The following is a 283,672-nucleotide window of genomic DNA, read 5'->3' on the forward strand; positions in this document are numbered from 1 at the left end:
GCGCTTGCGAGGCAGGCAGCGGAACCACTGAGCTAAAAACCCCCTGGCCTGGACTAGTTTTTTACCAAAACCTAGGAATTCACGGCAGGAGTTAACATGTGTTTTAGAGAGCTAGTACAATAATTTTAGAACACATTCTCACAGGACAGATGTTAACATCACCATCCTTTTCTCCCTACTAACATAAATATTTCAAACAAAAGACTGCATTATAAGAGTACAGACCATTAACAAATATTTTAAAATTTTCTTTATTTCAGAACTGCCGTTATGTACAGATATCATAAAAAAATGCACATACACTGGAGATTTTTCCAAGGAACAGGAGTTGGAAATAAAATTTAAGGGTAATGAGGAGAACTAAAACTGTCCCAGAGAAGTTCTGAGGATCACTCTTCCTTAAATGTCCTTGATAACCTCTTCAAGTTCTTCCTTTGTGAACATGTGGAAATTCTGGCCAGGCTGCACCGTAGCTAGCTGGAAAGAAAACAGGGGTTAATAAGCTGGGCTCAGTTACGCTGTCAATGGCCCTAGCGTGGTCAGGAGAGGCCGTGTTGGTGATGCAGCTGTTCATTAGGAACTAAGGGATCTGCTGTCTCAGGGATATCCTTTCCAGGCAGCCAGTCCCTAAAATAGCTCTCTGACTCCAAAATAAAAATTCTTCTTGACCAAATTATCTATTTTAAGGTTAAGTGACCATATAATAGTTAACCAAATGCCTGGCATCACTGTTAATTCTTGAAGTTACTTCAACAAGGATCACAAAAGCAGCAACAAAATACATGAAGTCAATACTTTTTTCTACTAAAGATTCCTTTAGAAATACATTCAAAGGGCTGAAGATGTAGCTGTGGTACAGTGCTTATCTAACATACCTGAAGCTGAGTTCAATCCCAGCATGAATGACAAATAAATAAATAGCACATTTATACTTCCAAGTTGAGCTGGTATGTGTGGCCTCTGGTTATTTGGCCACTGTTACTCTATGTCCTTATCTAAAACTACCTAATTCAGAATAATTAGGATTAATGTTAATGTATGTAAAATCCTGAGAACAGTGCCTAGAACATAATAAGCTCCAAATAATTGTTAACTATTATTAGATATTCTCTCTAAAATTGTGTGGCAACCTAAGAACAAAAAGTTTGCTTTGTTTTATAAAAGGACTGGCTATGGAAAGATTCTAATAACACTGGCATAGGAAATCAGTTGTGACTGAGAGTATCGGTGATAACTAATGGTCCAGACTATAATCTATTAAAACAAAAAAAAAAATAGGGCCAGAAAATGGTTAGTTCAAATTTAAATGCAACTACCAGATTTTCCATCATCTCTGCTAATCATAGTCCCATATTTTGGGGAAATACTGAGGAACAACTGCCACTTCCCATTTGTCTCAAAAGCTTCTATGTTTAGTTTTGTGTAGTAATTTTCTTTTTTCGGTACCACGGATCGAACTCAGGACCTTGTGCTTGCGAGGCAGGTGCAGTGCCACTGAGCTCAATCTCCAGCCCCACTATGTTTAGTTTTAAATGTCATTTTCTCAGTCTTTTTTAATTTTAAAATTAAACACACTAAGGCATTTTAAGTAATAGTCATTAATGATATCTAATGTAATTTGAAAGTTGCCAGGAAGAATTAACACAATCTAGCTACATGATCTTTATTCTCTGCCTCATCCATTAAGTAAAATTCATGATAAGTCTCCTGCATATCTTAAAACATCTGATGATCTGGTCAGAGAAGAGACTAAAGAACTGAGCATAGTGGCACACACAATATAATTCTAGTTGCTCAGGAGGCTGAGACAAGAGGATCACAAGTTAAAGACTAGCCTGGGCAATTTAGCAAGACCCTATCTCAAAGTTAAAAATATAAAAAGCCCTGGGGATGTAGCTTAGTGGTAGAGTGCACCTGGGTTCAATACCTAGTACTGGGGAAAAAATTTTTTCAAAGCCTGCAGTATCTAGATTTTTCCAAAAGATATATTCAACTACATGAAATGTCTGAAGAATCCCAAATATATTTGCAAAATATATGTAAACTAAAGTCCATATAGACTGTAAGTTCTTTTATAAGAATACTTAAAAATGTAGTTGTTATTGCCACTTCTTTGAAGTTACATCTTCACTAGATCAATGACAATGAAGACAGAGGGATAGAAGGCCAATAAATTAGAGATGAGTTAAAGGACTACAGAATGTTTTAAGTCATTCATGGCTCATAGGCTAACCACTCCAAAACATTACAGGGGCTAAATAACAAAAAATGGAGCAAGCTCTGAATAGAACAGTCCTATAGAACCAAGACGAGAATCAATACTAATAGAATTTGAACCAACTACTGCTTTCAGGAAGTTACTCATTAATAAATGAGTAAAAATACGTCTTTTTATTTACATAATGATAAATGTGATTTACATAATGAACATGAAGGTAACTTTTCTATTTATTATTCATTTTACTTTGAAAAACTTTTGTGAGGCAGGCAGAACAGATACTTTTTCATTTCTTCCATCAATTATTAATTTTTTTACTAGTTCAAGTTGTAGTAGGGACTTGGGATCCAAAGATGAAGACAATCCCTGTCTTATTTACTAAGGGCTTGGATGCTAGATGCTTTTAAGGTTGGGTAAGTGTACAGAATAGAGCTAATCATATGTAAAAGAATGCCCTGACCTGGAGGAGCCCAGGAAGACTTCAAGGAGAGGAAACCTTTGTGTCATATATTAACACATTCCCACCAGCTTGAACCACTGGTGGTACATGCAGGACTGTCCCATTGGGTGGCAAGGGACAGTCATATTGAGTAGTACAAGCTGCCTGATAGGACAGTCATTATGTACCGCCCCATCATGAATGTGTTAAATCAGAGCAAGAATAGATCAGTCAAGGAGAACAGAGTAAATGAATGTGCAAATGCATAGAAACATGAAACATGATGTATCTTCAAAACAAAGTAATACGGTATGGTTTCACCAGAGGTTACACATGGAATATGAGATGACATGGAGAACCGGGGGTCAGAGTTCATAGAGTATATAGTACAGTGGCTAAGTATACAAGGACCTAAACTCAAACCTGGATTCAAATTTTGCTTCCACCATTTATCAGTTCTGCTATTGTCTGTCCCCTTGCCTTAGTTTCCTCCTCTGTAAAATGGAAATAAGAATACCTACTGCATAGAGTTGCAAGGATAAAAGAAAAAAGTGCATGTAAAATGCTTAGCAAAGTACTTAAAAGATTAAACATATGACTTAAGAAGTTGTGAATTATGCCATCAAAAAAAATTTGTAATTTATCTTGAAGATAGCAGGAGTAAGAAAAAGTTTTTAACTGAAGAACAATTAATATTAGATGTGGACCGGTAGCACAATAAGTGAAAAAATGGACTGAAATGAAGGAAGGTAAGGGTGAAGACCAGGGGACCTCTGAAGATAAGAGAAAAATGGGGCTAACCAAAAGGCATACTCTGGAAATAAGAGATGGAGAAGGGGCACTGATAAAGAGAATTTTTAAGAGGCAAAACACAATTTAGTGATGGGAAAGGAAAATCAAAGTCCTCTGGGTTTCTGGTGTGAATGACAAATACAATGGAGGCATCATCAACTGCTATAATAACTACAGAAAGAGGAACATTTTTTTTGAAAGATAATGATTTAAGGGAGCGAGGAGGAAGGAAAGGGGAAGGGATGAAAAAAGAACTAAGATGTGTTATGTACATGTACCAACTCCTCACAAGGAATGTAATCATTATGTACTGCAAACATGTGCTACTAATAAAAAAAATTCGCCAATTTTGACATGAATGCTTCAAAAAGGTCAAATAATAGTGACCAGGAAATCTAATAAACTGAGGTTATCTTAGCAAGGAGAAATTTCATGAAAATAAAAACAGCCAAAATAAATGGTAATGACTGAAGAATAGATGACAGGTGGGGCCGGGGATGTAGATCAATGGCGCTGCGCCTGCCTGCCAAGTGCAAGATCATGAGTTCGATCCCTAGTACAAGAAAAAAAAAAAAAGAAGAAATGACAGGTAAAGTAGTTGAGATACAGAATATACCTTCTGTTTGGAAGAGACTTGGCAATAAAGGTTAAAAAAAGAGGATGGACAGTATACCTCTTAGTAATAAAAGTTTTAGGGCCAGGGATTTAGCTCAGTGGTTTTGCAGCCTGCTACGCAAGCGTAAGGACCTGAGTTCGATCCCCAGTACCAAAAAAAAAAAAAAAAGTAATAAAAGTTTTAATAGACAACTGATATACACACATGGATGGATTTCAAAATCATGCTGAGTCTAAAACAAAAAATACATATTGTACGATTCCATTTGTATCAAACTGTAGAGCATAAATCTATAATTACAGAAAGTACATCAGAAAAAAATTTCTCTATTTTCTCTTTCCCCTTCCTCGATCCTTTTTTTTTTTTTTTTTGGTACCGGAGATTGAACTCGGGTCCTTGCACTTACAGGGCAGGCGGCCCTTCTTTTTTCTTTCCCAGTGCTGCTTATCAAACCCAGGGCTTGTGCATATCAGGCAAGTGCTCTACCTCTGAGCTACACCCCCCACACCAAAATTGGTTTCTTTAAAAAGGATTAAGTGAAGGTAGTTTCTACTTCTTTTGTTTTTTAAAGAAAGATGCAGGGCCAGGGATTTAGCTCAGTGGTTCCGCTGCCTGCCTCGCAAGCACAAGGTCCCCAGTTTGATCCCCGGTACCAACCCCCCACCCCCCAAAAAAGAAAGAAAGATGCAAATTGGCCATTTTCCTTTTCTGAGGGATGCAGATCCAGGAGACAACTGATGGGAGCTAAGGACCTAAAACAGATAGGGGATGAAGGACCTGTCTACCCTCCTTAGACTGACCATCAGAATTACCTGAGGAGCTTTAAAAAATAACTCTCTGGGCCTCATTTCCAAAGACACTTACGGACAGACTGGTTTGGAAACCATGGGTTAAAGCACTGGTAGAGCAGTCTTGGGCAAGCAGAAATGCCCCTTTTATAATATGAAGAAAATGATACCCAGGAGCTTACTGTGGCTGATGGAGTGTGAATGAGACATACTTGGTGCTCTTTTCAAAGCAACACTATAATACAGGCACTGAAACTAAATGAACTAGAAAATATCTTTGGGGGCCAGAGATTTAGCTCAGTGGTTCTGCCATCTGCCTCACAAGTGAAGGACCTAAGTTCGATCCCTGGTACCAAAAGAAAAAAAAAGAAAACATCTTTGAACCAAAGAGCCTCAGAGCCTTCACTGTGAAATCAAGAGCTATATTACAATAGGTGGCAAGGAGATATCTTGCCAAAATGCCAAGATCCCATCTTGGTCAGTACCAAAGAAAACAACCATACTAGAAAGTGGAGCATTATTACATCCTTTGAATCTGATTATAGAGATTGTCAAGAAAGGGGAAGTATTTTCAGATCTTTGTTAAGAAGATAAAAAAGGATATTTATAAAGGTTTCCACTGAGGAACCATGTTAAACCCCTTGCCCTCTACTACTGCTCAAGGGGAACCCAACCACCTACACCAGTGCAGCAAACCTATGCCGTGCGTCTTATTTCTCTTTTAAGCCAAAAGATGTTAATTTTTTTTTTTTTTAAACTGAAAACCTCAGTATTCAGGTTTAATTGCAGTTTTGGCACTTGTGTGATAAATGGGTTTTGGGTTGCAGTGTGGGCACTTGTCTCTAAAAGGTTCACAATCACTGACCTACACCCTCTCTCAAATTTCTCACTTTTAGGCCAGCCCCTCTTTTAGTGTCCGGTTTTGCCCTTTCCATAGTGTCCTATGAACCTAGCAGTTTTTGATTATTTGGTTTTTTTTGTTTTTTTGTGTACTGGGGATTGAACTCTGGTCCTTGCACTTGCAAGGCAGGCAGGGGAACCACTGAGCTAAATCCCCAGCCTTAACCTAGCTGTTTTTGACACCTGTCAACAACACTCTCTGCTCTTGTGTTCTTAGTCAATCCCTATCAGACATTAACCATTTTCTCATGAGTAGGGCAGACAAACATCCTGGCAGGTGCTGATAATTACGAAGTTAACAAACAATTACAGTATTATTTGGCCTTTCAATCTTTATAACTGAAGTAAAATATACATATGTACCATGCCTGTAAAAGAACCTCTATGCTGACTTTGTATCTGTGTGCGTATATAGGGGAACTGAACTCAAGGTCTTGATACACTCCAGGCAAGTCCTCTACCACTGAGGTACATCCCTGTCCCTTATTTTATTTATTTATTTTTTGGTACCAATGATCAAACTCAGGACCTTACGCTTGCGAGGCAGGTGGCGGAACCACTGAGCTAAATCCCTGGCCCTATTTTTTTTTTTTTTAACTTCAGCAAGGTCTCACTAACCCAGGTTGGTCTAGAACTTGTGATCATTCTGTCCAAGACCCCCAAGTAGCTGTGATTATAGAAGTATAATCCTTTTATCTCACACCCCACCCCCCTTTTTGGTACTAGGGATTGAACCGTGGGCCTTCCCATTGAGCTATTTCCGTACACCGTTTTTTTGAGACGGAGTCCTGCTAAATTCTAACTTGCCAAGGCTGAAATGGAATTTGGGCTTCTCCTGTCTTAGCTTCCCAGACTAGAGATCATAGGTATACACCACCATGCCTGGCTTATCCTGATTTTTGGGAACAATTTGTCTTGTGACTTCAGCCTCAGGAAGTGTTTTAATGTGGCCCAGCAATCTTTTTAGTTTTCTTGATCTTCCCTTTTCCCTATCCTTAATGACTTTTCTAAATATTTCCTATTCTCCTTAATTTCACTATTATATTCACTGATGCTTAGCAGATGACCTAACCATCTCTAGGCAAATATAGGACATTTCTCCCAATTTGTCCCCACACTTACCTATCTTTATTTATCACTACTTTCCTTTCTATCTATACTTAGTTAACACTGTAAACAGGATATTCAGTACATGGTCCACACCCCTCCAGTCTCATCTCTTGCAACTCCTCTACCTTACATATACCACACACACAGCAGTCAAATAAAACTCAGAGTTCCTTGTTAAACACAAAGTTCTTTTACATTTTTGAGTCTTTGTACATGCTGTTCTCTCTTCCTGGAATAGCTTTTCTGCTCCTTTCTCCAAACATTCCACTTCCAGGATGCTTTCTTGATGCGTTAGTCTACCTTATATGATCATGCAGCAATGTGTTCTTATTGCTGCTAGAGAAGTTTCACCTCATGCAACTGTATGTCCCCTACCCTATATATGCTGCTTAAATAGGAATCGTACCTGTGTCCCTGCCATATAACAGGTACTCAATGTGATGCTGATTTAATTTTACTTTCTGAAACCAACTCCTTCATTTGTACCATGTCTTCCTGCTTTTAGGACTTTTCTATTACTAACTATTCCCTTTGTTTAGTATTTTTCTAGCCACCAGTTTCCTCAGTTTACAAAAGTATTTAAATCTTTCCTCATCCTTAAGTGGTGCCATCACCACTTTACTCAAGCTGCTTATTTTTCAAATCCTATCAATAAAAACTGAGCATATGTGATTTTTTTTAATCTATTCAATTTCCCCCAATGGGAACAATACAAAAAAACCAAAGAAATAGAAAAATACCTCTATGTTAGTTGCATTCAGCTTCTCCTCCATTACTTGTTTGAGGATGATAAGTGAAGACTTGATGGCTTCTTTCAGTGTCATAGACTTCAAACAAAGAGACAGTGAGCTATTACATTAATTATATATAATCCCTCCTTGCTTCAAAGATTTCCCTTTTATTTCCTTCAAGAAATGATTCAGCAAATATTAATACATAAATCAAACATCTTAATTTGTACAGTGCATTGTAAGTGTCCTAATAGTCAAGTATATGGTAAGCAAAATACACTTATTCAGAGGATAAGATAGCTTATTTTGAGCCAGTCACCAACTTTCATATAGAAAATGATCTTTAAAAAGCAAAAGGGCTCAATAAAACTTAAATTGTATACAAATGCTCAACTATTAAAAAAAAACAAAAACAAAAACACGAAAGGGCTGTACTTCTCCAGTATACATCTAAATTCCTCTTTTAATTAATTTTTGCAGTGCTGGGGATCAAGTCCAGGGACTCATGCATGCTGGGCAAGTGCTCTACCACTGAGCTATATCTTAGCCCTCTTCTTTTAATTTAGAACATAATATAATACTGATGATAGCCTATGGATAAGAATGTCCAAATGATATAAACAGGTAGGCCAACAGTTTAGAAAATCCACTTTTTTATTCCATTTGTATCTAATTTCCTGCACATACAAAATCAATACTACAGGCATACCTTTTTTTATTGCCCTGAGCAGATACTGAGTTTTTAACAAATAGTTCTGTGGCAACCCTGCATTGGTTAGGTCTATTGGCAAAATTTTTTCCAACAGCCTGTGCTCACTTTGCATCTCTGTGTCACATTATCTCTTATGGTAATCTATCAGTGATTGTTGATCTTCCTATTATAACTGCTTCAGAGTGCCACAAACTTTACTCATATAAGACAATGAATTTAGTTGATAAATACAGAAACTGTTCTAACTGCTCTGCTGACGAGCTATTACCCCATTTCTTTCTCTCTCCTGGGGCCTTCCTATTTCCTGAGACATAATACTGAAATTTGAAATAACTAATTGCTATATAGTGGTCTCAAAGTGTTTGAGTGAGAGCAAGAGTTTCACACCTTTATAATAAAAGGTAGAAATGATTAAGCTTAGTGAGTTGGGCATATTGGAAGTCAAGATATGCTGAAAGCTAGGCCTGTTGTGCCAAACAATTAGCCAAGTTGTAAATGCAGAAGAAAAGCTCTTGATGGAAATTAAAAGTGCTACTCCAGTGAATATATAAATGAGAAAAAAGTGAAACAGGTTTATTATTGATATGGAAAAAGTTTTAGTGGTCTGGATAGATCAAAGCAGCCACACCATCCCCTTGAGCTAAAGCCTAATACAAAACAAGGCCAGAATTCTCTTCAATTCTAAGAAGGCTGATAAGAGTTATGGAAACTACAGAAGAAAAGCTGAAAGTCAGGAGATATTGACTCATGAAGTTTAAGGAAAAAACCCATCTCTGTAACATAAAATGCAAAGTGAAGCAGCTACTGCTGACGTAGAGGCTCAAGGAAGTTATCCAAAAGATCTAACTTAGATCAGTGATGAAGGTGGCTACAATAAACAACAGATTTTCAGTGCAGACAAAATAAACTTATGTTGGAAGAAGTTGCCATGTAGGACTTTGATTGCTAGGGAGAAATCAATGTCTGGCTTCAAATCTTTAAACGATTAAATGACTATTATTAGGGGCTAATGCAGCTGGTGACTTTTAAGTTGACGTGAATGCTTATTTACCCTTCTAAAAATCTTCAGGCCCTTAAGGTTTATATTAAGCTAGCCAGGTGTGATAGCACACCTGTAATCCCAGCACTCTGGGCAACTGAGGCAGGAGGACCACAAGTTGAAGCCCAGCCTGGGCAACTTAACTGGATGGAGATGTAATTCAGTGAGAAGGCCCTGGGTTCAAACCCCAGTACTCAACCCCACCTCAAAAAAAAAAAAAAGAATAAAAAAAGTAATTTTATTAAATTTACTCTGCTTTTTCTCTTGAAATATAATAAAGCTCCCATTATAGCACATCTATTTACAAAGTTTACAGAATATTTTAAGCCCACGACTGAGCAAAAGCTCAGAAAAAAAAATTCCTTTCAAAATATTGCTACAATGCACACACCCAGTCATGCAAGAGTTCTAATGTAGATGTACAGTGAGATTGATGTTTTCATATCCATTCTGTAGCCCACATATCAAAGAGTCATTCAACTTCTAAGTTGATTATTGAAGAAATACATCTAAGGAGATACTGTAGCTGCCCGAGACAGTGATTCTTCCAATGGATCTAGGCAAATAAACTGAAAACCCCCGAAAGAGTTACCATTCTAGATTCCATTCAGAACATGTGTGTTTCATGGAGGTCAAACTATCAACATTAACAGGAGTTTGGAAGAAGCTGATTCCAGCCCACATGGATCACTGTGAGAGGTTTTCAATGAGGAAGTAAACACAGATGTGGCAGAAATGGCAAAGACCTAGAATTAGAAATGGAACCCTGATATGACTAAATTGCTGCAATCTCATGATAAAACTTTTAGTGGACGAGAAGTTGCTTCTCAAGAATGAGCAAAGAAAGTGGTTTCTTGAAATGGCATCTACTCTTTGTGAAAATGCTGTGAACACTGAGAAGAGAAGGGATCTAGAAATACTATATAAACTTAACTGATAAAAATAGGAGGGCTAGGGGCCGGGGATTTAGCTCAGTGGATCCACCGCCTGCCTCATAAGCGCAAGGATCCGAGTTCGATCTCTAGTACCAAAAAATAAATAAATTGGAGGTCTTGAGAGGATTGCCTCCTATTCTGAAAGCAAGTCTGTGAGTAAATGTGATGAAACAGCACTGCGTGCTACAGAAAAATCTTTCAAGAAAGGAAAAGTTAATTGATGCAGCAATCTTCACTGTCTTCTCATTTTAAGAAATTGCCACAGTTACCCTAAACTTCAGCAACCACCACCCTGATCAGTAAGGCACCATCTATATCAAGGCAAGACTTTCCACCAGGGAAAAGATTATAATTTTTTTTTTTGGTACTGGGGATTAAACTTGGGTCCTTGCGCTTGTGCAGCAGGCGACAAAACCACTGAGCTAAATCCCCAGCCCCGAAAAGATTATAATTTGTTGTCGGGTGTGGTGGTGCACACCTGTAACCCCAGCACTCAGGAGGCTGAGGCAGAAAGATCGACGCAATTTTGAGGCCAGTCTGGGCTACATAATGAGTTCAAGGCTAGCCTGAACTACATAGCAAGACCCTGTCTCAAAAAAACAAAAAACAAAAAACAATTAAAAAAAAAAAAATTACAATCTGTTAAAGGCTCAGATAATTTGTATTTTTTAGTAGGTATTTTAAAAAGGCATATATATTTTGAAAAGACAATGCTATTGCATACTTAGTAGTCTACAGTATAGTATAAACATATATACATATATACAGTATAGTATAAACATAATTTTTATATGCACTGGGAAACCAAAAAATTCTGCGATCACTATACTGCAACATTCACTTTATTGTGTGATCTGAACCCAACCCCAAGTACCTCCAAAGTACACCTGTATTAGGAATTGATGTGAGCAGGAATCCATGTGTGAACGACCTGAATGGTAAATACAGCAGCTTTCAGCCACACCAATAAGTTACATAAAACCAAATCTTTCCTTCCCAAAAAGAAAGTACCAAATATCCACTTGCTTCAAGAGTCAGATGAGGAAGTATAAAAACTACTAAGTGAAGGGCCGGGGATTTAGCTCAGAGGTTTCGCCGCCTGCTTCGCAAGCATAAGGACCCGAGTTCAATCCTCGGTACCAAAAAACCCCCACAAAACTACTAAGTGAAGCTATGAGGATAGTGGATAACATTTTGACATATACCCACACGATGGGATATTACTCAGAAATAAAAACCAATTAACTATTGATTCAACAACATAAACAGATCTCAAAACAGTATGCCAGAGAATACTGGGAGGGGAGTGCAGCTAGTGGTACAGCATGCACTTAACACATGCAAGACCCTGTTTAATCTCAAGCACCAAAACAAAAACCAACCAAATGAAAGCATCATGTTGAACAACAACAAAAATGACAAACTCTATAATTCTATTTACAAAAAATACAAGGATGGCAAAACTAATCGATAGTGGTATGCATGGTTACAACAGAGGAAAAAGATCAACTGGGAAACAGATGAGCATTTTTGGTGGGTGATGGAAGTTTTCTATTATCTTGCTGTAGATTGTGGTTCCAAGGGTCTATACAATGGTTAGAGCTTATAGAACTGAACTGTTAGTTCAGTTTTATTATATGTAAACTATACCATGATTTAAAAATAATGATAGGTGTTGTGAGAATGTTCAATTACCTTGTGGTAAACTTCTTGCAAGGAGCTCTGGGCACCCTCTGAAGCAGAGCCGATTGCTCGAGCATCACACTGTACAAAGGTCCCAGATGGGTCCATGTGAAACCTGCAAAGTATCCCAAAAGAAGAGAATTAAAATCCTTAAGAGTGGTGGTATTTTATGTAACAAACATTTCACTAAAAAAGTATAAGTACGTGGTCCTATAACCAAGAAATGGCCCTGAAATACTGAGGCACAGCATCAAAAGATGTTCTGTTTTGAGAAACTAGATCTCTTAAAAAGGGTTTAAGGAAATTACTAACTTCCTCAGGGATTTAGAAGTACAATATAGTATATATAAATATGGCACTTGTGTATGCCTACATCATATTTGAAAATGAGGAACAGAGCAACATTTCAAAGCAGAGCTCTAAAACATATCCCCACTATAACAAGGTTACTTCTAATTCTTTCCACAATTTAACACTGATTCCTATAGGGAAGTTTTTCATGGATCTCCAGATTTGTTTGGATGAACAGCACAGAATTACTATTAAAGAGTTAGAAGCCCTTCTTTTCCCCCCAATTCTGTAATAATCTTCTTTACTGATTTAATATACCAGTCCCCACCTCAAATTAAAATACTCATTATCCTTCCCCCAAAAGTAGGGGGGAAAAAGCCAGCAAAATGGTACTTACAGCTGGGGTCCCTTCTCATCAACTCCTCCAAATAACAGTGCTACTCCGAAAGGACGAGACTGGTACCAAAAAGCAAGAGGTATTATAATAAGTGGCTATGAAGTAAAGGGGTGAGAGGGGCTGGGAAAATATGCATAGAGGGGTAAATATACTAAGTCCTATAGAACATATATAAATTCAACACAAGCATTACACTCACCATGGCGCCTGGATCTGCATCTTCTTCTCCAAACTGGAGGGCCAGATTGGACACAGCCTGGGTCACACTCTCCACTGTCATTGTCTCATTATAGGTAAACCAGTGGTTCTAAAGAGTAAAGAATGGAATATCCTTCTAAAAGAAGGGCATGAAAGCAGTCCACCACCTCACTACACCCATCCTTTTAAACCGTGGTTGGAGACTGAAGACTCAAATGCATTTTTCCTAATTAACACTAGCCACTGAGTATTTGGGACTGCATGAGAAGACAAACAGTTCTGGCAATAAGGATATCAAAAGGGTTTAAAACTACAATATAATTAGTGGATTACTCTGATAGAACTAGTAGATTACTCCACAAAAGGCAGCATCTACCTGTAAAAGCATCTAGTTTAGTCTTTTCACAAAGCGAATGCTAATAACCAACTGCTACTTTCTCTCAAAGATCCTACCTTATCATTAATGTTTGTGTTTATGTTAAATTACTTATTCTTACAAAGTACTAAGAGCAAATATGCAAACAAGTACAAAAAAACTGACCTTGAGGGTTTTTTTTCCTACTAGCTTACCTCTAGGCCACAGGGACTCAGTTTATTCATTTATTTTTTTGGAGACAGGGTCTTGCTACGTAGTTCAGGCTGTCCTTGAACTCACTATGTAGCCCAAGCTGGCCTCGAACTCACAGCAATCCTGCCTCAGCCTCCTGAGTGCTGGGATTACAGGCGTGTGCCACCAGCACAGGGACTCAGTTTTTTAAAAAAGAAAAAAATCAGCATCCCTAACCCGTATTTGTCACCTGGTGCAAATCAAAAGAGAGCAGTTACTTACAAGCCTGGCAAGAACAGGCAGCTGGAGAGAAAACTCCCTTTAACCATGACTACCTCCTGCCATGACACTCCCATGAAAAGCCAGTCAGGGAACAGAATGTAATATGTGTGCTTTACACAGGCAAATCCAGAAGAAGCAAAAGACTGTTAGCTCTACTGACCAGAGCTTTCTTAAAGCTCTCAAGGTGAGATGGCTAAGCTCTTAAGAAGTTGCAACTAGGAATTCTACCCAAAATCACTCCTAAGAGCTACATCTAATATTGACATACACCTGCAATGTAGCCTAGGCAGCTATGCCATCACTGAACAAGGAACTCAAGCATCAGAGTAAAAAGAAGATGCCCATTTTACCTGTGTCTCCACTCTGGCCTTATCAATTAAAGTCTTAGCATCAGCAATTAGCCCACTCATGGCACAACCTGCAATGTAAAAGCAACAGTGACCCAGGGACCAAATCCTTGTAAAACTTTTTCATCCACTGAGAAAATACTGAAATTCTAGAGTGGAACCATGGCAAGATACTCATATTGATTAGATGAGAAATTACTGGCACCAAACCCAAGTATAATGACAAATCATCCACAATGACATAGCAGTCCAATAGTAAGCTAGAAGACAGAGAAGGGCAACAGCCAACCAAACATGAATTTCCACGTAATTACATTCCTAAGAATCTTAGCATTCTTTGTAGCCCATGATGTATCTTTAAACTAAGCAAACACTCATAATCCAACCTGAGAAATAAGGAAAAGGAACTATTTCACTATTGGCTACAGGGGAAGATCTCAGTATAGTATCAACAGCCCTTTTCACCTCCCTGTCTTGAATAAAACAAGTTAGAGACAAAGTTTGCCTGATGACCCAAAATGCCAAGATTATAACTAGAATTGTTACTTACATGCCAAGACTTAAACCTAAATCTCAGCCCAGGTTTCTCTCCCAAATTTTAGAACTTTAAAGCCAAACGACTGCCCTAATATATCTACTTGAATATGTTACTCAACTTAGCTCACCTTATTTGCCTTTGAGACCTCATTTTCTTCCTTGGCCCTCACAATCAATCAATCCACTTCAAGTTCTGTCAATCTCTATCTGATTAACATGTCTGACATTAGTCCCTTCCTCTCCATTTTCTGGGGACTGCCTTGGTGAAAGCCCTCATCATCTCTTCACCTAGACTATTTGAAAAATTTCTTAACCAGTCTCCCTGTCCCCAGCCTCAGCCTCCCTCAGCCTTCCTTTAACTATTACCAGAATGGTCTTTAAAATTCTAATGGGATCATATTACCTCACTGCTTAAAAACCTTCCCATCAATGCAGAAGGATCAAGCCCAAGCTCTAGCAGGGTAAAAAGGAACTTCCACTCTCTGACCTCAAACACATCTTTTGTCAGTTTCACCTCCCAGTCACACTAAAGTGCTGGTGCGATTTACTGTATTTTATACGACCATAGCTCTGCTTATTTCCATTCAGATAAGAATGCTTTCCTCTGCTATACTCAGATACTTTTTCACCTGGTAAACACTTATTTTTCAAAATTAAACCCCACCCCATTTTGCTACAGTCTTTAATACCTATATCATTTAACTACATTTATGTATGTGTCCACTGCCATGATCAGACTACATGCTTCTAGAAGATAAGGATTCCTTTTTGTATCCCTGGTATGTGGGACAATGTTGGGGACAATGTACATTCTGAATCTGTTAAATAAAGTGACAATCACTTATGTCCAAAAGATAGGTGACTTAAAATAGACAAAATAGTCTATGTTTTTCTTTTCTCTTTTTCTTTTTGCAGTACAGGGGACTGAACTTAAGGCCTCACTCTACCTCTGATCTAAGTCCCTTGCCCAAATGATCTAATCTTGTATTACTAAGCTCCCACAATCACCATAGAATTTGATTCTTATGTTTTCAAGCAGTTATTTTACCAACATTTCAATAATTAGATGATTAGGTATGTTAATAAAATTTGTATAGCCAACTGAAATGCAATGTTATAAATAAGTAGAACTACTCACTCTATAGTGATACATTAATGTCAGATGCCAAAGCAAAGACCTTATACTAAGGACCAAAGGAAAAGGGGGTGAAGAGGACAAGAAATAAAAAATAAATCTGAAAACAGGAGGAAGAAGACTGATCTGGTCAAAGCCTATTCTTTTAAAAACTCTCTGAATCTTAGTCACTCCAAAGATCTTTGAGAATTCTTTTTTCTGTGAACACCCTAGCCCCCCCACCCATGATCCTCTGTTCCTGCTGGCCTCCTATCAGTGCTAACATTATTCATCAAAGAAGGCCCAGGGGACTAACCTATAGCTTAATGTTTGCATATTTAAATAATCATCACATGTGCCAAATCTAAATCTGAAGGATAGCTAGCTAGGAGGGTAGCTCAGTGGTACAGCATTTGCCTACCATGCATGCACAAGGCTCTGGATTAGATCTCCAGCACTGCAAAAATTAAACTAAACTAAAATAAATTTGAGGAGGAAAGGAACTTCTGGGAGTGGGTTAAATATAAATGAGTCCTGCAACTCCTAAAGTTATGCACAATGGCCTACTGCCTAGAAAATGATAGCAAACCAGGAGATAAAGCATTCATCCTATGAACTTCCCTTGAAACATCATGGAAGACTTAATTAACCCAGGCCAGAGTCTACAGAACAGCTTTGCCCTACTTCTTACCTATATGAGCATCAATCTCTACTATTTTCTCAATGCTGCTAGGCTCCATGAGTGGGGAAGTAATTCTTTTCTCCACAGCTAGGCATACACCTTCCGATGTCTGGATCCCAATGGCTGTAGAACCAAGCTGAAAGAAAATGTGTTATGGTTACCAAATATGGGTCAAAGAACAGTTTTCAGGTACTTTTACCAGAAATCTCTGTACATCTTCACAAGATACAAGCTTCAATTATCCATATCTAGTATGCAAACAAGGAGCACCCTATAAATAATATACTATTTCTATCAATAGCAAGAGCTCTGATTTGCAGAATGCTGTGCTTCTAAAGAGGAAATCCAATAAAATCTTAAAAATATCTGAAAAATGACCCACTCTAATGGCTATATTAGGAAGCGATGACTCTATAAAGTTCTAAATACAGAGGGCAAGAAACTAATGAAATGCTGGTGTTTTTCCAGTCCTGGTCTCATTTCACCTCTGCTACCTATCTTGCTCTGTCCTAAAAGGCGATATTTCCCAAATCCACATGGATCTAGAAAAGAAAAAAAGAGAGAGAAAAGAAAAAGAGAAAGAAAAGAGAAGGGGAAGGGAGGAAACAAAAGGAAAGGAAAGGTGAGGAGAGGTGAGGGGAAAGGGAAAGGGAATAGTAGGGCAAAAGAGAAATCAAGAGAAAAGATCACCAACAACATAAGAATATTAAACCCTAGGGGCCGGGGATTTAGCTCAGTGGTTCCGCCGCCTGCCCTGCAAGCGCAAGGACCTGAGTTCGATCCCCGGTACCAAAAAAATAAAAAAATTAAAAAAAAAAAAAATTAAACCCCAGGTCACTAGCAGTCCACAATATGGCTTAAAGTCATCTTTTTATCTCCATGCCACCTTCCTAGTCATCTACCCCTCTGCCTCAGTTTCCTTGTCTGCAAAATGAGGATAATGATATTAACAAGACCTACACATCAAGAATGAACATTAATATATAAATACAGGGTTTATTAAAGCATATGGTATGTGTTTAAATTTTTAAAAAGTATTTCAGTAAAAAGGGAGCAGTTTGGATTCTGGGGGTCAGTTATATGATTTACTCAAGGTAACAAAATATAGACATACAAGGACTAACTCTGAATTTCTACATCCCTCTTTATATAGCAAGAGGATTATAAACACAAACATGCTCCTCCACCCCTACTAAGAAAATGCTACTTACATAATTATGAAGCAGTTACCTGCTCACAAAATTTTAAATTTAGATATTAGGAATAGGATTGAAATTGTTATAAAAATGGTTAATTGGGGATACAGGGATAAAGGGTCATGCCATTTTTTTTTTTTTTTTTTGGTACTGGGGATTGAACTTGGGTCCTTGCACTTGCGGGGCAGGCGGCAGAACCACTGAGCTAAATCCTTGGACCAGGTCATGACATTTTTGAAAAAAAACACTAAAATACATTTATGCCAAATGTGAGGTTGCCAGGAAATCTGAAAAAACTATGCTACTTGTTACTATACCTTGATAGCCTCAATGGCATATTCCACTTGAAACAATCTTCCTTCAGGAGAAAAAGTATTCACGCCTCTATAATTTAAAAAAGTATTAAAAATTGTTAGAAAAATAAGTCAGACATTGGCCACAAATTCCCTGATAACTAGCTCAGCTGACTACAGAATATGCATGGTGTCATTACTTTCTACTTTGCCTATAACAATCTGTAGCTTTTGGGGGGATACATTAATAGTCTCAGGGAATGGAACAGAGCTCCATACAGGATACTACTGTCCCACTCACAGAAAATCTTCCCAAACTGATCAAATGAGAGCAGGTGACTTTTCTGTCTTAATCATAAGTCAACCTGGATCAATCATGAATCAACTTACCAATTCCGTTGATAAGTTTGTGCCCCAAAACTATCGGACAATTTCCAAGAAAATATACATTTTTCCATATCCTCTTCCTATAATATGCATTTGATGCTAACATTTTATTTTTTAATAAAAGTTACAGGTACATCTCTCTACTTATTTGCATGTAACAGTATTGTTGTCTTAACAATGAACTGAGATTATCTGTATAGTTACTATAGCCTAAACTAGTTCATTACTTATATTTGTACTAATTACATGCCATCCTGCTTTTCTCTCTAAAATAGGTCTTCCCATCCTTCCCTGCTTTAGCATGCCGGAAATCTCTATGAAGACACATCTATCACAGTGTCAGATATAAAAGCTTTTAGCACACAATGGACACTTTAATAAAAGTTGGCATTTGCTGAGCCATTACTCTATGTATGACACTGTTACAGCCTTAAAATGATTTAATTCAATCTTCAAAATGATCCCAGAAATAATATTCTAAGGCCAATACTATTTTACAGGTGAGGAAGTTTTTGTGGCACAGGGAATGAACTTCAAACTGAGCTACATTCCCCAGCCCTTTTAAAATTTGAGACAGGATCTTGCTAGGCCTTTAAATTGCGCAGGCCGGTTTCAAATTTGCAATGTTCCTGCCTCAGCTTCCCAGAGAACTGGTACTATAGATATGTGCCACCACACCCACAGAGGGGGTAAGACGCCCAAAGAAACTCAGCATATAATAGGCAGGGTTGGAATTAGAATTAAAATTAGAGGAATTAAGAATTTAGGCAATTGAAAAGAGGAATTAGAATTCAGGCCACCTGAGTAGAGACCAAGCTCGCAATTCTTTCATTATACTGCCAAGAATTATTCTGGTTAAACTGTGGGTGGAGAGGGCCATCCCGGCCCCTCAACTGCTCCCCTGGTAATACCCCTTTGGCCATTTAAAAGGAAGTTTAGGGCTCTAAGGAACACTTTAAAAATCATTGGAAGAAAAGTCTGAGGTCAAAAGATTGAGAACTGAGTTACTGTTTTGCCACTTCCTAAATTTAATTCTCTCAAATGAAAAATAACAATGATACTTGTCCTGCCTTTCTCACAAGACAGTTGAGTACTGAACAGAGCATGAAACAACTATAAATTATAAAGCACTATGTGGTTGTAATTTTTTTTTTTACTATAATTTAGAAACTTCATCCCAGTGAGGCATTTATATTACTACATCCTCCCTAATATGGGCTCTCATTTTGGGCCTTTTCTAAAACTTTACTGTCTCCCTGAGTTATTTCATGTATGCTAAGGAATAACTAATTCCAAATTTCTATTACCAGTTTGACCTCTTTTCTGATTAATCTAAATGCCTGGTGAATATTTCCACTTGGATATCCCATTAAAACCTAACATTCAACATTTCAATCTGAAATACTGTACCTTTAAAGCTAGTCACCTGCAAAATCAGCTTCATCTTGCAACATTAGTACTTCAATTTTACTTTAAACCACCTCTAATCTCTTGGTTTCCTCAAACTAGAAAGTTCTAAATTATGATTCGTTTCTCTTCACCCATATCCAACCATATACCAAGTCATCAATCCATAATACCGTATGTATCACTCTTTCTTCCTTCCTCAATGCCCTCATTACCTTTCACCTAACTACTGCAAGAGCCACCTAACTGGTATTGACTTACTCTTTCCTCTAATCGAGTCAATTAATCTCTATATAACTATGATTACATAACTTCTTAAAATGAAAATTAACGGTACATAGTTGCCTATAAAGTAAGACCTAAACTCAGTCTCATAGTAAAAAGCCATCCAATATCTAACATTACCCTATTTTCCCCACATCTCACGCTATTCCCATAACATGAATTATAATGTACCTGACAGACTGGAGTGTTCTCAAGCAAGTATTGTTGGTTTTCCCCTGCTCCATTTTTCATCCTACATTCTCGACTCAAAATTATTGACTCACTGTTTTTATTTATTAAAATCCTATTTTCTTATAACCCAGATTAAATATCACCACCTTCCATGATCCCCTATTATTGGACACAATCTCTCTCAGAAATTCCAGTGTCGATTTAAATTCCTCTGGTGATAATCAATACATATGTCTCATATTACAATTACTTTTGTAAATAGTTCTTTAGGACAGTCTCCCAGATGAGCAAGAATCTTGCTTTTGTTTACTGCTGTATGACCAGCACCTAAGACAATGTACATTACTTAATAAGAAAGGGCTGTATTTTCAGTATTCTTGGGAAGATACGACACAATATATGTGAATGATCACAAAACTTAAAGGCTTTCTGATGAGGATCACTATTTTCTCATACACACCTTAACTCAAAATTGTGTCATCCAGGGGCCAGGGACTTAGCTCAGTGGTTTCACCGCCTGCTGCACAAGCGCAAGGACCCGAGTTCGATCCCCAGTACCAAAAAAAAAAAAAAAATTGTATCATCCAGGGATGATTCTCTTAATACCTTGGAAACTAAATGGTGATTAACAAAATCATTTTGCTTGACTACAGTAGGAAAAGACGGTTTTAAAATGTGACATACACCTTCAGACTCAATAAAAGAATGAAATGTGGTAGCTCCAGGTGATAAAACTTTGACAGGATCAACATACTTGCTAAGAAGCTTCTCAAGCTACCTAGTATAAAGAAATCAGCTTTTCCTAGACTTTAAATAAAGTTTAACAGCTAAGTGAAAATATTACTGATCAAAACAGAAACTGAAAGTAAAAATGTCTACAGCATAAATACGTACGACTTAGTATTAGCATTTCCAAGCTCAGAAAGTTTATTTTTAAAATAAAGACAAATTCCTTTGATTTTCGAAAACATTACATTTGGCCTTCAACACAACACTAAAATTAATTAGCTTTAAACTTCTATGAAAGTAAAAAAAAAAACCCCTTGGTCAAGTGGAATCGGCATGATGGGAAATCTCCTGAGAACAATTCTAAATTCTGGTTCCTAGACAGATTCCCAGATGAAAATGTCCGGGAACTGCTGAGACTGCTTTCGCGCTTTTGCAGAAGCTGTACATCCCCGTGCGCCCTACTACACACCCATTTAATAGTCTCTCGTTGCTTTTTATTCCAGGCAAGAGGTTTCACTTAAAAAAAAAAAAAAAAAAAGGGCAGTCATATTTAGCACGAAAAGATGAACGGGGAGAGGGGACCCCTGAGCTACTCCAGGTTACGGGTCGGAGTCCTGATTCCTCCAACTTTTTTCTCCAAGCACAAACCCAAGCTTCTCGCTTCCGCACAGTCAGGACCCAGCAGTGACTCAGCGGTAGGACAAGCGTGACCAATTCTCAGGGTTAGCTTGAGGAATGACAGCAGGCGCCTATGGAGGACAAGAAATCCCCAGGTCCGGCCAGACGCGGGTTCCCGGAGCGCCCCATGACGCGGCAGAACGCAGGCCGTGGCCGGGCTCCGAGCCCACCCACTCACCCACCCACCCAGAATCCCGACCCGCTTCTCCCCGCCGCACGGACCTGTCGTATTCCGACCGCGTGAGGAACATGGTGAAGGCAGGAGAAGGCGGCAGCGGTCACAATGGGTTTTCGAGGACTAACAGTGGTCCACAAGCACAGAACTCAACCCACACGACCACAACACCAAGGCCCCGTTGCTCTCTACTGCGCAAGCGCTCGCGACCTCTTTCGCCCACCCTCCTGTGCCAGCCTCCTATTGGCTAGTTGCAGTTCTCGTCCCAGGTGATTGGGCCAACGCGCTTCCTCGTCCGCCCTCGGTTAGCGCCAGTGAGGCGGGATAAGAGGCGTCCTTCCGCTTTGTAGTGCGGGCGGTTGCTAGGGGCGCTGGGAACTCGAGGCTCGTGGTGAGAGTAAGCCTTTTAGAGAAGCTGTGGACCCGCCTCAAGATTGGCAGCAGCGAGAACTTGTGCTGAGAGTTGTGCTGTCTGAATCCTGACTTGATAAGTCCCTCGTCCTTCCCGTAATCTCAGCCTGAGGACGTTAGTTTCATTTCCTCACGTACTCTGTGCTTCCCCAGTTATTTTCCGTGTTCCCCGCTGTCACAGTCCGCTCTGGTGCGGTCTTCTCCAGGCTCTGCTGAGGACTGCGGGACTTGGGTGGAGATACGTGCGCTGCTGTGGATCTGAACCAGCGTGCAGGACACTTCAGATAGCCAGACTCGTTCGTTAAGAAGAATTGGTGGGTTTTAGTCCTTAAGAAAGTATTCAAATTTCCGCATGGTTAAGATAATATTACCAGGTCTTCCTTGGATCCCCTCCACCTCATGCAGGTTTCAGAGCTGGTGAAGTAGAACTCAGGATCCGGATTCAAAACTTTATGATATTCGTGAAGAATACCTTTTTCTGTGCTTTTGCTTCCCTCCTCAAAGGGTAAAAGAACAACTGAATAGTTTCATAAGAACACTGCAAGTGAATTTGTTCAAGAAAGATAGACAAGTCATTGTTGGATTGGGTAGGGAGAAGTTGGTCAGAGGATAGAAATTTCAAACATTTTTAAAAAGAAATTTGTGCCTTTATTAGAATGATGTTAGGCTTTATATATACACCAATTTTGGAAATCAAATTATTGTGTTTTTTCAAAAAATGAATGATACTACAGAACTGCAATACTGGTCCAACAGTCTTGTCTTTGCTTTCTTTTTCAATCAAGAAATAATGTGAGTAATCAGAAAGCATTACCGGTAGTGGCACCCATCAGTTATAGAGGAGAGAGGAATGGAAGCAATTAATAATAATTGGAATTCCATAAGTGTGGACACCAAGTCTCATGAGGCAATTTACCTTTGCTTGATCACCATTTTCCCCCTCAAATACTACAGTTTTTCTTTCTTTTTTCCTCAGAGTATTAAAAAGTTTGAAATATAAACCTTTGCATTGCATACTTAGAAGTGTACAACTGAAGCATTATAGAGCTATCTACATACCTATAAATCCTGTCAAATCCTGGATAATTCAATAATATACAAATAACAAGATGAACATATCTTCAGATTTATTCGAAAACGCCAGGTGACTAGAGTTAATGTGTACTTGAAAACTGTTAAAAGAGTGGATCTTAAGTGTTCTCACTACAAAAATATGAGGTGTTGGATATGTTAGCTTGATTTAATCACCATACATATATATCTATATGTATCAACACATAACATTGTATACTATAAATGTAAACAATTTCTGTTTGTCAATTACATCTTCATAAAGTGGAGGGATAGAATGAAGAAGTCATTTAATGGGCAGTATGGGAAATAACAGTTCCATTTTCTTTTTTGTTTTGTTTTGTTTTTTGAGGCAGGGTCTCCCTTTGTAGCTGCACTCACTGGGTAGCCCAGGCTGGCCTTGAACTCGTGTTGATCCTCCTGCCTCAGCCTCCCAAGCGCTGGAATTATAGTAGTACACCACCACAGCCGGCTCAAATGATTTTTTTTTTTTTTGTACCAGGGATCAAACTCCAGACCTCATGCTTGCCAGGGCAGGCACTGTGCTGCTGAGCTACATCCCCAACATCCTCCATTTTCAGTTATTAGTATGGTACTACTGGTCAAGTCCTTAACTTCTCCAGGCCATATTTGGAGTTCCTACGTGGCTCTAGAATAGGTTTGCAAATCACCAATGCATTTCAGTGGTCAGGGAAATGTAGAAATATGAGTTTTGGATATTAATACCTGTTTTTCCCACCATTTATTTCCTACCTTTGAGAGAGGAGAGAAGGGTCTGACACTCCCCAAGAGGTACTTTTTATTTTTCTTCCGTGGCTGCGCCAAACACCTTACAGCCGCTCAGCTACATCAAGTACCCCACAGCTGCTCTAGGAAATATTTGCTTTGGCTGTATCAGGCTTCAGTTGGAAACCGAGCTCAGATAGCTCTGTCCTACAACCTCTCTGGATGACTCTACCCCTCTCTCACCCACCTCAGTTAGGTCTTTGAGGAGTCCCTTCCCTACTCATGATCAAACAGAAAGTTTGACACTGTGTTTGTGTGAGCTCTCTGTTTTCCAGTATAAGCAAATGCCTCATACCCTTAGTTGGTCTATGCACTGTTCCCCCTTCTGCTATAGCATAAGTCCTAATAAAGCTTCTGGGTGGCATCTATTTGGTCTGTTTGCCATTTCTATCTCTAGAAGAGCACAATGAGCAAGTAACACCAAAGGCCACTGGTACCAAAAGTAGCCAGCAACCATAGCTGCTAACACCAAAAGTGACTTGTAGCCAGAGAACAGCAGAAAGCAACAGAGAATTGTCAGGAGCTCTGGTGGCTAGAAGAGTTCCCCAGGTTTGCTAGTAGCCACTTGCTCTGAGCAGCAAGAAGGGGTGTTAACCCTAAGAACTGATAATCACTGGCATTCAAAGCTCAAGGCTGTTAACACTAAAAGATCTACACTTTGCCAATTCATGGTTTCTGTATGAATTGAGCAAGAACCCTCAACCAATTGGTAACATCTTGGAACCTTGTACAGGACCCTTCCCTTATTCCCTTTCCCTGAAGAAGAGGGCAGACAACAGTGATAATTATCAGCAAGGGAGAAGTAGCTGACAAACCAGCCCATGTCTGATTTCCATCTTACCTGAGTCTAAAGACCCACATTAGCCAGTGACAGCTTCCTCCTGAATTCAGTAGGAATTTGTTTTTTGTAATTTCTAGCCATTCAGATGTTTGGCACTAAATAAAAACTGAAAAATTCCAAGTATCTTTAAGGATGTGTTAGATTTTTGAGAAAAGAATGATAACCTTTTAGCTTTCTGACAAGCTTTTTTTATCAGCTTGTCAGTGGCATTCTATTTTAAAAAATTGGTTATATATTCACTAAGCCTGCTCTTTCAAGGTTTTTTTACTTACAGGTAATTAAATATATTTCTCGCACACTTGGGGATGCAAGGTACTTTGCACCCCCTACTAAGATCAGACACAGTGGTGAATGTCTCATAAATTGTACTCCTGTGGATAAATATGTTCATGCCATACATAACAAATGAAAGGGAGTCACAGGTAACTGGTTATGGACAAGAAGAAAAAGGAAAGTAAAATATGAGAGAATAAGCTAGTTATGTAAATGTCTTGGGAAATTAGGCACGTGGGTCCTAGAGCAAAATAAACCTTATTGGAATGGTTGGGTAGGACTGGAGACTACCCCAGTAAACCAGCAGGGAGGATCCCCGGACTGAATTCTTTTTGTACCCATAATTGCCTAACTTGCAGATATTTCTGACTATATACAAACTAGACATTTAGCTTTCAAAAATCCTCTAGAAAGTGTGTTACTGTTCCAATAACTTACTACAAAGACATTTGGAAGACAAGAGGCAGGAAATGTTTCCAAGACTATAGCCATAAAAGAAAACACCTAATACTTTGAGTGGTGGCAGTAAAAGCAGAAACTGAACTGACAACTGGGCAGCTAGTGGAATGCTATAGACTCTACCTTTAAAAAGTTTCTATTTATTTATTTATTTATTTTATATTTTTTTATTTTTTGGTACCGGGGATCAAACTTGGGACGGCAGGTGGCAGAACCACTGACCTAAATCCCAGCCCTAAAACGTTTCTTTTTATAAATAGCAATTTCAAACTAAAGTATTTGAAGAGAAAATGTATATATGTACATTGAGTATTATTCAGGCTTTAAAAGGAGTGAAATTTGGATACATGGTACAACTTGGATGAAGCTTGAAGATGTTATGCTAAGTGAAATAAGTCAAACACAAAGATAAAGACTGTGTATGATTTTATTTATACGAAGCACCTGGAATAGTCAAATTCTTGGAGACAAAAAGTAGGATAGTAGTTACCTAGGGCCAGGGAAATAGAGAATGAGGGCTTAATGTTTAATGGGCATAGAGTTTCAGTTCAGGATGATGAAAAGTTCTGGAGATGGATTGTAGTGATTGTTGTCCAATAGCGCAGAAGTACTTAATGCTACTAGACTGTATTAAAAATGGTTAAATAGGCAAATTTTATGTTATATGTATTGTAAAATTAAGGGAGGAGATGGAAAGTAATTGAAATGTGAGTCCTTTGAGGACCTTATTTTGTCTTACTCAGCCTAGCCCCTGGCATATAGTAGATGCTCTGAGTATATCTATTGAGTAAATAAACAACTACTTATCAATTGCTGTAGACATTTTAGTGTGTCTTGGAGAAGTAAAAAGTGTTTTTGTTATTGTTTGGTTTTGATGGTGCTGGGGATTGAACCTAGGGCCGTGTGCATGTTAAGTATGTGCTCTTCTACTGAGCCACACCCCTATCCCACATTTCTTTCCTTTTTTTCCCCCTGAGTGCTAGGGATTGAACCCAAGGCCTTGGATATGCAAGGCAAGTTTTCTACCATTGAGCTACACTCCCAGCCCTGACTTGGAGAAATTGAGTAAGAAAATTCAGTATTTAAATTACTAGTCTTAACAAATTTTAAGTATTTTTTAATAAAATAGACAAAAGTTTGTTTATCACAACCTTTCTAAATGAAATACTAAGAGATAAGAAATAAATGAATTGTCATCTAGACATTAATGAAAGTCCTGCGTTCACTCAGAACGAGAGCTCTCAAATAGTTTTACTTTTTGTATACTTTTGCAAGGAAAGGAAAAATTAGACCCTACTTGAAAGCTGCCATAATTATTTTATTTTATTTAAAAAATTTTTTTGGAATCAGGTATCAAACTCAGGACCTTGCGTTTGCAAGACAGGCGTGGTGCCACTGAGCTAAATCCCTGGCCCCTGCCATAATTATTTTAGAGATGAAACACAAGATCTAAGCACAAGATGTTACAATAAAGCATGCTATTTTTCCAACTATAGAAGCCTTTTTGTTCCTCTAAAACCAAATGAAATCATTTCGCAAAGTTAATAGTCTAATAAATATTGAAAATAGATTTGGTAGCACATACCATGTATGATCAGTTTGTGTCAGACATTCCTGGGGAAATGGCAGAAAATATATCGATAATTTTATTGAAGTCTCTGCTTGTCTTAAATATTATGTCCAACAAATTCATCTGTCCACATTTACCTCTACGTATAATTTGTTGTTACATAAAAAGACATTTTAGATTTGGCTGTTTCCTTGAATAAGATCTTTTACCTCAACCATTTTGTAGGACTATTTTTAAGTAACAAAAATTTTAATATAAGGACATTGAGAGTTTTAACTAGCTTTGATTCTTGCAAGTTCCTCCAGAAAGTGTTGTCCTGTCCTGGGCAGTGACAGAAGTACTAATGCAGGCCCAGGAAGCCTTGCATGGAAAAACCTGTTGTCCTAGCTGGAACACTGTTAGTACCTTGCTGCCGTTGGACTTGCTGCCTACCCAATTTATTCTTTTCTCTCGCTTTCCTAGGAGTCAGACTTGTATCATAGTCTGTAGGCTCTCCCACCTTCTTCTGCTCCCTTTCCTTTCATAGATATTTCCCCCAGTATATATTTTAGATGTGAATTGTGTTCTCCAAAAAATTCATATGTTGAATCCCTGTTGGTGCCTCAGAATGTGACTGTTTGGATATAAAACCTTAAAAGAGGTGCTTAAATTAAGAAGCTGTTAGGGTAGGCTGTTATGCAGTCTAACTGATGTTCTTATAAAGAAAGGGATTTTTTTTTTTTTCCAGTACCGGGGATTGAACTCGGGCCTTTGCGCTTGTGAGGCAGGCGGTGGAACCACTGAGCTAAATCCCTGGCCCAAAAAAGGAATTTTGAAGCTGGGCCTGGTGGCACATGCCTATGATCCCAGCACTCTGGGAGGCTGAGGCAGGACGATTGGAAGTTTAAGCAGCCCCACCTGGGTGAGGCTGGGGATCTATTTCAGTGCAGAAGTCCTAGGTTCAATCTGTAGTAACATAAACACAAATGCACATACACAAAAGGATACCCAGATATCAGATACAGATGTATATAGAGGAGAGACAATGTGAAGGCACAGTGAGAAAATGGCTGTATGCAAACAAAGGAGAGAGGCCTCAGAAGAAACCAAACCTGTTGATACCTTGACCTTGGACTTCTAGCCTCTAGTACTGTGAGAAATAAATTTCTGTTGTTCAAACCTAGGAAATAAACTTCTGTTGTTCAACCCTAGGAAACTAATACATGTCAAATTCCACCTTGGCATTTGCTTCTCAGAGAATCTAAACTAACACAAGATCTGCTAGGACAGATCCAAGAAAACAAAATGGGGCTTCAGGACTGACTTACTATTTCCTGGGCAAAGAGAATGGCATCCTAAGTATTATAGGTACATGGGTAGTTCCTAGGACAAGGAAGGGACCCAAGTTCTGAAAGGTTCATCATTTTTCCCAGTAGGGGAAAAGCCCTTGCAGGTATAATTTCAGATATTTGAAATATGGTGGGGGGATGCCTGTTGGGACAGTGTGCTCGTCTGGTTACTGCTAAGTTGTATTGAAACTTTGAAGAAAGATAAGAAAGCCAGGATCCCGCTTGGTGAATGGCTAATTAGAAAAGAGAGAGGGTCAATTTAGTAGCTTACGAAAAAGATTTATCTCTTGCAGTGGAAGAACTGACACAGTTGAGCCAAACTCAAGACATGATAGAGTCACAGAATTCCATAGACATTTAAATGTGCAGCCAAAAAACCCCCAAACAAACAAATAAATAAATAAATACATACATACATAAATGTGCAGCCAAATCAGAGCTCTGTTGAAAAAGCTAGAGACTGAAACAAGTGATGGAACATCTGGTAGGACACCCTTAACGATATTTGTTTTGCAGATTTCTGTGTACTTTCAGAGCTTGCAAAGGTGATCTTCCTCTGTAGGAAGACCTAGTAACCTCTCTATGATTACTTGACCAGAGGAGATAGAATATAAAACTAGATCATCAAGATTCATTGACTTGGAGATACTGGGATCGAATTCAGGTCCTTAGGCTTGCGCAGCAGGCAGTGAAACCACTGAGCTAAATCCCTGGCCTTGGAGATACTTCTTGAGATACAGGATTTAACACCCTGGCAAGGACTTTAGGAGAATGAAACAAACTTACTGCTGGAGGAATTACAGAAACCTAGAGACAGTGATAGCCAGTGCTCAGCAAAGTAGCAGTTTCTTGAGTTTCCCTGATTTGTGGTAGAGGAGTGAATAAAAAGATCAGGAAATGGGTATTCTGGAATTGGTATAGTATGTGTAGGGTCAGTTCATTATGTTTCACAGAAGGATCCAAAAGATACATCATTCACCAAGGCCATTAAAATGATCTTGTAAAGAGTAGTAACAGCATCACTAAGAAGTTTGCTACAATCCTGGACTGACATTTAGAGAAGCAATCACAGAGCTGGAGCTCATTCATAACTATGGTAATGATACCACCCTACACATCCTCCCAAGTCATAGAGGCCACATGGTGTATAGTCACCAGAATCCAGGAGGCCCAATTGTCATAAAGACCAGCAAGATCTGGCAAGAGTAGCAAAGTAGAAGTGTCTGAGTTACCCTGGCATATGGTAGAAGCCAGCCCCTAAACATGACCTGGGCCATATATTCCAATAGACTCGAAGGTGTGAAAACATGTGATTTGGAGCTTGTGATGGTTAATTTTGACTGGGCCATAGGATGCCTCGATATTTGATCAAATACTATTCTGGGTATGTCTGTGAGGGTGTTTCTGGGTGATATTAACATTTGAATTGGTAGACTCAATAAAGCATGTAGTCTCTCTTTGTAAATGGGCCTCAACTAATCAACTGAAAGCATGAACAGAAAAGCTAAGTAGGGAACTCCTGCCTGACTTCTTAAACTGGGACACTGGTCTTTCCTGGCCTTTAGACTTGGATTGAAGCATCAACTTTTTGGGGGTCTCAAGCCTTCCAGCTTGAACTTACATGATTGGCTTTCTTGATTCTCAGGCCTTCAGACATGAACTAGAATTATACATTGGCTCTCCTGGATCTCCACACCTGTTGATTACAGATCTTAGGATATGTCAATTTGTATAATCATACCAGCAAATTCTTTATTTTATATATATATAATATAAATATATTTATGAACTTAATTTATTCCACAATTTTGGGAAAGATGACCAAATTTGTATTTGTGTGTGAAAGATAGCCACAGTTGTGTTTGTCACCCTATGCAGGTTTGCAAACAAAAAATTTTGCCAAACACTTCTGTTTGTGAACTACATTGTTTGCAAACAAAAGTGTTCGTGAACACTGTGTATATAAATATACCACTGTGTATATAAATATACCTCCAGGAGTTGGAAGCTCTTGTGACTAATACCTAAAAATGTAGAAGGAGTCATGGAACTTGAACTAGGTAATGGTACAAAGAGTAAAAGAGTTTTGAGGTACATGCTAAAAATAAGGACATTAAGGGAAATTTTGTTGAGGTTTCAGGTGGAAATGAAGAAAATGTTGGAAATCAGAGGAAAGGTGATTCTTATAAAGTGGAAAAGACCATGGTTGAACTGGGTTCCAATGTTTTGTACAAAGTGTCAGATGAATTAAATTTTGTACAGGAGTCAGATAAATTAAAAGAATTATTAGGAGAGAGAAGGAACCTAAACTTGAAGATTTGGAAAACCCTCAGTGTATTTAATCAGCTTTCCATCACTGTAACAAATATGTGATACAATAAACTTATGAAGAGAAAAGGTTTATTTTGGCTTATAGTTTTAGAAGTTTCTGTCTATTATCGTTTGGCCCAGTTGCTTTTGAGTTTGTGCTGAGGCAACACATAATGGCAGGGAGTCCATGGAACAGTAAAACCATTCACCTTGTGGCCAGAAATGAAAAAAAGAGGAAGGGATTGGGTTTTCATTATCTTTTCCAAGGGCATATCCTCAGTGGCCCAAGGTATCCCACTAGGCCCTACCTCTTAAAGAGGGCTGGGGAACAAGTCTTTAACACATAGACCTTTGGGAAACAATAAAGACCCAAACTGTAGCACTCAGCCTATTCATATTGCAAAACTAACAACAACAACAACAACAAACAAAGCAAAACGACAACAACAACGAAAAGAACAAGTTCAAAGAACACCAGGGTTGTGTTCAGACTGTCGCTGAATAGAGTTTATGGGATTATATGAGTTGAAACATTGACAGTTCTAGGTGAAGGTGTTGAAGATTGGATGAAATAAATGAAAGTGGTTGGACTTTTTGGATTCAACAGACACTGGAAATATTTTGGTGTGAACATGTACTGTTCTTCAGGAAGAGGGAAAATGACCCTTAAGACAATTCGGAAATCATCAGTCACTGCCTTAGTTTCAACAGGCCAGATGACCTCTACCTGAAGCCTTGAGGGCACCAGTACTCTGAAGAGGTGGGAAAGGATACTGGCTAAGCAGAGTCTTAGAGATGGTACCAATACCCTAGTGGGCACGGAGGGCAGAGCATGGAACCTGAGTGTCATCCTTAGGCCTTAGGAGCCAATGGGATTTGCCTTGCTAAGTTTGGGACTTGGGACCTGTCCTTCTTCCCTGTTTCTCTCCATTTTGGAATGGAAATGTCTATCCTATTCCTTTCCCACTGTTGTATTTTGGAAGTATATAACTTATCTGATTTCACAGATTCTTTGTCTAAGGATGAATCCTACCTCAAGTTTCACACATATCTAATTTAAATGATGTTTAGAGAAGACATTTGACTTGAGACTTTGGAGATAATGCTAGAATAAGGTAAGATTGGGGGGTTGTTAGGATGAGTTGAATGTACTACTTTGGATATGAGAAGGACAAGAACTTGAGGACAAGAGACAGAACTTGTGGCTTGAAGATTTATGCCCCCCAAATACATATGTTAAAGCACTAAGAGTCAGTGTGATGCTATTTGGAGATAAGGATTTTGGCAAGTTAGAGTTAGATGAGGTCTTGCCAGTATGGCTCTTGTGAGAGAATTAATCCCCTTATCATAAGCACCATCAGAGAGCGTCCCCTATCATGGAAGACACAGCAAGTAGACAGCGGTCTGCAATACAAGAAGAGAGCCTTCACCAGAATTCACCATGCTGACACCCTGATCTTGGATTTCCAGTCTCCATAATATTAAGACAATAAATTTCTGTTGCATAAGCCACTGGTCTACGGTATTTTGTATGGCAGGCAGAGCAGACTAAGACACAGCTTATGATAAGCCACAGTGGGAAAACCACAGTGAGGTCCCTGGGATTCTGGAGCAAGGCCATAGCATCTGCAACAAAGAATTACACACTTGGAAGAAACTACTGTGATATTGGACATTGGTAGAAACAAAACACTTAACCATATGGTACTGAGGACCCACAAGTCCAGCAGTGCCTATGGACTTGCTCTACTGGTTCAGATGGACCAGGAGCATGTACTATAAGATGGAAATGACATATCTGGGAACAATCCCAAGCAAATCAGAGGGCTGCATAGCTAGATAGCCCAAACCATCATGTCATCCACCAAAATAGCTGCACCAATACCATGACCAATTGAAGAAGGAGGGAAGTTTGATTCATGCAGAAAACAGCTTAGGGCCAGGGATTTAGCTCAGTGGTTCCGGCACCTGCCTCGCAAGCCCAAGGTCCTGAGTTTGATCCCTGGTACCAAAAAAAAAAAGAAATCAGCTTAGCATATGGGTGCAAGCCAAAATTAGATGGTGCCTGCTTTATAATATTTTATCAGTTTTCAGTTTTTCTGTTTATTTAAAGAAGGGTACCCAGACTGACCTCTAACTCCTGGGTGTAAACAGTCCTCCTCCCTCAACCTCCTGAGTAGTCTGCCTCAGCCTACCAAGTACTTGCCTCAGGCCCTTGAGTAGCTGGAACTATAAGTACACATTACCATAGTGTGGCTATAACAATATTCTTCAATTATTTTGACAGACAATAGAAAATCTTCCCAGTGGATGGAACTACCAGCATTGTCCCAGATCATCTACTTTAGGTATGAAAGAACCAGACCAAAGTAGGATATGTACAGATTGTGTGTATGTGTGTGTGTGTTTGACTCACTATGTAGTTCAGGTTGGCCTTGAACTCACTATGTAGCCCAGTCTGGCACTGAACTCTGAGATATCCTCTTGCCTCTGCCTCCCAAGTGCTAGGATTATAGGGATGCACCACAACCTGGCTAGAATATGTGTAGATTCTTGGGCAAGAGTCAATGATTTGGCTCTTTTGAAGGGGTCCTGGAACTAAACCACTAACAGATCAATGACAAGGAGGTCTAGGGTAGAGTATGTGAATGAATATACATGAGTAGACATGAAGTGTTTGTATTGTTGTACCGTATCTTGCATCTACCATGGAGGGGCACTACAACGAAGTAAGCGAAATGGGTTGACTAGTTGATATTTCAGGACTTAGTCATTGGCCACCTTGAAACAAGCATGATGTGCATGTTATAGATTGAATGGGCACTTCTCCTTCCAAGTTCATACATTAAAATCCTAACCCCCTACCCTATGCATATTATGAGATCATAATGCAATGAAACTAGACATCAGTGGCAAAAGACACCACAGAAATTATGCAAACACATGGAAATTAAATAATACTGTCTTGAATAATCAATGGGTCACAGATGAAAATTAATACCTACAATCAAACAATAATGCTAGTACAACATACCAGAACCTATGGGACACAAGGAAAGCAGTCCTAAGAGGGAAGTTTATAGTGGTAAATTCCCACATCAGAAAACCAGAGTGAGCGCAAATAAATAACCTAATGATGCACTTTAAGGTCCTAGAAAAACAAGAACAATCCAAATCCAAAGCCAGTATGAGGAAAGAAATTGCAAAGATCAGAGTGGAATTGTAAAGAATCAATGAATTGGAGAGTTGGTTCTTTGAAAGATTAAACAAAATCGACAAACTCTTATCTAATCTTACCTAAATTAGAAAAAAAAGACCTAAATCAATGAAATTAGAAATGAAAAAGGTGAAATCTACAGATTCTGCCTAAATCCAGAAGATCATTGGTAGCTACTTTGAGAAACTATGCTCTAATAAAATGGAAAATTAAGAAGAAATAGATAAATTCCTAGATACCTATGAACTGCCAAAGCTGATCCAAGGACATAAAAAAATTCCTAAATAATCCAGTATTAGTCCATGAAATTTAAGAAGGAATTTTAAAAACTACCAACTAAGAAAAGCCTAGGTTTTGACAGATTCACTGCTGAATTCTATAAGAACTTTCTTTAAAGAAGATTTAACACCAATACCCCTCAAATTCTTTAATGAACTTGAAAGGGAAGCAATACTCCCAAAGACATTCCTGGAAGCCAGTATTTCCCTGATTCCAAAACCAGAAAAAAATCCAACAACAACAAAAAGGAACTATAGCCCAATCTCTTTAATGAACATAGATGCAAAAATCCTCAATAAGATACTGGCAAACAGAATGCAGAAAACTATCAAAAAGATCATACACCATGACCAAGTAAGGATTCATTCCAGGGATGTAGGGATGGTTCGATATTTGCAAATCAATAAATTTACTACACCACATAAACAGAAGGGACAAAAAGTAAGGATCATCTCAATAGACACAAAAAAGGCATTTGACACAATCCAACATCCATTCATGATAAGATACCTCTGAAGAAAATGGAAATAGAAGGTCTTTATCTCAATCTGATAAAACCCTTTCTATGACAGACCAACAGCCAACATTATACTAAATGGAGTGAAGCTGAAAGCTCTCCCGCTAAAATCAGGAATAAGACAAGGATATACACTATCACCACTCCCATTCAATATAGTTCTGGAAACAGCAATCAGACAAGAAAGAAAAAAAGGAATATGGATAGGAAAGGAAGAAATTAAATTATTTCCAGATGACATGATCCTCTACATGGAAGACTTTAAAAACTTCACCAAAAGACTCTTAGAATTAATAACCAAATTCAGTAGCATAGCAGAACACAAAGTCAACACTCAAAAAACTCAATAGTGTGGGCCGGGGATTTAGCTCAGTGGTTTTGCCACCTGCTGTGCAAGCACAAGGACCTGAGTTCAATCCCTGGTACCCCCGCCAAAAAAAATCAATAGTGTTCCTCTACACCAATAACCAACAAAGAGAAATTAGGGAAAAAATACCTTTCACAATAACATTGAGAAAAATGAAATACTGTACTTAGGAATTAACCTAACCAAGGAAGTGAAAGATCTTTACAATGAAAACTATAGTATTCTGAAAGAGATTGAAGAGGGTATCAGAAAAATAGAAAGATAGCCCCTGTTCCTGAATAGCCAGAACCAATATAGTGAAAATGGCCATACTGTTGAAATTTTTATACAGATTTAATGTAATCCCAATCAAAATACCAATAGCATTCTTCACGGAACTACAGAAAGCACTCCTAAAATTTATGTAGAACCAGAAAAGACCTAGAATAGCAAAAGCAATTCTGGTTAACAAGGGCCAGAAGCCAGGGAGCATCACAATTCTGGAGTTCAAGTTATACTACAAAGCTACAAAGCAAAAGCATGGTATTGGAACAAAATAAAAACAAACTTGTGGATCAATGGAACAGAACAGAGAATGAAGAAACAACTCCAGGCACACTGACCTACAGTTCCCTCCATTTTTTGAAACAAAGGGGCCAAATCCTTTCAGTGGAGGAAAGAACACCCTTAACAAATGGTGCTGGGAAAACAGGTTATCCACAAGCACAAGACTGAATCTAGACCCATATCTCTCATCATGCACTAAACTAAAAATGTATAAAAGATCTAAATTTTGAAACAGAAACAATCTGCTAGAAGACAAAATAGGCAAAACTCTTGAAGACATAGGTGTAGGCAAAGACTTTCTGAACAGAACCCTGGTTGCACAAGAAATAATACCAAGAATAAACAAATGAGATCACATCAAATTAAAAAGCTTCTGCACAGCAAAGGAAACCACCAGCAGAGTGAAGAGACAACCTACCAAATGGGAAAACAATTTTGCAAGCTGCTCCTCAGACAAAGAACTAATATCTAGAGTATATAAAAAACTAAAATAATTAGACTACCCCAATTTAAAGACCCAATCAAACAATGGGCAGCTGAAATGAACAGATACTTCTCAGATGAAGTACAAACAGCCAATAAATATATGAAAAAAATGTTCAACATTGGTGGCCATTTGAGAATGCAAATGGAAACAACACTGAGATTTCATCTCACTCCACAAAGAATGCTATCATCAAGAATTCAACCAATAACAAATGCTGGGAAGACTGCAGGGAAAAAGGGAATTTTCTTCATTGTTGGTGGGAGTGTAAACTGGTACAGTCCCTATAGAAATCAGTATGGAGATTCCTCAAAAAATTAAAATTAGAAATTCTATTTGACCCAGCTATTCTAGGTATCATCCCAAAAGAGTTAAAAGTCATCACGTTGCAGTGATACATGCACACCCATGTTTATAGCAGCACAATTTATAATAGCTAAATCTTGGAAACAGTCCATATGCCATCAACAGATGAATAGATAAAGAAACTAAGGTATTGGGAAGGGGATTTAGCTCAGTGGCACCGCACCTGCCTCACAAGTGCAAGGTCCTGAGTTCAATCCCTGTACAAAAAAAAAAAGGAGAAGAAGAAGAAGAAGAAGAAGAGGAGGAGGAGGAGGAGGAGGAGGAGGAGGAGAGGGAGAAGGAGAAGGAGAAGAAAGAAGAAGAGAAAAAGGAAAACTATGGTATGGTATTACAATGGTAATACCAATGTAAACTTGGTAATACAATGGAGTACTACTCTGCCAGAAAGAAGGATAAACTTGAGACATTTGTAGGTAAATGGATGGACCTCGAGACCAAAATGTTGTGACATAAGTCAGACACACAACTTTAAATATTGTATGCTTTCTCTTATATGAGAAACCCAAAGTATAAATAAAGAGCAAAATAAACGGTAGATAATAGGAAGTAAGGAGATCTTTTTCAAATGGGAAGAACAACAGATGCAGAGAGGAGGAGGGAAGGAAGGGAAAAGAGATTTTAAAAAAGAGAATTGACCAAGATATATCATGTACAGGTACAAATTCCCAATAATGAATGTGATCATAATGTATACCCAATATATACCAATAAACTTAATTTTTTAAAAAAGAGAATTGAAGAAAAATGGAAATAAAGCTTTTGCAAGGGAAGGGGAAGAAAAGTTGCAGGGAGGGAAGGGACCACAAAAAGTATTAAGATGTGTTATGTACCTGTGCAAACTCTCCATGATAAGTGTAATTATGTATTATAAACATACCCTAATAAAACATTTTAAAAATCCTAATCTCCAATGCCTCAGAATAACATTATTTGGAAATAGGATAGTTGCAGATGTCACCAGCTGAGATCATTACTGGAATAGGATGGACCCCTAATTCAGAATGACTGGTGTTCTTTTATAAACAAGTACTCCTGTGAAGATGCACAGCATGAACATCATCTGAAGATAAAGGATGAGATTGGGGTGATACAATTTATTTATATCAAAGATTACCAGGAAACCATCAGAAAATAGAAGAGAGAGGTGGAATAGATTCTCCTTCAGAGCCTTCAGAAGGAACCAACCTTGCTGATGCTTTGACCTTAGAATTCTGGACTCCAGAACTGAGACAATAAATTTCTGTAACTTACAGCACCAAGTTTATGGTACTTTCTTATGGTAGCTCTAGGAAATTTATACCATTGCATAAATGGAGTGACAACATGGCAAAAATAGACTTTGTATGAGCTGACAAAGCATGGACTCCAACTTTCTAAGGCTGATCAAGCTACTAATGATTTTAATTATTGCTAATAGTTTAGATCTGGAATACGTCTCAAAGGCCCATGCGATAATGGCTTCCTTAGTCCTTAGCTTGGTGTTGCTGGAAGGTGATGGAAACCTTTAAGAAATAGTGCTTTGGGGAGATTGTAGGTCACTGTGAGTGTTCCCTGGAAAGGGAACATGGGACAGTGATCTATTCTTTTCTCCTTTTCACTTCCATGCCATAGGTTGAATGCCTTTTTCCTCTCATGCTCTCCCCACCACCATGATGTGCTGCATTATGATAGGCCCAGAAACAATGGGGCCAACTAATCATGGATTAAAACCTTCAAAATTGTGAAACTAAGTATGTCTTTCACCTTCTAAGTTTATCTCAGGTATTTGATACACTAACAGAAAGCTAACACAATGAAAGACCAATTCTTTTAGGTATACAATTCGTTTACATTTATCATTGGGTGTTTGTACCTGTACATGATGTATCTTGGTTCTTATTTTTTTCCCCATTACCTGTGTGCCCTTCACCCCCTCCACCCTTCCCTATTGACACAGATTTAATTTCCTTTTTTTTTTCTTTTCTCATAGTTTTTCCTTTCCCTCTTTTCCTTTCTCCTTCCCCTCCCTTCACTCCTTCGTCTTTGGACCTTTTTTCCTATTTCAAATTATCAATTATTCATTTTAATGATTTTAACCCTTGTTTACGCTATCAGTTTCTCACACTAGAGAAATATCGGTATTTGCACGTGTGTCCTATTTATTTCACTTAAGAGTAGGGCCTTGATATGCATCCATTTAGCTATAAATGACTCTAGTTTTTCATTCTTTATGGCAGAGTAGTACTCCATTTTATAAAAAACCCCACATTTTCTTTATCCAGTTTCCAGTTGATGGGCACTTGGGCTGCTTCCAAGCTTTAGCTATTACAAACTGTGCCGCTATGAACTTGAGTGCACATATATCACTGTGGTATGATTCTTTTCATTCTTTTGGGAAGATCCCCAGCAGGGGAATAGCTGGGTCAAATGGGACCTCTAGTCCTAGTTCTTTGAGGTATCTCCATACTGACTTCCACAGTGGTTGCACCAGTCTGCACTCCCACCAACAATGGAGAAGGGGTCCTTTCTCCCCAAAACCCCGCCAGCATTTGTTATTTGTTGATTTCTTGATAGCAGCCATTCTTTCTGGGGTGAGGTGGAATCTCAGTGTTGTTTTCATCTGCATCTCTTGAATGACGAGTGATGTTGAAAATCTTTTCATGTATTTGTTTGCTGCTTTTACTTCTTTGTCTGAGAAATGTCTGTTCATTTCAGATGCCCATTTTTGAATTAGGTCTTTGAATTTGGGGGGTTTGATTTTTTTTTCAATTCCTTATATATTCTAGTTAGTAGTCCTTTGTCTGAGGTACAGCTGCTAAAAATTTTTCCCATATTGTAGGTTGTCTGTTAGCTCTGTTGGTGGTTTCTTTTGCAGTGCAGAAGCTTTTTAATAAGATGAGATCCCAGTTGTGGATTCTTTCTGCTAGTTCCTGTGCTGCTGAGGTTTTGTTCATGAAGTCTTTTCCTATGCCAATGTCTTCAAGAGTTGTACCTAACTTATCTTCCAGCAAGTTTAGTGTTTCTGTCTTAATATTTATATCTTTAATCTACTTCAATCTTAGTTTAGTGCATGGTGATAGGTATGGGCCTAGTTTTAATCTTTGGCAGATTGAAATCCAGTTTTTCCAACACCATTTATTAAATAGGCTATCTTTCCTCCAATGATGGTGGTTGGCTCCTTTGTCAAAGATGAGGTGGCTGAGCATGTCTGGAGTTGTTTCTCCATCTTCTAATCTATTCCACTGATCCTCAGGTCTGTTCCTTTGCCAGTACCATACTGATTTTATCACAGTAGCGTTGTAGTATAGTTTCAAGTTGGGGATTGTGATACCCCCAGCCAAGTCTCTGTTGCTTAGAATTGCTTTAGCTATTCTAGGTCTCTTATGGTTCCAAATGAATTTTTGGATTGTTTTCTCTAGTTCTGTGAAGTATATTGTTGGAATTTCAATTGGCATTGCATTGAATCTATATAGTAGTTTGGAAGTATGGGCATTTTCACTATATTGTTTCTTCCTACCCAGCAGCAAGGGATGTCTTTCCATTTTCTTGTATCCTCTTTGATCTCTTTTTTTCAGAGTGCTGTAGTTTTCAGTGTAGAGGTCTTTTGCTTCCTTTGTTAGAATGATTCCTAGATATTTCATTTTTTTGGATGCTATTGTAAAAGGAATTGTTTCCCTAATTTCTCTCTCAGTGAGTCTGTTATATGTGTACAAGAAGGCTATTGTTTTCTGAGTGTTGACCTTGTATCCAGCTACTCTACTGAATCTGTCAGTTAAGTCTAGAAGTCTTCTGGCAGAGTTTTTTGGGTCTTCTATGTAAAGTATCATGTCGTCAGCAAATAATGACAGTTTAACTTCTTCTTTTCCTATCTTTATTCCTTTTATTTCTTTCTCTTTTCTAATTGCTGTGGCTAATGTTTCCAGAACTATATTGAACAGGAGTGGTGATAGTGGGCATCCTTGTCTTGTTCCTGATTTTAGCATGAAAATTTTCAGTTTTTGACCATTTAGTATGATGTTGCCTGTTGGTTTTTCATAGATAGCCTTAATCAGGTTAAGATAAAGACTTTCTATTCCAATTTTCTGTAGGGTTTTTATCATGAGTGGGTGCTGGATTTTGTCAAATGCTTTTTCTGCATCTATTGAGATGATCATATGGTTTTTGTCCTTGACTCTGTTAATATGGTGTATTACATTTATTGATTTACGAATGTTGAACCATCCTTGCATCCCTGGGATAAATCCGACTTGGTCAGGGTGTATGATCTTCTTGATGACCCTCTGTATTCTGTTTGCCAGTATCTTGTTGAGGATTTTTGGATCTATGTTCATTAGGGAGATTGGCCTGTAGTTCTCTTTTTGGGTTGGATCTTTCCCTGGTTTTGGAACCAAAGTAACACTTGCTTCCAGGAATGAATTTGGAAGTATTGGTTCCCTTTCAATTTCCTTGATGAGTTTAAAGAGAGGTGGCATTAGTTCTTCTTTAAATGTCTTATAAAATTCAGCAGTGAAGCCATCCGGACCTGGGCTTTTCTTTGTTGTTAAATATTTTATTACATTTTCAATTTCACTCATTGTAATTGGGGTGTTTAGAATTTCTATATCTTCTTCATTTAACTTTGGCAATTCGTATGTATCTAGGAATCTGTCCATTTCTTCTGAGTTTTCCATTTTATTGGAGTAGAGGTTCTTGAAGTAGGTATTGATGATCCTCTGGATTTCTGTTGGATCTGTTGTGACTTCAACTTTTTCATTCTTAATTGCATGTATTTGTGCCTTTTCTTTCCTTTTTTTGATAAGGTTGGCTAAAGGTTTATCGATTTTATTTATTCTTTCAAAAAACCAACTCTTTGATTCATTGATTTTTTGTATTGTTCTCTCAGTCTCCATTGCATTGATTTCTGCCCTGACCTTTATAATTTCCTCTCTTGTACGAGCTTCTGATTCGTTTGCTCTTCTTTTTCTAGAAGCTTGAGGTTCTGCATTAGGTTATTTATCTGAGTTTTCTCTGTTTTCCTAATATGGGCATTCACTGCTATGAATTTCCCATGTAGAACTGCTTTCATTGTGTTCCATAGATTCCTGTATATTGTATTGGCATTTTCATTTACTTTTAGAAACTGTTTAATTTCTTCTTTAATTACTTCTGTGACCCGTTGTTTGTTCAAGAGGGTGTTATTCGGTTTCCATGTGTTTGTTGGGGTTTTGTGGTTTCTTATGTTATTGATCTCCAATTTTATTGCACTATGGTCTGATAATATACAGGGGATAACTTCAATTCTTTTACATTTACTTAGACATGTCCTATGAGCTAGCAAATGGTCTATTCTGGAGAATAACCCGTGTGCAGCTGAAAAGAATGTGTTTTCTGATTTTGTGGGGTGGAACACTCTGTAAACATCTATTAAGTCCATTTGTTTAATAGCTTGGTTCAGTTCTAGAATTTCCTTGTTAACTTTTTGTCTAGATGATCTGTCTATTTGTGATAATGGGGTATTGAGGTCCCCCACTACAATTGTGTTAGTGTTTATTTGGTTTTTCATGTCTATCAATACTTGTTTTGTATAGTTGGGGGCATTCGTATTTGGTGCATATATATTTAGGATTGTCATCTCTTCCTCTTGGATTCTTCCCTTCACAAGGATGTAATGACCATCTTTGTCTCTCTTAATTAGTTTTGGTTTGAAATCTACTTTGTCTGCAAATAAGATTGCTACCCCTGCTTTCTTCTGGGTTCCTGTGGCGTGGAGAACTGTTTTCCATCCTTTTACTTTCAGTCTATGAGTTTCTTTTTGAGTTAGGTGTGTTTCTTGTATATAGCATATTTTTGCATTTTCCTTTTTAATCCATTCTGCCAGTCTATTTCTTTTGATTGGTGAATTGAGGCCATTAACATTGAGGGTTATAATTGATAGATATTGATTTATCCTTGTCATGATGTTTTACTGTTGTTGGCCCTTTTATTTCTTATTTTCCCCCCTTTCACTTTAGTGTCTTACCTTGCATGGTGCCTTCTCTCTGTTGGGCCTCATGGAGTTGTGACCTTCATTGCCTTTTTCTAGGATATTGCTTAAATTGTTTGGAGTGCTGGTTTAGTGTTCATGAAATTTCTCAGGTGTTCTTTGTCGTGAAAGTATCTAATTTCCCCATTGATTTTGAAAGATAATTTTGCAGGATACAGCAGTCTAGGTTGGAAGTTATTTTCTTTTAGGGCTTGAAATACTTCACTCCAGGCTCTCCTTGATTTGAGGGTTTGTGTTGAGAAGTCTGCTGTGATTCTGGTGGGCTTTCCTTTGTAGGTGATTTGTTTCTTTCCTCTAACTGCTTGTAGGATTTTGTTTTTCTGTTGGATTTCTGGGATCTTGACTATTATATGTCTAGATGTAGAATTTTTTTGATCATGGCTAGTTGGAGTTCTATATGCCTCACTTATCTGTATGTCCAATTCTCTACCTCTGTCTGGGAAGTTTTCCACTATTACTTCTGTGAACAGTTTTTTTATGTCAATTGTGCTTTCTCCATTTTTTTTTTTTTTTTTTTTTTTTTTTGGTACCAAGGATTGAACTCGGATCCTTGCGCTTGCCCAGCAGGCGGCAAAGCCACTGAGCTAAATCCCTGGCCCCTTTCTCCTATTTTTTCAGGAACTCCTATCAGTCTTATGTTATTCTTCTTTGCAGCATCTAGCAGTTGTTGGATTGATTTCTCGTGGTCCCTTACTATTTTTAAGAAATCTCTATTTTCATGGTCTCTAACCACGATCCTGTCTTCTATATCTGATATTCTATCTTCAGATTCCCTTAATCTGCTGTGGATACTTTCAGTGGAGTTTTTGATCTCCTGAATATCTGTTTGAATCTGTTTCATGGATTCCATTTCTTTCTTATGTTGGGCGATCATGGTTTCCATTTCTTTCTTATGCTGGGTATTCATGGCTTCCAGCATGTTTCTGAGCTCATCTATTTTTTTTATCTGTTTCTGTTCTAGATCCTCGAATCATGTCTTTCACTCTGCTCACCATCTCTGTAGATATCTGGGAGATTATTTCTGCTTTGAATTTTTCTAGAGCCTCATTCATCTGTTTTGTTACTTCCAGTGCTATCAGTTCAGGGTGTCCAGGTGGTTGGTTATGGGACTTTTCCATCTCATTTCCCCCAGGACTTAACCTTGGTGGGGTGGAAGTCTGAGTTTGTGCCTTGCTTAAATATTTTCTCATTTTTGTTTTTGGTACTGTCCTTGGTTTAACTCCTGGGTTGATAGTTTGAAATTGCTTATTGTAGGTATCTTTGTTGCTTGTAATTAGAACCCTTATGGAATGATTGCTTCTCAGAGGTGTCTTCCAGATATAGCTGGTCTTTAAGTTTTGAGTCTCTAATGACTCTAAGGCTATCTCATTTCCTTATACTAGGAAGGTTCATTGACTAGATCTATCACAAGACCTTAGCCCAAGTGACAGCATCAAGTACAGCAACACCATTGCATCAAGTACATCTTCAAAAATGACATTTTGTGGTAGTTATTAATCTATCACCTTTAGCTGTATGAATTAAATCAAGATCAGGGACCAACCCAACATATAGTGAATAAACTCTTCAATATAACAACTTTACCCTTTGGGATGGGGAGTTAGAAGGGGTTGGGGAGGGAGGGACAGATGGGAAGAAGGATAGGGGAAGGTTAGCAGTGTGGCCAGAGGACACAGGTGAGAAGGAAAAAGAGAATAATAGGAAAATAAAGAAGAACTCCGAATGAGGACCAAAACAGGGACAAAAAGGGAAGATGAACAATGTGGAAGAGCAAGAGAGTGAGTGTAAGAGAGAAAGGAAAGATAAAAGAAAGAAGAAAAGGAAAGAAAAAAAGGAGAGAAAAACAAATACTTCCAAAGAGTAGGGAAAAAAATTAAAGATAAGAGGAACAAAAGAAAAGAGAAAAAAACCCAAACTAATAATACTAATTTGGGGAATAAAAAATAACCATGAAGATGAAGGGCCTCTTTCAGGGTATGTCTCTGCTGTGACAATAGACAACGTGGGTAGCAGTGTGCAGATATAAGTCAATGAGTCTCAGCAAGCTAGTTGCAGACCCATGAGATTCAGACAGATTTCTGGCTGCAAGTTCCAAGTTGAGCTCCCTGTCCTCCGGTAGGGTTGAACTCTGCAGTTGTATTGCAGGTTCCAGCTGCTCTTCCCCTGAAGATAGTCCCAGTCCTGATGGGCGGTGAAGATGACTCCAACTTACCCAGTACAGTGGTCTGGTGGTCCGGTGTCCTCTGCGTCTTTGTAGTGTGGAACCAGGTGGCTGTACAGAGAAGAGGCCAGAGGAGCAGGGTGGGGGGCTGTCCAGTGGATTGCTGCCGGATTCGGCATGTTCCCTGTGACTAGCGACCTTGGTATGGCATCCGCAGACCTGCCTGTCTGCAGCGGGCTGATTCCAAGAGACCAATTCTGAATTTTCAATATGGCATTATTACTTCAGGAGACCACTAGGCCACTTGGTAACAGGTTGACTACGTTGGGTCTCTTCCATTATATCTCTTGTAAGTATGGGTTTTATTTTCCTGTCCATAGATCCTCAGCTAGCACCACTATATAGGAGTTTATAGAATTCACAGTGCAGAAGCATAGAATCTTTAACATATTATCTGACCAGGGGATTTGCTTTATAATAAAGAAAGTATGAGATGCAGGAGTAGGCTCACAGCCATGGGATTCACTGGTCATACCACACCATACAAAAAATTCTTGGCTTGTAGAGAGCCAGGAAGACTTTGTAAAGGTGCAGGTGCCACTCAGTAGCAATATTCTGAAAGAATCCAAGTTGTGTTGTACACAATCTGAGGCCTCTAAGACTTCAGTAAGAAATATACATAGGTTGGCCAGGGATTTAGCTCAGTGGTTCCACTGCCTGCCTTGCAAGCACAAGGTCCCAGGTTCAATCCCTGGTACCACAAAATAAATAAATAAATAAATAAATAAATAATTTAAATGCCCAGTATTATACATTGTGTTCATATATATATATATATATATATATATATATATGAAATATACATAGGTCTACTAACTAAGGAGTGGGTGTAGGAATAGCTCCACTTACCTTCCCTACCTATGACCCATTAGAGGGTTTTGAAGTTCCCATAACCATAATCTGGAATCTGTAAGGTTAGGAGTCCTATGGGATTGCAGTCCTGTTAGGAAACACAGCAAGGGTACCATTGAGTTACCACCAATGACTGCTGCCGGAGCACTTTGAACTCCTTATGCTAGAAACCTGACAAAAAGAGAATTTGCTGTTATGACAGAGGATAACTGATCCTGATCAGCAGTAGGAGGTAGTGCTACTTCTGAAAGAGCCCATATGACCCATATGGATATCTTCTGATACTCCTACACTCCATCATAACTGAAATAACATGAGGAAAATCTGGCCTGAGAAGGATATGATTACCAGGAGTTAAGGACACTCAGGAGTAGAAATTTGGATCAGCCACCAAATAAGTCACCAAGGCCTGCTGAGAGTGAGAGGAATTTAGAGTGCGAATCAGGGGTGAGAAACAATCAGTATCAATTGTGGGCCCCAGACCAGTTGCTGTAGTCAGTCCCACTAGCCTTCTTCAAGTTTCCCTTCAGGAAGAGAGACCCAAGAGCATCATGGAAGAGGTTCTCTCCAAAACCACATCTGTGATGCCCAAGGCATGGATTGTGATGGTTATAAAAATGGGCCTTTTGGAGGAAAGAAGGGAATGGAATTAATATGAGAAAATGAAAAAAATGGAAACAAAGTCTGTAAATAGGGAGGGATGGAGGGGTTGAAAGGAGGGCGGGGAAAGGGGAAAAAATAAGAACCAAGAGAGTATGTAAAGGTGCATATCTCCAATGATGAATATCATTATATTGTACTCCTAAAATGTACCAATAAAAGGATATACAAAAGGAAATGGGCCTTTCAGATTTTCTGCTGTCCTAACTATTCACCTTCTGGATTCACAAGGTGTTTGCTGCTGAGGCCATGCTTCCCAAGAGCTATCCTTAGCCAATGACTAAGCATGGTGGAATACCAATGCAGGTTCATTTCTGTAAGACTCAGGATTCAACTAATTGTCCACATTGGTTATAGAACTACACGTAGGAGTCTAAGCTCAGCAAATTTAAGCAAAGAAAATCAAGATAAAATCAGAAATCAATGAAACAGAATGAAAATGTACAAGAGAGAAAACAGACAAACTTAATAATCTAAAAGATTAATGAAAAGAAATCAACTCTAGCAAGATTAATTTTTAAAAAGTGAAAGAAAACACATTATAAATATCTATAAACAAAAGGATATCACTATAGGTCCTATAGACATTAAAAATGTAAGAGGATATTTTAAATAACATTATACCAATCAATTTGACAATGCACTCGAGACAGAAAGATGAATTACAAAACAAAACTTATCTACACTGACCCCAGAATAAATAGAAAAATTTATATTCTAAAGAAGTTGAATTCATTTTTTTTGGTACCAGGGATCGAACTCGGGTCCTTGAGCTTGCGCAGCAGGTGGCAAAACCACTGAGCTAAATCCCCGGCCCTTGAATTCATAATTTAAACCTTCCTACAAAGAAAACTCCAGATGGCTTCACTGGTGAATTCTTTCCAATTTATACTCTGCTTTTGGAAAGGCATAAAAGGCATATTCATACTTTCTAATGCTTTTATATTACACATTTTATTTATACCTTAACTTCCCCCCTGCTTCTATACCTCATTCTTTGAGCACCTACTATGTTTCAGGGCATTATGTTAAGTACTTTAGATACAGTGATAAATAGAAGGGTTGGAGGGGGCTTTTAGGTTGGCTGAAGAAGTATATACATAACATAAATGCAATTAAGTAAGTACTAATAATGATATGTACAGGGACTTCCAGGAAGAAGTGGTGGTGGAGTGGTAAGCAGCAACAAATCAACCCCTCAAAGATTTGGAATCCAGACACTGGAAAATAGCAGCTTGGGGAATAAAAGAAGGAAGGAAATGGATTCCTGGAATCCAGGAAGGATCTGAAGGAAAAAATGGAGCCTACAGAAAAAGTGAAGAGACAGACTACAACTCAGAAAAAGGAGGAGGCACATTACTTTCTCTCCAGCTCCCAGCTCTCAGAGAGAGGAGGATCAAATATACTGAGACAAGGTGAGAGCAGATGACTCAAGAGGCCTCCAGGGAGAAACATATTAATGGAACAGAGCAATGGATGCTGTGTGCTACAACAGCTGGTGAGTGACTCCAGTCCAAGTGACTGCCTGTGTTCTCTGGAGAGGTTGTTTGGTAGGATGCTATTTTAGGGAGGGGCCAACTGAACATGGGACTCGAGGAACCATGGGTTAGATTCACCTCAGGGCTCCCAGTGTTGAAATCCCATAGTGCTTGGGTGAGGGAGAACTGTGGGAGATGTCCAGTATGGGAGCCATGGTCAGGAAGCAAGAGACACTCAGAACGTTGTAGACTGAACAACTCAGGCCCCAATCCCATAATCAGAGGCCAGGATCAGCTTGAACGTCTGTAGAGTTGAAAGCACCAAAATCAGCACCCCACCCTAAACTTACTGCAGTCTTTCTGGGATCATCCAGCATAGATCTGGGCTCTGTCTGCCTCCTTTATCTACCAGTGACAGCAAAGTCATGCCCTGAATTGGACACTACCATAAAACTGTAGACCCCACAGGATAACCACAGGCTTGAAATCACAGAGAAGACTCTTTTTTTTCTTTGCTTTTTATTTTGTTTGTTTATTTGTTTTTTCTTCATTTGTTTTTTATTCATTGTTTTTGTTTTTTCATGAGTGTGAACATTGTTTTTAGTTTTTGTTTTATTGTTGTGGTTTTCCTTCTTTATTTCCCTCCTGTATTCTTCACTAGTTTCCTAAAGCTTGGGTAATCCTCCTTTGTCCTTCAGGATTGTTTCTAATCTCTTTCTTTTCTTTTATTTCTCTATTTTTCCTCTTACCCTTTTAAAATTTTCCCCCCGAGGGTAAAATTGCTCTACTGAGTGGATATTAACTATATATACTTTTCTGATTCATTTTAAATTTTGTTATATAACTTTAATCTTGTACCTATGGTTAAAGCAGGCAAATTAATTTTATCACAGTTTGTCATTTTCTAGACTGTGCTTGATGCTATTGTTATTACTGATTGTACTACTTTAGCCAAGATGACATAATTGTTGCAATCAGTTGTTCTTCCTTGTATGCCAATACCGAGGTTGTCTGGGGGTCATAATACCACAGTCCAGTACCAAAGAACTGGGTGCTAGGTCAAAAAGGCAGCAACCTCTCATCCCAAATACATTGAAGACACAGAATCTTGGGGTAGACTTAAAAGCCAAAAGTCAGCTATGCCTGGAGGACATCTCTGAAAAGTAGTCATTTCCTAAACAGGTCTCAATACTCTAATAAAGCTATCTACCTTAAGCAATTTATGAGCAGAAAACAAATTTTTTTAAAAATAGAAAATGATAAAACATGGAAGCAAGGTGCAACCCCAGACCTCCAGATCACCCAAGGCAAATCCAGGGAGCATGGAGGTGGAAGAAATTAAATGGTAGCAATGGAAATAACAAAGCAAATAAATGAATTTCTAGAAAAAAATCAGAAATAATTACACAGATAACTAAAGAGATTATGACCATAATGAAGGACATGGTTGAATCTAGAATAGATACAGATATAAAGAAAATAGAGGATCTTAGGACAGTGATGGAAACCAGGAATGCCCAATATTCTAGGAAAGAATTAGATTGCACAAAACAAATTCAAACAGATATCCAGGAGATTAAAAATTCTATTGAAAGTATATACAGCAGAATCAACCAATGTGAAGATAGCATATCAGATCAAGAAGACAGATTTGCAGTTAGTGATCGTCAAATGAAAGACATCTTAAAAATAGCAAACAACCACAAAAAAATCAATCCAACAGCTGCTAGATGATGCAAAGAAGAATAACATAAGATTCATTGGAATCAATGAAAAATCAGAAGGTAGCACAAAGGGCATAAAAATAACCCGTTCACAGAAGTAATAGGAGAAAATTTCTCAAGCATGGAAAAAGAATTTGACATATAGATAAGTGAGGCATATAGAACTCCAATAAGCCATGATCAGAAAAAAACTACAAGGCATATAATAGCCAAGATCCCAGAAATTCAACATAAGAACAGAATATTAAAAGTTGTTAGAGAAAAGAAACAAATTAACTATAGAGGAAAAACTCATCATAATCACAGCTGACTTCTCAACACAAACCCTTAAGTCAATGAGAACATGGAGTGAAATATTTCAAGCTCTAAAAGAAAACAATTTCCAACCCAGATTGATGAAACCCCCATAAAATTATCTTTCAAATTGATGGAGAAATAAGATACTTGCATGATAAAGAACACCTGGTGAAATTCATGACCACTAAATAAGCACTCCAAAAAGCTCTGATGAATATTCTAGAAAAAGACAATGTAGACAACAATTCCATGAATCCCAATAGAATGAATCCACCAAGGAAGGAAAACAATTAAACAGAAGGGAAAGAAAGGGGACCAACAGCTCCTGCCAGCACAGACGAGGTGAGCCACTCCCAGTGCACAAGGGGAGGCATCTAGGCTGCCATACACCCCACCCTCACCACCAACACAGAGGAGGTGAACCATGTGGGCGCCAGCAGCATACCGCCCCCCCCGCCCCATTGAAATGAGAAGACACATAAACAAGTTTCAAAATCAGACTTCCAGATCACCTAAAACAACCCCTAAAAGGAAATGAGATGGAATACTGTGATACTCAACCACCTCAACCCCCTGAACTGGCAACAAAAGAGGATCTGGAAAAAAGGAAATCAGAAATAATTTCTCAGATAACAACAGAGATTGTGCCCATAGTGCAAGACATGATTAATAAGTCTAGAGAGGACACAGATAAAAAAATTGAGGAGCTGAGGAACATGATGGAATCCCAACATAGGAAACAAATGGAATCTATAAAACAGATACAAACAGATTTCCAGGAGATTAAAAACTCCATTGAAAGTCTATGCAGCAGAATGAACCAATGTGAGGACAGAATTTCAGATATAGGAGATAAAATTGCAATTAATGACCAGGAAAAGAAAATTTTCTTTACAATTGTAAGGGACCACGAGAAACCAATCCAGCAGCTGCTAGATGATACAAAGAAGAATAACACAAGACTGATTGGAGTCAATGAAGAAACAGGAGAGAGTGCAGATGACATAAAAAAACTGTTCACAGAAGTGACGGCAGAAAACTTTCCAAGCAGAGGAAAAGAACTTGACATACAGATAAGTGAGGCATATAGGACTCCAAATAGCCTTGATCAAAAAAATAGTCTACACATATGCATATAATAGTTAAGATATAGTTAAGATTCCAGAAACCCAACAGAGGAACAAAATTCTACAAGCAGTTAGAGAAAAGAAACAAATCACGTACAAAGGAAAGCCCATCAGAATCACAGCAGACTTCTCAACACAAACCCTCAAGGCAAGAAGAGCTTGGAGTGATGTATTTCAAGACCTAAAAGAAAACAGCCTGCAACCCAGATTGATGTACCTTGCAAAATTATCTTTCAAAATTGATGGAGAAATAAGATACTTTCATGACAAAGAGCACCTTAGGAACTTCATGAATACCAAACCAGCACTCCAAAAAATTTTAGACAATATCCCAGGACAAAACAATGAGGATCACAACCCCAGGAAGCCCAGCAGAATGAATCTGTCGAGCGCAACAAGAAATTAAATGCAAAGGGGGAGAATCCAACAAACAGAAGAAGTCATGACAATGATAAGTCAATATATATGAGTTATAACCATCAATATTAATGGTCTCAATTCACCAATCAAAAGAAATAGACTGGCAGAATGGGTCAAGAAGCAAGATCCAACAATATGCTGCATAGAAGAAACACATTTAATTCAAAAAGAAACTCATAGTCTGAAAGTTAAAGGGTGGAAAACAATACTCCATGTGACAGGAACCTGAAAAAAAATGCAGGAGTAGCTATCCTCATTGCAGATCAAGTGGATTTCACATGAAAATCTGAAACACTCTGGTCCCAAGAATTTCAAATAAGGGATACTTAACTTGCATGTACAAATCTATTGTGAACATGTGTTTTCATTCCTCTCAAATAAAAATTTAAGAACAGGACTGTTGGTTCTTAACAGTAATACAAGAAATTTCTATATTGTTTTCCAAAATGGTTTTATCATTTTACATTCACATCAGCAGTATTAGAAAGTTCTATCTGGTTCACACCTAAGCTGACATTTGTTCTTTTAAAACTTTTAATTTCATCTCCCTAATGAGTGTATAATATGATCGTGTTATTGTACTGATTAGTATTTTTCTGATTCTAGTGTTTCACACCTTTCCTTGTGCTGGACTGGCTATTTATCATCTTCTTGTGTCTACTTTTTAATTGAGTTGTCTAATAATGAGCTGTAAGAGTTCTTTATATATTCTGGTCATAGGTTATATGCATTATGAATATGGTCTGTTTAAGGACTACTTTTCATTTTCTTAATGATATTATTTAAAGTTATAATTTAATGGAATCTCATTTATCAATTTTTTTCTTTTATACATCATGTTTTTTATATCCTAGGAAATTCTTGCCTACCCTAAATTCATAAACATTTTCCCTCATAATTTCTTCTTAAAGTTTTATAGTTTTAGTCTTTCATATTTAGGTTCATAGATCCTTTCAAGTTATTTTTATGTATGGAAATAAAGGGTTGAGGTTAATTTTTTATATACAGATACCAGGTGTTCTAGTGCTGTTTGCTGAAAACACTATTTTTACCTCTCCTCTTGAATTGAGTTTATGTTCAATAAAATGTTAATGTTAAATAATCTTTCAAAACTCAGTGGGTCATATATGTGTGGTTCTATTTCTAGATTCTCTGTTTTATTCCAATGATCTATACATCTTTCCTTACATCAACACTGCCTTGATTACTGTAGCTTTAGAGGAAGTCTTAAAATACGTACTAAATGCCTTCCAACACTGTTGTTCTTTTCTTTTCCTTTTTACTTTTCTGGGTCCTTTGTACTCCTACATAACTTTTAAATTTCAATATCCAATTCTTCATTGATAGCAAGTATACATAGACCTGAATTTTTATATATACCTTGTGTTTTCTAATCCTGCTAAATTCAAATACAATCCTAGAGATGTCTTAGTATTTTCTCTGTAGATGATCATTTCATCTACATATAAAGATTTTGCATCTACCTTGCCAATCCTACCCTAATTGTGTCATTTTATTCCCAGACTATTTTGGTTTGGGCCTGTGTTTCAAAGTTTAATGGACAGATGAAGAGTAGGCATATCTACCCTTGTTCCCCACCTTAGGGAGAAAGCATTGTATTTTCTCTATTCATATAAGGTGTTTTTGCTGGAAGTATGGAGTACATGTCTTTAATTTGTTGAGAAGATTCTGTTCTACTTCTAGTCTCCTGATAGCTTTTACCATGATCAGGTGTAGAATTTAGTCCAATACTTTTTCTCCAACTACTGACAGGATCATATGGCTTTTTCCTTTCCTCTGTTAAAATGATGACTTTTGGGGATGGATCTTCCAGTGCTGAACCAACACTGCCATCCCTATAGTAAAACCACTTTCTACATACTGCCAGATCTGACTTCTAATAGTTTGTTTTGTTAAACAAATTTCTATCTATGTTCATACTTTTTTCTTCTATTATCTTTATCCAGTTTTAGGATTAGCACAATGTTGAGTTCCTAAAATGAGGGGAGAAGTGTTCCTTCTTTTTTCTGCTTTAAATGTTTGACATAATTTATCAGTTAAAATGTATATGAGCCTGTTGTTGTCATATAGGTAGGTTTTCAAGCTAGGAATATATTTTCTTTAATAGGTGCTATTCAAATTTACATTCCTTCCAGAGTTAGTTTCATTAATTTGTCTTCCAAGGTACTTCTTAGAAGTTGTCAAATTTATTTCAAAACAGATTTTTGAAATATGCTTTCTATATCCTTTTAAATTCTGTGGTAATGTCTTCTAGATCTTGATATTGTAATTTTAAAAATTTATAATTGATATTGTGTAATAGGAAGAAAATGTCTAAAGGAGCAGGGGAAGTGGGAGGGGTAGGGGAAAGGAAAGAAGGGAAAGGAAAAAATATGAGAAAAGAAAACGAATGGAAACAAAGTCTTTGCAAATAGGGAAGGGAGGGCAGGGGAAAGGGAAAAAATAAGAACCAAGATACTTATGTAAAGGTACAAGATCCCAATGATGAATGTAACTGTATTTTATGCCTAAAATGTACCAATAAACTTAATGGGGGGGGGGGAGAAAGGGAACCAACAACAGGAAAATAACATGACAAAGATAAGTTGATACATATCAGTTATAACCATCAATGTAAATGGTCTCACTTCACCAATAAAAAGAAACAGATTGGCAGAATGGATCAAAAAACAATATCTGAAGATATACTGCATAAAAGAAACACATTTAACTCAAGCAAAATTCAAAGACTGAGAGGTAAAGGATGGAAAACAATACTCCATGCTACAGAAACCCAGAAAAAAGCAGGGGTAGCTATTCTATTTGCAAACAAAGTGGATCTCAAGCCAAGACTGATCAGAAAAGACACAGAAGGTCACTACATACTTGTTAATGGAACAAGTGAAGATGAAGAAATAACAATCATAAATATATAAGCATCAAATACCAGTGTGCATATATATAACATATATAATACATATAAATTATATAAAACAAACATTAATGGACATGAAAAATCATATAAGCACTAATACAGTTGTAATAAGGGACCTCAATACCCCACTGTCACAAATAGAGAGATCAACTAGACAAAAATTCAAGAAAGAAATATCAGAGCTGAACCAAACTTTAAGCAAATGGTCTTAGTAAATAGCTATAGAATGTTCCACTCCACAACAACAGAATACACATTCTTCTCAGAAACACACAGACTTTCTCCAAAATGGACCACATACTAGCTCATAGAACATGTTTAAGTAAATGCAAAGAAATTGAAACTGTCCCATGCATACTATCAGATCATAGTGCAATGATACTGGAAACCAATAGCAAAAGAAACCACAAAAACTACATAAACACATAGAAATTAAATAACACCCTCCTGAACAACCAAGGGGTCACAGATGTAACTAAAAAATAAATTAGATAATTTCTACAATTAAATATTAATACCAGTACAATATACTGGAACTTATGGGACCCAGTGAAAGTAGTCCTATGAGGGAAATTTATAGCATTGAATTCCCACATCAGAAAAGCAGAGTAAGCACAAATAACCTAATGTTGAACCTCAAGCTTCTAGAAAAAGAAGAACAAGTTAAACCCAAAGCTTATATGAGGGAGGAAATTATAAAGATCAAAGCTGAAATTAGTTCATTTAAACTAAGAAAACAATACAAAGAATTAATGAATGGAAGAGTTGGGGTTTTTGATAAGATTAAATAGACAAACTCTTTGCCAAGCTTATCAAAAAAAGGAAAAAATACTTAAATGCATGCAATTAGGAATGAAAAGGGCAAAATCACAATGGACCCTGAAGAAATCTAGAGTATCATCAATACCTACTTTGAGAACCTGTATTCTAATGAGATGAAAAACTTGGAAGAAATGGACAGATCCCTAGAGATACATATGAATTACCAAAGCTAAATCAAGAAGATATAAAACTTCTAAATAACCCATTATCAGTCAATGAAATTTGAGAAATAATTTTTAAAAACTACCAACCAAAAAAAGCCAGGTCCTGACAGATTTACTGTTGAATTCTATAAAAACTTTAGAGAAGATTTAACACCAGTACCCCTCAAACTCTTTAATGAAATTGAAAGGGAAGCAATAGTCCCAAACTCATTCCTGAAAGCAAGCATTACCCTGCCACCAAAATCAGAGAAGGATCCAACCAAAAAAGAGAACTACAGGCCAATCTTCTTAATGAACATAGATACAAAAATCCTCAGTAAGATACTGGCAAACAGAATGCAGCAAATCATCACAAAGATTACACACAATGACCAAATAGGATTCATCCCAGGGATGCAAGGATGGTTTGACATACACAAATCAATAAATGTAATTCACCACGTAAACAGAAGCAAGCACAAAAACCACATGATTGGGCCAAGGATTTAGCTCAGTGGTTCTGCCACCTGCTTTGCAAGCACAAGGTCCCAAGTTCGATCCCTGGTACCAAAAAAAAAAAACAAACCAAAAAACAAACCACATGATCATCCCAAGAGATGCAGAAAAGGCATTTGCATGTCCAACATCCATTTATGATTAAAAACCCTACAGAAATTGGAATACAAGGTCTTTATCTCAATCTGATAAAAGTCATCTATGACAAACCATCAGCCAACATCATACTAAATCAAAAACTGAAAGCTTTCACTCTAACATCAGAAACTAGACAAGGATGCCTACTATCACTACTTCTGTTCAATACAGTTCTGGAAACATCAACCAGAACAATTAGACAAGAGAAAGAAATTAAAGGAATATGAATAGGAAAGGAGGAAGTTAAATTATCATTATTCACTGATGACATGATCTTCTACATAGAAAACCCCAAAAACTCCACCAAAAGACTGGTAGAGCTAAGAACCAAATTTAGCAGCATAGCAGGATACAAAATTTACACTCAAAAATCAATAGCATTCTTGTACACAAACTCACTGAGATAAAAATTAGGAAAACAATACCTTTCACAGTAGCATTAAGAAAAATGAAACATTTAAGAATCAATCTAACAAAGGAAGTGAAAGACCTATACAAGAAAAACTGCAGTACTCTGAAAAAAGAGATTGAAGAGGACATCAGAAAAAGGAAAGATATCTTCTGTTCTTGGATAAGCAGAACCAATATAGTGAAAATAGCCATGTACTTCCAAAACTGTTACACAGATTTAATGCAATTCCAATCAAAATACCAATAGCATTCTTCACAGAACTGGAGAAAACAATCCTAAAATTCATATGGAACCAGAAGAGACCTAGATGAGCCAAAAGCATTTCTGGGCAACAATGGCAAGGCAGCGGGCATCACTATCCTCGATTTGTAGTTATACTACCAAGCTACCATGTTAAAAACAGCATGGTACTGACAAAAACAAAAAACAAAAAAACACAGACCTGAGGATTAATTGAACAGAAGATGAAGAAACAATTCCAAGCACACTCAGCTACTTTATCTTTGACAACGGAGCCAAACACCTTCACTGGAAGAAAGATAGCCTTTTCAATAAATTGTGCTGGAAGAACTGGCTTTCCACATATTGAAAATTGAACCTAGACCCATATCTCTCACCACGCACTATACTAAAATCAAAATGGATCAAAGATCTGATTAGCAAAACTGAAACACTTAATCCACTGGAAGATAGAATAGATTAAAACTCTAGAAGATATAGGAGTAGGCAAAGACTTTAGGAACAAAACTGCAGTTGCACAGGAAATATTACAAAAAATCAACAGGATCACATCAAATTAAAAAGCTTCTGCACAACAAAGGAAACCACCAACAGGGTGAAAAGATAACCCATAGAATGGGAAAAATTTTAACCAATTACTTCTCAGATAAAAAACTAATATCTAGAATATATGAAGAACTCAAAAAACTCAGACTCCCCCAAATTTAAAGACCCAATCCAAAAACGGGCATCTGAAATGAGTAGACATTTCTCAGATGAAGAAGTACAAATAGCAAATAAATATATGAAAAAGATACTCAAACATCACTTGTCATTCAAGAAATACAAATGAGCCAGAGATTTAGCTCAGTGGTTTTGCCACCTGCTGCACAAGCCCAAGGACCCGAGTTCGATCCCCGGTACCAAAAAAAGAAATAAAGAAATAAAGAAATACAAATGAAAATAACACTGAGATTCCATCTCACTCCAGAAAGAATGGCTATAATCAAAAAAATCAAGCAATAACAAATCCTGGTGAGGCTGTGGGGGAAAAGGAACCCTTCTCCATTGCTGATGGGAGTGTAGACTGGTGCAACCACTGTGGAAATCAGCATGGAGATTCCTCAAAAAACTAAAACTAGAGGTTTCATTTGATTCAGCTGTTCTCCTCCTAGGTGTCTTCCTGAAAGAGTGAAAAGCATCATACCACAGTGATACACACATACCCATGTTTATAGCAGCAAAATTTATAATAGCTAAATCTTGGAAACAGCCCATATACCCATCAAAAGATGAATAAAGAAAATGTGGTATTTATATACAATGGAGTACTACTCTGCCGTAAAGAAGGATAAACTTGAGTTGTTTGTAGTAAAATGGTTATACCTTGAGACTATAATCTTAAGTGAAATAAACTGGACACTGTTTAAATATCACACTGTTTCTCTTTTGTGATGAACCCAAAGGATAAACAAGGAGCGTAATGGAGGCTAGATATGGGGAAGTAAGAAGAACATGTTCAAATGGGAAGGGAAGCAAGGGAGTGGGGAGAGGAAAGGGAAGGGATGAAAAAGGAAAAGAAAAGAGAATGGAAGGAAAAAATGTAAACAAAACTTTTGTAAATGGAAGGGGAAGAAAGTTTGAATGGAGGGGATGAAAATGGGAAAAAAAGAATTAAGACATATTAGGTACATTTACAAATTCCCTATGATGAATATGATCAATATATGTGACAGATATGTACTAATAAAAAAGTGAAAAAAAGACATACATGAATCACTATGAGAGATGGGAATGAAATGCAGAGAAGGGAAAGCTTTTCAGGCATTAAGGGTGAAACAATATGGTACGTATTCTGGGTATGAAAATATTGGAAACACCATGGCTGTTACGGTTTATATCTAGATCTTACATAAGAGCCTGGTGGGATGGTAGACAGAGCTTTTGGAAGGTGATTGGATTACAAGGATGTACAGCTAATTTTCTCTTAGGAGGTGGGAGTCTGGTTAAAAGAGGCAGGTCACTGAGGGTGTGGCCTTATTTCCCTTCCCGCCTCCTCCCTATGCTCTCTGCTTTCCAGGTGCCAAGCCATGAGCAGGTCTTCACCGCCTTGGCCCTTCCACCACACGTTCCTGTGTTGGAGCTGGCCTACGATGGACTAAAATCATGAGCCAAAATAAGCCTCTTTTCCTTTAATTTGTGGGTGTTGGGTATTGTTCTCAACAACAAAGAAAGTGACTAAGACAGTGGCACACATCTATAATCCCAACACTATGAGAGGCTTAGATAGGAGGATCATAAGTTCAAGCCCAGCCTGGGCAACTTAGTGACTTACTGAGACCCTGTCTGTAATTAAAAAATGAAAAAAGGGCTGAGGATGTAACTCAGTGTAAAGGCCTTGGGTTCAGTTCTGAAACACACACACACACACACATACACGCGTGCACACACACACGTGTGTGCGCACACACGCACTAAAAAAGAGAAGACATTTCTTCTCAGTCTTCCTTACTGAGGAAGACATATATAGCTCCCTTATTTCCTTAACATTTTTTGATTCTTTGGAGGTCTGTCCTTACTTTCTGTCTTTTACTGTCTCCAAGGAATTTCGTTCAGGCTTACATTTGTTCCTGTCATATGCAAATTGAGCATTCCAACATCTACCTCTAGCCTCCACCTCTCCATTGAGCTCTAAGGTTAAAGATCCAGAAAGCTACAGAACTCACCTACAGAAGGACTTTTCTCCCATACTTAGTCCATCCCTACATCTCCAATTTTTTCTTTCTTCATGAAAAAACCCCCTCCCTTGATTACATGTGTCTCCACAGCTACTGTCGTATTTCTGTGCTCCCCTTTGTACAGTGAAACTTCTCACTTTCTTTGTGCTGTATCTTAGTCTATGTCAATGAGACTTTTATCCTCATGACGTTTCTGAAATTGGTCTTCTCAAAATTGCCGATTGCCTTCGTGTTCCTAATCCAGCTCTCAATTTATTTGACCCAAACAGCACCACTTGACCAGCTGATCATTCCCTCTTTCTTAAGCGACTGTCCTTAACAAGCTTCCACCTCCTAATGATTTTCTTCTCCCCTCACTGGCCTTTTCTTCCCAGTCTCTTCGTTGGAACCTCTTTCTTTTCTCAACCTCTAAGCATTTGGGGTATGCATTAGAATTCCATTCTCAGATTTCCACTTACTGTTTGCTTACACTAATTTCTTAGAAAATATCAACAATTTCATGATTTTAGATATCGTCTAAAATGATATAAACGATTCCAATCTCAGCCTCTCCACTGAATTCCAGACTCCTGTCTTCACCAGCCTCCTCTGTGTGGATGTCAGTGTTCCAAACTAAGCACAACCAAAGCTGAACTTTTGATTTCTTGCTGCCCAAATTTTGTTATCTTCAGTCTTCTCCATCTCAGTAAATGGTTCTACCATTCACCCAGTTGCTCAGGTAAAGATGTTCAAATAATCATTAACTCCTCTATTTTTAATTCAATTGTTCAGTCCATTCCATTATCCCTGCCATCTAAATATACTCCAACTCTAATTAATGAGTTCCCACCACCTTGGTCACTATTACTCTCATCCACACTATCATCATCTCCCACCTAGATCCCTTCCTTCTAATTGACTATGCTGGTTTCATTCTTCTCCCACTGTAGTCTATTCTGGGTAGTTCTTTTAGAGTACATCAGGATATGCCACTTTCCTGTTCAAAATTTTCCAATGATTCACATCACACTTAAAAATTCAAAGTTCTTTCCATGATCTGTGAGGTTCTCAAGACCTGACATATTGCTCTATTTGACCTCATATCCTTCCATTCTTCCTTTCCTTTTTTCTTGCTTCAGCCATACTAACTTCATTGTTGTTTCTCAAATATATGCAATATTCATTGCTACCTCTGCCTCTTTGCACTTGCTGTTCACTCTGCCTGAAGTACTCTACCCAAACATTCACATGGCTCATTACCTCGAAACATTCAGGTCTCTATTCATATGTCACTTCTGTAGGGGGACTACCCTATCTAATTCTGGTCTTAATTTGCTATGCTTTTACTCTGTTCTATTTTTCTTAGCTCATAACACTATAAGGATTATCCCACATATGCATTTATTTATTAGATGTATTATCTGTCCCCCCACTAGAATGCAAGCTCCATAAGGGCAAGAAATTGTATGTTGCTCAGGTATCAGGTCTTAACCTACTTTATTTCTTTAAAATCTCTTCAGTTAATCATCTCTCCATTCTCAGTATCTCTGCTTCAATTCAGTTGCTATCATCATTTGTTGGACTGTTTTAGTATTCTTCTATTTGACGTTCTGCCTTCACCTTGCTCTGTATTCAGGCCTTTATGCCACACTGCTACAATTTGGTAGTGCTAGAGCTGATATCTTTTAAAATGTCTCCCTCACATAAGACCCTTTGTGAAGGACATCCTCTTTGCATGTAGGGTAAAGTAAGCCCCTTAACTTACCACCCAAGGAATTTACAGCCATGTCTCCTGCCATTTCCTTGCCTTTATTCTCTGGTAGTACCAAAAGCTTATATCCATGGAATCTGCTGGTCCTTCTACCAAAATGCCCTTTCCTGACTCTCACCAATAGGTAAATATTTTCTCCTTTGCCCATACTTATATTGTATTTATAATACTGTACTTGATTTCTTTTTGCCTACTTGTATGTGAATTCCTTAAGGAGAGAGGGGTTATGTCTCATTCAGAGAATAGCTCCTGTCACACAGTAAAGGACAGATGGAGATAGGTGCAGGGCACAGGAAGTGTTCAAAGTAGAAGGAACTGTATGACGATAATGAAGGAACTTGACACCTCCAGGAAAGAGAGACCATTTGTCGCAGCCAGGGAATCAGGGGAAAGTCGGAGTAGAGCAAACTAGAAAGACTGAGGGAACTAGATCACATTAGGCCTTGTTGAAAGGATTTAAGCAGGAGAATGACAAGATAAAATTTGCATTAAATAAGTTATGATGGCCCATATGTAAAGAATGGATGAAAGATTAAAGAATGTGCAGGGAGTCTAGATGGACACTATTTCAGTACTCCAGGCAAAAGGCGATGGAGGCTTAGGTTAGAGTGGTAGTAGTATTATGAACAGTGAGAAGAAGTAAATTGATTTAAGATATACTTGGACATAGGATAAATAGGACTTAAAGTAAATGAGGCAAACATATTTGTACAACTGAATGGTGAATGGAATCACTTACTTAGCAATAGCTAAGTCTTGAGAGGCTAAGTTTGAGATGCTTGAGTATGAGAAATGTACAGGGGATGAGAAAGACAATTGAATGTAGGGGTGTGGATTTCAGAGATGTCTGGACTGGAAAAATGATTGGGAGTCCTCAGCATACAGACTATATATAAAACTGTAAGAGTTAACAACAGAGCCTAGGGAAAGATTGTAGTATAAAAAGAGAAGAGTATAGGATGTGGAGGTGAAAAGAAAGTTGTTGGATTGGAGGTCATGAGAACATGCAACTAAAAGGCCACATGGACCTTGAAACTGCCCAGGAGAACGACAGAAGAGAAAAGAGGAAGGCTGTGAACAGGTCCTTGTAGATCTTCAGAGAATGAGGGAAAATGGCCAGCAGTTTGGAATATAATTGCTTTGAGAAGAGAGAAAAACTAAATGGTTAAACAACATGAGCCTCAAAAAGGCAGAGATTTTTAGAGATAGTGGGAGCAATAAGGAGAAGCAACCTAAATTTCCTCCCTAACTATAGTCTCTGTTTCAGACAATGAGAGTTTTAAAGAATATCTTTGGATTTTGCAGGTTAAATACACTCAAAGAAATTCCATCCCTGCTTTTTTCAGCTAAGCCACCCTCTTGGGGCTTAATCAAAGCAGAAAATCTGTCAGAGTGAGGCCAAAGCAGTGAAAACCTAGTATGGAAAAGGGTGAAAAATCAGAGGCTATGCTAGGAGTTCAAGTGACAGATGACGGGGGACTGAACTTATTCTTAGGGGACAAAAGGAGGGAGAGCTTAAGGAAACACATCTGACATGGCTGAAGGCTGAGTTCAATCACATGGTCAATAATTCAATCAATCATTTGACATAATGAAATCCCAGTAAGAACTTTGAACACCAAGGCTCAGAGGGGCTCCTTGTTTGGTAAACACGTGAGTGTGCTGGGAAAGTGTTGCATCCTGACATCCACAGGGAGAGACCATAAGACACTCTGCATTCAAAACTCTCCTAGACATTGCCTCACACCTCTTTCTTTGACTGGATTTGATATATATTCATCATAATAAAACTATAATTATAAATAGTGCTTTTTGTGTTCTGTGAGTCATTTGTGCAACTTACTGAATATGAGGGGTCATGGGAACAACTGAATTTTTAGCCAGTCAGAAATTTAGGACAACCCCCCAGCCCCCCAAACTATGGCTGGCATCTGAAGTAAGACTGGTCTTTCTGAGGATTGTACCCTGTGGAGTCTGACACTAACTCCATGTAGTTAGGATCAGAATACTATTGCAATTGAGGCTGGTGTCAGAATAACAGGTAACAGAGAATGCTATCAAAACTGATTTTTAAAACTAAAAGGAGTTTATTAATGCATATTGCTGAAAAGTTCAAAGTATATTGTTTCAGGTTTGGCTTGATTTAACAGCTCAAATAACAATATCGCTATCTGGATGTTCTTTTCTACTCACCATGTAATTCAAACTGGCCTTGAACTCATTATGTAGCCCAGGTTGGCCTCAAACTCACTGTGATCCTCCTGCCTCAGCCTCCCTAGTGCTGGGATTACAGATATGTGCCACCATGCCCTGGAGGTTTTATGTATCTGTAGGGGACAGGGGAAGGGGACGTTACCAGAACCTCTGCAGTGAGTCCTGGTCTCCTGCGAGCCACGGCAGCACATGGCGAATTACAGGAAAGGTAGAAAAATGAGACTGAGAAGAAGCTGATCTTTGGGTCTGATCAGTGCTGCTCTGGGCGGCAAAGACAAAAGCCCCCAGCTTACCACACCTTTTATTCAGTACCTCGTAACAAATGACTTGCAGAGAATTCAGTAGTTCACATTGGGATAAACAAGGTGTAACAGAAGGCTTGCAGAGAGTTCAGTACATCTCGGGTAAACAAGATGTTAACAGTCCAAGAACAAGGAGGAACTGAGCAGATGTTTGTTCTCCCAGGATGTTTCTTGTCCTGGAGAATCACCGCATCACTGGATCACTGAAGTCTCAGTTGTGACCAGAGGCCAAACTGGAGTTATTCTGTAGCTGGGCTGTAGGCAAGAGAACTAGGCTAACCAAATGATTTTTCCCTAGAATTACGTAGCATTGCTCCCAACATGCATCAGTTTTTCTGCTCTGTTTCCTTCAGACTGGTTTAATTAGAAAACTCTTCCTTCCTGATGCAAAGTGGCTGTCAACAGTTCCTGAGACTATGTGGTTATAGATTTACATCTAGTTAAGGCAGATGGGGATGGAGGGACTCTTGTTCACTTAGATGTTGAGTATAGTATTGAGAATTGAGTATAATTGGCTTAAATTTGGTCATGTGACCATCCTTTAACAAATCACCGTGACCAGGAGTATTGCCATAAGCCAGTGATGGTGAAAATTTTAGAGACAAGTGCCTAAACTGCAACCCAAAACCAACTTATTTATTGCAAAGTGCCAACACTGCAATTAAACTTGAATACTGAGGTTTTAGTTTAGAGAAAACAACCCATACATTAACATCTTTTGTCTTAAAAGAAAAACAAATATACATGCCATAGGCTTGCCACCACTGCCATAAGCTGTTCAGAGTCTATCCCAAAACGAAATGTAGTATTAATCTTGTTCAAATCACTTTCACCAGATGGCTAAATGGAGAAATAAATATTGTGAATGCAACTAGTAATGGCCACAGCAGTATTCAGTTGATATTTATTGAATCAATTCTCCGTTTTGAAAATTAACTCTATTCTGGGAAACAACCCCAAATTCTTAATTTTACATTTAGAGTTTTCTATCTGAACTCCAGTTGGCTCAAGTAAGATTCTCTTGACAGCCTAGTGATTGATTTACTAGTACAATTCAGAAAGAGAGAAATACTGCTTGTCAGATTATAGTAACTTCTCTCCTTCTCTAGAGATCATTTATGTGGCAGTTTAATTATTCAGTGAATAAAACTCCAGGGAATGCCAACACAAAGAACCCAGAGAGGAAGGTGATTCCACCAAAGAACATTCTGCCCTCAGCTCTGCAAAGCCATCTGGAACTACCAAAGGAGATGTCACAAAATTTATACACCTTAGGGGCTTAATGAGAAACATCAGAGTCTCATTTAGAGCCAATTTGCCATATTTCTAGATACAGTTCAGTTATCTGACATAGTGAACCTATATGCTTGCTCACTAATCTTTCTTCATAAGTAGTAGCACCCTGATTTTCCTTTTCCTTTTCAGTTTTTTTGGGTTTTGAAGGGTTGATACTACCCATAAATTCTAAGAGTGAGGACACAACCAAGATCCAGCCAGTCCCTTGGTCACAATAATTGATTCTGAAATGGGCATGTACCCCAATGTGTGCCATAGGGATCCCTACCTAGAACTTTGCTTGTAATTCTCATGGGTTTGCGAGGTTGTTAAGGTTACATCCGGACAGGTATGTGCTATCATGAGGGAGGTTTATTCAGGAAAATGAGGCCAGTGTAGAGGAAGGCAGAACAGAAGGAGAGCTAGAGAAAGAGAGACAGACAACCACACAGAGAAAGAGATACTGAGACAGGCAAAGAGGGAACACAGTTCTGTTGTTATAATTTGAGCCCTGGAGCAGCCATGACTACTAAAACTCTTTGGCATCTCAGTTATAGGAGACAATAAATTACATTTCTTGCTAAAGCCTATTTGAGTTGGGTGTTGACACCGTAAGAGTCCTAGCCAATTCACCTGGTTTTCTGTTTCACTCAGATTAAAAGCAACAGTACAAGGATTTTTCTTGGAGGCATGTGAGTTTGCAGCAGTTTTACTGAATTTTAAAATGTTATAAATTCTGAACGTTTAATGAAATAAAATATAATATTTTGGTGTTTGGTGCCAACTCCCAAAGAAAGCAAAAAAAAAAAAAAAACCTTGCAAAAATCTCTCTCTTTTCCCCTCTTCCTTCCCTCCCTCCCCTTCTCTCTCTCTCCTCCCTCTTTTTTGCCTTTCCTCCTTCCCTCTCGCCCCTCTATACTGTCCTTCATTTTTTTTAAAAAAAATTAAATATACAATCTGGTACCTTAGTCATGACATCATATCATATAGTATACCTTACAGTACAGGATTGTATTTGATGATCCTAATAGCAGTCTCTGTTTATATAACTTCCTTCAATGTTCTTTTGTTTATGACCTCAAACTCACAGTGATCCTCCTGCCTCAGCCTCCTAAGGGCTGGGATTATAGGCATGAACCACTATGCCCAAAACATGAAATTGTAAAGGTCACAGGATATAATATTAATAGAAACAAATCATATTTCTATATACTACCAATTATGTATTAAAAATAGACTTGAAATAATACCATTTACAATGGCATCCCCAAAATTAAGTACTAATGTTTAAGTCTACCACAATATGTACATAATCTGTATGCTTAAAACTACAAAATACTGATGAAACAAAACCAAAGAATACTTAAGTAAATGGAGAAGCATCCCATGTTCATGGATCAGAAAACTGAATATAATAATGATATCCATTTTCCCTAGATAGATCTACAGATTTAATGCAATTACAATAAAAATACAAGCCTAATTTTTGATATAGACAAGCTTATCTTGTCTTATTTTGAAAGACAAAGAAAGCAGAATAGCTAAAATAATTTTGAAGAAAAAAGTTGGTGAATTATTACTCTATTTTAAGACTTACTATATCCAGCACTTTTGCTCTCCAAAAACAATGTCAGAAGAATGAAAAAAAAACTGGATACAGGGAGAAAATATATGCAAATCACATACACAACAAAGAACTTGTATCCAGAATGTATAAGGAATTCTCAAAACTCAATAGTAAAAAGCACAAAATCCAATTTTTAAAGGAACAAAAATTTGAACTGAGTACTTCCCCAAAGAAGATACTCAAATGACAAAATAAACCCATCAAAAGACATTTAACATTATTAGCCACTGGAGAAATGCAAATTAAAACTGCAATGTGATACCACCACATATACATATAATATTACAAGTTTCCGGAGAAGATGCAAAGCAACTAGAGTACATTGTTGGTGGGAATACAAAGGGGTACAGCCACTTGGGAGAAAAATTTGGCAGTTTCATATGAAGTTAAGTATCTACTTATGACCTAGCAACTCCATTTTGGGGTATTCACCTTAGAAATAAAAACTTACATTCACACAAAAATGTGTACAAGTATGTTTCTAGTGGCTCTACTCATAACAGCAAAAGAAATGGAAACAATACAAATGTACTTCAGCAGGTGAATGGACAAAGAAGCTGATGGATCATACAAAGGGTGAGAATACTAAGGGAATCAAAAACTAAGGTAAACATATTGATTTTTTAAAAAAACTTATTATAGTAAAAGACACATTGCCAAAATGATGGGACAATTATGTTTGAAGTGAGGGGGAGGATTAATGGCAATGTGTCTTTAACTGTAATACATTTTAAAATTTAAACATTTATCATATTTTGTGATCATACCTCACTGATCGAAAGACAGGAATTTCTGTCAAATAAAAACATTGCCATGTATCCTCATCTACTGTATTTGACACTGTGTGACTTCTGACTCTTTCTCAGAGTTGAAATGACCACAAAAGGTAAAAATTTTAAATCAGCCGGGGATCTGGCTCAGTGGTTCTGCCGCCTGCTCTGCAAGTGCAAGGACCCGAGTTTGATCCCTGGTACCAAAAAAAAAAAAAAAAAAAAAAAAAAAAATTTAAATTAGTTCAGGACATCAAAGCAGCTGCAACCGTGCAACTAAAATGTCACTCATGAAAGAGAACTTCCAGAACTGCTTCAGAAACTGGCAAGAATGATGGGGGTAAGTGTGTTCAAAGCAAGCGGTAGTATGTTGAAGGGGATTAATGACGTGTCTTTTACTGCAATAAAATGTTTTTAAAATTTTTTTTCAGCATTCATCTCACTTTTTGATCATACCACAGTAGTTCATATTACAGACTACTCAGCAACAGAACAGATTAAACTAATGGTGTGTGTAATGATATGGATGAGATCAAAAACATTTTGTGGAGTGGAGAAGTCATACACAGATGAGTACATAGCGTATAATTTCATTTGAAATTCATTTCAATAAAAGAACATAATATATAATTTATTTGAAATTCTAGAGGAAAGCAAAACACATTTATAATGACAGAAAGCAAATCAGTGGTTGACTAGGGATTGACTGCAAAAGAGCAGAAAGGAGCTCTTTGGAAAGATAAATGATATATGTCTTGGTGATGGTGGTGGTTGTGGTGGTGGTTGGTGGTGACATGGTGTATACATTTGTGACAATTCAAAGTTGAAAATCTTCACATCTTATGGTCTGGCTGGCTCACTTTTAGATATAGTGTAACGTCTATCAAACTGCTATTAGAGACACATTGCTAGTGAATTGTCGAATCTACTCATTGTACCTTATCAGAAGGGTATTCATCTTGAAACTAATGAGGCTCAAACCTCAGGGCCCTTCATTTCCAAGGCCTTGTTACTAATTTTGAATTAAGAATTTTGTATCCTGCCAGGTGTAGCGGCACATGCCTGTAATCACAACACTTGGGAAGATGAGGCAGGAGGGTCCCTGAATTCGAGGCCAGCTTGGGCTACATAGTGTATTCAGCCTGGAACATGTGACAAGACCCTGTCTAAAAAAGAATTTTGCATTCTTTTAAAAGGAATATTAACTTTAGACCTCACAAAACCTGGACCTGCCTCTAGGTAGCCATATATATTTTATTAAAATAGAATGGAAAATATGACTTTTTCTCAAATGTTTGAGTTTATTTAATGGATCAGGTCACAATTTATATTCTTATGTTTAAACAGATACATACACACATCAATTGGAAATTCAGTGCTGTGTAGAAACCTATGCAATGTGCGCCAGATGTGTATTCATTCAATGTAGCACTGTAAGAGTTGATATTTGGAAACAAATCAAATGTTTGTCGTTGTGAATGTAAATTTACTATTATATGTATGAAGTGGAATTCTATAGAGCTACATGCTTCTGTCTAGATAACTCTCACTAGCACAATATTAAGGTGTTTTTTTTAAAAAAAACAAAACAAGTTGAAGTTTGCCTAAAGCATATTTTAAAGATAAATTTAAAACAACTTGGAAAGCATTACTTATGTTTGATGAGTCTATATACTGTTTCTAGCTATACTCATACTGTATAGACAGAGAGAAAGTGTTAAAACATGCATGAGCCTGATTAAAAAACAAATTCAAGACATAATAATGGTTATTTCTAGAAAGAAATGAGAAAGAGAAAGACAAGGATACACAAGGCTTTGATTTTACCTGCAATTTTTATTTCTTTTTTTACAAATGGATTTGAACCAAACAAGGACAATTGTGAAAGTTTAACAGGGCTAGTCAGTGGGTATGGGGATTTTTTGCTGCATTATTGAGTCTTTCTGATGGCATTGTATTCTGTGTGCATTTATTGTACACATTGGTACTATGTGTTATTTCATATTTGTATGGTGTGGGCATTTACAAACATCACATAATCTTCATAATGGCCTTATGAAATAAGTAGGACAGAAATTATTATCTCTCTTCCATTTAAAGGGAATCTAAGATGACAGAACAATTTATTAAGAGCTGTATTGGGGAATCAGATGTTCCTTGTTTAGTTCAGATTGCACGGAAACCCACCAGAAACATTCTCTTAAACCCCAGGAGGATGGATCCCAGTCTGAGCTGCCTGTCCCACCCACTCATCCTCAACCTTGGGAAGGCACTCAATGGAAGAATGAATTATATAAATAACGTCCAAGCGTTTGTTTGAAAGCCTTCATTCTGAAGTGCTGGGTGGGGTTTGCGGCAGCTCCAAGAATGACTTCAATGAGATGGATTGGTATTTATGAGCCAGTCCCTAAGAGGCAGGCAGGTTCCCTCCTCCCAGTCGTTGTCCACTGACTCACTCACTCAGCGACCTTGGACAAATCGTTTACTACTTACATTTACTCTCCCGTAAAATAAATGTGTGACACTCACAACTGCTCATACGGGGCTCCTGCTGAATGCTTTTCGAAAAATAAGACCGATTTAAGTGCATCAAAATGCGATTCTGCCAAGTTCAGTACAAACTACAGTATGAGCCCATCATGCCTCAAGGGCTTTTCACTCATTTAAATGGTGTTGGCTATTTTAAAGAAGATCGAATTTATACTTTTTTAAGGTTAATAAGTTTTAAATTACTAACATACAGCCTTTTGTCGCTGTTGCCTACTTAGAATAAAAAGTGAGCAGTTTATATCCTAGCGCCCCTTTCGTCAGTACTGGCTCTAGGGGATTTTGGAAGCGAGCGAGATGTGTTAACGGGAATACTAACAGTGCTTCATGAAAATCTTTTTAAATTCTGGATATTATGGTATGGAAGAGAAGAAAAACCAGGGCAGAACAGTTCCGAACTCGGGCAAACGGGAAGACATAGACTTAGGAGCCCCGCGTCTCCGCGCGCCAAGCGAGAGTTCCCGACCTTCGCCCGGTGTTGGAGCAGCTGTGGACTCGGTGCTGCTCGGCCCGGAGGCTTCTGGCAAAGAACCACTGCCCTGGGAGGCCACAGATCCCTTTAAGGCGCCCTGAGAGCAGAGAAAGGGGAGAGAAGGGGGCGGGAGCAGGCTCCGTGAGCGCTCGCCACGTGACCCAGCTGCCAACTTCGCCTGCGAGTTTGACAGGAGTTTGAATCGGACTCGGGGGCTTTCTGCTGCCGGCGGGCAGAGAGGCGGCCACAGCCTCGCGAGGCGAGCACGCGCAACCCCGCGACCCCACCCCACCAGCCTGGATCCCGGCCGGCCGACGGCCGCGAGCCAGCAGCCCCCAGCCCCACCGCGGTGCCCACAGACCCCCGGGCGAGGCAGCCGAGCCCCCACGCCGCGCCCCGGGCCCACCGCGCCACCATGTCCTCCACGGAGAGCTCCGGCCGCACGGCAGACAAGTCGCCGCGCCAGCAGGTACTGCTCCCCGCGCCCGTGGGCTCGCTCACTGTCCCCCTCCACCTGGCTGTCGCGCCTGGCCCTGACTCCGATCCCTGCCCCCATGTGGGTGAGTAGCAGGAGGGGCACCAGCTCCTTCCCGGGCCCTGCCGCCTCAACCCCCGCTGGCTCTGTCCCTGCAGGTAGACCGCCTGCTCGTGGGGCTGCGCTGGCGGCGGCTGGAGGAGCCGCTGGGCTTCATCAAAGTTCTCCAGTGGGTGAGTCTCTGCCCCAGCCCGGGGCTATTTCGGGAGCCTGGGCTGGGACGCTGACCAGAAGCAATGTGGTCCGGGTGGGGGCTGGGGAGGTGCAGCGGCCGGGCCACGGCGGAAGGGTGGGGGGCGGCGACAGGTGGGCGGGGGAGGGGAGCGCGCGGGCTGCTTCTCCAGCGCTCGGTGGCAGAGGATGAGGAGCGAGGCATGCGGAGTCCTGGATTCGGTCCTTCTATGTGCAAGGAGCCTTTGCCCAGCACGCTCACATTTCACTCGGGCGAGAGGACCCGGGTGTAACCTTTCCAGAACTCTGATCCTACACATACCACTCCTCGGTAGCAGGAGGGGGGAGGAGGACAAGGGGGACTAGGTCCGCTCTGTTCTTCACCATTAGGGAAGCCGCAGAGGGCGAAGGAGGGAAGGAGGCTAACCATGGAAACCATCCTGTCCTCAAACCCACCAGGACCTGAATGATCCTGGCAGCGGACTCAAGAGACAGGCTCCCAGCTGGGGGTTGGTTCCCTGCTGAGGTCACTGTAGTAATGCGCGTTCCTGAAATGGAGTGAGGGAGTCTGTGAGTGAATGAATGAATGAATGAATGAATGAATGTAGCACACCAGCCCCATGCTCTAAAAAAATTAAGACAGAATAAAAATCACAGCATGGCTAAAATGTGATGTGGCATGTAGAATAAGATAGAATCCTGATCTGGGAAGTTCTGAGTTTCAGACCCGGACCTGCCTTTTCCAGCTGTGTGACCTTGGGCAAGTCACTTCTTGGGACTTTCAGTTTCCAACATTAGTCAAATGTGGATCTGACTGTCCCTAGGATCCCTTATGCTCTAGATCAGGTGGCATGCTGTTAGGTTTACCCTGTGACCTTGAAAAACTCATTTGCCTGCATCCTTGCTTTCCCTGTTTTGGCCTAGTGGAAATACCATCTAATTTCTTCACTGGTATTTTAAGATATTAGTATGCTGTCTGCTCTTCCCAGTGTCCAAGAGTATAAATTACTAATGTGGACAGGTGTGGTACATAAAGATTTGTTGGGGGGAGGCATTCGTGCACTATTGAAGAAGACATTTTAAGTTAGACAATCCACACATCAAATGGTGTAGAAATAATTAATGTTCTTTCAGCACAGAATTCAGTGAGGGAATAAATTAACATTAATACTTAGGAAGATTGAGTTCTAAAGAACTTTGAACTCACTGGAGACAGGAATTAGCACTGTATCACCAACTCCTAAATCATGGTTTGGATGAGAATCATCAAATCTGGAATTCAGGAGCAATAGTGCATTTAGGATTATCTGAATATCTGAGATCTTGATTAGGACTATAGGGAGCTCCAAAGTGCAAACTCAGGGACTTGGTGGGACTTTCCACTATTCCTACTGCCTCAAAAGCCACAGAACCTACTGCTGACTGAGCTCTTTCACCTGCTGCCACTTCGCTGTTCTGATCCACTGCTCAAACACTAGAGGCTGCTATATAAGAATGATATTAAGGCTCCAAGTGACTGGCATCCAGAAGGAGTGGAGCCATTATCAGCAATCCAGATGACCAGCACCTGAAATGCAAGAGTACAATTTTATCATTAAAAGTAGATAAATGGCTCTAACAGAAATGGGAGACAGATTGTCAAGGGATGAGCAAAAACAGTGAGGTTATTAGACTATGGACTCATCTGCTCTGGGGAGCATTTTGAAAAGCTTCCTTCTTCAATCCTGCTATCCTCTTCTCCCCCAGTACACAGATTTCTATAAAGGTTGCACAAAGCAATTCATAGGGAAATGATTCAGTCTTCTCCTGGGGTCAGCGCTGATGCCCTACGAATTAAGACCTGATTGACTTTTAAGATTTTCAAAGAGATGGAGTTACACAGAGACCCCTTTCTCTCACATTGCTAAATCTAAGGACCCAGGTTTGGACTTTAACTAGTCTTCATTCCCAATCATGATTCCGTTTTAATGCCATATGTGGTAGTATAAATTCAGGGCCTAAGTTTCATTTGCTTTGAATCTTTGTAGATGAGCTAACATAAAACCACACAGGAACACAACCCAGGAATGGTAGTGAAAATATCATTGGGATTTTTCACCCATTTTCTGCTTGAAGGGATAAAATGCTCCTGACTACAGATTGAAAAAAAGAAAGTACAAGTCTTGTAGTTATTTTAATAGTAATTGAAATCCTTTGTTGTCATTGTTACCAAAAAAGCAAAAGTTTTACTGGAATTCTTACAGGAAGAAAGTAATATAATTCTTTTAGGAGGCAAGATTATAGTTTAGAATATCTTTAAAATTTAGATATTACTTGATTTCACCTTAATTCCAATTCCAGATTCTCCCTAAGTCTACATCAAGCTACAAAGTAAGCTGGGTATAGACCAATTATTGGAGAACTAGTTTTTTTGTTGCTGTTTTGGGGGAGTTTTTGTTTTGTTTTGTTTTTTGAGATCAGGTGGACTTGGTTTAAATTCAGTCTCCTCCTTTGCTTTCTAGCCCTAGATCCTTGAGTAAGTGATAACATTGTTATGGGCCTCGGTTTCCTTATTTGTAAATGAGGGTCAGACCTGTTTTATGGGCTCCCTGGGAGGATTATAGGAGGTAATGTCTGTAATGCATACGTCGTTCAGGAAAAACACAGTGGGCCCAGAACTCCAGGACCTAATTGTGTAAGTGTTAGTTCCCTTCCCTCCTATTTCCAAACCTCCTCTTTTCCGAGTCTCCCCTAATGCAGACTGTCCAGCTAGACTTGTCCTTCAATGAGATTATTCAAATATTACTGCCAAATCCTGTTTGATGGGAAGGTACAAAAAATCTTCAGCTGATTCCATTATTATTCCCATTTGCTTATAAATAAATCATATTACCTTTAGCTGGGTGTGCCCTCCTGATGATTATTTTGCCTTTGGGGTGCCAGAGACCATTTTTTTACTCTAGGATCTCTGTAATGAAAAAAAGTTATTTCTGTGAGTGTAGGGGATTTAAAAAGGTACTAGCAGAACCCATAAAGCCAAGAGGATTATTGTGGAGTAGAATTTGGTAAAATAACTTATCTTCCTGTGCCCTAAACTGATGATGTTGGTATTCTCTGGATTGACATAGGATTAACACCATCAGGTAAGTCAGCACCAAAGAAAGACCACTGGACAGGGAATTAGGAGATACAAATTTGAAGACTGGCTCTCACATTAGCTAAAAGTGACTTTTGGAAAGTCACTTATCTTTTAGGGCTTCAGTTTCCACCTCTATGAAATGAAATCATTGGGCTTAATAATCTCTGAGATCCTTTTTATTCCGCTGCTCTATGAATCAGTGAGGTTCTCCTCAGATTTTCCCATTATCCACTTGTGTAGCAGACTCTGTTTTCTGTCACCATCTGACAGTGTGATATTCAGATTTAATTATGTGTACTTGGAGCTGGGTATGTAGCTTAGTGGTACAGCACACTTCCCTACCATTTGCTTACCGTTTCGGGCATGCACCAGGCCCTAAATTCAATCCCCACACCACAAATTAAATAAATAAAGTAAACTAACATATTTTAGAAAGTAAAAAAGCCATATGGATGATGTTTAGATTCTTGGCTTTCAAAGAATCAGAATAGAAGAGAATAGAATTAACAGTAAAGTTATAGTTTGGGTGTATTTTTTCCCTCTTTGGGATCAAAACAGGTTCAGAATTATTTTAATACCTGCCAGCATGTGTGGTTACTGAGCGTTTGAATGTGGCTGGTATGATTAAGCAATTGAATTGTAAGTTTTAGTCTATATTAATTAAATAGTCAAACATTGCTGACTGCCATTTTGGATAGTGCAGCTGCAGGTCCATGAAGACAAGTTTTTCCCCCCTCTTTTGTTCACTATTAAGTAATAGTGCCTAGAACAGTGCCTGATACATGGTAGGTGCTAAAAAAATGCCATCTTTCTGTAGACGTTCAGCAGTGCCTTTTAAAAGAAGGCCAGTGAAGAAGAGGCTACATAACTGAGCATTTGTTGGTCCTACTTGGGAATACCTCCATACTTATAAGGAGCCACTCACCAATTAACTGGGGTGGGTAAAATACAACCAACTGTGCTGTCCTTCCTAATATATGACAACCTATGTCCAGTTTGGGGCCACAGAGCCACAGAGCCAACAAAGATGAGAGAAGAACTAAAGAAGTTTCACTGCAATTATGCCTGGTAGCAATGTTGGATATGTGACTAGTAATGCTGCAGGGGTTTCCTTTGACTTCTCTCAGCTCTGTCAGGAGAGGAGCAAGCAGGCCTCTGACACAGCTTACATAGTTTAGTTCCAATATAGAAGTTATGGAGGCATTGCAGAGAGGTTACACCATCGTCTTTCCTGGGCATCTTTAAAAATGGAGATAATTTTCATTTGCCTGGAAGAAAACTCCTGAAAACATAGGTGTACATTATGACCTTTACAGAGAAGTCAATGGCTCCAGCATGGTGCTCTGCCAGGCCAGACCATGCAAGGCGGGGCAGTGGCACCAGATACTGCCCAGGGGCAGAGCACAGCTGTTCATAAACTCAGCCAGGAGCACACTGGTAGTGTTAGCCTCAGAGGGTAAGAGAATTCCAGAGCTACAAAGGCCCTCTAGATCATCTCCAAACCCTTCATTGTATAGGTGAGGAAACTGGGACTCAGAGAGCAGAGATGCCTTACTAATTAGTGACAGGTCCAGGACTAGAACTCAGATTTCCACGATCCTAATCCAGGTCTTTTTTCCCACCATAACACCAACAAACATTGACAAAATAATGTACAAGTCTATTCTAGACACCGGATGCAGGACTGGTGAGTAAATTAGCTGTCTTCTAGGTGTTTAATATTCAAGACACTGGCTCACAGAGAAGCAAACAGAAAATGAGCAATTAACAGAATAAGATCAGCATGTGATAAAAATGATTACATTGTATACAAGCCAAAGGTAGGTGTACAGGAAACTGGGGCTGAGCACACAATATGGGAGAATAACAGATTCTGACTTGTCACCTTTTCTCACCAAAGTGCGTTTCCCAGAAAGAAATTTGAGAATCATAGGATAAGAGAATTTCATATCACTCAAAAAAAGAGGTGTGGTCAAATACAATGAAAGGTGGACAAGAAAACAATTGAAGTGGTCAGAAACATGTCTGGTTCTTAACACTGAGAAATGCCAGCATCAACAGATGACAAAGGGAAACACTGGCAGGAAAATAGTGGAAGATGATAAGGCAGTGGAGGGTACTTTTCTCTGGGCTTGAGCCAGGATTGTCAGCATTGGACCAGCCAGCGCTGTTGCTGGAAGGAAATGTGCTTTGGGAGAAGAGGATCGAGGCTGGCAGGACCATGGGAAGCCTGGGTAGAAGTTGTGCCCACCAGCTATACTGTACCTCCAGTGAGGCAGGAAACCACTAGAATTTAACAACAAGGTAAGGGCAAGATTCTTCAACTGATTCAAAGGACAAATGACAAGAATTTTAGGGTTGGTGCAGGGGAATGTATTTCTGAGATTGCCTCTCCCTTTGGGAGGAAAATTAGGTCTAGCTTTGAGATAGAAGATTTCAAAATCCTGACTTACAGAGGTTTGTGCTGGTCGTCATCTTAAACAGGCTATTTATAGTCCCCAATATTATGCCCAGTGAGGAGACTTGGAAACTATCCATTTCCTCTCTTTCATCTCCCTCTGAGATACTTCTTGAAGTCTATCTTATTCATTTGGCTACTTGGTTCAGCACCCTGTGCAGTGAATGCAACACCCTGAACTGAAAGATGAATGTCAGTCATAGATCCCTGCCCAGGAGGAACATGATCAAAGGGAACCTCACTCCTTCCCTCCTCAGCATCTGCACCTGCTGGAGTCGAGGGGTGGTTCTTTACCTTGTCCAGGTGAGTCCTTCTGACTCTCAAAGGGCTTCACTCTTTCTCAGCTCTTTGCTATTTTCGCCTTTGGGTCCTGCGGCTCCTACAGCGGGGAGACAGGAGCAATGGTTCGCTGCAACAATGAAGCCAAGGACGTGAGCTCCATCATTGTTTTGTTCGGCTATCCCTTCAGGTGAGCTGGAATTGGGACTGGCCCAGCACAACCTCCTTCACTAGATTAGCAGGACCTGCTTGGTCTCATTCTCCTCCAGAAATCTAAAGACTACTTGTTATGTGCTGCTCCAGATTCAAATAGAATTAAAAGACTTGGGTCCTTTTTGCCCTTTAGCAATTTCAGACACAATGCCTAGATGAAAAAAATAAGACAAACACAGATCATTATTATGACGTTCCAGTCCATGGTCAACCAATGGCACATCATAGCAGCTCACACTGAGAGAACTCACACACTGGGGATGAAGGTTTATAGGAGGATGAACAAGTTGGGGAGCTCTCTCTGACCCTCTGCAGCATCCTCTGTATCCTGAAGTAAGATAGCTGGTTAGTATTTAGATCCTAAAGAGTTGATGTGGGATGCCTGTCTGGTATCACCAGACTACCAAGAGGCACATCTTGACCAGGAAGTAGAAGAGAATATTCTCTCCTGAATATTTCAAAGCCAAGGATGGGGAAGGCTGTGTTTAAAGGAGAATGGAGATAGGGTTTGCCCTTTTGGTATCAGCATCCACACTAGGTTAAATGTTTCTTATCTGTAATGGTCTCTTTATTTTGTCCAATATAGTCAAATTGGAAATCGTAAATAAGGCCTGAAAAACGGGTGCTTCCAACCTTAACTTGATCACTGGTTGAGTCTATGTTTTCCCAGGGAAAGACATGATTTGCCTAGTGGTTTGTTTACTAGAATTAGATAAACTATACACACTGTGGTTGTGACCTAAAGGACCCTGGAGATACTTGGAAATACATAGTCACCATGTCTGGGCAGGTGGATGAGTATAGGGTGGCAGCTGAGGGGAGGTGGTGCTTGATGGACTCTTGATAAAGCTCCTATCTTAACTGCAAGGTTCCCTGCAGAAGTGTTCCTCCCTACATGACCCCTGTCTTGGCTCTGTAAGTGTCCCAGGGAGAGGACTAGCACAGGACCACTCCTGTGGCACGAAGAGAGGCTTGCCTGAGCTCAGAATGGACTCCCTGCCCCCTGCAGGTTACACCGGGTCCAGTATGAGATGCCTCTCTGTGATGATGACTCCACCTCCAAGACCATGCACCTCATGGGGGACTTCTCTGCCCCTGCTGAGTTCTTTGTGACCCTTGGCATCTTTTCCTTCTTCTATACTATGGCTGCCCTAGTCCTCTACCTGCGTTTCCACAAACTCTACACAGAGAACAAGCGCTTCCCACTGGTGGTGAGTGAGCATGGGCCACAGGGAGGGGGTAGAGGAACTGAAGAGATGTTTGTTAGGGGTGGAAGTCAGAGCTGGAGGGGAGGACAAACACGAAGGCTTCCCTGGGTCCCTGATACCTATATATGGAACCTCTGCCTTGACCAGTCTCCCATTGCTGGCTTCTGCTCACAGAAGGCACAAAAGCAACATAAAGAAGCAGGCTCTGGAGTTAGGCTGCCTGGGCTCAAATCCCCACCACTGTCCCTTCCTAGCTGTGTGACTTTCAACCAATTACTCAGCCTCTAAACCTCAGTTTATTCAGCCATAATATGGGGATGAAATAATGCCTGCTTCATAGTGTTTTTTGAGAGAGAAAATGAGAATGTGTGTATACTTGTACACGTACATACTTGCATGGTGTACAAGTGTTAGCTATTACTAGTTCTATTCTCTTTACTTTCTCCTTATTGCAAGCATGCAAAGTGGAAAGTATATGTTAGAAAACTCTTTTGTCTCCTGAGTCTGGCTTCTGCTACTATTTATAGCTAAGCAATTGTGATCAAAGGAAAAGCTGGGAGGAAAGAGTGGGATGTTTAGGTCACTTGGGGCTGAGACTGACCAGCAGATGCTTTCAGACCTTATTGCTTGACCTTAGCTCTGAGGGCATGAGTAGGCAGCCTGAGGGGCAGGATTCCTTTGTGGCAGTGAACAGATTCCTCAGGACCATCTGGACTCTCTGAGGCTCTGTGTGTTGGGTGGGATGGGAAGAGGCAGCTGTCTCGGGAATCCCAGGATTCTAGTGTATCATGGTGAAAGGGAAAGAAGAGGGAACCATGGGGGCTTTCTGAGTGTATTTTCTATCCCTCTGCTCCTCCCAGGACTTCTGTGTGACTGTCTCCTTCACCTTCTTCTGGCTGGTAGCTGCAGCTGCCTGGGGCAAGGGCCTGACTGATGTCAAAGGGGCCACACGGCCATCCAGCCTTACTGCAGCCATGTCTGTGTGCCATGGAGAGGAAGCAGTGTGCAGTCCTGGAGCCACACCCTCCATGGGGCTGGCCAACATCTCTGTGGTGAGACCTGTGGCCACTGAAGGGGTCTGGGGGAGGCAGCGCTATCGCAGCTGTTCAGTCCTGTCCTAGGCCTAAGAGAAAGAGAGGTGTCCCCAGAGTTGGTATCCCCTGTACCTAGGGCTAGCTAGTGCCTTCCTGTACCAAGTGTTGACCTGGTAAAACATTTGGAATGAGGGGAACCTGAGAGCTACCCCCATTCCTCATCCTTTCTCCCCCTGTACATATGCCCTTGTGACTACCCTTCTCACCTGTCTCACATTATGCATGTGTGCACACATGAACATGTGAAGGCAGAGTTTAGGGCTGTGATGGGGCTCAGAGCTGGGAGCACCCAGAGTGAGTGAGAAGAGCTTGTTGTTGCTCAGCCCTCCACAGTGGAAAAGGCCTTTGGGGCAGTGGCAGTGGCTCCATGGTAGGCATGTGTTTGGCCATTCCAGTTCTTAGAACTTTGAAATGTGTTCATATCATCAGGCAAATACCTGGGACTTTGAGCTTCTCAGATGCTCCCTGTCATTTCGGTCACCTCAGATCTGAAAATGGCTTGGATCTCCACACTTGAAATGTTTAAAGGCTGGCACACCAGGGAGCCTTCTGGAACATTCTGAAACTCTGTTCATAGGTTTCTCCCTTCAACATTTTATTATAAAAATGTTCATATATACAGCAAAGTTGTAAGGACTTTACAGTCAACATGCACAACTCATCTCCTAGACTAGAGACTTGCTTTATTATATAGCTATGCATCTCTTTTCATTCATCAATCCATTTTCAATGCATTTCAAAGTTAATTGAAAACATCAATACACCCCCCCACACCTGCTCTGAGGTTTTTGAAATATTTTTGGGTTTTTGTTTTGTTTTGTTTTGTTTTGTTTTTTGATACTGGGGATTGAACTCAGGACCTTGTACTTGTGAGGCAGGTGCCAGAACCACTGAGCTAAATCCCTGGCTGTTTTTGAAATATTTTAAATAAATATTTGAATATAGCTCTGGCTGAGACCCTGGTTTGGGGGAAGGAGCACCTTGGACAGCTCCCAGACAAATGCTCCCCACAGAAGATGCTCCGAGCCGGCCACACTTGTGCTGTGGGAAGCCCAGCTGGCCCTGACTCTTGGTGCCTTGCTATGTTTTGTGTGATGACCATTTGAGGGGGCAGATTCAGCTAATGACCACATAGATCTTGGGCTCAGGTTAGGGTTAGAGTTAGACTTTTTCACTAGGGAATCCGTAAGTGTATGATGACTTTGAACGCTGCCTTGATATCCAGATCTCTGTCCTTTGGTCTTCCTAGACTTCTGTACCTCTTTCTCCAACATAGAAACTCCACCCTTACTGTTTTCATGTTGTCGTTCCCTTAACATTCTCACGAACTCCCCTGATGTCCTTTGCAGCTCTTCGGCTTTATCAACTTCTTCCTGTGGGCCGGGAACTGTTGGTTTGTGTTCAAGGAGACCCCGTGGCATGGACAGGGCCAGGACCAGGGCCAGGGCTCCAGCCAGGAGAGCGCAGCTGAGCAGGGAGCTGTGGAGAAGCAGTAAGCAGCCCTATCTGGCTACTCCCGAACTGGACAGCACCTCTTCAACACCTCCGGCTTCCAGGACCTCCCTCTTCCTCTTCTGCCATCTCCCTTTCCTATCAGTCTGGGCTTTGGACTTTGAGATGTTGGATAGGCACACATCAACTGTCAGAAACCTGAGCAACCCTCCCAGTGGCTTCCTATCTCTCCTTTTGCTGGAGTCCCTGATGGCAGGAGCTTAGTGCTTCTTGCCTACTGCCAGGACCCAGGAATCTTACTTAGGGTCCTACTTGTACCCTCCCAGCCTCTAAGTACCAACCTCTGCTGCAGGTGAGAGCTGGGGGCAGCAGACCAGAGCCCTGGGATTGGTCCCTAACAGCCTTTGTGTAGTTGGGGGGGGGGGTTCCTCATGGTCCATGTCCCAGAGCCCAGTGCTCCCTTACTTCTTTAGCCTCTGTTTGCCCAGAGAGCCTACCATGTATGAACCAGGGAGGCCCAATATTCTAGAAAAAAAGGGCCCTTAGAGGGTCCACATGAGGCCTGGACTCAACTGGAGCAGATAAACTGCAAGTGAGTTGCAACTTTAAGGAAGAAAGCCAAGAAACTTACTGGCAGAAGCTTTTTTTTTTTCTATTCCCTGAGCCCCTCCCCCACCCCACCCCGCCACTGGGGCACTATCCACCACCACTCTAAACTCTATTTACCATAGAAACTCCTTACCTTTCTCCCTGTCCTTCTTGGGTTTGATCTCATCTCACACTTGGGACACAAGACAGAGGCTAGGAGCATATCCATTTCAGCCCCTGCCTCCCCCACCACTCAGCCCATCTCCCTTCCCCAGCCTATAGGGTCTGAGGCATTCAAGATCCTCTTTGAAGTCTGTCCAGGCCTTCCTTTTATTCCTGTGGGGCCAGATAGGGGCTTTGGAAGGGCCCAAAGGACCATCATGAGGCTGAGTTACCCAGAGCCCCAAAACATGGATGGATGAGCCCATTTCACCCTTACTCTCTGTTCATACCCATGCCCCCTGCCCCTGCTCCTTCTCTAGTTCTCATTTCATACTTCTCCTTCTCAGCTTTATAAAATAATGTACCCTCCCCTTGGCCCTCCCAGTCCTCCTCTTCTTCTTCCTTTCTGCCAGGCTCTATCCCCTCCCCAGTCCAAGGCAGGCCAATGCTATTGGTGCTTCTTCACTTCGGGACCCAGCTCCATATTTGTCTTGGTGTATTTCCTCTTCCTAACACCTCCTTCAGTCCCTCTCTGGACCCCAAGGCCTGAGAGTCCTAACTGGGTAAGGACTACCTGCCTACTACCTAGCTCAAAACACCTCAATCTGCCCTTGGCCCAAGGCTGCTCAGGATGAAGAGGGAAGAATCCAACCATTTTCCAATCCAGTGCCAACTGGCTGACTTATCATCCCAAAGGTGAATGTGTCCTGTGCCAATCTCTCCTCAGGAATGAGTCAATCCCCTTGAACCTCCTCACTTCCCTCAATGGCATCCATAGTAAAATGTGCATTACCTGCATACTTGGGGTTTAGGACCTTTGACTTAGCGCCAGTCATTTCTTTGGGTCAGAATTTCTCCCCATTTGACAGGGGGAGTGTGAGATTTCCATCCCCAAATTCTCCAGAGTTCTTCAGTAAAAGAATCAGGTTTTTTGTTTTCTTTTTGGGGGAAAGGATTTGAGGAGGGAAAAGAAGAGATGGGAGTGAGAATGTTCCTAAGTCTGAAACTCTCTGTCCTGAGCTGTTCCCATGGTTACTCAAGAACAAGGTGGGACAGTTTTGTCTACAGCTCCAGAGACACAGAGAACAAAGGGGTGACTTTCCTTTCATTTTTCTTCAAGCCAACCCCTGTGGGGGTCTGTGAGCAGCTTCTACTGGAACTTCGTTTGGATTCTGTGTCTGTATTTATAATTTATTTGAAATGTGATGGATAAAGTGTTCTCATTTGGGGGCTGAAGTTAGCAGCTGGCCCTTCAGCTAGGGAAAGGGGGGAGGGAATTCACACCTGCCAAGAACTCCTAGCCCAGAATTCTTTGGGGGCAGAGAAGGTCCTTCCTCTTCCTAAGAAGGCTGGCTTATTCTCAGCCAGAGAACCTTGATTTAGGCTATGGCCTCTGCATGGCCACCCTAAGAGGAAAGGTCAGTTTAACTCATTACTTCCAGAGGGCTGGTCTGGCCAAAGTGCCGAGGGCTGGTCTGGCCAAATTGCCAAGGGCAGAGCTGTCCTCATAGAACGCATGTCCCCTCCAACCAAGACTTTCACTGCTTTGCCTAGTGGGTCCTGAAGTACAAGAAGGTGTCTGATTTCTTCAGCTGCTTCAGGAGGCCAACAGGCAGGGCACTTGCCCTTTGCCCTGGAAGATTCTGACCCTGCCAGGTGCCCACCTAGGATCTTTCCTCCACATGAGTTCCCTTGAACGTCATGGTCACAGGTCTCCTATTTTGGGGACTGCAGATCAGGGGTGGGGGGAGAATGTTGCATGTTGTTTTCTGGTGCTTGTTATTACACATTTGAATAAACAGTGCTGCAAGCATTTGCCAGGGAGCCAAGACTGGAACCCTTCTGGGGATTTTTCCCCCTCTTCCTCTCCCTTGCTTTAAGTTCTTGGACAAATATCAACATTTCTACCAAGGTATCATTCCACTCTTTTCCTTTCTGCACCCCAAGTAATAGAGTCTGCTGGCTGAGCAGTTGCTTCTATCAGGCCCCAGTCTGGTGACATCGCCTCTTTTGGTGGCACCCAATTAGTCCAAAGTAACTGAGACTCATTAGTAAATTTGGAGCAAATTCAATAGGAGAAGGACAGTGGCTTCCACAATGCTATTTCCATTTGCTCTGCTACCATCTATGATAGCAAACAAGCTTCCTGTCACGAGTGGAGAGCCATGCGCTCTATTCTTTACTATAGGGCTATTGCTGAACAAATTTGCACTTCCATCTCGCTTCAGAAAGACAGTCACATTGTATATTTACATTCCTTAGAAAAATGCACTTGGACACAATTCTACATTCAATTTCACCAGGTTCCTGGATCCCTTAGGGATCTTCCATGGGTCTCAGATTAAGATACCTTGTCCTCAGATATTATCCTTTAAATATTTAAATCTTCTCTGGATGAAATGAAGAAACTCTGAGGTCTCCAAATTATAGACCTTGACTTATTTGGTTTCCTCTTAGCTAATGGGTTGCAATATGGAGCGAAGAGAAGAAAAGAGGATTCATATTTCTTTTCCAATGAGATGGGGATAAGGCAGAGGCAGACTTTTGTCTCTTGTGTGAAGGTGGGAAGAAATGTTACCGGCTACAGAGAAGAAAGAGGAGGATGATTAAGGTACTTTCCAGGCCTTAGCAAGGAAAAATGACAGATCTGATGAGAAATCTTCCTGTGCCAAGGCTTCAGTAGCAGCCCTTCCAGCAGAGAAAATATTCATTAGAAAAAGAAGCCAAAATGATGGATGGAATCGGGGTCCAGCCACGGTTTGGGAAGGGGCAGTGCAGGGTATCGATCGCAGTTCTCAGAAGAGAGGCGGATCAGCAGAGACGCTGCAAACACCAGCAGCCTCGGGGCCACCCTAGTTCCGGAGCTGGCTCTAGCTTAGAGATAGCCTTCAGTCATCCTGACAGGTGATCTTGGTCAGCTCAACTAGGTCCTACCAAACCCAGACAGCGGCATGCCAACCTTCTGTTCTGCATCAGGGCAGTGTGGGTTTTCCAGAGGAGGAACGACACGGAAGCCGGGGCCCTCCCCCACTCCAACCCCTGTGTCCTTCAGCACATCCTACAGACTCCCTCCCCTTGCCCTTCTGATTCACTGCGCCCACCTCCCTGCACCTACCCTATTCGATCTACAGGGGCACGGATTCGCTTCGTGGCCGCCAGCCCTGGAAGGGGCGCCAGCCAGCTGGCTGGCTCATTGCTTAAAGGGGCGTCTTGGGCAGAGCGAGGTTTGGGGCTGTTGGGCGTGTTCAGTGAGCTTGAGAGAGTCTGATGTCACAAAGAATGTGTGCACAAAGGTTAGGAGGAGACATCCTGGGGCATTGGTCTCCTCTTTTCCTCCTGCAATTGTGCATTTCGGAAGGGCTCTCGCCAAAAGCACTGTAGGCAATAGCAACCCCCCCAAACTACATTTCCCAGAAGGCCATGCGGGCGGGAGGGGGAAGAGACCAGAATTGCGCTTGCGCACAGAGGGAGCTGGAAAGGTAGGGGGAGAGAGGCGTGCCTGCGGTGGGGCAGTGGGGGAGGGGGCCGCACGGCGGCAGCGCCAGGGCGGGCGCGCGTCCGCGGCGGTGATGGCGGTGCGTGAACGCGCGGCGGCAGCAATGGCCGCTCTGGAGCGGCGGGTGCCGAGTCTCGATGACTTCGCGGGACAGAGCTGGAGCTCGTGGGTGGAGCGGGCCGATCTGCCCACGGCCGACGGTGAGTACAGCCACCCAAGAGTCCGGGGACCCCATCACTATGTCCCCTCCCCCCTTCCGGGCCCCCGCCTGCTGAGGGGAGCCGCCGACTGGAGCTGCCGTCCGGCTCCCCGGCCCCCCAAACAAAGGACCCACCGGGTCCTAGTGCCCGCCTGCTCCGCCACCTTCGCGCCTCCGGGTCCTAGCGCCGGCTCACCGCTAGCAGCCCACCCAGCCCACCTCTGTCTCTGCTGGTGCCCATTACTTGCCCCCATATTTATTTGCCTTTATCTTTCTCCATGTCTGCTAGCTTCCAGCTTCCGCCCAGGATATCCTGCACCTGCTTTGGCTCTTCCCATCCGCAGCAGTCCTCTCCACGTGTTTCCCACGCACCCCACTTCTGTGCCCCCCTCCCCACTCCCTTGTTCCTTCGGCTTTTGCCCTACACCTCCTGCACCTTTTTGGCGTTTGCCAGCCGGCTGCAGTGCTCCTGGACCCCAGCCCCCTCTGCATTAGTTCGTCCATCTATCCACCTATCCATCCTCCCACTACCCCCACCCCCTTTCAGTCCATCTCCAACCCTCCATCCTTTCCCGGGCCTCTTGCCCTGTCTCTTGGCTCTTTCCCCTGACCCCCACCTTCCGTAGGCCCCTGAGTGTCTTTGGTGAACAGGCCTACAGGCCCTTCTTCTGATCTTTTTCTCCTGGGCCCCAGGGAGCATCTGGCCTTGTGGCCTTTGGGGGTGACACCAGGCATCACGCCCCTAAAGAAGTTTGCAAGTGAGAAGAGATGGAGTAGGAGACCTCATGGAGCATTCTCAAATGACACTTGTTCTCCTGTGAGACTCCTGGCTGCCAGCTCCGTTCTGTCCATCATTTCCCACACTTGCCTTTAATGGACTTAAAAGAGAGGGAGCTGCCTCTTGCCTCTTGCATGCCTAACCCACTACCCCTCATATCTGGACATTATATAAGGTTGTCAACAGTCTTCTCCTCCTGAAAGGGGTATATCTGTTAGGGGGCATCTGAAAGCAGACCTAAGTAGGAGCATGAGCCACCCTGGGACTACCCCATGCTGGTGGGCATGGATGGGGCCATTGTCAGGGTCTGGGTGCATTGAGAACCGGAAATGGAGTCAGACGGGTTTGGTGACTCAGAATTGATTTTTTTTCCAAGGGCCAGGGAGGGGGTGAAGTGGAGGGAGGGGGAAGGAATAAGGTGGGGGGATGGGGAAAAAGCTGCTTTGCACAGCTAAGATGTTTTTGTCATTAACCGGGAAACTGAGGTACAAGGGCAACCCATGCCCAAGGAACAAGAACAGCCTCCTAGAAAGGGTAGGGGCTCACATAGCTGACTAAGGAGACTTTGAAGATGCCAGAGGGCCTAAAGACAGTCTCTGTCTTCTATAACCGTCCTATCAATGCAAGACCCGAGAAGCTGGGTATAACTTTGACCATGCTTTGGTAACTCAGGTGGAGCAAAATTGAGTTTATAGCAATGGGCACCTTGGAGAGTATCTGGGATGCCACAGAGTACCAGAAAGGATCTGTGTGAGAAATCTCAAGAAGGGACTCAGGGATCTATAGAAAAATTTAACGACTGTTTCCCCTTTAAACAGGGAAGCAAACCCCAGCAAAGAGATATTTAATCACAACCATCTAACTAGTCAGCAGTGGACCCTGAACTGCCCCTTGGAGTGAAGGCTCTGTCAGAAAGGCAGCACGATTCTTCTTAATGGGCCAGCTGTTTTAGAGGCATTAGTTGAAGGAAGAATGGGAACTTGAGAATGACCCACTGAAAGGTTGTTCTAGTGGTTCTGAGCATCAGGAGTTTGTGAGGGAATGTGGGCTTCACAGTGCCTGGCTGCAGACCCTGCTTAGGTAGGACTTGAGGCTGTAGGAAAGGAGTGGATGTTCTGATCTGAATTTCTCCTCTAGGGGCTGAGCAAGAGGAGAGTAGCAAAAACATGAAGAAGTTGGATGCCATGACCCTCATTAAAGAAGGTGGGAGTCAATACACATTAGGGCTGGGACTCAGGGCAGACACAACCACCTTCCCCTCCGCCACTGTATTCCGTGGCTGCCTGAAGGAGCAGGTCTGGGGAATCCTCATTTTGATAGGCCTGAGTCAGCTGGTTGCACTGGCTGCTATGACCTGTTGTTGGAGATTCTAATCATAGGTGATTAGTGTCCACTCACGTGAAAGCCCCGTGTACTTCAGTACTGGTTAGGTTGAACTCTGGAAGCTGAGATCATCCAGCAGAATGCACGTTTTGTCAGTTGGGAGGTGAAGTACCTTCTGGTGGAGTGAGAGAGCTCTCTGACCTTAGAGGGAAACCCGAGGTCCCTGACCCCAGTGATAAGGGCTTCTGTCATTGCAGACATGTCCATCTTCGGGCACTGCCCAGCCCATGATGACTTCTATTTGGTTGTGTGTAACCACTGCAGCCAGGTGGTGAAGCCTCAAGCTTTCCAGAAGCATTGCGGTGAGGGGAGCCCTGGGGAGGAGATAAGGGGACAGGGAACAATAGAACATGTAACTCTGAGGACGGTTAGTTGGGAGGTTATGTGGGGCAATGCAGGGTGGTACCGGGGATAGGAAGGTTCTGGGAGCAGCCTCAGAGCATTGTGGGGTGTGGGGGCGGGTATTGTGTGAACAAACTTCTTGCATCCAGCGAAGTTAAGGGGTTCAGGAAGCTGGTCTAGAATTCTGGGCCTTGAAGGCTCAAGTTCAAAAGAGAAGGAAGCATATACACAGTCTGTGCTATGGAAACTCATTCTGTGATGTGAGTCTGCGGGCAGGTTAGGAGGTTGGGGAAGGAGGCAGTTGATAGCACTCACCTCGATTGCTCTCTCCACCTCCTGGTGACAGAAAGAAGACATGGGCCCCTCAGCAAGCTTTATGCCCGGGCCCCACCCCCACCTCCAGCCCCTGCCAGCTCTCAGAAATGCCATGTAGTGAATGGGCAGGGCCCAGCTTGTAGGACCCCAGGTTCCACCAAAACCTCCTCCAGGGAGAAGGGCCAGGGGTCCCGGAGCCGTGGCCACCAGCCTCCTGAGAAGACCCAGAAGGACAATCTCTGGTAAGAAGAGGCTGGAGACTTCCCGAGACCGGCCCTGACCCTGACCCAGGGAGGGCTTGCCACTAGTGTAGGAGCCCTGGGCTGAGGGGTGCTGCTCACAACAGGAAGCAGCCAGTCTCATCTGTAGCCCCTTGTATTCCAGGGAATATGGACTCCCCTTTTCCCATGTTCCACACCCCTCCTGGAGCCCACCCAAGTTCCAGGGCCTGAGAGAATGGCTCTGGGCTAGCATCCAGGCCCCAGGCCCAGCCTCCCACCTCCCACCCCATGCCGTCTCTCCACGTGTAGCCTTTTCGTGCCTGTGGTGAATCTTGAGAAGATGTCCAGTCTCCCGAAGCCCGATGGACATGGAATCAGGGTGGCCCCACCCTCTGCTTTCCTCAGTCAGCCAGGCGGCCTCCCCAAGGACTCTCCTGGAAAAGTGCCCATGGCTCCCCCCTCTAAGGAGCCTCCTGGCAGAGAAAGCATCGAGATAATTGCCAGTGAGGGCTCCAGTCACCGGGCCGAAGGCAGCCCCCTGGAGAAGGAGCCTAGTGGGGCCAGGCTGCCCCCCAAAACCCACCGGAAGATGGCTCGTGAGTAGTCACAGTCTTGGGATTCAGGAAGATAGAGTGGGAACTCCTTTGGGCTTCTATGTACTTGGGCCAGATGAGTTGGAAGTCAGAGAGCACTAGGCCTGGCCATCAGCAGGAGCCCGCTTCCCTCTTGACATGCTTGTTCCCAGGGAAGGTTCTCTTGTCCAGTGTCCTGATAAAGGCTGAGATCACAGGCGAAGTTACCCTTCCTCAATTTGGGGAGTTGACTGTTACCTCCTTCCTCATATCTCGTGGTTATCCTGGCATCCCAAATGCCTGTGGCTGCTTTTGCTTCTTGATATTGATGCCCTGCTTGGGGCTTGAAGTCTCCAAAAGGAATGCCTGGGTTGGGGCTGGGGCTGGGGCTGGGGCTGGTCCTACACTCAGCAGAGATGTGGGTGCCCAGAGGAGTTTGTCTGTAAAGGGGAGCCCCACACCTAAAGGCTGGAGGCTCTTCTGCCTTGTCCCAATCCTTCCTGGGCCTTTGAGAAATGCCCTCGGGGTTCATTGGGACTGCTTTCCCTATAGGGAAAGAGTGCGACCTCAACAGGCAATGTGGGGTCATAAATCCAGAGACCCAAAAGATCTGCACTCGCCTGCTGACCTGCAAGGTAACCCCCATTGCCAGTGCATGGTGAGGGAGGGCAGCACAGACATGGGGCCTAGGTGAGGAGAGGAATTTACAGGTTACTAAAGATCCAGCTCAAGGGATGGGGCTACTCCAGGGATGGGGAGAGGAAGCTAAGTCCCGGTGGGCACAAGGTAAGAGCAGCAGGCTAGGAGTGGCTTCTAGGTTCCCCTACCCCAAAGAAGGGTTTATTTCACAGAGGAGTGAGACAAGGCATGCCTACAGACACACGGACACCCTGTCCCACTTGCATAGGCCAGAGCACGCCACTGCCCCTCACCCATGCTCAGCTCACCCTCCCCGCCTCCTGTATTCTAGATTCACTCGGTGCACCAGCGCAGGGAGGTCCAGGGCCGGGCCAAGGACTTTGATGTGCTAGTGGCAGAGCTGAAGGCCAACTCCCGCAAAGGGGAGTCTCCCAAGGAGAAGAGCCCAGGACGCAAGGAGCCAGCTCTGGAGCGCCCCTCCCAGGAGCTTCCCTCTTCAGTCCAGGCTGTGGCAGCAACAGCCATTCCCAGCAGCACCTTTTCTGCTCGAGCCAAGCAGACCTATCCATACTGTGCACTGCCCAGGTATGTACAAGATCCAACCCCCACTTTAACTGGGATACTCGGGTCCTAAGGCAACAGGGACCCCTTGAAGACAGGCCCAGGGAGTGTTCTAGAAGGTAAACCTTGAGTGTGGGGGGATATCTGGGTCCCTGCAATGGTGTGGAAGCAGGTGACTCCCTTGTTCCTGCCCACACATACCCCAGTACGCCAGCCTCTCTGTGGTATGCCATATCCAACACCCAAGATTTGAACGTTTTCCTGGCTACTTCCAAAAAGCTAAAACTTATCACTGGGGAGCTGAAAGGGTCAGGGTCCTGGGTGAGGCAGTCCTACTGTGTATTTATTCACTGGCCCCTTCGTGTGCAGAGGCTGCGCTGGACCCCCGGGAGAGCCTGCCTTGCTGAAGGAGACACACACGCATCTCTGCCTGTAACACGAGGGGCAGACACGAAACAGGCTCAGCTCCCAGACAGGCTCACAGGAATATGTGATGCAAGAAGGGGGTTGAGAGAGGACTGGGCTGACCAGAGCTGGGTGCAGTTAAGCTCGGAAGATTTTCTGGAGGAGGCGAATCTGGAGCAGATTTTCCCCCTGAGGAGGCAGGGCTTGGGAAGTGAAGGGGCTGGGGAGAGAATCCCTTGGGAGCTGTGGCCCGGGCTCTGTCTCTTACTCTGTGAGCTGTGTTGTGCCCTCCTATCCTTTCCTCTTTCCTTTCCCTCTTATTGCCCAGCAGGGTGTCGGCCCCGGCCTTTTGAGCTTGGTGGTTCAGGGACGACCCCACCCTGACCCCACCCCAGTCCCATCATCCTCACCTCCCCTTTGGCCCTTCCAGGTCCCGGGCCTCCTCTGAGAGTGAGTTGGATGATGAAGGCCCCTGTGGTGGTGATGGGGACCCAGGCCTGTTCCCCTTCCCTCTGCCCCGGGGTGGGGCCCAGGCCTCCAGCGAGGAGAGCGAGGAGGAGGGGACAGCTGACGACCTCCACCTCCCCCCTGACTGCCATTATGCAACCCGGCCCCCGCGGCCACAGGCGGTAAGGACCTGGGGCAGGGGCCTGGGGTGGGGGATGGCCCAGCCCTCCTGACCCACAGTATGGAGAGGAGATCAGATCTTTCTACAGATGCCTCCCTGTACCTCAGGCACTGCCAATCATATCCCTTCCTTCTGCCTCCAGTTCTGCACCTTTGGGAGCCGCCTGGTGAGCCCAGGATGCTATGTGTTTAGCCGCCGGCTGGACCGGTTCTGCTCTGCACTCACCTCCATGCTGGAAAGGCACCTCAGTTCACACATGTGGAAGTGAGTCTCTTGGGCCCAGAACTTTCCTTCCTAAGCTGAGCATGCATGGGCTTCAGAAGCCCTTGTCCTTCACACATGCCCATTGGTGTCCTCTGGCTGTTTGCCAAGAAGACCCCAGATAAGGAGTGGCATGAGTGGAGGAGGGCACTTAGCAGCCTGGAGCAGGCCATGAATGGAGGGTCTGGGGGTGAGCCTGGACTCTTTCTCTTATCACTTCCAGTACATTTGAGTTAACTTGGGATAGAGGATGCCCAAACTGAGACACAAAATGAGTCGTCTATATACTAGTTCATATATACAGTATGAGTTCATTCTTTCCTCTCCCTGTGCCTTCTGCCTAACCCTTACTTCCACTGTCTCCCAGCAGATGGCAGCAACTCTGGGGCACTCTTGGCCATTTCTAGGCAGGGCAGAGACTGGTATGCGTTGGGGAGATCCTCTTGTTTGCTGGGTAGTCAAAGTGGCACTCTCTTTTTGCTGCAGGAAGATCCCACCCGCTGCTGAACCTCCACCCCACCTTGTCAGCTCCGCCTTATCTGCTCCCCTGAGCCCATCCTCTATGGGCAGCTGCCCCCGACTTCCAGGCCCACCCTCCAGACCTGCCTGCCCAGCCTCCATGCCCCCTAACAAGGACAGCCTTGTTCCCAGCTACCCTGCAGGCTCCCCCAGCGTGGCAGCCGCCTGCAGTCAGTCAGAGTGCATGGGCGGCAGCCAGGCTATCACCTCACCACTGCCTGCCAACACGCCATCCCCGTCCTTCAGCAAGCTGCCACCTTCCAAGGCCAGCAAGTCATCCAAAGGCAAGGACAGGGCAGAGGTGGAGGCTCCTTCTCGAAAGCGGAAGTTATCCCCTGGCCCTACCACTTTCAAACGGACCTGCATCCTTGAACCCACTGGAAAAGGCAAACCCTCTGGTTGCCGGGGTCTCTCAGCCAAGACTAAAACATCCCTGGCCATGGGACTTAATGGGACAGTGGGTCCAAGAATGAAGCGGGCAGGGCCCCTGGACTGTCGGGGTTCCCTTCATCTGCCCCACACATCTGTCAAGGCTTCTCAGCTGGAGAACCGGGGAGCCACTGGACACCCAGCCAAGGCCCTGCCAACCAACTGCCTCTCTGAGGAGGAAGTAGCCAAGAAGCGGAAAAACCTGGCCACTTACTGCCGGCCAATGAAGGCCAAGCACTGTCAGGCTGGTGCCCCTGCTGACACAGCCTGCTCTGTGCGCCGCAAGAAGCCAGGCCCGGCCCTGGCCTTTGAGGAGAAGTGCTCTACACTGAAGGTACCAGCCCAGCTCCCTAAAGAGCATGGGCAGAGAGGGATCAGGAAGGCTGAGTGTAGGGAACACAGTGGGTACCTGACATGGAGAGGTGTTAAGTAGATGATTATGCAGGGAAGGGAAAAGGAGGAAATTGAGAGTTCCTGGGTCAGTACTTGAGAGAGAGGTCATCAAGTGACTTCAGCTTTTGCCTGATGGATCTTCCCCTATCTACTCTCCCTTGAGTTCAGGGCATGCTGCTTCCTGTCTGCCCTTGCTTTTACTTTAATCAAAGAGGGTTACTTTCTGAATTGCTGTGGCTGTTGCTCTAGGACCTAAGGCTTCCTCTGCCCCTTGAAGGAAAAGGAGTTTGGGTCCCTAAACTGAGGCTCAACATGCTGAGCAACTGGGAGGGTGGGCTGGTCTTGTTCCTTGGTTCTTCCTTTTATATCAGGACACTGAATGGCAAGTACACAGTGGAAGAGACCTGGGTGCCAGCCTTGCTCCTGTGCTCACCTCCAGGTTCTCTGGTGGTAGATGGGTTCTCCAGGGTTTCTAGTAAAGCCTGAAGCTAGGTTTATCTGCCTTTCTAATGGAAGCCCTGGAAGGACTTATGGGAGATGTGATGGTGTGGGGTGGGGTGGATATTCTGGTTTAAACATGGGCTTAATGTATACCAACTCCCCTGGTACTCATAGAGGCCAGTCCAGTACAGTCTGACAGTTGTTGAGGGTCTCACTGTGTGTGTGTGTATGCATGCATGCATCTTTGTGTACAAGCATGCACATGTGTTCTCCAACTTCACTACCCAGGCTACCCCTGTTAGGCTGGCATTCATCTTCCCCTTGCTCAGTTTTACTTACCAGGCCAGCAGAAGAAAATCAGGTTTTAGCCCTTATAGTCTGCATAGTTCACTGGGTAAGGTAAATGCTAGGTCCCCATCCTGACCCTGTCTCTTGCCTCTTGTCTTCTTACAGTCAAAAGCCCATTAATGAGAAAGTGCCTGCCCACTGCAATGGAGCTGCCAGCACCTCCTCCCTTCCAGATCCGGGCCCCAGGCTGCTGCCGCTTTTTATAACTTTATATTATTTTTTTTAAGAAAAAAAAACCTCTTTAAAATACCTCAAGACTGTCTCCCTGTTCTGTTGCTGCTAAGAAAATATAAAAACAGAAACACAGAAAAGGAAGAAAAACAGTAGCAAAATGAGTGTCCTTATTGTCCCCAACCCCACCCAGGAGGCTTAGATGATAGGTACTCAGACTCACTCCCAGCAAAGTCTAGGGTTTGTATTACTACAGAGTCTTCTCTTCAGGTAGGATGATGAAGAGTATATGTCTCTGAGCAGGGTTCCTAAAATCCTGACTCTGGTCCCCTTGGAAAGGGAGATGGGGGAGGGGAGCTGCACCTCTGGCTCTATATAGAGTCTGCCCCGAGGTCACTCCCAACCCTTTTCTGGTCTTCCAGCAACCGTAGACCTCCATGCTACTCCAAATTACCGTGTTTCTCTGGCTGTTCCTGCCCTTCCCACCTCTTACTAGCATTCTCTTGTTTTCAGCTACATGGGGAAGCTTGAGCTGAGTTGGTAATTGTTCTCAGGATTGATGCTGAAGTCTAGTTAGTCTCTTGGCGAGTGGGTTTGCCCTTAAGGACAGGGTAGGCCTCCTTGGCCTGGACCACACCTTTCTGTATGTAGGAGGGAAAAGGGAGATCACTTGCAAAACCTGGGGTGTGGGAGGCCTTGGTTCCTCAGGATCACCTTGCTCCTCAGGGCTGAACAGCTGTTGTGGAGGCAGCAAGGGAGTACCCTAGTTCTTCCACGTCTCAGCTGGGGACAACTGCGGATGGGAGATGAGAGTAGCATCCCTCTCCTCGCCCTCAAACCTGAATTCGTCAGGTGCAGAGCACTAGGTTTTCAGCCTTGTCCTTTCCTTTTATTTCTCCTTGTGTTCAGGCAAGGAGGAATTTTGTTCCCTTAAGCCAGAAGAGATGGCAGGAGAGAGTAAGCAGCCAGCGAAATCCCAGTACTTCGGAAAAGCGGCTAAAAACACTGGTTTCACACTCGGGTCAGCATACCAAGTGCATGATTTGGGGTTTCACTGAAATCAATTGCCACCGATATAGTAGCCACAGGCTGCTTAAGATACAGCCCTTATAGCCACAAAGATACAAATGAAGGTGGGCTGGTAGCCGTCAGGTCTGGGACTCCTGGGAGCGGCCACTGAGGCTCCCCCGCATCCCCCAGGGGGCGCTGTGGGCGCCTCCGTCGCAAGGCCGGCGGCATCCCCGGGGAGGAGCCTCTCCTGCAGCCGCCGCCGCCGCCTCTGCGATCGCAAACCCGGAAGACTCCTCCAGCAGCTGGACTGTGCGGGCTGGCCCGGAAAGGCCATGCAGCCCCTGGAGGTAGGTCTGGTTCCCGCTCCAGCGAGGGAGCCCAGACTGACCCGCTGGCTGCGGAGAGGCAGTGGGATCTTGGCGCACCTGGTAGCTTTGGGCTTCACCATCTTTCTGATTGCACTGTCCCGGCCAGGAACCAGTGAGTGTGTGAGACGGGGCGGGACCATGGAAGGGGGCGGAGCCGAGGTGCTTGAGGGGCAGCTGTGGGGGGTGGCGAACAGCGGAGGGTCGGGCTGCATACGGATCTTTAGGGCCTGGTGGGCGGGGCCCGGGAGTCTAGAAAGGGTGGGGCTATGGGTGCTGGGTGTGGGGGAGGGCAAGTGATTGAGCAGTCCTGCTACTTCTTTGTAAGCCAGGCTCCTGATGAAGGATACGAGGGGAGGGAGGCGGAGGTCTACTTTAGCAGTGAGCTGACAGCCGAGAGGGGCCAAATGGGGACCCCAGGCCAAGCTGGCTTGTGTTTGCTGGGGGCCCCTTGTCACTCCACTTTTCCTTGAGTTCCTGACTAGGTTTGGACATGATATCCTGACCTTTCCCGTGGCCAGATTCTTTGGGCTCCACCTGTCCACGGGGGTAGGAACAGTGCTGCTCAGCCGGTCAGCTTGTTCTCTTTGATTCTTAGGTCTTTTCTCCTGGCATCCAGTATTCATGGCTTTGGCGGTGAGTTTGAGTTTCTATCAGCAACTGATTTGGATATGCTTAGCATCACCCGCGGGAAAATATCCAACTTTCACAAGGCTCCGCCTTTCTAAGGTTCAGAGACATGGGGAAGACAGCCAGGGCCTCATCTCTCTCCATAGCCTATGGGGCTGAGAAACATGGAGGGCTGGGTTATGGTAAAAGATCAGGTGGTTAAGAAGATGAGAGGGCCTGGGAGAGAGTACTTCTCTGGGGCCTGAAAAGAGGAAGTGGAGGGCATATTATCCAGTCATCACTGTCCTTGCCCCCCAAATTCAGAAGAAAGTAACATTTGTCATTCCACTGGTCCAGAAATGGGAAGGCAAATGTCAGCTGGAATGATGAGACTTACATTCAAGTGCCAGTTTCCAGTTATTCAAGTGCTGACCTATGACGCAGGAGGTCTTGGAGGAAGCATCACCCTTTGTCCCCCATTTGGATATGTGAGGTCACCTCTTTTTCTCAAGCCTGTAAGCCACATCTGCAGCTCACTGGCCCTCTTTTGTATTCACAGTTCTGCCTCTGCATGGCTGAGGCCATCCTAATCTTCTCGCCTGAGCACTCCCCATTCCTCTTCTGTTCCCGAAAGGCCTGGACTCGGCTCCACTGGGCAGGACAGACCCTAACCATCCTCTGTGCTGCCCTTGGCCTGGGCTTCATCATCTCCAGCAAGACCCGCAGTGAGCTGCCCCATCTGGTATCTTGGCACAGCTGGGTAGGAGTTGTGACGCTGCTGGCCACTGGAGCCCAGGCACTGTGTGGGCTCTGCCTACTTTTTCCCCGAGCAGCCAGGGTGTCAAGGGTGGCTCGCCTCAAGCTCTACCATCTGACATGTGGACTGGTAGTTTACCTGATGGCAACAGTAACAGTGCTCCTGGGAATGTACTCAGTGTGGTTCCAGGCCCAGATCAAAGGTGCAGCCTGGTACCTGTGCCTGGCACTGCCTCTCTACCCAGCCCTGGTGATCATGCACCAGATCTCCAGATCCTACTTGCCAAGGAAGAAAATGGAAATGTGAGTGCCTCCAAACTGAACTTAGGAGGGATACTTGCCATGGACTTCAGTGGCTCCTTGGTGAACTTCAAGGGACCGATTTCAGAAGTGGTTAGATTTTTGTTCTTCACAACTGGGCCAGAGGCTGCAGAAACCCAAGCATATATTAATGAGCGATGATTCAGCAGGCAAAAATAGGGAAATGTACTGGGTACAAGTGGAAGGTGATAGAGAGCTTGAACCTCAAGCCTCCACTCTTGCTGGGAAACAGAAGTATTTGGTGGTGGTGGTGATGGTGATTTCCTGTGTGCCTGATGAAGTGTTGGATTCCTGCAAGTTATGAACGAAAGACACAGATATTCGGGTCCCTTTTGAGAAAGCAGTATGATATAGTGGAGAAAACCCAAGAGTCTTGCCTGTGGTCCTCTTAGGTTACTGTACCATCTTAGGTAAATTCTTTATCTCAGGACCTCAGTTTTTTCATCTGTGAAGTGAATATTTCTAAACCATCTCTTAAGTCCCTTCCATCTCTAATCAGCGTTTTTCAAGTTGATGTCACTGAACCTCCTAGCAGCTCTGGACTGTGTGGACCACTTAGCAGCCTCAGGCTATAGCTTTTACATTCATTCCCTTTTTATTCCCTTGAGAAAGAGGCCTGCCCTTGTAACCCTTCAGAAATCTTGCCAATTTGGCTCCTGGGCCAGGGCATGAGAGATCAGGCACTGTGGTGAAAAGGGGCCCAAGGGAATGTCTTGTGGACTCCAAGACAGTAAAGGCACTAAAGCCACTTTAAAATTTTTGAAGGAGTGAAGGGCACTGGCTTATCAAGCTCTTAGCTTCTTATAGGCTCCTTAGCTCAGCTAAGAACTTCCTTTAGCCCACCTTAGGATCTGGCCTATAAAACCTGGATGTGCTCCATCCCTTGACATCCATTCTCAGGGCAAAGTAGTCTTGGGCATCTCATGTTTTGCTCTTCTTAGGGCTCAGGGTCTTGCCTTAGCACATAGCTTCATGGAGCTATTCTGATGCTTTTAGAACAAAATAAGGGCCAAGGAAGTGGGCAGGGCCCTTCTGATCCAAGGAGAACAAAAGTCTCCTTGGTTCTCTTTCTCACCTCATCATCTAATCTTTCCTTAGTTGTCATCTCCTGTCAGCTCTTTGACCCAGGAGGAGGCTGGGTTTGGCCAGCTGGCAAATGAGGGCTGGACTCTCTTCCCTGCAGAAAACCCTCCTTGTTCCAACTGAAAGTAGTTTCCCAGACTGCCTTCAGTGGTAAGGGCTGGATGCCAGACTAGTTAGCTGTGGTCTAGCTCATGCAGGGCAATGAGACTTCCATAGATCGCGCAAGGACTAGAGACAACTGGCTTTCTATAGATACAACCCACTGGAAACTGAGAGGCCTGGGAGCTCCATTTCCTGTGATCAGGGAGAGGTTTTCTTTGATGTCGGTATCTTAAACGTCCCAGGCCTTCTGAAGCTTTAGGGCCTCCTCTCCATGTGACTGAGCAAGCAGGTTGGTGTGATTCAATAGCATAGGAATGGGGACTGGGAGGGCTTAAGTATTCTCAGCGGACCTCACATGGCATCTCCCAGGAACTCTCTAGGTGCTGAGCATCTAAAGGATGTGCAGAGGGTGACTGTCCTCTCCCTCCCTCACACTGCCCAACACGGCATGAAGTTAGAGGCAATGGTTACTGGGTTGCATGGAGGAGATTCTCGCCTAAGGTCGCTTTAATCCAAGGATTCCATTTTTCCCCTAATCATGGCCAGTGCTGGGGGTCTACATAGGGTGAGGGGGTCTGACTGGGTTCATCAGTCTGCTCTGAGAGCAGCAGGCAATGCCGGAAAGCCTGAGCCCGCCTGAGGTGTTGCCTCCTCCCAGGTGGTGCGGAGGCTGGTGGGCGGGCAGGCGTGCTGACAGCCGGCAGTTTGCGTGGGCTGTGCCATCTGATGTCTATTCCCAGCCCTGGGAGGAAGGGGAGTCATTTATATTCTGCAGGAGGAAGGAACCCAGCTGTCGCCTCTCTGACCAGTGGGCCTGGAGGGCAGGGGCACAGACAGGGCAAAATGTAGGGCTTAGGTGGTCTGCTTAGCCCAGTCTGACTGCGTTATAGGGAGTAGGTCACCAGCAGGAGCCTTTCTTTCTGGTAGGCCAGATCGTGGGGGAACTTCCCTCCTCCCATCTTTCCATTTCTCCCTCCATCACCACCTGCCCTCACATCCTGGGGCAGCAGCTGGACAACCATTAGACCTCGGTGCCAGGGCACTCTTCTTCCAGCTGGGATCTCAGTGGCTGCTGGCAGCATATGCCTCCTGGCTGTGTACTCCCTCCTCCCTGTTCCCCCTCCCCCACTTCTCTGTATCTCCTAATGTCTGGGTACTTGCTGGGCTCCTCAGCAGCCAGGCAGAGGCCTCAAGGAAGAAGCAAAATGGCTGCCCTTTTGCCCTTGTTCCCTGACAAGGGAAAGCTGCTTTTAAAAATAAAGAAGCCAGCGTGCTCAGATTTTAAAAAAAGCCTGTCATTTGCACAGCTTTCCATATCAGGCTCCCTAAGTCCTGATTCCATATTTGATTGTGTTCCAAGTTTGATTATATTCAGACTCAACCTTGAGGACATTAGAAACATAGATGGTTTTGTATCTAAATCCAAATGGTACTGGGATTGCTATTTTGGGTTTGGATACCCCTCACAAGTTCTTTCCTGTAACTAACCCTTCCTTTGAGCCCTATCAGGGCTGGGAGTAGTGTTGAATGGCAGGAGCACTGTGTCTGAGGAAGTCACCCAGCCTCCCCTCCTTGGCTGTCAGCTCCATTTGAGATAGGCTGTTATCACTTGCCAGCCTGTACCTCCTCTCCCCACTGCTCACAAGGCAGATCACCCTTCCCTACTCTCTGACAATGGCCTGTCCCTTCTTTCTTATTGTCCCCATGCATGGCTGGTGTGGGTCTTGTTTTTCAGACCTCACTGTGGGAGATCCAGGCATCCTCCCTGAGCCAGCTGGCTGCTGTGCCAAGGCCTGTTCAGAGTTAATAATAATCATTAGTTGAATGGTGCTGGGGCCTTTCAGCTCCAGATCTCTAAGCACTTGCAGGCTGAGTCAGCCAGCCCTCACTTTCCCCTCTTCCTGCCTGCAGAGTGTGACAGAATAGGGAGGCACTGTGGGAGAGAAGTCAGGAGTCTTCTGGCCTATCCATCCTTTGAGTTTTTTTCTGGGAGCAGCACTAAGACTCTTCATAAACTAATAAGGCCCTGAGTCCCTGACAAAGGTAGAGAGATGTAGGGAATACAGTGTATGTTCAGCTGAGACTGGTGGTGGCAGTGGCAGCTGATGACCTGGAACCTCTAGTACTCCTGCGTTTCCTTCTGTTTACCTGCCATAGCCTCTAGGGGGCACCCTGGGTCCTCTTGGCCAAACCTCAGCTTTTTCTGGTGCCCCTCTGCAAGCTCAGGATGCAGGGAGGCTTCTGGTTTAGTGTCCCTATGTCTGGTTGCCATAAATAGCCTGTGCATCGTGATATAAAAGATACATTGGCCTGGGAGCTGGGAAAACTGCTGTATCAGTTTACTCAGCCCCCACCACTGCTGTGGCCATGGGCAAAGCAGCTGGCTACTCAACCTACCTCACAGGGATGTTGAGAGAGTTAGATGTGAAAAAGCATGTTAACAGGAGATGGGAAGTTCAAAGCATTAAACATATGTATCAGGTGGTATTATTGTGTTCTTGTCCTTTTCTGTCTCACTGAGCCTGGCTCTGGGCTTTATGCTTCCTAGGGAGGCAGCAAACATTTATGGATAATGATGCTTGGGGGACCCAAGTCTGAGAGGTTGTGCTATCATAAGAGAACACAGACACATTTCTTTCAAGATGCAAGGTCAGTTCTTACGCATTCCTGCCAGAAATGCCACCAAGGCCATGACCAGTGAGGTTTGCCCTAATTGCTGCCTACCTAGCGTGTTCAAGTCATGGGGCTAACTGCTAATCTGTCCACCAGGTCTAACCTGAAGTACCCAGAGTAGATACTAGGAGCTGCTCATCACAGGTTTGTCTAAACATCTTCTCCCTAATTTTGTCCTCAGGGAAGAGGGGTACATAAGCCAGGAAGTGAGGAACAATAGAAAATACCACATTGTCATCCCAACCCTCTGGTTTTCCTTCTGTATCCTCAAGCCCTCATGCCAGGCACTGGGGATGCAGAACTGTGAGGGACATGGCTTCTTGTTTCCAGGGATCCACAGCTTGGTTTCCCTTCCTTATTTCAGGCTCTTGGTATAGGATCAGTCTTCTCATCTTCCTCCAAATGCTTTACTGAATTTCACACACACACACACACACACAACATGAAAGTCTGTTTAAATTTGAAATTAGAGGAAGGAGGATACTTTCCACTCCATTTGTCCGAGAACAGGCAGCAGTCTGCCTAGAGTGAATGCAGAGAGACGGGAGCAACAGCATCACAAAGGGTTGAATATTTGGTTTTTATCGTGTTTTTTTCCTGTCCTGGGATCCAGGAATTAAATACTAATCAGGCATTGTGGGCATAATCTCAGCCATTCTCACAAGCATGGGCACAAAGAAGGCATAAACTGAAAGGTGGGAGGATAGTGCCCTAGATCTGTCCCGGAGGGCGGGTGGCAGTAGTCTGAGCCCTGGGCTGGGCTTAATGCAGACAAAATTACTTCCAGTGACTAGTAACCCCCCACACACCCCAAGGCTTGGCTAGTTACCAATGCAGTCTCTGAATAACAGTCCATTTTTAACCCACCTACTATTGTCAGAATTTCCCAGGTGAGTTTAACCTCTTTTGGAAGCAGACTAAGGAACCATTTCAGGCTATTCTGTCGTATCTGAGGAGTCAACTTTGTCTCAGTGAATATACCTGAGTACCCCCAGCACTGCTATCTTTAATGCAGATTCCTGGTTACCTCACAGTGCATCCTAAGTGTGCTCAGTTCTGCTTAGTCCCACACCAGAAGCAAGTTATGAAAACTAAGGGAGAAGTGGTAGGTGAGAGAAAAGCAGCACCAAGTACCATGCAACTCCAATCCTCTCAACCTGTGTGTGCACTATGCACATACATATGTACACATCCCTGGCTTTGGGGGCAATGACTGACTTTATGTATGCCAGTGCCAAAGACTTGGTGGTCCCACTGCACAGCTGCATGTTCTGGCTCACTGAAGGATGGTTCTCTCAGGCCGCTGTTCTATGCCTTCTTTGCTTAGGGGATAATAACTAGGCTGACTAGGAAGGTCCCAGGATGTACCTTAAGTATCTTCGACATTTGATATTTTCCACCTGTCAGTATATATAGCTGATGAAAAGGCTTGATTGATAGCTGCTTTAGCTTTCCTCTCTCAAGCCCTAGGAGCAGCAGCATCCAGCACAGATTTACTGTGGCCTGCCCAGAAAAGCCACTGTCCTACTGAAGGAGCCTGAGCCTTTCATGCTATTTGGGTAGGGAAAGTGAAGCTACTCCACTAGTTTCCTGGGAGACAACTTAAGTGGTACAGATACAGAAAGGGGAGGAGTTGAGAGAGCAGGTAAAAGAAATAGGCTAGCCCATGATCTGAACTCTCATTTTCTGTTCTAAAAGGCAACTGTCACATTAGCCTCCTCCAAGTGCTACTTAAGGGCAGCGGAGAGCAAGAGAAAGTACTGTGAGCCATGGCAAACACAATTGCACATTTTGGCAAAGATCTAGGAACTTCTTGTGACTTTAGGTGGGGTAGGGCAGGAAGAGTTGAAGCAATACAGCTGTGGACTTCCTTGGGATGATGGAAAGAAGAATATCAAAACTTAGACTTAAGACAAGCCTGGTGGCACAGGTCTATAATCCAGAACTCTGGGAAGCTGAGGCAGGAGGCTTGCAAATTTAATCCCAGCCTGGGGAACTTAGCAACTTAGGGAGACCCTATTGATTGTGTAATAGGATGGAGATGTAGAACAGTGTGAGGGCCCTGGGTTTAATCTACAATACTGCAAAGAACAAAACAAACCCTGTCAGACTCAGAGATAGGGATGGCACAGGCCAAGATAGAAGAGAAAATAGGTGGTCTTTCCCAGTCTGTTTCTTTACTAGCTTCATCCTCTAGGCCAAACTGTCAGCCACAGAAAAAACTTTGCAAACACAAAAATCTATAAATGTGGACTATGGGAGAGCTCTGACATGAAAATCCATCGTTTTACTGATTGCCAAGGTTCATTTTTCTGATGTGACTGGTTGTAAGATGTCTCTATCCTTCATCAGCTCAGCTGTTTCTCATGAAGTGAAAAAGCTTTAACTTCCAGCCAGCATGATAGTGCATGCCTATCATCCCAGCTATTTGGGAGGATGAGGCTAGAGGATTTCAAGTTCGAGGCCAGCCTGGGGAATTTAGCCAGATCCTGTCCCAAAATTTTAAAGTAATATAAAAAGGCCGGGGGTGCAGCTAGTGTTTGCCCTAATATATGTTAGGGACTGGTTCAATTTCCAGGACACACATACATATACATACATAACACACACACACACACACATACATGTGCACACACACAGGCATACATGCACACTTTCCAGACTGGGATCTGCCTTTTCAGATTTTACAAATGTAAGAAATTAGGTAATTATACAAATTCTTACTCTTTCAATTTCTTTTTCATTTTCCCCTTGTAACATGTTCTCTTTCCCTTTGGTATCTACCATGACAATCCCCTTCTGGAAGTACCAAGAGAGTAGCCAAGGAATTTGGCTGATCAGAATTTAGAATCCATTCCAGTTTCTGGTAGGCTATGTCTATACCAAAACAGTGAGGGCTGCATTTTCTCATTCCACACAATACCTAGAACACACTAAACTGTCAATATTAATCTGTGCATTCGATGAACATACTTTTAGCCTTAAGATGGCTACCATTTGCAACATGAAAATATGCTGGTAATAATCATAATTACATATAAGTGAGCAGTTTCCCAATATTATTTAAAACCCATTCCAAGCATTTTCCCACAGTACCATTAGTAAGCTCAATCTAGACTTTTAAGAGAATTCTGTGGAGAAGACAACCCTCCTCCCCAAAGACCCAGGAAAACTTCATTGCCTCCAAGTTATAGGATGTCTAAACTCTTGCTGCTAAAGCCTCAGTAATAGTCTCAGAGGTTGGCAAACTATGGCCCACTGGTCAAACCACTCCATTGCCTGGATTTGTGTGGTCTGTAATCTACTAATAGTTTTTACATTTTTAAATGATTACAAACAAAAAACCTCAAAAGACATATTGAAATTATATATAATTCAAATTTCAATGTCCATAAATAAAGTTTTATTATATGCTATGGTTTGGTTATTATTTGAATTTGTACCCCAAAGGTTCATGTACTGGAAGCTTGGTCCCTAGTATGGTTGTTTTGAGAAGTGGTAGAAACTTTAAGAGGTGGGACTTGGTCAGCATCACTCCTGGGAGAGATTAATGTAGTTTTCATGGGACCCTGGTTAGTTCCTGCAAGAGCAAGTTGTTACAAAAAAAGAAGCCTGACCCCTGGAATCTCTGTCTTCCTGTCTCACCATGTGATCTCTTCCATCTGTGTTCCCATCACTGTGATGTCATCAACATAAGGCCCTCACCAGAGGTCAACGAGATGGGGCCACCTGATCTTTGACTTTTATTCTTCAAAACTGTGAGCTAAATAAACCTCTTTATAAAATATTCAGCCTGAAGTATTTCATTATAGCAACAAAAAATGGACTACAACATTGGAACAGAGCCACAATCATTCATTCTTTCACTGTCTGTGAACCCTTCAGGGTATAGCAGCACAGCTGAAGTATAACAGACTGTGTGGCCTACAAAGCCTAAAGTATTTACTATCTGGCTTGTGACTAAAAAAGTTTTCTGACCCCTAATCTATCTTAGTGCTTAGATGTGGATTTTACCCATGTCCCTGTAATGGCATTTAAAGATTCTCTCTCTAGACTAGACTGGCTACACCCATATGAGGTACAGTAAACCCCGCCCACAGGCTGAAAAGATAAATGAACCAGCCACAGACAATGCCAGAACAGAGACTCAAGCCAGGTTTAATGGTCATTATCTAGTTTTCAGAGCCCAGATGCTCTGAGATCTGCCAGCCTGGGTGTACACAAGTGGGAGGGACAGGGTCCTGGACACAGGAGAACATACAGAGGTAAGAACACACACAAAACTGGAATCAGTTAGCTTTGCTCTCCCCAGCTGAAATATACCCTCTCCTGGCCCCCTCTCAGGGGCCTAATACAAGCAAAGAAGAAACGATCATAAATAATTACATGAACAGATTGCACAGCCCAGTCATACTCTTGTCTCCAAGGACACCTGCTTCCTGGGAGATATGTCTGGCTTATGGGTGCAGGGTAGGGTGAGGGGAGCAGGTGGTCTCTCAGCCTTGTCTTATAACCACACCTGAAAATTTTCTACCCAGGTTCTGGAGGACTTGGTGAATTGCATGCTCTTGGTGAGTATTCAGTTCCCCAAGTAGAAAGCTACCTTTGGGTTTTATCAACTGAAACCATGGGAAGAGGCTAATCTTAGTGGGGCATCCAGGCACATCTTCAAGGTATCCCAAACAGTAAGGAGGCTTAGAGCTTCAAGGTAGGACTCAGGAAGAAAATGGCCCTCCTAGCCCTGGGGAACTCAGCTAGAATGCCTCAGAAGGATTGTTTCATTTGACTTTCACTGTAAGAGTTTCAGAGCAAAGGGTAGTATCAAGAGGGAAATCTGCAGCATGAAAAAATATTTTCCCATGTTTCTTGCTAAGTCTGAGGAGGGAGTCCTGCTGCCTATTGCTCTGGTAACAAAATCCTTTTAAGTCTCGGGGGTATAGCCAGAAAACGTTTTTCTCTTACTTTGGTCTTATTAGGGCAGTTAACATTAAGATCAATTCATAGCTGCTCGGCCCCTGCCAGCTTCCTTCTGGGTCCTTCACTGCCCTAGTTCTTAGTATTGTGTATATGTAGTTTTCAAGGAAGGTTTCCCAGGAGTCTGAAGACCTACCTAGGGCCTCATGACCCCCTTCTCCAGAGATCTTCAACCCATGGTCCCTCTAACTCTAGCTTTTGCAGAGAAGCGATTCAGAGTCATGGAGATGTGAAGGTTTAGTGAGTTCAGAAATTAAAGTATAATAATTTGTGTATTTGAAAAGCCTGGCATGGTCACTGTCTCTCCTACGGCACAAGAAAATTGTGTGCATAAAGTTGTGCACAAGGCGAGAGACTGTACTGGAAGTGGCATTAGTGGGGACTATAGATCCACTGTCTTGGTGGAGGTCAAGGTGCTGCTGTGCATGCATACTTATGAGCATGCACACCTATGAGCATGCAACTACTTGAGGGAAATTGCTGCACCTCTCTCGACAAAACTAGGTTACTAATAAAAGATGGAGAGCAACCTTGAGATCCCAGAGACAGATAAGGGAAAGATGGTGACTTCCAAGTCCCTTCCCCAATATTAACAGGCAGCTTAAGCGTCAGGGCCTCCTAGCAAGCAGTCCTTACCCACAGGTAAATAACACCTCTTAGAACCTAAAAGGGAAAAAAAAAACAACTAGAGGACCTGGAGAACTTTCAAGAGACAGGAAACATAGGAGAGAAGAGACACTAAAAAGGACCAACATCAAAGAACATTTTTATCTTTGCCCTGCTCATCCGTCTGCCAAAGCTCACAGCTACCATCTCCCAGGGCTGTACTATGGTTAAAGGGAGCAGTCATCTTCATACCCAACCTAATCTACAATTCTAGCTGGAAACTAAGGTTCTTATGTTCTTCTGGCCTAACAACCACAACTGCACAGACCTCTGGCTGAGGGATGGAGTGGCAGAACTTTCCATCTGAAAGTGTTTTGCCATTGGTTGCCTCTGCTACAGTATTGCCTTGAGCTTTATGCACGGTAGAACTCCAAGCTGCACTCCAAATTGCCATTCTGAGACAGAGACCACCCAATTCCAACCCTTCAGATGACAAAATCCCATGATTTGGCTTTGCAACAAGAGTGAGATCTCTGAGAGAGGAGTGAGGCAGCCTTGTCAACACAGAGGAGATACCTATTGGGTTCTCTCAACCTCCACACCAGTCTAACCCAGCTGGGGACAGCCTTTCCTAAATTTTTCTCTTTGCAGAGCAGCGTATTAAGGAAAACTCAGAATCCCACCTTAGCTTGATAAGAAGACTAAAGAGATGGCATACACAGAAAATCAGGTGGGTCCAGCTGCCTGCTACATCACAGAAGCTGATTTACCCTCATCCTTCTGGAGACAGTGGGCCAACAAACCACATCTACAACAGGAATCTGTTAAAAGTTCTGCCTTCAGCAACCCACTGGTCTGACACATAGATGCTGGGAATCAAATGTTAACCAAGGGTTTCTCCAACCAGGGAAATAGCCTATCTGGAGTTCACCCCCATCTACAAGTTTTGTGCTAGCAGCTATTCTGTGATGGGGACCTCTCAATTTATGCTGTAACTGTGCCACTGGTCCCACTACAAGGCACAGACAGCAAATCCTACATGCTGCCATCACAGGCAACAGGCCAGGCTCCTGCTAAGATATCCATCTATCCAGGGCTCACTGGGAAAGAGGCTAGTGGAAAGGCTCACAACAACTTTGGGGAGCATTACTGATCCAGGGCTCAGCCTTTTCCTGACTCATTTTCCAAAGATTTTCAATTCGCCAGCTGTGAAGACTTCCTGACCAAAGAAGATATTGCAGCTTTCCCAACATGGCTCCTGTGGAGGCTCTCCCAACACACACAACTTCACAGGTGTGGGTGGGCAGAGACAAAAAAAAAATTGTTTTCAAATGATTTTCCTTTAAGGAGCTAGGGATGACCTCAAAAAAGTTTAGGGAATCTGCTCGTCCCTTTACCTCGTCCTCATTCTCATCCATCTCAGACATGCTCCTCTTCCTCTCCTACACTGAGAATTGCCAGGGCTTTGGGTAGGGGTGTAGCATTTGCCTGAGGATTAACATATCCATATTGGAAACTCGTGGCAGCCACACCCTCAATGGGATCTTGCCTGCTGCTGTGCCCATGACCAATTCCCTGGAGATCAGGAGGAACCCACTCCCTTGGGCAGCCAGCCCTCTCTTCCATCCCCTCATATCCTTCAGGGGTGCATTACCTCTTCTGGGGCAGAATCTCCCCACCAACCTATTGTGCTCACACCACAATGGGTGTATCAGAGAAGACCGAGCTGACAGATTCTGGATCTGACATCCTTCGTTGGCCCTTGCCTGTTGCCTCGGGCACTGGCAGGGTGTTACCTGGCTTGAGCTTGCCGTTCTGACCTTGTCCAGGTCCAGCAGGTTCCAGGAAGGCCACCCGCCGGTCAAAACCATCATCTTTGTCCCCACCAGCCATAGGATCATGGTTGGGTGTGGTACTAAGCATGGAAGAGCTGAGGCTGTCACCTTGATGGCTGGAAGGCTTCTCTACACCCCGGCACCAGCAGCGGCAAGGGGTGAGATACAGGTATATGAGGACCAGAACCACACTGAGGATACAACCCACTAGGGTGGTATAAGCTGTGTTGAGGGTGTCATGGTGTCCATGCAAGGTGAAGTTGTATACTTTCAACTCCACAGACAGTGTCTCATTGAATGTTTCCCCCATAGCATGGCAGGTATACACACCCCCATCTTCAACCTGCACCTTTTCAAATTGAAGATTGCCATCCTTGACTCTCACTCTCACTGTGCCATTGGCCACCTCATCTAGCACTTGTTCATTGCTCGGTGTTACCCACACCTTAGTCATGCCCTGCTGCTTGGTGTCACAGTTGATAGTGAAGGTGTCACCCAGGTGAGCCTCCCAGGCACTCTCCTTGTACTCGCTGCAGTTGAGGAAACTCAGGTTGAAGACACTGTGTAGCTCCTTGGAGCGCACACAGTACAGATCCTCCTGAAAGTCCATAACAGAGCTCAGCTGCCGGTACTGCCAGTGTGAAAAGAGCTGGTAAAGCTTGCAGGTGCATTCCAGGGGGTTGTTATGTAGGTAAAGTCCATTCTTGATCCATGCTGGCAGTTTCTGCAGGTCACTCAGTGGCAAGGTCTTCAGCTTGTTGGAGGACAGATCCAAGAGTGTTAGTTTGGGTCGCTTGGCTCTTTCATTGACCAGTTCCAGAGGGAAACGGGAGATCTGGTTCTGGCTCAAGTAGAGTTTCTGGAGCTGGGCCATGTCATCGAAGGCACAGCGGTCCACCGCCATGATATGGTTATTGTAGAGCAGCAGAACCTCCAGTGCTTGCAGTTCAGTGAACAGAAACTCGTCCAGTGTTCGCAGCTGGTTGGAGGAGAGGTCCAGGTAGCGCAGGTTGGGTACTGGGGAAAAGGCCTCAGAGGAGATGAAGTTCAGGTGATTGTGGCTCAGCAGCAGGGAATGCAGGTGGATCAGGTGTGTAGGGGTCCACTCAGCTCGAAGGCGGCTCAGGTTGTTGTGGCTGAGGTCCAGTAGTGCTGTGTAGCTGGGTAAGGAATGGGGCACATTGGGCAGTTGCTGTTTGGAGCAGCTGAGGATGTTGCTGGCACACAGGCAGGCAGCAGGACAGCTAGCCACTGGTCGGCCAGCTCTGGCCACCTCAAAGAGGATCAGGAACAAGGACAGCAGCAGGAGCCAGAGGCCTCGCAGGTCACACTGGGGTTGCATAGTGTCACTACAGAGGATGAGGAAGGCCACAAGGAAGATCTAGGAGGGAGTCACCCGGGCATGTTTTCCGGTGGGTGGGGCGCAGAAGGGTCACTTTCACTACAAGCTTGAGAGAAAGAGGATGGGTTTACGGTCACCTGGGACTCTGGAGGGTAGGATGGCCACTCCCACTTCCCCCTCCCCCCACCCCTACCCCACTGGGTTAGAAGAGAAAGGAAGAGATGCTAGGTACTTCCCAGGCACTATGCAGGTAGGCAGTGGCCTCAGAATACTGGGGCAAAAAGGGAAGTGGTTCAAGGGCCTAGTGGGTTGGGATCATGGGTGTAGAATGGGGGTATGCACAGGATGTCCGGGACTGTTGGGGATCACTAGGACCGCAGGCGTGAGGTTTGGAGGCGGGGTCAGCAGGTCCTTTTGGGAGGAGCAGAGGGAAGGTCAACAGGGCACCGGGCAGCTTAGGGCGCGTCCGGAAGGGGTTTATGGTTTCCGGGGCCTGTCAGGGCGGGCTCCCCCCGGGACCTCTGGTCACTGCACCTGCTCGGCGAGGATGTGTCTCAGCCCATGGCCAGTCTTGGAGCTCCGTCGCGGCCTCCCCCGGCGGCGCCTCACTGGCCGGCCTGTCACGGCGCCCGTCTTACGCAGGGGCCCGCGCCAGGCAACACCGCCTCCAGGGGACTTCCGGGGCTCCGGGGCGCTCACCCCCTTCTCCGCCTCGACCGCTGCGCTCGCCGTAGCCCACCGAGCACAGCCGCAACCTTCAGGTCGGCGGGCCCGGCGTGGAGCGGTGGCTGCGAGCTGGAGGCGCCGCAATCCGAGCCGAGGGAGCAGCGTGGGGGCAGCGAGCACCGCGCGCGCGCCCGTCGTCGCCGCTGGAGCCTCAGGGCGCGTGCGCGCGGCGGGGGCGGGGCGCACGTGCGTGTGTTTGTGTTGGAGCCACTCCCGCAGGTGCGCGCGGAGTGCCCGGTCAGTGTCCGCCCCAAGGTCCTTGTCTGGGTAAACCTCTCCCGGTGCTGAGCTGGTGACGAAAAGTGTCAGGAAGGGGGGCACTGGCCCCTTAAGCTCCTCTCCGACTTCCTCCATATTCTTCCTTCTTCTTTTACCCCCTCGTCCAGCCTTCTTACCCCCAGGTACCTTCCTCCTACCCAAAACTGCTGGCAGGAAAAGTTTGTCTCCCTGGAGTGTATTTGCCGCAGCTGAGTCCAGGGCAGGAAGCGTCACGTATCTCAGTTTTCCAAATTAAACAAGTCTGGCTCAGCTCCCGCCTGTCAGTGTTGGCGGGAAGTTCATTAGTCACATTTTGAGGTTCCTCCTCCCTTCTCTCTGGGGCTGAAATTTCAAAAATTTGGGGAAAGGTTCGTTTTGTTTCCTTTTCCCCTTTAGTCTTGATGCCACTAGTTCATAATTCTTGGAGTACCTGAAAATCACAGCTCCATAGCCTGCATGCCAGCTGGGCAGGATGGGGGGAGGCTCCCCTTTGGACTCTTGAGTCTAGACCCCAAGGTCCTATTACTACCCTACCCCCTAAACACACAGAAGGGACTGCCTGCAAGCCAGGGGCAGGTTTCTATTCCTAGAAACTCCAAAACCCTTCCCAGCCTGAAGGAAGTAATTTATCCCTTCAGTCTGGCCACCTGCCCTCTTCCTGAACCAGTTTCCCCTTGCCTTAGGGTGCAGTTCCAGCAGTTTGTCTATTACCTAATCCTCTAGATGAAGGCCAGTGGTGGGGATGGGGGTGTCTTTTCTAGGGTGGCCCCTGAAACACAAGCTGTTAACCAACGTATGTTGTTAGGGTTGGGGGTGGGGCAACGGGCTGTAGAAAGAGCCAAGACCTTATTCTTTAAAATGTTTAGCTATTTTTGAGATGGTGGGCCCTGAGGGAGAAATTACCATTTTATTCTTTCTAGTCTTTTACAACAGCAAGACTTAAGACTGAAGTTAATGTCTCAGTCGATTAGCCTGCTAAGTTTTTAAAAATAAATTTATACTTGTCAAATATATTTTACCATGAATTTAAGTGGATGTGGTATCTTCAAGGGGTATTACCGTGTTACCCATATTGTGAAAAAAAAAATTTATTCTCCTACTCACATCAGGCACTGGTGAGGAGGCAAAGAGGGTGTTATTTTTGATGAGCAGGAAGGGAGGAATCCTGAAATCACATCCCATCAGTTATCTATTGCTGCATGACAAATTACCCCAAAACAATATTATAGAGACTTACTATAATACTGATGTAGGAGATAAAGGTTGGGGAAAACTGGACAACTAACTGGGTGGAACATGTCAAAGGTTATAAAAACCCATGGCCAGCAGGTTGAGCAAGATGTCTCCTAAAAAGAGAGGACATGTGCAGAATACAGGACCCAAAACGACTCCATGGTTCCTGAGCACTGTATAGGGAACCAATCAGAAAATGATATTTTCAGCCCTTCGTTTGAATCTTTTGTTACTTGCAGGACCAACCAGAAGATGCCATTTTTGATCATTTACATGTGGGCACAACCAATCAAAAGACACCGTTTCTTCTCCTTCATTTACATCTGGCAAGAAATCAAGCAAGTTTTTTCTATAGGACAGTTCCTACCTGGCATGAGGGCAATTGAGTTTTTGATAGGACAAATGTCCCAGTGCCTCCTTTGCTTGAAGGGAAAGACAACCTGGGCATTTGGGCTACTAAAGACCCCTTTCTGCTTATCCTTGAGGCCACTGTGAACCTTTTTACCAACCTATTCTTGTCCTGTAGAATGTTCCTCTTTTCTGCCCACAGTAAATAAACACCCCTGCTGCCTTTTCTGTGTATCTTATTCAGTTCTTAGTTTGGGACACCAAGGACCTGGAAAGAAGCCCTACAAGATTCCCCCCAATCTGATAATAATATGATATATTATTTTTCACTATTTCTGCTGGTCAGAGATTTGAGAGTGGCATGGTATACCGTCCTAACTTGGAGGTTTCTTGTGTAGTCACAGGTATATATGTCAACTGAAGTTGCAGTCATTGGAAGGATGGACTGCAGCCAGAGGATCAACTTCTGCAGAGGATCACTTCCTAGTGTGGCTGGCTGTTGGGAGGAAAAACTGGTGCCTCTCCTTGAAGCCCTGTCCTGTGCTTGTGCCCTAATAGCATAGAGCTGACTTCCCTCAGAGCAGGAGGGAGCAAGACAGAAGTCACAATGATTTATCTCTTTAAAGTTTTGCATGTTACCACTTCAGTGACATAGACAATTCCTGATTCAATATGGAAGACTACACAAGGAAATGAATTCCAGAAGCAGCAGATCATTGGAGGGCATCTTGGGCTGCTTATTACACATATATCTCTGAAATCCCACTTTTTGTTTTCCAGTACTGGAGATTGAACTCAGGACCTTGCACTTGTGAGGCAGGTGCAGTGCCACTGAGCTAAATCCCTGGCCCCCATTTTTTTAATATTAAAAATTTTCAGAGGCCGGGGATTTAGGCGGCTCAGTGTTGCCACCACCTGCCTCACAAGCACAAGGACCTGAGTTCAATCCCTGGTACCAAAATTTAAAAAAAAAATAATTCAAACATACACAAAAGTATAGAAAATAATATAGCGAACTTCCATATACCCATCATCCATATTCAATAATTGTCAAAAAAGCACTATTTTGTGCAGATATCCCAGATGAATACATCCTTTCCCCACCTATCCTTCATCCTTCATCCTTCCATCCTATACTTTCTTTAAACCCCAGTGTTCCTGGCTCTTTCCTCCTCTCCCTTTTCTCTTTTTGGCGTGTCTAAAAGGTAAAGGAGTGACAGATGCAAAGAAAGCAAAATTTCTCCTTTATGCTGGAGATTAATATTAAGAGTGGGTGTCTATAATTTGGAGGGGTCAACACAGAGTCCTAGCTCATCTGGAAGGAACTATGTTTTTTTTAAAAAAAATTTAATGTGCATACAAATTACCTGAGGCTCTAACACAAGGATTCTGGTTGGGCGTGGTGGCGAAAGGATCTCAAGTTCAAGGCCAGCCTGGACAACATAGCAAGATCCAGTCTCAAAAAAAAGAGAAAGAAAAAATCCCCAGAGATTCTGAATTGTTAGGTCTGGGATAGTACCTGAGGTTCTGCATTTCTAACGAGTTAACAAGGTGATGCCAGTGTTGATGATCCAGAGACCACAAGTTGAGCAGCAAGGGTCTAGAGTTGCGCTATCAAAGTAGGTAGCCATTACATGTATGTGACCAAGTTAATTTAAATTAAGTAACATTACAGATCACTTCTTCAGTTTCCCTAACCACATTGTAAAGGCTCAGTAACCACACTGAACATATCATCACAGAAAGTTCCACTGGATGGCACTGGTATAGAAAGAGAATTGACTCATGTAATAACTTTCCTACAGCTGCTTTTTATACCAGAACAACTATCTATTAATTCACAACAAAAGAGGACCGGCACAAGATAAATAGCAACAGGTTATTTATAGTCAGTATTTATTTCTGCTTGCTCGAATGGATTAACCCCATGTTCCTAAATACTATTTGAAAGGTTGTTTGGTTAGCTCAGTAAGTGAGCAGAAGAGGGTGGAAATACCTGCCTGGTTATAAGACTAGATGAATTGCTTTTCTTCACAGTAGGAGTGTAGTTTGTTTGTTTGTTTGTTTGTTTCCTTGCTGACTGGTACTGGACTTTAGAATCAGAGCAGAAAATGCTGGGGAAGACACCCTATCAAGAACCTACTTTGGCCTCCTTTTTAAAGACTCACTAAGGTTAACTATCCTTTTAGGGCAATGTAGTCTAATATGCTGGGTGCAATCAGGTATTCCTTTCTGTGATTCCATTTCATTTAGAGCTTTTCATATGCTCTTTTGTCTGTTAAATATTTGCTCCCTCCATTGGACTGTAAACCTCTTGAAGGCAGGGTTTGCCATGGATTTGGCATTTAAAATGTTTGTTGAATTAATACTTCAATTAATAATGGTATCATATTAGCATATTCATTATGTTAGCTTCTCAGTGCCTGGTGTGAGGGTAGGGAGGAAGCATAAACCTGGACTGGACAAGGCACAGCTATATAGTGGACTTACAGTGAGACTCTACTAAATCCCATTCCATTATCTATGAAATGGGAATAGTAGATTTAGCCTGAGCTTATGTCACCAGATTATCCTAAGGATCAAATGAGCTTATAGTTGTAAAACTTTTATCACATAATTATTTTTTAAAATTCTAGTTTTCTCAATGAAATTAGGAGGTACTCTGCTCTCACTCCCAACATATATACAGATTGCCTTGCAGAATTGTCTATCTTATTCTCACATCCGAGAGCATTGCTTGTTTGGAACATTTACTTATATTTTCAGGTTCGTTCTCTCTCTCTCTCCCCTAATCAGCTTTTAAATTTTTTAGATATAGATTTTAAATAGAAATTTAATTTAGTATTTTAAATATTCCTTCATTGTTTGGAGAACTCCAAGTATATTACTGATATCAGCAAGTTTTGTAGTCCTTGGAACATCTGCAAAAAAGAAAGGGAATCTAAAATGAAGCTATTTTGGAATAGGTATCAAAAAAGATGAGTAAATTGCTTAAAGCACTAAAATTTTAGCCCTCCCCATTGGATTGAACCCTTTCTATATCTAGCAGTTCACCTATATTCCCATTTTTTTGTTTTGTCCCTTAAGATCAACCCAGAGTACTTCTATTGCCTGCACCCCCATCCCTGCCTCTATAAAGCCCCACTCATTTCATTGACCTGTCTAACTTTTTCACTTTCTTCTTAGCATGCTTTCTCATGGGTTTATTCTCTGTGACAAGTGGTATCAGTCTCCATTTTTTGCCACTCTTTACCTTTTCCACGTTAATCCTACACACTTCTTGGAAGCTGCAGTTGGTCTGGTGGAACCACAAGGGTATGCACATTAGCTAGGTGCAGAACAGGAATTTCTGGTGTGGGTGAGGAGTGCCATAGATGCCTTTCAGAGTCCTGGACTCCTCAGGTTTGTCAAGCAAATCTGATAGTACTTTGTTTAGGCAAGTAATTCTTACTGTCCTCCATATTACAGTCTCAGTAGCTAAGGCAAGTCATGCAGTGAGTGGCAGGTTTATCCTGTCTTCATAGAGGTGATCATTCCAGGAGATGGCTAAATCATGAATGTTTTCTTGACTTTTGATACTCACATGCAGACATCTCAAAATAGTCCTGGACCAAATCGTCAGATACATGTTTCTTTGAAATATGGCTGGCAAATTCATGGTTCAGAATGTTATTTTAGCTGCTAGTGGTAGGGTTCCAATGCCACAGTCAGCCTGCGCCTATCCCAGAGATGGAGGACTTTGGTTCCAAAACATCACTATAAATAAGACTCTCCTGGAGCTCCTGCCATGTGGTCCTGCAAAAAGATTTTGGTATTTTTTTAATTAAGGAGTTTTGTCATAAATACGAATTTTTTTCTTGTATGTGCAACACTCTCTTTTAACTAAAAACTTTTTAACTAAAATGAAATCCTAGCTAATGATGAGACTTCTCAGCTAATTTTCATAACATATGACTCCTTGATTAGTTTGTGTTGTATTTGGAAAGTTAATATTCCAGTTTAGGAAGTCAGTGCTTTCGATTTTGGAAGGAATTATCGTTAAACTGTTAAACTTATAGTTAGGGATTTTCTTCTGGATCTGTGACCATTTAATTAACCCTTTGAGTTAATAGATGTTTTTCCTCTAATAACACTTTCTGAGCCTACTGATTTGTGTTTGAAGTATTTCAACACTTATACTGTTCCTTACTGTTTCTCAGACTAAAGAACTTTAGAATTCCCAATGCTAGAAGAGAACTTAGCAGTCAAATTCACAAGCTGGCTCCTAGTAGAGCCAGGAAAAGAATGTAGCTTTGTGATTCAGAGTGCAGTCTCCAAAGCCAGGCTTCTTGGGTTAGGGTCCTGGCTGTGCCACTCACTATTTGACTTGAGCTAGTTACTTAACCTGTAATATGAGGGGGAGGGGATAATAAGAATTACCTACCTAAGGGGATTGTTGTGAAGATTTAACAAGCGCAAACATCCTAATAGTCTCCAAGAGGCATTAAGTACTATGTATATGTGGGGAGGTGGGTAGGAGCTATCTCTTGCCTGGGTCAGGTCTCTTTTCAGTTCATTATAACATTACCAGGGGGCAGTGCCAAGCAGATAAAGGGGATGTGTAAGGGTGTGGGTGGACTGTGTGGTCTATGGCTTGTGTTCTCCAAGGCCTGTGTTCCACAACTCTAGGTCCAGGTTATGACCAGAGCAAAGATCTAGGTGTTGACAAATGGGAAGCTAGGGGCCTTGTGAGAGAATAGGACTATTACTCAAGGTCAGTAATAGAGCAGTCAGTTCCTGTCAGCTCCTGTGAGGGCACATACCAAGCCAACAGGAAGGCCAAGGTCTGGCTCCCCTTAATAGAGTACTACCATTCCTTTGAAACCACAGGCAAAGGAGTTTCTGCTGTATTCAGTTTGGGTCAGATCATAGTTGGAGTATTGAGTTCAGTTCTGGTCAGCTCATTTCCAGTCTGGAGCATAGCTGGAAGTAGTTGATGGAACAGTGTACAGTGCAGAATCCTGTCATATGCCTTTGCTCACAGACATCTGTTGAGCCTCTGGGGCAGAGCACTGGGCTACATGCCTTACGTTGAGGCTGGGTGGGGTGGGATGCAAATATGCTTTGGAAATAGTTTCTTCTCTCTGGAATGTAGAAAGTAAGATATATGGATTCAGTTTAATGTAGCAAACATCTATGAATTGACTGCGGTGTTCAAGTTTTAGCTGTTACGTTGGGGTTTGGTAGAAAGAGCATTAGACTGACTTTAAGACAGCTAGATTCACTGGGTACAGGGGCACACAGTTGTAATCTCAGTACTTTGGGAGGCTGCAGCTGAAGGATTCCAAGTTCAAATCCTGCCTGGAAAATCTAGCAAGACCCAGTCTCAAAAAAAGAAAAAAAGGGCTGGAGATATAGCTCAGTGGTAGAGCACCCCTAGCACCCCTAGGTCTGATTCTCAGTAACACACATGCATGCACACGCACATATGCACAGACACACATCGGCTGCATTCTAGTCTTACTCCAGTCATCAACTAGCTGCGCAACTATGTATAAGTTACCTGGGATTCAGTTTTCTCACATATAAAATAGAGGTTATAACACTTGCCTATTAACAGTACAAATTCCAGAGCCCCTGGCCCACTAAATCAGAATCTTCATGGGAGGCACCTGGGAAGTATTTTGATCACAGAAGTTGGGAAACGCTAGCCTTTAGGGTGGTGTTCTTCATGTATGGCCTCAAATTACCTACATCAGAACCTCCAAGGAATTTAGAGGATTACAAGGCTGGCCCCAGATTTGCTTAGAATGCTGGAGACAGAAGTCTGGGGGGCTATATTTAAGGTGATCCAAGGTGATCCTTTGAACCTCTAAATTTGATAACCACTATTAGAGGATTTTGTGAGGATTAAATGAGAATTATGAGGAAACTGACAGCTCATATTTGAGGCTGAGCCATACAAAACTTTTGCTTTAGGAAGAAGTCATCATAAGCACTTCTGAAAGTTGAAATGCTATGTCTTAGTGAGAATCTTCCGAGCTGCAAAGGAAGAGTTTCAGAAAGAAGTCTGAGGGTGCAGAACCCCAAGGGTAGCTGTGGTATTATCTTATTAGCTAGTAACTGAGGGCCCAGTGCTTCCATGACTTAGAGAATTAAAATAGTGTTTTGAAATGGTAAAAAGAGGCTTGCAACCCAGAAGTTGCCTACCTTTCCACCAGGATGTTTACTTCCCCCCAAGAGAGGTTTTGTTTTTGTTTTTGTTTTTGGTACCAGGGATCGATCTCAGGACCTTTTGCTTGCGAGGCAGGCAGCGGAACCACTGAGCTAAATCCCCGGCCCCAAAAGAGGTTTTGAATGAGTCAAATTGCTACAAGCCAATATGGAGCACTTTTTAGGGGGAGAATTCTTTTTTTTTTTTTTTTTTTTTGGTACCAGGGATCAAACTCGGGACCTTGTATTTGCGAGGCAGCCGGCAGCACCACTGAGCTAAATCCCCGGCCCAAAAGTTAGATTTCTTTTTATTTTTTTTGGTACCAGGGATTGAACTTGGGTCTTTGCGCTTCCACAGCAGGCGGCAAAACCACTGAGCTAAATCCCTGGCCCAGGGGGAGAATTCTTATGAATAACTTTACCTTGACCTCTGTGTGCCCCACCCTAATTTTAGTATGTGAACTAATCCCTATCTAATCACCTGTGGCTAGAGTAGAAGGGTTAGTTTTGCTCAATTATGTAATATCTTAGGGATCTACTTTCTTCAGAAAAGGAAGGGCAAAAATAAAGAAGGAAAATCTAAAAGAGTGGGAAATTTTGAGACCTGTGATGGTTAAGGTGGATTGGCAACTTGATTGGCTTGGGAACTGCCCAGGGAATTAATAAAGCACACTCTGGGTGAGTCATGGAGGCATGACCTTGGGATCTATATCTGGTTTCTCATCCCTTCTTCTCTAGCAGTGTTCCCCTTCTACTTCCTGGGCACCATGAACTAAGCATCTTTACTCTGCTACACCATCCTGCCAAATATTTCTGACTTGGGGGCCAACAGACTATGGACTGAATCCCCTAAAACCATGAACCAAACTAAACCTCTCCCCCTTTTAAGTTGTGTGTGTCAGATATTGTGTCCCAGTGGTGGGAAAGCTGACCAATAGTAAATGTGTAGTATTTGTTTTCATAAGAAAGAGGAAGTAAAGAAATGAAGAGTGACTCTTACATTTGGTAATATAGATCTGTTTGTGAAACCAATGAATTCCCTCCCCCAAGCACATACACAGAGACACATCTGATTTTATATACATTGACTGGGAGGTGTGTCCATAGATACCTTGATCAAGAACTTCTAGTTTTCTGTGCCTCTAAAGGGCAGTACTTTACAACTGGGGGAAAATGCCAGAGAAATGGATTTCCATTCCATGTTTAGAAAAGTCTTCTGACATTTCAGTCATCTAATAATGAATCATTTCCATTTTAAGGTACTGAAACTCCCATCACAACAAAATTTTTACCAGTCCATGCATTTACTTTTTCATTCACTCTATTGAACACACCTCCATTCACACATTTCAAGAACTCTTGTTTGTGAGTGTGTAGGAGTAGAAATGTGAAAGAGTATCACAACTTAGTAAAGGAAATTAGACACAGATGTATGATGACAGTGAAAGCCAGTGAAAGTGGGTACAAAGGACTTCCAGGGGCCACAGAACAGAAAGGAAGGAAGTGTGGAGAGGCCTTCCCTAGGCCTACATGAGGTAGCTTGGGCAGGGGAAGGTGCTTTAGCAGAGCTACTCCAAACTGATGCACAATATTTATTAAAACAACAACAGCACTGTGCTACTATGCGAACACAGCTAGGTTTAGGATATCCACCTTTCCACAAATGGCAGTCTCTCAGACTGTCCTAAATGGAAATTCTGGAACTGCTACTGATCATAAGCTTCTCTAGTTTACACAGTTATTGAATCAGGGGCCCGAGCCCTTCACAGAGATTGGTATTCAAATGGAGCATCTTCAGTTGATTGTTGTGGCTGATAAGCCAGGTAATGCCAATGAGAATATGCTGTGAGAATGAGGAAGTGGGCAGTAGTGAATGCAGTGGAACATGGAGTGACTGTCCCTAAACCTAGAGCCATCTCCCCATGATTGTTCCAACACCTTTGAGGTTTGAAAGCATTCCCTTCCCTGCAGGTTTTCCTCACTTTCCATGCCTGCTTCCACAGACAGTACATCCACCCTTTCTCCCTCCCACCAAGGTCACCACTCAGAAGGCTTTGATAAATGTCATCTTTTTTTGAAAATTGCCTTGGAAAAAGGCAATTTGACTGCAGTGAGGCAGAACAGGGAGCTGAACACCAGCCGCCCTTTATCGACCAAAGCCCAGCCCCGAGAACAAAATGAAAAGGACTGTACCCCTGCCTTGGGCTCCTGGCCCTCCCTGGGCTGCCTCTCCCCTTGGGTCCAGGAGTGATGCAGAAGCTTCACAGAGCGTGGGTCTCCTCCCCACTCTGTCCCTCTTCCCAGCCCTGTGTCTATTGCTGCTACTTGTTTCCTGGCTAGTAGCTAAAGGTCCCTGAGAACCCCCACAGCTTTCGGGGTGGGGGCCCTCTCCACTGTGCAAGCAGTGGGCTGCTGATTAGTGTGGGGAATAAATAACAGCAAGCTAATTATCTCCCTGATTTCGGCTTGCCTCACTAACAAGGCTAGGCTGGAGTGGTGATGCGGCTGTTGATACTATTCCAAGCATGTTTCTGGGTTCAGGGAAATTTCCATGCCTTTCCAGTCTGGAAACACTTCCCCTTCCCAGATGCTCTAGAGTTCTAAGGGGAAATGTTCCCTCTCCTGCTTCACCTTGGAATTGAGAGACTCACCCCAGACAGACTGTTTATGTCAGTCCCTGGTGGGTGATTTTCAGAGAAGCAGGCAAAGCTTTCAGGGAGGCTAGAGGTTGGTCAAGGGCATGGAGTGATGAGTCCTTAGGGACCACACATGCCAGCATTTAGTATCCTAATTACATCTGCTGCTCCCATTCCTTGAACTGAATGGTTTCCATCACACCGGCAAGCTAAGAGTAAAAAAGTGCATAGAGCATTGGTCGAGACTCATACTACCTCTGTAACTTTAGACATGGTTCTTAATCACTCTGGTCCCCCATTTTCTCTTATGAAATGAGGCATGATGACCTTGTAGCTTTGCTTAGTTATAGAATCATGATTTCTGACTAACTCTGAAATTTGACTATGGTGTTTCCTTGTAATCCTGGGCTGGGAAACCTGCCAATGCTTCTGGTGGCCATCTCTCTAGGATGAATTTCCTTTTTCCTATATGATTACCCCACTTCCACCTTCCTCTCACTTCACTCTTTTGGTCTTGAAAATTTGTCTTGGCTGGAGGGAGATTAAGGAACATCCTCTTTAGGAAAATTTCAGTTTCTAGCATCCTAGGCTGTGCTAACTTGCAGACTCAGTAGTTAGCAGTTTGCAAAAAGACAGGATGTGGGGAAGCCTTCTCATTAGAGCAGTAACTGCTGCTGGCTGATTGAGTGCAGAGGAAGAAATTAATTTGCCTACCAGGCATTTTGGCCCAGCCCAGACTGTGGGCCCTGCCACCACCTTTACACCAACTGCAGAGTTCACTTGTAGGAAATTGGAGGGGTGGATAAGCTTTCCTCTGAGGAGATCAGGTATTAGACAAACTAGATGTTTTCACCTGATGTAGACAAATCCAAGAAAAAACAAAGTAAATGGGGGTCACAGACCCCTTAGGAAAGGGAAAGAAGAAAAGGTAAGGTTAATGTTATACTGGCAAGCCTAAGGGGGAAATTCCTGCTTTCGGAATAGTAAGAAATTCTGAAACATAAGGTCAGAATTTCCTAAGGTACTAAGTTCATGCTATCTGGTCTGATCTGATGAAAAGAACCCTCAGGTAGGGATCAGAAGGTCTTATTTGACATTATACTTTATCACTTCTAAAGGGTAAACTCGGGCAACTCTTATTTTTGGCATTGGCTAGGGTGAACTAAGTGATGTAACCAATAACCCCCAAATCTCAAATGTCACTGAGAGTAATGGAAGTGTCACATAATAGAAGTATTTCCAGGGCCAGGGATTTAGCTTAGTGGTTTCGCCTCCTGCTGCGCAAGCGCAAGGACACGAGTTCAATCCCCGGTAACGGAAAAAAAAAAAAGAAGAAGAAGTATTTCCTTGGCGGCCTTCTACATAGCAATTCAAGGACCCATCTGCTGGCTCTTCACACAGCTACAGGCTTTGAAATTCTCCAGTGGATCCTCAACATCCAGTCAGAAGATGAGCGAAGAGACAAGGATCATGCAAGATGTTGTGGAAGGTTTTATGGACTTGGTCTGAAAGTGGCATTTAATTTACCATTTCTGCCACATTCTATTGGCCCAAATTCAGTCATGTAACCACACCTGACTGCAAGAGAGGCTGGGAAATGTAGTCAAGCTGTGTACACATGAGGTAAAAGGAAATGGTTTGGTAAACAACCAATCAGTCTTTGACACACATTGTTTGCAATTTGTTTCTGAATGTGTCAGTAGGGCAAACGGTCTTTACTCTATCATGATATAAAACAGAAGAACAGATTATAAGACAGCTTTAAAAATGTAGAATGGGGCCAGGAATTTAGCTCAGTGGTGCCACTGCCTGCCTGGAAAGCTCAAGGTCCCGAGTTCAATCCCTGGTACCAAAAAATAAATAAATAAATAAAATGAACACACACATACACACAATTATAATGTGTTTCTCAGATTAACCTAGCAGTAACTTCATAAATACTGGCTCAAAGTAACTTCATAAATACTCTTTTAGAAACAGTAAAGTGCTCTGTTGTTGGAACAAATATATTTGAGTTACATGACAAATGTCTGAATAATGATGGAATTGGCTTCAATGTGATGAATTTTTCAATAAATCCAATCCTTTAAAAATTATATAATGTACTCTTCCTCTCCCCACTTACCTTCGATCTGGATGGAGGATTCAGCCAGTATAGCTGATGTGGTCGTGGCTGAGACGGAGATTTGGCTGCTCCAATCAGCTTGTTTGGTGAGCCTGGGGCAAAGAAGGTGATCTGTGTGGGTAGGAGATTGATTACAAGCAAAAGACTGGGCAAACAGGAAGCATACTAAGGACAACAGAAGCCATATTTCTCGTGGGTAGTGACAGTAATTACACATGTGGAAAGGGAACAAACCCTGTGGCCTTAGTGAGAATCGGGGAAGTCATTTGAACTCATGTTTTTAATATAAATAAATGTAGATGTGTGTACATATTTCTTTCTAGCATAAATGAAAGTGTTCTCTCTGAAAGATACAATGCCTGTGAGGACACCAAGCACCAAGGTCTTGGCTTCTAAATACCATTTTCCACTTGAAAGAAATCAGCCTAGAAATTAGAACCTGGAACATCTTGTTTTGCTAGAAAGTAAGGACATACTCAAGGAGTGATGGAAATCTGTCAAAAGGATAGAGAACCCAGAATGTGCTCACAGTCCAAATCCAGGACAACTTAGGCATCAAAATAAATAATTTTAGTATTAAGCTGTAACTCTTTGAGTAAAATAGAAATAGATGAATTTATATGTGGAGAGAGATGCTTGGAAATATAGAAAAAGGATGAAATTAGAAAATTGCCATTTGATAACCATCATAGTAATAAATGATTTAGACAAGAACTAGCAGTGGATGTTAAAACTAGTGTGTGAAAGTTTGACAAGGAATATATTTATGCAGTCTCAATCTTAACCAAGTGATCAAAGTTAATATCATGGGTAACGCCACAAAATAGCATTTATGCCTCTTGTTGACATGAACTGAGAATGCAGCATCACTTCTACAGTATTCTTGACAAAAGTATATAACCTGAACTCATTAATACCACACATTAAGGTAACGCCCACCAAATCCAAATTGAGGGACATTCTGCAAAGTAACTTGGCTATATTTTCCAAAAATATTAAAGGCTGGAGATGTAGCTCAGTGGTAGAGTGCCTGCCTAGCATGTGTGAGGCCTTGAGTTTAATTTCCAGCACACACACACACACATACCAGGATTATAAAAGACTGAGGAACTGTTCCAGATGGACTCAAAAGACAAGAAAACTAAATGCATCATATGATCCTAGACTTATTTGTGCATCTATAAAAAATGTTATTAGAAGAATCAATGAAATTTGAATGGGGTCTTTAGATTTGATGGTTGTTTTGTGTTAAGTCTAATTTCCCAGTTGTGATGTGGTGCTGTGGTTATACAAGAGAATATCTTTTTGTTTGGTGAATACACACTGAAATGTGAAGGGGTAATATGGCATCATGTTTGCAACATACTCTCCCATGAGTCAGAATTTCCATGAATGAATATATACAAAATAGGGCAGAGAGGCCGGGGATTTAGCTCAGTGGTTTCGCTGCCTGCTGTGCAAGCGCAAGGACCTTAGTTCGATCCCCGGTACCAAAGGTACCAAAACAACAACAACAACAACAACAACAACAACAACAACAACAAAAAACCCCAAAATAGGGCAGAGAGAAGATTCATACGGGGACAAAGTATGACAACATTGAAATATGAAACAAAGGAATTGAGTGGAAGGTGTGCAGGAGTTCTTTGCAACTTTTTGTAAATCTGAAACTATTTCAAAATTTAAAAAATTAAAAATCATGTGTAGCAAACAAAGAGTCCTGTATCTTTGGACTCTGGCAGGAGAGACTTTTGATAAGAGCTGAGAGTTAATAAGAAGTGAGAAGCAGTAAAGCAGCATAGAGAATGATCAGGATTTGGGGTAAATGACCTAGACTGAGTACTCTACTTGTCACATACCAATTGGATGATCTGAGTTAGTTTACCTCTCTGAGCCTCAGTACTGATGTCATGAAAGTACCATGTGGCTTAAATAATAATAACATATGTGCCAGTGCTTTGTAAGTCATAAAACATGGCCCCAAATACAGTGCTGCTTTTTTTTTTAATACCAGGAATCGAACTCGGGACCTTGCACATGCAAGGCAGGCAGTGGCACCACTGAGTTAAATCCCTGGCCCAGCAAATATAAATCATAATAGTATCTTTTTTCTCCCAGAAAACTGCAACTAATGAATGTAAAACTGTCCTTTCAGTTCTCATGTCTCTTTCATTTCTTCATCCAGTTACCATCTCAATGTTGTTATTCTTAGAAACAGATGAATTCTCTCATGAACTGAGAATGGAGGAGGCACAGCACCTAGAAAGGCACCACTGATGGCAAAGAGACCAGGGCTTTCCGTGGTGCACATGTCTGTGTCTGTGCATGTATGACGTGTGTGAGTCTTGGAGGCCTCGGTTTCCAGCACCTTCTATGAGCAGAGACCCTGTGGGGCCTGGTTCATGCTGTTACAGATTCATAAACGTCTGCTTGTGTGGCCTGGCTAGTCCCTTCTAGAAGGAAAGCCCCTTTGCTTCTGTTGCTCCTGACAAAAATACTTATGTAAACAGTGTTAAGATGCAAACCAGTCTCTGGCAACTTAAGAATCAAGGTCCTAAGGCCTCATGGCTGAAGAGGAGCTGATATCACCGTGAGGTAATGAAAAGAAAATCATCATTATGGTTTGAAACACTTTCCAAAGACTTTCACCCACATTCCCTCATGTGAGCCTTAGAGCCACAGCAACCTGGGAGACAAATATTGCTCTTAGCATTTTTCACAGATCAGGACTTGCCCTGATCAGATCTGGGACCTGCCAAAATCCACAAAGCTAACAAATGGCACCCATGGGACACATGTCAGGATGTTAACAATGTCTTTCTGCAACACAGACATTTTTATCTTCCTCACCTCCCTTCCCAGGAGCACCATCCTACCTCGGGGGTTCTGTTTCCTGTGGCTTTGACTTCTCAGAGCACTCCTCTGCTTTCACAATGACCTCCATCCCAGACCTCTGGCCCTGAAGCATCCCACGCTGATCTTCCTTCTCCAGGTTATCTGACATCCCCTCCACCAGCCCCCACATTCCAGCTGGAACCACAGGGGTTTGGTATCTTAGTTCCTGTTGCTTAAAGCTGTCACTCTCTGTTCTGGAGCGAAGAGAAGACCTGAAGATGAGGTACTCTGTGGATGGCCTCAGGAAGTTGGCCCCTGCGGCTCCTTTATGTGTGCTCCCCGATTCCCAGTCTTCTTGCTTTGTTATCTTCTAGCCCACATGGGCATTCCCTTTCTTCCCAAAGCCAGCAGAAGGAGCAATGCTGTGTTTCTAATTCATTTCATCCCTGAGCATCCTTGTGCTGGAGAGAATTCTAGCAACACCAGGTTATCATCACGCTCCTTCTGCCCTGAGCACTTCTTAGACCAGACAGACAGATGGCTTGAAAATCAGACACAGCAGAGCCTAGCAGCCTCTGCTCCACCCTTTGGATAGCAGCTGCTCCTGAACCAACCAAGGCTCACCTGAGAAGGGGGTACTTCTGGTGGCAGTGGTGTGACCAATATGCTTCTGGCTGATCCTGGGCCCCTCACTGTTCTGAGAGCCCAAAGAAAGGGCTTGGTCTGGGGATTTGCTGGATAGATCTAGAGCTGAGGCCTTATACTAAAATGGACCGACACTGACCATCTGGAAGTTGGGAAACCCGATCACAAGCGGACCTCTGGGTGTGCCTGAGCCTTCTCCCTGGGATGCAGCCCCCTCATCTGTAACACAAGGAATACATTTTAAAGGCCTTTCTGCCCATTGTATACATCTAGTTAAATCCATGTGCTGGCTCTTTGGGACTGGAGCTGGGCCCAGAAGGAACTCAAGTCTGGAATTCTGGCTGCTGATTCCTATTCTGATGCTCTATTCACTGCTGATTCTGGAAATGGAGGTCATTGTGTGGATTTTGGGCAGCAAAGGGTGCTGTACCAGCCTGGCCTCTGTTCAGTGGGGCAGAGGGAATGCCTAGGAACCCTGTAGCTGGACCCATGAGGACAGGAGGGCCTGGGACTGTTTCCCTTGGTGGTGCTGAGGTAGGATGGAGAGGAGCCCAGTAGCCCAGTGTTGGCCTAAGGACATGTATCTGAGAAACCTCAGGGCTATAGTAAAACACACTAGGAGCACAGGGGAGAGGAATAGAGAGCACTGAAATGAGCTTCTGATAGCAGAATCAGCCAGGCATGGCACAGCTTAAGGCTTATTACAGCTGGCTCTCCCCCTCCATAAAATGAGGAGTGTGGCTGGAATACTTTTCAGGTTCCTTCCAGCTTTGACAATTTTCAACCCCATAAGCAAAAAGCTGGCTCATTGAATAATGCTGGACTCCTCCTGAGGGTGGGACTCCTGGGATTAGGCAGTATGGGGACCTGCTTCCAGCACTGCCAGATGACTGGCTGCTTGCCCAGGCCAGGGGGAAGCAGAAGGAGAAGATGTGAGAACTATCATCTTTTCCCTCCCTCTCCTTTCAGTGCCTCTATTCCCCAAGGGTCAGAGGATCCCCTGCCATCTCCCCACCTGAAAGGAAACCAAATCCTGCTGAGCCCTGGGGCACAGAGAGGTGGCCCTCGGCCAATAGAAACAGCTGCCTTAGGTGTCATCTTGCCTTGGGGGTGGAGAGGAGCTGGACTTTCAGGTCCCCTCTGATCCGGGTAGGTAATCAGAGTCTTTGCCAATCCCCTGAGACAGAAGCCTCCAAGCGTCCCTGTGGGCCGAGTCAGCATCTTCACAGAAGCCAGGAATCCATCTCTCCAGGCACAGGATCGAAGGAGCTGAGCTTTCCTGTGTGAACTCTGAGGAGCTCAAGCCAGGGCTGTAGCCCGAGAAGCACAGCTCAGTGCCAGAGGAGGCAGCCACCAGCCCTCTTCCCCCACAGACAGACAGGGTATTGATCCTGCTCACCCACGCCCTCCCTCTCTCCACTTCATGGCGCAGCTAATGGCCTGGAAAAGACTGGCCAGCTGTTCCCCAGCTGTGACATAATGAGCTCAGGGACGATCAATGCCATTCCGGTCTCTAATTAGGCTGGGGAGAGCAGGCTGGGGTGAGTGTGTGGCCTGTTTCCTGAGGGCACCACTTCCACTCCAGTCCCCAGCTGCCGTCTGCTGGCAGCCACCTGGGCCCATGCATCTGCTCCCTGGAGGAGTGGTCAGAGCCTTCAAGTGGCCCTTGGGAGGGTTTCTGGCCCAGAGTTCCTTCTCCAGCAGCAAAATTTAAGACTCCAGAACCATGTTGGGGGAGAATCTGACCTGAACTCGAATCCTCCCACCACCTCGAAGCTCCCTGCCACACCCTTCTCTGTCCATGTCTGTCTCTGTGGCCTTCAGCCCCGACCCTCCAGCTCCCTACCCCTGAGAGCCTGCCCAGGATCCTCCCCACAATAAGTCATGGATGCCCAAGTCTGAATGGCGAGGAGGACTGGAGGCAAATTTGGCTACTGGCCCAATCTCCCTTGCTATTTATACCCTCAGTCCAGGGAGGGCTAGATCAGCTTCAGTGTATTCACTGCATAGGAAGTGAAACAGAGAGAGAGGTGGCAAGTGAAAGGTGTACACTAAGGCAAAGACAGAGCAGCAGGGGAGCAGAGGCCTACTGTCAAGACTCTGAGACTTGGAGAACTCTGAAAACAGAATGCAGAGAGCAAAGAGAAACTAAATGTGAGAGACAGAAAAAGCAAGAAAATGGGGGCATCAAAGAAGAAAGAGGAGATGAGATAACAGAACCAGGACATACCTTATGCTTGGAGGGTCAGGCCCCAAGTGCCAGATCAGATGTTCCACTGGGGAAGCTAAGGTGATGGGCAGAGAATGTCCAGGGCCTGGTGTGAGATTACAGGAGTCGGGAGACAGTGGCTGGGGTCAGAGAGGCACAAGGAACAGAGCTCTGAGGGTGTGAGCAGAGGCCAGTCTGCAGGCTTGGGAGTAGGCCGGGCAATCCAGAGGTGGGAAAGCCAGGCAGGGCCTCTCCCCTAGAACTGAGGTTGTGGGCCCTGCTCTCTGGATGGGGGAAAGTTTTCAGCAAGGAGCTGGGAGCAGGAGTTAGAGCAGTGTGGAGAGTAGAGAAGGGCCTTTTGTGTGGGTATGGAATAAGCAGGCCTCCAAGAGAGGGTGTCCCGGCATTCTGCTGCTTCTACTTTATAGTTCAGTATGGCCCCATGGCTTTTTAGGTTGCTTGGTCTGGGAGGGAACTCCCCATGCAGACCCCAGTCTCCGCCATTCATAGTCAGATGAAGCCCCTTAGAGGGGTCTTTCTGGGACCCAGCAGACCCCACCATTGCTTTCTTGGCTCCTTCCCTGTCCTAAGGCTGCATTTTGGCCTGACTGTGATTCCCAGGAGAACAACCTAGTTCACAGAGCTCACTGCCATTCCCTGCAGGGTCACCCTCACCTGCCCAGGCCCTGAGCCTCTGAAGTTATCAGGGCCCTGAAGAGAAAAGCCACACAAAGACAACAGGTGCTGACTCAGATTTTCAGGAAGCAGAGTGGAAAAGACTTTAGAGAAGGTGTGGAATCCTAGTCTGATCTCGTTGAAGCTGAGGCCCAGCGAAGGTAGGAGAGGAGCCCCCAGGGCTGCACTCTCAACACAGGTGGCCAGCACACTGCTGTTTACTCAGGGCTGTTCCTGGGACCCCAGCCTGCCAGATCTACCTCACAACCTCCTAGGAGTAGGAGGTATTTCCTCTCGGGAGCCCTCCTACCTGGTTCTCCCAGCTGAGACTGTGACAGTGTGAAAAGGTCGGATCCCACGGATTACAAGTCGCTGGAAGGAGAAAGCAGGTGGGGATTTTGCGAGGAGAAGCCTGTCACTAGAGAGTGTAGAGTCTTCACAGCTTTGTGGGCAGCACTGCCCCCGTGTGGTTCATATCTGTCACTACACTCTGGAGCCCCTGAAATAGAGCAGCTGGGTCCTCCTTACCACCCAGATCTTCCCTATCGGGGGCCCCTCCCCCAGTGGGAGGCTGGCTTAGATCCTCCAAGATTATCCCTGCAGAATAAGCCACTGGAGAGACAGTTTCCACATACCATTCTCCAGAAGGATCCCCGGGGGGTGGGTGAAGGCTACCATCACCCTGCTCTGAGAGGTCACTCACAAGTCGCCTCTCCATCCCTAAGGAGCCCTTGAAAGTTCTGGGCCTGGGCATGTGGCTCTCCCTTGGACAGAAAGGCATGAGAGCTGAATAGGGGGTGGTCCTGTTTTTAGGAGGGCCAGGAATATAGCAAGAGGGAAGGAGACTGGCTGGGAAAGAGACCACAAGGCCTAGCTGTGTCCAGCCTGGAAAGGGCAGAGTCAGGCTGCCCTAGGGCTCAGCTGGGTCTGTCTTGGCTGGAGATGAGACACTTAGGGGTGACTAAGTGCTCGGGAAATGTGGAGCCGGGGCGCTCCCAGGGTGAAAGCCCAGACACCTGGGAGTGCTCCTTGGCACCCCCAGTTGGAAACCCAACTGTTCTCAGGCAGAGCTAGGGAGAGTGACCTTGAGCTGTCATCCCAGGCTGAGTGATCCAGGGTGCCATGTCCCTGCAGATCAGGCCGGGCAACTTCTTATGACACCCCAAATCTATAGGGAGAATTTCCAGGCATTTACATTGCCATTCTGCTTTTCTTTACCTCCTGTCCAAAGAGTGGAGGTCACATACAGGTACCTGGATCGATTCACTGAGGGCCCTGCCTGGAAACAAGGGTGTCATTTGACCTCTCTGTCTCTTTATCTCTGACCTGTCTTTCCTCTGGGTTCGATTTTCCATAGTTCACATGCCCCAGATCCTTCATGACCTGTGTGCTTTTGTGCTCCTCCCTCTGGGCCTGAACAAGGAAAATTCCCAGTTCAATTCAACTTGTGGATTCAGTAAATACTTAATGACTGACTCACAAAAGCCCAAAATCTAGGCACATCTGTGGCTCTGAGTTTCTCTGCTCAGAACATTTTGCTGTGTTAATTTCCCCATGTGGCTTCTCACTCCAGCTTGCAAGGCCTCTTATAATCCCGCAGATGTAACTTTCTACTCTCACTTCTTCCCAACACTCAGTTGCTTTTCAGTTCATCTTGATACCTCACGGTGCCCTGAGGTTTCTTAAACTTGCCATTCTTCATGATTTGCCAGCCAGCTGTTTGCACCTTCACTACTCTCCTCCTCACCCTCTGTTCACTGTTCCCAGTTTAAATCCTAACCCTTTGAGTGACTTTTTGGTTTTTTGGTTTTGTTTTGTTTTATTGAGATAAGGTTTCACTATGTAGCCCAGGCTAAACTCAAACTTATGATCCTTCTACCTCAGCCTCCCAAGTTTTGGAATTACAGGTGTCTGTTGCCTTGTTCAGGTCCCAGAAATGGCTTCTAATGTCCGATAGCACAGTGGGGTAACTATAGTCAACAATCAGTTAAATATTTTGAAATAGCTAATTGAGAAGATATTGAATGTTCCCAGAACAAAGAAATGATAAATGTCTGAGGTAATAGATATGCCATTTACCTTGATCCAATCATTATACAATGCATGTGTATCTTGAAAAGCCACACTGTACCCCATAAATGTTAATGACTACTATGTGTGAATTAAAAATATTAACAATTTTAAAAGGTTTTAAAAAACCTTTAAGACCCATGCCACTTCCTTCAGGAAGCCCTCCTGGATTTCCTGAGGGAGTAGGTCCTCTTTTTCCTCTGGATCTCCCCAACAGTTTGACTCTCTTAAAGGTTATAACCTGCTTTGTTCCATCCTAGATTGCAAGCATCAAGAGGGGAAGATTTATATTCATCTCATCTTTGTATCCCTTTGTATTCTTCTCTCTTTGCATGGAACAGATCAGTGCATATTTCTTGACTTGAATGAAATACAGCCTGTAGTTGGACTTTTGAGGTGGAAGGAGGTGGAAATGGGATGTCCTGGGGCTTCAGGAGACAGCAGAAATGTGCATAGTGTGGGGAGAGTGGGTGAAGAGTACAGAGAAGCCATGGGAATCTGGGCCTTCTTAGAATCTGACCAGGGAAGAGATGTGCTTTCCTGAAGAGAACACACAGCTGGAAGGGCCTTGGAGATTTGGTGGGTTGAGGAAGAGCACCAGGTGTGGGAATGACTCTAGGTTGCCATTAGCCAAGTCTTTGCATCCTTAGTGATGGGTTAAAAAAAAGTTAAGAACCCAGAGGCTTAGGTTCTGGTTATACCTCCTTCATGCTCTACCTGTGAAGCCTTGAACAAGCTATTGTGCCTCTGGGCCTATTTGCCTGTAAGGTAAGGGGTTAGACACCTGGCCTCTTAGGGCCCTTTCAGCTCTGCTATTCTGCTGCCATGTCATCTTGCTATAGGGTTAGTCTCTGTCCCTCCCCAAGACCCAGCAGCAGGCATGACCCCACCCTGGTCCTGGACTGTGTTTCTCAGAAAAGAGGGCAGAGCCTGAAGCCATGGAGAAGGAGGCATGTGGCCTGGCCTAGCTGTGCCCTGGCTTGGAGAATGTGAGGGGAGTTGCAGGCAGAGGCACTATCCCCATTTCAGAGCAAGTTATCAGGCATCAGGGAATGGTGGCAATCCCCCCTTTTGGTCTACTGTGCTTCCTGTCTTCTTCCATGCCCCATCCCTAGTCCAAGTAAGCATAGGTTCAGGTTTGAATCCTGGTAACTCAACTAGGTGGCTCTAAGGAACCCACTTAACCTTGCTGAGCCTCAGTTTTCCCATTTGTAAATGTAGTTATTCAAACCAAACCAGAAGATGGGTAAGTCAGTTCATGGGAAAATGTCCAATACTATGCCTACTGCTAGATCTCCCTTCCTGACACTGGAAAAGGACAATCGGTAGTTATTGCCACCAGGCCCTGGGGCAAATGGTGAATGCTGCTTTGTCAGGGCAATGGGTGTTGGGGTGGGGCATCTGGAGGAACAGGCCACTGACACGGAGGTTGGATAGGTTGCTCAAGTTGTCCTTGATGGCTAGCCAGGATGGCCATTCAGCCTGTAGATCTATTTATTGTTTTGTTTTTGTTTTTGGTACCAGGGATGGAACTTGGGTCCTTGTGCTTGCAAGGCAGGCGGTGGAACCACTGAGCTAAATCCCTGGCCCAATTTTATTGCATTGTTAAGGCCCAAAAGCTGCCTGGAATCTTTCTTCGGGGGTCCAGACTGAGCCTGGGTTGATGGATAGGAAGCTGGCAGCGTGGCCCGGCCTGCACATGCACTGTGGATGTTCCTGCCTTTCTTTGAGCCTGGTTCATCCAAGGCCCCCAGTTTCTAATCTGGTTGGGAAGGATTTATTTTTGGGTCCCTGTAACCTAGCAATGGGCTCACATGACCAGTGGCAGCTGCAGGCTGAATATACCGTTGGATCTCGGCTCCTGGCAGGGGGTGTGGGCCAGACTGTGGGGGGATAAAGGGAACGGAAAAGCTCTCACCTCTGCTTTCCTCTGCCTTCTTCCCAGCCCCTCAGCCTGGCCCCGGATGGGGCTGGGGGAAGTGGGTTCCTGGGGAGCAGGCACCACTGGTGCTGACGAAGTGGGGCTCTGAAAATTTGGGAACTGGGGTACAGGGGTGAGCTGGGAGTCTGGTCTCTGGGTGGGGAAGATTGGGTGTTGATGGGCATCTTGAGGGGAGGCCCAGCTGGGGAGTAGGAGGCTGAATAGGCAGTCTACGTTGTGGGATTTCAGGGACATCCCTTGTTAAAGCTGGAATCCCAGCATTTCGCCTTTTCCCTTTGTTTCCTGTTAAATTGTTAATATCCTTGGGAGAGAGAACACATTAAGCTGGTATCAGTGCAAATGAATTTATCAATGTCTTTCCTGAGAACAGGTTTTGACAGAAGCAGAGAGAACAGAGGAAGGCAGGAGGTGCCACTAAGCAGATAGGGTCTCTAAAGAGGGAACTATGGGCACCTAGAGCATATTCACATCGAATGTGTTAATAAATAGATGCATGAAATACCTTTTTTTTTTGGTACCAGGGACCAAAATCAGGACCTTGCACTTGTGAGGCAGGTGCGGTGCCACTGAGCTAAATCTCTGGCCCAAGATGCATGAAATAAATAGATGAACAAAAGGTAACCTCGATCAGCTTCACGGTCTCATCTTGGCCAGGAGACAGGTGAGCCAAGCCTTGTCAGGAGGTGCTTGTGGGCAAGGGTGGGGTATGGCTATAGGAAGGAGTAAGTCTGGAATGGCGAGATCAGTCCTCAGAGCCAAGGGTCCCACCATGCACTGCGGAGAAAGGCTCCACTGTTGGGAGGAGGCCTGGTCCCCATCTTATAACAGGGGACCTGGGTATGCATGGTGGACTACAGACTGCTGATTTGGTTGAGAGGCCATACCCAGTATCTGTACCTTGGCCTTTTCACCATCTCCATTGTCATAAACTCTAAAGGGAGAGATTGGCAGTATGTGGTAGCAAATATGATGTCAATACTCCAAACTTTGATTGAGATAATTTAATGAGATATATCCTCCCCAGAGTGGGCCTGAAGAACTATCATCATCATCATCATCATCAGTTTGGTTAGTACTATTACCAGCTGCCCCCGGGCTTGCATAGGCAACCCCTCTACACCTCTTACCCCTGCTTCCCTACCTTTCTCTTTCTCTGTCTGTCTCTCCACTGAGCCAAGATGACTTCCAGCACCTGGAAGGTGCTCTAGAATCCACTTCCTTGATACCATCTTCAATGGCTCTCTGGGAGAGGCCTCATGATCTTGCCACTGGCCACCACACCAGCTGTTTGGCCAGCTATGGTAACTGGCAACTGTACTAGCTCTCCTAAGCCTGAGAAGCAGGCTATGTTGGCATCACAACTCCTTATTCCTCTTAGATAAGCTGGAGTGTGAAGAATTTTGTCCATTTTATAGATACAAAAGCTAATGTAGACAGCCAATTCACAGGTCAAGTTCTTACCACCAACCAGTAGGTTAGAGCCAAAGTAGAACCAAAGTTTTCCGATCCTAGTCTAGTGTTGTTTCTATAAACTTGTACCAAAGAGCCCATGTCTGCTCTTATCCTCTCTGAACCCCCTGGAAGGGGGCCATGGCAGTCTGGGCTCCTGCTCAGTGTCACATCAGAACCCTAGAGAGGGTGGAGCAGATACTTTGATTCAAACAGAGCAGGGGATTTAGCTCAGTGGTTCCCCACCTGCATTCCAACCTCACGGTTCCGAGTTTGATCCCTGGTACCAAAAACAAAACAAAACAAATCAAACAGACTCAGGTTTGAATATTGGTTCTGGCCATTCTTGATCTCACCTCTGACAGCTTCCTCATCTGTAAACTAGGGTAGATAATGACTCAAAGATTGGTGTAAGGATTGAAGATACTACATGTTGAGGGCCTGATACTCATTAGAGCTCAAGAAATGGTGACTGGTGATAGCAGAACTCACTGAATGGGTGATTTCTGGGCGGGTCAGGAGTCTCTTTGTTGTTGACCTGGGGTCTGGGGCAGCCAATCTGTCCTTCTGAGTTCTCTGGGTATTTCACTGATCTTATGATTCTTTGGGTTGGGTCTAATAAACAGTTTTAGAATTCCCTTTTCTTTTTGGAGACAGAAGAGTTCTTAGACAAGTTCCAGAGCAGAAGGCTCTGGAGCAGGTATTATGTCTGATTCCCTGTCTAGGTTCATGGCTTTTCCAAGGCAAGCTGTGTGACTTTGAGCCATCTTTTCATCTCAGGAATGAGGGTTCAATGGCCTGGAGAATGCCCTGCAGTTCTGCCATGTTAGGACCCTATCTTTGGTAACAGTCCTGTACCTGTGGAACCGACCATTTTCTTCACCTCTAGTAGAAGGCCATGCCCCTCATCTCATCTTCAAAGGCCCAACCCATGAATGAGTGATGGTTCATAGATGATGCTCCCTAGCTCTATCTAGTTGTGCAAAGAAAGCCACACCAGTGAAACCTTCCTAAGTGCTCAGCCTACTCTGCCTTCAGGGAGTATTGTTGTTGAGGTGTATAGGGTAGCTCAGAGACAAGTTAGATCCCCATTTCCATTAGCACTCACAGCTGCATTCCAAATAAACATACAACTTAAGAAAATAGTAGTCATGTACTTGGGGAGGGGGAGTGAAGGGTCAAGATTAGACCTTCAGCTCCCCTTCAAACTGTTACCCTCCAATCTGTTCTCTATGCAAATATGACAGCTTCCAAAGGAATCAAATCTGGAGCATTCCCTGGAGCTCAGACCTTCCTTGGCCTAATCTTGGGGGCTCTGTGTCTATACTGACCTGCTTGCTACAAAACCAACTCAGTCCTGATGTCACACAGAATGCTGCAATGACAGGACTGTCAGGAACCTCGGGATCATCTCTCCTACAATCCCTTTGAACAAGTAAGAAAACAAAAATGTGCCTGAATTTTCTGATTCTAAGTGCTCTTTCTCTTCATCAGACTGATCAAAAGGTCTCTCCTGTCTATCATCATCCAGCCACACAAAACTTTTGAGATGCAGTCCAGCAACCTGAGAGAAGTGAGAGGAGTTGGGCTCACATCTGAGCACTTTTCCTGGGGTACTGGTGCCCAGCTGTTTGCTCCAGAAGTGGCTCCAAGGGGCTGAGTGGGAAGCAGGAGGCCATTAGGACCCAGAAGCTCTTGGAGCATCCTGCTCTGCCGGCTGCCTCTCACTGCTCACTGCAGTGGTTCAGGCTTCAGCAGCCTTGGAGAAGCATCAGCTGAGAGAAGCTATCACATGGGAGCCGGGAGCTGCTCAGCAAAGGTAGGAGTTGCCGACTAGGCCAGGAATGGGGGACAGACCCAGGGCCTGGTGGTGGGTGCTGTGGTGCCCTACAGAAGGGCCATATTCCAAGGAACAGCTCATTCTACCCTATGGTGAGCAGTTTTTGCAGGGGATGGACTCCCAGGTATCCCAAAGGCAGTACTGGGGTGTGGGCATATCTGATGCCTAGAGATGGGGGTTGATCATCCCCTACCAGCAGGAGTAGCCACATCTTGTAGCAGTGTTCTCCATCTGTCTGGGTCCATGTCATAGAGATGGGTCCCCCACATCCTAGGAATGGGTCCTTCAGCCTCCAGGCTGATGGGAACCGTGTCCTGGGCACGGACAACTCTGCTGGGGAGAGGTGTTGAAGCTCTCCAGAAATCTCCCCTGGCTTAGGAGGGGGCACACTCTTGCCTGAAGAAAGGCTGGCCTCTGATCTTTGGGATGGAAGCTCTGTATCTGAGAAATAGGTGCATGTGAATTCCAGAAACACCTCTATGGCCTTGGGCTGGGTACTTATGTGCATTTTTGCATCCTGAAACAAGGATATATGTAACTTGACCATGACACTGATAGAGGCCAGGCTTTAGTTCCTGTGCTGACAAACCCTTCTAGTACCAAGAGGTCCTGGAGGTGAGGGGGGTGGTGTTGGAAGGAAGCAGTGGGAGGATGAGAGCATTGTTGGGGTAGAATCATGATGACATGAGCTAGAAGAGGAGTAAGGCTCTCTGGGTTTTCTCTGTGAGACTGATACACCATGGCCCTCCCCTATATAACCCTGTCAGTCAGCGAAGGGGTTGTGCCCAGGAGTCAGGTATATGAGTCTGTCTTTAAGGAGTAAATTGGAATCTTGGAATTTAGGAGTCCTTGTAGAAATACTGGCAAGAGGGGGCTATGAGAAAGAGAAATGTCCAATGCTGTTTTGCCTAGGACTCCATCATGGCTTCACAGCACCCTTCCACATGGAAACCATGTCTTCTTCCCTCAGTCTGGGACCTTATCTGGGCCTTGCTGTCTATCCACCCATGGTAAGCCTTTCCTTATTAGGAACTCAGAGCCACATCTTTTGGTTTCCACTTGCAGATAGAATGAATGGGCAAATCATGGCATGAAAAATAAGGGACATGTATGCTTCCTTTGATATTTCTGTCAGGCATTTTTCTTGATAAACTCTTATGAGAAGCTGATGTCTCCACTTTTGTGCCCTCTCTTCATCTCTGCAGACCCTGAGTCTATGTGGCCATCTCAACTGTGAAATGAGCTTTCTACTATTCCTGGAGAGAGGCATGTCTCCAGGAACTCATCCAAAGTCAGGGTAGTCTCCAATCCTGGAGTCTGAGTTATTCTTTCCAGAAGAGAGTTCCCTGGCTGGCACACAGATGACTGATTGAATATTCTTGGAGTATGTATTAGGGGGCAGGGATTCAACTAATCAATTTGAGTCTGATTCAATTCAAAAAATTGCACTGAGCACCTACTGCATGTATGGCAGGTTAGAAGTTGTATGAATCAAGATTTATGGTAGCCCAAGAACTCACAGAGTAATGAAATGTTATGTCTAGAAACCTTGGTCCAATGCTCCCATTTCACAGATGAGGAAACTGGCCCAGAGAGCTTTGGTCATCAGACTTGACATGTCTGCAATCTGCTTCTAAGTTGCATAACTAGGCACACTAGATTGAGGGAATTTGCACTGCAACAATGGTATATGTAAATAAAAACAATTTTGTTTACATTGGGCAACCTATTTCAACTACATGCAAACTCAATATGGATAATGACACATGTAAAACATATGTGATCTGCCACTTGATCAGATGAAATGAGAGATTTTTTATTTCTTCCAGTCTTCTCTGCTTTATGCTCACTCAATTCCACAATCACATTGCTCTCCCCACCTCTCCACCTACCTGCCTCTTACATGGGCACCTATTCCCACTCCTTGTTCTGTGACCATGGTAACAGTTCAGAACCAAGAGAGCTTTCAGTCAAGGAGCCTTAAAGGGTCAGCACCAATAACCAGATATATGGGGAGTGGGGATGTTAGGAGCAGCTCCTCTTGCACTGGCAAGGGCACAGTGGCCTTCAGAAGCTAAAGAGAAAATGAAGAAGGGCAGCTTTCAAGTGATTATGCCCGTCCACCTTGAGAGCCCATGAGGCTGGATAGGCTGGCCTCCCAGTTTCCTTCCAGCTGGGATATTTTGCTTTCATTGATCCTTCTCAAAATTTCCAAAGTGTCAGCTCTTTATTGCGGGAGTGGTGATGTCAGAAGAAACTAAAGCTCAGTTCCCTTTACTAGGTAATAGCCCTAGAGCAGTGAGAGACATTTTTAGTTGCAGGTCAAATTCAACAATGGTTTACTGGAAGCCTACTATATTCCAGCTGATATAGAGGGCACTCAGATACAACATGGCACAGTGGGCAACAGAACTCCCTTAGGGTCAGACTGTTGGTACCTGGACCTTGCCACTTATTAGCTATGTGACCTTGGCTAAATTCCTTAACTTCTCTAGGCCTCGGGTTCATCCCTGGCAAAATGGGGATAAGAATAATATGTTTCATGGGTTGTGTGAGGATTAAAATGAGTTTATTTTTGTTGAGTGCTTAGAACAGGGCCCAGCATGTAGAAAGTACCATGTAAACATCACTGCTTGTGGTTAGTATTGCTATTAAAAAATCACACTGGATTCTGCAAATACAGTTATGAAACAGATACTATTCCCTTATTTTACAGATGTCTTTTTGAGAAACTGGAATCTGGAAGAGTGGCAGAGTTAGTAATGCCTAGAGCTGGGACCAGAAGCCAAACTTGCGCTACTTCTACTCCTCATCCAAAGAATACCAGAAATTGGAAACATCACATAGGCAACCTTAAAGCTGGGGCACTGTCCCAGAGCTCAGCAAGACCCTGCGAAAGGGAGACAGAATTTATAATCCCTGAATCACAGCTCTTGAAAGAGGAGAAGGATATGGAGACTGGAGGAAAGAAAGTGGAAAAGGAGGAGCCAGAAGCCACTCACAAGGTGGAGTACTGCTGAGCAGGCAGGGCTCCACTGCTGTCATGTCTCCTGCTTCTTCCCAGTCACCAAGGCTGACCCTGGCGCCACCTCCTGCCAGAAAGTGCTTAAGATCTCTGAGCCCATGGCTGTCTAGCCTGGTGCTCTGCCCATAGAGGAGCCCAGTCTTCAAGGGTGGTGATAAGAGCCTGTCCAAAAGACTCCAGTGAAGTTCCCCCACGAATTGGGAAGCGTGGGCCTGGGCTCGCCATCCTAGGGTTGTGGACTAGGATGGGGGATGGGCCCGTGACAGGAGGTGCCCTGGGTGTCCTCTTTCAGCCCCATGGAGTCTTCACCCATCCCCCAGTCATCAGGGAACTCTTCCATTTTGGGGAGGGGTCCTCAAACTCCAGATCCCTCCACAGCCAGTGGGGTCCCAGAGGTGGGCCTGCGGGACATAGCCTCAGAATCTGTGGCCCTGTTCTTCATGCTCCTGCTGGATTTGACTGCTGTGGCTGGCAATGCTGCTGTGATGGCCGTTATTGCCAAGACTCCCGCCCTCCGAAAATTTGTCTTTGTCTTCCACCTCTGCCTGGTGGACCTGCTGGCTGCCCTGACCCTCATGCCCCTGGCCATGCTCTCCAGCTCTGCCCTCTTTGACCATGCCCTCTTTGGAGAGGTGGCCTGCCGCCTCTACTTGTTCCTGAGTGTGTGCTTTGTCAGCCTGGCCATCCTATCTGTGTCAGCCATCAATGTGGAGCGCTACTATTACGTGGTTCACCCCATGCGCTATGAGGTGCGCATGACGTTGGGGCTAGTAGCCTCTGTGCTGGTGGGTGTGTGGGTGAAGGCCCTGGCCATGGCTTCTGTGCCAGTGTTGGGAAGGATCTCCTGGGAAGAAGGAGCTCCCAGTGTACCCCCAGGCTGTTCACTCCAATGGAGCCATAGTGCCTACTGCCAGCTTTTTGTGGTGGTCTTTGCCGTCGTTTACTTTTTGTTGCCCTTGCTCCTTATCCTTGTGGTCTACTGCAGCATGTTCCGAGTGGCTCGTGTTGCTGCCATGCAGCACGGGCCACTGCCCACATGGATGGAGACACCCCGACAGCGCTCTGAGTCTCTCAGCAGCCGATCCACTATGGTCACCAGCTCTGGGGCCCCACAGACCACTCCACACCGGACGTTTGGAGGAGGGAAGGCGGCAGTGGTCCTCTTGGCTGTGGGGGGACAGTTCCTGCTCTGTTGGCTGCCCTACTTCTCTTTCCATCTCTACGTTGCCCTGAGTGCTCAGCCCATTTCAACTGGGCAGGTGGAGAGTGTGGTGACCTGGATTGGCTACTTTTGCTTCACTTCCAACCCTTTCTTCTATGGATGCCTCAACCGGCAGATCCGGGGGGAACTCAGCAAGCAGTTTGTCTGTTTCTTCAAGTCTGCTCCAGAGGAGGAGCTGAGACTGCCTAGCAGAGAAGGCTCCATTGAGGAGAACTTCCTGCAGTTCCTTCAGGGGACCGGCTGTCCTGCCGAGAACTGGGTTTCCAGGCCTCCACCCAGCCCTAAGCAGGAGCCACCTGCTGTTGACTTTCGAATCCCAGGCCAGATAGCTGAGGAGACCTCCGAATTCCTGGAGCAGCAACTCACCAGTGACATCATCATGTCGGACAGCTACCTCCGTCCTGCCCCCTTGCCCCGACTGGAGTCATGATGGGCTGTTGGACACTTGGAGGGAGATGGGTTTGAGGGCCAGTTATCATCGCAAGGAGCACCTTGTGGGACCACTTTTTCCAGATGCCTGGGTCTGAGTCTGGGGTCTCCACACACAGCTTTTGCTTAGCATTGCCTGGGTCAGGACCAGAGCCAACAGGATGGACATGTGGCAAAAGCTTTAGACTTGGCTGATCTTTAATTACTGGGGGAGGGAACCTGGGTATGACGAGACGATGACGAGAGAAAAGGGTCACAAAGGTGAGGTGAACCCTATCAGTCTGTGAAATTTCCATGCCTCCCTCAGGAAATAAGGAAATTCTCTAAGGGTAGGAGTTGGAGGATTAGGGCAGCGGGCCAGGTTTGGAATTATTTCTGGGGACCACTGAGGACATTTTGTTGTTCAGTATAATTGTCCAGGGCAATAATTGCACCCAAGCAAGGTAAGAAAATGGCCTGTGTCTTCCTGTTTCCATACTAGTTTTAAAAAGAATGAAATTGCAGTCAGGTGTTTCTCTATGAGTTAATAGATTTTTTTCTAATTTTATACCTGAAATATCCTTAAATGGAGAGGACCAGCAGGATATACTTTTCCTAGGTTTGGCCAGAAGCAAGGGGAACTAGTAATTAGGGTACCTGTAATAGAAGACAGGAAAGGTGACTGCAATTCTCTGTCACACACAATCTTCAGGAAAAGCCCTTCTATTGTTCCCTTTTTTGCACATAGCAAATCAAGTGTGAAGCTTATCTCAGCAGAGACAAGAAAGCATGGCCCTTTCTCCCTGTCTTTTAGGATGAATAACTAGAACAGTTGAGGGTTGGATAGCTGAGGGTGAGGGTTAGCATTTGAATTGGTAAGGTGGCTTTATACAAACAGACCACGTAAATCACTCTGATCAATAATCCTAAAAATCTTTTTCTTCCAGGACTGGCCTCCTTGATCTCTCTCCTCATGGCAGTGACCCATCTCGAGCCCCCTGGACAATCGGGTACAAGAGGCCAAGGTTGGGCATGGGAAGGGTGGGGTTTCCATGGTCCATTAAATTCCTCCCTGCTCCCATTCATCGCTCTCAAAATTAAGCTTCAGTGACAAAGACTTAAATCTCTCTCTTATCTGTAGCCCTGGGTTGGAGAGAGGACACAGGAGTTGGGTTCAGCTGTTTACTGATTGAGACTGTAGGAACTGTGTTGACTGGTATTGATAGTGGTATTTCCTTTTTCTTTCTTTTTCCTTTTTTTTTGAGACAGGGTCTCACTGTATAGTTCAGGCTGGTCTCAAACTTGTGATGATCCTCCTGCCTCAGCCTCTCGAGGGCTGGGATTACAGGCATGCACCAACATGTCCAGCTGGTAGTGGTATTTTCATTGGAGAGGGAATAATTACAAACTGGACAGGGCACCTTTGTGGGACCACCTGTCCATTTCACTTCCCTCTGTTGAATCAGATAACACAAAAGGGCCGCGGCAGGGCCAGAGGATGGTATGGTCTATATTTGAACAAATTATTGGTTCATTGAGCATCTCAGGAAGAAAACTGGCTGGTGGGAGTGGGATAGTTTCCCCTTTGAATAGCCAATACATAATTTTTATGATAAAGTTATACTGATATCAACATTGACTCCTTCAGTTCAATTCAGTGCATAATAGCTGAATATCCACTATTCCCTGGCACCCACACAGAGGATGTGTGGTTACTTCCTTCAAGGAGTTCATAGCCTAATTTGATCAGATACTTAGTATTTTTATAGAGCATTTAGATCTGATAAAGCACTATATAATGTGCTTACAAAATATATTGGAGAATATATATCCATGGTTCTAGCTTTTGAGAGTTTATCTCAGTGATGCATAGAGGCTTCCTGAAGATTGTGGCAAGTATAAGGGATTATAAGTGAAACTTATTAAATGAAACTGGGCAAACAGTCTTTTCCTTTTTGAACTGGAAACATTTCCAAGTTTCTGTCTTCCTGCTACTAAGCTATTTTTCTAGTTTAGCGCCTATTACACTGAAGAAATTCCTTAGAACATATAAACAGCAAGGAAAGTCTTTTGTGATTAAAAAAAAAACAACACCTCTCTTTTAAGATAAACTCATACCTAAGAATTTCAGTAGATAGGGGAGACACTTCTTTCAAACACTTCTAATCAGCTAGTAGACCTATGGCATTGCCAGCAGATGGCAGTGTAACTCCACTGGAAATAGAAAGGTGTGGTTATGTGGGAGAAAAAGGGAGGGCATCAAACATTGCTTGGCAGCCATTTTGTTAATTCATTTTGCCTTTTTTTTGTTTTTTACATTGCCTTTCAACTTCCTTCACATACATCAAAGAAGAAAATGTTTTAAGTGTAAGGATAGCTCTAATTCAGGCTGAGCTTACCTGACACTGTGTCTCAGTGGCATTTACTAGAGTTTGACATATATGGGTTTCTTTGGCCATTTATTTTTCCCCGTAGGAATGGATCAGGAAGGAAATAAGTTTCTCGATTTTATGAGAACTTTCCCCAAAATTTCTACGAGCACTTTACAGAGTTTTCAAGTAATCAGGATGGCTTGATAAAGTTCAGCATATAAACCTTAGCTCTGAAAAATATACCTGAATAAAATCTGATCTCCCTAATATACTGAAGAATCAACAGGTGGAGGCAACCATACCGCCAGTTACTTTTTTCCTGCATCCTGGTAGTACTGGGGTGGTTTGCCAGCCCAGATGAAAACCATAGATTTTCTGTTGTCAGGTGCCCTAGTCAATATCTTTTAGGAGGCATGGTAAAAAAACAAAAGCGGGTGTGTGTGTGTGTGTGCATTTGTAGGCAAGACTGGTCTACCTACTCACTGTGTGAACTTGGGAAAGCTGCTTAACTTCTCTGAGCCTATTTCCTCATCTGTAAAAATGGGGATCATTATTACCTACCTCACAGGGTTGTTGTGAGGATTAAGAGATGAGACTTGGAAGCACCTAGCTATATTTGGCAAATAGGTACTCAATAAATACTGGTTTTTCTTCCCTTTGCTCTTGCCCTTTTTCCCCCACATGTACCGATAGTGGACATGCAGTCCCCTTTCTGTTAGTCATTTGGAAATGAATGGGAGACTTTTCAAACTTTTAAGAATTGGCATGTTTGTTTTGGTACCGGGGATCGAACTCGGGACCTTGCGCTTGCGAGGCAGGCGGCGGCACCACTGAGCTAAATCCCTGGCCCTAGCATTTATTGATGTTATGGTCAATAGGCTGCTTAAGGTGATCTAATCTCTAATTAAATGTTTCTAATTAACGAATCATCACTATATAAACCTTTCTGTTGGGGCCTTAATCCTAAATCTAGATTCTGTTACGGAAATAAGGTATTTTTTCACTGTAGCGCAAGGTTTTAAGGGCGGCAAAATCATCCCTCTCCCTATGATGTACAGTAATTGTGCAGCTATTTGACAGAACAGATAATTTAGGGCCACTTTCACAGTAGTTCAGGGATATCAGTTAAAGAAGACACCAGTATGGGCCTTTTACAGAGTATTTAATAATTTTTAGGTGATACTAGAGAGACAATTTTTATTAGAACTTTTTTGTGTGTTTATCACTATAGGACATTTTCGTAGGCGATTCAAATGATGGACTGTTTTGTTTCTGGGGATAGGGTGTAAGTTGACTTATCTTGGTAGAGGTCCTAAGCTCCTAATGTAGTACAATTTGGTTTATACTAGAGAGATGGGCACCATGGAAATTTTATGAACTACACACTTACCTTTCAAATCTACTAGCGATTTCAAAGTGGCCCTTTGCCAGCAAAGATGCTGGGCAAATCTTAAGTCCACGGAAAAGGATACGTAGTAGCACAAAGACAAGAATATATTTTAAGTGCAGGAGGCAGTGGGTCAGAGAAGAGGGCTGGTCTTAGGCATGATCGGTGTTACAGATCTCAGAAGTAAACAGTGTACAGAGCCCAAGCTGGTCAGTGTGTTCCTATCCACAGATCAGTGAGACAATTTAGGTACTTGGGGAGGCGCCCTGGGCTCCTCAACTGGAGATCCAAGAGGTCTTCTGGCCAGTGAGAATGCCCCAGTAGAAATTATCGTGATTTGGGCTCTTATTTGGGAATCCCACGTCCTATCCCACAATCCGCTGTACGACCTCAGGAACTCACTATGAACTGGAAGCCCCGGGTTTTCTACATTTATCCAAATCAAGTAGCCGAGTCGGTAAAGAGGTATTAAGGTTGGTGCACAAAGAACCTGACAGAATCTCTCAGCTCCACGGAACCTCTGCCCCTCCGGCCGACTTCCGCTTTCAGTGTCGTCTCTCTCAGAGCAAGAATGGTTCAAGCTGTTAACGGCCGCCGGGCGTCGCCGGAAGTGTCGTAAACGCCGGACGTCCGGTTCCTGTGGGCGCTAGGCTGCTGACGGAGAGGGCCGCCGCCCCGCAGTAGACGCCGTGTCAGCTAGCGAAGCGGCAGTTCCCGCGGTGTGTAAGTGAGCTCGGGCCTAGTTCCCTCTCCCGCCGCCGTCATGGGCTGCACACTGAGCGCCGAAGACAAGGCGGCGGTGGAGCGGAGTAAGATGATCGACCGCAATTTGCGGGAGGACGGGGAGAAAGCTGCCAAAGAAGTGAAGCTGCTGTTACTCGGTGAGGGGCTGGGGGCAGGGGCTGGAGCGGTGTTCGGGGAGCCTGGCACTTTCAAAGCGTGAGCAGGATCTGGCCAGGGCGGCGGAAAGGACCCCAAAGAGATCGGGAGGGCGTGCCGGCTACGAGGCGGGTTGTTGGGGTTGGTGGCTGAGGCCGCGGAGGGCGTGATGAGGGGGTGGGGTTTTGAGGTTGTAGGAATTAGCCTGGGGAGGGTGTAACTCCGGGCTGGCAGGGCGTTTAGCAAAGAGTTTTGAGTGTGGAAGAAAGAGGCGGTACTGTATTAGGGAAGGTTTTACATTGTGTTGGAGCTTGTTGATTGAAAGGACGCAAGAGTATATGATGGTTTTGTGTAATGGTTTGTGAGCTTGAGCGTAATTATACTTGACAGGATAAAGCTGGAAGGCTTGAATGATTAAATAGAGAAGCTGAGCCAGAGTGGTCACATAAAGACCCTGTCATTTGTTAGAGAGTGAACATTGTGAACTGTTAGTAAGATGGAGGCATTGTCCTGGAACATGAAGGTAGGTGGTTAAGATAAATGGCAAATTATTAGGTATAAAGGAAAGCTTGGGTGCAGACTGTCTATAGTTTTTCACCTTTTCTATTTTAATTTTCTTAATATTTTATAATTCCTATGTTTATAGAAGGAAGGGGGCATGGTGTGTGCTGAGGAAATTCAAACGGCTTGTTTGAGGTATGTGACTGAAGAGCTAGTGGACAATAGGTTGGTTACACGTTGGAAATTACTAGGGATCATTTGCAGTGAGAATGGAGTTATTTTAGGATAAATTGTGGAATTGGACATACTTATTGTCTATAATAAACATGTAGGGAGCTGTTTTATCCTTTTTGGTCATTTCAAAGCAAAAATACTGGCTTCAGGAGTACTGCATGTTACTTGATAGTCGTTTTAAGTGTCTTTTATGTTTACACTTTTTGAGAGGTTTAGTAAAACGTATAAAGTATTCTGGCATTAGTTTACCAATAAAATTAAGCTATATTTCTTCATTATTCATATTTTTGAGAGATCTGTTAGAGAATAATAAAAGTCATGGTTTCTGTAAGCAATAGAATTTTAGTTTTTAAAACAACTAATTTTTCAGAAAAAGGAGTCATTTTGAAGAAAGTGCCAGATTTTCATGGTGTAAAGCTCCAGAGGACCAAATATACTACATCATTGTAACCTAAGACTTATTTTGTACTCCAGGATGTACTGGAGTCTCTTTCTGTTAACATAGATTGTTGAAGTTCTAGTGACAGATATTTTTTGGATGTAGAGTAAGTGTTATGCATTGGAGTTTGAGCTTCCACTTTGAATACTTGAACTCCCAGAAAGCATGAGTTCAAATTGTGGTTCTAGACAGCCTCTGTCTGTATTACATATGTTTTCTGTGGATGACCACTGTTCCTGGCATATATTAGGTGCTCCTTAAGTACTTACTATTAACCAGCATGAGCCAGCTAATGTTGGGACTGTAGACCTGGGGCCGTTTGAGAAGTTTGATATAAAATACAATACTTGATGCGTGTAAGTCCAGCACTCCAAGAGACTGAGGCAGGAGAGTTACAAGCTCATTTAATGATTTAGGGCAGTGATGGGGAACCTTTTAGAGCTTTTAATGATAACAAACAGCCAGATGAGGCATGTGTGCCTTAGGTTCACCACCACTGATTTAGGGAAACTGTCTCCCAAAAAGGGGGATGGGGAGCATGTCGCTCATTGGGAAGGCCCTGGGTTCAATCCCCATTACCTAAAAAAACAAAACCAAACCAAACAAAAACGGAAGAAACAAACAAAAAACCCATAGTACTTGCAGGTCTGGTGGCATATGCCTGCAATTCCAGCTACTCAGAGGTTGAGGTGAAAGAATCTAAAGTCCAAATCCAGACTGGCAATTTAGCAAGACCCTGCCTTAAATATCAAAAGAGCTAGAGTGTAGCTTAATGGTAGAATGCTTGCCCAGCAAGCACAAGGACCTGGATTCAATCCTCAATACCACGAAGACAAAGTGAAACAAAATCCCACAACACGGCATTAGCATATTCTATATTTAACAGTTGGTTATGAAATTAAAGGTATATTCTCATCTTTTGAGATTAAAAATGTATTATATCTGTGAGTGATTTATTTTACACTGAGCATCAGAGATACCCTCAGTGCATCAGCCTGTTGTAATATAGTTGTATACTGTGAGGCTTTCTTCCAAATAGTAGGATTTGGCAGGCAGAACTTGGGCAAGCAGAACTTGTACAAATGTCTAGAAAAATCTTTTTTCAAGATTTATAAATAGTGCATTTAAAAACAAGCACATGATAACTTAGAGAACTTGAAAAGCAGTTAAATAAAAAAGTACTGAGACATTTGCTTTTGATTTTTACTAACTTCATTGTTTCTTAAGAAAGCTTTTTAGATACAGTATGCTTGAGTTGGTTAAATCAGCAAGTTCAAATAGGTTGCAAAAACAGCTGCTCTTTCTTGAGCCATAGCATAATGCATATATGAAATTAAAATGATCTGTTATGCTATTTCTATAAGTAAATTACACTTAACATAGTATAGAAATAATTTATTTTTCCTGTAGAAGATCTCCTTTGATGAACATGCAAGTCATTTCTACTTCAGCAGTATAAAACTATCCAACTTAGTTTAAGCTGAGATAGATCTCTCTACTTACTCTTATCTCTCTTGGTACATAATATATTGTTTTCCTTACAGGGATGTCATTTCACAGTGATTAATATCATGGGCTCTGTGATGGGCTTGTTGTGGTGCATCCCGGTGATCTCAGCTCTTGGGAGGCAGGAGGATCACCCTGAGTTTGATGCCAGTCTGAGCTATATAGTGAATTTGAGGCCAGCCTGAACTAATAGTGAGACCTTGTCTCAAAACCAAAACAAAACAAAAAATAGCATGGGCTTGAAGTCAGACTGCTCTAAATCCTAATTCTCATTTACCAGCCATAACCTTGGGAAAATTATTTGCTTAATTTCTCTCTGCCTTAATTTCTTTATCTTTAAAATGGAGAAAATAGAAATACTTCATAAAGTTGCTGTGATATTTAAATATGATAATAATGTAAAACAACACAGCCAGGCACCTACTACTATCTTGATGAATATTAGCTTTTACTGTTATTAAGTCAGGATGAATGTTACAGATTACAGATACTGTAGCAATTCAAATTAAGAGGCTAGTATTAGCTAAATTAAGGAAATCTTCAGTATTGTAATTCTTCCTTTGATTCTTGTAATTCCTCCTTTGATTACCTTTGGTTTGAATTTCTCTTATATGCTATTAAGAAGATCTTGATATACTAAATCACGATTTTCTATCAAAAAATAAAATTAAGGGCCAGGGATTTAGCTCAGTGCCACCGTGCTGCCTGCCTCTAAAGTGCAAGGTCCTGAGTTTGATGCCTGGTACTAAAAAAAAAAAAAAAGTTAAAGTAAATTATGGAAAGTTATGTAATCAGTGTATAGTGAATAGGATGGCATGCAGGTATGATGTTTGCAAATTTTTATAGTGTTCAAATTTTGAATCATTTTTATAACTTCAGAGTTTTACAATTGAAATAATATTTGAACATTTTTGATGTGATTCCCTGTGTAAATTTACCAAATTTGATAATTTTTTTAAAAGTTTCTGAAAGGCTTATAGCAATTAGATATTTATTATCAAATGTGATACTTTGTATTTTTATTTTTCATGTAATAGTTTCATAAAATAAAAAAATTTTACCAAGTCACCTCCAGCTTACTCCAATGAGTAAATATTATATTATAAATATTATAATTTTCAGTATGTGCCAAGATGTGACAAAAGTTGAGAAGCACAAATGTAATGGATAATGGTACTGCTTTTGTCTTCACACAAAGCTGAATTAAATTCCTACTTCCATTTAATAGCTGTGAAACCCCAGAACAAGTAACTTAACCATATGAATCATTATGTTGCACACATAAAGTAGGATTGATGATATCTATTTCATAAAAGGATATGCTTCATAACATTAAATGAGATAATATACACAAAATGCTTAGCATTAGTGCCTAGCAAATAATAGTAAGTAGCAGCTTCTATTTATTATGATGTTTGTGGGGCTTACTTTAGCTACTTTTTTCCAGGGGTATTTCAGGCAGATATTTGACTATTTTTCAAATCAATGTATTCTTTTCAAAGGTCTTCACAGAATTTTATAAATATTCTTTTGTGGTAAGAGGAATTAAATCTTATGCCAAAAATTAAGTTGCAGTCAGAGATCTGAATACTGTTCTATATTATACAGTTGATTATTCATATGTAAATTGCATATAGCTGGCTGAATACACTTATAAAAATAAGACTGTCTTATGCTGTTGTATACTCTTACAGGATAATATTCATTATAATAATGTTTGGCATTTATTTGGGATAAGGGTCACATACGTTAAATTTTTTATGAGGATTTGTCTTGTATTTAGGGGAAAACGCATAAAAATAGAAATAGGCATTGCAAAGAAAAACTTCTTTTTTATAAACACTTGTTGTTCTTTGTGTGATCAAAGTGCCTTTAAAAAAGTGCCTATTATCACTTTTGCATTCTGAAAATACGGTTTTTTGAGGGCTATGTGTCAAAATGTGATCTTCAGTAACCATCTTTTTCCTGTAAATAATGATAATCATAGAACAGGGTGCTTACTTATTACTTACTAGATTTGTAACTTTATAATCAGGGCTGCAACTGTTTCTTTAACATTTTTTTAGTTTGTTGAACTTGTGCTGTTACAAAAGAGACTTAGTTTTTGGGCAGTTATCTGTGATAAAAGTGGTTCCTGGTCCAGACACCTTTCAGGGGTTAGTGAAAGTTGAAGAAGTACTGTACTCTTGACTGTCCCTACCACAAGGTGCTAAGCTGCTGTTTCTGCTGGTTTCTTGGGAAAAAGGAGTTGGTGAGTCTGAGATACTTCCTTTTTCTCCCACTTCTCTTCCTTTCCTTCCCTGATCTTTTCCATAGCATGCTTTTTTTCCTTAATCTGGAATACCTGCATCCATTAGGACTTCAGACGATCCATAGACTTTCTAAACCTTTTAACAAGGTTTGTGGTATTTTTCTGGGGAAAGGAAACAGCTATTTTTTTCCCATTAAGTCCTTCTACAATACTTTTTTTCTTTTTTTCCCTGTATTGAGAGTTGAACCCAGAGCCTTTGCAATGAGCTCCAGCTTTTTTTGAGTCAGTGTCCCACTGAGTCACTAAGTTGTTTGGTGCCAAGGCTAGGCTCAAACTTGCGTTCCTCTTGCCTTACTCTCCCAAAGTGCTGGGATTGCAGGCATTCACCACCATGCCTGCCTTTAACCTCCATTAAGTCCTCATTTATGAACAGGTAAAAGCAATAAACAGAGAGGTACAGGCAAATTACGTAGTAGCCTGGCAAAAATGGAGTGTTTAATATGTAAAAGAAAAAACGTAGACCTTGTGAAGGGTCTAGATGTGGAGTTTCCTAGCTACTCTTTTGAGGACAATTTTAATCTGAATCTTTTTTTGGGGGGGTGGATACCGGGGATTGAACTGGGGACCTTCTGCTTGGGAGGCAGGTGGTGGCACCACTAAGCTAAATCCCCTGCCCTGAATCTTTTTCCCTAGTACTAGAGATTAAATCCAAGATCTTGGTCATGCTAGACAAGCTCTCTCTTTTTTTTATTTTTGAGACAGTCTTGCTAAATTGCCTAGTCTGGCCTTGAATTTGTGATCCTTTTGCTTTGGCTTCCCAAGTAGCTGGGATTACATATGTGTGCCACTGTGCATAGCTTTACTTGGAATTTTTGAGAAATGTTTTCTGTGCTTGAGATGCCCTTGGTCTCTCTTATTCTCTCAGTGCATTAATGTAGTTTTTGCTGCCACTTTTAATTTAGAAATATACAGTACCAAACATGTTTCCCTCTTCATCTCTCTCCCCCAAATCTACCTGTTGTGAACTTTTCTGGCACCAGCATTCTCAGCATCATCTAGGTTGAAAACTGCACTCATTTTTAACTCCTTTTCTGCTCTCATGTCTTACAACCAGTGAGTTGCCCAGTCCTATGAGTCATTCATTACCAGATTCTTGATTATTTTAGAGATCAGCAAAATTTAAAAAAATTTTTGATAGATCCAGAATACAATATTTTATCGTTTTTATTTATTTTTACTTTTTGAGGCAGGGTCTCGCTATGCAGTTCAGGCTGGCCTCGAACTCACTGTGTAGCATAGGCTGGCCTTGAACTCACAGCAATCCTCCTGCCTCAGCCTCCCAAGTGCTGGGCTGGGATCATAGGTGTGCTCCACCACTCCCGGCTATAGTTTTTAGTAAGTACATTTTAAAAATATCTCACACTGTGGTCCATTATGATTACTTTTGGCTCTTTTTTTCATGTTCTAAACTGGTTATGATCTGTCCCTTTGCTTTTGAAAACTCATGGTACTTATTGTGCCACTTCTAGTCTACCTTATAGTATGTTAATAGATATATAGTACAGCTCCCTCCTAACTCTGGATCTTTAGTGCAGGAGAACTAGGATTTCTCATCTTTATATTTGTTACGGGGCCTACTATAATGTTAAGGGCCTATAAGGAACAGGGCCATTCATACCAGTACAAGTAAAGGAGACATTTGTTGATAGGACACCCTGCAGGCAATTTCATAGGTATTAGACATCCACCGAGAGATAAATGAAATACAGGCAGATTGTGTGCTCATGAATTGTGATACATACCCTCCCCTCTCATTTCTCCTAGGGTAGAATGGCTACTTGCTCTGCTTGCTGATTTTTTTTTTTTTTATCTCTTTTGTAACTTTAATTGAAGCATTGCTATTTCATTTTTAACTCTTTCTTAAAAGCACCAAAATGTAAAATCTAAGTCAGTTTTTTAAAAACCATCAAGAACTTCCCTCTGAAACAAAAACGATGCTCATTCCACCAAAGGTCCAAATTTAAGTTCCACCACAAGCAAAACAAAACAAAACAAAACAAAAAACCCACACGGAAATAAAAAGTAACAAAAATCACATTCCAGGGGGTCAGTGCATTTAGCAGTCTTTGCTGTACTAATTGACCTTCAGCTGACTTTCAAAAAAATAACACCCTAGCTCATCAAAATATACATTTTTCCATTTGCTTTTTAAAATAAAAAATAATAATTAAAAAGAGGAAACTTTTAAGGAAGTCACAGTCAATTGCCTGACTCATTTTGATGGGATGCACAGCATATGGAGGTCAGGAGGGCTGTCTGCAGCACACATCATTGGGATATCCATCTTCAGGGTTTAGCTTTCTTCCAAACAGTGTAAAATACCCACAATTCCAAGTATGAAGGGACACAGTCCTTCGAGAATTCTACAGGACAATACAGGCTCCCAAGCTGATCTTCATAGAGCAGCAGGGCTTCTGTCAAATTGACACAGTTCCCCTGTGTAAAATACTTCCCATCCTGTTTCAATACTTTCATTGAGAGGTCAAGAATCAGTCTGAGAAACTCCCATGTGGAATCTTCTCTTGGAGATATGGAGATTGGAACAGCTGTCAAATCATTAATCACATAATCAAACTCTCCCTTCTTTGGTGTACCTCTTCAGTACAGGAATACAGTCTTCTATTAGAACCTGACAGCAGTCTCCTTTAAGATTGTCTAAGACGTCACTATATGTTTTGTGCATATATTTCTTTTTTTTTTTGGTACCGGGGATCGAACTCGGATCCTTCCGCTTGCAAGGCAGGCGGCAGAACCACTGAGCTAAATCCCTGGTCCCTGCACATATATTTCTTAACATGCGTCAACCACCATTTGGTCAATCTCTACCATAGTGACTATCTTTGGTTTCAGTTTGACTATTTCACATAATATGCCTCCATCTCCGCCTCCCAGAATCAGTATGTCTTTGCCAGTGTAATCTTCTTTGCCACTGCCCATGATGGCCCGGGTATATGCCAAATCACTCTCTGCCAAATTAACATCCCTACTAAGGATGAGAATGTTTCCAAACTGCTTTGAGTGTAGAATTTTAATGTTCTGGTAAGGTGAATCTTCATCATGTACTATTTCATCTATGTCATACTCAACCAGGTGCCCATCAGCAGTGGGCCAGTATCTGTCGATGGCCCCTCCTTGAACTATGGTTGGTAAACGCTTCACCCGCCCAATATTGGCCTAACTCAGTTCTTTCATTCTCTCTTCTACTTTGTTCAAAAGGTTGTCAATTTTTTCTTGGCCCTAGATATCACTGTCGTAACTCTGAAGGTCCAGCAATACCAATCCGTGTGGATAAATTCCAAATTGGCGAAGGTGCCGTTTTTGTTTGTGTAGTTTGCTAGGTAGCCATGATCCTGCCAGGTATGCACCGACTCTGCCATGCCCTGCTCCTGGAAAATGGGCTGCAGGCCTTTTAAAATGGTCTCGCCATCAGCTTTGGCGCTGAGCATGAAGTCGAGCATGAAGTGGAGCGTGCTGTGCCATGCTGCTGCCATAGTGAGGCGAGGCCCAGTGCCATGCCTGGGGGAGGTGTCCTCGGGAGACTGGGGGCTGAGCAGTGTGTCAGGCTGTGGTTGGTGGGGAGTGCCTCTGCTTGCTGATTAAGTTATCTCTTTATATCAGCTTTCTCTGCTCATTTATGACACTCTTCCTCTCCCCCCACACCAGTTTTCAACTTTGGGGTATTCTGGTACTTCTGTGGCACACAAACTGGCAGACCTCGTGGTTAAGTGCTTTATGTCATCTGGGTTCCCATTCCAGATGCCTGGGAAAGAGTATCATATTGGTCCACCCTTGTCAGGTACCCATCCCAATCCAGTCATCTATGCTTGGGAGTATGGCAGGTTTCATGGAGTATCATGAGTTTTGTAAGGTTGACCTTTTCAGGGGCTGAGGTGAGTGAAATTCTGTTAAAAACACATGGCTAGAGAATTAATGATTTTTTTTTTCCAGTACCAGGGATTGAACTCAGGACCTTGTGCTTGCCAGGCAGCCGCGACACCACTGAGCTGCATCCCCAGCCCAGAACTAATAATAAATAGATGACAATGTGTACCACCTAATAAATACTCATTAAATATACGTTGAACATGAATGAAATGGAAATATTGAGGAACTAAACATATCACTGCTTTTATTTCTCATTAATTCGTGAGAACATGTCTGCTTATTCTCAGTATTGTCATTTTGTGTAATTAAATTCATCCTTGAGGTATGGATGTAGGATTCTCAGCTCCTGTTATCAACACATCCAACTCAGAATAGTTTGTCACCTGAATTTAATTACCTTGATTTTTATTTAGGAATTTAAGAAACGTAATAATATGTATTTTTCAAGGATATCACCCTTGTTTTTTCTTGCTAATTTTCTCCTCTACTACTTTTATGAGCACCAAAAAATTATCCAAAGTTCAGGAAAAAGGTAAAACAGAGTATTTTGTTCCTTATTAAACTTTTGTTTATAGAGTTTTTTCTGAAGTTAGTGAAATTATTAAGCAAAGTAGATTTTAGTGTAGATAAGATTTTAGCTATCTGGGCTCTTCTCCTGTTTAGTCAGTTTGGTTTCTTTTAATTGGAGAGTAGGGCTATAGGGGAAGTAAGGAGGAAGAGCTGCTTTAAGTACTGAGGAGTTAAAATATTAGCAGTAAACACCAAAAAATAAAAATGTTGTGGGTCTCATAATAAATAGCTAGAGGAGAAACTACTAAATTTGTTAAGAGTGCTAAAGTTCATTTTAAGATGTTTTCTAATTAACAGAAAATAAAATATATTTCTTGCTGGGCATGGTGGTACACACTTGTAATACAAGCTGCTTAGGAGGCTGAAGTAGGAGGATTGAAAGTCTGAAACCAGTCTGGGCAAATTTGTGAGTCTTGTCTGAAGATAAAAAAAATTTAAACAAAACAAAACAAAACAGGCCTGGAGGTGTAGCTCAGAGGTAGAGTGCCCAGGTTCAATCCCCAGTATCACAAAACAAAAACAAAACATCTCTTTGAACAGGTAACTTGATTCAGAAATAGGAGATACAGTGTACCTCTGCTCGACAACTTATTTGTTCTATGATTTTGGAAAAGATGGCCATGTTTGTGTTTTTGTGGGAAAGATGGCTGTGGATGTGGTTGTCACGGTATACAGTTTGCAATCAAAAAACAAAATTTTGCCAAATGCTTCTGTTTGTGAACCAAATTGTTCACAAAGAAAAGTGTTTGTGAACTGAGGTACCACTGTATCTTGTAATATGAGGCAAAGAGCCTGGAAATTGGGAGATTGATCCTAATTTCTGAGCTTCATTTTTCTTTCTCTGAACTGGTGAGGGGTTTAAATTTATCATAGGGGTTCCTTGATTGTATAGTTAATATGTTAAACAGATGGAATATTTTATTTTATAAAATATGTTATAAAGAGGGCTATTTTTTGTGTTTCTTCTCTTATTGTTGAGTTTGATTGAAATTAGTTTATAGAATATAGTTAAAAACTGACATTACAAACCTGAAAGACATAAATAAGTACTCATATAAATGTTTGAAAGAGAGTACAAAGAAAACAAATTCTCTATCATGTGATTTTCCCTCAGTTTTAATTGTCTTCATTTTAGTATACAGTTCTTCTGCAGTGTTTAGCAAGTTGGAGTTATCCCTAAGCTTTTATCTGTCCAGGCTATCGGGTTACAGTACCTGCTTAATGATCAGCTTTATCATTTCTGTAATTCAGGCTGCTTGAACTGAGTAACAGTTGTGTTAGGATCACTGTTTAGTTGTGCTTTTTTTTTTTTTTTTTGGTACCAGGGATTGAACTCAGGTTCTTGCGCTTGCACAGCAGGCAGGCGAATGAATAGTTGTGCTTTTTGATAGTGTTGTATGTAAATGAAATATCTTATTTTTGCTCTTTAAGTTGTAACAGAAGTTAATGTATCTGATGTGAACTAAGCTAAAAAGGATACTTGGAACACCACATGTGTTTGGTTGTACTTGAATAGTGGCTGAGAGATCTTAGAAACAAGTTTGAGGAGAAGCTGGTCTTTAGACCTAAAGTTCCTTTGAAAGTCGATAATATTGATTGCTTTTCTAGCTGCTCATGTAATCTACCACTGTTGAATCAGGCATGTTTTGCCACAGTCAAAACATAGTCTATTTGTATATTTAAATTGTGTTTACATCTGCTTTTATTCATCTGGCCTATTGAAACGTACTATACTGGCCATATAGGGATCATTTAAACCAGACATTTACTATTAGCAAGGTAGTCTGATCTTGTCATCCTACAATTTTCTTATAATGAATGATTGTGTGACCTATTTGCACTATGTCAAATACTAAAAACTTCCTTTATCTTTTTGAATTGGATTTTAAAATTAAAGTAGTATTCCATTAAATTCTAAGAACTTGCTGTGGAAAAAGTACCTTTACACATATAAAACAGTATATAATCATAAATAATAAAGGAGTCTTCCACTGGATAATGCAATACTAAAAACCAAAAGCTCAATAAAAAGTAGCCATGACTAAATGCAGTGCAGTACCCTAGATTGGATCCTAGAGCAGAAAAAGAGTATTAGTGGAAAAACTACTGAAATTTAAATAAAGTTCATTAAATGAGTAACAGTGTTACAATTTTACAATTCACCACTATGATTTTAGAATCATTAGACCTAATATATTGGATGATTCTTGTATCAGGTCTTTCCCCTAATCCAATCATGGGGAAGAATGTGGCCCATATTGTGTGGGCCATTGCCCCTAAAGAATGGGGGAAGTACAGATTGTTTCTAGAAGGGAATTTATGGACAGGCAGATATTCTGAAATTTGAATATATCAATTTTATTTAAAAAATTTTATATGCTCCATAAGCCTTTTGGGTGATTGGTATGTGCGAAGAAAAATCTTTTTTTTTTTTTTTAAGAGACTCAAAGGGAGAGTAGGGCAGGGTTTGAGAGTTAGAGGAAATACTATTTTATTATTATTGTCATAGTTGTGGGGTGAGAATTGAAGGCATAGTCAGGAGTGGGTGTGTGGCTTCTTTTAATTGCCCACACTGAAAATTCCATCCATTGCAACTGGCATTTATAAAATATGATTGGGCAACTGCTGAATATCATAGAAACTCAAGCCATTCATTCCACAGATAATTTTTTTTTTTTTTCCACAGATAGCTATTAAGTGCCTACTCTGTCCTAGATTTTGCACTGGATTGGGGGAGTGGGCCGCAGAAAGAAGGCACTGTTTTGTGCTTTCAAGAATTATGCTTTTGAGTACTGGGCTAGTGAAGTTCCAGACAGGCACAAACCCAAATAATTAGAAAAATTTGTATTAGGGTTACAGTGTTTGATACTGTCATACAAGGCCAAGTTAAGCTTGGTTAGGGTGCTCCTAAGGGAGAAGTACACAGGCATGGGAGTGTTTTTCAGGTCATGCCAAAAGAATTTCATTACTGTTTTAATCAAAATCAAGAAAACTGGTGAACAACTTATGAAAAAAAGCTAGAAGATTAGGAGCAAGGAATATAGTCAAATGATTTTTTTTAGATTAGCCACAGGTGGCTAGAGGTAAAATGGGATGAGGTGGCTGGGAAGGAGAGTTTGGGGGTTCATTTTAGAAATTAATCTCAGAGATTGATGCTGAAAGTGAATAATCTTCACCAGAAAGTGGTGAAAGTGAAAAATCTGCTCCAGGATGGGAATAGCGGCTTTGTTCAGGAGGAAATGGAAAGGCTTCAACAACAAGGTGTTGTGGAACTTCAACAGGAGTTTCCCAGATGTTTATATATTGCAGAGGCCTGGCATGTTTAGAGGGCTAGTGGGCTAAGTGAAAAATTATTCTGGTATTTTAGGCTACAGAAACTTGATAATTTCACAAGGAAAACACATCTCTGATGTCTCCCACCAGACATAAATTCCTAAACTTATTTGTACTTGAAATCTCAAAGTCTTGTCTGTTCTAGACCCATAGGAGACATATTTGTTGAAAAAAATGAGTAACAATTTATATTTGCTCAATGATATTTTTCTCTTTAATTCTTCTTAACCTTTTCTTTAAACATTTTTTTGTTTTGTTTTGTTTTGAGACAGAATCTCACCGTGTGGTTCAGGCTGGCCTTGAACTCACTGTGTAGCCCAGACTGGTCTTGAACTGGCAATCCTCCTGCCTCAGCCCCCCAAGTGCTAGATTACAGGTGTGTGCTACCACTCCCAGCCCAATCTTTTAATGAATTAATAAGCAACTTTTTTTTGTATTAGGTGTAGTACCTTGATAATCATTTTTCGTGGTGTCATTTGAACCTTAATCTGAATTTTACTATTAGCTTAATATCTGTTAATAAAAACAATAAGTAGGAGTGATAGGTAGCTATTGGAAATAGCATGGGCTGTGTACCCGTGTCCCTGTGATCTTTAGTTGTAGGTATTCTTTTTTTCTCTTTTTTTAGAATAGTAATCTAACTTGAATGCTTGCTAGGTTGAGACTGTGTAACTTAGAGTATTCTGAAGCATGAATATAGGAGTTGGTATGCCACACCACTCTTCCTTCCTGTTGAGCACTCTTTAATTCTTTCTCCTCTTTGTCTCTTCTGGAGTAGGAGTGCATGTTGGACAACATGCTAAAAACTGCATTATGGTAGCTATTGTGAGTTCTTTTTTTTTTTTTTTGGTACCGGGGATCGAACTCAGGTCCTTCCGCTTTCGAGGCAGGCGGCGGAACCACTGAGCTAAATCCCCGGCCCTATTGTGAGTTCTTGAGTTGATAGGAAGATGTGGATCCATGGTTTCAGTGTTACAGTAGTTACAGTCATGGAATATTTTTGTTTGTTTGTTTTTGGTACTGGGGATTGAACTTGGGACCTTGCGCTTGCAAGGCAGGTGCCAGAACCACTGAGCTAAATACCCAGCCCAGTCATGGAATATTATAGAGCATAGGTATACCAGACCCCTTTAGATTGTATATATAAGGAGGTAGATAGGCATTGTGAAGATAGGAACTTTTCCTAGTCACACAGTTAGACGTGTCAGAGCTATAGTAGTAAAATACATTTTTTCATTAGAATTTATTACTACAGGATGTCACTAGCTAAAAAAATTTCTAAGCCTCCTGTGTTGTAAATGTTTTGCCAGTTGGATAGAAAAAAAAGTCCAGTGTATTTACTGACCAAGCATTCAACTTTCTGTGGAGGAGGTTGAGTTTAGTTACATGTTTCCATGTGTATGATAATGGGCCTGTACAAGAGAGAGTCTTGATCTAGCAGCACTGGCTAGAGGATTATCCAACAATAGCATCATTCTGGGACTTAGCTTTCCACCTCCAGAAGAGGGGCTCTGCTCATTTTATAAACTGGAAGTTTCAAGATTTCTCCATAGAAACAAGTGTTTAAAAAAGAAAAGGAGGTGTTTGGTGCCACTGCTACGTGTACTGTCACAAGTAGTGATGGTACAAAGACCTATGAGGAAACTTTAAGGAAAAGCTATCTTAGAGGCAAACGTGGGTGAAAAGTATGTGAGAGAGGTAGTAGGCAGGGCTAAAAATATATTTAAGGAAGAGAATGTTTTTGTTCCTCAGAGTAGGGTGGAAAAAAATGACTAATACTTTGATAGTATGCTATAGATTTTAATTTATAAATTGCTGTTAGTATGTGTAACTATAGATTCCACCTATGGTTTTAGTATTGTGAAACAGTTGCTGAATAGTTACATCATTTCTACTGGGATTTTTACCCAACATCAGTGTTGAAGGAGCTTTGATTAAATAAAACTTTAGCAGCCTTAATGTTACCTGGTGATATTCTGAACAGTGAAAATACATCCACAAATAATAGCTGGCTAACTTTTATTTGCCAGGCACTGTTCTAAGCATTTTCTGTTGATCTCTGTTTGCAGATAAGGAAATCCATCGTGCTTGAAGGCACACAAGTAGAAAACTGTGTAATATGCTCATGTACTTTTCTTTGTACTGACTTTAGTCAGATAGGGAAAAAAAAGTCATCAAGTGACCATAATTTTGAGTATCAGGCATTTCACAGAGTTAACTTTTTAGATCATCTGTGAGCTGAATGAGTTTACTCATATATGATAATGTTTATATTAGCAATTATATTCACTGGCCTTGGTTTTTCTTTTTTTGTTTGTTTGTTTGTTTTGGTACTGGGGATCGAACTCAGGTCCTTGTGCTTGTGAGGCAGGCGGAGGAACCACTGAGCTAAATCCCTGGCTCTGGCTTTTTTTTTTATGGTCTTGCAAAGAAATCATCACCATCTCTCCTTTTTTTATACCCGGAATGTATTATATTTTATGTGTGTAGGGGCTTATAAGGAGTTTTTTAAAAATAAAATTAATAAATTTAGGTAAGTACAGTGATTCTACAGTTAAGTAAGCACTAATGAGTTGTTTTTCATCTAACAATGTTGGTGATTATGAATCTAACTGTACCATACTTTTTGTTCTTCTTTTTTTTTTTTTTTTTGGTACCAGGGATTGAACTTGGGTCCTTGCACCTGCAGGGCAGGCAGTGGAACCACTAAGCTAAATTCCTGGCTGTTCTTGATTGTTCATGAAGATTTCCAAAATTAATTCTAACTCTTTAATCTCAGTAGATTGCCTTGCCTCTTTTATTGAGAATGGGACCATCTAACTTACCTTTCTACCTTTTTATTTCAAAAATCTCTATAACTTTACCTCTCATTCTTTCTTTCTGTTACTGTAAGGTATACTTTACATATAGATACTGTTTTTTGTTTTGTTTTGTTTTGTTTTTGGTACCAGGGATCCAACTCGGGTCCTTGTGCTTGCGAGGAAGGCGGTGGAACCACTGAGCTAAATCCCTGGCAAGTAGATACTGTTTTAAAGATAGTGTTTTTGTGTTTAACAGATCTTATCCCCTCCTGTTTCAGGGACCTTTCCAACTTTTTCTTTTGCTATACAGCCCACACCCTGCTCAGTGACATCCCTTCTGCCTACAGAGAGGCCTCTTTATTTCTTCCCTAGGTCACAGATAGTCTGCAGTAGTCAACATCTTTCCCATTTTTTGTATCCTGTTATTTCCATGGTGGATTAAAGATGGGCAAATGAATCTCCCCTTAAATACGTGATGCATTTTTTAAAGAATATGGGCAAAAAGATGTAGATAAAATTGGGAAGTTCTAAACACCATGTAAGTGGTGGGAGAGGAAGGTGAGACATGGGAAGTAGTTTGGGGAAAATGGAAGAGCTAGATACTACTGAGAGAGAGAGCTTACTGGAACATTGGAACACAGAAGATTGAGATAAAACTAAAGTGCATAGACCTAATAGTGCTTTAGTGCTCACTTCGGCAGCCCATATACTAATAAGAATGCTTTACAGAATATGTTTGAAGAATTTGGAGAATTACTATATAAACGGATGACTTTTAAATGTAGTACCATTTGAGGGCTGGGAATTTAGCTCATTGGTTCTGCCACCTGCCTCACAAGCACGAGAACCTGAGTTCGATGCCCGGTACAAAAAAAAAAGTACCATTTGAAAATGAAAAGGGAGATGGGCTTTGAACTGAAAGTTTGAGAAAATTACAGCATTAAGTTATAGCAGTAAAGTATAATAGGCACAGTGTCAGGCTTAGACATATGAATAGAAAAGATGAATTTGAGAAACATATAAGAGAAGATTTTTGTTACAGCTTGGTAAGGAGAGCAGAGTATGTTCCAGATGAGTCTTAGTACTTGGAAGACTAGAAGCCATAGTCATCTAGAAGCCAAATGTGTCAGAGACTTTTCTTTTTCCTTGAGGGAGGGTTTCTCCCTTTGTAGTTCAGGCTGGCCCTGAACTCACTATGTAGCCCTGGCTGTCTTCGAACTTGGGACGATCCTCCTGCCTCAGCCTCCTGAGTGCTGGGATTCCAGGCAAAGACTTTTGATACAAAGTGACTCACTCTTTATGTTTATAAAATGCCTAGGAATACCTGCTAAGACAAATCTTGTATTATAGTTCTGTGGGCAGGTAAGAGGTGACTTCTTTAATGAGGTGGAACTGTATGCTTAATAAAAGCTTAGAGGAATATATGGAGTCTGCCAAAAGAAAATGTATACACACTTCAGGTAAAGAAAAGCTTGTATAAATACTTTAATACTAAATTTATTGAGACATCATGAATTTAATCCAAGTTACCTTTAACCTCTTCAATTGCAAGAGGTGCTCAAAGTGCTGGCCATTAGCTTCCAGGCATTTGTTAGTGTGGCAAATGGTTGCTTGGGTAACCCTGGTCATTGAGAACGCTGCACATGCATTTTCAATTTCTTCTCTAAGGGCCAGCAGTGCAGTGGGTTTTCTGTGATACACACCATCCTCTAGGGTCCCCCTAAATGAGGGTAACATCATCTGTTTTCCTTTCCCTGAAGTGTGTATACATTTTTTGGAGGATTCTGTATACAGTGTTATGATAAAAAGAAGGGCAAGCTGGTACTCTGCCACCCTACTCCCACCCGTTCTGGGAATGGGACTCACGGGCTCACATGTGCTGGGCAGAGTGCCCTGCCATTGAGCTATGTCCCTAGCTCCAAACAGGCATTTTCCAAGGGAGTCTTAATGAGATAGGTTGAAATTGATACTGAGATTAATAGATTTGTTGATTATATCATTCAGAATAATTTGACATTCAGAATAATTCAGAATAATAATGGTAGAAGTTCTGTTTTCAATATATAAAATAATGGTACACATCACTTCATTAACCTATACTTAATGTAATAGGTCCTACTAATATGGAATAATCTTGAAATTCTATGTTTTAAATAATTTATTCTATAACTGGTATACATTTGTATCTCTTCTCCAGAATTGAATCCTTAGTTTTTCTAGATTTACTTAGGAGAATTTACTTCTTTCTAACAGTGTTACAAGAAAGTCACTGTGTGCCAGGGATGTAGCTCAGTGGTGCTGTGCCTGCCTGGCAAGCTCAACGTCCTGAGTTCTATCCCTGCTGGGGGGGCGGGGCCAGTCACTGTGTGCTACTCAGATATTAACTGTATGGTGCTACCCCTGATTACCAGCTATAATAAACAGCAGAACAATCATATGTAAATATAATTTTTGATTCTGTAAGAATGTAGTTGTCTAGAATTTTTATATTATTTGAATTTTATTTTAGCTTTTTTTCTTTTTTGGTACTGGGGATCGAACTCAGGTGGCGGAACCACTCAGCTAAATCCCTGACCCTTATTTTAACATATTTTTGGTTGATAAAATTGAGAAATATTTAAAAAGGATCATGCTTATTAGTCACTTCTTTTTTCCAGCAATATTAATTTGAGTAATAATTTATATCAGACTCAGTTTGAGATCCTGGGAATACAGGAATGAATAAGCCCTTAGGGAATTTATATATTAATGGAGAAGATAGGAAATCTGTCATATGAAGAAGTGATGCATACTATGAAAAAAATGTAACACAGGGTTAGGGAAGAATGTGATGAATTGGGATCTATTTAGATAGATTAGCCAGGGAAGGCTATTTTGAGGGAAGCAGAAATGTGGGTGAAGAAGAAAATTTTGCAAAAATTATCACAGGCAGAAGGAACAGTAAATGTAGAGACTGAGTCAGGATGTAGCTTTGTGAGAACCAGTTTAGTATGTTGAAGGAAAACCAGGAAAGCTGGTCTGACAGGGGCACTGAGAACAAAGTAGAGATTAATAGGAAATGAGTATAAGAAGTTAGGCAGGGACCACAGTATATTGGACCTTACAAGGCATTTTGAATGTAATCGGAGGCCATGGGCCAACTCCAGCCAGAGTTGTGACATGATTTAATTTACTTTTTATACAGTTTATTCCACTAAGTAGCAAACTGACTATATGAAAAGCAAGTTCTAAAGTACAGGCCCATTTAGGAGGGTTTTGCAGTGGTCTAGGCCTGTGGTTTCTAGTGTGCAAGGAACAAACTGTTTAAAACCATATTCAGTTGTATTATTAATTTTTTTAAATTAAACTACTAAAATTCAATATATCTGTGGACACTAGAGCCCCCATATCATCTGCGTGTTAGTCACAAGTCACTTGCCAATTTTGGTAAGCAACTGGATGAATACTAGTACCATCTACTGGGATAAGACTGAAGGAGGAACTTGTTTTAAGGTTCTGTGAGGAATCATTAATTCAGTTTTGGGCATTTGGAGTTTGTGGTGCCTACTAGATGTCTAATGTAATTTGTCAAGTAAGTAGTTTTGATATATGAGTCTGGAGCCAAGGTTAGAAACCAAGATTGTAGGTTTAAATTTTGGAATCTTTAACATAGAGGCAGTATACACCAATTTGGAGCCAAACTGTGTGAATGTAAATTTTAATTCTTCCACTTTTTGTGTAATTATGGGTATATTACTTGTCCTCTCTCTGCTTCACTTACCTGATCTCTAAAATGAGGATAATACCTGCTTCATGGAGCTGTAAGGATTAAATTAGTTAATACAGGCAAAGTGCTTGACACAGTCTGCATGTCTCACTAGATGTTTATTACCAGTTTATGAGTGGTATTTAAATCTGTGAAATTAGATGTGATAACTTAGAGAATGAGTGTAGGCAGAGAAAATGACCAAGGAAGGAGCTCTGAAACAATACAGGATTTAGAATTTAGAAACCAGAGAGTGGAGACTGAGAAGGAGTGACAACTGGGAAGGTGTGGTGGCTGGAATCTTGCCTAGAGAAGAAAATATTTCAATGGGGATAAGTCATCAACTTGAACAAATTCTGCTTGAGATGAGGATAGAGAAATGACCATTAGGTTTGTTAAAATTGAAAAGTGTTTTCAGTTGAGTGGTAAGGATGTAAGTCTGATTAGAATGGTAAAGGGGAAAATTGAAGGTGCTGTAAAATTGGAGACAGTGAGTATAGGTGACATGGTAACAGTTTTACTATAAAGAGGGGTAGGGAAAATGGAGTAGTAGTTAAAGGAAAATAAGTGGGGCCATGAAAAAGGTAGCGGCAGGGACATGTGTTGTTCAAGATAAAAGTACAGCAAGAAAAGAGAAAAATCAGTGACATTTGAATGATACAGGAAATTATAGCAGCCATGACCTTGAGAGGTAAAATAAAGTAGATAAGAATATAGAAATGGGTTAGTCTCTAAGACTTTGGGAGAGACAGTTCATCCATTGGTGAAGATAGAAAATACTAACAAGAGATGTGGATAGTTTGCTAGATTTTGGCTCTGAAAATATGAAGTAATTTTTTTCTGATTGTGGGGGCAGGATCATCAGCTGAGAGTCAAAGGTAGAGAGGGGTTTGTAATATTGGACAGAGGGGAGGTGATATTGAAAGAGGCATTTTGAAAGATGGGAGAATGAATTGCCTAGGAAGATCTAGCAGGCAGATTATCAGAGTTCAGAAGCTCTCTTTGACATTTGTTCTTGATCATTAGCCTAGCGATTCGAATTGGCCAAGGAGGGAAGTGTAGTCTGGAGGGGATATATAGAGAGTAAAAAGGTGGTGACCCCAATCCTTTTTCTGCTTCTGCTTTGAACTTCTTTAGTTCCATGACTTGGAGAGTTGCTCCTGGAACATTCCTCAAGTCCATGGGCAGGCAGTCACAGAGGAATTAATTAAAAAAGAAAAAAAAGTTCTAGACCAAAAATAATCATTTCATTTTTGCCTATGTTCAGTGGGTGTATCTTGATGTTTTATAATGAGTTACTAGAAATATTTATGTTAGTGTCTCTGCTTGAGTATGCCTGTTTTACACAAATATTATCAAACAGGCTCTGGGTCACTTTCAATAGATTATAATTTGTTGCTAAGTTATATAAAGACAGCAATATTATCTATAAGAGAACTAACTCAACAGTCTTTCCCGATTGACATAAAAGCCTCACCAGTAGTTTCCCTAGGACCTGTGGCTTCTATTAGTGTAGTTATCACTCATGCTGATTTCATGGTTTTGTTTTTGATTATAGAGAAATTCAAATTCTGGTTTTGTTTTCTTTCAGGTGCTGGAGAATCTGGTAAAAGTACCATTGTGAAACAGATGAAGTAAGTTGGAACCTGGCTTTTTTTTTCTTTTTTTTTTGAGACAGGGTCTCGTTATATGGTTGAGGCTGGCCTTGAACTCATAGTGATCTCCTGCCTCAGCCTCCCGAGTGCTAGGATTACAGGAATTTGCCACCACGCCCGGCTGGAACCTGGCTTTTTATAAGCCTACATTTCCTCCTAATGTGTGAAAAGTCTTTTGAATATTTTCATTTAGGTCAGTGGTATTGACTTGTGGTTTTCTTGTTTTTAAAGAATCATTCATGAAGACGGCTATTCAGAAGAAGAATGTAAACAATATAAAGTAGTTGTCTACAGCAATACTATACAGTCCATCATTGCAATCATAAGAGCCATGGGACGGCTAAAGATTGATTTTGGGGAAGCTGCCAGAGCAGTAAGTATTTCTCATTTCCTGTCCACTTTGATTTTATTCAGTAGATACAGTTAAGTTAAGCAAAGTTTGCATCATGTTTTGGGGAAATGAATTTAAGCAACAAGATAAGATGTACCAAAGTACTGTGTGCTCATTTGAGAAGTGTTGGGAGTATGCTTTAGAAGATACAGTTTTAGATTACCATTACAAGAAGAGTCTAGGAAATGGGATTCTGTGGATAGATACACTGTAAGTTTCTGTGATGAGTGTTCTATTCATTTGCTTTTGTAGCACCACTGACTTTATAATAATAATTATAATTATAGTAAATTAAAATAATTAAAAAAATATTGACATGATATGTATCTCTGCTTTCAAAGTTACAGAGATTAAGGCAAAAACCAATCTCCAAGCAGAAACTCTGTAAGGACATGAACACTAAGTCCAAATGATAGAGGAGATTTTCAGGAATTCAAGAATATTATATCCCTATATTACATTGGACCATATGCTATAGAATTGGATTACACTATGTCCTGCCATAATTTTTTAGTGCTTTGCACATACCACATATTTAAAAGTTGCACTGATTAATTGTAATATCACTTAGTGGACATTGAAGGTCTAGTTTGTAAATTAGGGTGCTTGATGCCATTGGAGAGAGGGTCAAAATGAAGGCAGAAGATCTTTTATGTTAGCATCAGTTAAATTTCAAGAAAAAGCTAGGAAGTATAGAATTATTTTCTAGAACTTAGGGAGTCATCAGCTCTATTTATTGTGTCATACTTAGGTACCATGGAAAAATAAGAGGAATTGACTTGAGTTAACTTAGGAACTCTTTTAAGATATATAACTTATCAAATGCAAATTAATATTCAATAAATAAGTGGGAAATTGTTGAAGGGAAAAATACTAAAAGGGTAGTCATAGTTCAATGATAGTAGGCTAGGAAATATCTTAGAAGTGGTATAAGGAAAGAGGAGCTAGATTAATGGTTGTAAAATAATGGTAGGGAATAGTAGCAAAAAAGAAAATGGGAAATATGTCAGTGTGACTTTTGAATTTTTATAAAAAGGTTTACTGAATTACATAATTTAGAGGGTTTTTTTGGGGTGGAGGCAGTGCTGGGGATTGAACTTGGGGCCTAGTGTGCTCCCTGTCACGTAACTTTACTTCTCTGTTGTAGTTGTTTGATAACTGGTCAGTAATATTGTATTTATTTTCTTCCCTCTTTTTGTTGGCTTTTTGTCCATGTTATTTACTTCTCTTAGTTTCTGTTTTTTCCTTTTATTTTATTTTTTCTTGCTGTCTCTCCTTTTATTTTTCACTTTTATGTCCTTTATCAGATGTGTTGTCAGTAATCTTTGTTTTCTGATACTCTTGTTTTACTGGACGTAGTTGATGTTGTTAATCCCTCAGGCCTCCTCATTTAGCTTTCCAATATCTACCTATTCTAATCTACATTTCTATGTAATTTTAAAATTTTCTTTTTCCTTTTATATGTAAGGATTTATATTTTCAGTTTCTCTCTTCCTCTGTTTTTTGGGGGTTTTTTTTGGTTGGTTAGAAAGTGAATGGAAAAGAATAGAGCAGGGTGTGGGATAGGTTCCTTCTTCATGTCTGTTTAAGGATGGAAGTATGAAGTTCATTGTGAAGAGGAGCCTCTTTATAGACCTATAGAGAGAATTTATTGTGGGGAAGCAAGGGGATGTTAGTGAAAGAGATTAAGTGCTAAGGGAACAAAGGTTTCCTCCTAAAAGAATGTGTACAGGGTCAAGACAGCAAAAATATGTAGTAATAGCTCCCTCTATGTTGAAGTTTCTAAAATTAGAATATCATGTTATTTAAGAAACTAATCTTTAATGAGATTATTTGAATATCTCTATGTGTATAGCTCAGATTTCAGAATGAAGGGATTATAAAATCTTCAAGTGTTAGATAAAGCAGTATACAGTGCCATGTATTTTGAAGGACTTGATCACTGTTGTGTTTGGCAATTTGTGTAATGCTTAAACTTTTCTCAATTATTTGTTCCTTTGTTAAAATTTTTTTATCTTTGAAGGCTGATAGCTCAGTGGTACAGAGCTTATCTAGCATACACAAGGCCCTGGTTTGATCCCTAGCACCACCAACAATTGGGGAGTGGGGGAAGAGGGTGGATTAACTTTGAAAAGTTTAGTCTAAAATACTACTAGTAAGAGCACAAGGCAGGATCTTAAAGAGGGAATATTACTAAGCAAAAGCTGTAAGACTGAAGATTTGGAGTTTGGCAAAATTAATTTGAGTGCATGGGTGGGTATTTTGTTTTGGTTAGGTAGATGCACAAGTTCTTGTTACGTACAAGTTTTAGGAGATTTTGGTAGTGATTTCATCTGTGGCCTGAATTGCTTTTTGCTTGTTAATTTATTTTGTCTTGATGACTACTTAAAATACAGATAATTATTCCTTTCCTCTTTACTTTTTCTTTACACATTATGTAGGTGTGTGTGTTTTTTTAAATATCTTTTGTTTTTGTAGTTACTTGGAATCACTTAAGGTAAATAGTAGATTAGGTGAGGGAAATCATTCCTTGAGAACTGTGTTTATCTTTAAACTGACAAGCAGGGATAGTTACAATAAAGGAAAACAATGAAAATTCTAGTAGCTGTTCTCTGACCTCTCTACCTCTCATGTATTTTAAGCTTTAAAATGATACTACTTATAGAACTGTCTGTGACTCATGACATTTTGATCCCATCTGCCTTTTGTTTCTTCCTTTTTCTCTTGCTGCCTTTTCCTACTCTCTTAGAGCATTATTCCTTTGGGGAAAATATACAGACTGACTTTTTCCTTGAGGGGTTTATTTTTCCCACTAGGCTTCCAAAGGCTCCTTAAGTGCCTCAGTCTCCTCCTCTTCCTGTTCTGCTGCCTGAGCTTTAACTTTTCCTTTAAACTTGATAATATTTTACCCTGTCTGACATGTTTAGATTTTACCTCCTATGTGCTAATCTTTTTATTTCTATTTTTATTGTAGGCATCCTTTAACAGAATGGGAACATATTTCTGTGTTTTTCTCACAGACTGTTTTTTTCTGTCAATCAAGACTAACCAGGATAGAGATTTATGAACCAATCTGAAAAGATCTTTACTAAGAATGGTGGTGTATGGAGAAATAGAAAGCAGCAAATCACTTTTCAGCTCAGTTCTAGACATAGAACTGTAGGGAATGAAAAGGGAAAGAATTATAAATTCTCTCATAGTGCTCTGCCTGGAAGGGTCTCTGTAATGCCTTTTTTTTTTGGTACCAGGGATCAAACTTAGGTCCTTACGCTTGCATAGCAGGTCGTGAAACCACTGAGCTAAATCCCTGGCCCTGTAATGCCTTTTTTTTTTTTTCCTGTAATGCCTTTTTAAAACTACAATATAGAACCCCAGGATTTAGCTCAGTGGCGCTGCGCCTGCCTCTCAAGCACAAGGTTCTGAGTTCCATTCCTGGTACTGCCAAAAGTCCCCCCCCCAAAAAAAAAACCCCAAAAACTGCAGTGTGCCTAGTGTGCATGTGTGTATAGAGCTTTCTTTAGGTCTTAAAGAAATGGAGAATTATATGTGTGTCTTTTTCTCTTACCTCCTTTCTTCAGGATGATGCTCGGCAGTTATTTGTTTTAGCTGGCAGTGCTGAAGAAGGAATCATGACTTCAGAACTCGCAGGAGTGATTAAACGGTTATGGCGAGATGGTGGGGTCCAGGCATGCTTTAGCAGATCCAGGGAATATCAGCTCAATGATTCTGCCTCATAGTAAGTATTTTTTCTTTGAAACTGTAACAGAAAATAACTTGATGACCCTAGAGAAAGTTCAGTGCCCATCCTTAGGGAAATATTTAAGTAATAGAAATACTTAGAACTCTAGAGCATCCTTTGTAAAGATTGTCTCAGTTTAGAATGATAGGGGCTTTGGTTGTTTATATGACTTGTAGAAAAAAGTTTCCTCTTGGAATGTAAATTGGAGATTTGGCACCAAAAAATTAGCTCCACGGTATGCTTATCATAAGTGAGGATATGCTTGTTTCGGCAGCACATAGAAGAAAGTGAGGAGAAACATCTAGTATAGCTAGATCCTGGATCTCTTCCAACTCAGTAAGCTCCATCTGTATAACAGCTTGGCACTGATAGCCATCCAGAGAGGGAAATTAAAATCGTGACATCCCTTTTTATGCAGCCAACTCTGTGCATGTGGGCTGCATCCTGGATTTCTTTGGTACTAGTGACCACTTACAAATCTTTTGCCAGCTCATAATAATAGACTGTATAGAAAGAGAATGTTGAGTCATAGAATGAAGCAAGGCATGTTTGTCAAGGAAAATCTCTTGGATGTTAGTTTTAGAGAATTAGTAATTAATAACTTCATCTATTGTATGTGATCTCATTTTGATCCTTTATATATATTTATTTGTAAGACTTTTTTCCAGTGTACTGAGGGGGTTGAGCACTTGTTACTTGTATCCCTCTTTGTACTAGATGAAAGTGCTTTTAAATGTTAAAGTATTTTCTCCAATATTATTTTCCTACTCTTCCTATCCTCATGCTATCATTACTTGTTATAAAAAGGAAATAATTGATAAAATTACTTACTCTTTCAGTGAAAATGACTTTAAAAACATTTCAGGATTTTTACTGACCTAAAATAACATTTTTTGTTTTGTTTTGTTTTTTGGTACCGGGGATCAAACTCGGGACCTTGAGCTTGTGTGGCAGGCGCTGGAACCACTGAGCTAAATCCCCGGCCCTAAAATAACATTTTTTAGTTAACAGGTTTTGGTCACTTGGACAGTTTTCCCAGTGATCATCAAAAGCATATTTTTATAGCATTTAAAAATATCATACATTCACTAAGCTCAGAATTATTTTTTTTTTGTGGGTTTTTTTTGGTACTGGGGATCGAACTCGGGACCTTGTGCTTACAAGGCAGGCGCCGGAACCACTGAGCTAAATCCCTGGCCTGAGAATTGTTTAACTACATGTGATTCATAGAGTTGTGTGCCCCTCCCTCCCCAACAATTGTTCCTTTAAGCCTTATTTTTTTTTAACATTAATGATAGTATTTGGTTTTATACATTTTTAATGATTCACTTATATTGGTGCCACCTGTTCTTCAGTTTTCTAGCCTGGAATTAGTGAAGAATTTAGCTTTGAAGCAGTCTTTTAATTATTCCACTGAACAAATTAAACTTTATTTACAATTTGTTTATGGGTTAGGTTTCAAAAACAGAGCTGGAGTTGTAGCTCAGTGTTAGAGCTCTTGCCTAGCATGTGCAAGGCCCTGGATTAGATCCCTAACACTGCAAAAACAGACCTAAGAACACTATTTCCAATCCTGCTTCCTAAATGAAAACAAACTATTCTTTTTGAGTGTAATTCTCTTTTTTTTTTTTAATTCTCTTCTTAATTTAGGTAATTCAAATTAATTCTCTAATGTTCTGTCAAGTGGTTAAATAGCAAATGAGCTATTAGGCTTAAGTGTCTTGGACTAATAATAACACTGTCGTGTTGTTTTTAAATTTTGCCTTCACAATGTAATTTTACAGAATAAAGACTACTTTTATTGTTTTTTTGTTTTTTTGTTTTTTGGTATCAGGGATTGAACTCAGATCCTTGCACTTGCAAGTCAGGTGGCAAAGACTACTTTTATTAGTGTATGTAGAACATATTTTAATTGTCCCGTGTGGACACTTTTTTTCATAATCATTCTATAATGCTGAAGATCTGGTTTTGTTCTTCCACTTTAGTGACAGGTTCAGAATCTACTTTTGGCAAGGAACTAGTTTGTTGACTTGCTGTGCACATAGCTGGCTTTACCAGGTTAAAAACAAATGTGTATTTTATTTAGTTACCTAAATGATTTGGATAGAATATCACAAACCAGCTACATTCCAACTCAGCAAGATGTTCTTCGGACAAGAGTGAAGACCACAGGCATTGTGGAAACACATTTCACCTTCAAAGACCTATACTTCAAGTAAGTCACTAGCCTTTTTGCTAGATGTGCCTAACACAAAATACTTTAGTTAGCATCTCCTAACCAGGGTAAAATTTCTCTAAGCAAGATTCTTTGGCATAGGAACTTAACATTTTCATTAGCCATTATCTGAATGTTTTAACGGGTTTGGGAGCATTCTTTTTTCTGCAAATAGCATCAAATATTTGTGTGTATTTGGAGGAAATTAAATTGTAGCTCACCAATAGAATTAATCATTACCAGTTTGTGGTTTTAATTTTATTCTTTTCAGCTTTTTTGTTAGGTGTGAAAACAAACAAGTGTTGAATATTTGTTTAGAAGGATAGCGACAATACTAAATGGATAGAAAATAGGCTTTTTTGTTTAGTTACGTGCCTTTTATCTGCTTTTTTGATATTAAAATACAAATTCTTTTCTTAACTGTCACCTCTTTCTTACTGGTTGACTTTAATGGCATAAAGCTGGTGTTGGCATGGCTGTTGGATTAATTAGTGCATGACGTTATGTACAACTAAGTTCTTAGTATAATGCAGAATGGAAAATGGGTTTGAGCTTAGAGGATATTTGGGTGCAGTGTGATGATATAAGCAGTGATTGGTTTATAGAGAGAAAATTTTAATTTTCTAAAATGATTTTCCCATGACATTGGTAATGCTAATGCCAGAGCTCGTTTCTGTGTTAACGGGCTTTTATAAATACTAGAACTGTGTTTTTGGCTCCCATTTTCTGCTTCTGTGACCTTCAAGATTAGGACTAAATCTTTTCCCTTCAATACATGATGTACTTTTTAGTTACTTCATTATGCTTTATGTAGAATATGATAGCATTATTGTACACAAGGGTGACTGCTACCTCAGATCTTCTCAGGTTTCTTTTCTCTGAAAACAGTTGATCCCCAGGTCTTGTGAAATCTACACATGATTTACATATTACTAGGTACTGGTTGAGATCTTGAAATCTCAGTTCACCAAACCAAGTTTAAAACTTAGTGCAGGATAATAGCAGTTCAGCTGAATGTTTTTAGACAGACTCCCTGCTTCTCTTTGATATGAATGAATTTAACAAGTGGATTATCCTGTGAAACCAACAGGAATGAGATGTCTCCTTGTGTACTGTAAAATTAGTGATTCATTTATGATTGAATTTTTTGATTATTTAATGAGGGAAACTTTTTTTAGGAAACTTTTTTTTTGATGTTGTCATAGATTGGTCTTTAATTAGGTAAATCTTGTCTTTCTATGCTGAAATCAGTAGCCAAATCAAAGTACCACACCCACTTTATTATTGGCATGTAGATACCTTGTAATGAAGTACTGTCACTTCTTCCTTTTCCTCTTCTCTCAGTGTTGTTTTTTTCTTGGGGGGGGGGGTACCAGGGATCAAACTGAGGTCCTTGAGCGTGTGAGGCAGGCGGCAGAACCACTGAGCTAAATCCCCGGCTTCCTCTTCTGTCTAGGCAAAACCACTTATCCATTTATTCAAACATTTATTGAGCCTCTACCATATCCAAGTCATTGTGTAATTGCTTACTTGCCTCTCAGTTATGAGGTAATGTTTATAAAATGTTGATCTGTCAGTGAATGATACTGTAAATGTTAATATGTACTGAAGGCCCACCTTGGAACTTCACAGTGTTCTACCAGTTTTATGGACTTAATAAAAGAAATTGGAGTAAACTGGACTTATTGGTATACTGTTGTGTCTTCCCTTGAAGGATTTCTGGGGTGAAATCTTACCAGAAACCTGTAATATGGCCCTGTATTAAAGCCATAATGTGGTTGCATCTTTCCAAGTGTCCCAATGACTAAAAGTTGAAAAGAACTGTATAAGATCAACTAAAAGGAAGAGTTGGGTCATGAAGAGATAAGATGAATATTTCCGGGCCGGGGATTTAGCTCAGTGGTTCCCCACCGCCTGCCTTGCAGGCGCAAGGACCCGAGTTCCATCCCCAATACCAAAAAAAAACAACAAAAAAAGATGAATATTTCCTTTCAGGCATACATTGAGAAATCACCCACTATATCTTTATTTCTCTGAATTTGTGGGGGAAATAATCTCCCAGAAATAATAATTTAAGCTCCTAATCACTGTAGATCTGACACACTAAACCAGTATAGCAGAGTTTGAAATTTTATCATTAGTATTAAGTATACATCTTAAGAATAACCATTCTCATGCATGCCTCATCAGATTCCCAAGTATCAGCTAAAAGATAAAGCCATCCAGGTGTCCCTTTCATTATAGGAAGTAGATGAAGACGCTATTAACAGATGTTCAGCACATTAGAAGAAAGCAGTGGAATGAAACTAATCTGGAGTGGAACATAAAGTGTTAAGTGTTATTAAGGCTTATAATTAATTAGGTTCAAGTAAGACTTGGAGTTGATTATTGATTAAGGATTTTTAAGATAATGAGTTCTTTGAGTTTTGCTATAAAATATATCTTTACATTTTTTTTTCATAATTTCTCTCTAAAATGTGTTTCCATAACATATGGGAAAAACTTGGGAATCAGTAAGAAGTCAAGAAGCAGAATGCAAGCTAGGGATTTAGAAGCAGATCATTCTGAGAGTCAGAGTGATGCTATGGGGAAGAATATGGGTGCTGGAGAGTTATAGTGCCTGGATCCTGATCCCCAGTCCCCACTTGTTAGTTGTGTGTCTTTGGGTAAATTATTATTATTATTATTATTATTATTTTTTGCAGTACTGGGGATTGAACTCAGAACCTTGTGCTTACGAGGCAGGAGTGGCACCACTGTGCTAACTTCCTGGCCCTTTGGGCAAATTATTTAACATACCCAGGTCTCAATTTCTTCAACTGTAAAATGGAGATAATAATAATAGTACTTATGAGAGTGTTAGGAGGGTGAGTTAATGTTTCTGAGATGTCTAGGGCAGTGTCTGGCACCATGGTAAACAATAAATATTAGTTGTTTTTATGATGCTCTTAAGCTGTTTTATACAGCTCATTTTTCTTTTCTTTTTCGTTCCTTCCTTGAATCAGTTTCAGGGCTTATGCTGGTGACTTTTGGCACAACCAGTACAAGTTTTTTTAGAGAGGAGGCTCAACACTCTAAAATGAGAAACTAGATGACTTCTAAATTTTATTTTTTCATGTTGTCTTTTACTTTTAGTCACAAGAAATTATAATTTTCTGTTTCTTGTTTGTCTTTTCTATTATAAGTGAGGTTCTGACTATGTAATAATGGGAAATTTCCTAATCATTACAGTTAGGGAGAGGTGTAAATATGACCTTGCTGAGTTTGTGCTTTCTTTCTCTTTACCCAGGATGTTTGATGTTGGTGGCCAAAGATCAGAACGAAAAAAATGGATTCACTGTTTTGAGGGAGTGACAGCAATTATCTTCTGTGTGGCCCTCAGTGATTATGACCTTGTTTTAGCTGAGGATGAGGAGATGGTATGTTGAAGCTTCTGGGTAAAAGCTTTCTGATGCAGGCAGGAAGTGGAAAATAACTCCTAGGAAGACTGAGTGCATCCATTTGTTCATTAAACCAAAACTTGATATCCTTAGTTTTCCCCTTTATCGTTTAGATTTGATTTTCAAAATAGATTGTTCCAGGCCCTCTTGCTCTTGAAGAGATGTGATAGCCATATGAATACGTGGGCAACCTTAAGTCCTTTTGTTAGCCAGCCCTTCCTCTTTAAAACCCCACAGAATTACAGAAATCAGGACCAATTCTGCTTCATGTTATTAATGTCTGAATTATTTCTCCGAATGCCATTCATTGTTTTCAAACCTGTTTATCACATTTTCATTAAATTAATCCACTTTTACTTTTTGCTACTGACCTATCATCTTTTGATTGTTTTTCAGAACCGAATGCATGAAAGCATGAAACTGTTCGACAGCATTTGTAACAACAAATGGTTTACAGACACTTCAATCATTCTCTTCCTTAACAAGAAAGACCTTTTTGAAGAAAAAATAAAGAGGAGTCCATTAACTATCTGTTATCCAGAATATACAGGTAATGGGTCATGAAAGATTTTACTGAAAGTATACATATCCTAGGTCAGTGCTTCAGTGATGTTCATCCATCTACCTTTGGTTTTGAATGATTCATGTATATGATTCAATACTCTCTTACACAGAGTATTGACTAGTAGTGATAAGCATTAAGCATATGCTTAAGTTCCCTTAAATGCTGTTTCAGAACATGTTGGAGTTTTCTGTGCTTATTTTAAGTTTCCTCATTTTTTTGAGGAAGGTAAAGAAGGATAAAAATTAAAATTTGTTTCAAGAAAGTAAAAGGTTAAAATGTCGTCATTGCTCAAGAAATTGACATCTAGTTTTAGAGACACACACAAATGATTTTATTGTAGTGTAAAATGTACAATAGAAGCAGAACAGAGGAAATGGTTACCTGTGATGAAATCAGTGTCATCTCCATTCTAGAGGAAATGACATGCATTTGAGCTATTAAGAGGATGAATTGGAAATCATTAGGCAGACAGGAATGAAAGCACTTTTGAAAGGGGAATTGTATGTATGACAATATACACGTTTAAAAAAGTGGCAAGACTTTTCTGGAACCTAGAGGGAACTTGTTGCTGGAATTTAAAATGGTAGGGAGTGGTTGGAGAGATGATCAGGGATCAGTTCATGGAAGGCCTTGTATCTTACGGCGTGACAGTGAGGAACTATTGAAGAATTTTAATTGGGGCACATAATGTAGTAGAAATGATACTTTAGAAAGATTATTCAATAAATAATAAATATAGCAGGGGAGTTGAATTTATAAGGACTCTTTTAGGGTGCAAATAAAAAGTTGTGAGTGAGGAGGCCAATGGCAAGAATGTTGACAAGTCTTAGAAGAAATTAGAGCTGTGAAACTGAAAGCTCTTAGGAACTCTGGAAGCATTCTTTATTAGGAACACTGGTAGTACTCTTTATCGTCATGTCTTTTTTTCTGTTTCTTCTTCATTTACCAACTTTCTTTGCTACTTCCTTGCCAGTTTCAGTGTGTGTCTCTTCCATTAGAAAGACCAGACTAGACAGGATTGCTTGGCCCCAAATTCATTTCCTAGGAAATTCATTTCCTTGGGAGAATTTCTCAGATTTCTCCTAGGAAAAAGTTTCTGGCCATGGATAAGCCAGTCAGTCAGCTGAGAGCTGGGCACAAATATAACTGCTGTGAAACTTGTATTTCAGATATTTCAGTGAGGTATTTCCAGGGAAGGGGAACTCTTGCTAGCTGAGACATTGCAAGTGCTCTCTATAATAAAATGAAAAAGTGTGGCAAGGGTGAGGAAGTACCCATATTTCTGTCTTGATTTTATGTTGGTACTGTGATCTCAATTCATATTTAGAAGTATTGATTTTTGAACTATCTGTTGAGCATTCAGATGGAAATGTTTATTAGGCAGTTCTATATATGGCCTAGGAACTTGGGGAGAGTGATTAGATGTCATATATATATATATGGGATCATCAGTAATTAAAACATGAAAATGAATGAAGTGACCTTGGGAGATGATACTGTAGAGTGAGGAAAGAAAAGAACCACAGGTAGAATGAAAGAATAATAGTCTGTATTGGCAGAAAAATGGTTTGTAAAGGACCCAAAGGGACGCACCAAGAGAGCCAAAGTACCGTAAAAACCAAGGATAGCGTTTAGAAAGTGAGTAGTCAGCAGTGTTATGTATAGATAAAATAAGATACAGTTAGGAGGTCATTGACCATTCTTGAGCGCATATCAGAGGAATGGAGAGAGTAGAGCTAGGTACAGTGAATTCTTCAGTGGGAAGTGAAGGTACTGAAGACAAATGGAGATGACCTTTGAGCAGAGTGGAATAAAGGGGAAAGAGAGATTTAAGAATGTTTATAGGGGGCTGGGGATTTAGTTCAGTGGTTTTGGAGCCTGCTGCACAAGCACAAGGTCCCGAGATTGATCCCCAGTACCAAAAGAAATGTTTATAGGTTTACAGGTAAGATCCTATAACAAAAGAAAATTTATAAGAAGCTGATATAATAGATGGAGGAAGATTCGTAAGTGGATGAGAAAAGAAGGAATTAAAGAGTAGATAAGATTAATGAATAAACGCATTGTAGTATATATATGTGTGTGTATATATATATATATACACGTGTATATATATATGTGTATATATGTGTATATACACGTGTATATATGTGTGTATATGTGTATATATGTATATATGTGTATATACACGTGTATATGTATATGCATGTGTATATATGTGTATATATATGCGTGTGTATATATATATATAATATTGTTTAGCTATATAAAAGAACAAAGTAGTGAGAAATGCTCCAACTTGGATGAGCCTCAAAAATATGCTAAGTAAAAAAGCCAAATATAAAAGGTCACATATTGTGATTCCTTTTATATACTATGTCCAAAATAGTCAAGTCCATGTAGATAGAAAGCATATTGGTGGTTACCAGGAGAGGGGATGTGGACAGAATGGGGGAGATTATTTAATGGGGAACAGTTTGCTTTTCTGGAATGGTGAAAAAAGTTTTGAAACCAGAGAGTTAGGGGTTGCCTAACTTTATGAATACACCAAATGCTACCATAATGTATGCTTCAAAATGGTTAAATATGTATTAAAGTAATTTCTCGTAATAATTTAAAAAGTCCAGGTAGGGTCATTGAATTTTGAAGAGGAAGAAAGATACCTCATAAGACCAGAGTACAGGTATTGGTAACTTAAAATTAGGTAGTAGGCTAAAAAGTTGAGAGGTAGTTTAAACTCCATGGCCTCTGTTTTCTTAGGAAAGTTGGAAATGTTACCTGTTCAGAGTAAGGAACAGAAGGAGGTTAGAATTGGATGAGTTTATAGCAAGTAGCCAAGTTTTAAGGTGGAAAGAGAGATCTTAATTAAAGGGGCTGGCTGACATTAATGTTGAAGGTTTAGCAGGGAGTCTTCACACAAAGCAGACACTTAAATATATCCTTGGGTGGTTCTTGTGAACTTTCAGTTCTGTTTTCCATTGATTTCATTCCTACACTTAAGGATTCTCACAGTCCAGATTTACTAGGCATTAGTATCTGTTTTTACTGGGTACAATTCACACATCTCCTTCCTTTAATTTATGGAGGTTTTCCTACAGATTTTTTTGGGGGGGTGGGGGTACCAGAGATCGAACTCAGGACCTTGCGCTTGCAAGGCAGGTGCCAGAACCACTGAGCTAAATCCCCGGCCCTTCCTACAAATTTTTTTGTTTTGTTTTGTTTTGTTTTTGGTACCAGGTATCGAACTCAGGTCCTTGTGCTTGCAAGTCAGGTGGCGGAACCACTGAGCTAAATCCCTGGCCCCCCTTCCTACAAATTTTAAGAAACCTACTTTAAGCACTCACAAAGCTGTCTTTCTTCAGTTGTTTAAATATTTTGTTTAATATTCCTTTCCTTCATAAGCTCTTCTTTGCTATCTAGTTTTCTTTTGGTACCGGGGATCGAACTCAGGTCCTTGTGCTTGCTCAGCAGGTGGCGAAACCACTGAGCTAAATCCCCGGCCCTCTAGTTTTCCTTTTTTTTTTTTTTTTTTTTTTTGGTACCAGGGATTGAACTCGGGTCCTTGTCCTTGCAAGGCAAGCGACGGAACCACTGAGCTAAATTCCCGGCCCTAGTTTTCTTTATACAGTTAGTGGTTGGTATTTTCTGTCATGCTTGACGTCACTGAAAATAGTCTCTGGTTTACTGGAATACTTGTGTGTGTTGTCTTTGTTGAATTTCCCTGGCTTTGCAGCCAGTTTAATTCTAAAGCTACTGTAACTAAAATCTCCATAACTCCTCAAGATGGTATAAAAGACAGGTGATTGTTAAATACAGATGTTGAAAACAGTTCACTTTGGTCTCTGGCTGCACCTGACTCCTTTTAGAAAGAAAGCTTTATTGAGATACTATTCACAAATCATAAAATTCATCCTTTTAACATGTGATTGAAAAATACGGTGTGTGTTTAAATTTTTTAAAAAATTATGACAGTAAAAGGCACATTGCCATTAATCCCCCTCAAAATACTCATCCTTGCTTCAAACACACTTATCCTATCATTCTTGCCACTTTCTGAAGCAGTTCTGGAAGTCTTTTCATGAGTGTCTTAAAGGGAGCAAGGAAGAGTTTTTTTGGGGATTAATGGTAATCTCTTTTTACTGTAATTTTTAAAAATTTGAATATTCATATTTTTATCAACCCTTGTATACTTGCCCCTCCCCCAATTTTGCATCTATTAATTTGCCTTTAGTTATTTAAATTATTGCCTTAAGGCTCTAATTCTAAGCACCCTTAAAACTGAGGAATAATTTTAAGAATGACTTACCCTTTTGAATTGCTTATTTCAGGATCATTTTGAAGAGTACAGGCTCTCTCTGACCTTTTAAACAATTGTATTCTGTAGAAACACACCCTCCTACTTTGCTAGTTTTCTTTATACTTTCTAGATTTTTTTCAGCTGAAAAAGTACAAATGAAAGGAAAAAAACATTATTTTCTTGAGTTGCTGTATGTTGTGATTTTGTTTTAGTTACAATGGGAGTCTGCTCTCATGCAGAATTTAATGATTATAGAAAAACCTAATGATTACAGAAATGTAGAATTCCACTTATATTCAATTGTGTCATGTTCCTTTTTTTCATAAGTAAATGGTGACGGCCTGACTTAGGTGAATTGAGGCACCTGTTACCACAATTTGAACTGACAATGTTGGATGTTTGTTTTAGGTTCTAATACATATGAAGAGGCAGCTGCTTACATTCAGTGCCAGTTTGAAGATTTGAACAGAAGGAAAGATACCAAGGAGATCTATACTCACTTCACCTGTGCCACAGACACCAAGAATGTGCAGTTTGTTTTTGATGCTGTTACAGATGTCATCATTAAAAACAACTTAAAGGAATGTGGACTTTATTGAAGAAGGGGGGATATATTAGTAAAAGGTAAAATTTCAAAAAAATTTAATTATAGAGCTATAGTGTTGTCTCATGGCTTGGTAGACTTTTTCTGATTAAGAATATTCTTCTTTTCTAGTTACTACAGTGTGGAGTGTTGAGACCAGACATCTTTTGCTGCCTTGTGGGGCAGCTGCAAGCATGACGGGACCAGGGAATGGCAGCAGCATGCAGAATCTTAGCACTTTTTAGCACAATCTTCTGCATTAGGGAACTTTAATTGACATAAGATGCTAAAGTCAGACATTGGAATTTGAACAACTGTAAAGTGTGATTTGATCATCAAGACATCACTTGGATTTTATAATTTTTAAGGCAGATATGAAGTTGAGGTGCTGCATTCCAGAACTTCAATACGTAGCTTACTTTTTTTCCTTCTTAATAAATCACCAATTCATTTCTAAAGTTTTTTTTTTATCAAGAGAATAACTCTACTAAATTTTATTTCTTTATTTGCAAAAGAATCTTTATTAAAACACAGTCTTAACTATGCACATGATGTGACTAGATCATCTGGAAAATATTCTTCTTAGTAGGAACTCTTTCTTTTCAACTCTTGGTATGGTCCAGAATATAATATTTGCATACTTAAAATTCTTTTCAGTGGTTAGGGCTAAAAAATACAACTTTTTGAATGAAATTACATTGCTTTCCTGCTCAAAATACCATGATGGTTTCTGAATGGTGATTACATTGAAGAGCTCTGCAGTAAGATTCTAGCTCTCTTTTAAGCTTATGGTTGTGGTTAACTTTGTTTATGCTAATTACCAAATTACTAGATAAATGCTGATGTAATATGAAGTCAGCTTCTTGGATAAAGACACAGCAAGGCAGCTGTCAATTAGAAATGCAAATTAAATTCCAAACAGAACCAGTGACTTTGCTGCTACATTACTATTAAATTAACCACTTTGATTCTTGCTTGTTTGTCTCAGTACAGTGTCCCTCTTGTTTTCCATCTTCATGGCCTTTTTTGTTGGGAGACATCTAAAGTATATTAATAGTGCATGCTTTTATTTTGTAAATGTGGTGCCAAATCCCTGTTTGCCATTGTTTTTACTATAGCAGTGTTAACTGTAGTAACCCTTAGTCAGTACATTCTTTTACCAAAACTGTTGCATTTTGAGACTTTTTTCCACTTTGTCAAGTGTACAGATTTTAATCTGTTATAGTTGGCAGCAGTATTAAAATGGTGAGTAAAGAGTCCAGGTTTGCTCCTGTTTGTAACCAGTAATTTCTGGAAATATTGTCTTTGTTTGTTTTTGCCTCTGCTGAGTGTGCTTTGCCATTGTCTGAGAATGGGTTTGTTTAGGTAGAAGGGTTCCCTTAGTGTAATAGTATTATTGAATCTGGACCATGGCAGAGGGCTTTATGTCCTATCTGTGTACAAGTGAAATGCAGTCATAATTCATCTTCCAGGTTTACATTTTGCTTGTGTGGAGCGCTGTATTCACTTCCACCTGCAGGGCCTTTTGAGCAATGTACAGCAAATGTCATTAAATACTGAATGGACCACTGGGAAAAGGCAAATGAACAGAATGCATTTGGAGCATTTTAAATCAGTAGTTTGAACTATGCCTTTTGCGGTACAATTATTTGGGGGTTGGATTTTATTTCACCTTTTGTTGTGACTGTCTACTTGTTGGGAAAAAACGATTGATGATCATCAAAGCTCCTTCAGAAAGCAAGCTATGGCAGTTTTGTGCCTTTGTTGTTATTTTAACTTTTACTCCTTTTTGGAAAATCATAGCTGTACAGAGGGTATATTATATTATCTAACAAAATTCTCTTTGTGAGCAGGAAAACTTGATCTAGAAGAAAGGAAATTATCAGCTTCAACTGATGGTTGATTTAATGCCCGCAGTGTGAATAGGGCTTGCTAGGTCTTAGTAATTTTGAATATATTTTTCCTTAAATGTATTCTGTAATATAGGATCATCTGGAAATAAGAACTGGTAAAATACCGTTTTCGTAGTATTGCTATACTCTGGGTTTAATAGAATGTTTTTGATAATCTAAAGCAATAGATAATCCAAAGATAATTTTACTTGGAAGTGCATTTTGTATTTTCATTTGAATATGTTTATCTGATGTACTCCTTTTTTTTTTTTTTTTTAGCCCTTCGGTTAATGAAAGCATAATTTTCTACTCTTTTTGTCTCTATACCATTTATACTTGTTCTCTATTTACATGAAGATCATCCTTACCCTACCATCCCAAGTAATTTATCTAAATGCACATCCATTGAGGATGGAAGGGAGGCAGTGTTAAATCAGTGGTTTTCAGATATGGCTTAAGAAAATCACCTCGACTTACCTGAAAAGATTGATTCTTGGCCTATGGTCTTGTAATCTTTACTTCTTAAAAGGTGAGTTCGATAATCAGCTAGGCTTCACATTACTAAAGAGTGTTTTGAAACAAAAGATCTTTTCTTATAGCAGAGCCAGAATGTGGGGATAAAACATCAGATTTACTAGCCTGGAGAAAAAAAGATTGGTGTTTGTAGTCAAGGAAGCTAAAAGCTGCATTGCATGTTTTCTCTGGAGAATGCTGGAGATTTTTGGTGAATAATGTTTCTGAATTTAGATGGCCATACCTCTGATCGTCTAAGAAGTCAGAACAATTAAGAAAATTAAAAGTTAAATGAATATAAAGAATGGTAAATAGAACCTAGCAGGAAGGATTATAATAATAACTTATTTTATTGATAGCCACATCTCTTAATTAAAACCTTGGGCAAAAAGGAAGTATTCTTTTTTTTCTTTTTTTTTTGGTACTGGGGATCGAACTTGGGTCCTTAGCTTGCGAGGCAGGTGGGAAATATTTTTTTTTTTTTTTTTTTTTGGTACCGGGGATTGAACTTGGGACCTTGCGCTTGCGAGGCAGGCGGCAGAACCACTGAGCTAAATCCCTGGCGGGAAGTATTCTTTTTGATGGGCAGTCGTCCCTAACCTTATAAATTTAGCTTTGTAATAGATTTCACCTCCTGGTATGAAAATTCTAAAAACCATTACAGCTATTCACAAGTGGATATTGAGGTGATATTTTCATCTTGAACAGTTTGAATTCTAAATCTCTAGTTTGGTGTATCATTCTATTTTCTCTGATGGATTATTTTTTATAAGGTACTGTAGTCATAGAATTGTTGGATCACATATTTATTTTTATTTATTTATTTATTTATTCTTTTATTGGTACATTGTAGGTATACAACACAATTACATTTCTCATTGGGAATTGTACCTTTACATAATGCATCTTGGTTCTTATTTTTTCCCCATTCCTAGCCCTCCCTTTACGCCCTCCACCCTTCCCTATTTACAAAGACTTTATTTCCATTTTTTCCATTTCTCATCATTTTTCCTTTCCCTTCTTTCCTTTCCCCTGCCCCTCCCACTACCCCTACCCCTTTGGACCTTTTCTTCCTATTTTACATTATCGATTATTCATTCTAATCATTGGTACATTTTAGGTATACAATATAATGACATTCATCATTGGAAATTTGCACCTTTACATAGTCTCTCTTGGTTCTTATTTTTCACCCTTGTCCAGCCCTCCCTTCAACCCCTCCAGTCCTCCCTATTTACAAAGATTTTGTTCCTATTTTTCATTTTCTCATATTAATCCCATTCCCTTCTATCCTTTCCCCTAACCCTCCCACTTCCTTCCCCTTTGCCCCTTTTCTTCCTATTTCACATTACCTATTATACATTTAGTCCTTATTTACACTTTCAGTTTCTCACACCAGAGAAACTATTCGGTATTTACACGTGTGTCCTATTTATTTCACTTAAGAGTATCGCCTCAATGTGCATCCACTTAGCTGTAAATGTTTCTAATTTCTCATTTTTAATGGCTGAGTAGTACTTCATTTTATTAAAAACCCACATTTTCTTTATCCAGTCTCCAGTTGATGGGCATTTGGGCTGTTTCCAAGTTTTAGCTATTACAAACTGTGCTGCTATGAACATGGGCACACATATATCACTGTGGTATGATTCTTTTGGATCACATTTTTAAAAAACTGGTTTTTCTATTTTTTATTCTTATATGCATTCATATGTGTTATATATACATTTTAGACTTTTTAGAAAAAAAAATACTGGTTTTTTTCTAGTTCATTTGCTCACCCTATATTTGTATGTTCTGGCCACTACTCTCCAGTTTGTAGTTGTGACTTCGCTTTGAAATTGTTTGCTTGGCCTGACCAGTTACTTAATATATTTATCCATTTGCTTACTATGTATAAGATAGTTCTGGAATTTCCTCTTGCAGAAGTCCTTGATGTATTGCAGTTACATAAGGTAAAGTCAGTCTCCCAATTAAAAACATGCCTTTGATTATTTCCCCCTTCTGGATGTTAAAAAAAAGCCATCCTGTAATCAAACTAAAGTAGCACTACTTTTTTCAGTGTTATGGTTTGAGGAATCTTTGCTTTTCATATGTAATACTGATTTCAAGAACAAAGGTATCTCCAGGCCTGGTGGTGCACAACTATAATCCCTGCGCTCGAGCCTGAGGCAGAAGTCGCCAGGAGTTCAAAGTCAGTCTGGGCTACATAGTGCGTTCAAGGCCACCCTGAACTACACTGCGAGACCCTGTCTCAGGAAGAAAAAGAGCAAAAGTATCTTAGCCAGTACCACTGCTATGGTAGTACTACTTCAGGCTTTGGTAGATCTCACTTGGACAGGCACAGCTCTCCGCATAGCTTTATAACCATCATATTTTGTTATATTGCTTCCAATAAGCACAATAAAAAAAAACCAAACAGGTTGCCTAGAAGCCTGAAATTAAAAGTTGGTTTGCAGCCAACTATCAGAAGGCACAAAGGTTTTTCGAGGCACTTGAAACAACTTAACTTTCAGGTTGTTCCTTTTTCTTTGTTTAGGTTTTAAAGTCTGTCCCCTTCCCCCCCAATTTTCTCATTACATTTTGTGAGTTACTTCTGCTGAGGACAACATATTTTAGAAGAAATCAGTACAGGACATTTTTTTTTCCCCTAATACTGTCAGTCCTAGGTCTGCTCAGAAATAAGGGTTTATACAGCAGCAAATGTCTAGAGTACATGATTAATCTGTACAGATTTCCTTGCTAAACTAAATACCTGAGCCAGGTCCTAGGAGTATATATTTCTAAATAAGCTCCTTAGGTGATTTTTCTGTAGCCAACCTGGGCCAACATTTGGGCACTAAATAGGACTTAATATTAAAGATCAACATAAATACTAACTGCAGTACACACATAACCTCAAAATCACTAGTGAATAATTGAGTTTTTAAAATTTGCCAATAAATAAATGCCTCTTTTTTTCTTTTTCGTGTATGTGTGTGCGTGTGTGGTACTGGTATAGAACCCAGGGGGGACTACTGCTGAGCTACATCTCCAGCCTTTTTTGTATTTTGAGACAAGGTCTCGCTAAGTTGTTCAGTGTGATCTTGAACTTTGTCCAGCTTCAGCCTCCCAAGTACCTGGGATTACACGAGTGTACACCTGTGTCCAGTGAGAAATGCCTTTTTCTTTTTTGGTACCGGGGATCGAACTCGGGTCCTTGCGCTTGCACGGCAGGCGGCAAAACTACTGAGAAATGCTTTTTGTATGTGACTAAGTTAAAGTGCCTTTCAGTGGAAAAATTAGTTGGACCATTTGGTCAGAGAACAGTCTTACATTTTAGACACAGAGTATTTAGTTTTTATACAGAATTAAAGCAAAACAAGAAACTTGAGACATCCAAACATTTTTATTTCATGGCATTTATTTATGCAGTGAAAATTTAAAGATATGCACACCAAATAAGATAGATGAAAGTCCTGTAACAGAATGTTAAAGTCTCTTTATGCCCAGTAGCAATGTTTTCCTGAAATCTAGTGGTAATTATAAGGTAGAAATAATAAAGTATCAGTGAGTACTAATTTACTGTTGAGAAACACTTGAGTATGTTAGCATTCACTAAGCTGTAATATCATTGATAGCCAGAAATATTAAATTTTGTACACCTTGGTTTATCTTCTATACTCTGCCTATCCCCTCCTACCACCCTTATATTCTTTGAGTTCTGCAAATATTTTAACTAAGAGAGTTATTTATGTGCAAGAGTGATTCCCAGTAGAGAGAAATTACCAGTTCTCTTTTATCCTTGCTTATATAGGATAAAGGAATTGAGAGCCGTGTGAGTCTTCATTGAGAGTTATTTGGAGTGCTGGTCTTTCCTTGCTTCAGCCTAGCCATGAAGTCTTGCAAAGAAAGGTCACTTTCAGTCTTATGTCCCTCATGTGTTGTCTAAACATGGTCTAAATTGTTCCTTTCAACAGTGATAGCCTGTGGTTCTGATTAAATAGGAATATATGTGAAGATGTGTTGTGATATTATGATTGTTTCACAAGATTACATTGCACTGCAAAAAGGTAATATCCTATGGCAGCAACAAAAAATGTATTCATTGTAGCTGGTGATCTTTTCACAGCATCATTTCCGCCATAGTCATTTGAAAACCTGAAATGATGTTGAACTATAAATTACTCTAATTTTTGTTGACAAGGTGAAAGGTCATTTGCTTTGTTTTATATTTCAACTATTTCTTTATTTTCTATTCATACTGGTGCTTACTTCTTCATAGCCAAATGGCAGAAAAGTTCCCTTCTGCAGCTTCCAGTATGTTTGTCTGACCTCACAGAAACGTCCTCCGGCTTTACCGAGCAGGACCACCAGAGGTTCTGGCACACTTGCAGTCCCTGGCCCAACACCGAAGTCCTGCTGGAATCTGTGCTCCGGGGGCTGTGCCGGGTAGAGAGGGCAGTGGGAGGTAAGAGCTCTTCACCCTTCACCACCTTCTCCACCCAGCATGGCCAGCACACTTTGGTCTACGGCATATCTCCAAGTAGAGTCGGGTTTGAATGCTGTTGTCTCATCTTGGGGTTGCAATGTAACATTCTGATTTGGACTATTTGGGGACATGTAAGTTCTATTTATCCAAGTAGGAATGGTTACAAGTATATGTGTCTTTTATGTTGCTCTTAAGACAATTATTGTGCTTATTTTGTTCTTTTATAGAAAAACAAAAGCACACTTCCAATTATATTTTTTCCTTTTTAAAAAATTGTAAAGTCTACATAACATCAAACTTATCATTTGAATTGTGTATATAATTCAGTGGAATGAAGTACATTCACTCTGCTGCACAGCCATCACCACCATCCATCTGCAGAACTATTTTCCTGATTTGACGCTGTATGTATTAAACACTAACTCCCTGTTTCCCTCTTCCTCCCAGCTCCTGGTAGCCATCATCCTTTCTTTCTCTATGAATTGGAGTATTTTAAGTACTGTACCTCATGTACGTAGAATTAATACAGTCTTTTCCCTTTTGTGTCAATTGTACTGTATTTTGTAAAAGAAAGAAAAAGCTGTCATCAGGTTTATGTGAAACATAGCCTAATTTACATTTGATTTATTGTCATCAGTGTCTCTCAATGATGCTGTGCTAGGGAGGTACCTTATGGTCTCTGTCCTCTAAAGATATGAATGGGAAATTATTCCTTTAACAGACAAATGTAAAGTTATACTTTTGTGACTGCTAATTTCTCATTCTGTTTTGGGATCTATATCTCAGTTTGTAGATGGTTTTGTTAAAATATTCATAATATAGAGATGACATATCTAAAAAATAACCAAGAATTTGGGAATTGCTTAGAAGAATGGGAAACTGACTTTGACTTTCTTGTGTATGGTGGCTGTTGGTAGCATTAATGTCTCTAGAAGAATCACTGTTTTTGGATTCAGAAGAGCTTTTGGAGTTCTGTGTCTGTTACTTGTTAGCACTGTACTACCAGTAAACATTCTACCTTCCTGGGCCTCAGTTTCCTACCTATAAATTGTTAGTGATAGGCCTGCAATATGTTTTCACTTCCTTCTGACTTTGTTACTATTAAATGAGCCCAATTTAAAAAGCTGTATATTTATTCTTTAGTGATTTCAGCTCATATGGCTCTCTAGTATTAATGTTCTAGTAGCAGCCTAAGTGTGAATGGGTGTTTCTGGCAAGGAGCAGCTTTTCATTTTAATTGACACTTTCTTTTATGTACTGTGCCAAGAGCTTTCCTCACTAGTAGTTGTAAATGCTAAATCTATACTTGACTTCACCACCACCTGTCAAGATAAATACAAGCTTCATTTCCCCTCAAAGGAGTTCAAAGGAATAATTTATCCTTGGTCTGTTTGGGGAGATGATATTTTCAGCCAGCATCACATGGACCCAGTTGCAAAGATTTTCTGTGCCTAAAGCAAGTTCACCTGTCTTTTTTGTTCTTCTAAAACATGTAGCAGTTAAAGTGAAAATTTTAGAATTGCTCACTTGTTCTAACTTCTATGATCGAGAAGTGGCAGCAATAAAATCATATCTTAAGTGGGAGTGTGTTGATGTCCTCCAAGTTTAGTCAGAAAATATGTTATCTAGCTGAGCAGTTTATATTTATAGAAATAAAGGAAACTCATTCTGTTTGGCAGCCTGAGGGACAGAGGGATAATCTATACTTAATAAAGATGATCGTATTTGGATGTGTACCTTTGAAACAAATGCACATCTATCCAGTGATCTAGATAGCTGAGGCACATAGCTGTTAGAAGGGAATGCTAAATTAATTGACATTTTTAATAGTTGATTTCAGACTTTAGGGAAGGTTTGTGGAGATAGTTTATCTAATTTCATAAAGTGCAGCAGCACTTGTAGGGGCTTTTTTGTTTTGTTTTTTGAGACAGGCTCACTATGTAATTCAGGCTAGCTCTGAACTCACTATGTAGCCCAGGCTGGCCTTGAAGTCATGGCTGTTCACCTGCCTCAGCCTCCTGAGTGCTGAAATGACAGGAATGCAGCACCACACCTGGCTTGTAGGGGCTTTCTTGCTGTGACTAAACACAGAGATTTCATGTGCCTTTCCTTTGGTTATATTTGTAGGCTTCAGAATAATCCTGCGAAATAGGAAAGCTATCTTCATTTCATAGATGAGGAACTTGAGACAGAGAAATGAACTACTCATGTTCTTGTATTAAGCAGAACTAGTATTGGAACTTGGATCTTATGACCTGCTTGGCCTGGTGCTCTTGAAACTACTGGCTATTCTGCTTAGAAAAGAACATGAGACAGAGAGACCATAGTTCCAGCTGTGCATTCTCCATTCCCACAGACAGTGGATTCATTCTTCATGCCATAGTATATTGACCTATAATTTTCCACTTAAAATTACCTACATTCCAAGCTTGTTTATAAAATGTATACCTGAGGTCACACTGGAGGCTGAAGCAGAAGGATCGCCAGGAGTTTGAGGCGAGCCTGGGCTACATAGTTCAGGACCAGCCTGAACTACATAGCAAAAAAAAAAAAAATACCTGAGGAGCTGGGGATTTAGCTCAGTGGTTCCAATGCCTGCCTCGCAAGCACAAGGTCTGGAGTTCAGTCCCCAGTACCAAAAAAAAAAAAGTATACTTCAGGAGTTGAGTGGATTAGAAGAGCCCACAGTCCTTGAGATTTTCTTTGATGATAATATCTGTAACTGCATCAAACACAAATTTGACATTCTGTGTGTCTGTAGCACATGTCATGTGACTGTAGATTTCTTTGACATCTTTTCGTATATTGAGATCAAGGAACTGGTTCTTGATATAATTCCCCGCATCCTCATAGGAGTTGTTCCCTGGTTTTCCAGAAAAACAGTGAAGAAATAAAATAAATTAACCCTTTTTAGTTGCTCATTTACTTTTTAAGTTACAGACTTGATCCTCGAAATGTGTTAAACACATACAATTGGGACCTACTTTTGGAATGTTTCTCTCTGTTGCATCCAGTGCTTCTCACTTGAGTGGACCAAGGAAATTGAAGAGAGGGGTGTCTTTATATCTACACCTTTGGTTTCTGGCAGGTATTCTTTGAACAGTCAGTGGCTTTCCTGCATCTAATATCTGCTGTATTCCAGAGACATCTGAGTTTAAACCCTGTAACTGAATGCCCAAGTTTCTCCCCTAATACAAGTTTCTTTATTTCTTCTTGGCATAGAGAATGAGGCAGTCACCAGTTATTACTAAAAAAATTTACCGTTTTCTGCAACCTTTGATACTTAACATCATACTCTGGAAAACAAATACTGAGATGGACTTTCTTGGTTTTTTCCTCAAAGAGGTCCTTATTGAGAAAGAGGACAGCGGAAGTAGCAGCAAAGAACTTGTGGTTACATATGCTGTTGAACAGATGTAAAGACTCATGCATACGATTCTAGTAAGAGGAAACACCAATGGAAATATAAGACTGGATTTATGAGATATTTGTCTGCTTCCTTGCTTATTTCCCCTTGTTCCAAATGTAGCGAACAGCTTTTTAATGTGATAAGAGTAGAGCCAGAGAGATCTGGATTCCTTTTAATCTTTCTATCATGTTAACAGATGTGTGGCTTGAGGGAAAGTATTGAGCTTCTCAGAGCCTCAATTTCCTGATAGTTATTATGAAAGTTAAATGAGCACATGTATGTATAATGTCTATGGTAGTGACTGCCATAATAAATGATATGCTGATCTTTGGCAGCCAGGCACAAATAAGGACTTCAGCATCTTTAAATATTGCTGAAACAGGGTTGAGACCAGGCCTAATTTAGCATGTGCCTATTTGTGTCTCCAGTTGATTTTATTAGGCTTAGCTTAGATATGGAGTCTCTTTGAACAGGGACATGACAGAGATGATTTGGCCCTTGTGAATGCTAGAGAATTTCTCACTGTCATACTACAGGCATTTGTGCTGTCTTATTCCCTTCCCTGGTTACTGCTTTGAGAGATGAGAAGTTGTACTTATCTGCAGAGTCTAGAGGTTGCCTTGTGCCCTAGGCCACCCAGCTTTCAGCAAACAGGCCTTTAGAGAACTGAAGTAATGCTGACTTGAGTGCAGTCTTTTTATCTAATAGCACAAGGAAAACCGAATTTGTAGCCTTTTCTCAGTGTTTGCTACTCCTACAAAACCTTTTGAGATCTCACTGACTTTAGGGATAAAGATGGAAGAGAACTTGGAAAGTGAATAGTGCTCTAAGACATTTTGCCTAAAAGATAGGCAGAGTGCTCAAATATGTACTTGAACTACTAAGGGGGAAAGGAAGGGAAATGAAGCTGGAGCAAGGGATAGGAAGATAAAAGCTTTGTTTTCCATTAGTAGGTTGCTAACCTCCATTTGTGGAGGAGATATTTATGTGAAATTAGTGTTTCCCACATCTTTGACATCCTTTATTGCAAACCCAGTAAGAAGTAACTGGTCATATTCTGACACTTGTCCTGTAGTGCTCCTACCCTCATAGAACTTTACAGGTTGAAGGGACCCACCCACCCTCAGGTGGTTCCTCAGCTGCCAGTTTAGTTGGCATATAAGAAAATTGGACTGCTGATCTCTCAGTATATTTTCAGGTGTACATGACAGTGCATTTTTAGGCTTCTAAGTGAAGTTAGTAGCTCAGGCCCTCTATTATGTTGTGTAAAGGCGTATATCATACATTGTCTTTCCTATTCTACTTTTCCATCTTCTGTTTTTCCATAGGCAGCCTGTGTGTATAAATGTAATTGCTTTGCCTACTTGATGGTCTCTTACCCTTTTAATACTCAGTCCCTCTCATGAACTTTGTTTTTTGTGGTGGCCAAGTGATACTTGTATGTCGCATCTGAGACTAACCTCATTGTGGAGCTCTACTATGCTAGTCTGAAACCTGCAAAAGAACTGTTTTCTGGAATTGTTTGCATGAGACATTGACTGGTCTACTGGAGGACTGCTAGATTGTCAGTGTTCATTGACATCCTAGCTGAGATACTAGAATGATACAAGCTTATAAAATGAGCCATGAGGGAAACTTGATAAACCAAAGCTCTTTGGTGCAAAGGCTGCTTACCACCTCATCGTCTTCTACCAACACCATGTCATAGGCACTGAGGGCTGCACAGAAAATGATGCAGGTGACTCCCTCAAAGCAGTGGATCCACTTTGTCCTCTCTAATCTTTGCCCTCCCACATCAAACATCCTAAGGGAAGAAGCACCTGTTTTCATAGACATTCCTGGCATATGGCCCACGTCTTTGCTGTTCTCCCAGAGCAGTGGATGCTTTGGGGCCAATTAGCAGCAAAATGAGAGGAAAGGGAGAGGGGGAATTTAGTAATTCAGATTGGGCTTCAGCAAAGGCCAAAAGCAACACCCATGTCCCTTTTTAGGGTTGCACATGTGTATCTGAGATGTCTGCAGCAACCATGCACACACCTGAAATTCAAGTCTTTGACAGAAAACTTTGTTTCAATGATGCCTGTGGTTTTGACTCTGGATCGTAACACATCTTGCTCATTAGGGAGGTAGCTAGGATCTGTAATCCAGTCCAGTTGGTTCAGGTAGCTAGACAAAAGTGATTGGCATTGATGACATTACATTTTCCACAGTGAAGGTTGATAGTTACCCAAAGTCACACGACTAATGTGTTGAACCAGAGCTGGAATCCATAACTAAATTTAGGATTCTTTCCTTCAAACCTTCATGTGTTCTTATAAAAAGATATGGATAGTGGGCTGAGAGATAAGTCCATTTGATGAAGGGGCTTCATGAAATTTCTTTGGGTTTTTCCAGCTGCAAATCCTTTCTAGATCTTTGAATGAGAATTACTGTGTTAAATAGTTCTGTCAAGAGGTACGAGTAGGGCTAGGGATTCATCTCAGTGGTAGAGTGATTGTCTAGCATGTACAAGGCCCTGGGTTCAGTCCCCAGCATGGGTAGGGGATAGATTGAAAGATACATCAGAGACATGAGAGAATGCATGAGTTTTGTTTGTGTCATGAATAAAATTGGAATTGGGGAAATTTGAACACTGATTTGGGTGTTTGATGATATTAGGGAATTATTACATATTTGGGTGTGATGATACTATTTTTTTTAAAAGAGCCCTTATATTTTAGAGATATGTAGTGAAATTTTTAGGATGAAATGATATCTGAGGTTTGCTTTAAAATCATCCAGTAAAGTACTCAGTACGACAGCACATATACTAAAATTGGAACGATACAGAGAAGATTAGCATGGCCCCTCTGCAAGGGATGACATGCAAATTCGTGAAGCATTCCATATTTTAAAAAAATTAAAAAATAAAAGCCATCCAGTAAATATAGAGACAAACAAGAGTGGCCTTGAATTAACTGTTGAGAGTAGGTGGTTATTGTATTCTACTTTTGTATATGTTTGAAATTTACCATTAAAAAATGAGAAAGTTTTTTTTAAAAACAGAAAGTTGAATAAAAGGCATCTGTGAAGAGAAATGACCCAGAACAGAAGGAAAATTAACATAAGTGCTTAATGTATGTCAGATATTTTCCCATTTAAGTTCTCAATGAATCCCATAAGCCTGTATGATTCATATCCGCATTTTGTTTTGTTTTGTGGGGTTTTTTTTGCAGTACTGGGGATTGAACCCAACACCTTTGCACTGAGCTATATCCCACCCCACCCATTTTTTAAATTTTTTAGAGAGGGTCTTGCTAAGTTGCCTAGGCTGGGCTTGAACTTGGCATCTTTGTGCCTCAACCTCCCAGAGTGGTGGGATTGCAGGAGTGCTCCACCACACCCAATTCATCCCCATTTTAGAGATTAAGAAATAATTCAGAAGAGTTAAATAACTTGCCCAGCGTCAAAGGACATTATGATATGCTGTAAAAAATAATTGGCTTTGTGGTCAAGCAGACCTGGGTACAAATCTAGCCCCTGCTATTTATGTGTGTGATCATGGGCAAATTAAATGACTTTGTTGATGTTATAGAAAAGATTATCATTTTTCATCTATAAAATAAAGCTAATAAAAAGGACTGTTTACACCTTCAAGGCTTATTGTACAAATGGAGAAAGGGTCTTGACACAGTACACAGAGCACAACTAGCAGTGATGGGCTTTGTAAGGGAGCATTCCAGAGATGGTAAATGATAGCATTATTACAAGATTAGGTGACAGAGGTTAAAAACAGGTCTGCCTCCAAAGCTCATACCCATCTATGATATATGACAACTATACTGTTGTGGGATTGATAAATTCTGTGTCCCATATCGTTTTGGAACCAGCTGTGCACAGTTGGTTGTAACTCCTGCCTCCCTTTGTTTGGTTTGCCCTGGCGATTCCTGAGGGCGATTCCACTGTAATATTCTGACATAAGATGCTGTGGATAAAGGAGACTTTCATTTCTGTCTAGTAGCCTAGGTAGAGCCTAGGGGTATAGCTAGAAAAGTCAGTCTTAAAAGAGGGTCATGACTCATGTACCTCCTGGGAGTGTGCCAGCAGAACTGCAGGGCTGTCAGGATTCTGAAAGGAGGGCGTAAATTCAGCTTAAGAAAACAGGGTTAAGAGCTGTTAGAGCACCTCTGTTTTGAATTTTGTGTGTTTAGCTTTGTAGGCTGCAGTAAGCTAGTGTAAAGTAATGCAGAGTGGTGGGAGCTGGCAGATAATCTGTGAGGCATTAAATTTAGTCTGTGGGTCTCCAGCTTTCAAGGTGTGATATTTAAGGCTAAGTGATATTTCTCTTGCAAGATTGCTTAAGCATCATTCCTCCTCCTCCCCAATCAGTCTTACTAAGATGCAGAGTCACTGAGCTGATACTCTGCAGCTCTGTCGAAGCAGGCTTGCACTCCACCATCCTTCCACAATTTCCTGATGACCTCTACCAGCTTGGGAGGCATGGTAGAATCAGCCAGGTTGTTGAGCTGTCGCCCATCATCCTGTAATGCAGAAACCTGGGTGAGAATGATGTAGGAGGAATGGCTTTGCAGGAGGCTTCTGGGAACACCACTGAATGGAAAGCATTTTGCATTGCTACCAGAGCCTAAAGTGGAGACAGTCTTTCGTGGAGATTCTATCTAAGAAAGCATACTAATTAACTTTTGTGTGTGCTCCCTAGATGTAGAGGGTGGTAATAATGTCCAGCTTGGAAATTCCTAAAGGATAGCAAAGGTCCCAGGTGCTGCCTCTGGTGTTTTTGACTTCCAGCTTTAGTTTGAAAGTAGCCTGCCACAGAATGTGGGTCCTTTGCTATAGAGAGGGTGAAGTTTAAAGGCTGGATTGACCTTGAAATTGACAAGATGGAAGACAGGAACCCATCACATTTATTCTTTCAGTGATTCAAATTTAGCACAAGGCCAATACTAGAACTAGGGATTTAGCTTATAAAAGTTCCATGGCCAAAAGTTCCTTGGACAAAAAGCCCAAGGGGAACAATTTAGTAAAAGAAGACAAAAATGCAGAAGAAGCAGAATAAAAATAAAAACATTTATTTTAAAGGTAGAAGTTGCTAGGGACCAGGGATTTAGCTCAGTGGTTCCCCTGCCTGCCCTGAAAGTGCAAGGACCTGAGTTCGATCCCTAGTACCAAAAAAAAAAGTTGCTTGCTTTCCGAGAACAGAAAGATTTGAAACTCAGCAGATCAGATTTAGTTACACAGAACTTTCTCTTACCCAACTTCATAGTTTGTTGGCCTCTGGTTCAGTTTCTTCTCATTACCCTTGCTTTAACCATATAACATTTATTACATAATGCACAGCTTGGATCAGCATAGTCAATGCCCAGTGTGGACATGGCGCGGATGATAGCCAGGATGGACTGTAACACATTCCCGTAGATGACAGACTTGAACTCCAGGCATTGTTCTGGCGAATAGCCATCCTGATGAATGATCCTTAAGGAGCAGACACCCAGCTTTTAGCTGGACCTAAGTAACCAAATCTAAGGGATTGGGAATTTACAGGGATTTAAAGAATCGTAAAAACCCCTGTCACAAACTGCAGGGTGAGGGGGTTGAGGCACCAGAAATCAGTTCCTTTAAAATACCCGGGTTCCTTGAGGCTAAAGAGCCTATTGCTCTTAAGTACCTCCACTGGCTTCATTAATGACTCCCCAAGTCCTTTGGGGCTTTGTTTCTACTCACTTCATCTGCTTGACGATAGTGCTCTTTCCTGACTCCCCAGCACCTGGAAGGAGAAATGCTTATGCTTCCAGTTTCCACCAGTTTTCCTTAACATTCTGGAAAAACGGGGATGATTGCTGCCCTCAATTTCTGGCACCTTGAGCTTGTGCCATTTGACCTGGATTGATTGGCTGATTGATTTTTTTTTGTGGTAGTGTACTAGGGAATTGAACCCAGGACCCCACATATGCTAGGCAAGTATTCTACCATGGAGCTACATCCCCAGCCATTGTTTTTAGCAGTTTTTTGTTTTTAAAATGCTGGGGATCAAACCCAATGCATTCCAGGCAGTTGTCACTCTTCACACTGAGCTATATCTCCAACCCTTCATATTTTGAGACAAGGTTTCACTAATTTGCTCAGGCTGGCTTTAAATTTTGTTTTTTATTTTATTTTATTGTATTTTTTTTCTTTTGGTACCAGGGTTTTGTTTTTTTTTTGAGGCAGGGTCTCCCTTTGCAGTTCGGGCTGGCCCTGAACTCACTATGTAGTCCAGGCTGGCCTTGAACTCAAGGTGATCCTCCTGCCTCAGCCTCCTGAGTAGCTGGGATTTCAGGTGTGTGCCACTGTGCCTGGCAGTGATGTGGGTTTAGAGCAGAGTTTATTAACTTCGGCATTATTTACATTTGGGGCTGGATTTTCTTTTTTGTAGGGACACTAGGTTTTTAGCAGCATTCCCGGCCTCTACCCACTAGAGGCCAGTAGCATCCCACTCGCCTAGTGTTACCTGACATTTCCAGATGTCCTTTGGCGGTCAAAATCTCTTCTTAAGAACCACTGATAGAGGGCTGGGGGATTTAGTTCAGTGGTTCTGCCACCTGCCTTGAAAGCACAAGGTCCAGAGTTCAATCCCTGGTACAAAAACAAACAAAAATACACTGGTAGAATCAGAGGAATTCCTTTAACGAGTTCCTCACTACCCATTTTTGACTCAAGTTATTTTGGGTAGGGCCAGAGACTTGGACTACTTTGCTGAAATATTTTTTCATTATCTTTATGGTTCCCTTATTTGACTAAAATGCCCTAAGTCCTCATTCATACTCTTCCCCCATCAAAACCCACATTTCCCTCAGTCTCCACTACCCTGATCCCTCAACCTCCTCCCACTTAGCCTGTGCTTTTTCCCTAAGCTGCTTGTTCTGAAGCTAGAAGAATCTGCATAGGCTTAAAAGATCCCTCAGGGCCCCTGTCATCTCCATTTCCCCCTGTGTAACTCCTGGACTCCTTGATCTGTCCTTGGGTGGTGGCACAGATAAGCTGGGAGAAAAGATGTCCTTAGCCTAGTGCTCCAAAGGCTTGGAAACCCAGCCCAGGCAGCCATTCTTTTGTTATGTAGGACCCACTCGCACCAGCTAGCCTACTCACGTGGTAATGCTGTTGGTTTTTGTTTCTTGTTTTTTCCCCTAAGCCAGGTGTCACAAAGTTTCTTGTCTTGGTTCTATTTATAGCCATGATCAGTTTCCCTGGCTGATCCACTGAGGTGCTTCTATTTTCTTAACTCAGACCAGTGATCTGCTTAGGAGTTCATCAGTTGATTAACCTCCCATCTGGCAGGGGCTTTGGAGGCAATTACCTAATTGAAAACCAGGAAGGGACTTACGTGGATAAAGACCTCATGTCTCCCCACGCAGGGTGCCCTACTTCCAAAATTTTTACTGAAAGCAGAAAGGAACCAGTGTACGTGGCAAGAACTAGTGAGCCTATTCTTGGGCCTATGTGTTAGGATTGTATGGTGGGACTTCTGAATCCATTGGTGAGAGAAGGTCCTATTCTTTTCTGATTCTTTGACCCAGAGTCCTCTCACTGTAGATTGGTGTCTACATAGCCAAGGTTCTTAGTATTTGCCAAATCAAAAGGAGGTGTTGGTTCAGTTGGATTTGTAGATCTTCCACCTTGGACCTTGTGCTATTCTGTTATGGATCCCTTTGGGGTGGCTGTGCAGATTCCATATTAATTCATCCCTAGAGCTCCAGATCTGGCCTAAGACTGGATTGGGAAAAAGAAAACTTACCTGCCTTGTCTCCTCCCCTTGGGATGGGCTAGAACCCGCTGCTCCTCCAGGGAATAGAAGAGCATGCATGATCTTTGCCGGCTCAGCTTCCCCTCTCACTCAACCAGCAACAGCAGCTTGACTGTCTTTGCTTCCTTGTCCGCATCCTCCTGCAGCTTCTTTTCTAATTCCTTGCATCTCTTTGCCAGCTCTTTGTCCTCTGCACTGATTCCACTTCCCATCTCTTTTGTCTCCTCAGCTACTTCCTCAGGCTCTTGTGCTTCTCCTGTAAGATTTTCTATGTGTGAAAAGGGAAAAAGTATTTGGGATTGAGCATCATTCTTTTGCCCTCCTAAAAGCTAGCTTATATGGGGCTAGGTGAGAGCAGGCTATCGATTCTTGTACCTTGTCTACCTTGGCTGAGACTCCCTAACCCAACTGGAGGCCTTCTTAGTCTAGGGATTATATCCTTTATGTTTAGCAATGTGATGAGTACAGCCAATTAAGAGCTCTGCCAATAAGACAAAGGGCAAAGATTCAAAATGCTCTGTAGCAAGGGAAATGATCCGGGAAATGACCCAGGTTCTGACACAGGAAGGAAGGGTGTGAGTACTGGAGCTCTTGGGAATGAAATGATGGTCTCCTCTATCCTTTTGAAGAGGGCCATCTCCTAAAAGAGCTTGCTCCCTTGGATTTACTTGCATTGTAGAGTTAGAGGTTAGGGGCACAAACATAGGATGTATCCCCTCTATTGAGTCTCTAGATTATAGGGTCTGGGCTTCAAGGCAGCAGAGAAGGCTTATTCATCAGACCAATCCTGGCAAAGAAGTTTGTTTGGGGTGGTGTTCTTCCTGGGAAAGATTAGGACTGTTTCACTCAGGTCCCCCAGGGCTGCTGCTCCGGAAGCTATCAGCATTGTTTCTTTGTGGTGCCTTATCTCTGTACATACCCCCACCCTTTTTGTGGTACTGGCCTGTACCCTGAGCTACATCCCTAGTGCTTTAAAAAATTAAAAAAAAAATTTTTTTTTGAGATAGGATCTCCCTAAGTTACCTGGGCTGGGCTTGAACTTGCAATCGTGGTTCCTCAGCCTCTAAGAATGCTGGGATCACAGGCGTGCAAACACCACACCTGGGTCTTTGTAGATATTTGTGTAAGGTCAGCATGACAGACCGCTGAGGCAGGCAAAGTCTAAGCAACATGTGATGAGTTTATTGCCATCTGGGTACAGATGGGCCAAGGGTGAGAAAGCTGTTGGCACTGAGAGGAGGGTGTGAGTGGTTATATGGGGCATTTTAGGTAGGGGAGGGGGCACTGGTCAAGAGGGTGGAAAATTTTAGAGTCCCATGGGTGATGGGCCTGGGGCTGCCTGATAAACAGGGTGTTGGTGAGAGCAGCAGGGCCACTTCTGGCTTCTTATCTCTGTGCTCCTGTGGATGCAGGTAGCGGGTCGCAGGGGTCCGACTTGGACCTGTCACTTTTCTTACAGTTATCACTTTATTTTTTTGGCCAGGCAGAGGGGAGGACTTTTGAGACAGGGTTTTACTGTGTAGCCCAGGCTAGCTTCGAACTTGCAGCAATCTTGCCTTAGCCTCCCGAGTGCTGCTGGGGTTACAGGCGAGCACCACCACACCTAGGTATAGCTTCATTTTGTACTCTTGTTTTACCAATCTCTTTCCCACCGTCTGTTCCTCACTACGAGAAGTCAGAGACCAAGTCTGATTTACCTTTGAACCTCTTCAAACTTGTAGTTCAGAAGCAGGTGTTCACTGAAGGCTTGGTGAATAAAGGGAAAGGGTACATAGTAGAGAATGGGGCTGCTTCCCCTGGACACACTAATGCCACCTGAGGTCCAGTTTCACTTGGTGTGAATTTTGTTGGTGTTCACAATGGGGATTGTGCCGTTTCACACAAGAAACTCTTGTTTCCTTGGGCAGTTAGACTAGCGTCTGCCTCTCAGAGGTTGGAGCAGTGCACCTCTTATCCTCAAACCGGCTGTCCCCCACCTCCACCCCAGCAAGATTCAAGGGTGCAGGCTTGCCTCACACATAATGAAGATTCTCCACGGTCCATATTTCATCACGCCAATTATTTCACTTAAGTGGGTCTTGCTGGTGGAGCCCTCCTCAGATGAAGATTATTTAGAACTTTGCTACCCAAAATGTGGTGGAAGGATGAGTGACTTCAGATGACCTAGAGGCTTATTAGAAATGAAGTGTGGACTTTCCAATTCAGAATCTGCCTTTCAGTAAGATCTCAGGCGACTAAGGACATCAGATGTCAGGAATTACTGCCCTGGGGAACTCCCCCCCCCAATTTGCATAATGGAAGGAACACTTGGCATGCTTGTTTCTGCTTCCTAAAGCCTTTGCCTGCCGCTGACTAGAAGACCACCTTGCTTTCAGAGATGTTGAAGTAATACATATTTTTTAGAAGGTATTGTTTAGAATCAAATTTTGATAACTGTTAATTCCAGAGCTTGAGAAACTTTTAAACTACTATAGGTGATTATCATCATCTGGCAAATTTGAAAGACACTGACCTAGAACATTTCTCAATTTTTGGTGTATATTGGGATTTACTGGAGAGGTTTGTTTGTATGGTTTTTTGTTTGTTTGTTTGTTTGTTTTTTAAGAAAATACTGATTTAATTGGTCTGGAATGCAGTCCAGGCATAAGGATTTAAAATTCCTTCCAAATGATTCCCATGTATATAGCTAAGGTAGAAAACCATTAAGCTAAAAGGATCTAATTTATTCTTCCCTTTCAGAGCTGGAATTGTGTGGGAGTGGTCAGTGGGACAAGATAGAAGACACCCTGAGCCATTGCTGATGATCCTATTTTCCCTGACCTTTAAGCTGAATATTGGGGGAGTCCAGGCTCTCTGAGCTGATGGAGGAATAGGCAGGTACTGAGAGTCCTCCATGGCAATCATGATGGATTGTTTGCTTGCTTGCTCGTTTTGAGGTACTGGGGATTGAACCCAGGGCGACTTTGCTACTGAGTTATATCCCCAAGCCTCCCCCGCCCCCTTTTGAGACTAGGGTCTTGCAAAGTTGCATAGCCTGGCCCTGAACTTGTGATCCTTCAGTCTTAGCCTCCCACATAGCTAGAATTACAGGCCTGCATCACCTCGCCCAGCCTGGCAATCATGTGTTTCCAATCAGAAATTGGCAACTGCTTAATTGACTTAAGGAAAAACAGGAGTCTCTTTGAAATTGTGACTGTCTTGGAATCCTAGCTATAAAGTTTCAGTAATTATACCTCCCCACTATCCTGCCCTCTCCTTTCCCCAATATTAGTAACTTACAGCTAGCCGAGGGCTGTGTTGAACGCTGCACCCTTAAAAGAAGGCACTGCTAGGAAGTGTACTAGGCCATTTATGTGGCTCGTACCCATTAATTCTCAAAATATCTTTAAGGTAAGTGCTGCTGTTCCCAATTTCCAGACCAGATAACAGACCTGAGGGTTACCTAACTTGTTCCAGGTCATATAGCTTTGTAAACAGATAAACAAACCAGTGATCTTCCTTGCCACTACCCCCAGCCAGTGAGAGAAAGCATCTTTGGGCGAATAAGCGAACCCAGAAGTAACAGCGTTGCATTGTAGAAGGAACCATGATCTTGTTTCACAGAAACGCTTAAGCAGGTTCCCTTTTCACCCTTCACCACTACAGATGTCTGTGGTGCTTCTGCTTTGTTTGCTAGCTTCCTGAGTGGGTGCTTGGAATTTTCACCACCATGCCCTTGCTGGGCCTCTGAGAGCATAGAATCACCACAGTTGAATCACCACGGTGTGCACCAACTTATGCCAGGGACCTTCTGCCTCTTGTCCTCCTCCCCTTCCTCAGCCTTTCCACAGTGGCTGTTCTACTTTATTATCACATTTAGGAACAGTACCCTGACAAGGCAGGCAGTGTGATTCTCATTTAGAGATGAATAAAGTGAAGCACAGAAGTCATCATCATCTGAGTAAGCACATTTATATCAGAATCAGAGCTAGAGCTCAAGTGTTTGATTTATAACCTTTATAAGCATATCATTTTGAGAGGAATCAAGTTTCCCAATCAATTTGGGGGATGTTTCATGAGTTAAGCGGAGATCTCAGGATCTGTCTTACATCCATTGGTGTACTTTGCTTTCTCCCAGATGTAATTGGGGTACATGCAGACCTTCCTTCAGGAACTTCCAGTCCAAAGGAAGAGGAATGGGAAATTCACTGAGGAAACAGTTTAATTAACGGGACACTGCTATGCTGGGGAATGCAACACTGCTTTAAAACCTAGCTTTGGACTACAGGTTTTTTTGAATGGTAGAATGCTTGCTTGCCCAATCCTGCAAGGCTCTGGGTTCAGCCCCTAATACTGCAAAAACATCAAAATAAAACCTAGGCTCTACCTCTGGTAGGAGAGGCAGTTAACCGCTAGATTGGTAAGTTTTGAGGTAGAAAAAAGGGAAAGATGATTGTAAAATGAACAGACTACACAGAGAAGCAGGATAGCAGAAAAATGGAGGGTTTGCATTAGGGGAGGGGAAAGCATAGGAAAATACAGAGGAACAAGGTATAAAATATACTTAGAAAGGACTGAGCACTTTGATGTGATAGGACTGGAATGAAAGGTTTATGGAGGGTAGAGCTGTGAGATGAGGACAGGAGAGGGAAACTGGAGTGACAGGTTAAGGGCTCTAGCCATTGGCGACTTAGAAACATGCAGATGGATATAGCTGCATGATGCTATAAGAGTGATGGGTGAATGAGATGGGGCAGGTAGGAAGAGCTGTCTGCTGAGAGAACCTGAGGAACAAGCCAAATAGCTCAGAAGAGTCTGGACATAGGTTAGACTTAGGAAGTTGCCTTGCCCAAGGATCTTTTTGGAGCCACAGGTGTTTAGGAGCATCTGGCCTAAGGAGGCCTAAGTAACCTGAAGGCCAGAAAGGGAAGAAGTTCTTCAGAGCAGTAGGAGTGTGCTGACATTGGGAGCCTGGCTTCCGGGAGAGCCAATTAAGGAATCATGCTGGAAACAGGCTGGGAAGGGAGGAGGCTGTGTTTAGAGCTAGGGAATATCACAGAGAGGCTCAAACAATATTAAGCCCTGAGTGCGGGGGCGGGGGGAAACAGGCCACAGGATGACTCATTCCTTCATTTTCCAAGCTCTCTTTCATAGACAATGAAACCCCACTGAGGTTCTTGTTGATGCTGAGTAGGTGGGAGGTTGATCCTTAGCTGCAACCAGGATAGGTTTCTAGCAGGGACTATATCCCAGATAGCTTGGACCTAGGGAGGCTCACAGACTAATGAATTGGTTTGCCTGGGCTGGTGGAGGAGAAGGATTCCATTTATTGGCTGCCTATGTGAGATCTGGATTAGAGGGACATTATGGAGGCCTGACCCAATGCAAGACTACAAAATTTGCATTTTATAGAATATAGGTGACAGCCTATGTGGTTACACAGTGGTTGACTTTTTTTAAAATTTGTTTTGAGGCGGTCTTGCTTTGTAGTTCAGGGTAGCCTCAAACTGTGTATCCTAGGTTGGCCTCGAACTTGTGGCGATTCTCATGGTGATCCTCTTGCCCCAGACTCCCAAGTGCTTGTATTACAGGCATGTGGTTCTTTTCTTTTTTGAGACAAGGTCTTGCTGCATAATCCAGGCTGGCCTTGAATTTACTGTGTACCCCAGACTGGCCTCAAATTTTAGATTCTCCTTTGTCAGCCTCCCAAGAAGCTGGAATTACACATGTGTGCGACCATGCTTAGCTAAACATAAACTACTCTTAATATGACCCCCTAATTGGCTGTAGGGCTCTTAAAATTTTGAAGTTATTTGCTTTCAAGAATAAAATGGGCCAGGAGTGTTTGTGCATGCCTGTAATCCCAGCACTTGGAAGGCTGAGGCAGGAAGATCACTGCTAGGCCAGCTTGGGCTACATAGTTCAAGACCAGCCTGAACTACATAGTGAGACCCTGTCTCAAAAACAAAACCAAAGAGTGAATAAAATGCCAGTGCTGGGCATGGTGGCACACAACTGTAATCCCAGCATTCTGGAGACTGAGACAGGAGTATCACCCCAAATTTGAGGCCAACCGGGGCTACACAGTGAATTCAAGGCAATTTAGCAATTTATTAAACACTGTCTCAAAAAAAAAACCAAAAAAGGCTGTGAATATAGCTCAGTGTGAAGACCCTGGATTTAATCTTTGGTGCTGGGGAGAAAAACGTTCAAGTGTGATTGCTCATGCCTGTAATACCAGCTACTTGAGAGGCTGAGTAGGAGGATCTCAAGTTCAAGGTCAGCCTGGACAACTTTAGCAAGACTCTGTCTCAAAATAAAACTTGAAAAAAAGGGGTAGGGGTGTAGCTCAGTGGTAGAATACTTACCGAGTATATGTGAGGCCCTAGGTTCAACCCCTAGTATGGCCAAAAAAAAAAAAACCCCTCAAAAAACCCAAAAAATTTAGGCCACAGGGGTGGAGGGTGCAGCTATGGAGGTGATTATAGAGTTTTACAGACTTTTTGTTGATTTCTGTCCCTTTGATTATAAAAGTAACATGAATACTGTAGAAAATTTTAAATGCAGTCAGGTATAAGTAAATATAACCCATATTTCTACCACTTACTCATCTGCAAGTTCTTTGGTGTGTTTTTCTATGCATATTTACACATAATTAGGGCCACACTGTGTGTACAATTTTTTCATCCATTCTTTCACCTAACTTTATATTGTAAACAATTTTACATCATTAAAAAAAATTCTCCAAGAACTTTTAGTGGCTTTATTTCATTGTATGCCTATGACATAATTTAAACAATCTCTGATCATTAGACCTTTTAAGTTTCTAAACTTTCTGTGTGGTAAACATTGCAGTGATGAACAATTTGGGAATATCTTTTTTTTTGGCAGCTCTTTTTATTTTGTTTGTTTGTTTGTTTTTTGGTACCAGGGATTGAACTCGGGTGCTTGCGCTTTCGAGGCAGGCGGTGGAACCACTGAGCTAAATCTCCAGCCCTGGCAGCTCTTTTTAAAAGAACAACTTTCTGAATGTAGATTACTAGGTTATGTAGAACCTTCTTTGAGAATCTTGACTACTAAATGGCTTTCAGAAAGATCATACAAATATTTATAGTCACAGTAGTGTGTATTTCCCATTTCACTACACCCTTCGATGTTAAGATGCTTTCCTTAGTCTTTGCTATTTGGATATATAAACATTGCATCTTCTTGTTCTTATTCAGGTTTTATTGATTCTGAGATGGACCCCCCCCATATTTATGGAGGGCACAGTTTTGTTTTTTGCAGTGATGGGGATTGAACCCAGGGCCTTGCACATGTTGGGCAAGCAAGCACTGTTCCACTGAACTACATTCCCCAGCCCAAGATCCTGGTTTTTGGTTGGTTTGGAGTGAGGAGCAGTAGATGGGATCAGTGGAGGTGACACCAAACGCAGGTAGCAAATAGAGTTCAGAGTCCAGAATAGAATCCAGAGTGGAGAGAGGAGAGGAAGACAAAGTTTGGGAAGGAACTTGATGTGGGGGTGGTGAGAACTGGGAGGAGCTGAACAAACAGCTTTAGAACAACTGGGTTTGAGGACAAAGGGCAAGGGAGAGAACAGAGAAAAGACCAATTGCTACTCATACACTTAATTATATTCAATAAAGGGTCTTTCCTCCACAACATCCCTTTAAGTAGGATTCTCTGCCCCTTGGGAGTGGGGCAGAGATAGTGTATCTGTAGTCCTCAAAACAGCTACCTTCTTTATAGGCTGCAAGGTGAATCAACAGGCTGTCAATAATGATCCAAAGCTCAAGCCAAAGCAATGCCAATACCTGAACAGTGAGTACTTACTAACTACAGGCCACACACAGTTCCAAGCACTTACATTAATTCATTTACCTTAACAATTGCCATATAAAGCAGATACTCATACACTCGTTTATGAGTGAAATGGGTGCACCGTGAAGTCACTTGTTCAATGTCAGGAATTAGGGGAGGAATCTGAATTTGAACCCAGACATCTTGGTTAAGCATTCATGCTCATAACCACCAAATTTAGCAATTAATGTGAGAAGGGGAACCAGCATACCCTGCCTACCTAGGCCTGTCAGAAGCAAACTGGTGCAGGTGAGAATATAGAGGATGCAGGGATGGGACTTAATGCTCACGGTGAGTCCTGGGACCATGATAACAGCTACTCGTTCTGGGGTCCTGACTGCCAGGAGCTCTGCAAAGCAGCTTAACGTTTAATTCTCACAATAACCCCTCTAAATGGAGAACTGCCATTAACCCCATGCAAGCTTCCTGATGAGTAGGGTGACGCACACGACTTGCTCAAGACCCAGGGCCGGCTCGGGCCAACCGTGGCGTGGGGACTGCCCACGTGGCGGCCGGAAAGAGGAAAAATGGCGGGGGCGGGGGCGGCCGGCTGGGGGCGGGGCTGCGGACCTGACCTCGCCTGGAGACGCAGTGGCTGGCGCAGTGCCGGCGAGGCGGTGGTGGAGCCACACCTGTTGCGCGACTGCCCCACAGTCCAGCAGCGGGAGTCGGATCCCGAGTTTCCAGCGTGTGTTGCAAGAAGCTTAGACAAATTCCGGGTCCTGCTCTCTGAGGAGCACGTGGCCTGTCCGCCTTTGGAGTGCGGGGTTGAGGGTCGGGACTCTGGGGTCTCCGGAGGCCAGTCAATCGACTGCAGTCGGCGTGGGTCTGCTTCCACTCACCTGGCAATTTTGAAAAATTGCCTTACCCCGTCTCAGTGCCAGGGCAGGAGCCACTTGGCCGCATTCTGGGCCCCATCATTTCTTCCTTCCCTTCCCACCTGGCCTTCCCGGGTTTGCAGAGCCTCGTGCACGGCTTCAGTACCCCTCGGGACTCAGGCATGGCTTCAGGTAAGCGTGTGCGCGTGGGTTGCAGGGTGAGACTGCACGAAGTGCTGTGGCCCAGTGACAAAAGGGCAGGGGGCTTAGCATAGTCAGCAGGATCTAGGAAAGGCGGCTAGCTCCTGCAAAAGCCTGAGGAAGCAAAACTTGAGTGCGGAGACAGAAGGACACTTAGAAGAGGCTGGGGTCTTTTCCGAGACGTGCCCCTGCCTCCTGGCCTCCCTGCTTTCTGTGGAGGCAGCTTCTGCTGGACAGTGGAATTTTACCAGGACTGGCCCCTCCTTCCCGGGCTGGGATTCTCAATTCTGTCTACTTTCCACAGCTGGGTTACCCCTGGAGTCGGGGGTGGGATGGAGAAGAAAAAAGGGGTCCCTGCCCCAGAGGTGCTGTGTCTTCAGTACAGTCGCCCTGCCGGGAGAGGAAAGTCCATGCTGGATACTGTGTATTATTATTTTTTTCTGACTGGACCAGCTATCCTGGACTTTGGCTCCCGTGCTTTGGCGTCCTAGCTAAGGGATGAGGGCTCCTGAAGGGGGGTGGGGTATTGCAGAGCTGTCGGCTGCCTCATCTTGTTTTCTCTGCCTTCACCCCCATACCCCCAGGCTCAGCCACCATCAGTCAAGTCACTCCGGGAGCTGAGGAAGGAGGGGAGGGATAAGGGGCAGGGATGGAGGCCTCACCCCCTTAGGTTGCCTAGACAACATCTGAAATCGTGGCCAGGGCCTCTTCCGCCTGCGGGGCGCTGCTTCCTGCATCAGTCACTCCCGCTGGGGGCGGGGCAGAGGAAGGGGTTGGATGTGGCAGAGCGGGGCCCCAACCGGTGTCGCTCAGTCTCCTCCGCTGTCGCCTTGGTCTCAGCCATGGCATCATATCCATCTGGCCCCGCCAAGCCTAAAGCCAGATATCCCTTTAAGAAGCGGGCCAGCCTGCAGGCCTCTGCTGCGGTTCCAGGTGAGTGTGTGATTTCTGGCCTGAGGCCCCAATTCGGTGCCCCCCTTCCCATCCAGGCCAGTGGACCCCTGAGAGAGGAGCTGCCCTCTCCAGCCCCTTTCCGCAGCAGTGCCCCCCCCCCCGCCCCCAGCCGGTAATGGCTGGCCTGGGAGGTGGTGTGGGGAGGGAAAAGGGGTGGAGTTACTGAGTAGTGTGTCAGGGATGCTGCCCTCTGTAACAAGGAGTGGGCGTGGGTGTGGGAGCATCAGGACGTCCGTGTGCACACGTGTCTGCGTGTACATATGCTGAGACTGTGTGGAGCGTGTGTAAATGGAGTGGAGATGTGTGGGACAGGCTGGCCTGCAGACTGTCCACCCTGAGTGGTGCCTGTGCCTTTCTCAGCAGGCTCAGGCTGTCCTTTTGTAGCTAGTCCTCTTTCCAAGACCCCAGACCTAAACCCCCTCACTTCGGGGCTGACATCTGGGCCCATCCATTGCCAGTCCACATCTCAGAGCTGGGGGCTCTGTGTTAATTGTCCACGGCTTGCTTGTTTCTAGTGTGTTGTGAGTCTCCTTAGGAGAGTGGGGTGTCCTTGTAGCAGACCTGTGTGCTGTGTGCCGTGCACCCTTTGGTTCTGCTACCATTCGATGGACATCTCTGCACCATTTGGAGCTGGAGCTGGTGGCGTGGTGTGGCTATGCTGTTTCCCATGACGGCCGACTGCCTGGCTCTCTGCTTGCTGAGGGGTGTTTGCCAGTGTTTGCTGCCCTCAGGCCTTGTGGCTAAGGAAAGACCCACCCCCATTTTAGTAGCTGGGTCACGTTTAACTCCCTCCCCACAGCTTTCTGTGCCTATAGCCTGACTGTCCCCCTCCAGTGTTTTCTTGTGTCATTGACGCTGCTTGGTCTGAGATCTATACCATCCTTAGGGTCTGTGTTCTCTGTGCCCAAGTCAGCACCATCTAGCAGGTACATGCTCAGGGGCTAGCTCAGAGCTGGGTGCCCTATTGCTGAACCAGTGACCCTTTGGTGGTCCGATGGTGGGTCAAAGCTGTGGGTACCACCCTGCCTACTGAGGCAGTCCTGGCAGTGGATGAAGAGGCTCCTGTCAAGATGGAAATGAAGTGGCCACAATCTTGGAGTTGGTGGAGTGGCTGTGGAGGAGCCCCTTCTGGCTTTTGATTGACTTACAGTGTGAGTGTGAGTGTGTACGTGTAGTGCTGTGGCTGAGAGCCTTGGGCACAGATCCTAAGAGAAGGAATCAGCAGGCACTGAGTCTTCTAGGCCTGGGTTCGGGGGAATCATGGAGGTTACTGCCTGAGTGTCATTTGCAGTGAACCCCCAGGAACCCTCCACAGTCTCCTGACAGGATGGGGGTGGCTCTGGTTGCTGGAACCTGCCCTGCTCTCTCTTCAGCATTGCTGTGGAGGCCCCAGGACCCACTGCTAAGAGGAGGCTTCAGATTAGGGCCTTCCTGCTTAGCGGACACAGACCAGCCCTGGAAGCCTTTGGTCTCCCTCTCCTTGAGGGTGTTAGAGCTGGTCTGGGGTCCTTTCTTTGGAGGAGATGTATGGGCTCAGGGTTCTTGGGCTAGCAAAGACCTTACACCCTGGGGGTGAGGGCAGGAGCCCATCTCTTCATCCTCTGAATCTGCCCTCATTCAAATAAGAGGTGGCGTCATCTCATCTTTGCCCCTGCCAAGTTTTGTTCTCTCACTGACCTTCTTTGCTCAGCTGCCTTGGCCCTATGCTGAACCCAAGAGCCTCCTGCCCTGCTCATTGAGTGGGGAGTCTGTGTGGGACCTATTTTGTGAGTCCCAGGGGCTCTCAATCAGAAACATCTGCGCGCAGAACCTGGGGCTTTACAGAACATGTCCAGAGCACTTTTTCCATGAGTTGTCGGGGCTGCTGCTAGGCAGGACAGGGGCCATTTATAGCCTGCATCTGGAGGAAGAGACATGCTGGTATGTGGGCTCAGACTCCAGTCCTCCAAATGCTAGCCCCATCTCCCAAAGCTCCCCTAGACAGTCTGTCTCTGCCCAGATGATGGGCTTGGAACAGGGGTTGGAGGTCTAGGGCCACGAAACCTCAATAACTGTCCCCTACACATACTGGGCCATTTACGCAGTTGCTAGCCAGCTCTTCCTCCCAGCAAGGGCCCTACCCCCCAAAGACAGTGCCCAGAGGACAGTGGTGGGCAGGAGAAGCTGGCTTGGGACTGCTGGGTTCTGATAGGAGGGCTGTTCTCCCTCCCTTTCTTCCTTCTTACCCTTTGGCCACCCAGGCTCTGCCCACTCCCTCTCCCCTAGGGTAGTAATTTTAAGGAAGCTTGGCCCCTCCCTGCTAGCATGCCCAAGCCATATCAGCCTGCTTTGTGTCTCCCCTTGGGAGCCCTGTGTCTGACTAGGCCTTCCAGCACTGTGAAGGTTAAGGCCCTCTTCAGTTCTGGAGTTCCTCTGTCTCACAACTTTGCTGCTCCTTCCCTGGATTCCTGGACCCCCTTGACCACCCCCAGCCCCTGTTTATGGCCATCCCAGGGTCTCCCCTGCTTGTACTTGCACTTGGTACAGCCTGTGCCAGCCCCTAAGCTGTCCTAGGGGACTGGCTGCAGCTTCACTAGGCAAACAGGCAGGCAAGGGGCACAGGGCTACTGGCTGAGCGGACTGAACTCTGCAGGTGGTTTCCAGCCAGGGACCAAGGTGAGCTGGGGCATGGATCCTGGATCTGGGCAGGCAACTCCCTCTGCCCTTTGTCCAGACCTGGAGTACTGGGAAATGGGCAGAGAAGCCTTAAGGTATGCAACTTGGGCATAGCCTCCAATTCTTCCCTAAGCCAGGGTGGAAAGGGGAAAGAAGATACTAGAGGGGAGCATCCTCCAGAGCTGGCTGGGATGGCCAGATTGTCTGTGGAGAGCTTTCTGCTGGGGAGGCTGAGGCTGCTGAGCCCGCTTAGGGAGAGTCCTCCTGGGGAGGCTGGGAGCTCAGGCAGCAAGAGGCTGACAGCGTGGAGGCCTTTAGTGTCAGCCTCCTGGTGGTGCATATGAAAAGCTCTGCCCTTGATAGAGAAAGACCTCTGGCTTCTGAGTTTCCCCTCCCCAGGGCCCTTCATGGGGCCTCTGGCCCAGATTATGGGGCCTCTGAGTGGCACACACTGTTTGGCGGCTCCCTTTGGAGGGGCAGCCAGCAGTGGGAGGGCCAGGCTGGGGCCAGGCCACATCTTGGCAGCCCTGGGGTCCTGGGGAGAGAGCAGACCTCAGGGAGGAGGCTGGGTTCCTCACCAGCCAGGGCCTCCCCTTCCTTAGGGACTAGTTTCCCAAGTCAGAGCTGAGTGGCTTCCTCTGTGCCCTGCAGGTTTAGGATAGCAGGCTACTCGGGAGGCAGGTGTGATCCTGAATTAGCTGCCCTGGAAGCTGTGGGCTGGGGGTCCCTGGGGTGACCGCCTGGTCCTCACTGAGCCCCTGGTGTGTGTCTGCGTGTGTGTGTACATTTGTACACACGTGTACCTGCCACTGGGAGTTAGTCCAGTACATGCTCTCATGACCTCAGCTTCTTATTCTGGAGTGAATATATCTACTTGTTCTAGGGGCAGACACAGCATCTCCAGGAGCCTGGGGTGGTGAGGGTGAGGTCCTTTGGGAGCCACATGTGGGCTCACTCCTGGCCTCTGTGGAGGGACTACCCATTGACCAGCCCCTGGCCTCCTTTGGGGGCTGGCCTGGGGAGGCAGGGGCCATAGCTTCCAGGGGCACCCAGGCCCTGCCCCTCCATCCCTTGACCCTGGTATCACTGTCTCTGCAGAGGCTCGGGGTGGTCTGGGGGCCCCTCCGCTGCAGCCTGCCCGATCCCTGCCGGGCCCCGCCCCCTGCCTCAAGCACTTCCCGCTTGACCTGCGCACGTCTATGGATGGCAAGTGCAAGGAGATCGCTGAGGTATCACCTGGTGTCCCACACCCTGTCCTACACCCTGCTCAGCTCCATGCCCCTCCACCTCAGCCCCTCTCACCTCGCTTGGCTGCCCCAGATCCTCAGCCTCTCTCAGGAACCCTCGCTCCTGTTGCCCAAACCTATGCCCAGGCTCTGCAGAGGTGGCCAGGGCCTGAGGTTTCTCATCCTTCCTCCTTCCTCCCACCAGGAGCTGTTCAGCCGCTCACTGGCAGAGAGCGAGCTCCGCAGCGCCCCATATGAGTTCCCAGAGGAGAGCCCCATCGAGCAGCTGGAGGAGCGGAGGCAGCGGCTGGAGCGGCAGATCAGCCAGGATGTCAAGTAAGCGCTGCATAGAGCCTGCAGAGAGGGCAGCTGAAGGGACTGTGTAGCCTGTCCTGTGTCTCTCTGGCCCCTTTCCCATGTGATCTCCCCTTTGGGTTCCACCCAAGAGGTAGCACAGAGTACAGGCTCGGAGCCAGGCTGCAGGGTTGTGGTTCTGTCTTCATCTCCAAAGTGAGATGAGAACAGCATAGGGTCCTCTAGCCCTGCCTGTGAGGACCACAAGTGACAACACATGCACAGCACCTAGCACAGAGCCATCTCTTGTGCCTTGGCTGACCTCTTGCCCCTCTTGCCTCTAGGCTGGAGCCAGACATCCTGCTTCGAGCCAAGCAAGATTTCCTGAAGACGGACAGTGACTCTGACCTACAGTGAGGAGGAAAGAGGGGCACGCATGGGATGTGGAGCTGGGCCTGTCCTGCAGCAGGCTCCAAGCCCTCTTTGATGTCCTCTCTTGTAGGCTCTACAAGGAGCAGGGTGAAGGACAGGGTGACCGCAGCTTACGGGAACGTGATGTGCTGGAACGGGAATTTCAGCGGGTCACCATCTCCGGAGAAGAGAAGTGTGGGGTGAGTGAGGGTGAGGCGTTGGGCTTCCAACTCCTGATGTCCAAATAGCGTCCCCTAGTGGGGGCCCGGGCTGGGGCCTGGACAGGGGCTTTCTCTTTCCAGAACCAGGGGAGAAGGTCTGCCTGGGAGTTGCTTGATACGCTGAAGCTAGAGTGGGCTGTGCTCTCAGAGTCAAAGCCTGCAGGATGTAGGGATGGTGTGAGGTCTAGGGAAGGCCACAGGGAGGAGGTGAGCATGAATCTGAGTTTCAGTCAGAGACTAAGGAGAGTGACCACGTGCCCTCATCTCCAGGTGCCATTCACAGACCTGCTGGATGCAGCCAAAAGCGTGGTGCGGGCACTGTTCATCCGGGAGAAGTACATGGCACTGTCACTGCAGAGCTTTTGCCCCACCACCCGCCGCTACCTGCAGCAGCTGGCTGAGAAGCCCCTGGAGACACGGACCTACGAGCAGAGCCCTGACACTCCTGTGTCTGCTGGTGGGGCCCCCCCATCCCTGCCCCACTCCATGTGCTCTGGGCTCTTGAGTTGGGACACAGGCTTCTCTGCTTTGTCTGCCTCTCTCACACCCAGGGTCATTCCAGCTTCTTGGTGCCAGGGGATGGGAGGGGCTTGGTAGAGTTTGGGGCCAGAGCTGCAGCCTCACTGGGGGCTTTGATGTTTCTTTCTCTCTTTGGGCCTCTGGGCTGGGCACCAGCTGGCCTGGTCCTGACTCCACCTTCCCCACCTTGCAGATGCCCCGGTGCACCCCCCTGCCCTGGAGCAGCACCCGTACGAGTATTGTGAACCAAGCACCATGCCTGGGGACCTGGGCTTGGGCCTGCGTATGGTGCGCGGCGTGGTGCATGTCTACACTCGCAGGGAGCCTGATGAGCAGTAAGGGGGTGTAGTGTGTGCTGGGGGGATGCCATGTGGGAGGACACATTGGCCTGGGAGGGGCTGCAGGTGCAGCTTGTTTGCCTCACCCAACCTCTATATGCCAGTTGCTCAGAGGTGGAGCTGCCATATCCTGACCTACAGGAATTTGTGGCTGACGTCAATGTGCTGATGGCCCTGATTATCAATGGCCCTATGTGAGTTTATCCATGCAGCTCACCTCCTAGCCCAGATTCTCCAGCCCCAGCCCCATTCCCAGCCTTGCCCTGCCCAGCCCCAGACACCTGTAACCTGTCCTCTTGCCCCTCCCTGGTTACTGAGCCCTAGACCTTTCCTCTGTCTGCTGCCCTCTTGGCAGCCTCCGTCCTGCACCCTCCTGCCTCCTCCCTTGGCTCTGTTCCCTGGGCCCTCCCCAGGTGCTTCCTTCAGGGCCTGAGTCCTTGCCTTGTTCCTCTCCTTCCTTCTATCCAGAAAGTCATTCTGCTACCGCCGACTGCAGTACTTAAGTTCAAAGTTCCAGATGCACGTGCTGCTCAATGAGATGAAAGAGCTGGCTGCCCAGAAGAAAGTACCACATCGAGACTTCTACAACATCCGTAAGGTAGGTCTTCACCCTGTAGCCCTTGCTGTGTCCTGACCCTGTATCTCTGCCCAGCCTCTCCCTTCAGTATCTAGGCCCCTACCCCAGCATCCAGTGTGGAGAGCCCCTCCCATCCCCCTGTACTTGCCCTGGGCCCTTGGGCCTTCAGTGGACCCAGCAGCACCCTGTTCCATGTCAGGTGGACACACACATCCATGCCTCGTCCTGCATGAACCAGAAGCACCTGCTGCGCTTCATCAAGCGGGCAATGAAGCGACACCTGGAGGAGATCGTGCATGTGGAGCAAGGCCGAGAGCAGACCCTGCGGGAGGTCTTCGAGACCATGAATCTCACTGCCTATGATTTGAGTGTGGACACACTTGATGTGCACGCGGTCTGTCCCCATGCATGGGCCAGAGGGTGGGTCATTGCAGGGTTCAGGGGTGACCTGGGCTGCCCATCTTCCCCAGGACAGGAACACCTTCCACCGCTTTGACAAGTTCAATGCCAAATACAACCCTATTGGGGAGTCTGTCCTCCGAGAGATCTTCATCAAGACCGACAACAGGGTTTCTGGGAAGTACTTTGCTCACATCATCAAGGTATGGGGACTGCTCAGGGGCAGGGAGGGAGAGACCTTGAAGTCTGCCGGAGCATGCATAGTGGGTGCACAGAGGGCCAGGGGGGAGCTGGGCATGACAGCTGCTCCACATGTGTTTAGGAGGTGATGTCGGACCTAGAGGAGAGCAAATACCAGAATGCAGAGCTGCGGCTCTCCATCTACGGGCGCTCAAGGGATGAGTGGGACAAGCTGGCACGCTGGGCCGTGATGCACCGAGTGCACTCTCCTAACGTGCGCTGGCTCGTGCAGGTGCCCCGCCTCTTGTGAGTGTCCCTTGGAGTGGGAGGAGACATGAGGGCCAGGTTTAAGGGATGGCTGAACCTCCCCTGGCCCAGCCCAACCCTCTGAGTGCAAGGAGGGGCCTCCCAGGCTTACCCACAATTAGTCCAGCTGCCCCATCCTGGTGTCCCCTCTTTCCCATTGTGGTTCAGTCGTGCTTGACCTTTTCCAGCCTGCAGGGCTTTTTCTCCGTGGCTCTGACCTGCATGTGCCTGTGTGTTTTCCTGCCTGTAGCGATGTGTACCGCACCAAAGGCCAACTGGCCAACTTCCAGGAGATGCTGGAGAACATCTTCCTACCACTGTTTGAGGCTACTGTGCATCCTGCCAGCCACCCAGAGCTGCACCTTTTCCTGGAGCACGTGAGCAGCGGCACGGGCTGGGTGTGCGTAGGATTGCTAGGCTCAGGCCCAGCTGGCTCTCTAGGCCTGACCATGGGCTCCTGTGCCAGGTGGATGGTTTTGACAGCGTGGATGATGAGTCGAAGCCAGAGAACCATGTCTTCAACTTGGAGAGCCCCCTCCCGGAGGCTTGGGTGGAGGAGGACAACCCACCCTACGCCTACTACCTGTACTACACCTTTGCCAACATGGCCACATTGAACCACCTGCGCAGGTGCCTGTCCCACCTGGTGCTGAATCTCGACTTGCTGTTGGGTCTTTCACCCAGCAGACCTCATTCTGGGTGCCCTGGGCTGGGGCCACCAGAGCCCTGACCTAACTGTCACCCCTGTCCCTTATTGGGTAGGCTTTCTCTGCCCTCAGACTCCATCCCTTACCCCTCCCAGCTAGGAATCTACCATTGCCCACATGGTCTCTGGCTAGAAGGCATGTATGTGCTGGGGTGGGGGCTTGTGTCCAGTTGAGCCCAGACTCTGGAGCTGACCCGATCTTCATGCCCCCCCTCCCCCCAGGCAGAGGGGCTTCCACACGTTTGTGCTGAGGCCACACTGCGGGGAGGCTGGGCCCATCCACCACCTGGTGTCAGCCTTCATGCTGGCCGAAAACATCTCCCACGGGCTGCTTCTGCGTAAGGTCAGGGTCTGCACGCCAGCCTCCCTCACAGTTGTTCACCTTCCTTTGAACCATCCAGGCCCCTCAGCAGCTGATCCTCCTCCTCACCCAGCCCCCAGATGGCATTCCTCCTTCCCAGTATAACTAATGCTCCTGCCCCAGCTCTGGCCGGGGGCCCTAGCTTGGTTTCTGGCTGTAAATCACCATCCTCACATTAGGCCCTTCCATGCCCCCTGCGTACTACTGTGGCTTAGACCCCAGTACCAGCATGCCTTCCCCAGCCTTGAGGCCACCTGACAGCTCCTTCCCTCTCTCCTGCCCAGGCCCCAGTCCTGCAGTACCTGTATTACCTGGCCCAGATTGGCATCGCCATGTCCCCACTCAGCAACAATAGCCTCTTCCTCAGCTACCACCGAAACCCACTACCTGAGTACCTGTCCCGTGGCCTCATGGTCTCGCTGTCCACTGATGATCCTCTGCAGTTCCACTTCACCAAGGTCAGAGGCTGGCAGGCAGCCAGGTTTTCAGTGTCCTGTGACACTGGGATCTCTTTGGGCTGGTGCTGCCCCCTACTGGTGGGCTGCAGTGACTAAGTGGCAAGTCTCAAGGGAGGCAGGGTGGCAGGGGCTTCAGGCCAGGCACACCTGTCTGAGAACCTGGCTGGCTCCTACAGGAGCCACTGATGGAGGAGTACAGCATTGCCACCCAAGTATGGAAGCTCAGCTCCTGTGACATGTGTGAACTGGCCCGCAACAGTGTGCTCATGAGTGGCTTCTCCCACAAGGTACTGTATCTGCCTGTGGGCCTTGGGATTGCCTCTCTTCTTCCTGCCTTTGTATTGGAGGTCCTAGCCTTATTCCTGGGAATAGTTAGGAGCTGGCTGTAGCTGTGCTGGTTATCCCCACCCTGCAGGTAAAGAGCCACTGGCTGGGACCCAACTATACCAAGGAGGGCCCTGAGGGCAATGACATCCGCCGCACCAACGTGCCAGACATCCGCGTGGGCTACCGCCATGAGACCCTGTGCCAGGAGCTGGCACTCATCACGCAGGCGGTCCAGAGTGAGATGCTAGAAACCATTCTGGAGGAAGCAGGCACAGCCACAAGCCCAGGGCCTCAGTGAGCCTGGCCCATGCAGTGCCCATCACATCTCAGCACCGTGACGACCATGCCCGTGTTTTGTTCTTGGGTCCCCTCCTGTCCTTTTGTGGTCTCTGCATGTCTCTGTTCTTTTGTTTCCATTCTGCATATCTTTGACTGTGTCCCGTCCCTGGGCCACCTCGTGAAAGGAGTGCCCAGGGAATCTGCTTCATCATTGTCTTGGTTCAGATGGCACCGGATGACCAAGATTTAAGGGCTGGCCTTGCTGATGGCCCTGTCCCAGGATCCTCAGAAGCCTGGCAGTCCTTTGGGTGTCTCCAGTGTCCACAGAGGCTTGGGAGGTTGTGAGGGGCTGGCCCCTTTAGCCTCTTGAGTCCTGCCTGGGCAGTTCCGAGCTTTGGCTGGAGCTGAAGTTTGATCCCGTCTTGTTTATGTAGTTGAGGGGCAGCCTTGTGCACCTCTGCTGTGGGCAGTGGGCCCTTGAGGCTCTGCACTGGAGTTTGCCCTTGGCCCTGGGCTGCCTAGCCTGAGGGGATGGATTTGGGCCTCCGAAGTGCTGGACCACTGCCTCTGCCCAGCAGCCTTCTCCGTCCTTGTCCGGGTCCGTGTGCTTCTCTGGGTCAGGTCCCTGTGCCTCTGTGGGAGGGGGCAGCGCTCTGTGCTGTGTCTGGGGCTGCTGCCACTGGAGGGTGCCAGATCTGCCAGTAGCTCTGGGGATGGCATCCCCTTTGAGGTCCCCAGATCTTTGACCAGACCCAGATCCCAGCTGGCCCCGTGTTGTGTTCTGGACTGAGGCCTTTGCTATGAAAAGTAGCATTTCATATGACCCATTTTCCTAGTGCATGAGAAATAAAGATTATTTAAGTAATGAACAGGGGTCTCTGTTGGGATGGGGAGAGCCATGGGGGTTCCTGAGGCTGGGTGCCTGCCCGGCATTCTGGATGGAGGAACAGCACATTCTAAGGGGGAGCGACTGGGCTCAGGTGATGCGTTGTGTACCCTTGGATGCTGACGGAGGGAGCTAGAGGAGAGAAGAGATACCTATCAGGCTTGTCCAGCTTGCCAGGTCTGAGGGGGACCACTGGCCCCGGGTTGGCACAGCTCTGTTACACCAGCTTGGAGGGTGGCTCCTTTCCCACCTTGTACTTCCTGTGCACTTTCAGCCTCTTAGGGCAGCCTGGTAGATGTGAATGTATGCACTTAACATGTGGACCTGAGGCGACAGGATCTTCCAGGAAGTTTGTTTAAAATGTCCTTTCCAGATCCAAGCCTCAGGGAGTCTAGTTCAGAGGAGGAAGGTGTGGTACAGGTACCTGGGCAGGTGGTATTGTAAGAGGCTGGAGCAAGCCTGTGCACTCTGAATCCAGCCTTAAGCAGCTCGGCTTCTGTCGAGACGTTACTGCGGTCTCTGGAGCACCTCCTTGGCACAGAGGTTGCTGGAGTCTTTTGCCCATGTCAATAAGGAATGCATAATGTGCCCTGGGCTGCACAGGATCCTTTGTGGGCGACCGAGAACCCTGTTCCAGCGGCCACTGGTGGGTGGGAAGGGCCTGAGATAATTAGCCCTTTAACAGGTAAGCCTGTGTAATTGGGGGCCCAGCCAGGAGTTGGTGGTGGCTTCCTCTTCCCCTCAGAGGCTCCACCCTGGCCCACCTCTCTGGTGTCCAGGAGATCTAGTCTTGACCTGGTCCCAGGCCTCAGCAGGTGCCCTGGGTACCCTAGGCAGAGCCCACCTCATCCTGCTTCCCAGGGTCCTTTGACACGAAGGCTTCTCTTGCCACTTCCTCCCAGCTATTTATGTGTCAACTGAACGTTGATGCTGGGAGATAAGTTGGAAGCCAAATGGGCGGGTTTCCGGCTCAGGAGAAGTGGCCAGAGGCTGACCCTAGGCTGCAGCTCAGCATCCAGGGCTCTCCACCCAACCCAGGCATTGTCTGCCATGCAATGGTGGCATCACCTTCTCAAAAGGTGATGGGAGCTGAACTTTTCAAGGAGATAAATACATTTAATGATGCAAATGATGTGTATCTTAGCTTTGTGTGTGTGTGTGGTACTAGGCATTGAACCCAGGGCCACTGAAATACATCCCCAGGCCTTTTCATTTTTTAATTTTGAGACAAGAGTCTCACTAAGTTGCCCAGGCTGGCCATGAACTTTCAATCCTCCTGCCTCAGCCTCCCAAATAGCTGGGATTACAGCCATGGGCCACTATGCCCAGCTTTAAAAATTGCTCTACTTGGGGCTGGGGATTTAGCTCAGTGGTACCGCTGCCAGCCTCGCAAGTGCAAGGTCCCAAGTTTGATCCCCAGTACCACCAAAAAAAAAAAATTGCTCTACTTAAAAGGCCCCAAACAAAACAGGCAGAAGAACCTGCCTCCTGTCAGTCCTAGTGCTAGGCCTGAGAAAAGCCTACACCAGAGCACTGTTCCCTGTCAGTCACCAAACCTAGCAGACTGGTCAGTCCCCAGGGTCAAAAGCCAGTCTGCATCCCACCTGACCCACACGAGCTCATCTTCATCATCTCCCTCCTGGGAGACTTGGCACATTTGCCTGTCACAGTATTACCTCATTTGTGAATTTATTCACAGGAAATCCACTAAGGTTTAAACATTAAATTACATTTAATCCAGTGTTCCACAAGTCACTTGGTTTTCAAAATGAGAGTGAAGTTGCCCAAATAGATGCCTGGGTCGGCCTGGGGTGGGTGATCTCCACAGCTGGAGCCTGCATGTTGAGTTAGGGTGATTCAAGTAGCCCAGCTCTTTGCAAACCTGCCCCCTGCAGGAGTAGGGCAGACTTTCCAAGGCCCAGGAAGTGTGGGAGATCTGAAAAAAACTTTGGGGCTGTAAAATATAAAAAAAGCAAAGTCAAAATTGAAAAATGTTTAACAAAATGCCTTCAGAAAGTAGCATGTCAGCTTTAATGTTTGTAAAGTTTAGTATCCACACAAATGTCATATTTGAAAACAATTTGTAAGTTGGATTTTTGGCAAGAGCTACGGACTATGAAGAATGATGGAAGAGAAATCATAGCCAGTAGTAAATTAAACAAGTTACTCATAGTCAAGTAATTTCAAAAGCACATTTATAAAAACCCTTTTAAATTTAAACAAGAGTTACACTGAATGAAGAATGTGGGTGCATTTTAGGCTTTGTTACCACGATAGTGAGACCTCCAAGACTCAGATTCTAGTCTGCAGAGGGCTTACGATGGCCCAGCTTTTCAGTCATGCTTTGGGCCTGGCTGTCCCCTTTAGCCCTCCCGCCTCACTAAGTAGGCTGAGCAGATTCCGAGCACCTACTGCTACTTCGGTGTCCTCTCTAGATCTGTGCAGCCATCATGTCCGGCTGGAGTTTCTCCACTTGGCAGATGAGAAACTGACCTATCGCTTGGGTGAGTCAACCCTCCTCCCTGCTTTGTGGTCTTGGGCAGATAGGCAAGGGAAACAAAGACCAGCTGTTCTCAGCTTGGGTTCCCCAGGATGCAAAGAACCAGGGTATTTTCTAGTAAGATAAGATATCTATGTACACACTGGCCCTTTACAGTGTGAATGCGTTTAATGTACCTAGGGATGACGCATAACAGCTATCATCATGCTCCTCTTAAAGAGAGAAAATTGAGGTTCAGGGCAGTTAAGTGACTTAGCCAAGGTGACTGGGAAGTGAAAGAGCTGAAGTATATGGGGTGTGTGTGTGTGTGTGTGTGTGTGTGTGTGTGTGTGTAGGAGGGAGTGCTCAGGGGACAGATAGTATCGACCTCTGGTGAGCAGAATGGGGGAGGAAAGGCCGTAGGACCATCCTGCCACATCCTGGTTATGAGTGATGAGAACTTGGCTGGAGGCTGTGGGGATGGAGCGGAGCTTTTAGGGGAGGCAGCTAAGACCTGCGGTTAAGACAGGAGTGGCAGAACTGGTGACCCTGTCATGAGGCAGAGCCTCCATAGAAGATTGAGAAAGTGAATACCACGAACTGGCCACAAGCCCTACCCCTCTCTGCTGCCTTACACAGACAGGGAGGTATGAGTTTATGATCCCTGGGTTAAAACTCCCTATTTCATGGTTCAGCTGTCACGTATTAACATGAACTCTTGGGAAAATTATATGAACCCTGAGCTTTAGTTCTCTTGTCTATAAAATGAGATATCAGGATGGGTTAGTCAGCATCTGTCACTTGAACAAAATACCAGCAATAATCAACTTAAGGAGAGGAAAGGTTTTGCGTTGGCTCATGGTTTCAGAGGTTTCAGTGCATGGTAACTCGGCCCTGTTGCTCTGGGCCTGTGCATAGTACATCGTGGTGGGAACACATGGCAGAGAAAGCCCAAGAAGCACAGAAAGAGTGAGAGGGCTCTGGGTCCTAATATCCTCTCAAGGGCATGTCCCATCCACTAGGCCCCAACTTCTAAACATCCCACCACCTCACAATAGTGCTGTGGGCTGGGGACCAACATGTGCCTTTGGAGGGCGTTCCCATCCAAATTACAGCACATGGTCTATTGCTGTGGTTTGTTGTGGAAATTAAATACCATATATATAAAGCTGAGCTCAAGCTAGGGAACTTGGGAATTTGGGGCTTGTGTCAGAAACTCCATCAGGAAGAGGATGATACATTAGTTCCTTTTGGAGAAAATAACAATAATGTCATGTTTTATGCTTTCTGATTTTCCATATTTAATTTTTACTAGAGCCTTATGGGGTGGATAGAAGTGTGGTTATTCCTACCGGCAGCCTCAAAACCTTTGGAGTAAGGTGGGATCGATGCTATACGGAGGGGATAATGGCATGGACAACCAGAGTGGCCCTGTACTTGCCTTGTCACAGGTCTAGGAGGTGAGCCCAAGTGTTGGACTCCTGGCCCAGTGCTCTTGTCTTTGAGCTCTTTTGGGACTTGCTGGAATTCAAGCCTTGGCCACAGGCCCGGAACAGGTGGGAGAGTGGGTGGCTCAAGGTGAGAGTGAAGCTGGTTTAGGAAGGGATGAGGTCTGGGCTTGGACAAGGGTGCTAGGGCTTTTTAAGGCGAGTGGCATCTGGTCCACATCTGTAATTCTTCTGGGAAGCTGAGGCAGGAGGATTCAAAATTCAAGCCCAGCCTGGGCAACTTAGCAACTTAAGTGAGATCTTGTCTCAAAAAATAGAAAAAGCTTAAGTGCCCAAGTATCTTTTTATCTCCCCAGAACCTCCTACTTCTCTGTTCCCACATCTTACCCTGCCTTGGACCCAAGTGCCTTCTGGGAGGGTCCACTGGTTCTAGGTCTTAGGGAGCCTCCTGCATGGCTGTAGAGGGTGGCCCACTGCCCTCCTCAGTCCCTTTATCCACAGTTCCTTCTCTTCAGCTCCCACCCTTCATCAGTTAATTTCTTATCATGTTCCTTTCCCTGAATAACTTTCCTCTTACAACTTTCACGGCATCCTGTGCAGCATCTATTAGCGTCCACATTGCACAGGTGGGTGTCTAACATCCAAAGACTTTTAATATCCTGGTCACTCAGTGACACTATGTAGATCCAGGATTCAAACCCAGGTCTATCTGACTCCAGATTCCAAGCTGGGCCATTATGGTGTGCTGTATCTAGAGTTCTAGAAAACTCCAGAATCTTGTAATAAGAAATGATCTAAGAGCATCTGAATGCCACATCATCTGAGGCACAGTGATATCCAGCTGGTGAGACTAGAGGACTTCAGTTTGTGTCAAAGAATAGCAGGGGAACCGGGACGCCCCTCACGCCAGCCCTGCCTTGCTGTCTATTCTCTGGTGAGCTTGTCTTGCCGCACAGTCTGCATTTTCTTTTCTGTCAGGGGTGCAGCAGCCCCTGTCACAGCATTACCCACCCAGCCAGGAGTCACCCCAAAGAACATTTTAATAAAGTGACTTGCACTCACTAGTTTCTGCTTCACTGAACTGTCCACCTGGCCCCACCACCTGTGGGCCTCTGCCACTCAGCTGCCACTGCCCCCAGACTGCTCCGCTGAACTTTCCTTCCAGGGCTTCCCCCACAGGTGATCTTGACTTCTCTGAGACACAATGACCCTCAGCTGTCCCTTTTGGGGAACATTCCTTGACTCCTGGCTTGGGTGATCCTGCCCTCTGCTGCCCCTACCTTCCTCCTGGCTTCCTCTCTAACCTGCTGCTCCTGTCTCCCCATCAGCCAGGAGGACAGTTCCAAGGCCTGGGCCATGGCTGTTCTTCCCTCAGATCCTCGTTTCAGGAAAGAAGTCTGTTGGAAGTGAAGCATGTAAGGGAGGAGAGGTGGGGAGAAGGGAATAGAGGGAGAAGAAGCTCCTTTATGGTTCTAGTCAAGGGTCCCTCCTGGGTGGATATATTAGCAGAGGCCACAACTGGCAAAGAGAGGGTGTCCAGGACGCCACTGGGGGTCGTGGCCCTGCAGGCGAGATGCTTAACTTGTCACAGCATCCAGCAACAATAAGCCTCTAGAAACTGACTCCCTAATTCACAGGAGATGCAGGGTATACTCAGTGAGCTCCTTATCAGCTTAAAAACTCCAATACCAAGCATAGGATTTGTAAAAAGGTCAACTGTAAGTGGCACCAGGGTTTTGAATAGCTTGGGTAGGCCCAGGACCTCCTATTCCTCCACATCCATGTGTGGCCAGTTAAGGATTCTTGTGTTCTACTCAGATATAAATCATGAATTGGCAAAATCCAGCTCTGTTAGTGGGCCTGCGTTTTGAATGCCAATGGGCCTCAACCCTTAACATTACACCTCTGGGCCCTGATGCCACTGGTTGACAACAGGTAATACTGGACACTGTTGGTTGACACTGCCAGGTGAAGGTCTCTGCCACTGCCAGTTGTCACTGGTCAATGCTGGCTTGTGCCAGGTGCCATCAGTTGCCTCTGCCAGTTGCTGGTCTCTGCTGTTACTGGCCACCACCTGTCGGCATTGGCTTGTTCTGGATGTTAGTTCTGCTGGTTGCTGCTGTCTGCTGCTGATCTTTGTTGGCTTCTGGTCTTTGGAGGTCTTTGGAGCTAGCAGCCCCTAGTCTTCATAGCTTTTTCTTTTGAGGTGACTGCTCTGTCTACATACTCATAATGAGAATCCCAAGTAGGCTTAAAGGACCTTCCAAGCCCATACTCCCTGAGAAACAAATCATAAGCAGATTTACAGGACCATCTGACAGAAGCTCTATTTGAACAAGACCTGTGCAACAGCACAGAAGGGCCAGTACTCCAGAGAGAGCCTCCTACCCCTACCCAAGGAGCACAGAAGAGGGCTGCTTATATAGCCACAGCCGGCCTGTGATTGATCTAAATTTGAGCTTGCTGATTCGTCCTAACTGGTCTAAACTTGAGCCTTCTGATTGGACCCTACCCATTTGTCCAAATTCATTTCTGCTTTGTTTAAAATTAAGCCCGCTGCTATCAGACCAAACATATTCCAGAGTGACTTTAGAGTGTCAAAAGAGCTACAGCCATGATGGAGGTTTCTCATGATAACATGCTGAGACGTGGGCTGTTTGATTAACAGCTCTGCCCTCTGCAAAAAATGGCAGGGCTAGCTGTGTTAATTACAGCTTATTGAGGTTTGGGGAGGTTGGGGATATTAATAACGGGCTGGGATCCTTCCCTAATCTCTGGCATGTTAGAGGTGGTTTCCCCACCATTTCTTCTAAGAAGAGGCAGTGGTGGGAGGTGGGAGGGGAACCACAGCTAAGAGCCGAGCTGCACCTCCCATCAGAGTGGCCTGGAGAGCCCCTGTGAAGTACCCTTAGGGGGCAGGAGGACACTGAGTCAAGCTGTCCCAGTCCATCTTCAAGGGACTGCAGGGGAGTGAAGGAGAAGTGAAGAGAGGGGTGTTGACAGCTGACAGGCCAAACCATGTTCCCCCCTCACCCTCACAGGAAAAAGGAGAGACTGCTTTTCTGTTTCACGTATACCCCAGGGCAGAGCCATGCTAGCTCATAAAGTGCTTCATGTGCTTGGAGAAAGCCGACCCTTCCTTGGTTGGACACAGCCTAGTGCTTCGAAGCACAGCTTGGGGAGCAGAATAGAGCAAAGCTGGCTTTCAGGCCTCATCACCCAGGGCTCTTGTGTGCATATAACCTGCTCAATACTGTTGTGGCCTGGTCCTGGGTTTCCTGGGGCACCTGCAGCCCGAGGGTACTGGTGCAGCTGCACTATCTCTCATGCCACTAGCTTTTGTGCCTATTCCAGGAGGATCTCACCCAATGGAGTCCAAGATTTGTAGGCAGCACTTTACATGAGCTTGTAAATCAGCTGAAGGTCTGCCCCCTCCTTCCCACCCCAGCTCTGTCCTGTCACTAAACAAAGCCCAGTGCCTGCAGAGCTGCATCAGTGGTACAGCACAGCAGTGTGAACCTTCATGCCGAGGTATCCCCAGGGCAGTTCGCCTTGGGTGTGGGAGCCCCACCATGAGGGACCAGGTGCATGGTGTCTTCTTTCTGCCATCCTGTCCCTGTGTATTGGGTACCTTGTTAGGCTGGTTAGTATCTGGGTAATGCACAGACTCAGGGCTGTTTCTCACCTCCACGCCACCTTTGTGTGAGTTAGGAAAGGGTGGGCATTCAGTGCAGATGTAGCCCTGAAAGCTCATGGAACTGATAGACTCATTGGATAAAGAAGAGTATCCTTCCCTTTAAGTGGTTGCAGTTGTGCTGTGCCCGGGCAAGTTCCTCTGTGAGCTGCCAAGTGCGGGCTGGATTCAGCTTCTCCTTATGCCCAGTGGTTGGTAGTCCTTGTGCAATCCCCAGTTTGTCCACAGGGTGACAGTACAGAGACCCTGCTTTTGCCTACAGCCTTGGCTCTGAGGCAGAATGGGCTGGAGCACCCTCTCCATGCGCCTACTCCCACTGACACATGCAGTGGGCACCTGTGGGGTCTCACCCCACCCCAGTACAGGCCGGCTGAGATGTAAACCCTCCAGTGGGCACTAGGATGCTCATGCCAGGACCCTCACTAGAAGAGCTGCCCAGGGGCCAGCTAACAGGACAGCCCCTTGTCCTGGGAAAGGCTGTGCAGTTCTAGACCCTGCTCTACCTGCATTATCTTGTTACCTCTTTCTTCCTTCAGATTTGTTTTAGTTACTTTTCTCATTGCTGAGACAAAATACCCGACACCCAGTTAAAAAAGGAAAGGTTTATTTAGCTCACAGTTTGTAGAGGTTTCAGCCCATAATCAGCTGGCTTCAAGGTAGGGTGGCATGGCAGAGGGGCATCACAGAGGAGAAACAGTTCATGGCATTAGAAGGTAACAAAAGCAGCAAGTAGCAAGTGAGCAACAAGCGACAAATTGCAATAGCAGTTTCTTTCTGTCCCTTTATATTCTATCTAGGTGATAGAAAGAACTATGCCAAACCTATCAGTGGGCCAATGAGTATGATTTTAGCAATCATGCTCCCTTCATCCCAGCATCACACACTCTAGACCCAGCCACCTATGAAAAAGCCCCACCTCTGACTGCATGTGGTTTTGGGGAGACATCTAGATACAAGCCAAAATAAGATTTATGGGCCACATATAGTTTGGCTACATCTTCTTTTCAGCAGTTCCTAATTGGGTCTCAGGCTCCCCTTGCTTTTCATCTAGAGTGCCTCCTAATTTTCAGATGGTTTTTGCAGGTGTTCATCTCGTCTCCCTGGATGAGATTTCATGTAACCCTCAGGGCTCTTCGAAGGCCTCCTTTCATTGGCATATACTGTCACACTCCAGGCCTGGTACATGAGGCGCCTTTCTAGGAGCCTTGGAAGAGGCTCATATGGGCTATGGCTCGCCAGGGCACCGAGGAGGCTCAGCCTGGGGCACTCAGGCAAGTCTCCAGGTAGGAGTTGGGGTTTGACCAGCTCTGCAGGTTGGGGAGCCAGCATGGAGGGATGGGAGGAAGGCATTCATGGACTCTGTGGGGCATCTTCCCCTTATCCTCTGGCCTGGGGTTGGTGTTTGAAGGCCACAGTAGAGGGGATGGCACTTGGCCTTTGGACCAGCCTCTCCTTGGGATAGCACCTGGAGAGTCCCTTTTCCTTTCTTGGAAGGAGCAGCTGAGTCAGCTGAATCTAAATGGAGCCTGGAACATTCATTCCTAGGCACTGATAAACTTATCTGGGTTGTGGCTGGAAACACTGAAAGACCAAGCATGTAGAAACTAGCCTCATCCCTAAGCCAAATTCCTTTCACCCCCATAAAAAGTCCACGCCCCATCTCCTCCTTGTGGACACACCTCGGTAGATTATCTCTCTTCTCTCTGTCCACCTCCAGGGTAAGCGCATCACTCTGTATGTGATGCCAGTAAATGCTTTGGATTAACCAATCACCTTAGTGTTTACTTGCAATCTCAGTGGGCTCCCCTTCTGGATGGTTTAGGGGCAGCCATTTGTGGGAATTCCCTTGCTGCTGCATTTGTCACAGCCCTAGTGGTATGTTCCGCCCACCAGAACACATGCCTAGAGGAAAGTCAACTACAGATGTGGCAAGGATCCACTTATAGAAAGATTCTTCCCTTAGACAAAAATATAGACAAACATTTCGATGGTCCTAGATTGCAAAGATTTTTTTATACAGTACATAAAAGCACTGTGAAGGGAAATTTGATAAATTATATTATGAAATTCTTTTTGCAAACTTACAAAATGGAATTAGAGCTTAAAAGGGGACTTTATCCAGAATAAAGTACTATAGATCAACATAAAAATAAGAATTTTTTTTGTTTTGTCTTTGTTTTTGGTACTGGGGATTGAACTCAGGACCTTGCACTTGCAAGGCAGGTGCGGTGCCACTGAGCTAAATCCCCGGCCCTCGTTTTTTGTTCTTTGAGACAGGATCTCACTATGTAGTTCAGGTTGACCTTGAACTTTAGGCAATCCTCCTGCCTCAGCCTCCCTAGCACTGAGATTACAAGTGGGCACCACCACACGCAGGTCTATTATTTCTAAAGCTAGAAAATAAGTGGAGGCCTTGGTCAGGCATTTCACAGACGAAAATACCTAAATGAACAACAAACACAGGAGAGATGCTCGTTAAGATCTCAAAAGCTGGGGGCATGGCAGTATGTGCTTACAATCCTGCCTGGGAGGCCAAGGCAGGAAGGTCAGCAGTTTGAGCTTTGAGCTCAGTTTGGGCAACTAATTGACTTAGTGAGATCCAGAGATAGGGCTATAACTCAGTGCAAAGTCCCTGGGTTCAATCCCCAGTAACACACACACACACACACACACACACACACACACACACACACACATGCAGAAAGAGAGAAAGAAAGAAAGATAGAAAGAAAGGAAGAAAGGAAGAAAGAAAGAGGAAAGAAACCTAGAACCTCAAATTACAGCTCCACCAAGATGGCCAAAAGGACAAAGATTGTGTTGTTGAGGATGTGGGGCAGAATTCACAGGCAATACTGGTGGGAGTGTAAATTGCTTCAACTATGGAAGACTGCAGTGTCACCCAAAGGAGAATACAGATAAAAATCAGTGACCCGGGATCATCACTTCTAGTTGGCATGTCATAGCAGCTCCATCGAGACAGCTTAGCATTACCTCACAGGCAACTGTAGAAGGAATAAATACATGTGACAGAGTCATACAATGGAATACCAGATGGAAACAAAAATTGACACAACATGAATGAATGCTACACAGTGCTGATTGGAAGAAGGTGGCACAAAAGAATATATGTCCCAGGTATAGTGGTGCATACCTATAATCCAGTACTTGGGGGCTGAGGCAGGAGGTTCATGAGTTTGAGGCCAGCCTGGGTTACACTGTGAGCTCTGGTCTTTAAAAAACAAAAAAGGATATAGGCTACATATTCTGTTTAGGTAAACCTCAAACAGGCAAAACTAATCTATGGTATTAAAAGTCATACTAGTGACTATTCTTGGTTAGTACAGAGTTTTGGGGGGTGTTTGGGAATGCTGAATGTTCTATTTTTATTTGGGTGCTGGTTACCCAAGTGTTAAATTTCCAAAAATACATTAAGCTGTACACTTGTAACTTGTACTTTTTCTGCATGGTTTAAAAAATTTATTTATTTATGTATGTATGTATGTATGTATGTATGTATGTATGTATTTGGTACCAGGAATCAAACTCAGGACTTTGCGCTTGCCAGGCAGGCGTGATGCCACTGAGCTAAATCCCCAGCCCTCTGCATGTGTTTTATACTCCAGTAAAAATTTAAAGAACAAAATCATGGGAAAGGGTCACGGTAGGGCCTCATCCATAGACATGCCCTAGGAACCTTGGTGATCCTAGGTATTATGGTGTAAGTCTAAAATTTCCTTCAAAAGTCTCATGTATTTGTTCAGATGGAACTTTTGGGAGGTGATTGGACTGTAAGGGCTCTAATTTCACCAGTACGTCAATCAGTTAAGGCGATCATAATTTGATCCATATTGGGAGGGAATGGAAATGTAGAAGGGCTTAGTAGAAGGAAATGAATCAAGGGAGTGTGTGACCCTGGGATCTGTATCTTGTCCCTGGCCCCCTCCTCTCTGGCTCTTCCTTGCTTTTCTCCTTCCCAGTGGCCCTGAGGTGGGCAGTTTTCCATCACGCCCTCCCAGCATGATGTTTCTGCCTTGAAGCCAGCCACCCATGGACAGAAACCGTGGGAGAGACTGAATATTTCCTTCGTTAAGTTATTTTCCTCAGGTATTTGGTTACAGTGACAAAAAGCTGACACTTATGGTCAGGGAGTTCATGGGCACAGGACATGGTAAAGCCTATGAAAGAGACTCAGGGCTCTGTGGTCAGCTGTATGGCACTGAGGTAGGGACATGTGATATACTCACAGGGAATGACCTGGAGCTCACTTTGAGACAGGGATAGAAAAGACATGTCAGGCTGGGCTTGGCTTGGCTTGCCAGAGGGGAGGCAATGTGGGCTAGTGAATAGCAACCTGCATACATCTGCTTTTCTTTTCTATTTATAGATTAGGATTTCCCAGTCATACCATATTCATATACTGGCATGCTATTATTTTTGTAATAGTTTTCTTTACATTGATTTTTAAATAAATTCACTTAAAATCAGCCTCAGTACAACTTCATACCTATTAGGATGGCTTTAATAAGAATAAAAAGGAAAATAACCATTATTGATGGGCATGTAGGGAAATTGAAACCCTTGTAATTGTTGTTGGGCATGTAAAATGGTGCAGCTGCTGATGAAAGCAGCTTAGTGGCTCCTCAAAAAGTTAAACATATCGCCGCCTGCTGTGCAAGTGCAAGGACCTGATTTTGATTCCTGGTACCAAAAAAAAAAAAAAAGTTAAACATAGAATTAATGTGTGAGCCAGCAATTCCCTTTCTAGGTATTGTCCCAAGCAAACTGAGCACTGGCACTCAAATTCATGTGCACATGTGTATACTACAGCACCATTCACGATAAAACAAGGTGAAAATGGCCCAAATATACATCAACAAATAAATGGATAAACGAAATGTAGTGTATCTGTACAAGAAATATTATCCAGCTGCAAAAAGGAATGAAAGTCCAGTACAGGCTATAACACGGCTGAGCCTTGAAAATACGCTAAGTGAAAGAGGCCAGGCACATATTTCGTGATTCTATTTACGTGAAATATTCAAAGCAGGCAAATCTATAAAGACAGAATACTGACTGGTGGTTTCAGAGGTGGGGCGGAGGTGAGGAAGAGGGGTAGTGGGGAGCAATTTTCTGACCTATATGGGCTTTCTTTTGGGAGTGATAAAAATGTTTTGGAATTAGACAGAAGTGGTGGTTGCTTAACATGGTAAATGTACTAGTTGCCACTGAATTGCTCACTTCAAATGGCTCATTTTTACCTTGTGTGAATTTCTCTGGAATATAAATGAAGATGTGAGTAAAACCAATCGGCCTCAGTTCCTTTGTTGGTAAAAAGATACTAATAACACTACTTATCTCATAGAAGTGGTTAGGAATAAAATATGTGTCAAGTGGCCAGCCAGCAGGTATCCAATAAAGGATGGCCTTTTATTTTCTGAATACTACTTGTAGGTCTGCATGGAGGGACCCCCAAAGTCTTCCTCCTGGGCCTGGGAAGGGTGGCTTACGTCCCTAGGCAAAGGACTGGAAAAGCCCAAAGAGCTGTAAGTGCCCTTCATGCGGACAGAGGCGTGTCCTCTGCAGAGGCAACGGAGCAGGTGAATAGCGCTGAGACCTGGGCCCTCGGATCCCACAGGCAGAAGGAACCTGCGGGGCCTGTCCCTGCCGGGAGCTGCACATTTGGGCACCAGGAGGCGCTGTGGGAGTTGACGTTGCCAGAAATCCGGCAGCCTCTGCAGGGTACCAGTTGGTTAAATTTGCAGCTCTGTCTAAAGGTAACCATGGTGTCTAGTAAATGTGGGATGTGTCCAGGTTTGCTAATAGTCCCACGGTGCTGAGGGGCAGGGAAGAGGCGTCTCTGCCATTTTTCTCTTGCCCGCATTTCCTCTGGAGTTGAGGAAACTGGGGTCCGGCCACTCCTGGAATACTGAGCTGGGTCAGTGCCCGAGAGGCAGGCCTGGTGGGAGAAGGCGCCCACACAGCAGCCTGTGGGTTGAATCTGCTCCCTGCTAAGGTTCAGGGAGCTGGGAATCTGAGGCATGTCTTAGACCCTCTGTGCGCTGGAGCCGCAGCCTTTCCTTCCCTCAGCCATGTCTGCAAGAGCCACCACCACCTCTGCTTCCGGTTTGATTGTGCAGTTCCCCTCCGGGCTGGAGTTTGCCTGGAATCACAGATTGCTAGACTCTCCTCTCCTCCGGGGCGTCCCCAACTTCCAATGCACCACCAGAGCAGGTAGAGCAGTTAGAACCTCACCATTACCTAACCATTCCCTCATGCCAACCCAGTGAGACACTCGGAATGCACAAGGTCCAGCTACTGCCTTTGGGGCCATCCTTATAAACTGCTTGGATTCCTGCCAGGCCCACCGCATTGCCTCCTGCGTGTGGCCCCATTATCTCTGTACACTTTGTGTTTAAGGAAAGAGTAACCCAAGAGGTTTAATACAGGGAGATTTCTGCACTGATGATGTTTTTGTGCCCCCAGGGCCTTGCTCTGAAGCTTCCAACTCGTTCTTTCTGGCTTATGGTCTCTCTTTAGCACACCTGTTGCCTCACTTTCCTCAGTCAACATGCATTTATAAGGTCCACAGAAAATCATGGCCTTGTGAAGTTGCATTTCCTGTTAATAGTGAATACAGGACCGGGGATTTAGCTCAGTGGTTTTGACACGTGCTATGCAAGCGCAAGGACCCGAGTTTGATCCCCGGTACCAATAATAATAATAATAATAATGATGATGATGATGATGAATACAAAGACACAAAATAGTCTAAGAAACACCCACAGTGTGTGACCTGTGGGGACCTCTTTCCTAGTGCCTGGTTTAACCTATGTCAGCTTTCCTGGTGTTTGGAAAGAGTATTGGATTGTGGTTGGATCTTTGGGTCCTTTGATTTCACCCTACAGCCTCTTGTCGGGTGTGGTGTCCTGGCTAGACCCAGGCTTGGCATTGATTGGACTGGATCAAGTATAACTTGGTGATTTGTCAGCTGTGTGTCCTTGGGCAAGTTACTTTCTTCATCCATTACATAGGGGAAGGAAGAAGTAACTCAAACAGATAGATACAGTGAGAATTTGGTGAGAAAACACATAATAGACATGTAATAGGCTCTCAAATATTGGCTGAGATTATTAGTAGAAGCAAATAGGCCCCTCTTTAAAGCTCTTTCCTAAATACCATTGTTATACTTAAGTATTGTTCTTCGAGACAACCAAAGGCGGAGGCTAGGGAAAGGGATACCTCCATGTGCTAGGAGACCTGTACCCTCAAGCAGAAAGCAGGGAAAAGACTGTTTTCCACCTCTGCTGGCTCAAAGTGAAAGTGCTAGTAAGAGAGCAGGAGGCCACATCAGGTGGCAGAGGTGGGATTCTTCTTAAAGGAAGCAAGCAAAAGGCCCACAGCTAAGTGTGGGATCAAATCTCAGAAAATACATAGCGAAATCCATCTCAACCCACTCCCCAGTATTTAGAAAATATCAGAGCTGTGAGGGCTCTTAGATGAGAACTTATAGGCTGAAATATCATGGGAACTGCCAGAGGTCTCATAGCTGGGTGGGCAGAGCCCAGTGTAGACTGAAGACAGTGTCCATTTATCAAACACTATGTATTGTACATAGTGCTGGTCAGAGGGCTCTTCTTGTGTGAATAGATGAAATCGCCAAACAATCCCTGTTGAATGAAATTTTTGTGAAGTCTGAAATTTATCTGCTTTGCTCACTGGTGAATTTTGTAAGAGTGATTGGCACATATTAGATATCTGATAAAAATGAACAAATCCTGTGAGGTATGCACTATGGTAATCAGAAGAGGAAATTCAAGAGCAAAGATGTTATGCAACTTGTCCAAGGTCCTCCATGGGGCCAAAGGCATTTAGGATTCAAACCCAGGTCATAGGGAGAGGTTGCCTGGGAGCCCTATTTTCATATTATGTCTAAACAATTTCTTTTCTTTTTTTGTAATCTGCTTACTTGGAACTTTTCCTCTCATGAGTGTCTGTAGATATTTGTGTAACTTTACATGAAATGCCTTCAGGCACTTAGCTCTGCCTACAATTGACTTCCCAATTTCACAGCAAGTTTTTATTGAAGAAATTATATATCTGATCTGTAAGTTTTCAAGCTCTAGTTTTTCGAGATGTTGAGACCACAGTGACATTTCCAGGGCTGTGGCATGTGGATTTGCACCCAGCTGGAAGTCCTTCTGTACAACCAGAGCCGCTGCCTGTCCCATTTGTTCTGCTTGCTTAGTAAAGGCGTGAGACACAGTTGTGAGTCTGAACATACTCCTCCTTCCAGGCAGCCTGCGAGGAGTCATCTCTCTGGGAAGAGACTTGGTAAGAATTAAGAACGAGCCAGGAAGTGGGCAGCCACCAGCGAGGCTGGGCTGCCTTTGAATGTCTTTTTTTTTTTTTTGGTGTCAGGGATTGAACTCAGGACCTTGTGCTTGCAAGGCAGGTGTTGCCACCACTGAGCTACATCCCAGCCGCGTGTCTCTTGCCTTGGGAGCTCTTTGCCCTCTGCATCCCCCCTTTCCTGACTCCTCCCCCCTCCCCTCCCTTGCTGATTCCCTTCCCACCTCACCTCAGAGCGTCACTCTGGTTCCAGAGCTTGGAGGACTGTGGACACTGCCGTGGGGAGCTCTTAGTCCTCACCGGTAGAGCTAAAAAATATATGGAAAGAAACAAAATATGTTTTAAAAGTATAAATTATACAATGTATTTAAAACTATGTATATTCACACGTACACAGGGGCCCTGTCCCACCACTCTCTTTCTCAAGATTCTAATTCAGTAGATCTAGCGAAAAGCCCAGGATGTAATACGCTAGTCACGGGTGATCCTTTTTTTTTTTTTTTTTTCCAGTAATAGTGATTCAATTCAGGGCTTTGGTACTGAGCTACATCCCCAGGTCCTTTTAAATGTTTAAGTTTTGAGGCAAGGTCTTGCTAAGTCACTAAGTTTCCCAGGCTGGGCTTGAATTTAAGATCTTCCTGCCTTACCCTCCCAGAGTGCCTCTATACCTAACTTCATTGCTGATTCTTATGTGCAGCCTTGATAGACACAATGCTGGGCCAGTCATGCCAGATTTACTTAATGTGGGATCGTGAAAAAGAAATAAAAGTGTGTATTCAGTATTACTGTGCTGATTCTGTGAAAAGAACTAATGAGTACAGGAGCCCGGTGTGTTCCCATTCTGACCACCCTGAGTGCACTGCACTCTTATACAGATTTTTGAATGGCAGGAACCCTCTTTGATCTAAATGCCAGATCATACATACAAGCTGCCTAGAGGACTGCAGTGAGATGGTCTCCAGCTAGGCAGAGAGTCTCCTGTGGGGACCTCCTTGACCGCTTTCTACCTCAGAGCCTAGAATTGAAAGCAAGTGGAAAGGAGTTGACTAGCCTGTACTCCAGGCAAGAGGATGACAGAAGGAATTAGCATTGTCCTCTTTGCAGCTACCACTGCTGGGGGGCTCCAACTGCTTCAACTTATCCTCACAGTGACCCCTCATTTTACAGATGAGGGAACTCCTCTCCTCAACATCGGGCAGCTAAACTAAGCTAGGAAGCTAGCTGTGTCCTTACAGGGTTCACTGCTCAACCTTAGGCACAAGTTGTGCTGAGAGTCCCACAGAGCTCCCAGATGGCCCCACATGGAAAATTTCCATTCAGTCTCTAACAACTTGGACTTCAGGGCTCCCCACACCTCTTATTCCAGGTCAGTCACCTCCTGTTTTTCTTCCATCCCGCTCCATACCCTCTCCTTCAGTCAGAGACAAGCCTCTCTGATTGTTAATGAGAACAAATATTCTCTTTCAGAGAAATCCTGTTTTTTTCCCCACTCAAGGTGTAGTCTGACCCTGAGGCTCAGACTTGACAGGTGTAACGGTTTCTACTACATTTCTCCAGGTTTGGGTTGGAAGCTTGTTTTAGTCTGTTTGGGCTCCTTTCCCTGGTTAGCTTGTAACCAACAGTCATTTATTTCTTGCTGTTCTGGGGGCTGGGAAGCCCAAGATCCAGGAACTGGTAGATTTGGTGTCTGGTGAGGGGCCTCACATGTTGAAAGGGATGAGGGAATTTGTTTTCTGGGTTCTCTTTTGTAAGGGCCCTAATCTCATTATGGGGGGGGGGCTTCATTCTTATGAACCAATTACCTCCTGAGTTTGGGCTATTACCCTGAATGACACAGTCTCAAGTGTTGAAATCCCGAAAGATCAAAATTCAAGTTCCCAATGATGAATGTAACTGTATTATATACCTAAAATGTACCAATAAACTTAATGGAAAAAAAATTCCTAAAGTCCAGAATTGCAAATGACCAAAATCCAAAAGTAAAAATTTTTAAAAAAATTATTTACAAGACATCTATCCACATTTTCCAAAGGGAATTTATTTGAGAAACATATAGAAACATGGCAGAACACTTTATAGGCCACTTCACACAATACAACAGACAATATCAATGTACTGTATTTTTTGCAAGCATAAACACTAAAGTATACAAATAACAGTTGTATGGATATAATGGTTATAAACAGATGAACTATATTCATTAAGAAATAGGTCAAGAAACAAAATTTATAAACACATATAAGTATGGTTGGTAATTTATGTGCACCAAGATTTATAACTGTGATTATCTGGAAGACTCTGATAGATGACCTAAATCTTTTGACAAGATCAATCCAAAACCACGATGGGGGTCAAGGTATAGCTGAGTTGACAGACTGCTTGCTTAGGATATGTCAGGCCCTAGCTTCTGTCACCAGCATTGTAAAAACCAACCAATCAAAACCCACAATGGGTAACCACCAACCAGAGATGAGACTTTAAGAAATTTTATCTTGACTTCCGGTGAGAGCTGCGGCAGATTCGCCAGGAATTTGAGCCGTTGGAGTGGATAGAAAATAAATAGGCCTTACTTTTCTCATTCAGACTCTCCACTAAAAAAAAAAAGAAAAAGAAAAAAAAGAAATCTTACCTTCTGATGTAGATGTACGTAAAGGACATCCTTTCATTTATCGACTAAGTTTCAACATTCTACGTGCATGCACAATGCGTACACACAAAGTCAATGTTGTGAAACTGCACTTTCACTGAGTCAAATTTACCAAAAAGAAAAGGCATGAAATGAATTAGAGCTCACTAAAAGTCTCTACACAATTTATACTTCCGGGATTAGAAATGATGCAACAATGAAATACATAGCAGAGCAAATTATATATAAAAAAATAATGCTGACAATTTCGAATAGTGGAATAGAATAAAAAAGTCTGGGGATCTAGAGATTGCTGATCTAAGTCCTGGAGTCCAACAGCAAGTGAGCCTGGCATTCTGATGTCCAAGGCGGTTGAAGAATGCTCTGTGCCAACTCTTAGACCCATTAGCCTGTGTATTTGTGCTGCTTGGTCAGCAGATTGGATGGTGCTGCCCACAGTGAGTGTGGATCTTCCTCACAGACACTCAAAAAAAGCTTGACCAGGTTTCTAGGTGTCTCATCCACCTCATAAGATGCAACAAGTCTGTGTATAACCCAAAATGCACTAATCCTTTCCCCAGAGTTTGGCTTTCTGTCCCTCTTATGTAGCCTTCCTTGTTTTTCAGTTAGAATTGCAGTTTTCAGGATTCTGGCTTTCACGACTTCAACATCTGGGATTTTTAGTATTTTGAGATTGTGATTTTTCCTGGATTTTAAGGTTTAGGGATTTTGATCTTTCAGGATTTCCAGTGTCAGGATTATGGTATTTGGAACATATCTTTCAGGATTAAAATCAGCACCACAGCTGGGTAGATACACATGGAGAGTTGATGTGTGGCCTGAAGAGGGTGCAGTTTAGACTGAGAGGCTGCCAGGAGCTGAGCAGGGCTAGTGGTCCTGTGTGACCAGGTCACTCTGGGACTTGCTGGGCAAGACCCCCTGAATCCAGGAAGACAGAAACTAAAACAGTTCCTAAGAAGGGGAAAACAGATACAAAAACACTAGTTATTAAATGTAATTTTAATTTGTCTTTATTTTTTTGATATGCAATAGAGTAATAAAATATGCAATTGCCGGGCCGGGGATTTAGCTCAGTGGTTCCGCCGCCTGCCTCACAAGCATAAGGTCCTGAGTTCGATTCCCAGTACCAAAATAAAAAAAAAAAACCAAACAAAATATGCAATTGCCTTTGGATGATATTGCATGTGTATTTGTTTGGTCTTCTCAAAATGTTTATAGGTGAGATAAATCCTGGAGGACTAAGTTACAGGTGGATAGTAGTAAGAAGTTCTGGGATGCTATTATTGCACAGTAGGGCGAATGCAGATAACAATAAAGTTATACTTTTATGTATCTTGATGGTTTTAAACTTCCTGTAGAGCTCTTTTTTTTTTTTTTTCTTTCAGTACTGAGGATTAAAGTCAAGGCCTTGTACATGCCAGACAACCACTCTAGCCCTGAGCTACATCCTAGCCCTTTTGCATTTTTTGAGACAGGGTCTCACTAAGTTGCTCAAGCTGGGCTCAAACTTGTGATCCTCCTGCCTCAGCTGTCCAAGTAGCTAGGATGACAGGTGTGCACCACCACACCCAGGTCCCAGGGTTCTCTTGTGTCTGGAGAAAAAAAAAAAGATTGGTTACACTAATCAAAGATAATAGAGTAGATGGTTAATTGTATAGGCCACAGTAATTACAGAGAGGTATGGGTATGCGTTCAGAACAACATATGATTTTCTGTTTACAGTAAGTCCCTGACTTTATGAACGAGTTCCATTCCGGGAGAATGTTCGTAAGTCAGATTCATTCGTAAGTCTGACAAAGTGAGTCTTATTCGCCTTTGATACAATTATACAATCTACATTGCTCTGCGCTTCCTAGAGGTCCCCTCCACATCATCGCAGCTTTTCCTCTTTTTCTGGACATCCTGGGCTCTGACTGAGCACTTAGATACTGTGCACTATCGCACCGTACAGTAAGCACACAGTAGCACAACTGTGACAGTGTCCAGCGACATGTGAGGTACTTCCACGATTTGTTGCATCTACAAACATTCCTGATGCAAAGTCCATTTGTATCTATGAAAGTTCACAACTTGAATATTCGAAAGTTGAGTAAGTCAACTTACTGTATCTAAAGTTTCTGCTGGGCATGGTAGCACATGCCTGTAATGCCAACACTTGGGAGGCTGAGGGAGGAGGATGGCCATGAGTTTGAGGCTAACTTGGACTACATATTCAGCATTATTCACAACAGCCACAACATGGACACAACCTAAAGTGTTCATCAATGGATGAATGGATAAGGAAAATGTGGTATGTAACATATAATGAAATATTATTTAGCCTTAACAAAGAAGAAAATTCTGCAATCTGTAGCAAATGAACCTGGAAGACATTATGCTAAGTAAAATTAAGTAGCCACAGAAGAACAAATTTTGCATGAGTCTACTTACATGGTATCTAAAATCGGCAAACTCATAGAAGTATAAAATAGCATGAAGGTTTCTGAGAGTTGGGGGAGAAGGAAATGGGCAGTTGTTGTGAAATGGGTATAAATTTCAGTTATCCAAGATGAGTAAGAGGTCTAGGGATCTGCTTACAATACTGTACTATGAACTTAAAATTTTATTTTCATTATTTTGATGTTTTAATTTTTTTTTCAAGGCAAGGTCTCACTACGTAGCCCTGGCTGGCCATCAAGGCAATCCTCCTGCCTCAACCTCCTGAGTTCTGGGACTTCAGGCGTGTACCACCATGCCTGGTGAACTTAAAATTTTAATAAGAGGGTTGATCTCATGATGTGTGTTATCAGCACAATAAAAAAGCTTTAAAGGATTACCCATTTGTGTATCTGTGTATGCCTGCATACATACAAACACAAGGATATTAACAGATTCTTACTACAATCTGATACAAAAATAGTATGCAAAGGAGTAAAACTAGACTTTGGGTCTTGCTCATGACATGGCTCAGTTATTTCATACCCAGGTTAGCAGAGTTTTTTCACCAAATTATTGTTAACTCTCAGTGCTTTTTATGTACTCATTAATAACTCTGATAGAAATTCCCTTGGATAGCCCTGACCTAATTTTATTTATTCATGTTTTTTTTTTTTTTTTGTGGTACGGGGGATTGAACTCAGGACCTTGCACTTGTGAGGCAGGCACGGCACCACTGAGCTAAATCTCCAGCTCTATTTATTCATATTTTAAAATGCTATCACAGACTAAATTCATCCTTAAAATATATAGACCACTCCAGAAATGAAATCAATTCTGATGACTAATTGTTACCACCTGAGTTTGCCAGGTGTTTGAAAAGTAACAGAGTGTTCTGGGGATTTAGCTCAGTGGTTCCGCCCACTGCCTCAAAAGCGGCAAGGTCCTGCGTTTGATCCCCAGTACCAAACAAAAACAAAAACAAAAAACAAAAAGTAACAGAGTGAGTGTATCTACTCTTAATAGCTGTACTTCTGGGGAAGTCTGTGAATCTGGAATGCTTTGGAGATGAAGAGTTTTCTAACCTTAACAAAAACCTATAAGAACGGAATGACAGGTTAAAATAAAAGTTATAGCTGCTTTGCTGTTACTTAAGGAAATAACAATAATAAAAAGAGAAAGAACATTTATTCAAACACAAAGACACAGCTTCAGAGTGGTGCCTTAGCTGATCAGTATGCTAAAGCAGTATTAACCAAGATAATTGTCCTACAGTCATACAGAAAAGAGAAGCCTTGGAGGAGTTCAAAGAGGCTATTTTTAACTATCCCAGAGAAACTCCTGATTCAAAAATGCAGAAAAGTGGAAAATTTCAGAAGCTGGAAAATTCTGGATACTCATTGTTTGTTCAGGATGGCTAACTCATAATGTCATATAATTTAAAATGGACCTTAGCAAAAATGCTTCGTGATATTACTCATAATAGCAATAATAAATTGACAAGATTAAACCAATACTGGCGGATAATTACACAGGCAACCAACGATGTTTTTAAAACGTCCTACTGCCAACAGTGTGATTCTAGTAGATCTAAATGTAGGGTATGGACAAAATCCAATGTCTTGAGAGCTCTTTTAATCTCTAAATGGACTTTATACAAGGCCTCCTGCAATGGACTGTAGAATTGTTCTGATTATTTTGCCCCCCCCCCCAACCCCTGGGGTGGGTTAAAGCTTTGCTGGGGAGCTGTAGCTCTAGCTGTGAAAAAAAATTGTTTTTGATTTGACTTTTGTTTTTCAACTTTAAAATTCCCATTTGTCCCTCCATTAATGACACAGACACTCATTTTACTGCTATTGTTATTAAGGGACTCTGTAAAGTTTGTCTTTTACTCCAAAAACTTTCCCATTATCATCCACATTCCTCAGGAGAAAGAGAACTCGTGGAATTGAAAAACCAAAATGAACAAACTCTCTTAAATTCCTGTGGCTTACAATATTGCCATTAGCTTTAATGAGTGCAAAATTAATCCCACCCCAAGGTCCACAGAGTATTTCCTTATGACCTAATAAGGGGGCAATCCACATGTTTGAAAATTTCACCTCCAATCTTAGAGTCTATGCTATTACCACAAAGTATGATTACAAAATGCAAGTTACTCGATAATACCTCCAGCTTGTCAGCAACAGATACTAGATGCAATGCCAAACCACCGTGTATGATCCACAACAGGAGACTCAGGGTTCTGGAAGTGACTTGAGAAAAACTCCCCTTGAGCCTCAATGAAAAGAACTTTATCAGGAACTCTTCACAACTGAGAGCAGCAGAATTCCAAAGTATCAATTCGTAGGTTAAAATCTCAGTTCAAAAGATAAACAACCTTCCTCCAGACTACTGGACATCTATTCCATTAGAAATCTTAAACCCAGGTTCCTAGGAATCTTCCAGAAGATGCTGAGTTCTGAGATAGACGGCTTCTGCCCCAGACTTTGGATCAAGATTAAGATTCGGATTCAACTCTTTTTCTGACCTATCGTACCTCCTTTTTTATTCCACTTTTAAGTCCTCTACAATGTTGTCACCCTTACTTTCATCATTTTATTTCGACATCCTTCCTTGTATTCTCCATCTACCATCTAAGAGAAAACAAATGTTCTTTTATGTTAGATTCTGACCATTGCTGCTGGTCAGAATCTAACAATTGCTAGACCTGTCGCCTTCACTTGACCTTGCTGGCAAAAATTTAATAGCTGCTCTTTTGAAAATTTCAGAAGGCAGCTTCCCTTACAGGTCCCTTGTGGTGACTGGGTGTCCCTCACATCATTAATTCCAACCTTGTAAAACTTTTAATGCTCCTGCTATCACTACAATCCCATCAGCAAGGCCAATCAGTTAGGACTAATTTTAGTGCTATTCTGGTGGCCACAATTTACTGTCAGAGACATCTGAGCCTGCTTTGCAGGAACTGTTTAACTCCACTCAAGGAATTAAATTTATCCATCTAAAGGGACACAAATGTGACTCACTTCCATGATAACAGATAACTTGTGATTCCAGTTGGCTGTTAGAGATTTCCAGATGTTTAAAACTATCATAAGAGCAGATAGTCAAATTTATGTAAAAAGGATACCCAGAGCCTTCCCAAATGATATAAGCACAGGTAATTTGGGAGAACTTTCAGGAGGGGATAACTGAGCCTTTTCATACAGGCTACACCTCCCACAGTGGGGATAAAACAACATGATATATGCAGCTGAAACTGGCAGGCTCAAAGGGAGAAACAGATACTTCTGCAATAGCAATGGCAGATATCAATAACCCACTCAGTATTTGGGAAGATGGACAGAAGACAAGCAAGGAAAGAGAGCACTTGAACAATATAATAAACTAATCAGATCCCACAGATGTGCAGAATATTCTACCCAACAATCTCAGAACACACTTTATTATCGAGGGCATCACTTCCCAGTCTCCCTAATCTGGACTATTCTCTGCTGTCTTTGAGAAACCCATGTCACCCTGTGGGATGAGCCTTGTGGCCCCAGGAACCCTGCCTTTGAGGGCCTTCTGGTCTAGTCCTTACCCACCTGCAGAATTGTTCTCCCCTGTACTCTGGGGCCCATCTTCCCAGCTTCTTAGAGCTCTTGTTCTGGCCAGTGTTAAATTTGTTCTGGGGAGGGTGGGAGGAAAGAGGAGGGAAGTAAAAGAATTAAGATGTGTTATATACATGTACCAACTCCCCCCAGTGAATGAAATCATTATATACTGCAAACATGTACTAATAAAGGGAAAAAATGTTTAAATTCCATGATGGCAACACTCTGTAGGAAGGTAAAATATATTTTTAGAGTAATGGCATGGTCATTGAGGCCATATTCTTAAGTGAAATAAATAGGACACACGTGTAAACACCAAATAGTTTCTCTGATGTGAAAGTGTAAATGAGGATCAAAATGTATAATAGATAATGTGAAATAGGAAGAAAAGGGGCAAAGGGGAAGGGGAAGTGAGAGGGGTAGGGGAAAGGAAAGGAAAGAAGGGAAAAAATATGAGAAAAGGAAAGACGGAAACAAAGTCTTTGTAACTAGGGAGGGGTGGAAGGGTTGAAGGAAGGGCAGAGGAATGGGGAAAAAAAAAAGAACCAAGACATATCATGTAAAGGTACAAATTCTCAATGATGAATGTTATCATATTGTATACCTAAAATGTACCAATAAAGTTAATGAAAAAAAAGGAAGAGCATGGTTGGTACCCAGCATATTCTAGCTATTTTTAAAGTTGTTATCACAGTATTGTTAGGGGGAAAAGTATGTATGTTTTTATATTTATAAACAAATGTATTTGGGGTTTTTTTTTTTTTTTTTTGGTACCAGGGATAGAACTCAGGACCTTGTGCTTGCAAGGCAGGCAGTGGAACCACTGAGCTAAATACCCAGCCCTAAACAAATGTATTTTAAAAATGTATTGAAAGAAAAAATTTGTCTCCAAACATAGCAAACTACAATCTACCTTGGTTTGTAAACAAACTGCAATCTAAGGAGTATATTCTTGTAAGAAGTAGCTGAATCTCAGTAGCCCAGGTTCAGTCAATCACAGGTTGCTGGCTGACAAGACCACGCCCATTAAAAGTAGGGGCTGGGGGTTTAGCTCAGTGGCACCGTGCCTGCCTCACAAGAGCAAGGTCCTGAGTTCAAGCCCTGGTACAGCAAAAAAAAAGGAATTTAAAGGAAATACTGTGCTGTACCCAGTCAAGTTGGTTTCGCATGCCATTTCCTTTTCCTGTCTATAAATACTGTCTTCCCACAATCCTGGGGTGTCATAGGGGTTGAGGGCCACTCTGAATCTGTCCTGGTTCTAAGTACTGCCTGAATTAGTCTTTCCTCAAACTCTGCTAGAATTAATTTGTCTAAAGTTTTCTCTTAACACCCGCATGGTCGCCTTTGCTTGCACTCAACCTCTTTTCCTCTCAGTGTATAAAGACACTAGAAAGTGTCCCATATTTTCAAAAACTTTGCCCTATAATTCCCACCTGACTTCTCTATTTTTTAATAGTCTTCTTGGGGACTGGCTCATTCATAGTGTCTAGTGTGTGGTGGAATTCAGCAACTGTTTTTTCAATAAAAGAGTAACCAAATAAATATTAATATAACAGTATCTGTTATATCTTTCAGTTATTCTAATTGTTAGATTTAAGAAAGAAAAATTTTCTTTCCAAGATCGAGAATAGAAAACTGAGAATGATAAACTCTTACTGTATGATGAGAACTGTTAAGTATAGTCACATGACACCTACATTTTGGTGAAAGACAAACTCCACATACAGAGGTGGTTCCATAGATTACAATAGTGCTAGAGAATTCCTATCATTTAGTGATGCTGTAGCCTTCCTAATGTCATAGCGTGACACACCACTCACGTAATTGTGGTGCTGGAAGGGTGGGCAAATCTCCTATGGTGCCAGCTGTACAAAAGGGTAGTACATTAGTTAACTCGGGTCCATGCCTGTAGTTCCAGTTACTTGGGAAGCTGAGCCAGGAGGATCACGAACCCAGCAGTTCAAGACCAGCGTTGGCAACAAAGTGAGACGTATCTCAAAAAGAACAAAACCAGGGGAAAAAAGCGGATAGCACAGACAATTATGTACAGTACATAATAATTAATAATGATAAGTGACTCCACTATTGGTTTATATGTTTACTACATTTTCTATTGTTATTTTTCTATTTATATAAAAAACTTACTGTAAAACACTATGCGACATTATACCGGAGCGGCCTCACACACCTGGTGTTTATAGCATCTCTCAGTGCCATCAACAGGCCACCCTTAGCGACTGACCACCGCGGTCTGGGTAAGCAGGCGCTGACGTTCACCAGTGAAGGAACTGGCTAACCCCGTTAGCTGACAGATACAGGAAAGGGGTGCGAGGAGCTCTTGCAACAGGAGCTGCTATCTGCCAGGCCCAACCAAACCCCTGCATCTCGGAACCTCAGCAATCAGCAGAGCCCCGAGGACCGTCTCACTTGGAGGACTTAAGAGGGACGAAGACAGGGTTAAAAGTCCCTGGCTGGGGGCACCCCTTACGGCCTTAACCCGGACCAGCCTGGACGTCCCACAATCCACAAGTACTCTACAACCTGGCTGAGCACGGCGAGGAGGGGAGAGGCGGCCAAGAGCCTCTCTTTCGCCTTTCGGCCGCAGCCTCCCGCCCAGCCCCCAGAGGAATCCAGGGGCCGGGGGCGGGGCCGGGCCGGGCAGATTCTTTCTGTGTCCGTTCGGTTGGGTGGGAACTCAGCAGTTCGGGCCTCCGGGAGTGAGGTCCTCTGGGGGTGTTGGACTGAGTGGGACTGTTCGCCAGGCCTCGCCCAGCCTCGCAGGCTGCCAGGACAAAGTCACACCCCAGCTCTGCTGAGAGCAATTGGCTCAGTCCACAGCACGAGGACCATGCCCGTGACGCGGGGTTATTGGGACATCCGCGGGGTGAGCGAGGGAGGAAGGCGCAGGGCTGGAACAGCCTGGCAGCCGGGGTAGGGGCGGGATAAAGCAGATGAATCCTTTTCAGACTTTCTGGAGGCCTCTGCCTGTCCTGTTAGCGCCCAGGAGCTCACAGATGTGCAAACTTGTTTGTGTGTGTGCGCGCGGTTGCCTGTGAGATTGTTAGGAGGAGGGTGGGGGGCTCACTTGAAGGAGATGTCTCACAGTCAGGATCCCTCCATCTGGAAGACACAGACACCCGCTACGAGGAGAAGAGATACCCCATGGGGGATGGTAATGGCACCTTCCTGCTCAGACCCCTGCCCATCCTGATGATTGGTGCCCAGCAGCCCATGCCCTGGCCACCTGTTGCTCACCTTAGCAGACTCTTCCAGCTGGCCCTAGAGCCTGCCCCTTTCAGAAATCTCTCTGAAGTTGCAGTTTTGTCAACGAAGGGCAGACACCAAGAGTGGAGCGTCCATTCCTCTCTGTCTGTAGATGGGTCAGATCCTCCTTAGCACTTTTCTAAACCTTTTGTAAGCCATAGTCCTGTTGGGTCCACAGCACACTTACAAGCACACTTTACCTTGTAGCAGACTCAGTGGCTAAGATTCTAGATCCACTGTCTCAGGTTCTAGCCCCTGACTCCTTGGGAGAGTACCATATTTTCGCTTCATCTTCACCAAAGCTCCCGACTGTGACAGAAGCCAGTGGCTGAATGTGAAGTTCAAGCTGGGCCTGGACTTTCCCAATGTAGGTGAGGGAATAGGGTGGTTTGGGGAAAGTAAAGTCATTCCTACCTTGTCTCCTTTCCTTGCTTAGAGGTTTCAGAATTAGTGCTCCTGCTCAGCTACCCTCCTTCTTCATGTCTGCCCTGTCTTTCTAGGATGGTGGTGGCAAAGTGCCAGCCAGAACATACAGACAGCTAGTCCAGGAGAATGGAAGATGTTCCCAGAAGTTTAGGAGGCAAAGTGTACAGTTTTGTTTTTAATGCCAGCGGGTCAGTCTGGGACTTCACAAAGAGACTGGACCCTTCCCCCCCCGCCCCCCGTTTGGGGTTGAGCAGGGCAGGTTATACTCTCAGGAGAGGGGCTGGCTTGCAGGAGTCGAGCACTTTGCATTGGTTACATATAGCACAAGTCATCTGGGCCCAGCAAATTCACCGGTTATCAGATAGTACAGACAGCAAGCTCAGCACAGAGCCACATCCCATTTACATTTGGCGGCAATAAAAGTAATAAAACTGAGAACAAAGAAAGTTCCTGAGATGCTTGAGAAGAAGTGTCCAGAAGCCCAGACACATTGAGGGAACGGGGGAAAACTTTTTCGCCAGTAAGTCTGGCTTTAACTGCAGAGAAACACGTTCCCTGTTCAGTGTCTGAGTTCATTTGTTCATTCTATAGCATATGTACGCAGGGCTTGCCACGGGCAGACGCACTGAGTGTGTCGTGTCTGCCGTAACTCAGGGAAGGGATGCTGGGACCTGGTTTCCCAACTGACTTTTCCTGGTTGTCCATGCAGCTGCCCTTCTTAATTGATAGGACCCACAAGCTCACCCAGAGCAATGCCATCCTGCGCTACATTGCCTAAAAGCACAACATGTATGAGTAGGGCTGGTGGCTGGGTGTGGAGGCACATGGCCATCTCTCTGGGCATGGCTGGGTGAGATGCTGAGGGGGAGTCTCTGTTGTGTGGGCTGCAGATGGGGAGACAGAAGAGGAGAAGATTCATGTGGACATTTTTCAGCTGGCCACAATTTGCTATAGCCCAGACTTTGTGAGTCATCTCTTGCCCGCACTGGGCTGGGCCCAGTAGTATTGAGATTATGAATTAGGACTCTTGGATTCCCATCCGTGTGGTCCCTTATTTCTATTTTGAACTCCTTCAAGCTGTGTACATTCCAAATCATCCCCTATGCTGCCACCAGTGTTCCTCATAATACCAAACTGTATTCAGTGAATCCTCTTAGTCAATTCCCACCAATCTTAGGGTATAGTCCAGACTCCCCATGGTGGACATTCAGTTTCCACAGAGTGTAGTCTGTGTTCACAGTATCCTCCAACTTTTACCTCTGGATTGGGCCTTCTCCCACCTGTTCCATGCCATCTGCCTACTCATAAGTGCACATACTGAGCCTATGAGAAAAAGAAGCACAAGGTGAAGGGCTGTCATGGAACCTTTGGGTTCCAACCTTTGCCCACTTGTTTCGTGGTGCTTTCCCTTCCCACAAGCATGAATCAGCAAGTTATCTTAATAGCTCAGGGTCATCCAGGGCACCTCTGTTCCTCTCCATCCTTTCTGTCTCAAATACTCCTCAGCTTGATAGAAAAAAACCCTAAAATATGTATTCTGTTCTTCTGGAACCTACCAGGAAGAACTATCATCTTATTTCCTAGGGTTTTTTTTGCACTTATTCCTTTTTAAAAAATTCTATATAACATCTGAGTCCAAAGCCTGCCAAGTGCTCAGGGCACTCATATCTTATACCCATAGAAGGGAGTTTGGACATGAGTGGTGATAGTGTACCATGTCTTTCTCTCAGAAGGATGGGGTCAGGTACCAAGTAGGAGTCTAATAGACTCTGATACATGAAATCAAAACCTGGCCACTGACCCAGTTCTGGTCTCAGGGAAGATAGCTCCTCAACCCTGGCCAGCTGGGGCCATGCATAGAACGAGCAAGGCTTGGCCTCTCTGCCAAAGAGCTTGTGTCTGAGAGTGGTGACTACTGTTTTCTGCTTTAGGAGAGACTGAGGCCAGACTTCCTGGAACAACTCCCTGGAAAAATGAAGCTCTTCTCTGAGTTCCTGGGAAAACAGCAATGGTTCGTTGGTGACAAGGTAAAATGGAAAGAATTGAAAGTTGTCATTCTTTCCAGGTTACAGAATTTTTAGCACACTCGTTCTTGGCTCTGTGCAGATCACCTTTGTGGATTCCTCGCTTATGATATCCTTGACCTGCACTGTGTGTTTGACCCCAAGTGTCTAGAGGCCTTCCCGAACCTGAAGGACTTCATTGCTCGCTTTGAGGTGATGCCTCTCATCCTCCTAACTCTTGGCTGTCAACTTTCCTTCCCTTCTCTCTTTCATGATGCTTTCTTAGTGCTTGAGCTGAAATGAGCATTTATTGAGCACTGGATTTGTGCCAGGACCTACGCTCATGTCTTACAGCCATTGTGTGAAATTTATCATTACAACATTCCTTTAAGGCTGGTAGAATTACTGGCCCCATTGCACAGATAAGGGAACGGAGACTGTAGAGAGTACATCATTTGCTCAGGGTCCCAGCACCAGTTCAGGCTGCACTAGCTCCCTGTTGGCATCTGCCTTCTAAGGGCAGTGGGCAGTGACTCTCTCTGCTTTGTGCCCAAAGGAAAAGCCCGAGGCCCTTGTGCTGCTTGGATTTCAAGCTCAGCACTCTGGAAAGCGAGAGAACATGTGAGGAGTGTGTGTACAGCTGGCATTAGGAGGGCAGGGGCGAGGCTAGATGATGTGAAAAATCAAGACACAGACAACATGACACTTGACTTTCAGAGTTCTTTGCTCAATCAGATCCCAGAATGGAGAAGCACTAAAACCCCAGGTTATAGTTGTTGCTGGATTAAGTACTCATTGGAGTACCCCTGTGGGAGGATTTTATGTTGAATTTTTGGGTAGCAGTTGTCCTGTTTCTACCCTTTTAACATTTTCCTTCTCCTCTCTAAGATCTCAAGTGTTCCCTTTGTGTAATGGAATCCTACCCTCATTTTCACTGGTCTTCTCTATATGAGGCTCAGTTAGGCCCAGGGACACATGTAGTGATCACCCTCCCCCCCCCCACTATCCTGGGACTGAGTGTAGCAGAAAACAGCAGGCATGCCAGACTGAGGTGTGCCCACCACTCCCGAGGTGCTGAGGAGCATAGCCTGGACCTCACTTTGTAGCTGATTATGCGTCCCCCAGAGTCCACTTCTTTGTAACCTACAAAGCCTACTTTATTAGAGATTTGGGAATTTGAGATTTTAGTGCAGCAGGTTTTTCAGCCTGGAATCTTCTTTCTTTCCCCTTCCTGTCTAGCGAAGTGTTTCTCAGCTAGTTTCCATCAGCTGTGGTTCTGATCCAGGGTGTGTGGCATAGGGATTATGGAAGACCTGGCTTGACCACGGAGTGGCAGGAAGGGCAGGGCAGAGCTGAGGGCTGCAGCCTGAGGCCAGTGTGGCCTTGATCCCTTGGGTGCAGAAAGCCCAGGATGACATTGAACCCTTTAGAAATGATCTGGGGAGGTACTCTCCTTTTCAGAAGGCCCACTGCACACCTGAATTTCATGCCACGTAGCCTTCTTTATCAGTGCTGGAGGTGTGGTAGGTAGGTCCACAGTGAGATTGGGTTCAGGTACCAGGTGGAGAAATTTGGGCTTTCTGTTTCAGGGCATTGAGTAAGGGCTGCATGTGCTTTCTGGGCTTTGTCTATACACTTTCATCCAGGTTTTGCTGGGTCACTTGGGGAGATCTGGGATCAGTTCCAAACTGTCCTTTTGTCCTATTAGGTCCCTTCTCTGTGTGCAAACTCAGGTAAGAAAGAGCCTGCCTGTGAAAAAGACAGTTTGTGCAGAAAGGGAATGACAGGTCCTTCTGTGGGGACAGCAGGAGGTGGGTACAGCAGAGAAAGCACAGAAATGGAGAGAAAGAGCAGGCTGCATCTAGACCTGTCCCACTTCTTAGCGGTGTGAACATGAGAGTCATTTAACCTCTCTCTACCACAGCAGACTGTGAGCTCGTGCTTTGTTTCTCCTACTTGCAGGGCTTTAAGGAGATCTCTGCCTACATGAAGTCCAGCTGCTTCCTCCCAACACCTTTATATACAAAGATGGCATGTGGGGCAACAAGTAGGGCATTGAAAGGGCAGGAGATGGGAGTGAGGAGCTCATTCTCTTCTTACTGCCAAGGCCCAGCCTGACCATCTTGCCTGTTGGTGACTGTGTCTTCTCTGAGGAGCTGGGTTGGAACCCTCTCCTTGGAGCTTGGGCATGCCCCAGTCTAGAAGACTAGTTTTGCTTGGTGGGCAACCCTGTGCCCCGGTGAGATCCCTGACTTGAATGACCAGTACTGCCTGGTGTGCAGGCCTGTTCTCCAGTGTGGCAGCTGCCCCAGCCCTGCCCGATCCCCAGTGAAGTCTGACCCACACTTGCTCTGTGTCCTGTCTTATGGCTCCCAGCTCTCAGGACCGCCCTGTTGAGGTGTTGGGGTGTTCTTTGTTCCTTGTCCACAGCAAGGGCTGGGTGGATGTGGATGCGTATGGGGCTCTGCTTGGTCAGGCAGGGTACGAGGTCATTAACGTCACTGCTGTCCCTATCCATATCCCTCTGTTGCTCACCCTGGGATCCCTACAGTGGGGTGCTCCTTCCAAGCCAGGTGTCCTCATTCATGTGGCAGTGTGCAGTGCTGCCACAGGCCATGTGCAGCCGTGTGTCATGCTTCAGAGAGGTGTGGGCTGCTGGGAAGGGGCTGAGTAGTCCACAGGTAGACCCCTTCTGTCACTGTCTTAGTTACTTTTGTTGCTGAGACAAAATACTTGAAACCCAACGTTAATTGGCTGGCTCCAAGGCAGGGTGGCATGGCAGAGGGGCATCACAGAGGAGAAACAGTTCATGGCAGAAGACAGCAAAAGCAGCAAGCAACAAGCAATAAGTGACGACCCTCTTTCTGTCTTCTATATTCTATCCAGGCTACCTGTCCTTAGGGAGAGTCGCACTCACACCCTTGGTGGGACACCCTGAATCCTACCCAGAACTATGGCAAACCAGACAGTGGCCTACTTTAGTAATCACACACCTTTGATCTTAGCATCAAACACTTAATCTCAGCGTCACACACTCTCGACCCAGCCACCTCTGCAAAGCCCCACCTATGACCACATGAGGCTTTGGGGAGACATCTAGACTTAAGCCATAACAGTTACCTTCTCTCTGAAGCTTTCCCTGATCTGGACATCCTTCTTCTGTGTGTGTAGGACACTTCCCTATAAACATATCTACTACATTGCTATTGGTACCGGGGATCGAACTTTTTTTTTTTCCTCAGTACCAGAGATTGAACTTGGGACCTTGCACTTGCAAGGCAGGCACGGTGCCACTGAGCTAAATCCCCAGCTCAGGTACTGTACTTTTTTTTACACAACTTAATTATAAGTTCATCAAGAGGAGAATCCAGGATGTGGTGGACATTTTATCTCTGGCATGTATGACAGTGCCTGGCATAGGTCAATGTTCACGAAATTTGTAAACTTCAAACTTCCAGGGAAGCCTTGGAAAGATCCTATCCAGTCAGTGTTGGGACTTAGTGCTCTGAGAATAGTTATGTAAGTCCAAGGAGGTCCAGAATATGGTGTAGAAGATTTTATATAGGTGAGTATTGGAGTGGAATCTAAGCCAATAGCACCCTCTCTCTCTCTCTCTCTCTCTCTCTCTCTCTCTGGGTCTCTCTATCAGTTAAGAGGTTCCAGCTGCCCTTGGAAAAACATGACCTGAGATGCACAGGCTTGCTTTGCTTGGCTACAAGGCAGCAATTTCTGGGATGGCAGCAAGATCATGGATTGTGGCCTTGAATAGGCTGTGCCAAACCCTGTATGACAACAGGATTGATCTTCGGACTGCATGCATCCCTATGGTCACTGCCTACAGGTACCCCTGCAGTTAAAAAACAAGGGAGCAATGGGTAGGATGTTCAAGGTCACTGAAATAAATGATTAATTCAAAAGCCAAAAACTGATACGATGAAAGTTCAGGGAAGCTCAGAGTTTACGAAATTTATGGGTAAGATAAAAAATTTTAAAGACCAAATTTGTTAAATTTTAACTTGAAGACAGATGAGGTAAAAATAAAAAGGAAAAAGGTAGTAATAGTAGTGATGCAGATAAAAGTTATGTAGAGAGAATAAAAATATTAAACCAGACTACAAGAGATAGGGATCTTGAACAGAGGTCAGCAAACATTTTCCATAGAGTTTGCAGGCTGCATGGTCTCTTGTAATTCCTCAACTCTGTCCTAGTGGTGAGGAAGGAGTGATAGACTGTATATAATGACTGGGCGGGGTGCTGCCCCAGTAGAACTTTATTTCCAAAAACAGGCCACTGCAACAAAGAGAAAACTAAATAAATGTTTGAAACCTGGATGAAGGACATGAACAAACATTTCTTTAGAGAAGATACACAAGTGGCTGATAAGCACATGAAAAACTGCTCAACGTCATCAGTCTTCAGAGATACTTACATCAAAAGTTCTAGGAAGCTGGGTGCTGTGGAGCACTCCTGTACCCTCAGCACTGAGGGAGGCTGAGGCAGGAGGATTGCAAGTTTGAGTCCCACCTGGGAAATGTAGTGATTCTTGTTTCAAAATTAAACAATAAATAGGCTGGAGATACAGCTCAATGTATAGTGCACCTGGGTTCTGTCCCAAGTATCACAAACAAAGTGAAACCCAAAAATCTACAAGGAGATTCCATCTTACTTCCACTAGTATGATTTCTGTTGAGACAAAACAGTGAGGCCCAACCCTTTCTGAGAAACACTATCCCCTTTTTCTTTGACACTGGAAAGACAGGGTGGTCTTACCCATCTGACTGCTGCCACACCCCTCTCCCTTACCTGACGACTAGGCTGCCCCAAGTGTGACCCAGGAGGGTAAAGGTTGGCTCTGGAGTCTTTCCACAGCCTCTGAGGTTACCCCACCAGCCGGCCTGTAGGCCCATGTCTGTCCCTGTGGCCCTGACAGGTGCAGGCTTGGCTGATGGCCACAGAGTGTGTCCTGGCCCTGCACCTACCCTGGTGGGTGCTGCCTCTTCCTCCCCGAGGAACACCTGAGGATGGGGCCTGACAGAATAAAGACTGGGGCTGAGTCCGCCACTGCTGTTATCCCTGCTGTTCCAAACCCTGTTGAGCCATGATCAGCATGGCCACAGTGCCTCCAAACTGTGGGAGGCAGCGGTAGTCACAACTTCAGGTCTGCCACTTTCCCTGAAAAGGTGGGAGCCGTCAATCAAGCAGCCGTTTCTCCCACATTTTGGCCTGGCTGTTAACATGACAGCCGAGGCTGTCTCTTAGCAACTCAGCAGCACTCTGGGGAACTGAGAACTCTGCTGCAGCCATGGCTGCATCTGACACCTGGAAACTTCACCTCTCCTTTGAAACCTGTTGACCCATGAGCACCCCAGATGATGACAATGGTGCCACCTGCCTGCTGGGAAGTACAGCCTGGACCTCACTTCCCAGCTAATCATGGTTCAACCAGTATCTACTTATTCAACCCCAATGTGCCTACTTTATTAGATGTTTGGGAATTGGAGACTTTAGTGCAACAGGGTTTTCAGCCTGGAATTTGCTTTCTTTTCCCACTCTGGCAAGTTATGCACTCTGTCTCAGCTAGTTCTCATCAGCTCTGTTTCTGGTCCAGGCAGAGTAGCCGTGGGGATTGTGCCAGAGCCGATAGACTGTTGAGAGGAAAGGAGGTGAAAGCTGTAGTCTGGGGCCACTTGGGCCTGGCTTGTTGGGTACAGGCAGTGGCAAATCTCTTTGGACCCCTTGAAGTTATCTGTGTTCTCTCTGTCCTGGTATGGGCTCAACTGAGGGTCGTATGCCTACAGATGAAGTAGTTTGAGGCACAATGATACTGCACTCAGGTACGGTCGTGTCTTGTAAGGGTAAATTTTATCCAGGAGTTGTAAACTTACATAAATAAAAATTAGAGATGTAAGTTTAAAAGGAGGAACAAAATCATTTTATTGGAAAGAGGAGAGCAGTGAGGAGATAGACAGTTACCTTGTTGGAGCAAGGAAGGGAGCCCGGAGCTGGTGGGCGAGGGTCTTTGTTCTTAGCACCTTTTATTATTTGGGGAAAAAAGACTTGCTTTTCTGAAATTTGTTACAATTTGATGGGGGTGTTTCAGGCTCTGAGAACCCTGATTTGGCCACTGACCTGCTCCGTTGCCTATGTGCAAATTCTTGGGCAAGCTCATCTAGCCCTTCTTTGTCCTGCCCAGGTGCTACCTCTAAAACTTACGATAAGCCTCACATACAAGGTCAAGTTAGCAATTAGTAAAGTGATACGTGTACATTTAGTGCAGCGACATGGTGAAATACATATGCACAGGTGCAGGGGTGAGTATATATTTTATATACTCAGTGAGTTTTCTATAACCCAGCCCCTCCCCCCTTTGTCTCCTTTGTACTTAAGTAGAGAAAAAGCAATGGAGAAAAGCAAACTGGGCCCCTGGCACCAGGTGGGGCCAGGCTGCTTATCAGTTCTCTGTGCTTCTCTTGGTTGTTCTCTCTAGCAAAGGGTTTAACTCCTTCTAGTCAGGATTTGCCAGAAACCTCACTAAGGCTCTTACTTTTCCTTGACTGTCCCCCAACTTTCCCTACAGTACCACTTAGTGAACTTAGACTGTCAGCTTCCGAAGGACTGATGAGGACACTGCTCAGCCTTTCTTTGTGGGCCCTCCCGTGCCCTGTCCCTTTTCACACAGGATTTGCTGGCTCCCTGGGTGTGATGGGGCTCTCTTTCAACCTGCACTGACATGTTCTGGACCTTCGAGTTAGATCCCTCCTCTGTATGCAAACACAGGCCTGAAGGAAGTTCCTTGTATAAAAGAATATCTGTGCAGGGAGGGAGTGATGGGGTCTCCTGTAGGGAGAAGAAGACAAGTGCAGCAGAGAGAGTGCAGAGTTGGAGAGACAGAGCCAGGCTGCATCCAGCCTTGTCCCACTTACTAGCTTTGTGAGCATGAGGAAGTCACTTTACCTCCCTTCTTGATAACAGGTGAACACAGAATTAGTATTCCGGGGCTTTTGCGTGAATTTTCTAATCCTCTGTTATAATTTCTAGAGGGTATGGTATAAAGTGCAGAGTCTCCTAAGCAGTCACCCTTATAAGGTACACACTGGTTAAAGGAAATTGAATAGTTTCCTACCAGAGCTGGGACCTAAGCAGACTGTGACCTGAGTCCATGTGAAAAGATTCTTATCAGGGTCCTAATGTGTACCTTGAGTATACCTTTTCAAACTCCGAAGGAGCTGCACACCCAGCCTCCTGCTTTCCATTGCCCACTGGCAGGCCGATGATCTGTAACTACCTGAAGTCTAGCTGTTTTCTCCCAGGACTTGTGTTCCCTACACTGGCCATGTGGGACATCCAGTAGGGCCTTGAGAGGGTAGGAGGTGGCAATGAGGAGCCAGGACATTGTCTCCTACCCAGGGACCTGGAGAATCAGGGAGCCAGATTCCTGCAGTTCTGGAATTAACTTTTTTCCCCCCCAGTACCAGGGATTGAACTCAGGACCTTGAGCTTGCCAGGCAGGCACAATGCCACTGAACTACATCCCTGGACCCTGGAATGAACTTAGTGTACTTTTGCCTTTTCTTCTTAATAATAGCCCTTATTTTTTTCTGCATAAGGTGCTTCTCAATCATACTATTAAAACGTCTTAGCCTCCTCCAAAAATCACCAGAGTCTCCTTCCTAACATTGCTGTGCCCTGCATTAAAGCCAAGCTGACCATCCTGACCATCAGTACTTGTGTCTGCTTTGAGGAGCATGACTGGATCCCTCTCTGTGTAGCACAGCTTCATGCTCCCCAGCACCACGGTGCCTCGTATGCAGTCCTGGTCCTCAGTGAGGTCCCTGTTTCAGCTCTGCCAGACAGCAGCCAAGCCCAATCCACACTGTTCTGTCATATTCTCTCTTTCACTCAATTCGTCAGCTGTCACTGATACTACCAAAGGACTGGTCTGGAGGTGGCTGGGTTCATAGGGATTCTGGAGGGCTGGGAAGGGGTTTTAGCCTTCTTGGTTCCATTTCTGACACCCTCAGAGCAGGCAGCACCGGGAAGTTCTCTAGAGAATAAAGGACCCTTTATGTAGGCCTGTACCTCTCATTCATTCCTGCAGTGTCACTGAGGACTCCATGGTGAGGCAGGGCTGTGTGTCTCACTGACTAGGGGCCCCACTGGGTGGGAATCTCTAGCAGGGCAAGCCAGAATCCTTTTTGCTTTCCACATGTACGGTGTATCACATCTGTTGGGTCTCCAGGATCCTGTCTCTACTCAGTTTCTCAGATACCTTCAGGGCATCCTCTCCTGACTTGATGCATGCCTAGCATTGGGACCATCTTTCTTAGTTTAACCGTCTCTTCTGTGAAACTGTGAGTTAAATTTCTACTTTTACACTTGTTAATTGTTACTGTTTGTGCCTCTTCTCACTTGACAGATTACTGTCTGTGAATCTCCCTGTGTTCAGCTCTCTCTCTATTTAACCATTCTCAGCCTGTGATTTAGTCAATTCCCAGAGAACTCTTCATAGATGAGCCTGTGGCAGTCAAAACCTCCATTTGCTGCAGGGATAATGTAATGAGTTGTAGTTGTGTTCTGGGTTTCTATCACCTAATGGGATGCTTAATTTTATGGGTCAAATAGACTTCACTGAGGCCTCCCCAGATAGCTGGTAAGAGATTTTGTCGGGGTGCATGTGTGAGGCTGTTTCTAGAGGAGGTGAGCAGTTGAGTCAGTGGACTCATTAAAGAAGATCCACCCTCACCACTGGGGTTAGACATCATCCAATGGACAGGACCCCACTGGGACTAAAATTCAGAGGAAGGGTGAATTTGTTCTCCTCATGGGAGGGATGCCCATCATCTACACTGCACTCCTTGTTATCTGGCTTTCGTCCGGGACTTCCCCCAACATCCCTTAATGTCTACTCTGTATCTCCTCAGGCCAGCTGACTTGGTCTCTGTACACTGGAGGCTTCCTGACTTCTCCTAATTACAGAAGGTAGATTATGGGATTCTTCCACCTCTATGTTCTGTGAGTCAATCCCCATGGTAAATCATATATATATATATATATATCCATAAAAATGTCTATACTTTCTATAGATTCTGTTTCTTGGAGAACCCTGACCAGTACACAATATAAATAAATACACAAATTGATCACAATCAGTGAATAACATAACATAACATACTAGGACATATACATTTAATGGGAGGCTATTTCTATTTGAAATGAACTGGCAGAGATACTTTAAAATACAGTTCCAAGAAGAATGGAGGTTAAGCATCTTTGGAAGTTAAGATATCTCCCTTCCTCCTGGTAAATTTCCCTGTTCAGTGTCAATATTTTAAGGACTTCTGAAGGCACATCACTTGTTTGTCTGTATATTTTGCTGATTTCATGTCCATGAGGGTGTATGGGAGGCTTTTAAGGGTGGCCAAGCAGTGGGAAAGGAGCTGATGCTGTGTTGATTTCCACCACCGATTTCTATCACAATAGCAAGCGTTAGGTGCTTATATATTCCATTCTGGCTTTTCCAATAGTGGTATTAAATACAGAGGTGGCTCTAGTCAGGTCATTGTCATTTGGAGGTCACTTGAAGTTTGGGGTACACTCTTCTCAGTTATGGTTCATACCTTTCAAAAAGAAGTTCTGTTCCTCCTGTCTGGCCCTACCTCAGAAGCTCTTGAAGAATTACCACACAGGGGCTAGGCTCAGACTGCCTAGGCCTAGAACGGGGTACTGACTGTTTGGGAGGCCAGCCACTTGGCTACCACAGTCACACCCCTCCATACCCCGTACCCTGGAAGACAGGGCTGCCCAGAGTCTCCACCTGGTTACCCGATTCTCTGCTTAATTCTCTTTTTATCATTTCTATTCTGCACCCTGATGCCACAGGGGCTACCCTCAAGGTAAGATTGTTTCTAGGCCCCCTCTGCAGCACCCACCTCACCCACTAGTTTCCAGGAGAGCTAATATCTGCTCCAGTCTCCTTCCTGCTAGCCAGTTTTTCTAGGGCACTGTTTTTCCAATTGTAGCTTTTGACCCTCTTGTGGATCATAAAGTAGGGTTTTTAACTTGTGCCCGACTGCCAGTTTGGACAAATAGTTCTTTGTTGTGTGTGTGGGCAGGGTAGCAGGGATGTACATTGCAGGTGTTTAGTGGCAGACCTAACTTCTGCCTAGGCGATGCCAATAGCAATTCCCAGTTGTGACCATTGCCAAATATCCCCAGGGGGCCAAAATTGCCTTCTGTTTCAGATCAGTGTATTGGATGGAGAATCTCATTTTTAACAGTAGAGTAGAAGAATAATTAAATAATTAATAATGCAGAATGGTACTCATGCAAGCCAGATGAAAATTTTTAATAAAACTTTTATTTCAACTAGTAATATATGTAGGCATGTTCTGGAACATGTGATAAATGTACTTATTTTCTTTCCCACTTTTTATTTTAATATAAGACTGAGAAAATTTGCAAAATGAGTACAAGTCACTTCTGTATTCCTCAGCTGTCTACTGTGCTCACATTGCCCTTTTCCTCCATCCACCTCCCTCCCCACCTCCCCTTCCCCCTCCCCTCCCCGAATCTTTATGGCTGCTATGTATGAGTATGAAGGAGTTAGAACAAAACTATCTAGAATCAGCCATGGTTGATTTTGGATTCAGGGACAGAAGGGACAGGGATTTATAGTCATCCTCACTATATTTTCTTCTCAGGCTGGATCTTTCATGCCATTGTTGTGTGTACATTATGTCAATTTATGTAATATATTGGGAAAGCTTTGAAATTTCATTCACCCAATTTCTGAGACCTCACTGTCTTTTCCTGTTACTATTTGCCTTTATTATGCATTATTATTTCATTCAGATCTTATTTTCTTTGAACATATGTTTTGTTATCTTTGTGTTTTACCCACCTGTTTGCACTAAGCAGTGGGTTTAGCTATTTCAGCCTTTGTCAGTGGAAGTCCATGATGCTGAGTCCATGCATAGCCTGGCACCGTGGCCACTTTGTTCATAAGCCATGAGGAAATGACAAGGGTGGCTAAGAAAACAAGTTGACTGCTACCCACAAATAGGTCATCTTATTCACTATGTGATGATAACGATTATTTTGCAGTACTGGGGATTGGAGTCAGAACCTCCCCATAGAGTTACATCTCCAGCCCTTAAAAGATTAATTAATTATTAAACTTTTGAGGCAGAGTCCTCCTAAATTGTTAAGTAAGGAGATGGAGCTCAAACCCACAATCCTCCTGTCTCAGCCTCCCAGAGTGCTGGGATTACAGATGTGCATCTGGCTTCCACTTGATTATGACAGTGGTCTTCTGCTGAGGTAAAATTTGCATGGAACACATGTATCTTCACATCTTTCACTCATTTAAAGAAGTCTGTCTACATACCTCTTTCCCAAATGTCATTTTTGTTGTTGCAGTACTTGGCATTGAACCCACCACCGAGCTACATTACCAGCTTTTTATTATTTTTTAAATTTTAAAATAGCATCTAGGTATGTTGCCCGAGCTGGGCTTGAACTTGGGATATTCCTGCCTTGGCCTCCTACTAGCTGGAATTTCAGGGGTGTACCACATCACCTAGCTTTCCCCAAGTGTCTTTCTCAACAAATTTTCAATCATATTCCTTCCAAGTTCCTGACCAGCCAGCCAGATCATCAACTGCAGCCACTGCTGAGTCTTCAGTTTACCAATAGTATAGACCAACACTGAGCCTCCAAAATGGCACCATTCCCTGGACTTATTCGCCAGTGTCCCAGGGACAGGTTGATTATATTGGACCACTTTCATCAGTGAAGGGGCAGCACTTTGTCCTTACTGGAATAGATACTTATTCTGGGTACGAACTTGCCTTCCATCCATGTAATGTTTCTGCCAAAACTACCATCTTTGGACTTAATAGAATGTTTATGGGTTATCATGGTATTTCACACAGCATTGCTTTTGACCAAGAAATTTGCTTCATAGCCAGAGAAGTGCAGCACTGGTCCTACCATGTCCCTCAGCATCCTGAAGCAGCTGGCTTGAGGTGTTGGAAGGGCTTTTAATGATGCAGTTACAGTGCCAGCTAGCTGCCAATACCTTGCAGTGTTCTTCAGAAGTCTATGTGCTCTGAATAAGCAGCTGCATATAGTATTATTTCTCTGAGCTGTGACAAACCCATAGTGACCCACTAGCAGAATTTCTACTCCTTGTTCCTACAAATTTACACTGTGCTGGGCTAGAAGTCTTAGTTCCACAGAGATTGGGGCATGTGTGCTTCTACCAGGGGGCACAACAATGATTCCATTGAAATGGAAGTTAAGATCCCCCTAGGCATTTTGGGCTCCTCCTGGCTCTGAGTCAGTAGGCTAAGAAGGGAGTTATGGTGTTGGTAGGGGTGACTGATCCAGATTTGTTCCAATTTACCAGGGGAAAATTGGACTACTCTTAAACAACAGAGATAAAGAGGAGTATGTTTGAACTGTAGGAGATCCCGTAGGATATCACCTTGTATGACTGTGCCTTGTTATGAAGGTCAATGAGAAACTCCTATAACCTAATTGAGGCAGGATGAAAAATGACCCAGCTCCTTCAGGAATGAAGGGATGAGTTACTCCTCAAGATAAAAAATCAAGACAGGCTGAAGCACCCTTGGCCTTGGGGTATATAAAATAGGTAGTAGAAAGTAGTTAAAAGGGGTAATCAAAATATACAGTTAATGCTTAAATTAAAAAACTTATTAAAGTAAAAGACACATTACCATCAATCCCTCTTGAAACATTCCCCCTCACTCAAACATACTTAAATCATCATTCTTGTCACTCTCTCAAGTGGTTTCGGAAGGCCTCTTTTGTATCTTTATAAGATGTGATAAAAAATATGGTATATGTTGCTGCTAATTGTCATCCAACCAGAAGGCAGACTTGTAAAAACATTAAGGTGTGTCTTTGTTCACCTTCTTCACTAGATCTGGCACCATGTGAATTCTGGCTCTTCTTCAAATGCAAAATGAAAATGATAAGTAAACATTTTGAATCTGTTAAGAACATGAAGGCAGCCAAGACAGCAGAACAAAAGACATGAAAAAGAACTTCTAGAACTGCTTCAGAAAGTGACAAGAATCATAGAATAAGTGTGCTTGAAGTGAAGGTGAGTATTTTGAAGAAAAATAATGACAATGTATCTTTTACTCTAATACATTTTCAACCACACCTTGTATATATACCGTATACAACCATATGACAAGTTACATACAGAAGCAGAGATGGTACATTTTAGTCCTTATTTCCACTTTCAGTTTCTCATACCAGAGAAACAGTGGCTATCAGGAAATGGGAAGAAAATGCTCAAATGGGAAGGGGAACAAGGGAGGGAGGAGGGGAAAAGGAAAGAAGGGACAAGAAAAAAGGTGAAAATAGAAGGAAAAAATGGAAACAAATTTTTTATATATAGGGAGAGGGGGAAGAAAAAAAAGAGGCAGGATATATCATGCACAGGTGCAAATTCCCAACGATGAGTGTTCTCATTATATATATATATCTAAAATGTACCAATGTTTTTCTTCAAAAAAATAAAATAACTGAATTAATTAAATTAAGTAATTTGAAAAAAAAAAAAGAAGCAAGGACAGAGCTACTGATAGGATGTTCTTTTGGAGGTTGTACCATGGGTCCCAGATGAGACAATGACTCCATGGAACATTTGAGTACCCCTCTCCTACCACGGCCAGATATGGGTCAGGAACCAGGATAGGTCAGAATCCAGGGACCTTGACAGCTGGAGGTCTTGCCCTGGCCTGGGGATGGTCCTGTGTGGAGTCCTCAAGTGTCCCCTCTGGACACCCTCCTGTCTTGCCTTGGAGCCCTGATCTTCCACCCTAGCTCACACTCCAGCTGTGCCCACTGCATTCACAGCCCCTACGCTGGTCAGCAGGACAATCTCTTAGCAGTGGGAGTATGTTGTAGTGGGGGTACCTTTGATACTTTGTCTCCCACGCTATCTGGTTCTTGCATTTAGGGTTCCACAAATAGGGGTGAAATGCTAATTGGCTCATTTGAATAATCTTTAGCCAGATAACTGAAGTATCCAGTTGCCCCAAATTCCCTAAAGGAAAACACGGAGACCACAGTTTGTGTCTCCCCCTTGTCCTGGGACTTCTCGTTTCACTGACCCTATTTCTGCACATGGAGTCCTCATTCCCTATAAAGCATCAAAGAACTTTCTGACTTGCCAGTGTCCTCTTCTTCCAGTGATGGCTGCTGAATTACATCTCAGGTTTTAGGCCTGAGCCAGGCGGCCTGAACCTCCCAGGGCCCGCATTGCTGAGCATGTGAGGAGGGGAAAGGGGTGGGTCAGCTTTGTTCTTCCTTGGTCTGGTGCGTGTCCAAGTGCACAGCCAACACCCTGTGGACTCAGCAGAAGGGGTAGGCTCAGGGATCCGAGGGCAGGTCTGAGGAAGAAGGGGGCCGAGTTCTGCTTTTGGCTTCTGAGTGTCCAGACTTCGCTCCTTGGACAGGCTTCCAGCACAGATTACTGCTCCACTGGGTTTCTGGGGTCAGATGTCGCCCACAGGGCTTCCGTGTTAGAGGCACTCAGGGAGGGCGGGGGAGGAAGCACAGACTAAGGGGGGGGGTGGGGAAGGGGCGGGGAGGGGCGGGGAGGGAAGGGGGCGGGGCGGGGAGGGGTGACTAGGCCCCGCCCCTAGCCTCTCTGCTCTGCTCAATAAAGTGGCTGTCCTGAGCTGCTGAGCCCTGTCGGCTTAGTCCAGGGCACCAGCACCATGCCCATGATACTGGGTTACTGGGACTTGCGCGGGGTGAGTGAGGGGTCTGCCTGACGGGTGGAAGGGGGACCCGGGGTGGGGATGTGAACAGCTGGCACAAATTGTAGGAACTGCATCTTCAGGTTTTGCTGGAGTCCTCTACATGTCTCTTTCAGCACTCACGCGCCTACTCATGTATGAGCCTGTGTGCCTCCGTGTGTATGTGTGTGTGTGTGTGTGTGTGTGCACACTCGCGAGTATGCATGAAAGATGGGTGTTCCTGGAGTGTGAGGGACTCACTTGGAGCAAATGAAGTCCCATGGTCAAGGTCCTGTCTCTGATCTCTGCCTCACCATCTCTTCCAGATATCTCATCCCATCCGCTTGATCCTGGAATACACAAACTCCAGCTATGAAGAGAAGAGATACACCATGGGGGGCGGTAATGGTACCCTCCTGCCTGGACTCCTGTCCAAGGCTGCTGATTAGCACCTAGCAACCCATGCCTGGCCATCTGTTGCTTACCTTGGCAACTTTCCTGCAGCTGCACCAGGAACCAACCCCTTCCAGAAACCTTTATGGGGATAATTGGCCTCATGACTCAGGATGCTGAGTTGAAGTTCTGGATCCCTCTCTGTTTGTGAGGGTTGGGCTTCCCATTAGAGCTTGTGAAAATATTTTGAAAGCCATAATCCTATAAGATCCTCATCCCTCAATACTGATCTCCCCTCCGGGCTCCAAACCATGAACTATGAGACTGCTGGCTCAGAATCCAGGTCCACTGTCGGGAGTCTTGCCCCTGACTCCTTGGTGGTGGTGGTGGGTGTACCAAGGAAGAAGGGTTAGACTCCTGAGAGTTTTGTATTCACTTCATCTTCCCTGCCACAGCTCCGGACTATGACAGAAGCCAGTGGCTGAATGAGAAGTTCAAGCTGGGCCTGGACTTTCCCAATGTAAGTGAGGGGTTGAGGTGGTTTGGGGAAAGTAAAGTCTTCCCTGCCTCATCCCAGCATAAAATCTTGAGGATTAGAACTCCTGCTCAACTACTCTCATTCCTGGTGTCTACCTTGTCTTCCTAAAATGTTCTGTCCCACTCATTCACTCACTCTGCAGTGTATCTATGCAGGGCTTGCCCTGGGCAAGCACACTGAGGACCAGGTCTCATGTCTGCTCTAAGTCAGGGAAGGGATGCTGGGACCTGCTATCCCAACTGACTTTCCTGGTTGTCTGTGCAGCTGCCCTACTTAATTGATGGGACTCACAAGGTCACCCAGAGCAACGCCATCCTGCGCTACATTGCCCGCAAGCACAACCTGTGTGAGTAGGGCTGGCTGCTGGGTGTGGGGGGACAGTGGCCATCTCCATGGGCTTGGGTGGGGTCAGATGCTGAGTCTCTGTTGTGTGGGCTGCAGGTGGGCAGACAGAAGAGGAGAAGATTCGTGTGGACATTTTGGAGAACCAGGTTATGGACACCCGCATGCAGCTCATCAATCTCTCCTACAGCCCTGATTTTGTGAGTCCCCATGGGTCTGGAGGAGACAGGGTTTGGAACAGGAGTTAAACTCTTGGGTTCACATCTACCCTGGTTTATGTGACAATTCAACTCTGTAACGGTGTACTGATTCTCCAAGGTTTCCTATCCTACCGTTAAACTGACCCTTATAACCCCAATCTATGGTACAGTAAACACTGTGAATCACTCCCCTCCTGTTGTGATACCGATTAGAGTCCCCAAAGTGGATATTCTGTCCTTGATGTGAGTGTATGCTCTAAAATCCCTTTCATCTCTCTGTTCTTTAACATCTGCCACCAGCTATCTCTCCTAGATTTACACACTATAAGGCTCTTTCTGGAATACAGAGACTCTAACCCTCAGCAAAAGAAGTACAATATGAGGGAATGGAAAGCAGCCTGGTCCTCAGATATCTGCTAAACTGTTTCCCCAGTGCTGTGTCCTTGACACCAGCATGGTCAGAAGATTTTCCTAATAGGCAGCTTAATGTCATCCAGAAGACCTCTGTCCCTCTCCTGCCCTTTTCCTTATTGTGTATTGAAATCAGGGCCTTGTACAATAATGGCTCGGTTCACAAATGCTTCTGTTTGCAAACAATTCAGTTTGCAAACAAAAGCGTTCTGAAAAATTTTGCTTCTGTTCACAAACTCCACATTGGATGACAAACATGACTTCAGCCATCTTCCCCACGTACACACAGACACAGCCATCTTCCATAAAATCGTAAAACGAATGAAGTTTGTAAACTGAGGAAACACTGTACTTGCAAGACAAATGCTCCTGAACTACATCCTAGTCCTTTAAATTTATTTTTTTAAATTTTGAGACAGCGTTTTACTAAGTAGCCCAGGCTCCTTGAACTTGCAATCTTCCTTCACTTCCAATGTAGCTGGGATTATAAGCATATGCCACCAGGCCCAGCTTCCCTGCTTTTAACATCAAATACGCCTCAGCCTTGTGTATACCGCTCAAATATCCGTTCTATTTGTGTGCCCTCTCACTAGGTAGGACTTCGTCTTGTCTCTTTTAATCTTTTATTATTTGCTTCTTTGGCTCCACTGACATAAGTTGAAAGCCGGCCAGGTTCTCAGACACTCCTGGGTCTGAATCACAGAACCCTGTTTGGATCAGTGGTGACAGATTGAGGGACAGAGTTGTATTCCTGTGTGATTTCCCATCACTTCTGACAGATGGGGGTCTCCTAGCAAGTGGGAGTCTAAGAAACAGTGCTACATTAAATGGAGGCCATGACACTGGCCTAGGCCCAATTTCAGGAAAGAGGGCTGCAAGTCTGGCCTCTCAGGGAAGGAACTTGTGTCTGAGGGTGATGACACTTGATTTCTGCCCCCAGGAGAAAAAGAAGCCAGAATTCTTGGAGGGCCTCCCTGACAAGATGAAGCTCTTCTCACAGTTCCTGGGGAAGCAGCCTTGGTTTGCAGGGAACAAGGTAAAGGGAAGGGAGATGGGAAGGAGAAGTTGTCATTCTTCCTATGTTATGAGCTTCCAGCCCACTCATTGTCAACTCTCTGCAGATCACCTTCGTGGATTTCCTTGCTTATGATATCCTTGACCAGCACCGTATGTTTGACCCCAAGTGCCTGGAGGCCTTCCCTAACTTGAAAGACTTCATGTCCCGCTTTGAGGTGACACTCTTGCCCCTTCTCAGTCTTATGTGTCCTTTTCTCCTTGCCCCTTTCCCTGATTCCTTTCTAGTGCTATAGCTGACCTGAAGAATAACATGTATGAGTATTGAGATTCTCAGCATCTTATATCCATTGTATCGAATTAATCGTCGCAACAACCTCCAAGGCTGGTAGAATTACCAATCCTACTGCACAGACACAGGAACTGAGACTAGAGACTAAGTCATTTTTTCAGGGTCCCAGCACCAACGGAGGCTGTGTGTGGGTCTTTGTCAACCTCTAGCTTCTAAGGGCATCAGTAGCTGTCCCTGTGTTGTGCCCAAAGAAAATCCTGAGGCCCTGTGCAGCCTGGGTTTCCAGCCCAGCAGCCTGTGTAGGAGGGAGAGCATGTGAAGGGTGTGAGCAGCTTGCACTGGGAGGGCTGGTACAAGGCTAGATGGATGGAAAGTACGAAGATGCAGACGATTCTTACCTGATCAGCCAAGCACTGTGGTCTGTCAGATTCCCAACTGGGAAAGCACTGAAACCCTGTGGTTATAGTTAGTGCTGGATTGATTGTACATATGGGTACCCCTGTTGGGTGATTTTATCGTGAATTGTTCTGTTAGGTGTCCTATTTCCATACTTTCATCCTTCTCTTCCTCTTCAATATCTCAAGTGTTCTTTCTGTAAAACGTGGTCATGTTCTCATTTTCACTGATATCCTTCACATCTTCCTCTATTTAAGCTTGACGTGAACCCACTGACACAAGCAGAAAAGACCCTCTCCTGGGCCCCTCCAGAGACTGAGTTTAAGCGAGAAGGGCAGACATTCTGGATGTGAGGTGTATGTGGCACATTGTGGGTGCTGTGGAGCATAGCTTGCCCCTCGCCTTGCATCTTATCGGGTTCTGCAGAATCCACTTGTCACCAACAAAATCTATTTTATTAGAGACTTGGGAATTTGAGCCATTAATGCAATGAGTTTTTAGCTTGAAATCTGCTTGTTTTCTACTTGTCAACGAGTACCGTGTTTTCTCAGCTAGTTCTCATCGGCTCTGGTTCTCGTCCAGATCGAGTGTGCAAGAGCATGAAGGTGGGAAGGAAGGGCTTGAGGGACAGAGCTGAGAGCTATGGCCTGAGCCTCAGTCCTGCTGGGCCAGGCTTGTTAAGCACAGGCAACTGTGGATTTCTATGAATCCTTTGAAATTAGTTAGGAACTCATTCTACAAGTAGGAAGGCACACAATACAACCAACCTCATATGGCTCTGCCCCAATAGAGGCTGGAGTGCTTGCTTCGGCAGCACATATACCAGTAGCAGGCTGGAGATAGGGTAGGTTGGGCAAGTTAATACGACGTTATTGACTATAGGAGAAATCTGGACTTTTTGCCCTCAGAGGATTGATTGAAACCTTGCTCAGGCTTTGTTTTTGGATTCTCTTCCCCTGTCCCTTTTCATCCAGATTCACTGGGCAAGCCTGGGCTCTCTTCCAATCTGCACTCAAATGTTCTTGGAATCTTAGCTATGCTTGATCCCTCCTCTGTTTGCCAACACAGGCAGGAAGGAACTTCCTTGTGTAAAAGGAAAATATTTAGGCAGAGAGGGAAAGACAGAGCCTCTTGGGGGAGGGCTGAGTGGAGGGGAAGAGCATAGAGTTGGAGAGACAGAGCCGGGGTGCATCCAGCCCTGTCCCACTTACTAGTTGTGTAGGCATGAGGAAATCGCTTAACCTCTTTGTACCTCAGGTTCCTTCCCAATAAAAGGTGATGGTAGGGCTGATCTTGCAGGGTTGTTGAGTGGTTTTCTCAAACTATATTGTAATTTCTAGTGGATATAAATCCACCTTTAACAGTGTTCAACCTCCCCGTAGTGACAGAAAATTGAAAAGTTTACTCACCAGAGCTGGGGACCTCAGTGGACTGGGTTGTGCTCCCACATTTGAGCCCATGTGGAAGAGCTGTTCCTGGTGTGGGGATACTCAAGTTCAATGGAGCAGCAGACCTGAGGTCCAGCTTTCTCTTTCCCACACTCAGGGCCTGGAGAAGATCTCTGCCTACATGAAGTCCAGCCGCTTCCTTCCAAGACCTGTGTTTTCACAGAGTGCAGTGTGGGGCAGCAAGTAGGGCCCTGCAATGCCAGGATGGGAGAAGGATCTACCTTGCCCCTTGTCCCTATCCTGGGGCACAGCTGGCCGCCTGCATCCATGCATCAGTTTTCTCATCCCTCTATCTTTTCCACTCCCTTCTCTGCAAGGCCTCATCAGCTCCCTTTCTTCTACTGAGCACCGCCCCCCCAAATCATGCCTCTTAAGCTTCACCTCCCCACTTTACTTTACAGAAGTCCCCTTCTCCGCTTCCTTGTGCCTGACCTGAAACTAACCAGATAGTCCTTTATTCTGATTTGAGGAGGCTGCCTGACTCCATTCCATCTGCCTGGTTTGGAACCTGGTGTACAGGCCCTGGTCTCTGTTGTGTTGGGTGCCCTGGCTCTGTCTGATCCTCAATAAAACTTAAAACATAATTGCTGTGAATTTTTTATTTCCTTTGGCTCCCTGGACTCACAAGTTGTCACTGCTAATTTCAAGGAATTATCCTCTGATTTTGGTGGTAGTGGGTTCACAGGGTAAGTAGAATTTTGAGACTTTTTGGTTCCAATTCTGACATCTGCAAAGCAGAAAACCGTAGGAGGCTCTGTCGAGAATAAAGGGACTGTTCTGGGCCTGCACCTCTCATTCACTCCTGCAGCAGTACTGAGGCTTCTGTGGAGAGGCAGGGCTGCATGTCTTATTCACTAGGGACCAAGAGTGGGCGAGTCCCCATCAATCACAGAGCATAGTGTTGTGGCCTCTGAGCTCCCACCTTCAGCTGCAGAGCATGTGGCTTCTCTGACTTAACCCACATGAGATGACCTCTGCCTGTCCTCCACCCCTACTCCACTCCTCACCCTGGTGAATTAATACCTTAATGAATATTCGCTTGGGCTGGGGATTTAGCTCAGTGGTTTCGCCGCCTGCTGCACAAGCACAAGGACCCGAGTTCGATCCTGGTACCAAAAAAAAAAAACCAAACCAGAATATTCGCTAAAGATGTGTTCACACCATGTAATCCTAAATTGTAGGGAACAGGGAAAGGGGACGTTACTAGAACCTCTGTAGTGAGTCCTAGTCTCCTGCGAGCCACGGCAGCACAAGGCGAATTATAGGAAAGGTAGAAAAATGAGACTTTGAGAAGAAGCTGAGCTTTGGGCCTGATCAGTGCTGCTCTGGGTAGCAAAGACGAAAGCCCTCAGTTTACCGCACCTTTTATTCAGTACCTCGGGAGAAACAGATGTAACAAATGACTTGCGGAGAGTTCAGTACTTCCGCATAAAGTGTAACAATCCAAGAACAATGAGGAACTGAGTAGATGAAGATTTTGTTCCTCCCAGGATGTCTTCAGCTGGTGTGATCTTATCCTGGAGCATCACAGCATCACCTGGTCATTGAGGTCTCAGTTGTGACCAGAGGCCAAAATGGAATTATGTCTCAAAATGCCGTAGCTGGGCTGTAGGCAGGAGAACTAGGCCTAATCAAATGGTTTTTCCCTAAAATTATGTAGCATTGCTCCTGACACTAACTGCTATACAATTCCTCAAATTTTCTTCCTGTGTTTCATAACAACTTGCCCTTTAATTTTTAAATCCATTTTATTTCTAAGTTTCACCTGTTTTTGTATATCCATTATGCTTTGTAAAATCCTTTAAACAAGATAGTCCTCTGACCTAAAGGACAGTGTTCAGGTAGGAGAATGTCCTTCTGAAGGTTATACCCTAGGTCCCAGAGAACAGGGTGACGTCAAAGGCCATTTGAGCTCCCAAATGTACCAAGACCATACATGAACCAGGGGCTAGAACCAGGCCAGAATCCAGAGACTTGGACATCTGGTCTTATCCTGGTCCCAGCCAGGCCAGGCTGTGGTCCTGTATGGAGTCCTCCACGATCTACTCTGGACACCCTACTGTCTTGCCTTGGATGCAGGAGAAGTGTCTGGCCCCTTGGACCCCAAATCTTCCACCTCACCTTACACTCTAGCTATGCTCACTACACTTGCAGCCCCTGGGCTGGTCACTGGGATTGTTTTGCTATATTGTAGTATATTGTGGAGAAGTGCAAATACCCTGTCCTCTACTGTGTCTAATTTTTGGATTTGGATTTGTTAATGGAGTTCTAGGTGAAAACCCCTGGTTGGGGCCTTCCAACACTGGTCCCAGAACACCCCATCAAAAAGATGAGCAATGATGAAAGGCAGGAAAACGCTTTAATCAGTAAGGCTTTGCCACTGGAAAGGACAGATAAAGAGGTTCAAGGTCTGTAAAGACTGATAGCAACTTTGAGGTGTTATAGAAAAGGAGAACAAAGGCAAGGGTTGGAATTTGCAGGGCTGGGGGTTTCCACGGCTGGCAGGTGGGTAATCCTGGTCAAGTAGGTGGTCTCTTGATCATTACCTCGGGGCTGGTTCTGCAGATCAAGTCCTTATGACTTGAGGGGACAATCTGATTCCCATGATATGATTGTTCTTGCTTAGGTCAGGGTTGGGGGTCAGCCTCCATTCAGTCATGGAGTCATTGCTTGCTCATGGTGGGGGGTGATCCCATGATGGAGTGTTTGGTCTGGGAGGCTCTGCTTTTGCTGGAATCCAAGGTGATGGCAAGATTAGAGTAACGACTGGAGACTTCTTAGTGCTGGCCCAAGGTGTCTGGAACAGGATTTCATAAAACTTGGAAATTGAATGTCCCTGAAAATCTTACTATAACTTCCTCTGAGTATCCTCAGTCATGAAGGGGCAAGATAGGTTAGGTAAATTTAAGGCTCATAAGCCCCATATCACCAATTTTCAGACAGACCTTAAGTGATGAACCTGCCCATGGGGAGAGCTGAGCAAGAAACTGACCCCAAAATTTAAAAGCAATAACAGCCAGATATAAAAGGAAGGTAGAGATGCCAAGCTTTATCTGGCTTTTAGTTGTACACTGGGTATCTGCAGGTCCAACCTGTAAGTCTCTGTTACAGATTGACACAAAAAAAGAATAAAAGGAATAAAAGACTAATTGGCTAATTCGCATAATCTTTATGCAGCTCTCTCTGAAGTGCTCAGGCTCCCCAATTCCCTAAGGAAAATATGAAGAACATGTGTGGCCCTGGTGGTGGTGCTGGGGAGTCCTGGAGTTCGCATTTCACTGACACTGTTTTTGTAGACACTAGGCTGTCAGGGGTCATATAGCTATCACACCATCGAATCCTCTTTTTCCAGTAACGGGGGCTGAATTAAACTATCAGTTTGGGGGTCCTCCTTTTTGGTTTGACCCTGGCCTCCCAGAACATGTAGGGATTCAGCAGGTAAGGGGTGAACAGTGAGAGATGCAAGGAGGAAAAGGAGGGAGAACAGCTTTGTTCTTTCACACCCTGGGCCAGTCTCCAAGTGCAAGGGCAGCTCCCTGTGTACCTAGCAGGATGGGGGCGAAGGGCCGCTGGCGGGGCTGGGGGGCCCAACAGCTAAGCCCTGCCTTTGGATTCTGGGCACCTAGACCTGGCTCCCAGGACCTCAGGCCTGAAGCTGCATTGGATCTTGATTTGTGTCTGCCCTTGAGACTCGGGCTCACTTGGGTTTGTGCATCCTGGGTAGGCTGGAGTGCAGGGCGGGGCGGGGAGGAACGGAAGTAAAGTCTGCGACAGGAAATCTGCTCAGCAACCAGGCCCCGCCCCTCCGTGCTCTGCTTGCAGTTAAAAGTAGGTTTGCCTGGCAGAGACCTGTCTGCAGGTCTATACTGCCACCACCATGCCCATGATATTTGGTTATTGGGACATCCGCGGGGTGAGTTAGGGGTCTGCCTCATGTGTGGGAGGACGATTGGGTGGAGCCAGACTGAGCAGCTGGCCAACAAGTTCTAGGACATGGATCCTTTTCAGGACGTGGATCCTTTTCAGAAGATGCTAGAGCCTTCTGCAAGCTTTGAGGTGTGTGTGTGTGTGTACATGCATGGTGTGTGTGTGTGTGTGTGTGTGTGTGTGTGTGTGTTAGAGGAAGACGGGTTCACAAGGAGGAAGTGAAGGTCACAGTCTGAGTCCCTGAATCTGTAACTTCTTTCACGGGTTACCCTCCCAGCTGGCTCACGCCATCCCCCTGCTCCTGGAATACACAGACACCAGCTATGAGGAGAAGAGATACACCATGGGGGATGGTAATGGCACCTTCCTGCTCAGCCCCGTGCCCAATCCTACTGACCCATACCCTGGCCACCTGTTGCAGATGGCCCTAGACCGTGCCCCTTGCAGAAATCTCTGAAATTGCAGCATGGTCACCTAAGGCAGGTCTGTGGGAGTGGAATGCTAGGACACCTTTTAGCAGGTGCCTAGAACTTTTGCAAGCCCTAGTCCTGCTGGCTGCAGAGTCCTTACAAGCACACTTAACCTTGCATCCTTGGAATGTGGGGTCAGTGGTTCAGATTCTAGTTGTACTGTCTCAGGTTCTAGCCCCTGATTCCTTGGGAGAGTACCATGGGTAGCAACAATGAACTCAAGAGAGGTTTGTTTTCAGCTCATCTTCTCTACCACAGCTCCCGACTAGGACAGAAGCCAGTGGCTGAATGAGAAGTTCAAGCTGGGCCTGGACTTTCCCAATGTAGGTGAGGGGTTGGAGTGGTTTGGGGAAAGTAAAGTCTTCCCTGCCTCATCCCAGCATAGAATTCCTAGGATTCGAACTCCTGCCCAACTACTCTCATTCCTAGTTGTCTACCCTGTCTTTCTATGATGGTGGATATCCCACCTCATTCACTTTTTCGACTGTATATTTCTGTAGGCTTGCCCTGGGCAAGCACACTGAGAGCCAGGTCTCATGTCTGCCTTAACTCAGGGAAGGGATCCTGGGACCTAGAATCCCAACTGACCTTTTCTGTCTGTCCATGCAGCTGCCCTACTTAATTGATGGGACTCACAAGCTCACCCAGAGCAACGCCATCATGCGCTACATTGCCCGCAAAAACAACCTGTGTGAGTAGAGCTGGGGCTGGGGGTTGGCCATCCCGCTGCACTCGGCTGGGGTGGGATGCTAAGGTTGAGTCTCTGTTTTATGGGCTGCAGGTGAGGAGACAGAAGAGGAAAGGATTCGTGTGGACATTTTGGAGAACCAGCTTATGGACACCCACATGCAGCTCATCATGGTCTGCTACAGCCCTGATTTTGTGAGTTCCGCCGTGGGCCTGGACCAGATAAGATTTGGAGCAGGAGTTAAACTTTTGCATTCATATCTACACGTCCTGTTCAGCATTTAAACTCTTTGCACTGGTACTGCTTCTTCTGGGTTTTCTACCTTACACTTATAACTTCAAAATCATATCAAATAAACACTGTGAATCAATCTCCACAAATACTAGGGTACAGTCCAGACTCCCCCTTTGGACAATTTGTTTCAATACCAAAGTCACGTTTTCCAAATTGTTTCCCCTTGTGACCCTCATGTGTGCCATTGGCCCCATCTGAGATCTTCATACCATTTGCCTAGTCCTTAATTCAGTGACTCAAACCTTGAGACAGAAAAGCCCAATATATGGGAATGCAATGCACCCTCTTCTTCAGACATCTACCCAATACTTTCTCCAGTGCTGTGTCCTTGATACCAGCATTAATCAGGACCTTTTCCTAGTAGATACCTTAGGGTCAGCCAGAGGGCCTCTGTCTCTCTCCCTCTTCCTTTCAGCATAAAAACACCTAACCTCACCCACATTACTCAGATATCCATTCCATTCTTCACCCATCCACTAGGTAGAACTTTTTCTTCTCTCCTGTATTCTTTTTGTACCTTGCCTCCCTGAATCCACCAGACATCTGGGTCCAGAGCCTACCATGTCCTCGTGGCAGTCCTGGGTCTGACCTACAGGATCTGACTTGGACGACACTGGTGATAGATTCAGACACAGAGTTGAATCCCTCTATGCCTTTCTAAACTCTAAAAGGAGGAGTCTTGTGTCTGTTGGAGTCTGCTAGGTGCTGAAGTGTTCAACGGAAGCCTGTACCCCGACTCAGTCTCGGTCTTACGGAAGACGGTTGCTCGCCCCTGGACACCTGGGGCCATGCAAGACATTGGTGAGTCTGACCTCCGCTGACAGGGAACTTGTGTCTGATAATGGTGACACCTGATTTTTGCCTCAGGAGAAAAAGAAGCCAGAGTTCTTGGAGGGGCTCCCTGACAAGATGAAGCTCTTCTCACAGTTCCTGGGGGGAACAGCCTTGGTTTGCAGGGAACAAGGTAAAGGGAAGGGAGAAGGGGAAGAGAAGTTGTTATTCCTCCCACATTATGAGCTTCCAGCCCTCTCATTCTTGGCTTTCTGCAGATCACCTTCGTGGATTTCCTTGCTTATGATGTCCTTGACCTGTACCGTATATTTGAACCCAAGTGTCTGGATGTATTCCCCAAGCTGAAGGACTTCATATCCCGCTTTGAGGTGATGCCTCTGATTGCCTTATTCTTGGGTGCCCTTTTCTCTTTGTCCCCTTCCCTAGTGCTTTCTTGGTGCTTGAGGTGACATAAATAATAATTAGTACTGACTGAGCACTAACTTTATATGCCAGGACTTGTGCCCAGCATTTCATATCCATGGTGTCAAATTTATCATTACAACATTGCTACAAGGCTAATAGAATTACCAGCCCCACTACACAGATAAGGGAACTAAGATTGTAGAGGGTAAATCATTTGCTGAAAGGCCCAGTGCCAGTGGAAGTTGTGCTGGGCTCCGTGTCAGCCTTTGGCTTCTAAGGGCAACGGGAGGTGGTTCTCCCTGTATTGTGCTCAGAGAAAGACCTTTAGACCCGTGGGCAGCCTGGGTTTCCAGCCCAGCACCCTTGGCAGGAGGGTGAGCACGTGAGGAGTGTGTGCAGCTGGCGTTAGGAGGGCTTGGACAAGGCTGCGTGGATGCGATACACCAAGATGCAGACCGTATTGACATCTGATCTGCAGAGCACTTTGCCCAGTCAGACATCCATCTGGGGCAGCCCTGAGACCCTGTGGGTTGTAGTTGGTCCTGGACTGAGTACACATATGGGAGCCCCATTGGAGGATTTTATCTTGACCTGCTCTATGGTTGGGGACGTTCCTTCTCTCCCTCCTCCTTCTCCTGCTTTCTTCTAATGCCCCAATTCTCCATTTGTGAAGTGGGCAGTACACTAGTTTCTACTACTCTTCACTGACCCTCTCCACCTCCTCTGTATGAGGCTGTGTGTCAGTCTCAGAGGGAGATGCAGAGACCCCTCAGTCCTCTCCTGGGACTCAGTGTAGCCGAGGACAGCAGACATACCAGATTGTGGGGTACATGTGGCACCACCCGGGTGCTGGGGAGCACAGCCTGGACCTCACCTCCTAGCTAATCATGTATCACCCAGAGTCTACCTTTTTGAGCCCAGCAAAGCCTATTTCATTAGAGGTTTGGGAATTTGAGGCCTTAGTCTATGTAGTTTTTCAGCCTGGAATCTGCTTTCCCTTCCCCCCCATATGGCGTAATGTGCTTTCTCAGCTAGTTCTCATCAGCTGTGGCTCTGGTCCAGGCAGAGTGGCCTTGAAGATTGTGCAAGAGCTGGCATGATTGTGGGGAAGGGTGGAGGAGAGCAGAGTGCTGAAGCCTGAAGCCAGCTGTGCCTTACTGTGAGGTAGAAACCGGATCTCTGAATCCTTTACAAATTAGCTGGGCTACCTTTCCTGGTAATATGGCACACAGCACATCTGAATGTCATTCAACGTATTCTGCTGTACCACAGCCAGAGAGGAAGTATTTTAGGGCCTGGTGTAGTTTGGATCAGGTATCAAGTATAGTAGTTTCAGCTTTCTAATTTAGGTGAGTGTTTAGACATGGTTGGTCCTTTCTTTGCAAGTCCTCTTCCCCTTCTCTACTTACATCCAGGATTTGCTGAGTCACTGGGTGAGATCTGGGCTCTTCTCCAAGGTACACAGGCATGTTCTCAGCTCCTTTGTTTTGCTACATCCTTCTTCTGTGTTATTACAGGCAAGCACTAGCCCCGGTATGAGAAAGGAGAGTTTGTGCAGATGGGGAGTAACAGAGCCTCTTGGGTGGGTGAGTGGGGAGTATAGACAGAGAGAGCATAGAACTGGACAGACAGAGCCTAGCCAGCTTCATCCAGGCTTTTGTCTCTTAGTAGCTATGGGAGAATGAGGAAGTTACGTTCATTAGTTTCCCTCTGACATCTGGTGATGGCAGGATCTATCTTGCTGGGTAGTTGGGTGAATCTTTAATGGATGTTCCTGGTGTGGGGTTACTGAAACTCAGTGGTGCTGCAGACCTGAACTTTAGCTTTCTCTTTCCCACTTGCAGGGCCTGAAGAAGATCTCAGCCTACATGAAGTCCAGCCGCTTCCTTCCAGGTCCTTTGTTTCTAAAAATGGCCATGTGGGTAAACAAGTAGGACCATGTGATACCTCAACACAGAAGGGGATCTGTCATTGCACCTGCTGGCCAAGGGGGCTGGACACACCTGGCTCCCTGAATCTCAGTTCAGTCTTCTCAGTATGTTTTTCTTCTTTCTACTTTTCTCTTCTGAAGGTCTCACTGGCTTCCTTTCTGTACTAATCCCTTTGTAGTCAAGGCTCTGTACTGCTCCCTGTTGTACTTCTGCAAAGTTGCCTTCCTTTTCCCTCCCCTAAATCCAATTATATTTTTCCTGCCCTTGTTTTGAGGAGCCCAACTGACCTGAGCTTTCCAGGATGACCTAAAAGATCAGTAGAATCTAGTACTGCCTGGTGTGCAGGACCTAGCTCTCAGCGTGGTGACTCTCCAACCCCTGTTTTTCCTTGATCTGGATATCCCTCCTCTGTGTTCTCAGGATGTTTCTCCATTGACTTCTCCCACTGTATTGCAGTTGGTTTATGTGTCCAACACAATCACAAGTTTCTTGAGGAAAGGATCCAGACCATGTTGGACATTTTCTCTGATAAGTATGACATTGCCTGACATAGGTCAATGTTTAAGAAATTTGGAAATTTGAAAAAATTGTTCTCAAAGAAGCTTTGGTGGGCCTATACAGCCAGTATTGGAACTTAGAGCTCTGGGAATAGCTATCTTGTAGTCCAAGGAGGTACAGGATAAGGGGCAAAAGATTTCATATGGGCAGGTGTTGGAGTCTGAGCCACTAGCTGTCTCTCACATAAGCATTCAGAGGCTCCAGCTGCCCTTGCAACAAAGTGACTGGAGATGCGAAGGCCGAGCTTGTTGGGTAGCAGTGTAGCAATATATGCAGTTTGGGGCTGTGACATTTTAGATCAGGTCAACCATAAAGGAGAAGGACTAATTGGAGAAGCACCGAGTGAGCAGCTTCCTGAAGCAGCAGTTGTACCATGGATTCTGGCCTTGGTCAGGCACTGACTAAGATGTAGCTAGTAACGAAGCAGATTTGAGGAGAGTCCTGATGAGCATTTGTCCATAAGATCAACTGACTCCTGCAGTTAAGAAATAGGATAGCAATAGGTGCTCAAGGTCACTGTAAAATCAATGATGAATAAAAACATAAAACAATGTCATTGAAGCTAAAATTTTATAAATCCAATAAGATAAAAATTATTTAAACCAACAGTTGTTAAATTTTAACTTAAAGACAGACATGATAAAAATATGTAGGAAAAATAGAAATTAACATGAAACTATAATAAAAGTTAAGCAGATAAATAAAAATATCAAACCAGAGTAAAACAGATTTGGATTTGTAGCAGAGGTCAGCAAACATTTTCCACAGAGGGCCAGTCCTTTGTGGTCTCTCATAATTCCTCTACTGCACTGTCACAGACCACACCTAGTAAATGGTTACGGCCGTGCTCCAGTAGAGCTTTATTTACAAACCAAACAACTGATTCAAATATGTGCAAATGACTTGAATAGATATTTCTCCGGAGAAGATATACCAATGCCAATAAGCAGATGAAAACTTGCTCTACTTCGCTACTAACTAGAGAAATTGAAATCATTCCTTTCTGGAATTGAGCATTTCTGATGAGAAGGTTGGTTCCAGTATGATTTGAATTCACTCGTAGATCTTTCTTTACTGAGGTTTTTCCAGACAAGATTAGCAGTTGAGTTAGTAGAGGATAGCCATCATCAATGTGAGTGGCCATCATACAGTCACTCAGGGCTCTTACAGAACCAAAACATAGAGAAGAGGTGAATGTGCTCTCTCTTTGAGGCATCTGTCTTCTCTTCTCCTGGAATATCTGCACTCCTGGTTTTCTGGACTGGAGATTTAATTTCGGATTTACACCATCACACCCCATTCCCATCTCCATTCTCAGGCCTTTGGACTCAGAATACATCACAGGCTTTCTTTGTTTCATTAGCTTGTAGGTGGCACATTGTGGGATTTCTCCATCTTTGTAATCACATGAGCCAATTGCTAATATAGGTATGTGTGTAAGCAAAATAATGTATCTAATCATCTATCGTTTTTGTTTGCATGAAGAACTGTGTCTAGTATACCTAGCAAAAACATACAGAGATAGACTACAATAATCATGAGTGAATTGGTAAAAGCCAAACAAAACAGAAAATGCCAGAGGATACTCATTTATTTGGAGACTTTCTATTTGGGAGGGATTGACTGACATGTGTTGTAATAAAACATCTGTCCTTGTGGTAAATCTCCATGTTCGCTATCAATATTTTAAGGCTCCTATAAAAACATATAATCTCTCTGACTGCACATTTTGCCTATTCCATGTGCATGAGGGTGTCTGGGAAGCTGTGAAGGGTGGGTAAACAGTGGGAAAGGAGCTATGTCTTGGTGACCTCCATCACTGCTGTCCAGGGCCATGGGAAAATTTAGGTGCTTCATAGATTCAACTTGTGGCCAGTGCTAGAGAGGAGAGCATGTAATGCAAGAAGCGTCCCAGTGAAGCCATTGTAAATTGGCAGAGACCGGTGGGAGTCTTCTGCACACCCTTTTTAGTCATGTCATACCTTTAAAAACCTAAGTTCAGTTTATTCTTCCTGGCTGTACCCCAGCAGTTCTCAAAGAATTACTACACCAGGGCTAGGCTCAGGGTGCTTGGCCCTGGGACAGGATTGCATGGGAGGTCAGCTGTGGGGCCACCAGAGTCACATCCTCCCTAACCTGTACCCTGGAAGACTGGCTGCCCAGCCTGTCCCCCCGAGCACCACGTTCTCTGCCCAAGTGTTTTTCTCTCTGATTTGTACCTGATGCCACAGGGGCTGCCCCGAGGGTATAATTGCTTCTAGGACCCCTTGCAGCAGCTCTCTCTGCTTCCTTGTTTGCAAAGGACTCATTGGCCACTCTGGTCTCCTGCCAGCTAGCCAACATTTCTAGGACAATATTTTTCCAATTGCAGCATTTGGCTCTATGTTAGTCACTTTCTCCTCCTGGGAACACATTACCTAACACTCACAATGTAATGTAGGAGAGGTTTATTTTGGCTCAGTTTCAAAAATTCCAGACCATGTTTGGCAGGCTTAAACACAGCAACCCGGCTCCTCGGACCAGGATCCACCTCCAGCAACACACTTAGCTCTGGATTAATCCAGTAATGAGTACAATGCTCCATGGTCCAATCCCCTTTTAAGAACCTCACACCGAATTGGATCTTACTTCTCTCAGCCTGTTGGGAATGGAGGACGTGCTCTGTTGGTGGCTCATGAAAGAAGGGTTGAATGGGCCAAGGGTGCACTACAACTAGGCTCTGCCCCTGTCTGCCCAGGCCCCTTCATAAAGTCAGAGCCCACTCAGGGCCAGGGATTTAGCTCAGTGGTTCCACTGCCTGCCTCCCATGTGCAAGGTCCCAAATTCGATTTCTGGTACCAAACAAACAAACAAAAAATGAGAGGCACTCATGACGGTGGCTGATTTCTGACTCCACACCTACCAGCAGTATGCCATTGTATTACTTGGGCAACTGAGTATGAGGGAGGGGTTCAGCTAGGCAGGGGTTTGAGGGAGGGCTAGTCTCTGGGGCACTGATATATGAAAATGGTTCTTCAGGACTTGCTGGAACCAACTATCTGTTCCTCTCTGGAGGGCTTGTGTATGCTGTGTGTGTATGTGTTAGTAATGGTATTATTAGATATAAGGCTTACCTGGAGGAAATGAAGTCACACAGAATCAGAGTCCCTACCCCTGTGACGTCTATTATAGGCCAGCTCTCCCAGCTGGCTCACACCATCCACCTGCTCCTGGAATACACAGGTTCCAGCTATGAAGAGAAGAGATACACGATGGGGATAATAATAGCATCCTCTTGCTCAGACCCCTACCTAAGCTGGCTGATTGTTACCCAGCAACCCCTGCTCTGGCCAGCTGTTGCTCAGCTCTACAGGCCTCTTCCAGTTGGAGCTGAAGGCTAACTTTTCTAAACCCCTATGAAAGCAGGGTTTGGCTTTCCAAACTAGGATGCTAGGAGGGGATTACTGCCTAACTCCCTATTGGTAATAGGGTGGGGTTTTTCCTTAGAGATTTCTTAAACTTTTTTTTAAAGCCTTAGTTATACAGGGTCCAGAGACATTACAAGCATTTCCACCCTAAACCTTGAAATGAGAAATTGAAGCCTCCAATCCTGGGACTTCACAATCATTACTCACAAATGATAGTACACCATTCCCAAGCACAGCTGCTACTGGTCCCCTTCCCCCGAGAAGAAACTGACTGGGTAGTATTCCATCTTTCCCATCTCAGTAGCTGCAGCTCCTGGCCCTGTGTCCAAGGCTTTGTGGAATACCCGTGACTCCACAGCAACTGTGTTCCAGACTATCAACCCGATCACTGTTGGGCAGCCATGTCTGTCCCACACCCTCAGAGGCCTGTAAATCCTGGCCCTGGAACCAAGGCCACTAAAGCACTTGTGGACATCATTGTTGCTGACTTCAGCTGAAGAAGCTATACAAATTCTACGCTATGTGTCCACTGAGGCCCAAAGCTAATGCATCCTATACAAGTGATAACCTGGAACACATCTGCAGTTAAGTCTTTCAGAATGAAAACCACCCTATAAAATAGGAAAGAGTGACTGTTTTAGTAGAGGTGACAATATCAATGCAAACATGAAAAAGCAAGTAAACATGACACCACCAAAGGAACAAAATAATTCTCCACTCCCTGACCCCAAAGGTTTGAAAATTTACACATTTTCTGAAAAGTAGTTAAAAAAATGATCAGACAGCCTAGCTAGATATAAGAGAATACAGGCAGAAAATTTAAGCCAGGCATTGTGGCACACACCTATAATGCTAGCACTTGGGAGGCTGAGGCAGAAGGATTTCTGTAAATTTGAGGCCAGCCTGGACTACATAGTGAGTTCAAGGCCAATCTGAACAGTGAGACCCTATCTTAAACTCCTCCCCCCCAAAAAAAACCCAAAAAAGAAATTTAAAATTTATTGAAATCATGAAAACAACTCATTATCTGAATGAGAAATTCAACAGGTAATCATAAAAAAGGATGAAACAGAAACCTTAGAACAAAAGAATTTGGGCCAGGGATTTAGCTCAGTGGCATGGTACCTGCCTTGTAAGCA

The 283,672-nt window shown here is 43.4% G+C and overlaps 11 protein-coding genes, 3 long non-coding RNA genes, 1 other non-coding gene and 2 pseudogenes across 34 annotated transcripts; 11 read left to right on the forward strand and 6 right to left on the reverse strand.

The window, feature by feature from the left end:
* Nucleotides 1-235: 235 nt before the first annotated feature.
* Psma5 (proteasome 20S subunit alpha 5) lies at nt 236-21,914 on the reverse strand. 3 transcript variants are annotated; one of them, XM_021265611.2, is made up of 10 exons: nt 21,727-21,902; nt 20,558-20,614; nt 17,872-17,938; nt 16,368-16,494; nt 14,029-14,096; nt 12,851-12,958; nt 12,652-12,710; nt 11,976-12,078; nt 7,604-7,690; nt 236-477 (listed from the first exon to the last, which is right to left on the reverse strand). In XM_021265611.2, exons 4-10 carry the CDS (start codon nt 16,414-16,416, stop codon nt 400-402), a joined length of 552 nt encoding a protein of 183 aa, XP_021121270.1. In that variant the 5' UTR covers nt 16,417-16,494; nt 17,872-17,938; nt 20,558-20,614; nt 21,727-21,902; the 3' UTR covers nt 236-399. The 3 variants fall into 3 exon arrangements, with proteins under 3 accessions (XP_021121270.1, XP_021121271.1, XP_004853686.1); XM_021265612.2 differs by having other exon boundaries at nt 20,558-20,617; nt 21,727-21,870; XM_004853629.3 differs by lacking the exon at nt 20,558-20,614 and having other exon boundaries at nt 21,727-21,914.
* A 48,408-nt stretch (nt 21,915-70,322) lies between these two features.
* Sypl2 (synaptophysin like 2) lies at nt 70,323-83,258 on the forward strand. Its single transcript, XM_021265614.2, has 6 exons — nt 70,323-70,633; nt 70,798-70,872; nt 76,791-76,915; nt 77,948-78,149; nt 79,007-79,198; nt 80,590-83,258. The coding sequence occupies exons 1-6, from the start codon at nt 70,580-70,582 to the stop codon at nt 80,734-80,736; spliced, it is 795 nt and encodes a 264-aa protein (XP_021121273.1). The 5' UTR covers nt 70,323-70,579; the 3' UTR covers nt 80,737-83,258.
* LOC110350970 (uncharacterized) lies at nt 71,971-84,977 on the reverse strand. Of its 2 annotated transcripts, none has more exons than XR_015452024.1 (4): nt 84,558-84,977; nt 76,741-76,825; nt 73,743-73,817; nt 71,971-72,437 (listed from the first exon to the last, which is right to left on the reverse strand). It is a non-coding gene; the product is annotated as an uncharacterized LOC110350970 (long non-coding RNA). The 2 variants fall into 2 exon arrangements; XR_002397934.2 differs by having other exon boundaries at nt 76,741-77,089.
* Atxn7l2 (ataxin 7 like 2) lies at nt 84,955-93,627 on the forward strand. Of its 3 annotated transcripts, XM_013075529.3 has the most exons (11): nt 84,955-85,138; nt 87,053-87,118; nt 87,496-87,600; nt 87,987-88,197; nt 88,486-88,772; nt 89,301-89,383; nt 89,719-89,972; nt 90,784-90,982; nt 91,124-91,245; nt 91,729-92,524; nt 93,478-93,627. In XM_013075529.3, the coding sequence occupies exons 1-11, from the start codon at nt 85,012-85,014 to the stop codon at nt 93,490-93,492; spliced, it is 2,265 nt and encodes a 754-aa protein (XP_012930983.1). In that variant the 5' UTR covers nt 84,955-85,011; the 3' UTR covers nt 93,493-93,627. The 3 variants fall into 3 exon arrangements, with proteins under 3 accessions (XP_012930983.1, XP_004853691.1, XP_004853692.2); XM_004853634.3 differs by lacking the exon at nt 93,478-93,627 and having other exon boundaries at nt 84,976-85,138; nt 88,582-88,772; nt 91,729-93,471; XM_004853635.4 differs by lacking the exon at nt 93,478-93,627 and having other exon boundaries at nt 84,977-85,138; nt 91,729-93,471.
* Nucleotides 93,628-93,658: 31 nt separating this feature from the next.
* On the forward strand, nt 93,659-104,250 carry Cyb561d1 (cytochrome b561 family member D1). 3 transcript variants are annotated; one of them, XM_004853631.4, is made up of 3 exons: nt 93,677-95,034; nt 95,518-95,555; nt 96,088-104,250. In XM_004853631.4, the coding sequence occupies exons 1-3, from the start codon at nt 94,887-94,889 to the stop codon at nt 96,589-96,591; spliced, it is 690 nt and encodes a 229-aa protein (XP_004853688.1). In that variant the 5' UTR covers nt 93,677-94,886; the 3' UTR covers nt 96,592-104,250. The 3 variants fall into 3 exon arrangements, with proteins under 3 accessions (XP_021121274.1, XP_004853688.1, XP_004853689.1); XM_004853632.4 differs by having other exon boundaries at nt 93,677-94,901; XM_021265615.2 differs by lacking the exon at nt 95,518-95,555 and having other exon boundaries at nt 93,659-94,901.
* A 350-nt stretch (nt 104,251-104,600) lies between these two features.
* Amigo1 (adhesion molecule with Ig like domain 1) lies at nt 104,601-110,068 on the reverse strand. Its single transcript, XM_004853638.4, has 2 exons — nt 109,755-110,068; nt 104,601-109,326 (listed from the first exon to the last, which is right to left on the reverse strand). Exon 2 carries the CDS (start codon nt 109,218-109,220, stop codon nt 107,736-107,738), a length of 1,485 nt encoding a protein of 494 aa, XP_004853695.1. The 5' UTR covers nt 109,221-109,326; nt 109,755-110,068; the 3' UTR covers nt 104,601-107,735.
* A 3,153-nt stretch (nt 110,069-113,221) lies between these two features.
* LOC110351033 (uncharacterized) lies at nt 113,222-129,522 on the reverse strand. The gene is made up of 4 exons (XR_002398057.2): nt 129,413-129,522; nt 122,739-122,830; nt 115,369-115,580; nt 113,222-114,706 (listed from the first exon to the last, which is right to left on the reverse strand). It is a non-coding gene; the product is annotated as an uncharacterized LOC110351033 (long non-coding RNA).
* Nucleotides 129,523-136,092: 6,570 nt separating this feature from the next.
* On the forward strand, nt 136,093-144,085 carry Gpr61 (G protein-coupled receptor 61). Of its 5 annotated transcripts, XR_015452025.1 has the most exons (5): nt 136,093-136,382; nt 137,316-137,413; nt 137,609-137,787; nt 139,120-141,340; nt 142,006-144,085. XR_015452025.1 is itself a non-coding variant. In XM_087213236.1 (4 exons), the coding sequence occupies exon 4, from the start codon at nt 139,725-139,727 to the stop codon at nt 141,078-141,080; it is 1,356 nt and encodes a 451-aa protein (XP_087069362.1). In that variant the 5' UTR covers nt 136,093-136,382; nt 137,316-137,413; nt 137,609-137,787; nt 139,120-139,724; the 3' UTR covers nt 141,081-144,085. The 5 variants fall into 5 exon arrangements, 1 of the variants encoding a protein (XP_087069362.1); XR_001184042.3 differs by lacking the exon at nt 137,609-137,787; XR_002397935.2 differs by lacking the exon at nt 137,316-137,413.
* A 1,352-nt stretch (nt 144,086-145,437) lies between these two features.
* On the forward strand, nt 145,438-183,162 carry Gnai3 (G protein subunit alpha i3). Of its 2 annotated transcripts, XM_004853641.4 has the most exons (10): nt 145,438-145,698; nt 146,343-146,392; nt 166,613-166,655; nt 166,908-167,049; nt 170,646-170,803; nt 172,893-173,021; nt 176,311-176,440; nt 176,858-177,011; nt 181,732-181,947; nt 182,039-183,162. In XM_004853641.4, exons 3-9 carry the CDS (start codon nt 166,651-166,653, stop codon nt 181,920-181,922), a joined length of 909 nt encoding a protein of 302 aa, XP_004853698.1. In that variant the 5' UTR covers nt 145,438-145,698; nt 146,343-146,392; nt 166,613-166,650; the 3' UTR covers nt 181,923-181,947; nt 182,039-183,162. The 2 variants fall into 2 exon arrangements, with proteins under 2 accessions (XP_004853698.1, XP_004853697.1); XM_004853640.3 differs by lacking the exon at nt 146,343-146,392.
* On the reverse strand, nt 152,938-154,178 carry LOC101702666 (spermine synthase-like; annotated as a pseudogene).
* A 3,383-nt stretch (nt 183,163-186,545) lies between the features above and the next one.
* Nucleotides 186,546-200,285, reverse strand: Gnat2 (G protein subunit alpha transducin 2). The gene is made up of 10 exons (XM_004853644.3): nt 200,067-200,285; nt 199,035; nt 197,913-197,955; nt 197,501-197,663; nt 196,566-196,711; nt 194,229-194,357; nt 193,866-193,995; nt 192,071-192,220; nt 191,943; nt 186,546-191,645 (listed from the first exon to the last, which is right to left on the reverse strand). Exons 1-10 carry the CDS (start codon nt 200,181-200,183, stop codon nt 191,455-191,457), a joined length of 1,071 nt encoding a protein of 356 aa, XP_004853701.1. The 5' UTR covers nt 200,184-200,285; the 3' UTR covers nt 186,546-191,454.
* Nucleotides 194,977-195,084, forward strand: LOC147827718 (U6 spliceosomal RNA). The gene has a single exon (XR_015452127.1). It is a non-coding gene; the product is annotated as a U6 spliceosomal RNA (small nuclear RNA).
* An 8,127-nt stretch (nt 200,286-208,412) lies between the features above and the next one.
* Ampd2 (adenosine monophosphate deaminase 2) lies at nt 208,413-219,905 on the forward strand. 5 transcript variants are annotated; one of them, XM_004853648.4, is made up of 18 exons: nt 208,413-208,820; nt 213,537-213,667; nt 213,870-214,000; nt 214,303-214,371; nt 214,461-214,569; nt 214,861-215,047; nt 215,303-215,444; nt 215,552-215,641; nt 215,916-216,045; nt 216,224-216,418; nt 216,495-216,626; nt 216,746-216,909; nt 217,160-217,286; nt 217,376-217,539; nt 217,838-217,958; nt 218,261-218,434; nt 218,611-218,721; nt 218,850-219,905. In XM_004853648.4, exons 1-18 carry the CDS (start codon nt 208,811-208,813, stop codon nt 219,057-219,059), a joined length of 2,397 nt encoding a protein of 798 aa, XP_004853705.1. In that variant the 5' UTR covers nt 208,413-208,810; the 3' UTR covers nt 219,060-219,905. The 5 variants fall into 5 exon arrangements, 4 of the variants coding, with proteins under 4 accessions (XP_004853705.1, XP_004853703.1, XP_004853704.1 ...); XM_004853646.4 differs by lacking the exon at nt 208,413-208,820 and adding an exon at nt 208,833-209,762; XM_087213235.1 differs by lacking the exon at nt 208,413-208,820 and adding an exon at nt 209,843-212,438.
* A 27,278-nt stretch (nt 219,906-247,183) lies between these two features.
* Nucleotides 247,184-255,279, forward strand: LOC101710709 (glutathione S-transferase Mu 4-like). The gene is given in 9 exon segments (XM_087212641.1): nt 247,184-247,438; nt 247,660-247,726; nt 248,121-248,185; nt 248,954-249,056; nt 249,135-249,208; nt 250,176-250,285; nt 250,364-250,460; nt 252,210-252,323; nt 255,178-255,279. Coding segments are annotated over 9 exon segments (768 nt in total). The 5' UTR covers nt 247,184-247,402.
* Nucleotides 255,280-258,430: 3,151 nt separating this feature from the next.
* LOC106010114 (uncharacterized) lies at nt 258,431-263,376 on the forward strand. The gene is made up of 3 exons (XR_001184052.3): nt 258,431-258,598; nt 259,169-259,226; nt 263,195-263,376. It is a non-coding gene; the product is annotated as an uncharacterized LOC106010114 (long non-coding RNA).
* A 1,504-nt stretch (nt 263,377-264,880) lies between these two features.
* Nucleotides 264,881-270,645, forward strand: LOC101705794 (glutathione S-transferase B). Of its 3 annotated transcripts, none has more exons than XM_004853650.4 (8): nt 264,881-265,042; nt 265,354-265,435; nt 265,876-265,940; nt 266,223-266,304; nt 266,400-266,500; nt 267,852-267,947; nt 268,033-268,143; nt 270,159-270,645. In XM_004853650.4, exons 1-8 carry the CDS (start codon nt 265,007-265,009, stop codon nt 270,246-270,248), a joined length of 663 nt encoding a protein of 220 aa, XP_004853707.1. In that variant the 5' UTR covers nt 264,881-265,006; the 3' UTR covers nt 270,249-270,645. The 3 variants fall into 3 exon arrangements, with proteins under 3 accessions (XP_004853707.1, XP_004853708.1, XP_004853709.1); XM_004853651.4 differs by having other exon boundaries at nt 265,354-265,429; XM_004853652.4 differs by having other exon boundaries at nt 264,947-265,042; nt 265,354-265,763.
* Nucleotides 270,646-270,797: 152 nt separating this feature from the next.
* LOC101706877 (glutathione S-transferase Mu 1-like) lies at nt 270,798-280,851 on the forward strand (annotated as a pseudogene). Its single transcript, XR_015452026.1, has 9 exons — nt 270,798-273,974; nt 274,070-274,117; nt 274,266-274,341; nt 274,717-274,781; nt 275,068-275,149; nt 275,240-275,340; nt 276,308-276,404; nt 276,490-276,600; nt 278,482-280,851. The product of XR_015452026.1 is annotated as a glutathione S-transferase Mu 1-like (transcript).
* Nucleotides 280,852-283,672: the final 2,821 nt, after the last annotated feature.

This window comes from Heterocephalus glaber, unplaced genomic scaffold, assembly GCF_053883595.1.
Source record: "Heterocephalus glaber isolate CG9 unplaced genomic scaffold, H.glaber_assembly_v1.0 deba00001442, whole genome shotgun sequence".
NCBI lineage: Eukaryota > Metazoa > Chordata > Mammalia > Rodentia > Bathyergidae > Heterocephalus > Heterocephalus glaber.

Coding starts and splice junctions, on each gene's coding strand:
- Amigo1 (XM_004853638.4), bottom strand. CDS start 109,220: ATGCAACCCCAGTGTGACCTGCGAGGCCTCTGGCTCCTGCTGCTGTCC.
- Cyb561d1 (XM_004853631.4), top strand. CDS start 94,887: ATGCAGCCCCTGGAGGTAGGTCTGGTTCCCGCTCCAGCGAGGGAGCCC. Junction 95,035..95,517: donor ACTGTCCCGGCCAGGAACCA/GTGAGTGTGTGA, acceptor TTTGATTCTTAG/GTCTTTTCTCCTGGCATCCA. Junction 95,556..96,087: donor CAGTATTCATGGCTTTGGCG/GTGAGTTTGAGT, acceptor TTGTATTCACAG/TTCTGCCTCTGCATGGCTGA.
- Atxn7l2 (XM_004853635.4), top strand. CDS start 85,012: ATGGCGGTGCGTGAACGCGCGGCGGCAGCAATGGCCGCTCTGGAGCGG. Junction 85,139..87,052: donor CGATCTGCCCACGGCCGACG/GTGAGTACAGCC, acceptor TTTCTCCTCTAG/GGGCTGAGCAAGAGGAGAGT. Junction 89,973..90,783: donor CCATACTGTGCACTGCCCAG/GTATGTACAAGA, acceptor TGGCCCTTCCAG/GTCCCGGGCCTCCTCTGAGA.
- Psma5 (XM_004853629.3), bottom strand. CDS start 21,755: ATGTTCCTCACGCGGTCGGAATACGACAG. Junction 14,097..16,367: donor AGAGATTGATGCTCATATAG/GTAAGAAGTAGG, acceptor TTTACATTGCAG/GTTGTGCCATGAGTGGGCTA. Junction 478..7,603: donor TGAATGCAACTAACATAGAG/GTATTTTTCTAT, acceptor TTTTCTTTCCAG/CTAGCTACGGTGCAGCCTGG.
- Ampd2 (XM_004853646.4), top strand. CDS start 209,672: ATGGCATCATATCCATCTGGCCCCGCCAAGCCTAAAGCCAGATATCCC. Junction 213,668..213,869: donor AGTGCAAGGAGATCGCTGAG/GTATCACCTGGT, acceptor TCCTCCCACCAG/GAGCTGTTCAGCCGCTCACT. Junction 216,627..216,745: donor ACTTTGCTCACATCATCAAG/GTATGGGGACTG, acceptor ACATGTGTTTAG/GAGGTGATGTCGGACCTAGA.
- Gnai3 (XM_004853640.3), top strand. CDS start 145,581: ATGGGCTGCACACTGAGCGCCGAAGACAAGGCGGCGGTGGAGCGGAGT. Junction 170,804..172,892: donor CTCAATGATTCTGCCTCATA/GTAAGTATTTTT, acceptor TATTTTATTTAG/TTACCTAAATGATTTGGATA. Junction 173,022..176,310: donor TTCAAAGACCTATACTTCAA/GTAAGTCACTAG, acceptor CTCTTTACCCAG/GATGTTTGATGTTGGTGGCC.
- Sypl2 (XM_021265614.2), top strand. CDS start 70,580: ATGTCCTCCACGGAGAGCTCCGGCCGCACGGCAGACAAGTCGCCGCGC. Junction 76,916..77,947: donor TTGTTCGGCTATCCCTTCAG/GTGAGCTGGAAT, acceptor TGCCCCCTGCAG/GTTACACCGGGTCCAGTATG. Junction 78,150..79,006: donor ACAAGCGCTTCCCACTGGTG/GTGAGTGAGCAT, acceptor TGCTCCTCCCAG/GACTTCTGTGTGACTGTCTC.
- Gpr61 (XM_087213236.1), top strand. CDS start 139,725: ATGGAGTCTTCACCCATCCCCCAGTCATCAGGGAACTCTTCCATTTTG.
- Gnat2 (XM_004853644.3), bottom strand. CDS start 200,183: ATGGGAAGTGGAATCAGTGCAGAGGACAAAGAGCTGGCAAAGAGATGC. Junction 194,358..196,565: donor CTCAGTGACTCTGCATCTTA/GTAAGACTGATT, acceptor ACTTTTGTCTAG/CTACCTGAACCAACTGGACT. Junction 192,221..193,865: donor TGGTAGAAGACGATGAGGTG/GTAAGCAGCCTT, acceptor TCCTCTTACTAG/AATCGTATGCATGAGTCTTT.
- LOC101705794 (XM_004853650.4), top strand. CDS start 265,007: ATGCCCATGATACTGGGTTACTGGGACTTGCGCGGG. Junction 265,941..266,222: donor TGGGCCTGGACTTTCCCAAT/GTAAGTGAGGGG, acceptor TTGTCTGTGCAG/CTGCCCTACTTAATTGATGG. Junction 266,305..266,399: donor TGCCCGCAAGCACAACCTGT/GTGAGTAGGGCT, acceptor TGTGGGCTGCAG/GTGGGCAGACAGAAGAGGAG.